At 38.7% G+C, this 288,358-nt stretch overlaps 2 protein-coding genes, 1 long non-coding RNA gene and 3 pseudogenes across 20 annotated transcripts; 3 read left to right on the forward strand and 3 right to left on the reverse strand.

Moving 5' to 3' along the window:
- The first annotated feature begins 14,816 nt into the window (after positions 1-14,816).
- On the forward strand, positions 14,817-58,436 carry CAPRIN2 (caprin family member 2). Of its 12 annotated transcripts, none has more exons than XM_026000069.2 (19): positions 14,817-15,012; positions 16,120-16,385; positions 18,336-18,398; positions 28,305-28,391; positions 32,689-32,927; positions 34,368-34,450; positions 36,428-36,595; positions 37,683-37,726; positions 38,582-39,256; positions 41,526-41,648; positions 42,314-42,395; positions 43,411-43,466; positions 46,044-46,148; positions 48,326-48,472; positions 51,800-51,968; positions 53,283-53,465; positions 54,191-54,291; positions 56,283-56,346; positions 57,464-58,436. In XM_026000069.2, exons 2-19 carry the CDS (start codon positions 16,134-16,136, stop codon positions 57,532-57,534), a joined length of 2,712 nt encoding a protein of 903 aa, XP_025855854.1. In that variant the 5' UTR covers positions 14,817-15,012; positions 16,120-16,133; the 3' UTR covers positions 57,535-58,436. The 12 variants fall into 12 exon arrangements, with proteins under 12 accessions (XP_025855854.1, XP_025855849.1, XP_072621746.1 ...); XM_026000064.2 differs by having other exon boundaries at positions 57,508-58,436; XM_072765645.1 differs by having other exon boundaries at positions 53,286-53,465.
- On the reverse strand, positions 43,915-66,298 carry LOC112921033 (uncharacterized). 4 transcript variants are annotated; one of them, XR_012002915.1, is made up of 3 exons: positions 66,093-66,298; positions 60,896-61,004; positions 43,915-44,012 (listed from the first exon to the last, which is right to left on the reverse strand). It is a non-coding gene; the product is annotated as an uncharacterized lncRNA (long non-coding RNA). The 4 variants fall into 4 exon arrangements; XR_012002913.1 differs by lacking the exon at positions 66,093-66,298 and adding an exon at positions 65,219-65,383; XR_012002914.1 differs by lacking the exon at positions 43,915-44,012 and having other exon boundaries at positions 57,187-61,004.
- Positions 65,453-135,566, forward strand: IPO8 (importin 8). Of its 4 annotated transcripts, XM_072765649.1 has the most exons (25): positions 65,453-65,820; positions 72,193-72,274; positions 77,699-77,855; positions 80,466-80,624; positions 81,705-81,861; positions 85,133-85,222; positions 86,403-86,497; positions 87,125-87,209; positions 89,646-89,780; positions 93,581-93,680; positions 96,960-97,036; positions 97,817-97,933; positions 98,408-98,497; positions 99,917-100,082; positions 101,261-101,421; positions 102,252-102,377; positions 106,083-106,149; positions 110,473-110,598; positions 111,272-111,369; positions 115,605-115,700; positions 124,450-124,670; positions 126,059-126,264; positions 130,858-131,061; positions 131,676-131,792; positions 133,597-135,566. In XM_072765649.1, the coding sequence occupies exons 1-25, from the start codon at positions 65,737-65,739 to the stop codon at positions 133,692-133,694; spliced, it is 3,114 nt and encodes a 1,037-aa protein (XP_072621750.1). In that variant the 5' UTR covers positions 65,453-65,736; the 3' UTR covers positions 133,695-135,566. The 4 variants fall into 4 exon arrangements, with proteins under 4 accessions (XP_072621750.1, XP_072621752.1, XP_072621751.1 ...); XM_072765651.1 differs by lacking the exon at positions 77,699-77,855 and having other exon boundaries at positions 65,484-65,820; XM_072765650.1 differs by lacking the exon at positions 80,466-80,624 and having other exon boundaries at positions 65,492-65,820.
- LOC140599824 (RNA-splicing ligase RtcB homolog pseudogene) lies at positions 90,838-92,466 on the reverse strand (annotated as a pseudogene).
- Positions 135,567-137,180: 1,614 nt separating the features above from the next.
- Positions 137,181-184,681, forward strand: LOC112921190 (suppressor of IKBKE 1 pseudogene; annotated as a pseudogene).
- A 7,179-nt stretch (positions 184,682-191,860) lies between these two features.
- On the reverse strand, positions 191,861-192,675 carry LOC112920967 (small ribosomal subunit protein eS1-like; annotated as a pseudogene).
- Between the last annotated feature and the right edge of the window lie 95,683 nt (positions 192,676-288,358).

A 288,358-nucleotide genomic window follows, 5' to 3' on the forward strand; every position in this document is an offset into this window, starting at 1 on the left:
ATTTATAATTTTAGATTTTATTATTTTTAATTAAAAAATTTTTATTTATTTGACAGATGGAGACAGCACAAGCAGGGGGAGAGGGAGAAGCAGACTCCCCACTGAGCAAGGAGCCCCATGAGGGACTCCGTCCCAGGACCCTGAGGTCATGACCTGAGCTAAAGGCAGACCCTTAACTGACTGAGCCACCCAGGCATCCCTAGAATGAGATTTTATTTTTATTTTTTAATTTTTTTATTTATGTTAGTCACAGAGAGAGAGAGAGGCAGAGACACAGGCAGAGGGAGAAGCAGGCTCCATGCACCGGGAGCCCGACATGGGATTCCATCCCGGGTCTCCAGGATCGCGCCCTGGGCCAAAGGCAGGCGCTAAACCGCTGCACCACCCAGGGATCCCTAGAATGAGATTTTAAATATACTTTTTTTGGAGACTGACAGAGGATATTTGTGAAAAATCAGTTTTTTGAGAATTCAACTGACACAATTAACAGGCTTCATCTAGCAGGTATATATACAAATCTGAGCCAAATACACTGCTTCCTAACCAGTAGTTTCTAAGCAGTTGTTTGGCACATGCATGGAGCTGAAGCCAAGATGCTTGGCTAGTGTTGCAGAAGGAATGCTGGCTGATGGTGCCAGGGCGTTGTGCTTTATTCTATCTCTATCAGCTTACTCAATGGCTTGGATCACTCAGGCCCTTGACCTCAAATTTCTCATCAGTAAAATTCATAGTTTTACTGGATTCAGTTAATCAGGCAAGTATATACTGAGTGTCTAAGTTGACTCAGACACTAAGCCAACCGGGGGAATAAAATGTTAACCCAGACACAGTCTTTACCTTCAAGGAGCTCAGCTTGCTGGTGAAAAGGTTTTTCTCATGCAGTGTACTTTTCCAAAGAAAAATGTGAAGTCGGGGTTCTTTAGAACCCTTCTTGCAGAGTAAGTGATGCCTCAGTGGAGACTTAAGCTTACCTGTGAATGAGGTAGACAAACAGGGGGGAGGGGAAAGCCTTCAGGCCAGGGGTCTGAGGTGTGCAAAGGCCCCAGATGAGGGAGAGCTTGGCCAGTCCAGGGAGTCAGTTCGCATGGTTGGAGGGCTTCATTCTAGTGGGAGGATAAGTAGCAGGTGGGTTGCAGAGGGGGCCCCCTCTGAAGAGGCCCTGTGAGTTTTCTCATGAATCTGGGCATTATGCTATAAGCAATGGGGAGCCATCGAAAGATTTCAGATGAAAGATATGGCAAGAACAGGTCCATTTCTGTATGGGTTAGGAAGGATGTTGTGTTTAAGTTTGGTTTTGAGGAGAATAACTACCATGGCTCATTCTTCAGGTTACATATTGTTAATTATATTGAATCAAAGGCGGTAGGGAAACATACTTGTTTCTTGTACTTATAACTTTGGATTGATGAATCAATGTTGAATGAATTTTATTTAAACCTACATTTATAAATATGTATATATAAACAGGCATACCTCATTTTATTGTGCTTCTATTGCACTTCATAGTTGTTGTTTTCTTTTAACAGACTGAAAGTTTGTGGCAATCCTGCATTGAGCAAGCCTATCCGTACCATTTTTTCTGAACAGCATCTATTCCCTTTGTGTTTCTGTGTCACATTGTGGTAATTCTCACAATACTTCAAACTTTTTCGTTGTTACTATGTTTATTTGGGCGACCTGAGATCAGTGATTACAATGCACTGAAAGCTCAGGTGATGATTAGCCTTTTAAAAGATACTTTTAATCTTAATAAACTATTTTATTAAAATATTTTACTTATTTATTTGACAGAAAGAGAGAGAGAGAGAGAGAGAACACAAGTAGGCAGAGCAGCAGGCAGAGGGAGAGGGAGAAACAGTTTCCCCACTGAGCAGGGGCCTGCAGTGGGCCTCCATCCCAGGAGGAGACCTGAGCCTGAGCCGAAGGCAGATGCTTAACCAAGTGAGCCACCCAGATGCCCCCCCTTTAAAAAAATATTTTATTTATTTATTCATGAGAGACACAGAGAGACAGAGAGAGGCAGAGACACAGGCAGAGGGAGAAGCAGGCTCCACGTAGGGAGCCCAACGTGGGACTCATCCTGGGTCTCCAGGATCACACCCTGGGCCTAAGGTGGCACTAAACTGCTGAGCCACCCAGGCTGCCCAAGTGCCCCTTAACAAAACATTCTAAAATTAAGGTATGTACGTTGTTTTTTAGACATAATGCTATTATACACTTAGCAGACTACGGTTTAGTGTAAGCATAGCTTTTATACTGCCCTGGGAAACCAAAAGATTCATTGGACTCATTTTATTGTGATATTTGCTTTATTGCGGTAATCTGCAACCAAACCCACAATATCTGCAAAGCATGCCTATATATAGCTATTACCACTTTAGCATTGCCACTGGGCTCACTAGGGTAGACAGCCCCAAGCCCTTTTATTTCAGACAGAGTTGCCCTTGGCTCTCCTTATCTGCCCATACTTCCCATGCACCTGACAGGTGGTAGTTGCTAAGGTCTGTCAGAGGAAAAGGCTACCACTCAGGGCCTCAATGAAAGGCCAGATTGAATACTTACTGAAGAACAGCCTTCTCCAGGGAAGCAAGGAGCTGATCTAGCTAGTGTTTGGGAAGTGTGGAGTCAGGGATTAGCGGAGTTTCAGAGGCAGGAGGGGGTTGATGCCCGCTGTGGAAACCTGCTTGTTGTTTAGATGAGAACAGTGTGAGTTGGCTGGCTTTCAAAAACACGGGGCCATTTCTGGCTGGCTTTCCGGAGTGTGCTCACTTAGGGAAGTTGCCATTGATTCATTAAACTGAGGCAAGCTGTTCAGAACTGGTTCTGGTGGTTCCTTGTCTCTCAACTACAGGACATTTCATCTTTTCCTAGGAGTGTGGGAACTTCTTTATTTTCAGGTCTCGGCCTTGAAGAAAATTGTCATCTCTGTGGAGGATAGACATGCAAGTCACACAGATTCGGCCTACCAGAGAGGTTAAAAGCACAGGTTTCTTGTTAAACCTGAAAGATTGTATACTCGCATTCACCTCTGCTCCTTCCTGAATCTCCACCGAGATGATATTTAAGGGATTAAAATAGAGTTAAACCTCTGAGGAAGAAGAGAGCTGGAGGGGGGACAGCAGAAGAACAGTTGAGAGATGTCAATCAAAGTTTGAAAGCCAAAAAGCAGCTGGGCAATTACTAACTAATCTAGCTGACCAGAGAAAGCTGAAACCATGCTGCCTGCAGAGGGGGAAACCAAGAAGCAAAACCTTGCTTTAGGAACCTAGAAAATCTCAGGAATCATGCAGCCAGTTATCTCTGGAGGTAGGTTGAGAGGCAGGGCTGAAAAAAGAAAGATAGGTTGAAATTCTAAATGGAACAGTTAGGTCCCAAATCCCTTCTCACACCACAGGCAACTGATCAATCTCCCTCTGCCCCAGGCAGAAAAGGGAAGGGTACTGAATGGAAGGACTCCGAGCAGTTAGGTCCCAAATCCCTTCTCACACCACAGGCAAACTGATCAATCTCCCTCTGCCCCAGGCAGAAAAGGGAAGGGTACTGAATGGAAGGACTCCGAGTTCAGGCAGGGGGGAATGGCAGGGAGCTCTGCAGAAAGCAGGGGGACTAAGTAGAAATCAGTATCTTGCAAAGTAAGATTCCCAAGCTTGTTCCCCTAACTTGATTCCCAGAATGTTGGCAGCCAGGCTGACTCTTGACAAGGTCAGGAACTGGAGGGAGAACTTAACCCTGGGGAAAAGGAGCACTCCAGGAAAAAGTACCTGGATGTGCAGACGCTTTTGAGAGGAAGTGTATTGTACCCCCCCCCATGAATGTCCCCAGGGAATACTTTTGCAAATAAAGTCTACTGCTCTGACCTCCCCCATCACCAGATTTTCTTGTTAGGTTTAATGCCTCACTTTTTTTTAAAAAAAAAATTATATTTATTTATTTGAGAGAGAGAGAAAGAGCATGAGCAGGGGGGAGGAGCAAGGGGAGAGGGAGAAACAGACTCCCTGCTGGGGCTTGATCCTACAACAGTGAGATCATGCATGACCTGAGTAGAAATCAAGAGTGTGATGCTCAACTGGCTGAGCCACCCAGGTGCCCCAGGAAATATTCTTATTTTTAAATTTAATTTATTTTTTATTTAAATTCAAGTTAGTTAACATATAGTACAGTATTGGTTTCAGGAATAGAAATTTAGTGATTCATCACTTACATATAACTCCTAGTACTCATCCCAACAAAATATTCTTATTTTTAAAGAGGTAATTCACTGAATTTGTTCTGGCACAGACATTTGCTTTAAAGCTTTAATTAAAGCAGCATGGTTTTAAAGAGATTAGTTTCCAATAGGCTGAAAAATATCAACATTGTGGTGAGCGTGAGACAGATTGGGGAACATTTAGATCAAATAGCAAGAAGTAGCTCAATTACTTTTGGGGAGGTAGAGCTTGCCCACCCTACTTTTGCCTGATTTTAATTTCAAACAAAGAGAAACCAAGGAAGACATTTCAAATTGGACATCTGGAAAGGGAAGTAGGGGAGGGATACAGAAAAAGTAAAACAGCTAATGAAAGGTCCATTATTAAGCTAGCGACTTTGTGGGAGAATTCTGGGAGATAATGCAAAATATAAACTTCAGAACTACCCCACCTGAGGGATGAAGGACCTGAAAAGTCAGGGGTGAGGGCTGCTGTGTATGGGGGTGGGGAGCGGTAATTATCTGTGCACCTGACCTCACCCACAATCCCCACAGAGCACCTTCTGCAGTTGGGGATGGGAAGGGTAGGTCCTGAGGCACACGGATGCAGATTCTCACAGTTGTAAATCACAGGAGCACACTGACAGGTCTTAGGAATGTGAGCAGGGCACATCGCAAATGGTACACAAGTTAAAGAGGCTTAGGAAAACAGACCTCATTGTATGTTGCTGATGGGAATCTAAATGGTACTGCTTTTACTGGGGGTGGAGGGATTTGGAAACATTTATCAAAGAACAACAGATTCAGTAATTCTGTTTTTGTTTTGTTTTGTTTTGTTTTTAGTAATTCTGCTTTTAAGGATTTTTCTTCTCCAGACACTCTCACAAATGTGCAAAATAGCATATGAATAAGACTATTCATTGTGGCATTGTTTGTAAGAGCAAAAGGTTAGAAATACCCTTAGAATTCTTCACTAAAGAATGGGTTAGATGGGGCAGCCCTGGTGGTGCAGCGGTTTAGTGCCACCTGCAGCCCAGGGTGTGATCCTGGAGATGCGGGATCAAGTCCCACATCAGGCTCCTTGCATGGAGCCTGCTTCTCCCTCTGCCTGTTTCTCTGCCTCTGTGTGTGTGTGTGTCTCTCATGAATAAATAAATAAAATCTTAAAAAAAAAAAAAAGAATGGGTTAGATGAACTGATGCAATGATACATTTAAACAACGAGAAACTGGTTTGAAAGAGGAAGCTCCTTCGACAGTGATATGGGATGATTGCAAAGATACTGCATTAGGTGGAAAAAAAAAAAAGCCAAGCTGAAGTGGTCTTTGTATGCAAACATTTGGCTAAAAGAGATGGTCATGGGAGAATATATGTGTGCATTCACCATATATGCACAAAAATCTATAGAAAGATACATAGAAAATGCTGGTGGCTGTGGAGGAAGGGAAGTGAGGATAAGCCGGAAGGGAGACATTTCCTTCTGCAGAGTGGCTGTGCTACATTAGCTATTCAAAAGTAAAATTTAAATAATTTACAATGAACATTTTATCTTGAGGACAGTAGGGAGCTACTCAAATTTTGTTTTGATCTTTCACTGATGATAGAGAAGTGATGTGATCAGACCTGTTAGGACAGACTGGCAGGAGGGATGCAGGGCTTCAGGGAGCCAATGACTGAAGAAAGTAAAAGTAGGAAGAAAAGTTTCATTCCCAAACAATTCCAAACAACAGGGAAGATGATGTAGCTGTTCACCTCTCAGACAATGTACCTGGGTCCATGGGAGACTCAGTCTGAAGGTAATAGGCGATGGGATATGTATAGTGTTTTTAGATTCTGGATGTCCATATGGCATCCATGCATCACAGCAGCCTTTACCCTTCTGCAAGTCAACTTGTCTGGAACTCACACATCTTCTTATACTAACTCTCACACACCAGGCCAGTATTTCTCTTGCCCTAAATCATCCCCTGCCATGGGCAGCCCCGATGGCCCAGCGGTTTGGCGCCACCTTCGGCTCAGGACGTGATCCTGGAGACATGGGATTGAGTCCCATCCCACGTCAGGATCCCTGCATGGAGCCTGCTTCTCCCTCTGCCTGTGTCTCTCATGAATAAATAAATGAAATCTTAAAAAAAAAAAAAATCATCCCCCGCCAACTAGAAATCACTCTCTGTAGTGTGAAGCCGCTCAAATTATTCAGACTAACCAAACCTAACCTGATTACTTTGCTCTGCTTTGTCTTTTCTGCATCAACCCCAATTACAGCCGTGGCCTGTGCCTTCCCTTCACTCCTGTTTCTGCCTCTTCACCAAAACCTGATGCTTCCCACGTGTCCCTGTGTGGTGTGGCAGGCGCCCTGCTCATGGGAAATGTAAGTACCACGGATCTTCTTTCAAAGGCATTGACCTTTCGGTGCTGTCATTCAGTCACCTCCACAAGTTAAAACCCCAAAGGTACAAATGAGACAATATCTCATTTTGCATAACAAACATCACTTGGTGGAAATTTGGGGGTCTAGAAGAGTGCAAAGAACCTCACACTGTTTTCTATCCAGGCTCCTCCTAGGAAATCTGAGACTCTGAACTAAACTGAGAAAGTAAGTGATGTAAGAAAATGAGAGAGCAAGATTGTTTTGTTTGTGGCCCAGTTACAGAATTAAACCCAGGTGAGACAAGGATTTCTGAGATAAGAAAGAATAAAAGACCCAGGAACCAATGAATTAAACCACCTGGCAGCTGCAACAGTTCCAATGCATGAAACATGAATTCAGGTCCCCCCGGGGAAATCTTCATGGTTAGGGCTTTCCTTTGCTTTCTATGCTTCAATGCTCTCTGACATAAGAGTATATAAATTTCCACTTATGACAAAACTAAAACCAGAGTCCAAAACAAAACAAAACAAAACAAAACAAAACAACAAAAAACCGAACAAACCAAAAACCCCCAAACTTTATTAGGATAAAACCCACACACCATATGTGTTAGTTTTCTAAGACTGCTATATAACAAATTACTACCAACTAAGTGGCTTAAAACAACAGAAATTTATTCTCTCACAGTTCTAGAGACTAGAAGTCCAAAAGTCAAGGTGTCAGCCTGGCCATGAGCCCTCCAAAGATTCAGGTTAAGAATCCCCCCCCCCACCCCAAAAAAAAAGAATCCCTCCTTGCCACAGGAAAAAAAAAAAAAAGAATCCCTCCTTGCCTGTTCCTCTAGTTTCTGGTGGCTGTCAGCAATCTGGTGTTCGTTGCCTTGTAGCTCTAAGGTTTTATTTTTTTTTTAAAGATTTTATTTATTTGGGATCCCTGGGTGGCGCAGCGGTTTGGCGCCTGCCTTTGGCCCAGGGTGCGATCCTGGAGACCCAGGATCGAATCCCACGTCGGGCTCCCGGTGCATGGAGCCTGCTTCTCCCTCTGCCTGTGTCTCTGCCTCTCTCTCTCTCTCTCTCTCTGTGACTATCATAAATAAATTAAAAAAAAAGATTTTATTTATTTATTCACAAGAGACACACACACAGAGGCAGAGACACAGGCAGAGGGAGAAGCAGGCTCCATGCAGGGAGCCCGACGTGGGACTCAATCCCAGGATTCCAGGATCACTCCCCAAGCCAAAGGCAGATGCTCAGCTGCTGAGCCACCCAGGCATCCCACTATCTCTGTCTTTGAATGACTTTCTTTTCCATTTCTCCTCAGTGTCTTCAAGTTTCTCTCTTCTAATGAGGACACCATTCGATTTACGGCTCACCCTCATCCAGTATGATCTTACCTTAACTTGATTATATCTGCAAAGACCTTATCTCCAAGTAAAGTAACGTTCTCAGGTACTGGAGGTTAGCACTTCAACATATCTTTTTTTTTTTTTTTCCAACATATCTTTTTGGTGGACACAAATCAACCTGCAACACTGTACAATTCACTCATTGAAAGTTTACAATTGAGTGGTTTTTAGTATATTCACAAAAGTATGCAACCATGACCACTCTCAGCCTTAGAACATTTTCATCACCCCACCAGGACACCCTGTACAATTAGCGGTCCCTCTTCATTTCCCCTCTAAAACTACCTACAAGGGATCCCTGGGTGGCACAGCGGTTTGGCGACTGCCTTTGGCCCAGGGCGCGATCTTGATCTTGGAGACTCGGGATCGAGTCCCACATCGGGCTCCCTGCATGGAGCCTGCTTCTCCCTCTGCCTGTGTCTCTGCCTCTCTCTTTCTCTCTCTCTGTGACTATCATAAATAAATAAAATCTTTATTTTTATTATTATTATTTTTAAAGATTTTATTTATTTATTCATGATAGTCACAGAGAGAGAGAGAGAGAGAGAGAGAGAGAGAGAGGCAGAGGGAGAAGCAGGCTTCATGCAGGGAGCCTGACGCGGGATTCGATCCAGGGTCTCCAGGATCGCGCCCTGGGCCAAAGGCAGGCGCTAAACCGCTGCGCCACCCAGGGATCCCTAAATAAAATCTTTAAAAAAGAAAAAAACTACCTACAAGCCCTAGACAATCACTAATCCTTTTTTACTGTTGAATAATATTCCTTGGTATGAATATACCACATTTTATTTCTCCACTCATCAGCTGATGGGCATTTGAGTTGTTTCTCCCTTTTGGTTATTTGAATAATGCTGCTATGGAAATGTGTGTTTAGAGTTTTGTGTGGAGATAGGTTTTCATTTCTGGTTGTATAGATAGCTAGGAGTATATACTTGGCATTGCTGGGTCATATGGAAACTATGTTTAACTGAGGAACTCCCACACTGTTGTCCAAAGTGGCTACACCATTTTACATTCTCACCAGTAGTGTATGAGAGTTCCAACCAATCCTTGTCAACATTTGTTATTATCTATCATTTTAATGGAGCCATCCTTGCAGTTGTGAAGTGGCATCTCACTGTGTTTTGATTTGAATTTCTTTGAAGAACAGTGATGTTAAGCATCTATTCATGTACTTATTGGCTATTTGTACATCTTTGGAGAAATTCCTAAATCAGATTTTTTACCCATTTTTAAATTGGTTTGTCTTTTTATTGTTTATTTATTTAAAAAAGATTTTACTTATTTATTCATGAGAGACACAAAGAGAGAGAGGCAGAGATGTAGGCAGAGGGAGAAGCAGGCTCCATGTAGGGACCCCGATTTGGGACGCAATCCTGGGACCATGGGATCACACCCTGAACCCAAGGCAGGCACTCAACCACCGAGCCATCCAGGGATCCCTGTCTTTTTATTATTTAGCCTAAGAATTCTTTATGTATTCTTAGATAAAAATATATAAGGGGTACAAGGGTGGCTCAGTTAAGCTTCCAGGTCTTGATCTCAGGATCATGAGTTCAAGTCCTATATTGGGCTCCACACTGGATGTGGAGCCTACTTAACAAAAAATAGTAAAAAAAAATGAAAAAATATATATTGTATATAACATAACAATATATAATGCAATATATGTTACTGGTGATACAAGTGCTTTTAAAAAAAATTATTTATTTATTCATGAGAGACACATTGAGAGAGGCAGAGACACAGGCAGAGGGAGAAGCAGGCTCCATGCAGGGAGCCTGATGTGGGACTGAATCCTGGGACTCAGGGATCACGCCCTGGGCCAAAGGCAGGTGCTCAACTGCTGAGCCACCCAGATGTCCAGGAGATACAAGTACCTTATCAGGTATGCGATTTGCAAATATTTTTCCAATTCTGTGGATTGTCTTAATTTTCTTTTTTTAATACAATTTTATATTCACATTTATGTAATATAATGGAAATACAAAGGAAAAAGCTAAGGTTGTCTCAATAATAAGGGATAGAGCTTGCTTTTTTTTTCAACTTTTTAAAAAGATTTTATTTATTCATGAAAGACATAGAGAGAGGCATAAGGAAAAGTAGGCTCCATGCAGGAAGCCCCATGTGGGACTGGATCCCCGGATTCAGGGATCACGCCCTGAGCCAAGGGCAGACACTCAGCCTTAACCACTGAGCCACCCAGGCATCCTGGAACCTAAATCCTTTTAACATTATCTATTGACATCACCATTGAGTAAGGATTATTGATAACATCTTTAAGGATTTACTTCTTCTTTGGGATCTGGTTATTCTTTGTTGGTCACCAGTAGCTGTTGATAACTAGACACCCTCCCCACCCATGCCTCAGGGTAGGGTGGCCTAGTTTGTTCCTTTATCATCTCTGGTTTCCTTACACCTCGGCATTTTTGGGATTTTTGTGAGCCGCTTCCCCGGCCCCCTACCTAGCCCTGGTTGACCCTAATTCATTATTATCCAGCCATTTTTTAAAACTTCACATAATATCATGTTAATTAATATTCTTTATAAAGATTATTATTATTTTTTTTAAGAAATTGGTTTTTTTTTAATTAATTAATTTATTTATTATAGTCACAGAGAGAGAGAGGCAGAGACATAGGCAGAGGGAGAGAAGCAGGCTCCATGCACCGGGAGCCTGACGTGGGATTCGATCCCGGTTCTCCAGGATCGCGCCCTGGGCCAAAGGCAGGTGCCAAACCGCTGCGCCACCCAGGGATCCCTATAAAGATTATTTTATATCTGGTTTTCCTCAGGCTACCAGTAGAAATGCTGGTCTCTGTTCTGCCAGAAAAGCATCAAATGAAGATACCTCAGTGAAGGATATGTTTATATGGCCCCTTACCAAGAGATACGCTTTTAACTTTTTTCTAAAAAGATTTTATTTTTAAGTAATCTCTATACCCAAAGTGAGGGTCAAACCCACAGCCCCAAGATCGAGAGTTGCATACTGCACTGAGCCAGCCAGCTCCCTCAAAATATGCTTTTTCATAAATGAAGTCATTAAAAACACTGTTAAGCAGGTATTATCTCTGCCTTAGAACTCGAGGACCTGAGGCCCAGGGAACTTGGGTAACTTATTCAAAAGATCACCCAATTAAGTAAGGGGCAGAAGTCAGAATGAGATCTAGTTTTGTGTGGCTCCAAAGTCTGTGTTGTTGACACTTTACAATATTTGGAAGTTGGACAGAAACTGTCTATTTATGGGGTTGATATTATTGACCACACACACATTCACAAGTCCTATACTGATTATTTCTCTACCGAGAATTTTTATTTCATATATATATATATGTATATATATATATATATACACATATATATATATATTTTTTCCATATCTCTATACCCAATATGGGGTTCAAACTCATGACCCCAACTGAGCCAGCTAGGTGCCCTAAGCATTTTTATTTCAAAGGGATTCAAACGTGAAGCACTATTAGTGCATTTAATTTCAATAGTAGAAAAGCAGTATAAACCAAACCACTGGGAATGTGGAACTGTGATTTTTTTGTGTGGTACTATAATTTTATGAAAAAATATGCCCAAACGAATATTAACTTTAGAAGCTAGAGGAATTCTCTCAAAAATGCCTGAAACTATTGTGGCCACTATTTTTCTGCCTGAAGTCTATATTGGCTAGTCCTTTATTTTCATAAGTTTCTCTCCTCAGATATTTGAAAAGACCCCTTATGAATCTTGAAATCATGTGAAAGTTCAGTATTTTAAACAATTTTACTTTGTTAAATGTTTCCTAAGAATTTCTTTCTTTCAGACAGCCCGGGTGGCTCAGTGGTTTAGTGTCGCCTTCAGCCCAGGGCATGATCCTGGAGTCCTGGGATCGAGTCCCATGTCAGGTTCCCTGTGTGGAGCCTGCTTCTCCCTCTACCTGTGTCTCTGCCTCTCTCTCTGTCTCTCGTGAATAAATAAACAAAATGTTAAAAAATAATAAAAAAAAGAATTTTTCTCAGTCTTCTTATTTTTCTTGGTCCTTTTTCTTTTTCCATGTTAATACTTTGCAAAACCTTGTAGAGGTTTGCTTTGAAACAGATTTCTTTCTTTCTTTCTTTTCTTTCTTTAAAATTTATTCATTAGAGAGAGACAGAGGGGCAGAGACCTAGGCTGAGGGAGAAGCAGGGCTCCATGCAGGGAGCCCAATGTGGGACTCTATCCTGGGATTCGATCCGATCCTGGAGTTAGGATCACGCCCTGAGCTGAAGGCAGAGGCTCAACCGCTGAACCTGAACCACCCAGGCTTCCCTTGAAGCATATTTCTTGTTGAGAAGCAGAATTCTATCATCTGTAACTAAACCTCTAAGATCATTTCTTGAATCTCCACTCATATGCTACCAGCTTCAGCATCCTTTGGTGAATTAATCTCTCCAGTTTCAACAATATGAAGCTACATTAATTTTAAGTGACTGCCCAGTATAACCTTCCCTGCAGGAACCATACATTTGCCAGACAATGCATATTTAAAACGTTCATTTTCAAAGGTTGTAAAGTTTGGCTGTTTTTATAGATATCAAACAAACCATCCATTATAAGTCTTTAGTATTTTTGTTTTTCTATTTTACTGAGTTGGTTGTTTTTGCTACTTATTACTGGCAGCTTTCACTGAATTCCCACTCAGCTCCAAGAGAGCAGGGGTACATTTTGCTCACTCACCATTATATACCTATCACCCAACACATAGCAGATGCCTAATATTTGTCTCCCTTCAGGTTTATTGAGATATAACTGACATGTAATGATAAATATTTGTTGAATGAATGAATGTATGTATTCTTTCCCTATGGATTGGAAAGGACATTAAAAAAAATCACATTTTAAATATAGTATTTCTTTGCTAAGCTTGGAGGTGACTTCCCACAAATACTGTCTCCTAGGTGGTAAGACAAATCAAGGTACTGTAGAAAATAGGGAGTCGGGGAGGGAAAAACCGACAATAAATTTGTGCTTTGGGCATGTTGTTCCAAAATAAGCCAGATTCACTGGCTTAAGAGATCTTCTCTAGCAGGAAAGCTTTCTGAATCACTTTTTTTCTCTTTTTCGGAAGACATTACTTCAACATTATCTACCGAGGTACAATCTCCTGCAAATGTTATGTTATGCTTTATACAGACTGTACCTTACTGGACTTGAAATTTAATTATTTTTGTTTTTGTATTCTTTCTTGATTAATTTTCTGAATCCATTTTGGGAAATAAATCCATACAGATTTACTCCAAATTATGCCATTTAATGGAATATTTAGGACCTACGTCCAGATCTATATGACTCAAGGGATAGTTTTTTTTTTCTGGTCAATTAGAAGGCAATTATTTCATAATTAATATGCCTGAAATACCATTCTCAGGTATTGGTTCAGGCTACAGCAGTCATAACCTGTGCTGTACCTTTGTGGCTTCCTATTATTTTATTTTAAAGATTTTATTATTCATTCATGAGAGACACAGAGAGAGAGAGAGGCAGAGACACAGGCAGAGAGAGAAGCAGGCTCCATGCAGGGAGCCTGACGTCGGACTTGATCCCAGGTACCCAGGATCACGCCCTGGGCTAAAGGCGGCGCTAAACCGCTGAGCCACCCGGGCTGCCCTGTGGCTTCCTATTAATCCAAAAGCGTGTCCTTCACATTAAAAAAAAAAAAACTATATCCAGTTTTTTGGTTTCCCTTCATGTTCAGAAGTTCCTGTTCTCTCTAGTTACAAACAATGGAACAAACGTACAGTCGAATATTTGTCTGACCCTCAAGGTCACATACGGGATTCAGAGATTCAAAGCTAAAATGCAACATTAAAGGTACAATTTCTTCAGGAGGGATAATAAGCTGCAAACACTGTATCAAGGAATGTTAAAAATCGTGCTAATTTTTGTGTGGGCTTGGCTAACACTTTTAAAACTAGACCTTTGTTTCTTTGTATTTTGGAATCTCCTCTATTCTTTTCTTGCTAGTCTAAATACATTTAATCAGAGCCTCAGGGACGGGACCTAAATGGGGCCTAATAAATAGCTGGACACATGTTGGGGCCCAGATGTGGCTGGGTGGTTTTTCAACCCCCCCATCCCCCTTACTCGTTTGGGAGGAGAAACACCATGCCTTCCTTCAGAAATACTGAGGTTTCCAGTCTTTTCATTTTATGCAACCTTATCAAGATTGTTGTCTTTTCTCTGACCGCAAACAGATCCACCTGCTTCAAAGCAGCAAATGACACAGCCTAAATAAACATAAATCTTACACTGAGGGTTGCGCGGAGACACTCGCTCTGTTTTTTAATTTTTTTTATTTTTATTTTAATTTTTATGGCAATGGTGACTGGGGGCATCCTGCTCCCACAGGCGGAGTCCTTTCTGAAGAAACAGTGATTTCCCCCCCATCCTGCAGGGAAGGATGGAATCCAAGAAGGAGCGGGCGCCTAAAGCACCGGAGGCTCCCGCTCGGCTCGCTGGCAATCCCATCAAGGGCGCGCTGCCCTTTCCCGACGATGGAGATCACCTGTTCAAGGTCGCGCCTGCACCAGTCCCCGCGCGCAATCAGCAAGGCCGGGCAGGGCCGCCGGGGCCCTCGGCCACGCGCAGGGCCCACCTGGTGCCCCGCCGTCTGCGCAACCGCGGGGAGGACGCGCCCCCTGGCGACCGACTCCGCGCCGCAGCCGGGCCAGGGCCGAACGACCTCGGGGCCGGGACCCGCGGCGGCGGCGGCGGCGGCGGGCCCTGGGGCACCGGAAGGGGGCGGGGCCGGGCGGCCCGAGGCTGCGCGTGCGGGCGGGCGGGGGCGGGGCGCGCCTATATAAGCCCCGCGCGCGGCGGAAAGGGCGGGCCTGGGCGAGAGCGGCTGAGTCGGCGGAGCGCCCGGCGCCGCAGACGCCGCCCGCGAGGACAGGGAGGGGAGCGGGAGGAGGCGGGGGAGGAGACGCGAGTGCGGGGTGGCGCCGGTCCACCTCCGCAGCTCTCCTGGCTCCCGCCGGCTTTCGAAGGCGGGCCCGGGCTGCGGCAGCGGCAGCGGCCTGCGGAGGTGAAGCCGAGCTGCGGCGGCCTGGGGCGTGGGGCGTGGGGCGCGGCGCGGCGCGGGTGGGCAGGGCGAGGCGGCGCCGCGGGCCGGAGGTGCAGGGGCGGCCCGGCATCCCCGGGGCGGGGCCGGGGGGCAGGTGGCCCGGGCGCTCTCCTCCCTCCAGGTCGGCCTCCCCGGGCGCACCTGCAGAAGGTGCAGAAGGGGCTCCGGGGACAGCCGTGGGGAGGGCGGGGTCGCTGCGCCCCCCCCCGCCCCCGCCCCCGCCCCGGGGAGAGGGGACCCTGCGGGGACGAGGATGCGCGCCGGCGTGCGCGGGGCCCTAACGCCCTTGGCCTCGGGGGTGCCCCGTGAGAGGATGCGCGGGCGGCGGGGGCGCGAGGATGAACCTTTCCACGGGGGCGGCCTAAGGGCTTGCGGGTTAGTCTAAACCGGAGCAGAAAAGCCACGCGGGGCCCTCGCAGGTGCCTCGCTGCAAATGTCCAGGTAGCGACGGGCTTGCCTTGCAGGCCCCGGAGCTGTTTAAAAGGGAAGTTTAGGGGTCTCGTCCTAGAAGCTGGCTCTTTGGTTAGCGAGTGAGGCCCCGCGGGAATTGTGTGAACTGTGTGTTCGGGGTGGGGGTTTGCGTGTAAATGGGGTTGTTTGTAACTGGGTTTGGGGCTGGCGGTGAGGGATCATGTAGAGAGGTTGGAAAGGCTGCTAACGGTCCTAATGGGGAGAGCTTGTTTATTTATTTATTTTTGTGTGTGTGTGTGTCATCGTTTGACCATGGAAATTATTCAGAACGTGGATTGCCCTGACGAGAAGAGAGGAGCCCTGATGCCCTTGCTTGATTTAGCAGTTCTCCCTCCGTGAAAAGTTGAATTTCTGGAAACATCCCCCGTCTTGTAGATTTTGACCTGCGTAAAGGCGCTAGGGCTTGGCACTTAATTGCCTTAAAAGTAGTGAGATGGAAGCCTAGTACCTAAAGCATCACTGGGTTTTGAGCTCGCGCCTGTGGAAGAGAATTCGGGGAGAGTGGGTCTAGACTTTTCAGGGAAGTTAAAGCTTTGCTTGTAGTCTTAATTTTCTTGTGCACCTAACTTTTTTTTTTTTTTTCTCTTTTTGCTTCAGCTTCATCTGTTTCAATGGTGCAACTCTCTTCATCTCCTTTTGGTTCCCAGTCACCTTCAGGCCATTCAGAGGAGGGAAGAGAGGGGAATATGAAGTCAGCCAAGCCCCAAGTGAACCACAGTCAGCATGGGGAAAGCCAGCGGGCCATGAGCCCCTTGCAGTCTACACTCAGTTCTGCTGCCTCTCCTTCCCAAGCATATGAGACATATATTGATAATGGACTCATATGCCTTAAACACAAAATTAGAAACATCGAGAAAAAGAAGGTAACCTCCCCTCCCCCCCCCATCCCCTATATGTGCCATCTTTAATAAGGGTCAGGGAACAGGCATTTTTACTTGCTGTCAAGGCTCATAGGTATTCTTTCCTGAAAGATGTAATTAATCTTGGGATTTGGCTGGCTGAAAACCTACAAGCAGGTTAAATATTGGGTATATTAAACGTTTTCTGTTTGGTTTTTCAGTCTAAATAAAAATATTCTTCATAGTAAAATTATTATGCCTGCTGCTGTTGAAATACTTGAAGAACTGCAACTTTCGATCAGATTCTTTGAGTGTAGAATTGATGTTTCTTTTCATAGATGAGTAATAGCCTGATTTTTTTTTCTTTAGCTTGTTTTCCTTGTGACTTTCTGCAGCAGTTGATATTGCAGTATAACTGCTGCAGTCATTGGAAGCCTCAACGATGGTAGAGCCAGAAAATATTTTAGCACTAATTTTTGTGTTGCTAGGTGATCGTTTGCGATTGGTGGGTGAAAGCATTGTAGAAAACCTTATAAAGAGACTCCTTATCAGCCTAACCTTACAGTTAATGCTGATGTAAAGATCCAACTCATTCCTCATTTCCTGAGTCATGTAGCCTGTGAAACAGGACTGCACGTTGCTTTGTTGTGTCATGATTCTTTTTTGCTTGTGATAGTAAAGTGAGTGATTGACTATCTGGGCCCGGGAACTCTTTTAACATTTTTATTCTACGACCTAGTTAAACCTTAGGAAAGTTAGCTTTTAACGGAGGAGTGTAAGATTTTTCAGAGTCTAGTTGACTCTGTTTCTTTTCCTCCCTTTCTCCCCACCAGGAAGATAGTGAAGAAAGACCAGTTACTAGTAGCTTCTCTGTAGCTCTAGCTCTCACCAGTTGTCTTTTGAATGCATGTACTTGATCACAAGTGTGATAAGGTGAGTGTGCCTGGGTCAGCACAAATTCCCTGCCACATGGGAAACTAGTCAAAAGATCTATTCAGAGCAGGATCTGTTGATGGAGACTCAATGTCTTCCTCCCCAGGCGGAGGAACTACATATATTCGTATATTTGTGCTCTCCAGCTTAACTGTAGTACCTCTTTAATTTTGAATACTTATCTGGTCAGTACCAATGCTTTTGTTTCAAGCTTTTGAGAAAGCACTTTAAAGCTATAAAGCCAATATGGGAGGAGCCTAAATGTTGCTTATAGAATACCATAGTGGGGCATGTCATTCTTATAGGGGCAATAAATGCAATTTGTTCTGTATTTACTGAAATACCAAATTTAATATGAAAAGCTTTGAGTTAAAGCTTTCATAATGATAGAGAAAGATATCTTTTACATTTCTGTACTTCCATTATGAAGTTTGCTATTGGAAAAATGCCACCTAATTCAACAGGTAACTAATAGTTTAGGCATGAAGTTGGAGCAGGATTTGTCAGCCTAAACACTGTTTTACATTTTGTGCCAGATATTTCTTTGGGGGAGGGGCGATCCTGTGGATTGTGCGATGATAAGCAGCGTCCCTGGCTTCTAGCCACAAGATTCCTGTAGCATTCTCTACCTCCCTACCACCCTCCAATTAGTGACAACCAAAAATATCTCCACATTCCCATAGATCCCTGGGGGTCAAGAATTGTCCTTGATTGAGCACCACTGGATTAGGGACATGATTAGCTAAGTCCCTATGTGTTAAATAGTCTGATTATAGAGGCCAGGAAGAGAAGAGTTATTATTTAACTTTTCTAATTCCAGACTAATGTTGATTGTGTGTAATATTTTTTCCTCTGACTGGACTATACCTATAGTTGCTGCTTGCCTTGCAGTAAACTGGTATTCTTACAGATTGATAGTTTACTTCAAGAACTTTGTTTTCAAAAAAAGAAAGAACTTTGTTTTCATAAGAAGCAGTCTGGTATGTTATTTCTTCAGAATTTTATATCAGACTGTAGTAGATACAAGTTTCTCTTTTGTAGCTCAAACTGGAAGACTACAAGGATCGCCTGAAAAATGGAGAGCAACTTAATCCAGACCAGTTGGTAAGTGGCTTATGATCCTTTGATCACACTTGGTGGCTTTTTTTTTTTTCCTTAATAAAACTAGATGGGTTTGGTGAGACCAAAGATATGATAAGGCCAATGAAGAGCAGTGAAAATCCACTGGATTTTTCAAAAGGCTTTGTCTTCTTTACCTATGAGATCTTTTGCACTAGCAGATGGAATAGGTTGGAGGTGTGGTTGGTAAGAGTGAAAGTGTAGACATCACTAAGAGTCAACATATGAATTTATTTATTTTTAAAAGATTTTATTCACGAGAGACACACAGAGAGAGGTGCAGAGACACAGGCAGAGGGCAAAGCAGGCTCCATGCAGGGACTGTGGGACTCGTCCCAGGTCTTTCAGGATCACACCCTGGGCTGAGGGCAGCGCTAAACCCCTGAGCCACCCAGGGATCCAACATAAGGATTTAAATGAAACTTGCTAGGGTGGGCTGAAGAAGTAGAGGGAAGGCTAGCTCCCCCCCCCCCCCCCCCCCCCACTGTTCACTGATTTATTCTAAACCGGTTATCTTTCTCCTTCGAAATGTAAAAGGATATTCATTCTAGCTAGCTTGCTTAGGTTTTCTCCTTTTGCCCCCCCCCCCCCCTTTTTTTTTTTGCTTCCCCTTAATTCCTTTTGTGTTCTGCCTACTTTTCTACCCTGGATTGCCATGTCACCTCTTCGGAGGCATGTTTATCTGATAATCTGGCCTTTGCCTTTTTTTTTTAACCTTCCTGTAACAGAGTATATAACTTTTACATATAACTTTTTTTTAGTATTTGCAAGTTGTAAAAATATTTAACTTGTCTATGGTATACCTGGTAATTGCAAGTTTTATCTAATGTGGTGAAAGAGTTTGCAATATGGAAATGAAGAAAACGCTTAATGTTGATCACATCTCTGGGTAAGAAGGGACAAAATTAAGTTGCTTTACAGAGTCTGGATCTGTTGTCTTCATCTTTTCAGCTAAGGTTTTTGGTTGTGTATCTGAGATAGTGGCATTCAAGGTCTTTTCCCTTGCCATATTGACTGCTCTTCACTGACCTAGAATTTTTGTGATGTAGTAAATTATAATTTTGCTGAGGCACAGATTTGAATTGTGTGAGCTCTGAGAATGATGTGCTCACATAGCTGGTGAGAGGACTTAACTGGACATCCAGCATTTCAATATAGCTTTGTTTTCAAGTAGTCATGGTATGTTCTATAACTTCTAAAGTGATAATTCTCTTTGTGTAAATATCCTTGAAGGAAGTGTTGTGTTATAGTATTTGATTTTTGGGAAATAGGGAGTATAGGAGTAGGGAAGTTGGTGGTTTTCATGGTAGCTCTAAGAAATGTCAAGGACGTGCTGTATTTTAGAGTTACAGCCTTGCAAACTGTAATCTCAGTATTTCATTACTGTTTTCATACTACATGTTGCTTTTATAGTATTAACTTTGAATTCTCAAGTTAAATGCTGATGGCTGCCAAATTTGTATTGCCAATAGATATGTCTTTGAAATTGTAGATTCCTATGTTCATTTGCCTATTTGGCTGGCATCTCCTGACTTCACCCTGCCCCCCAAAACCTGTTCCTCTAATCTTAGCGATGTCAGTTAATGGCTTAAGGAACTAGGATGGAGTTGGCCAAAACCCGTGGAGAATTTCTCATCTTTCTTCTTCTTCTGATACCACACATCTAGCCCATTAGCAAGGTCACTTCTACCTTCAAGGTAAATCCGGAAATTGGCCATTTCTCAAATTCCGCTTCTGCCGCCTCATCTTTCATCTACATTCCTGTAATAGCTTCCTCACAGGTTTTTATATTTCTGCTCTTCAAGCCTGTTCTCAATATGATAGCCTCAGTAATCCTGTTCAGTTTGACATTCCTCTGTTCAGCTCTGTTGGTTCCTATCATGGTGGCAAAATGTCCTTACTATGGCCTACAAAGTCCTATAAAAGATGCTCCCTATTTCCTTTTGCATCTTTATTTTCTGCACTTCCATCCCTTGCTAGCTTCATTCTGGCTACACTGGCTTTCTTGCTGTTCCTTAAATATCCGAAGCACACTTGTGCTTCAGGGCTTTTGCATGTGCTGTTCTTCTGCCTGGAATATTTTTTCCCCAGGTGTCTAAATGGCTCAATTTTCAACCTCCTTCAGCTTTTTATTTGAAGGTTATCTTAGTAAGACTTGTCCTGGCCACATGATACCTCCATTCCTTCAATCACATTCCTTAGCTTGTTGCCTTGCTTTAATTCTCTCTTTTTTTTAGATTTTTATCTATTCATAAGAGAGAGAGGCAGAGACACAGGCAGAGGGAGAAGCAGGCTCCATGCAGGGATCCTGATGGGGGACTTGATCCTGGTACTCCAGGATCATGCCCCGGGCCAAGGGCGCCAAACCACTGAGCCAACCAGGGATCCCATATTTTATTTTTTTTAAAAAAATTGTTAATTTGAGAGAGCATGAGTCTGGGGGAGGGCAGAAGCAGAGGGAGAAGCAGACACCACTGAGCATGAGCCCTATGCCGAGCTCAATCCCAGGACCTTGAGGTCATGACCTGAGCTGAAGGCAGATGCTTGACTGAGCTGCCTGGTGCCTCAGAAATTAGGAAATATTTTTATTTTATTTTTTTAAAAATATTTTATTTATTTATTCATGATAGAGGCAGAGACACAGGCAGAGAGACACAGGCTCCATGCCGGGAGCCCGACTCGGGACTCGATCCCGGGACTCCAGGATCGCGCCCCGGGCCAAAGGCAGGCGCCAAACCGCTGAGCCACCCAGGGACCCCCCAGGAAATATTTTATTTATTTTTTCCCAGGAAGTATTTTAAAAGACAGTTTTTCTTTTCATCCTATCCTTCCTCTGTTCAGTTCTTATGAAGTACAGTAGTCTTTTATCTGTGGTTTTGCTTTCCCTGGTTTTAGTTACCTGTGGTCAGCCATGGTCTGGAAGCAGAAGATCCTCCTTCTGTTGTATGTTCAGACGATCAATAGTAGCCTAACATTACATCACAGTGCCTATGTCCTTCACCTCACTTCATCTCATGTAGGCATTTTATCATCACTCATGACAAGAAGGGGTACTACAGTACAGTGAGATATTTTGAGAGACCACATTCATAAAACTTTGATTACTGTATAGTGTTAAAATTGTTCTTTTGTTATTGTCAGTCTTTACTGTGCCTGATTTATAAATTAAAATTAATCAAAGGCATGTGGTGTGGGTAGGGAAGGGAAGAACAGTATATATATATATGGTTAAGTACTATCTGTGGTTTCCAGGCATCTACTGTGGGGTCTTGGAACACATCCTCTGTAGACAAGGGGGAATTATGGTAATGATTACTAGTAGATTATTAGGTATCTATCCAGGGTTTTTTTTTTTAAAAGATTTTATTTATTTGAGAGAGTAAGAGCAGAAAGCAGGGGGAGAGGCAGAGGGAGAAGTAGCCTCCCTGCCCATTTGTTATAATTGAACATAGGTCTCATGAATAAATAAAAATCTTCAAAAAAATTTATTTGCAGAGATTGGGACAAAGTAATTTTTGGTAAAAGTCTGTTTCTGTGTTACTTTCTGTTTTCTAATTTTGTGTGGTTCTATTTTCTGTTTACTTTTAAGATTTTATTCATGACAGAGGCAGAGACACAGGCAGAGGGAGAAGCAGGCTCCATGCAGGGAGCCTGATGTGTGACTCGATCCTGGGACTCCAGGATTACACCCAGAGCCAAAGGCAGACATTCGACCCCTGAACCATCCAGGCATCCCCACAGTTCACTTTTAATTAAGTTAGCTAGTCCTTATTTTTTCAATGTTAGCTTCTGGGTTTATTTTAGTTTTTCTTTTTCTTTTTTTTTAAAGATTTTATTTATTTCTGAGAATACCCAGAGAGGAGAGAGAGAAGCAGAGACACAGGCAGAGGGAGAAGCAGGCTCCATGCAAGGAGCCTGACGTGGGACTCGATCCCGGGTCTCCAGGATCAGGCCCTGGGCCAAAGGCGGTGCTAAACCACTTGAGCCACCTGGGCTGCCCAGTTTTTCTTATATACTCCTATATGTTTCTGCTTTCTGTTGGTCTATTTGCTTCATTTTCTAACTTTGAATTGAATGCTTAATTTGTTTCCTTTTCCCCCATTGGTATGCATTTAAGTCTGAATTTTGGTTTTTTAAGATTTTATTTATTTGAGAGAAAGAGCACAAGTAGAGGGGACAGCAGGGAGAGGGAGAAGCGTGCTTCCTGCTGAGCGGGAGCCTGATTTGGGGCTCTATCCCAGGGCCCTGGGATCATGACCTGAGCTGAAGGTAGACTTAACCAACTGAGCCACCCAGGTGCCACAAGACAGAATTGTCTTAAGCACTGCTTTAGCTATAAATTGGATACTGTCTTTTCAGTATTGTAGGCTATAACCATATAAAGCTTTCTATGATCCGCATGGCTATTATAATCTTATATATAAAAGATTTTATTTATTCATGACAGAGACAGAGGCAGAGACACAGGCAGAGGGAGAGGGAGAGAAGAAGCAGGCTCCATGCCCAATGTGGGACTCGATCCTGGGACTCCAGGATCACGCCCTGGGCCTAAGGCTGGCGCTCAACTACTGAGCCACCCAGGCGTCTCGACCCTATGTTATATTTAATACATAATGCAAAACTCATTAAATAATACGGAATCTTTTCCACTTTGTAGTCCCACAGCAATTGGCCTAGTCAAGGCATACCACTCAAATGTTACATAGGCTTCCTAATTAATATTCTTGACTTGAGACTTTCCTTTTCAGTTCACTAGGCCTACTCCTGCTAGTGTTCTGTTTTCGAAACAAATCCCAGTATATAATAATAATCAAATGTTTTAAAGTTAATATTTATAATCTGTAGCATATTTGAGGCTAAAATCATGTTCTAAACTGCCTTTTGTTAATTCAGCAATTATACATTAAGTATTTACACTGGGAGGCTCTGTGCTTAATGAGAGGGTTAAAACCTAAGGAGCAAAGGTAATCCTTGCCGCCTTCATGGATATAGTGTGATGGAAAAGAGAGGTAGGAAATAACTAAATATAAATGTAATGGATGTTAGGGTGAAGTACAGAGTGAAAATGGATTGTAATGAGGATTCTAACCTAGTTTGGAGAATTGAGGACAGCTTTCTTGAGAAAGAAGTGCTTTAGTCAAGACCTAAAAAATGAATAGGACTTAGCAAATTAAGGAGGAAGAAGCAGGCTAAGCAAATGCTAGCATGTGAGCCTGAGTAGGTAAATGTTTTTACAAAGAGCCTTTCTAGGAAATTGGAAAGAAAGCCAGTGTGAATGGAGTAATGTAGTTGGAGGGGGAAAGCCACATACACATTTTTGTTTGCCTTTGAAGACTTTGTGCTTCTTAAGGTTATCAGAAATACAGATAGGTTTTAAGCAGAGCATAGCTGTAGGTTTCTAATAAAATCGTTTTGCAGGGTGAGTAATGGTTTGGAGATGGTAAGTGTGGATGTAAGGAGACTAAGGGTTGGCTATATAGTCTGGGTCAGACTAGTAGTTTAGTAGCAGAGGGGTTTGAGTAAAGTAGCTGGATTCGAGAGGTCGAATTAACATAGCTTAGTGACAGGATGTAGGAGTATAAGGAAGAGCCAAGAATAGTTTCCAGGTTTCTGGCTGGAACAGTTGGATGGGTGGATGGCAAAACCACTCATTGGCTTGGAAACACTTAGGGAGAAAAAGGTTATGGCAGGGTAGGATAAAGAGCTCAATTTTGGACCATTGATTTTAATCTTCCTGTGAAACATTGAGTGGTATATAGTAAGTATTTAAGATACAGGTCTGGTGTATGGAGATCTTATCTGTATGGCTGCTTATTGAAACCCTGAGAAAAGATTAGAATATCTTGGGTGAGAATATAGAAAACTTAGGACAGAGTTCTGAGGAACTTTGGCATTTAATGTTTGAATAATAAAGGCTAAGAATAGGGATGCCTGGGTGGCTCAGCGTATGAGAGTCTGCATTTGGCTTAGGGCGTGATCCCGGGACTGGGATCGAGTCCTGCATCTGGCTCTCTGTATAGAGCCTGCTCCTCCCTCTTCCTATGTCTCTGCCTCTCTTTCTGTGACTTTCGTGAATAAATAAATCTTAAAAAAAGGCTAAAAATATTTAGTGATCTTACCATAGGGTCAGGCATCATTTTGAGTGATTTATAAATATGAATTCATTTGAATTGCTAAACATCTGTGATGTAGGCCCTATTTCATAAACACTAAAAATTGAGGTGAGAGAAGTTAATGGAAAAATTACTGGTAAATAAGCAGCTGGGAGAAATGAGAAAAATGGAAGTTTAGTGTTATGTATTTATTTTAAAGATTGTATTTATTCATGAGAGACACACACACAGGCAGACACAGGCAGAGGGAGAAGCAGGCTCTCTGCAGGGAGCCCGATGTGGGACTCAATCCCAGGACTCCAGGATCACATCCTGGGCCGAAGGCAGGCGCTAAACCGCTGAGCCACCCAGGGATCCCAGTGTAGTGTTATTTTAAACAAAGATTTTTTTTGTGGAATCAGGATGCCTTTAATTTGAAGTATTCTGAGAAGTAAACCCAAATGAGAGTTAATAGAAGATCCATGGGTTTAAAGGGTGGTGTTGACATTGCTGACATCAGTTATGGTGGAATGGTGGAAATGGAATCAAGGTTGATAAGGGCTAATGAGGAAATGGAGACTGTAGGCATTGTAAATTTTTCTCAGACTTGAAGGAGGTGGTTGCCAAAAAGGCACTTTTTTCTTATTTAGGCTGGGAGAGACTTGAACTTTTTAATTTAAAGATTTTAATTTATTTGAGAGTGTAGCATGAGCAAGAGGAGCCTGAGGGGCAGAGGGAGAGAGCAGACTTCCTGCTGAGTAGTGAGTCCATTGCAGGGCTGACTCCCAGGATTCTGGGATCATGACTAGAGCTGAAAGGGCAGATGCTTAATCAACTGAGCCACCCAGGTGCCCTACTTGTTAAATGCTGGTTTAAGCATCAAGAGAGGGAGCAACTCAAGATTTTATTTTATTTTTTTAAAAGATTTTATTTATTCATGAGAGATACACACAAGGAGAGCGAGAAAGGCAGAGACACAGGGAGAGGAAGAAGCAGGCTCCATGCAGGGAGCCCAATGTGGGACTCCATCCCGGGTCTCCTGGACCAGGCCCTGGGCCAAAGGTGGCGCTAAACCTCTGAGCCACCCGGGCTACCCAAACTCAAGTTTTTAAAATGAGAATCATAGGGCAAGATTTCTTAAGGCATAATTGAAAAGGGTCCAGAGCACAGTAGGATATCTATCTGTCCCAGTAAACAAAGAAGGGGAGGAAGAAAGGATGGATCCACACTGGATGATGGGATAATGGGAAGTTGAGGTAGTTCCCATCTGATGCTGGTTTTCCTGAATCCATGTTAATACAATCTGGGAGTAAATATGGGGGGTATTCCTTTCTGGTTTTATATGCCTCTGACGTCTAGAAACTTAACGATTGTGTTGTCTGTGCATTCTTGGTTCTGTAGTTGGAAAGCCTCTTTATATATTTAAAATGAAACATATGGTTCCCCCCAAAATGTTACTTGTGGGTTATACTACATAATAAAGTGAGTATCAGGGATACCTGGGTGGCTCAGCGGTTGAGCGTCTGCCTTCGGCTCAGGTCCTGATCCCGGGATTCAGGATCGAGTCCCACGTGGGGCTCCTTCGAAAAGCCTGCTTCTGCCTCTGCTTGTCTCTGCCTCTCTGTATCTCTCATGAATAAATAAATAAATCTTTAAAAAAAAATAAAGTGAACATCAGATTCCACTCAACTCCAATAGCACGTTATCAGCACCATATCAGCACCACAGAAGCTCTTTCCGAGTATTTTCTCTTTCCTGTGACCAGACTCTGAACTCCCCACTGCCATTTCTTTGCTTTATTTTAGTACTTTGTTGCTCTTAAATCTGTTATGGTTGCTTTTTTGTACCTTACACTAAATGTTATTGTACTGTGTTCTGCAGTTTGCTTTTTTTCATTCATTATACTAAGGATTTTTACATTAATGAAAGTAGTTATATTTTGTTTTTCTTTACTCAGTAGTTTGTAGGTAGATTTTCTACTTTGAGCAATCTTAATATGGTTGAGACAGAAGTCCAAGATTTTTTTTTAGGGTATATACATACCTATCATGGGCAGCAGGGTATGTCCATAGTTAACTTCATAGGCAAAAAAACCATACTCTTCCATAATCATTTTACTAATTCATGCTAATAATGATAGTATCATAGGGGTTCTTATTATTCTATTGCTTTGTAAAGACTAAGTATTATCAGACTATTTTTCAGACAGGGATTTTTTCTTTAAGATTTTATTCATGAGGGACACAGTGAGGCAGACATCCAGGCAGAGGGAGGAGCAGGCTCCCATGTCTCCAGGATCACACCCTGGGCTGAAGGCGGTGCTAAACCACTGAGCTACCTCGGCTGCCCCCAGGTGTCCCTCTTTATGTGTTTAGACAAGTTTCCTACCTTATTTTGTTTCATATTCTTGTTCTCCCATATAGATTTGTTAAAATACCATTAAAAAGTCTATGCTTTCTCTAATTACCAACTTTATTCACCAGTGGAATCTTTTTTTTGTTGTTCATCTACAAAATCCTAACTCCTTTAAATTTACTATTTCTATTACAATATTTAATTTTGACTGTTAAAGGCAATTGTTCACAAATCTTTCCTACCATAATAAATTTTTCTTAAAAGATTTACTTACTTGATTTGAGAGAGTGCACATGCGAGTGTGGGGAGGGGCAGAGGGAGAGCATCTTTATAAGCAGACTCCCTGCTGAAAGCTGAGCCCAGTGTGAGGCTCCACCCCAGACCCATGAGATCATGACTTAGGCCAAAACCAAGAGTTGGACACTTGACTGAGCCACCTAGGTGCCCTGGATTTCTTGAAGTTGCTTATTCATCTGTGTGATCCTCATTGTGCTTCTTGTGTACTGTATTTGAGTAGTGAATGAATATTGACAGGAATCCTATTGGTTTTTTGCACTTAAAACCAGGTCTCTCTGACCTTATACTTTATAGATAGGGACTCAGATCTATCATTGTGGCTCAGATTTCTAGTAGAAAAATTTAATTAAAAATTTTTTAAGTTTTTGGGGATCCCTGGGTGGTGCAGCGGTTTGGCGCCTGCCTTTGGCCCAGGGCACGATCCTGGAGACCCGGGATCGAATCCCACATCGGGCTCCCGGTGCATGGAGCCTGCTTCTCCCTCTGCCTGTGTCTCTGTCTCTCTCTCTGTGACTATCATACATAAATAAAAAAATTAAAAAAAAAAATTAAAAAAAAAATTTTTAAGTTTTTAAATTTTTTTGCAGGGGGGTAAAAGGGAGAATCTCAAGCAGGCTCCCTGCTGAGCATGGAGCCTGATGCAGGGGCTCAGTTTCACAACCCGAGCATGGAGCCTGATGCAGGGGCTCAGTTTCACAACCCGAGCATGGAGCCTGATGCAGGGGCTCAGTTTCACAACCCCGAGATCATGACCTGAGCTGAAATCAAGAGTCTGATTGACTAAGCCACCCAGGTGCCCCTAAAAATTGAATTTTAATTAAAAAATTAAAAAAAAATTATGAGAGACACAGAAGGCAGAGACACAGAGGGAGAAGCAGGCTCCACACAGGGAGCCCGATATGGGACTCAAACCCCGGACTGCAGGATGACGCCTTGGGTGGAAGGCAGGTGATAAATCTCTGAGCCACCCAGAGATCCCCTACAAATTGAAATTTTAAATGTAATTTCATACAACTTTTTGAGTATGTATAATAAATGGCTAGTTCATAAGGTTTTAGGAAATTTCTACTGTTTTTATAGGAACACTTATTTTGACATTTGTACTTAGAAGTTAAGAGAATTAATGTTTTGTTATCCTATTTGGTAGGAAGCGGTAGAGAAATATGAAGAAGTACTACATAACTTAGAATTTGCCAAGGAGCTTCAGAAAACCTTTTCTGGACTGAGCCAAGATGTAAGTATATTTTCTTTGCTTTTTCTGAAACCACTTTACTGATCTTGAAGAAAATATTAATGTCCATTAGTGACATTCAGTTACTAACCATCTAATTCCTGTTGATAATTTATCGGGGTTGACAGTGGCTATTGAACAACTAGTGTTTTCAGATTTCTAGTCTCCAGACAAATGGTATATGAATGAGTCCCCTTGGGATCCCTGGGTGGCGCAGCGGTTTGGCGCCTGCCTTTGGCCCAGGGCGCGATCCTGGAGACCCGGGATCGAATCCCACATCAGGCTCCCGGTGCATGGAGCCTGCTTCTCCCTCCGCCTGTGTTTCTGCCTCTCTCTCTCTCTCTGTGACTATCATAAATAAATAAAAAAAAAAAAAAAAAAAAAATGAATGAGTCCCCTTGAGTAAATTATTAGTTCTCTAATGTGTATTCAATGTGAAGTTAGAGCAGTCATTGAGAAGGGAACCAAAACTTTTGATGGTTACATTTATAAACAAGTTTTTATTTTTTAAAAATATTTTATTTATTTATTTTTAAGATTTTATTTATTCATGGGAGACACAGAGGCAAAGAGAGGGAGAAGCAGGCTCCTCACAAGGAGCCTGATGTGGGACTCGATCCCGTATCCTGGGATTAGGCCCCGAGCCGAAGGCAGATGCTCAAGCACTAAGCCATCCAGGCATCCCAGAGATTTTATTTATTGGAGAGAGAGTGAACCAGAGAGAGAGTATACAAGTGGGGAGGAGCAGAGGGGGAGGGAGAAGCACACATCGCCTGAGCAGGGAGCCTGACATGGGGTTCGATCCTGGGACTGGGATCATGACTTGAGCTGATGGCAGACACTTAACCAACTGAACCATGTAGGCTCACCAGATTTTATATTTTTACAGGAGTTCTGTTTATTTTTTTAGAGAGGGAGAGAGTACAAGAGGGGTTGAGGGAGAGGGAGAATCTTAAGCAGGCACAGCATGGAGCCTGGCATGGGGCTCTATGTCACAACCTTGAGATCATGACCTGAGCTGAAATCAATAGTTGGATGCGTAACCAACTGAGCCACCCAGGCACCACTATGAAAGAAGTCTTAGAATATAGGTTTCTTTTATAAAATAGAGGGTTGTGAGCTTAGCATTATTTAATATATAAATAAACAGAATTGATAAACTGTTTCTTGAGACTATGATAGTTACTACCAGGAAGATTTTTGATTCATATTAAATGTAGTTAAGTCTAGTTTCACAGTTTGTTAGGTTTTCTGTTGGCAGTGCATACTTTTATATCTGACAGATTTAGTCAGTAATATGAAACTTTAAGGATTCAAATGAAGTATTCTTTGCTGCCTTAGAATTATTAGAAGGCCCTGTATCGATCATGTTGTAACAAGGAAATTTTTTTGTAAATTTCATTTCGAGTGGGGTGGTCAGAATGCTTCATAAGATGGTGTCTTCCATTTTTGGGGTATTTTCTTTGTGTATAGTGAACTAAAATTCTCTTCTGCTCCTGGCATCAAAACCAACAAATCATTTCTAGGCTGAAGACATCTGCCATCTTAATTCTTGTAATACCTCTGAGATTTATTTAGTTTTGACCTACTTTACTATAAAAATATTTCATTTCTTCCCTCTGGTTAGATGTTTGGAAGTCTACTTCTATAATACTTAAAATTTTCTATTAACCTTTTTACTCAGTTAATTTGATAATTTTAGTTTTTCATTCAGGTATTTATTTTTTCAAAGTACTTTTTAATTCTTTTTAGATTTAAATTTTGTGAACACGTTCCATGTGCCAGGTACATATGTAAATTTACTTGATTTTTTACAGCAGTCTAGGAAATAGATGCATATAGCTTCATTTTTACATACATAAAGAGAAGGCTATCAGTAATTTTCTGATTATTGTGTAGGAGACAATGTACTTTCTTACTTAATACGTGATTAAGTCAACTAATATTTGAGGTCCTGTCATCTGGCAGGCTCTGTGCTGGGCACTAGTGATATATATTGGTAAACAGACATAGTCGCTGTCCTCACAGAGCTGAAACCGAGAGGATGCAAATAATAAAAAGGTAGCCATTTAATGCAACAGGTACTTTGGTAGAGGAAGTTCAAGGTATCCTGAGCCCAAAAGAATATCCACTCCAGCCTTGGGAATGGCTAAAGAGAGATCTGAAGTGATCATGAGATAAACTTAGATGTGCTCAGTGTCAGTTGCCTTTTCCTGTGCCATCATGAAACTATCCAAGAAAGTCTCATGGAGAGCTAGAATTCTCACCTATTCTCTTTCTTCCTCTCAAGTAGAAACTGAGTTTTGGTAAATGTTATTGGTGTAAGTCCATATATAGGTCTTGGAAAAGCTTTTCTGAGCCTTTGCCATCCTAAAATATATCCTACCCCCCCATAACTCAACCAGTTCATTTCTCATTCTCAATTTTACCTTCACCTATTGTCTCTTGCCCCTGATAGAACAAGTTAAATTTATCAAGTGACTTCCATATCCCCTAGAAAGGAATTAATGTCATGAGTCTTTTCTTGAGGTTCCCTCCAATCTTACTCTATTAGGATTTATGAACATGGGTTTTGAGGAGTCTTAAATAAGATAGTATAAAGTACTTTAACCTGCATATAGGAAAGACTTTAGATTTTTTTTGTTCTCTTACTCATCATGCCTTGGAAAATATCCAGTGTGATGGATATATTACAGTTAGAAAAACAACTCTGGGGAGAAAAGACCTTTTAAGTTTCTTAATGGAAATAGGTGGTACTTTTTATTGATTGGTATTTTATAAATGGGAAGCAACATCTGGGACCCATGTGTTATGGTCAGACTTGAAGGGATTATGGTTCTGAGCTTTAGAGTAGACTCCCGGCTGCTCAATCTACATACATGTTTGAGGGAAAATTTGTTCTGTTAACATCCTTATATGTTTGGTTAGCTAAATATTGAAAAATATGGCTGTTTTTCAACCAGATTGGTTGAACTGTTATGAAAATATCTCTTACTTTTACTTAAAACTATTTGTTGGATGTTTTTTAGCACTGTTTGTAAGACATTTTATTGTTCTTTGGTTTTTATTTCTTTATGCTTTAGCCCCTCTTCTTTGGTTGGTTGAAAATTGTTTCATTTATTTTATTTTTTAAAAAAATATTTTATTCCTGAGAGACACACAGAGAGGCTGAGACACAGGCAGAGGGAGAAGCAGGCTCTACTCCATGCAGGGAGCCCGATGTCGGACTCAATCCTGCTTCTCCAGGATCAGGCCCTGAGAAAACAGCTGAGCCACCCAGGCTGCCCCATGGGGTGATGGCGGTGCCAAACTGCTCAGCCACTCGGGCTGCCTGAAAATTGACTGTTTTATTTTTGATTTTTATTTATTTATTTTTTTTTTTTAAAGATTTTTATTTATGTATTCATGAGAGACATAGAGAGAGAGGCAGAGACACAAGCAGAGGGAGAAGCAGGCTCCATGCAGGGAGCCTGACGTGGGACTTGATCCCGGGACTCCAGGTTCATGCCCTGGACCAAAGGCAGGCAGTACACCGCTGAGCCACCCAGGGATCCCCAAAATTGACTGTTTTAGATGAAATATTCTTCTGCTAGAACAAGAAATTAAAACCCCACAAAAACCCAAAACTGCAAGACTAAACTGAAGCATTTTCTTGAAATCCTTGGCCTAAAAAAGGGTTGATATACATAAATAGGGAAATTTTGGGGTTACATACATACATACACATAAAAAGTTAAATTTTGGGGTTAATATGTGCATCAATGAGGTACTTCATTTCTTATGGTGATAACAAGAGGTACTGAGTATAGTTTGGAGTTGAGAGTCAGATACTTGGACTTTCTCAGCTCTGGTTATCTGAGATGAAGCAGTTTATTTATTTTTTTTAAATGCAGAGGATTTTTTTTTTAAATTTTTATTTATTTATGATAGTCACAGAGAGAGAGAGAGAGGCAGAGACACAGCCAGAGGGAGAAGCAGGCTTCATGCAGGGAGCCGATGTGGGATTCGATCCCGGGTCTCCAGGATCGCGCCCTGAGCCAAAGGCAGGCGCCAAACCGCTGTGCCACCCAGGGATCCCGAAGCAGTTTATTCATATTTATTACTCCGTCCTTTCTATAACCCCTTTCTACAACCGGAAAAGAAAAGGGTTAAATGAGCCTCTCCATTTCCCAGTGAGATGTATGTATGAGATTTATCACCTAATCTCAACTCTTTGAGATTTTTTGAGACTTTTGTGGACTATGAATTGCTAATATGGTGGTAGAGATTTGTCAACTTTAATTAGCATTTGTTTTAACAGCTACTTAAAGCGCAGAAGAAGGCCCAGAGAAGGGAACATATGCTAAAACTTGAGGCCGAGAAGAAAAAACTTCGTACTATACTTCAAGTTCAGTATGTATTACAGAATTTGACACAGGAACATGTACAGAAGGATTTCAAAGGGGGCCTGAATGGTGCAGTGTATTTGCCTTTAAAAGAACTTGACTACCTCATTAAATTTTCAAAACTGACCTGCCCTGAAAGAAATGAAAGTCTAAGGTAAGCTAATGAAAATACTTCCCTAAAAGAGAACATATAACATTTTAGCCTAGCTTTTTAGTTTTATATATTTATAATGTTTATGTATGTATACATACACATGTATGTATTATAGTGTGTATTATATATAGACACACACAGAGGAATTGAAAAAACATTCATTTGATTCACCATGAGAAATGGCCAGACCAGACTGACAAGATTGATCGGTTGTCTAGAAGGAAAATCAATTTGAATGATCTCATTAACATGCTTTTTTTAAATTGTAACATTGATTTTTAAAATGATGTCTTATCAAGTTTTGCTTCTCTATGAGTACTAACCATAAAACTAATTATGTACTATACTTAGTTTCTTTATTTGTAATTATCTCAGGCTGTTGTATTACCTGAGAGTCTTTACCTTCTTACTACTGCTATTCTTAAGTGGAGGTAATAAAATATAACTTGGCCAGTATCATTAAACATTCAAAGTGAGAATTATTTGGTCTTATGCTATGAATAAATATTGAGAAACACATCAGATAATTTAAGAGACAAAACCAGCAAATGGAGGCTACCCAATTTTAACCTCTGTAGTTAACCATTTGCTGTTTTTGATTTAATGGAGGAAATCAGCTAATGAACAGATCTCTGTACTTTGTTAAACATAGTCCAGTGTTGTATCTGTTGGCCATGCTAAAGCAGAGTCAGATTTTAGTTGTTGCTGGAAATCAGTCCTGTATCAGGAAAAAACATAATAACCTTAATTATATGCATATATATATATATATATCATAGCTATATATATTTAAAAAATTTCCATTCTGACAGCCTAGTTGATCATCATCTGTTTGGTTGCTTCCTTCTCTAATTTCACTTTAATGGATTTAGGAATTTTATTTCTTATTTTTTAAAGATTTATTTATTGAATCGTGAGAGACACACAGAGGTAGAGACCTAGGCAGAGAGAGAAGCAGCCTCCCTGTGGGGATCATGATATGGGTCCCCGGGACCATGACCTGAGCCAAAGGCAGACGCTCAACCACTAAGCCACCCAGGCCCTAGTTTAGCTTACTTTAAAATGTATAAGTGAAATATGAAAAAATAAACTGTCTTCAAAGTCACATGCAGTTCTTAATACTATCATTCCACTATTCTTTCATCTAGGACTGTATACTTGATAATGAAAGATGCTGCATTTTGGTCAATGCCTTAATAGTTTTGTCTGGTAAAATATTTTAGTTTTAATGGAAAAATGCTTATTTGAAATCCCTAAATGGACAATTAGTCATCTTTTATAAAATTTCAACTTTTCAAGAGAGTAAAAAGATAAAATTTAACATTGTCTTGACTGTTGATGATTGTATAAATTGTGTTGTTCCGTGTGTGTATGTGTGTGTATGCCTACATATGAATGTATGTGCCTCTAAAGCTCCTTCGTTCTGCTTTTCCTTGTCAGTGTTGAAGACCAGATGGAGCAGTCATCCTTGTACTTTTGGGACCTTTTGGAAGGTAGTGAGAAAGCAGTGGTAGGAACGACATGTGAGTTTCCTCTATTCTGGACTTAATGCAGTAAATACTACACTTTATGTTTAGAAGTTTAATAGGATATTAATGACTGAAACTGTCAGTCCATAAGAACTTACATGTCTAGTGATACTATATTGGGAGAATGATCTCTGTTTAGGTCTCTTAAAAGCAGCTAATGTGTAATTGTACTCACTAAAATGGAACCTAGGAAGAGTTTCGAAGCAGCAAAGTCACTATAATTTGGGAACAAGAACTAAAGACTGGTACTGGCTTGGCCATTTTGGGGTTCAGTTCTCTGCATGGCAGTACCTGTTCTATTTCAGAATCTTAAGTCCACACATTGTTAATAGTAAGGCTTATCTACGAGATATGCCTATGAAAATATGAATGGTATGGCTACATAGTTTATTGTAGCATTGTAGTCTATCCTTCTGGAAATGATCTGGAGAGAGAGTCCTTTTGGCTTCCTAAATAGACTTTGACCAAATGACCAAGTACACATGGACATGAAGTACATAGTTTGGTGTGCTAGGTTAGAATAATGAAAACACTAGAAGCTAGTAAACTTTTTTGTTAGTCACTGCTTCCTTTTAAATACCTAAGTATGTAGTAGAACTATCTCAAAATTTATAAGTCCTTTCAAGTTTAAATCATAGAAATTATTCTTGTTTAGAAAGCAAAATAATGCAAATAATTGTGGAGCATAGTTTAGCTTTTTTTAGTTTAGTATTTCTTATAAAATTAAGTGTACACTTAACTATATGACCAAGTAATTACACTTCTGATACCCAAGAGAATTGTAAATACACGTTCACATAAGTACTTATACATGAATGTTCATACCAGCTTTATTAATGATAGCTCCAGACTGAACAGAGCCTAGATGGACATCAATTGATAATAAAGAAAATGTGGTATATCCAGTTAGTAGAATCTACTCAGTAATAAAAAAGGAATGAACTATTGATACATGTAACAACATGGATGTGAATCTCAAAATAATTATGCTGAATGAAAGAAGTCACACCACAAAATGAGTACATACTGATTCCATTTATATAGAATTCTAGAAAAAACTAGAGGAATATGTCAGTGGTTCCCAGGGAGTGGGGTGAAGGGGATTGATATAAAAGGGGCATAAGAGAACTTTTTGAGTTGATGAAAATGTTTTATATCGTGGTTCTGGTGGAAGTAATATGATTATGTATCTGTTAAAACTGTATACTTAAAATGACTGAACTTTGTATAATACTTCAAAATTGATTAAAAAAAAATCTATGTCATAGTACTGCTATGGAAGTAATAATAGACCCAAATCAAGTATGGGTATGGGCACTCAAATTTGGGAATTATATTTTTAGTGGATGGTAAAAATGAAATAGATTTTAGATCTATTTATGATGTAGTGACTTCATCATTTAGGTTTTTTCTCATTAATTGAATGGTGATACGTGAGGAGTCAGTATAATTCAAGAGTAAAATCTATATCATGGGATTTTGTCGTTTAAAATCCTTTAGAGATTGTCCAAGGGAGTTTTCTACTGGTTATGCTTGAGGAACTTTCACTTGTCTATAAAACGATAATTAACTTGGAAGGTAGAGTAGTTGCTAGTTGTGATGTTTTGGGGACAGATAGGAGAAATGGCTTCTCTCTCAGCTCTGGAAACAGATGTGTGCTTTTGTAACATTAGTCTTTGATCTCTGGTTTTAGTCATTTTTCAAATGGTAGAAATGGAGACCCAGAGAAACTTAAGTGACTTGCTAAATTTTGGGATTCTGACCTTTAAAATTTATATTGATTCAGCATGCAACAAAGATGGACTGCTAATTACCCTTTATGGTACTGACCAGTTCTTTGAATCGCCCCAATGTAGGATATTATAATGACATACTGTAACTAGGATAAAATTATATTAGAATATCTGTTCCAAATAATTTCCATGAACTGTTAGGTTATGTGATAACTAAGTCTTAATCACTCTTTCTTAGACAAACACATGAAAGATCTGCTGTCTAAATTGCTGAACTCAGGCTATTTTGAGAGTATCCCAGTCCCAAAAAATGCTAAGGAGAAAGAAGTATCATTGGAGGAAGAAATGCTAATAAAATCAGAGAAGAAAAAACAATTATTGAAAACTGAATCTGTCAAAGAGTCAGGTTTGTTGTGATCTCAGAAATTCTTTGTAGTGGTTGCATTTTTAATACACAAAATGAGTCAAATCTTTGTTAAAGGATTGCCTTATTAATTTTGTTAATTTCTACATGCATGGAAATCTTACAGCAGGGTAAGCGTAGGTTTAGCATATGTCTAAAGGCTTTATTACCATGATTTACAGAGTGAATCTTAACAGAAAAATAAGGTTATCCTTTGTTATAAGGGAATACACTGTTCAAATGAGACCTTTATGGAATTTGGATCTCTTGGTTAAGTTGTTGGTAAGATAATTCCATTTAAAATTTTTTAAAAATATTCATAGTAGAATTTAAAAATGGTGGTAGAATGAGAATATAAGTAATCGAGGGTTAACATATTCAGAAAAAATGTGCCAAAGTCAGTAAAGGAAGTAAACTTCAAAATTCTACTTTTTCCAGGGGGCGAAATGGCTTTTGCTCTTGTTTTTTGGGACTCAGTTTGTTTATAAAGTAGCATTTCTATGCAGGTAGTCCAGGGCGGGGTTCTAGTGGCCTTTACTAGCATGATTCAAGTTATTTCTTATGGTTACTTTCTCATGTTAAGAACTAAGTCTAAAAAAAGAAAAGAAAAAGAACTAACAATAAGTCTAATACATTAGTGTGTGTCTATTCCCTTACCACCTTCCATCCTTACACTGGCTTTTAGGAGTCCTTTAAGGGCCTGTAAGAGGCCTTTTAGGCCTCCGTTTCAAGCTGAGATGACTAATTTTTACCTCAGGCCTGGAGCTATAGTTTCAACTTGAAAGAAGCTGTATTTGTGTGTAAGACAATAGTCTTATTTTCAACCAAAAATCAGTTTTTAATTGGAACTTGAATTTAGAAAAGTGGCACATGCGAGTAGCTGCTAGCTTCAGCTAGCTTTAGACTATATGCTTTTGACCAATAAGTAATAGTGGGGATTACTCCTGCCATGAATATATTTCATTGTATTATCCTTTTTCTGTAGCTCTTGGGAAATCTGTTACTAGAATGAATTAAAGTTGTAATCAGCCTAAAAATATGTGGCTTATTTAGTATTTATTTAATACTCAAGGGGGTATTATCTTTCCAGAGTCTCTTATGGAACTTGCACAGCCAGAGATACAACCCCAAGAGGTAAGTTTCTGAAAGGTAATTTGCTGATTGGTTTTTAAGACTTTTGCATTTTGCAACGTTTAGGAGCTGAGACTCTGGAACTAGATTTTTTAAGCTTGAAACCTGGCTTTGCAGCTTACTAGCTTAGGGACTTTGCGTCCAGCTGTGTCTGTTTTCCTCATGTAAAGTGGGGATAATAGTAATGTCTGCCTCATGTTGCTATGAGGATTAAAGGGGTTCAATTCTAAATTACTTAGAATTTGGCCTGGTACACAATAGCTGCTGTTCTTGGCCCTGGTGTTAGAATTTGAAGACGGGGTAGGATTTGGTCAGAACTTATATTGGTAATAGAGTATTTGTTCTTTTTCTGAAGCGACATTCAAATTCCTGGAAGCTGAAAAGAATGGAAGAGTCAAAGTACATGGTTTGTGTAATAGAAATAAAGAAAAGGCTGGTAATTCAGGAAACCTAAGGCTTAAGGTTAACTAGTATAGTTGTGTGCAGTTGAACTATCCTCTGCCTTAATATTTTAGGATGTTACGTGGATAGAGTGAGTAATCTAAGGCTGGCAGAGGTCAATAACCTTGGTAAAATCCTGAAACAAGCAAAAGTGGCACTGTGATGTGCAGTTCTGACTAGTTTTGGATAAGTCAAGTATAGATTGCTACTTTTGAAGTATCAAAGGTTGTATTTCTGTTGAGAGAAAAGGAATGGATAAATAAGTAGGATGTTCTTTTCAAATAGGATAAGGACAGAAGTTTCCTGTTAGCACAGTGACTCAGACTAGGGGACGTAGGAATACTAAGAGTTTAGTGTTCCCCTTTGAGGTCTTTTACAGATTTTGTGACTCCAGCATGTTTTTTTCCTCTGGTCTAGTTTCTTAACAGACGCTACATGACAGAAGTAGATTATTCAAGCAAACAAGATGAAGAGCAATCTTGGGAAGCAGATTATGCTAGAAAACCAAATCTCCCCAAATGTTGGGATATGCTTACTGAACCAGATGGTCAGGAGAAGAAGCAGGAATCCTTCAAGTCCTGGGAGCCTTCTGTTAAGCACCAGGAGGTATCAAAGCCTGCAGTTTCCTTAGAACAGAGGAAACAGGATCCAAAACTCAGGTCCACTCTCCAGGAAGAGCAGAAGAAGCAGGACGTATCTAAACCCAAGCCAGCTTCTAGCCAGTGGAAGCAAGAAACTCCTAAATCCAAAACAGGATATATTCAAGAAGAACAGAAGAAGCAGGAGACACCAAAGCCTTGGCCAGTTCAGCTGCAGAAAGAACAGGATCCAAAGAAGCAATCTCCAAAGTCTTGGACACCTTCTGTGCAGAATGAACAGGACATCACCAAGTCATGGACCACTCCCATGTGTGAAGACCAGGATTCAAGACAGCCAGAGACTCCAAAATCCTGGGAAAACAATGTTGAGAGTCAAAAACACCCTTTAACACCACAGTCACAGATTTCTCCAAAGTCCTGGGGGGTAGCTCCAGCAAGCCTCATACCAAATGACCAGCTCCTGCCCAGGAAGTTTAATACAGAACCCAAAGATGTGAGTTTGTACCAGTCTACTTTGGTCAATGTAGGCATTAATAAAGACTTGGGGTAATAATTCTTTAGTCCTCTTTTTTTTTAATTCTTTAGTCCTCTTAAAAATTCTACAAAACCATGTTAAATTAATGCGTAAAATGTTTCACTTAACTCTAATGCGTAAGAAAATTGGGAGTAGACCTAGTCTGTGTTTTGAGCCTAACCTGAGATGAAATTTCCAGTTAGAAAATATTGTTTGAATGCCAAAATTTTAATGACACGGCACGATGTGAAAATAATGGATAGTTCAGACAAGACCATAATATGAACAAGTGAGAAGTCTAAATATTTCATAGAATGAGGGGCTTTTTTTGGAGGGGCTTGTTTTACTGTAAGTCACTCATTGTCTTCGACCTGGCACACAGGTGACTTTTTCTTTTTTTAAAAAAATATTTATTCATAAGAGACACCGAGAGAGGCAGAGACATAGGCAGAGGGAGAAGCAGGCCCCCCGCAAGGAGCCCGATGTGGGACTCGATCCCAGATCCCTGGATCAGGACCTGAGCCAAAGGCAGACGCTCAACTGCTGAGCCACCCAGGCATCCCAAGATGACTTTTTCTGACAGAAGTTACATTTTTCTATATTTTCTTGCCTCTCTTTCACTCATTTATATTCACTCAGATTAGCCTGTACTATTGTTGAAGAAGGTACATGTTGGTTGCAGATATTCTAGAAAGTTGGGCAGGATCTAGAGAGAGAGAGACATAGGCAGAGGCTCCCTCCATGCAGGGAGCCTGATGTACTTGATCCTGGGACTGATCCTGGGATCACACCCAGAGCTGAAGGCAGACGCTCAACCCCGCTGAGCCTCCCAGGCATCCTAGAAACTTCTTATCTTCCCAGTGTTCTCTATCTCTGTCTGGTAGTCTTCCCCATACTTCAATGCCATTTTAGCCAGAATCTTTCTGGTAAATCTTTGGCCCTCTAACAGAATGAAAAACATTTGCTTAGAAAAATCAAAGCATTGCATTTTATAAATAAATTATCTCTACCTCAGACCTACCTCATGGGAAGAGAATTTTAGAGTTGTCTACTTTTGCTAGCCTTTCTTCCTCTTTTCTTCAAGTGCTAATATCAATTTTAAAACTTTTCTCACCCTGTAGAAGATTGATAGCTTTATTTCATTAACCAGATATCACATAGCAGTAATTGTAATATGACAACTATTTTGAGAAACTTATTTTAAAAACCCAATTTGATATTTCATTAAGGCTGTTTTTAAAAACCCAATTTAAAATTCCATTAGGTTTAGCAGTGGTGAGCCTTTACTATACCAGAGGAATGTGCTCTTTGTTGAATAGTATTTAAAATCAAGAGTGCTGATTGGAAAGGCCAAAACTCATTTAATTTGCTTTTATGGTATAGACAGTATTATACTGAGACTGCAGGACCTTTCAGTGACTGAGAGGATACTTTCCTGTACAATACACTATCTGTCTTGCAATCTCAGCTGCCTAAGTACAGTCAAGGGCAAAAATCAAGTTCAGAGCTAAGACTAGATAACATGAAATTAATCACTGAAGTTCCTGCTTTTCTCCTTTCATATATTCACTTAGGGTCTACTAACTGATTTTATGACACTCTTGACCAGCTTAGCTTTGTGACTTTCCCAGTGAATTGGAAAGTGGAGAAGAGTTGCTGGTAGGCGAGGCACACCAACAGCTTTAAAGAGTTAACTATATGAGCAGCAGGTTTAATTCAGGGTATATGGTATTCATAAGCGATTTAACATGAAGGCTAACCATTGCATAAACATTAGTAGCCCCCCAAAGTAAACTTGATAACAAAATGTGTATTTCCTCAATTTTAGGATATATATGTATACATTTTTACATCTTAATGTTAAATGAGATAAGACATTTAAAAATGAGAATGGCGGTAGTAATTCTCAGAAATCATTTATGTGTCTTACAGCTAGTGGCATCTTATTATAAAGGACATAAGCTGATTGTGTACAATGAAAAAACTTTACTCAAAGAAGTTCTGTTATTCTGGGTATTCCCTTTAAAAAAGATATTTTAGAAATATTTTAAGATGTTCTGAAGGGGAGAGAAGTGTTTAAACTTTATTTAGAAAATGCATTAATGTGGAAATTCTTTACCTGAGATGAATCTGATAAATGGGCTTTGCTAAGTGTTTCGATTTTATTAAGATGTAGCTAAGATGAGTTTCTTGAATTAGGCTGTTCAATGTGAGTTTCACTCTTACACATTATGGGTTTATTTTGTAGGTGCCTAAGCCTATGCATCAGCCTGTAGGTTCTTCCTCGACTCTTCCAAAGGATCCAGTATTGAGGAAAGAAAAATTGCAGGATCTGATGACCCAGATTCAAGGAACTTGTAACTTTATGCAAGTATGAGTCATTCTTAAATGAATCTTGAATGATATTCCTGGGGCTATTAGCTTCTGATCTGAAGCATTATGATGACATTGTTAAGAGCATAGATTTCTGGTGTTCAGAATGCAAGTGAATCTGGCTCTGCCACTTCCTAGCTTTTATAGTTTAGGGACGTTACTTCAGTTTAGTGGTTGATATAATTAAAAACCTCATTGGTTGGGCATAATAAAAGTGAAAATACAGGATTTTAAAAAACATTCATGAAAGACACAGAGAGGCAGTGACATAGGCAGAGAGAGGCAAGCTCCATGCAGGGAGCCTGATGTGGGACTGGATCCCAGGACTCCAGGATCACACCTTTAGCCAAAGGGAGGTGCTCAACTGCTGAGCTACCCAGGCATCCCAAGGTTACAGGATTAATGTGTATGCTTAAGACCTCAAGTCAGGTGTTTTGTTTTTTCCCCAAGGTAAGCCTTACAAATACTTGAAATAATTCTAAGATTTGACAGTTACTTTAGATTTTATTTTTAATTTTTTTTTCTCTTAAGACTAAATTGTAATATATTGTGATAGTTATTAGCTAGATTCTTATAGCTAATAGCTATGGATAGCATCATGAAAAATGTTAATAGCTTTAAAATGAATAATTGTTTCTAGTCATGATTTAGTTTTGTCTTTAGGAATCTATTCTGGATTTTGACAAACCTTCAAGTGCAATTCCATCGTCACAACCGCCTTCAACTACTCCAGGTAGCCCAGTAGGTATGTAATCATCCTTGATACTTAGAATAAACATGTATAGGATAAATAGTTGAGTCTTGTACAAATTTTACTCTGTATTTTAGGGGTTAAACTATGTTCATTAATTTATTCTAAATGTATCTATATGTCATCGGTTACATAGGGTAAATTACATTAAGACATAAGTACTCCTTTGGCCTGTTTGCATTTTAGAAAACGTATCCAGATGGTTGAGATGTGCAATGACCGTTTTTGCAATTTTTAATGTTATTTTTGAAGTGACTGGAGTCCCTTTGACTCTATAAATCTAGTGTTGAAACTTTTCAATCCTAAATATGAGTGAAATTACCTCAGTGATATTTAGTATGCTCATTAACACATTAACTAATGATGGAGCCTAGAATTAAATCTGGTCTGACGTACAAACTTTAGGCTTCTTGCTCTACAATAATTTATTTCAGGGAGGAATGAGGTAATTGAAGCCATAGTCCGGTTGTAGTGAGCAGCAGACACCAAGTAGAAGATTGGTGTAGTAATTCTGTGTGAAGTAAGGAGAAGGGTGTAATTAATAAAAGTGGACATTAATAAGAAGATACCAAATGAAAACTGTATAATTGAAAAAGTATATTAGCATACATGATTAAAGAGGAAAAGAACCTGGAAGGGACCTATGACCCAGATAAGACTTATTTTTGAAATTTGGAACTTGTAGCAGTTGATTACTATTCACGATAGCTCAGATCTTCCAGATGACTATTACTAGTTATTTTTTTTAAAGTAATAGTTCTTTTGGAAGCCTCAGAATGCTGCTTTACTTGTTTAACCTCAAAACATTGTGTATCACAGAAGGGATTAATATCCTGTTCTTCAATCCTTTGAGTTTTTAGAGCTCTAATAGAAAAATTCATGATGAACTTGATCTAGTTCTTTTGGCTACTGCTTTTTTTGTAAAGTAATAACTTTAGTTTCTACTCAATTGAGATGCATAAACTTTTCTCCTCCCTCAGTAGTTTACTGTTTATTTCACTATCTGCAGCATCTACAGAACAAAATCTATCCAGTCAAAGTGATTTTCTTCAAGAGCCATTACAGGTAACTTTTCCAAAGTAATCTATCTTTGCTATTTTTTTTTCCTGTTTTGCTCTTCTGGGAAGAAACTCTTGATTTGGTAAGAATGATCAGACATGCTTATTTCTAATATACCTAAATAAATTGGCAGTGTTCTAAGGATATCTAGCTTTTTAGATTAAGTACAACTGGTCCTCAAAAGGTTACCTAATGACTTTGGGGAAGAACTCTGTTAAAATAGAGAAGGCTAGCTGATTTTAATAAGGAAAAAGCAAGACTAAAAAATTCAGAGGTACCTTGTCTGGAAATCTTAACTTTGCAAATGAGCTACCTAAGTCACTTGGTATGGTAGCACAGTAAAGGGTCTAAAAAAGAAGATACTAATTTTGTTAAACCCATGGTTAGCTAATCTCCCACCTCCCTCCACACGTAATAGTTATCATTACGAGGAACTGATTTTCACAGAACATACTTAGAGATCCCTTAGGGACCAGATCATTGAGATCCCTGATGCCACATTATGATTCCATCAGTAGTAAGTTCAAGGTTTGCTGGTTTTCTGTTCATAACCTTAAAAAAAAAAAAAACTCATGATCTTCCTGAAAACCTTATTGCAATTTTCTTAATAGTAACAGCTCTGACAGGTTAAATATTTTGACCAGATGGCTCAACAGTTGTTGCCTTTCTGTCCAAAAACTTCTGAGTAAATACCATTTGTTTACAGTAGTTTATATTTAGTTAGATGTGTGGCTCAGTTTTCAAAATACATTAAACTTGAGTCCTCACTCCACTCATTGCTATAAAGGGTGCATTTTATCCCTTCTAGCTGTTAAGGTTCTACATGAGGCTTTCATTTGACAAGTTAAATTTTTTGGGAAAATACTGGTCTTTAAATACTTTAAAGATTTTACTTATTCATGAGAGATAGGGGCAGAGACACAGGCAGAGGGAAAAGTAGGTTCCATGCAGGGAGCCTGATGTGGGACCCATCCAGGGACTCCAGTATCAAGCCCTGAGCCAAAGGCAGATGTTCAACAGCTAAGCCACCTAGGTGTCCCACATCAGAAGCTCACTTTAATAATAAAGTTATATATTCCCAGAAATCATAGACCCTATTGGATCATAATTCCCAGAGGTGTTACCTAGCCATCTATATTTGAAATGAGCTTCCTGGATGAATGCGCACATCCATTTTTTGGGAATCACTGGTCTCTACCATCATGTTTACTCAGTACTTAAAAACTACATTCAGCTGGTCTACTTGAAGAACAATAATTTGGATGCAAGATCGGCAATAACTTGTAAATAATAGTAATGTGAAGAATGTGTTTTGTTAAGTGAATCTTTTAACTCAAACAAAAGCTTAAGTATCAAGTACCCTGAGTTGTCGTAACATAGCATTTAGAAGTCTTTGTCTGGCAAGAGAGTTCTGTCCCTACAATAGCCAGTCTGAATTATTTTGGACAGTTGTCTCATTATTTTAATGAGAGGGCTAGAAGAAAGGCCTAGTTTTAGAAAGACTACAGCTTTGAAATAGTTCTATTATTTTGGTAAGGTCTAAATTATAACTGTTTATTTAGGTATATAAAATGTTCTATAGGATTTCAGACTTTTCATAAGAGCTTTTTAAAACTTGGTCTTTGTCTCCCTCCCAAGAAGTGGCCTATTACAATGACCCCATCTAGAAGGTCACTGAAACACTACTCTGGATATTTGGTTGCCATTCATTAGTTTCCAGTTTACCCATTATATTACTTGGGCTTCTAAGAATCACATCAAAGTATTTATTTATTTATTTATTTATTTATTTATTTATTTATTTATTTCCACATCAAAGCAATTAGATAAAAGGAGTTGATTCACTGACACTTCAGAGCTTGAGATTGCTAGATTTTTATAGATCTTGGTTATATTCTAATATTGTACTACAATTCTTTTTTAGCCACTCTCATAGCTTATCAGTTATAATTGTCTCCACCCTTAGTTCCTACTCTGCTTTCTCAATTTTTGTTTTATAAATATTATTAGCGGTAATTTTTTATTAGAATTTTGGTGCAACTGATTTATGTAGAGCGGATCCTTTCTATTTACCTCTTTAAGACATTGGGAGCACTGAGAGTGAAAACATGGTTATTATGATCCCTGGCAGAGCTGTGTCTAGAGTGTTAAATGTACCTTGAGCTGCTTCTGGTGAACTGCTATTGAGTGCCAGATAGAAAATCTGGCCCCAGGTTTCCAGGGCCAAGAATCTTGTTAAGTGAGGACAGGATTAGATGTGTAGCTTTGGTGACCAGCCCTGGAATAGCTAACTGCTTGGGCTTGACTCTCAGCTCTAACACTTAACTTTTGTGTGATCTTGGATAAATTTCGTAGCCTTTCTTTGCCTCTGCCTTATTGTCAATATAAGGGGAATGGTTGTATCTGCCTTACATGGTTATTGTCAGGATTAAATGTATTAATAAATATAAAGTGTTTAGCATAGTACTTGGCAGTAGTGAGTGCTTGGTAAGAGTAACGTGTTAGGAAGCCTATGGCCCCGGAAATAAAAAGTGAACAAAATATGCTTTTTTTTAATAATGTTTTATATTTCCCTGTGTCTAGGCTGCTTCTTCATCAGTTACTTGTAGCTCAAATGCTTGCTTGGTCACTACCGATCAGGCTTCTTCGGGATCTGAAACCGAATTTATGACCTCAGAGACTCCTGAGGTAATAAGAGGCCAATTGTCTTAATTTCTTTTCTGTTTTCAAGAATAGCAGAACCAACTTACCTTATGCATTATGGGCACAATCAGTTGAATGATTTAATATTTATACTTTACTAATGTATTGCTTTCTGTCGATGTTATGGTCCTGGAACTTACACAGGTAACTTTGCTATATAAATGGACTTAATAGTGTATTGCCTTATCAGATACAATAAATATGTCTAAATTGCTGATGTTGAAAAAGATGAAAAGTTCTAGATAGGATTAGGTCAAGTTTCTCATTTTTATATCAAAGGAATTCTTAGAAAAATCTACTTATGTAACTGAAGACTCAGTAAGTTTATAGTGTTAGTATTAGCACTGTCTCCATTGGAATGAGTTATTCTCTTTTGCTAATTTTGTCAGTATTTTGACAGTACAGTTGATCCTTGAACAACATGGGTTTGAACTGTGCAGGTCCACTTACATACATGGAGTCTTTTGATAAGCATGATATAATACTGTAAATGTATTTTCCTTATGATTTTTTTTTAAAGATTTTATTCATGACAGACACAGATAGAGGCAGAGATAAAGGAAAAGGGGAAGCAGCCTCCATTTAGGGAGCCTGAAATGGGACTCGATCCTGGGTCTCCAGGATCACACCCTGGGCTGAAGGCGGTGCTAACCCACTGGGCCACCAGGGCTGCCCAGATTTTCTTTTTTCAAATTAAGTTTTTAATTTCAGTAGTTAACATACAGTGTTATGTTAGTTTTGGGCATACAATTTAGTGATTCAGCCTTTCACAAATCACCTGGTACTCATCACAATAAGTGCACTCCTTATTCCTCATCACCATTTAACCCATCCCTCACTCACCTCCCCTCTGGTAACCATCAGTTTCTTCTCTATGATTAAGAGTCTGTTTCTTGGTTTGTTTTTTTCTTTTCTCCCTTGCTTATTTGCTTTGTTTCTTAAATTCCACATATGAATGAAATCACATGGTATTTGTCTTTCTCTGGCTTCATCTGTGTCATTACAAATGGCCAGATTTCATTCTTCTTGTGGGTGAACAATGTTTTATCGTGTGTGTGCACATACATACCACATTTTGTTAACTCATTCATCAATTGATGGACACTGGGGCCTTAGGATTTTCTTAACATTTTTCTCTAGGTTACTTTATTGTAAGAACACAGTATATAATACACATAACTTATAAAATATGTTAATAGACTACTGTTACTGATAAAGCTTGCTTTCTGTCACTATAGGCTATTAGTAGTTAAGTTTTGGCAGAGCTAAAAGTTAATATGGAGATTTTTGACTTGGGGGTCAGCATCCCTAACCTCTGTTTTTCAAGGGTCAACTATATTGTTTGTGTTTTCAATTCTAAAGTGGTAGCTTTTGCTAAGTTTGAGCAAATCCTTGAAGTAAGTATAGTGACATACCTTAATTTTTTGGGTCAAGTTAGCAACTCTTAGGTTTTATTACAATATAACTATTATACAAGAGAATGTATTCATTATAGAATATAAGAAAATAGAGATACACATTGTTTTTTTGTGCAGACTTGGAATAAATTAAAATTATTTGGTTCCTCATTTTAAGAGGAAAATGTGACCAAGTGCGTCATAGCTCTCTACTTGGGATTTGTTTTTTGGTATGTTTTTAAATTAGTCTTTGAATTTGTAATCGGTTTTATCAAGAACTTGCTTATTAGTATAGATAAAGATTATATAAATTAGATCAAGATTGGCTTTCTTTTTTAGGCAGCCGACTTTGCAATCCCAGAATAAGACTTTAAAATAAGGAAAAATTAACACTCGCTAAGCAACTAACACAAGATTTTTCTTAATTGTTCTGTATAGATTTGGAATAATACTAGATTCTTAGCTGGAAAAAGCCATTTCAGGGTTTGAAAAGTACCAAGTATTCATAAAAAGTTCAGCACCTCATCTGTTACACTGATTAATAGTAAGACTCTTTCACATAGTCAGCAAGCTGTGCAAAGCAAATGCTAGTGTGCATCCTCAGCAGTTGTGATTTGAAATTGTAAGCAAAGCTATTCTTTTGCATTCCTGTGTCCAAATGTCATCCTATAGAACTTGCTGACTTATGCTAGTCTGGGGTTTAGTGTAAGTTAACTGCTTGTTACATGGCAGGTGATTGGCTGATGCTGCATTTCTCCTCCTCAGGCAGCAGTTCCCCCAAGCAAGCAGCCGTCTTCACTAGCTTCTCCAAATCCTCCCATGTCAAAGGGCTCTGAACAGGGCTTCCAGTCACCTCCAGCAAGTAGTAGCTCAGTAACCATTAACACAGCGCCCTTTCAAGCCATGCAGACAGTGAGTATGAAACGTAAATAATAATTGCAGTTCATTATTCCTGTTAAAAAAACCATTGTTTTTCTTACTAAGTACCCAATAATGGATGTATGTGAAAAACTTTGCTTTTTTATTCTTATTTGGATCCGATGCAAATATTGTTTGTAGTTGAAGAGTATTAAATCCAAAGCCTTGAGACTTTCGAATGGGTATGATATTATTGGAACATTTTCCCCTCTTATAAAATTAGTAAGGAAAGCTGAGGATCCATATTAATTAAATGAAATGTGTGGGTGAGAAACATAATTTTCTATTTTAAAAAGATTTATTTATTTGAGAGAGTGAGGGGAGGGGAGAGGGAGAAAGAATGGTAAGCCGAATGAGTGGAACTTGACAAGGGGCTCGAACATATGACCCTGAGATCAGGCCTGAGTGGAAACCAAGTCAGATACTTTAACTGACTGCACCATCCACATGCCCTGAGAAACATAATTTTCTGTGAATAGGTTAATAGTACTAACCACTACTAATAACTACACTAGTGGTGGTCCATGGCATCAATAACCTGAAATATGGACACATACTTGGGTGTTCTATTATTCCTTAAACTTTTGTTTTTTAAAGATTTTATTTATCCATGAGAGACACAGAGGCAGGGACATAGGCAGAGGGAGAAGCAGGCTCCCTACTGAGCAGGGAGCCCAATGCAGGACTTGATCCTAGGACTCTTGGATCGCAACCTGAGCCAAAGGCAGACGCTCAACCACTGAGCCACCTAGGTGTCCCTGAAACTTGATTTCCTCTTGATCCCATGCTGGTTTTTGGAGCATTATTTCAGTTTGGTATTCTTAATTACATATTCCTCTATAAATTAAGTGTAAGGCTCGACAACTAGGTTTCTGTTTATTCTCTAAAACAAGATATTTTAAGAAGTCTTAGTCAATAAGTATCTAATGGTGCTTTAATGCCCTACAATAGGTACTTTTGAGTGATGGTGGAGTCAGTGGAATGGCCATGGGAAGCAGGTACAATGCAGGGAGATAGGTTGATAAATTCAGACACCCGAATTCACTATTCTTAACACTTCCTGCTTGCCACTTGGAACTGTTTAGTTTTTGTTTTCCCTGTTAGTTAGTCCCTCCTACTCAGTATTGCCAAATTGGTTTTACTGACTTTCTCATTCCTAATTAAAAGCAGTGATTCATTACAGAATGAAATTGAAAGTCCTTTGCTTGACACTTAATAACTTTTGAAGTCTGATATAATCTTTCTAGGCTAGTCCCAAGTACTTGGCTTCTATGTTTTTTTAAAGATTTTTTTATTCATAAGAGACATACAGAGAGACAGGCAGAGACAACAGGCAGAGCGAGAAGCAGGCTCCATGCAGGTGGCCTGATGTGGGGCTTGATCCTGGGACTCCGGCTGTGAGCCGTGGGCAGATGCTCAACTACTGAGCCACCCAGGTGTCCCTGGCTTGTATGTTCTCATCACAGTACCTTTTTTGCCCATGCCAGTCTGTCTTCTCTACCTGTTTGAATCCTATCCAGTATGAATTGATTCTCATTTGTTCCTTTATTTGTTTACTCATTCAATAAACAGTGATGAAATCAGACATGGTTCTTAATGACTGGGATTGGTTTTTCGCAATGAAAAAGAGACAAGACTTTGTGCTCAAGAAGCTTATATTTCATAATAGAGGCCTATTATAGGCCTCTATTCACTAATAGAAAAATGTTCATGTATATGATATAATCAAATGCTATATGTTGTGGGAAAAAATGAAGCAGGATAAGGGGGCTAGAGATGCTATTTTATAGACAGTGTTTCGAGTCTGGACAGATCACTGCCAGGCACCTGGTAGAAATTTAGGAGATTGGTAGATTTTTTTTTCATCTTTAATTTTTGAAAAAAGTACCCTTTCTTCCTATGTAGCTTTCATTCTCAGTCTTATAGTAGCAGGAAGATTAATTTTTGTACTTGAATTTATATCTGTTAGAAAACAAATAGAAGTGGTTTTTTTTGCCACGGTAAAATATGTATAACAAAATTCACCATTTTAACCATTTTTAATTATATAATGCAGTGGCATTCAGTACATCTACATTGTTCTACAGCCATATCCACTATTTCCAAAGCATTTCATCATCCAAAACAGAAACTGTACTCCTAAAACAATAACTCTTTATTCTTCCGTCTCTCCAGTTTCTGGTAACTTCTCTTCTACTCTTTGGCTCTATAACTTTTACCTATCCTAAGTATTGATATAAGTTCATGGAAATTCGTATATAAATTCATGTAATTCATATAAAGACAAATGTCTTTTTGTCTGACTTATTTTACTTAGCATAATATTCCCATGGTTTTCTGTGTTGTATCATGGATCAGAATTTCATTCTTTTTATTGCTAAATATTATTTCATTGTATGCATATTCCACCTTTGGGGTGGGGCTCTATGCATAGTGCCTAATATGGGGCTTTGAGGTCACAATCCTGAGATCACGACCTGAACTGAGATTAGGAATTCGATGCTTAACTGACTAAGCCACCCAGGTGCCCCTGTACTTGCATTTTGTTTATCCATTCAGCTGTTGATGGATACTTGGGTTGTTTTCACCTTTTGCCTAATATGAATAATAATTAGTACTTATGTGTATTAAGTATTTAAACTTATATAGATTAGAACCAAGCTACAGATGTTTTAATCTTAGCTTACAAAACCCAAGTCTCTACTTGGATTTCTTTTGGGTATATGTGAGAAGTAGAATTGCTGGATCACACAGTAATTCTATGCTTAACTTTTTGAGGAACCGCTATACTATTTTCTTATTTTAAGATTTTATTTGTTTGAGATAGCGTGAGTCGGGGGAATGGTGGAGGTAGTGACGGGGGGGAGGGAGAAGCAGACTCTTCATTGAGCAGGGACCCTGGAGTGTGGAGCTTGATCTCAGGACCCTGGGATCATGACCGGAGTTGAAGGCAGATGCTCAACCGACCAAGCCACCCAGGTGCTCTCACCATACTGTTTTCCACAATTGGTTGCACCATTTTACATTCCCACCAGAAATGCACAAGGTTTCATTTACACCACATCTTCACCAACACTTAGATTTTCTGGTTTTGTGTGTGTGTTTTTTTGTAACAGTCATTCTAATGGGTATGAGGTGGATCTCATTGTGGTTTGGGTTTGTATTTCCTTAATGACTAATGATGTGTAACATCTTTTCATGTGCTTATTGGCCACTTCTCTTTGGAGAAATGTTAAGTCCTTGCAGAGTTTTGTTGGATGTCATCCTTAATAAATTTCTATGAAACTTCACAAATGACTCTGTGTCTTCTTCCCTTTTAAGGTATTTAATGTTAATGCACCTCTGCCTCCACGGAAAGAACAAGAAATAAAAGAATCCCCTTATTCATCTGGCTACAATCAGAGTTTTACTACAGCAAGTACACAAACACCACCCCAGTGCCAACTGCCAGCTATACATGTAGAACAAACTGTCCTTTCTCAAGAGACTGGTAAGATCTTTGAGTATGATAATTTTGAAGACAAATGACAGCTCATTGAATGGAAAACTACTCAGTAGTGATAGGTTAGGGGTTCTTTCTTACTAGCTAAGCATTATTTCTTTACATGTTGAAGTGTTGAGAAACACTTAAATGCCTTTTCTCTTTGGTTAAGTTCACCTGTTTAATTTTAACTTTGGTAGAGGTAGCACCTAGGTGGTTGTTTTAACCTTGAAGTATGCAGATATTTTTAAATCTGATTGCCTTGATTACCATGGACCATGATAAGAGAGGTATATAGGACACTATATAGCTGCTTTTATGAGGGTTTTTGAAAGCATTCTGTTAATTCTTAGCGCAGATAGCTATCTGGCCTTGTCTCTGTTCTTCCCTTTTCTAATAAAGCATTGATTAAAGTGAAGATATAACTTAGTGTGCTTATTCCACTGTTTGCTTGGAGATAAAAAACTAGTTTGCTCGCTCTTTCATGCTATTCTAATACATGAAAGAGTAGGCTACTCTGTAGTTATTTCAGATCCCTTTTAATTTTTCTAAAACTTAAGCCAGAGCAAATGAATTGAGCATTCTGGATACTTGGTTAATCACAGGAGGTACTAATTGTAAATTCTTGGACCTATCCACCTCAGTGTGAAAGCAGAGCAGATGATTTACATAACAGTTACTTGTCACATGCTTTCTCAATTACAGTATGTATTAAAATTCATCGTCTTTTACTCTTAATCTGGAATATTTAGCTTTTTTTCCCATTTAATTGTGGTAGAATATACATAACATAAAATTTGCCCTTTTAACCATTTTTAAGTATACAGTTCTGTGGCATTAAGGACCGTCAGATTGTTGTGCAGTAATTACCACCATTCATCTCTAGGACTTATCTTCCCCAACTGAAACTCTACGCATGTAATGCTGACTCTCCATTCCCTCTCCTTAACAGCCCCCATGCAACCACCCTTCTCTATGAATGTGACTACTCTAGGTGCTTAACCTAGAGTAAGTACAGTCATACAGTATTTGTCCTTTTGTGAGTGACCTATTTCACTCAGCATAATGTCTTCAAGTTCATCCACGTTGTAGAATGTGTCAGAATATCTTCCCTTTTTAAGGTGAATAATTTTCTATTACCTAAATATGTATATGTGTAGATACCAGGATCTCTATATACATCCATTTATATAGTACCTGGTTTTTTTTTTTTTAATACAAGAAAATTGCATTAGACGTTTTGATATACAATGACTTTTAAGTTAAAGAGTATTAAACTTTTGTTACCATTTAACTCTTGGACTCTAAAACTGTTTCCTTAAGCAGCAAGTTATCCTGATGGAACTATTCAAGTAAGCAATGGTAGCCTTGCCTTTTACCCAGCACAGACGAATGTATTTCCCAGACCCTCTCAACCATTTGTCAATAGCCGGGGATCTGTTAGAGGATGTACTCGTGGTGGGAGATTACTAACCAATACGTATCGGTCCCCTGGTGGTTATAAAGGTATGCTCTGAATAAAGTTTAATTTTACTGAATTATTTTGTTTATATATTTACTTAACTCAAACTATTTTTGCTTTACCTTGTCCTTTTTTTAGAGTAGAAAATTCCCTATTTCTGCAAAATACAGTATTTCTATTATACCTGTTGTGTATGTAACAGGAACTTTTTGTATGAAAAGCAGGTTGATCCTGTGATTTGCTGAAGTGAAAGGTTGAGCATCTTTTTCCAGGGATGAATTTTGGTTTTCATGTTTAAGTACTTTCCTTTCTTAATTGACTTGATTGTTTAAAATATGTCATAATTAGACAATACCCACTTTCTAATTATTTGTCTGTTAGAGGATACTGTAGATAAAAACAAACTTTGAGACTATAATAGTGATAGTCTCTTAAGTCTTAGATCTGATTCCAAGTGTTCTGTCATTGCTTGGTATTAGCAAAAGTGTTCTATCTATCTAGACAGGCCGTAGCTACTCTGCTTTCTTAGCCCCCACATGCATTCTAGCAATGGTAAATTTCTACAGTTGGCTTATTTGAAGTCGGCGATATTTTATAAATACATGTTTAATGGTGGAAGCAATATCAGTAGAGTTTGCTTATAAAGAAGGCATAAATCTAATGATGGTATTAATAGGATAAGTTTAACTTTTAAAGTGGTATAGAATTAACTATTGAAAAGTTTAGTATAATTTTGCCCATAATTTTATTTAAGTTGTTTATTTATTAGGTTTTGATACTTATAGAGGACCACCTTCAATTACCAATGGAAATTATAGCCAGCTACAGTTCCAAGCTAGAGAGTATCCTGGAACACCTTATTCCCAAAGGGTAAGAAGAGTTGTCTTAGTTGAATAGTTGTACAGCTGTTGATGTTACGCCGGCAATTAAATGATAGCAGAGTCACTCTTTGTTGTAGAACTACTTGTTAGTACCGTGGAGAGTAGTTGAGTTGGAAGGTTTTCCAGTAACCAAAGAGGGTAAATGACACCTGCCTGTTACACAGAACATAGAAGGTCTTAGGGACTTTATCATGTTTTTAGAATTAACTCATTTATTCCTCCACCTTATAAGAGAAACGGGCTCAGAAATAAGTTAAATAAGTTTTCTAAAGTCACTCAGCAAGTGGTAGAACAAATGCAAGAATTTAAGTTCTTTTAACTCCAGACCCTGTAAGCTTCACTTTGTTATGTTGCTTTCAATTTAACTTCTATCAGGTGTAGCAAAGGTCTTTTTCATTAGTTTAATATTTTGGTTTATTTTTTTTGAATAAATGAACAGATTTTCTTTATAATTATGATAAAAGATGGATAACAAATCTTGGGATCTCCCTGTCATTGGTCATATATGGATATGAATGTATACATCAGAATTTTCAGTTTTGATGTTAAATAAGCCTCTGAAATAATGTATAGGGTACCAAACCGAGTTCTGTTGTAATAGATAAAGTACCTGTATTTGAAGAGCTTATACTTAGTTACACAAAGTAAGGTCTGTGCAGAGGCAGTATTTAAAAGGGGTTAAAAACATGCTTTGAAGAACACACCAGATTACCCAAATGACTTAGGTTTCATCTCTGATTTCAAGACTTCCTTTGTTTTGTGACATTAGGTATGTTGTGTAAACTTTCTGTGCCCTGGTTCCTCAGATGATACTCAGCTGTTAGTTCCCCATCTTACTCTGAAGTGTTGTAAGGATTACTCTATGAGCTATCCTTAGGATTAACTGAATTAATACATGTAAATGCTTAGTGCCATAATGCTGGATGTATATCAGGCATATGAATTTTAGCTCTGATGACATTATTGAGATGGGACTGCATTGATTAATACAGTCTTCAGTATTGGAGCTGTTCTTAACACCAGTATTCTAGAATTTCTTCCTTTTTTTTTATTGGAGTTTGATTTGTCAACCTAGTATAACATCCAGTGCTCATCCTGTCAAGTGCCCCCCTCTATAATTTCTTCCTGAGGCACCTGGCTGGCTTAATCAGAGCGTGCATAATTCTCCTTAAAATTTTATTATTAATTAATTAATTAATTTTTTGAGTCATGAGTTCAAGTCCCATGTTAGGTGTAGAGCCATCACATTATTAATTCCTTCCTGAGGAAACCTGAAATTAGTAGCATTGGTTGCTATTAGGAAGAGGATTAGGAATTTGGGGTAGGAGGCTTAATTATTGTGTGCCTTCTTGTACTGTTGAGATTTTTTATTGCATGTATTAATCTAGTCATACCACTAACCATTCTTTTCACGAATTGTATGGAGGCTGACTTCACCATAGTTGGTAGTCCGTTTGAAATGTTCCCTCCTGGACATTTTTTGTTTTCAGACAATGATACATTCATATAATTCTTATCGACTCCTGTATCAAAACAGAACAAAATAAAACCCTAACATAATTGTCTTCACAGTTTGAATCTATAAACAGAGCAAGATTGAAATAGTCTGCGTTCTTACCTTGTTTCATTTTATCTTGAGAGAAGGGATAGAGGATCAAGCCCTATTTCTAAATTTTCCCTCATTACCTAGCATTGAACTGTATCTTTTACATAGTGTTTCCTAGATGCCCTATCATTTTTGCAAATATTAGTATACCTAGTTGGTCAGGTTAATTAAGAGATGAAGCAAGTACTGCTATTGTGGCTCTTGCTTTTATTTTTCTTGGTATTTGGAAATATATGATCCTCTGTGGTTGTTGGAGAAGGCCAGATAAAAGGCTAAGGACTTTAATCTTACAGATTTATCAGCAGTAACACTGGGAAATAAGTAATCATCTTGCATTTTTGATGTCAAGGTTACATTTTATGTGTTCGTTTCAGGATAATTTCCAGCAGTGTTACAAGAGAGGAGGGACATCTGGTGGTCCTCGAACAAATTCAAGAGGTAAGGATAATTAAGTGGGTTACCTGAAACATACCTCTAAATCTTTATCTTCTTTGAATTTCCCCCAGAATATGTTTTTATTGCTTATCTTTTAAAGTTTTCATTTTGTGTAAGGGTAGTACTGCAGACCTGAGGGAGAGAGACAACTGGACCTGCTATGGAAATCAGTTGTCCATTTAATTAAAAGTAAATGTATGCTTTTTTCAGTTTGCTTGGCACCACAGCCTAATTCAACCTTGGGTACATACTCACTATGCATACTTGAAATAGTTTCATGTGATGCAGGATTATGGTTCTTGTGATAATGGGCACTTCTAGATTTTCTAGTGTCACTACATTAAAAATATAGGCATAAACAGCAATTAAGACACGATGACTTGAAATTTCAAAGGCAGGATGTTATAATACTTTTTTAAAATGTGAAGGTACTATTAAAAGATAAACAGTGTAACTGAGAAAATCAAGAATTCCTGAGGATTAACTAACTTTATCACACGAAAACAATCTTTTTAAGAAAGCAGTTGATATATTCACACTGTCCTGGCCTTTTATCTGAGCTTTTATCTGTACAGTACTTAAAGTGTTTAAAATCCTATGATATCACATTAACTGGAAAATGTAGAACAAAAATTTATCACGGGGCTTATTACCATAACAAAATAATCTTTGAGTGGCAAGTATTTCTTTAAAGTAGTCTTAAGTTTTTTTTGAGTCCTCATACATTAGATTCTTTGAGTATATTTATCACTGAGGAATGAAGAACTGAGTTAGAATTATGGAAGAAAGAAAGATAAACTAGTATGAAGAGCGTTTGAACCTGGGTTTTTAGACTTACTAATCTTTTTTTTTTTTTTTTTTAGACTTTACTAATCTAAACGAGTGAGATAGCCAACATTTTCGGGAGCCTCATTTTCTTAAGAAAACCTTTAAGAAAATGAGGCTACTAGACAAGATCATCTTAGGTCCTTTTTGACTTTAGGATAAAAGCCTATTGGCTAGAAAAATCTAGCAAAGTATACTGTAGCTATATTTTGTTGCTTTTGTTTTAGAATTTACTATAAAATGTATCTTTATCTGTGTTTCAGTAGCCGACTAATGTTAAATATTGTGTTCAAAGCTAACTGCTTCATTATGAGAAACTCACTGTTGCTAATAAAACAGCAGGGTGGAGTGATTCTTCTCAGGTGAGCAGCCCAGAAAGAGACAACGAAACCTTTAACAGTGGTGACTCTGGACAAGGAGACTCCCGTAGCATGACCCCTGTGGATGTGCCCGTGACAAATCCAGCAGCCACCATACTGCCAGTACACGTCTATCCCCTGCCTCAGCAGATGCGAGTTGCCTTCTCAGCAGCCAGAACCTCTAATCTCGCCCCTGGAACTTTAGACCAACCTATTGTGTTTGATCTTCTTCTAAACAACTTGGGAGAAACTTTTGATCTTCAGCTTGGTAGATTTAATTGCCCGGTGAATGGCACTTATGTTTTCATTTTTCACATGCTAAAGCTGGCAGTGAATGTGCCACTATATGTCAACCTCATGAAGAATGAAGAAGTCTTGGTATCTGCCTATGCCAATGACGGTGCTCCAGACCACGAAACTGCTAGCAATCATGCAATTCTTCAGCTCTTCCAGGGAGACCAGATATGGTTACGTTTGCACAGGGGAGCAATTTATGGAAGTAGTTGGAAATATTCTACATTTTCAGGCTATCTTCTTTATCAAGATTGAAAGTCAGTGCAGAATTGACAGTAAAAGGATGGTGTTCTAATTAGTGGGGTTAAAGGAGAAGTAAAGTAGTCTTTGCCTTTGTGACTGATTGGATTAGGAAAATGGTTTCATTCCTAGAGGAAGGAGGAGGTCCTTACTTTTTTTGTTTTCCTCCCCAAGGTGAAAAATTTCAAGCTGAATGACAATTAGCACTAATCTGGCACTTTATAAATTGTGATGTAGCCTCGCTAGTCAAGCTGTGAATGTATATTGTTTGCACTTAATCCTTAACTGTATTAACGTTCAGCTTACTAAACTGACTGCCTCAAATTCAGGCAAGTTATAATGCCTTGTTGTGCCTCAATAAAAAAGTTACATGCACCTTCAGTGTTCTTATTTGATTAAAATTTAGTTGAGGTAAAATATTTAATTTTTACTATTCATCATTGATATCTTTTGAATGAGTGTTTATTCATGTGTTGATGCTATTTTAAAGACTATAGAACAGTTCTTTTTAAGAGTCTTCTGATTATACATGTAATTCATCAAAAGATTTCATCTGCTTTCCATTAGCTATTCAATAACATATTTCTCCTTGAAGCTATTTTGTAGTAGGACATGTCATCTGTTAGCTGTCTTTAAGTAACTACTACATCTATAATATAATACAAGATAAACAGGCATTACATTTTCTAGTGGAATCTCAATCTCAATAGACCGAATGTTTAGTCATGAGAAAGCATAGATCTCTGGTCAGGTAATGTTATGTTTGAGTCCTAATTTTGCCACTTAGTTACTAATCTTGGGCAAGTTATTTTACCTTTAAGATCTTAACTTCTTTTTTTGGTGATAGACCATTTCTGTAATCTCATAGGTCAAATGTGAAGTTCAGTTGAGAATATAAAGACTTAACACAGTGCCTGGCACATAAGCATTTAATAAATGTTAGGTGATGTAATTTCCCCCTTCATATATAATGTCTTATGTAGTATTAGTGTAGCAGGCACTGCCAGAGCTTAGTATTCATTTTAGTCACATTCTCACACTTGACAATTTAAGCTCAAATTCATGTTTTTCATGAATAAGTATTTTATTGATTAAAGAATAGTTTTTATGGGTAAGCATTTTGATTGCAGTATTCTGGAATATAGGGAAGGATTGGAGAAGGGCTTTGTTAATCCTACAACTAACTTACTGAGGCAAAAAGTTCTTTTTTCAAAGATTTTATTTATGTATTCGTGAGAGGTAGAAGGAGGAACCTGATCCTTGAAGGGAGTCCTATGTGGGGAATCTATCCCAGGAGCCTGGGGTCACCATTTGCGCCAAAGACAGATGCTCAACCACTGAGCCACCCAGGTACCCCCTGAAAGTTCTTGTTTGACACCTCTCAGATGTTAAATCTCAGGGAGTTGGTATAAGAGCATAAAATTATTTTTATATTTTAGTCCTGGGCATGGCTTACTCCATTAAGCCCTTAAGCCACATTTAACCAAAGAGATTGATTAGGTTATTCCCTTGTGAAGACAGTCATGTTTTGGGAGAGTCTTCTAAATGGAATATTGTTTTCCCCAGTGTAAAGACTGAATTGGAAATGAACAATTCCTAGACTTGGGAGAATGAATGGGCAAGATCTTTAATTCTGAAACAATAACATTTTGAAGACAGTTCTCCAGGAAAGTTTTATCCCAAAAGTCCAGATATCTTTACAGAAAAGTGTACATATGCATATATTTTAAATGTATTTGCAAGAGATGGAGTGAGGGTCTCTAGATAGGTTTAGCCCATTTATGGACCTGGCGCAACGAATCTGTATTTACTCAGAAGAGCTTGTAGATACAATTGAAGAAGGAAGGCATTCCCTATAGTTACTATGTAGTCCCTGAACATGTAGATACTTATCTGTCTTACTGGAGGTTGAGAGATGGGGGAGGTGAAGCTTTTATGTGTACTAAATTCCCCTTGGAGTTATTTCACTTTACTTTTTTCCTCTTTTTAGATGAACTCTCCCCCAATGACAGTGAGCTTCTGTTACTATCTGTATAATGATTTAGTGAATAAGTGCAGGTATTTAAAGCAGGAAATGTTTTTTGAGAGATTTGCTCACTCTCCTCTTATACCAATTATGTTAACTGCCTCATTGTTTTAACTTTCTCAAGTCCTATTAATAGCTGTATTTTTACAGTCCTTTGACATCACCCTGTTTTATATTACGATATAGTAGTATACTAATTCTTCTGTATCTTGCCTATCGTAAATAATGACCAATATTTTCTGCCAGTATGTATAGGAAATTTGATAATGTTGGCTCTAAGGAAAGGGGGTTGTAGGAAGAGAGGAAAACTTTCACTTTCCATTGTGACTTATTGTAGAACGTAAAATATACGTATCACATTTTTTGTTAAAGAGGTTAAAAGATAAAATGGTAGGTTTTATGGTTCTTATACCACCTCGTCTTTCCTTGGATGGTACTTGAGGTGTTTCATCATTAAGCCTGGGATAACACATAGAAGAGGTAGAAGGTAAAAACCTAACTACCTTCCATCTTTCACTATTTGCATTTCACTTGATCATTTACAGAGTACCCTTATCTATGTGATCTTCCTGGATCCTCACAGTGGCTCTGCTGAGGCAGGTGCTGTTTGGGGGCATAAGAAGATTGAGACTATTGGAAATTGATTTTCTAAGGTCACCAGCAGAAGTTCCTGGGCCAGACCTAGCATTTTCTACAGTACTTTTTTTTTCCTCTTTAGTTTTCAGGGGCTTTTGCTTTTAACATTTCCCATGGTTTTGCACGGACAAATGTTTTTGGTGCACTGCTCAGTTTTGCTGTTTAACCAAACCTTGTGAACTGCACAAACTTGATTCAGTTGAGGTGTCCTCATAAGGCGTCATTCCAATAGCTCCTGAAGTTGAGACCGGATGACTCCTTTTCCATTGTGAAAGTGAAAGCTGGAGGAAATAAACAGCATTTTGAGAAAAACCCTGATTTGAAACTAAGTATTTCTTAATTTAGTCATAGTTAATACTACTACTATCATTAGTTTTTATCCCTTTCCACCTACCATTGTAGTCTCTTGGAGAGTATCCCCTATTTCTTTAGCTTATTTATCACTAATTTTTTTTTGATTTTTAAAACTGAGAGGTCTGTCAACTCTTTCAGAAAAGTGCACTCAGTTTTTGTTTACGTGTTCCATTTTAAAGGAGACTATCATTGACTTCTATAACATTAACAAAGTACTAAAGATCTTACGTTTATAAGATGTATGTATACGCTCATATATTTCAGATGTCATGATGTTGAGCCCTGGCGATACAGAGGCTTTTGGCGTAGAGATATTCACGTGCAGATTATTTATCATGGTTTAAAAATTGTATTATTAAACTTAAGAGTTTTTTTGTGCATTGGGTTTTAACTCCCATTCTCTCTTCACCATGTGGACTAGATTCAAGCCTACTAACATAGACCAGCAGATGAGCTGCTGCCGACAGATGGGGAAGACAGCTGTGTGATATTCCATTTAGAGGACTAAAATGTTAAATCTCAAAGGCCACAGTGGCAGTGCTTGCAGTAAAAACTTTCTGTAATTCGAGTTGTAATGCCAGTTACACTGTGCTGGCACTCTGCTGTAATTCTTGGGTAACATTCATGTCTAGGTGCCAACTAACCTATATAAACAGATGACTCATAGTACTCTAACATCATCCCTGTGTTCTTCCTCTAACTCTAACCCCTGCCATAGCTCTTTTGGGGTTGCCAGATGTGAATTTTCAGTTGTCAGTGGAAACCTCTAGCTAACTCATAAGCACTTTTAGTTCAACATGTTGAAAGGCAAACTACTCCAAAATTTAATACTCCTTCAGGTTGCCCTGGTTAATGACTTCCACAGGTCATCAAAACTTGAAACTTCAGAATCATTCTTGGCTTCTCTTTGTTACTTTATATATTGTAGAAGCCACAAATTCCTGTTGTGTCAACTTGTGAAATGTCTCCTGTCTTACCTTCTTAATTTCTATCATGGATATCCTATTTCAGATCCCTTAATCAGTTTCACATGCATTTATTCATTCAACCACTATTGATTGCTTTTTACATACCAGGCATAGTGTGAGACTAGGTCTCACTATGTCTCGTTCATTAAAGGTTGAACAACCTGTCTTGTCTTTTATATAGAATACAAAGATAGTTAATACTGAACATGTTCCCTAGGCCATGTGATTATCTCGTTTTGTCCTCAAAACAGCTCCTGGAAGCAGATGAGGAGACAGACTTACAAAGAGGTGAGACATGCAAACCATGATAGTACAACCAGACAGTATAGCTAGCTGGCTTACATCCTACCGTAAATAATGTAAGTGTATCAAGAAATAGACATTCTCTCAAAAAAAAAAAAAACAAAAACTCAAAAACAATGAGCCATATATAAGTTAAATGTAAGTTATGGTTTAGGGAAAGCTATTTTAGAACACTTGCAAAGAAAGATGAAAGAATCATAGATGCTTATGGGGTTTTTCCTGTTGTCTTAGACACTGCTAATTTGACATTGTTTTTTTTTTTTTTTTTAGTAATTTATCATCACTGAATCTTTCCAAGGCCTACAGAGTTTTAATGGAAGTGTCAATTCTCTTTAATTATGCATTTTGTTAAAATTTTTGAGATAATTGTAGATTCTCATGTAGTTCTAAGAAATGATACAGATGGATCCTTTGTACCCTCTAATTTACTTCAATGGTAACATTTTACAAAACTGATCAAATATTACGACCAAGATTTTGAGATTTCTACAGTCAAGATTAGAGAACATATCCATCACAAGAAGCCCTCCCTCATGTTGCCTTTTATAGTAATGCCCACTTTCCTCTTGTCCCCATCCCCATTTAAGCCCTCACAATCATTGATCTGTTCCGTTTGTAAAATGTTATTTTGGGAATGTTATTTTTTAAAAGTAGGCTCCATGCCCACTGCTGGGCTCAAACTCACCATCCTGATACCAATACCCGAGCTGAGATAAGAGTTGGATACTTAACCCGCTGAGACACCCCATTTAGGAATGTTCTATTTTAAAAAGTTATATAAATGGGATTAGGTAGTATGTGACCTTTTGGGATTGGCTTTTTTCACTTAGCTTAATTCTCTGAAGATTCAGCCTGGTTGTTGAATAGTTTTCCTTTTTGCTCAGTAGTATTGCATTGTATAGGTGTGCCATTTTGCTTAACCACTGTTTTCCAGATAGGTGGTATCATTTTAAACTCCTAGCAATAATACTTGAGTGATCCAGTTTCTCCGCATCCTTGCCAGCATTGATGATGTCACTTTTTTTTAGTCTTCTCTCTCTTTTTATGTTATTGAAATAACAGCATCAAGCCTCTCCCTATTCTAAATCATCTTCAATGCTACCACACTTCAGTTTTAGACATGTGCCTTAAAGGATTTGGGTATATCCAGGTAGAAACATGGTAGGCATTTGGATACATTTAGTTTAAGGAAAGAGCTCTTGGTTAGAAGAAGTTTTGTGAGTTGTCCCTGTTGAGTTGATGGTTTGAACTTATATAAGTGGATGAAATGACAGAAGCAGAATGGGTTTAAGAGAAGAGAAAGAGGAGGGCTGAAGACAGAGTTCTGAGAAGCACCAGTGTTTTAAGAGTTGGGCGATCAAGCAAGCCATCAAAATATTATGAATATATTCCTTACAAGGAAACGTTTTGTAAAAAGAACATGTAAGACAGTGCCAGATACAAGAGAAAAAGACATTTTTAGCATTTAGTATCTAAAGGATCAGAGTTGATTTTTGCTTGGCAGTTTCAGTGAGGGAAACAAGGGCAGAAGACTATGGATAGCTGAAGTACGAGTAGGAAGTAAGGAGAGAAGGAATGAAGGCCATTCTTTGGAATGAAAAGTGAAAAGGAAGAATAATTAGCATTATTGGAGAAAGATTGTTTTTTAACTGGGGGAAACGTTTTTAGGCTGAGGTTGAGTCAGTGGAGAGAAAGGGGTTGAAAATACAAGAAAAAGTATCACGAAATTGTCAACTGTGAGCATATAATTGTACCCAAAATTTATTTTAATGAAAAATACATAGAGAAGAGATTAAGCAAGGTCCCAGAAGAGATAGGAGAGGACTGGTTTCAGATTGGATGTAAGGAAGTGAAGATGGGTAAGCAGAGATTTGTTTGAGTTGAGCCTGATGACTTTGTTCATCTTTGCACGGTTCTATGAGACAGGTTTTGAGAAGAGTCTCGAGGGTTGGGACAGTTGCTGGGAGAACGGAAGATGGTGCTGATTAAAGAAGGAACGGGATTGTTGATCCTGAGAAAACACGCATTTGTACTGGTGTCAATTTGTACAGTGGGTCAAGGGGTAGACAAGAAGTTGAATTGGGGGTTCAGTAGCAGAGAAGGATGTGTTTCGGGAATGGGGAGGCTAAGAACTAAAAAGGTAATTGAGTTGGAAAACAGGTGTAGAATTATTGAGGGAGAGCGAATGGAGGAATAGGTCTTAATTTGAAAAGAGGATATCGGAGTTAAGATTTCAGAAGTCAAGGAGCTTTAGATTATCACGAGGTCCAAGAAAGGAGGTTAATGAAGTAGTGTGGGGATGAAAGTACTACGTTTCCTAAGACCCTGGAGTGCTAAGGAGTTTGTATTTTATCTTGAAATTGATGGGAAATCATCAAGGAAGGGACATGACAGTGTCAACCCTTAAACACTGATGTCAGTGTAGAGAATGGACTACAGGGGGAACACCGAGCCGTTGCCAACCCCTGTGCCATTGAATTCCTTGCCACAGTGGGTGGAAATTGTATACTCCTGGCCTTTCACTCTTTTTTTCTTAGAAGGTTACAGACCTGTTTCAGAAAACTTCAGGCACATGGTTTCTCTGATCTCTTTATTTTTACACTTACTCTGTAAACATTTGTACGTTTGTGTCTTCTATCAGCTTGTAAGTTCCTTCATAAAAACCTGCATCTAGAACATCTTGTTGAGATGTGGTACCTACATATATCTCAATACTCTGCTCTAAAACATGTTTGACAAATGTCCAGGGAACGAATGAATGAATGAATGAATGATGGCTCCCAGGGACCAAGGGAATCCTGCCCTCCCTCGCGTGGGCTAGGTGATCTTTAGGTCCCCACAGGTGCGCCCTTGCACAGATTCGTACTCACAAAGTGCCGCTCCATCTGTACATGCTTAATTAGGAAGTAGCTGTAAAGAGACCTCAAGCCTGCTGGTTTCCTCATCTGGGAAGCAGCGGAGGCTGTTTTCCGTAAGGCGGCATGGTGGCCTCCTGCCCAAGCCAGGGAGCGCCGTTTCCCTCCCGGGAAGAGGCCGGGGCTGTTTTCCGTACAGCATCATGGGGGCCGCCAGCGGGAGCGGCCATGGCGCCCCGCCCCGGGGAAGGGACCGCCGTAAAGGAAGCGCCGCTTCCTCTTCTCGCTTCTCCCGCCTCCCACCGGCGGTCGTAAAAGGGTGAATGGAGAGCGAGTTGTGGGGGGTAGAAAGGGAGGACAGGGGGCGCGGAGTCAGAGTGGCGCAGCAAGTGGCTGCAGGTGGCGACGGTGGCGGGGGGCGGGGAGTGAGGTAGTGCAGGGGGCGCGAAGGAGGAGGCTGCGAGGGTCAAAAGGAAAACTGAAGCTGCAGCCTGGCCTACTGGTCCGGGGGCCGCGGAGCCCCCGCCGGGGAGATGGACCTCAACCGGATCATCCAGGCGCTGAAGGGCACCATCGACCCGAAGCTGCGGATTGCCGCCGAGAATGAGCTCAACCAGGTGAGGCGCGGGCCGCCCCCCCCCCCCCGCCCCCGCCCGCGCGCGCTCCGGGCTCGGCGCCCCGGGCTCCACCCGGCCGGTGCCCCGGACCCCGCGGCCGCCGCGGCCCGCCCCGCCCCCGGCCCGCACCCCGCCCCCACCCCCGCGCCCCGCCCCGCCCCCACCCCCGCCCCCGCCGGCCCGGCCCGGCCCGGCCCGCCTTGGCGCCGCTCCTGCGATCTCTTGGGCCAGCACCTCGCGCACCTGTTGGCCACCTTTGCACCTTTGCGTACCGTGTTCCTGCCACAGCGCGGTTGGCGCGGCTCGCCCGGCCGGCAGCGAGGGGCTCCGGGCGGCCCTGCTGGGGGCGCTGTCAGGGCGGCGCGGGATTCCCCAAGGACGCCGAGTGGGCACGGCGGGAACGCTCGCTCACGCTTCGGAGTTCTGCTTTCCTCCGGACCCAGCCTTTTTTTTTTTTTTTTTTTTTTTTTAAGGTGTTGCGGTGGGAAACCCTGCCCATCGCCTGCTCCCGTGGGGCTGGCAGGACTGTTTGTGGACACTGATTGGCAGAGTTTTGCTGGAGCGCGGGGAAGCGCCCCGGGACGGTGCAGGGGGAAGAGGAGGCAGTTTTCATGGTGCTACGGTTTTACAATAGGCACATCTAGGAATAGGCATCTGGAGGGATTTCTTTCTCTCTCTCTCTCTTTTTTTTTTTTTAAGATTTTATTTGTTCATGAGAGACACACAGAGAGAGGCAGAGACACAGGCTGTGTGTGTGTCAGTGAGAAAGAGCCAGATGAGGGACTCGATCCCAGCACCCCAGGATCACCACCTGAGCCAAAGGCAGAGGCCCAACCACTGAGCCACCCAGGCATCCCTGGAAGAGATTCTTTATAAGCGCTGAAATGTGTAAGACTTTTTTTTTTTAATTTTAAAGATTTTATTTATTTATGAGAAACACACACAGGGAGAGAGGCAGAGACACAGAGGGAGAAGCAGGTTCCATGCAGGGAGCCTGATGTGGGACTCGAACCCAGGTCTCCAGGATCACACCCTGGGCTGAAGGTGGCGCTAAACCACTGGGCCACCCGGCTGCCCAAGACTTTCTTTTATCTTCTGTCCTCTGTTCTTACTAGCCCTGACCCTGTTCCAGCCTTACCACCAACAGTTTGAGAGTGTAATGATCCCCCAAATTAGCTTATGATTTTCCTCCTCACCTATAAAATGAATGATACACCTCTCATTAAAAAAAGTATGGGGACGCCTGGGTGGCTCAGCAGTTGAGCATCATCTGCCTTGGGCCTAGGGCATGATCCCACGGTCCCAGGATCGAGCCCCACATCAAGCTCCCTTCGAAGAGCCTGCTTCTCCCTCTGCCTGTGTCTCTGCCTCTCTCTGTGTGTCTCTCAGGAATACATAAAAAAGATCTTAAAAAAAAATAAAGTTAAAAAAAAAAGTTATGAATTAAGGTCTACTCCCCAGGGTAGAGTGACCGCTGGTTGAGGTTTTCCTTAAAATGTAAAGGAATATACCCTAAATGAGTGGGTTTCAAAGTATTGCCTAGGATGAGCAGCATCAACATCACCTGGGAACTTGCTGGAAATGGAAATTGCTGGGCTTCCGGGTTAGAGAATCAGAAACTCTGGGGGGTGGGCCCCGATTATGTTTTAATTAGCTAGGTAGGTGATTGGGTGCTTCCTCAAGTGTGAGAGCAGCTGTCTCAAGTAAAAGTTTCTGCCGGAGTTCACTAAGGTTTTCCCTGGTTGGAGTTGACTTTAAAGTGCAGTTGTGCATTTTTAATCTTTGAAATCCAGTGGGAGATCTGGATGGTGTTTGGAGTAAGTGTGGATTCAGGATTCCCAAGAGATAAAAGGGAAAGTGAAAACACTGGAGAGGTTGAGTTAAACTGAAGCATAAAGAGAATGTGCTGTTACCTCAAAAAGAAAAGGACTCTCGCTCAGAATAGGGGAAAGTTAAAGTGAGTACCTGTTCCAGGCTTTGCAGAGCAGAGGTACTATATGTCGATTGGCTAGAAGAACAGTAACCCAGGGATTGGTTAGAAGGAACAAAGCAAGAGCTGAAGTTGCAGTCTATTAGTATGAACAGGGGAGTTGGCCTGCTGGTGACCCCCTTCTCTTCACAATGAGGCCAGATGTTATTTTGCTAGTGTCAGGAGGGATCATATCTTTGATATCATGTTATACTTTCCTGCCTCTGTTAGCCTGTCCTTGCTTTGTTTCTGATTCATCAGCGTATAAGTGCAGTTGACTGTATAGAAGGGGAAGGGTTGATGGGAAAGCCTGCAGAACTAGAAGAGACATTCGGGACCCAATTCTACATTTTTCTTTCTTTGTGGTATTTCAGTTCAAGTCCATTTCATCCAAACTCTTGCCCTGTCCCATATCCACCCGTTTCATCCCGGACTGTAATTTCCTCTGTAACTTGTAAAAGGAGCTTATTGCTATGCCACTCTTTTAGCATTCATATTTTGTATAATGCTTTTAATTGTAATATGCTCTAAGTATTTTTTTTTTGAATTATCTGTAAGTAGAAGACAAGTATACCGCAACATAACCTTATAGTAAAATATGATTATAATGTTGGGTTTTGTGTGCTTATTTTTTATCATTGCTGTAATATCCTGCTTTGTTGGATAAATGGGTGGGTAATCTACCATAAGTGATTAGGGTCCAGCTCATGTATTTTAGTCTAGGCCCCCCCACAGCACATATGCTCTGTGTAAGAAGTAGGAGCAGCTTCTGCAGTGTACTGATGATTTGTCAATTGCCATGTAGGAGAGTAGGCAGTTTCAAAACATAACAGCCTCTGTTCTGAAGGATAAATTCTTGTTTGGAGCTATATTTTTCTGTAGCCAACATATTTTTGTTACCAGTGACTGGTTCCTTGATTGCTCTGTGTGATATTGTTTCTGTGGGAAAACATATTTTCATTTTTCTTCTTCTTCTTCTTCTTCTTCTTCTTTTTTTTTTTTAAAGATTATTTATTTTAGAGAGAAAGAGAGCTTGTGAGCATGTGGAGGGGCAGAGAGAGAGAGAAACTTCAGCAGACATGGGGATCAATCTCATGACCCTAAAATCACGACCTGAGTTGGAAGCTTAATTGACTGAGCCACTCAGGGGTTCTGGGACAACATATTTTCAGTTTTATCTTAGGATGTTAAGAATGCATCCTGTGCACAATCTTCCTTGTCTCTGGGCCCAGAGCAGCAAAGGAAGTAGGAATGGGTAGATATCTTGCTCTAGTAACTCATCCACAAAGGTATGTTCTTTTAATAAAGCATTCTCCACATGGCCTCAATAGGGAAATAAAAATAATTACTTTCTTGCCGATCTTTGGAACCCCTGCTTCCATACATCTGTCTATATTATTATTATTTTTTAAAGATTTATTTATTTATTTATTCATAAGAGAGAGAGATTGAGGGGGGCGGGCAGAGACACAGGCAGAGGGAGAAGCAGGCTCCATGCAGGGAGCCCGATGTGGGACTCGATCCTGTGACTCCAGGATCATGCCCTGGGTGTGAAGGCAAGTGCTCAACTGCTGAGCCACCCAACCATCCCTGTCTATATTATTTTTATCGCCCTTTAAGAGAGTTTGCTTATGTGAATAACATATTTATTGAGTTATAATGCAGACACTAACACAAGGCTCAGCTTTCACAGAGCTTGCATTCTTGTTGGGGATCCAGACAAGTAAACGATATAATACCAGGTCATGAGTGCTATAGATGGTAAAGTATTGGAGAGACAGTGTTGGGGGTGTAGAAATAGTGTAGTCATTCTCTGAAGGGTGACATTGAGCAGAGACCTAGATGTTGTGAAGGAGTGAACCAGGTGAAGAACTGGGAAAGGAACAGAGGGATGAGCTAGTCCAATAGAAGCCTTCAGTGTGGTATGTTGGAAGGACTAGCAAAGTTAATGTGGTGGGAGTGGTGGGGCAGAGAATGGGAAACAGCAGGTCTTTTTTTTTTTTTTTTTAAACAGCAGGTCTTTAAGTGAGTTCTCAACAGATGCAGAATTACGTTAAGTAAGTAAACTATTTTCAGAAAACTTCACGGATACAAAGTAAATATCAAGAAATGTCTTTTTTTTCCTCCCAAGGTGGAAAAAGAAAGTGGATAAATATTTGTGAGGAAAAGTAGTATGAGCCTTTATCTGAATTTACCCCTGGATGTTTTAGCTGGTCAAATTAACATAGTTTGAATCAAGGCTGACAGGAGAAGACAAAAAGTTGCACAAGTTCATTCAAATGGCAGGCAGTTGCAAAAAGAGGAGTTCCAAAATGGGTACAAAGGCAACAGTGTTGAAATGAAAGCAGTCTCCACAATAACTACTTTTAAATAGGTACCATTAATCTAAGTGTACAGGTTATTTTGTACTTAATTTGTAATAAGATATGTATCTAAATTCTAGAGATTGGAACTAAGCTATGGATGTTTTAATCTGTGATTCACTACAGGATTTTTCAGTATCTCAAATGTTACAGACATGAGTTATTTTATAATAATGTAAACGTAGAAGGTTAGAAGTTTGGGCTAAATGTGTATTAATTTTGACTCCTGTAAACTGCTGTTGAAAGAAATCTGTTTTCCTAAAAACTACTTTAAAATGGTGGTTTCGGGATCCCTGGGTGGCGCAGCAGTTTGGCGCCTGCCTTTGGCCCGGGGCACGATCCTGGAGACCCGGGATCGAATCCCACGTCGGGCTCCCTGCATGGAGCCTGCTTCTCCCTCTGCCTTGTGTCTCTGCCTCTCTGTCTCTCTCTGTGCGACTATCATGAATAAATAAATAAAATCTTAGAAAAAAATAAAATGGTGGTTTCAATTTTGAATAAAAGAGAACTTTATATATGACAGGCTTAAGATTCTGAGGTTTATACAGGATGAATGGAAGAACAATTATTAAGATTTTTGGAAAGCATAATGTTCTTGGGTAGGAAAGATCAATATTTTAAAGATGCCAATTTTCTCCAAATTTTTTAGTCAGACATTTATCTTAATAAATGTTCTTATGAATTAAATGAATAGGAAAGGTGATAAATTAAAAAGTTGAGTGGTATACATAAACCTAGTGTTATATTGAATAGGATGCCTCCGTAGATCCAGGCTCCTGGGAGAAGGTACGCTGAATAGATTCTCTTCATCACTGTTGGCTTTAGCCTTACTGAGAATTTACGAGTCCTTTCTGGGAATGTCAGCAGGCTAGGCCAAGTGTAAGCTCTGGGAATATGGCAGGATGGTAACCTGGTCCAGGTACTAGATATCTGGAGGGAGTATTATGAGAAGGAATGAGCTGCTTTGCATTTTTTTTTTTTTTTAACTACTAAAGTCCCCTTGTCCAAACTCAGGAGTAGGACAAAGTAGAACTTTGGGGGTGGGGTGGGGTGGGGCACAGAGTGACAGCGGGCACTTCAGCATAGGCTCATTGGGTGTCAGGTTCAAAAGGTGCTCCACCAACCGAGGGCAGCTGGTGATGACTACTCTTAACACTGTCTGGTGAGGCACATTGTTCGAATCTGGCCTGGTTCCTCTCCATAGCTCATGCACAGATAATTGATATTATCTTGTCTGTTTTCCTGTGTTGGATCTGCTGTTTTCTGTAGCCCATGTTTTCCATGTTTCTGTTTCTCAAAAATACCGTTAAGCAAAACTGAAGCACAAATAAGCTAGGAAGAAACACTTGCAATGTATAGGTCTAATAATAGGTTAAGATTTTAAATTCATAAATAGCTCTTAGGATTTATTAAGAATAAAAAAAGATAAAGAGAATAAGGATTTGTAGAAGAAAACAAATAGCCAGCAACAAGGATAGATTCTTTTTTTTTTTTTTTTTTTAAGATTTTATTTATTCATGAGAGAGAGAGTGAGAGAAAGAGAGAGAGGCAGAGACACAGGCAGAGGGAGAAACAGGCTCCATACAAGAACCTGATGTGGGACTCGATCCTGGACCCCAGGATCACACCCTGAGCCAAAGGCAGACGCTCAACCGTTGAGCCACCCAGGCATCCCGGATAAATTCTAACTTAGTAGAAATGTAATTTAAAATATGAGTCAGCTTTGAAGAAATGATGATGCTTAACCTTGTATTGGATAGATGGGCACGTACTACTCTTGGGAGTGTAAATTGCTACATTCTGGAGAGCATTTTGACAATATATGTTAAAAAAAACATAAAAATGTTCATACCCCTTTATTCATCAGTTTATTCCAATTTATTCTAATTTTGATTTGAAATATTTTGGTGATCTTAATTTGCCTTAGAGAATTTCTCTCGTTTTAAAAGTTTTCCTTTTATTTGGACAGCAATGTATTCAGTAACAGCGCTGTTACTCATTTAAATCCCCTATTTTATAAATATTTCTTTGTAATTTCAGTCCTACAAGATTATCAACTTTGCCCCCAGTTTACTTCGGATTATAGTCTCTGACCATGTGGAATTCCCAGTACGCCAGGCAGGTGAGTAGGTTTCTCATCCTTTATAAAATTATTTGTATCTGTGGTTTCTTCAAAAAATAGGAAGCACACAAAGTATTTCTAATGGCTTAAAAACTCACTTTTGTTTTCCCTGGAAACTTAACAACAGATACAAGGCTCTTATATCTCTCCTAGCCTTTCCACTCCTTTTCTCCTGCCAATTCCTTGCCTCTGAAACTTTGCCATTTTCCCCCTTAGCTTTCACACTTTTAATGGATTAATATCCCTAATTTTGTTATTCCTGGTGGCTGACCCTTTGGGTCCAAAGATGAAAACTGTGAATTTATGTATGTGGATTTGAGCTCCATTCATAAGTCAGATCATGGAGGTAATATGTGCACATATGTTCCTAAACACATCTTTGGGGAACAGGACTTTTGTTTTATTTTATTTTATTTTTATTTTTTAAAAGATTTTATTTATTTATTCATGAGAGACACAGAGAGAGAGAGGCAGAGACACAGGCAGAGGGAGAAGCAGGCTCCATGCAGGGAGCCCGATGTGGGACTTGATCCCAGGACCCCAGGATTACACCCTGAGCCAAAGGCAGATGCTCAACCGCTAAGCCACCCAGGCGTCCCTGGACTTTTGTTTTAAATATGAGACTTACTTTCAAATCTGTGGGATTTTACGGTAGTTCCATGATGTTGTGTGTTCCTCTTTTTGCCTTTTTAATGAGGTGGTCCTTAGAGCCCAGAAGGTAAAAAAATGGGAGACAGTCTTGGAGGGTCATGAGTCCTGAAAAGGTAGTAATTTCAAGATAAAGGGAGTAAAACAACAAATGCTAATTAAAAACAATTGATATTTAAGACATTTTAAAAAATCATGTCACTCAGTATATATACTCATTATAAATAATTTGGTCAATACAGAAAAATACAAAGATGAAAGTAAAACAATTATTCAATACTCATTGCTCAGAAATGGCCATCATTAACATTAGGTGAACATTAGTCTTTGCAGGTCGGTAGAAGGAAAGATCAACAATTTTATACAGGTAGGCTTATACTCTGCATGCTGATAAAAGTAATTTTCCTTGAACACAACAGCAAAAAAAGGTAAGGAATCATTAGTTTTGGGAAAATACTTGTAGTAATATGTATGATTTCCTAAAAGATCTCTTTGTTGTTAAGAAAAACCTATGGAAAAACACAACATTGCAATTATTTGGTACTTTAGTAAGGTTTATAAGACTTGTATGTAGATTTTCTGAAACCATAACTCTGAGTTGTTTAATCTTTGTTTTATAAAATAGGGCTGTTCTAAAATTACATTTTCCTAAGTGGAACCTATTTTAATTTTATAGGGCCATTGTGAAGTTCCTGTGAGTCTTTGTAAAAATAGTATTTTTAAAGATCCTAAAGCAGTTTGATTTAAGATGTCTTCTTTACATATAAACATTACAAAAACTCATCGGATTGCCCTTAATTCCACCCCTAAAGGTAGCTGTCCTCAACTTTGGTGCAGGTTCTCCTATTCTTTTTTCTCTCCTATAGATACAATGGTTTTATTTATTTATTTATTTATTTATTTATTTATTTATTTATTTATTTATTTATTTTCTTTTTTATTTATTCAGAGGCAGAGAGAGAGAGAGGCAGGCAGAGAGGCAGAGACACAGACAGAGGGAGAAGCAGGCTCCATTCAGGGAGCCGGATGTGCTACTTGATCCCTGGTCTCCAGGATCACACCTCAGGCTGAAGGCGGCGCTAAACCGCTGGGCCACCGGGGCTGCCCGATACAATGGTTTTAAAATGTAATAAACATTTTTTTTATTACACATGGTGTTTTGTAACTTTTTCCATTGAACTATATACCCTTGGGGGGGGGGTGTTGCATGTCAGTGTATATGCAGATATGTGTACTTTATGCTTTATCACAATTGTTCATTATTTCTTTGTACAGAACTACTATAGTTTATTTAAACAAGTTGATGGATATTTCCTTGATTGTCTCTGTTATTATTGATAGAGGCAAAGCTATCATGAGGCTCTCTAGATTTATCTCTGGATACTTGTGGGAATATTTTCAAAGAATAAATGAAGAAATGGAAATGCTGGGTCAATGGATAGTAATGATATTAATATTTAGAATTTTGAATCTTGGGCAACCGGGTGGCTCAGTGGTTTGGTGCTGCCTTCGGCCCAGGGCGTGATCCTGGAGACCTGGGATCGAGTCCCGTGTCGGGCTCCCTGCATGGAGCCTGCTTCTCCCTCTGCCTGTGTCTCTGCCCTTTTCTCTTTCTCTCTGTGTCTCTCATGAATCGATAAAATCTTAAAAAAAAAAATTTTTTTTTTGAATCTTCTCACTAAGTTGCTTTTGTTTACTTTTGTATTAACACTGAATTAAATGTTAGGTTCCTCATATCATCTATACAACTTTGATTTTTTTTTTTTAAATTTTTATTTATTTATGATATTCACAGAGAGAGAGATCGAGAGAGAGAGAGAGAGAGAGAATGAGGCAGAGACACAGGCAGAGGGAGAAGCAGGCTCCATGCACCGGGAGCCTGATGTGGGATTTGATCCCGGGTCTCCAGGATCGGGCCCTGGGCCAAAGGCAGGCGCCAAACCGCTGCGCCACCCAGGGATCCCATCTATACAACTTTGAATCTTAATAACTTAGATAAAAAAGTTTTGATATGAAATGTAAATAGCATTTATAGGCAGTTTTTCTTCATAAATTATGTAGATTTCAAATCTGTTAGTCACAGGACAGAGTTTATCTTAGTTGTTAATTTTTTAGTTTATTAGGACAGTTATCTCTCCTAGATTATCCATTTTATCGTTGAATCTGAAATACACAGTATTAAATTCTATATCCTGAATTTAAATGCCACTTATAAATTTTCTACCCTATTTATTATTAAAATACAAGGATGTTCCAAGAATCTTATGGCAACACCCAGGCAGGTAATTTATCATTTTATCATGACATTTAAAAGAATGATGTGATCTTTGCTTAAAAAAAAAATCAGCCTGCATAAAAATGTAAAAAATTATGCTAATATTAAATAGGAAGACATAGTTCTGCAGAATATTCAATTCTTAATTTTTTGGCTTGGGGGCAGTATTCTTGTAATTGTGAGTCTGAGTCCAGGGCATAGGGCTTACGTGATGATTTGTTGTACCTGAGAAGGAGAGAACTGTGTGTATGCTTTACAAAGTTAATTTCAAACTTCAGAGGCTTAGCATGGTAAGTGGATTTTGTAGAAAAACCAGATTTAATTCCTTTATGACTGGATGAAGATGATATTTGTGTTTTGTTAGCTCTGGTAAATGGTTAGATGTCTTTAAATAATTAAAGGGAGGGACACCTGGATGGTTCAGTGGTTGAGCGTCTGCCTTTGGCTCAGGGCCTGATTCCAGATTCCCAGGATCGAGTCCCACATACGGCTCCTCACATGGAGGCTGCTTTTCCTCCCTCAGCCTGTGTTTTGCCTCTCTTTCTGTGTCTCTCATAAATAAATAAATAAATAAAATCTTAAAAAAAATAATGAAAGGGAGATTTTTAGATTATTGATAGTTTGAATTATCTTTGGTACTTTTTTTCATTATTCTTAGCAATCCATGATTATCTGTAAGAGAAACTAACATTCTCTTATTAAATTATTACATTATGCTCAATTTTATTTTAAGTAATTGAGGATTTATTTAATTTTTTAAAAATATTTTATTTATTTGAGAGAGAGTGCATATGTGTATGGACGCAAAATGGAAAGAAGGAGGGACAAACTGACTCTGCACTGAGTGTGGAGTCCAATGAGGAGCTCAATCTCAGGACCCTGAAATCATGATCTGAACTGAAATCAAGAGTCAGATGCTTAACTGATTGAGCCACCCAGGTGACTCTAATTGAGGATTTATTTTAACATTTACAAATTAGTGTGCCTTTTACATAGGCCATCCTGTATAGTGCCCAATAATAAAAATATTTTTTAGTAGTAAAATTAATGATATTTAACGACTGAATTATAAATAAGTCCACGATTTTACCATGTCTCTATCTCTGCTGTCTGAACTTTGCAGTTTATTTTCAAGCTTCTTCTATAGGATTAAAATTTAGTTTTGTGTATAATGTAGCTGATTTTCTTTTTGCAGAGATTAATGAAATCAGTTTGAACTACTGACAGGGTGGGCCATATTCTTAGATCATTTATTCATTTTTTCAATAGTCTAAATTCTTATTGCTGATAATATAATAAATGTACTGGGATAAAAGATGGTAGGTACTTAGTCTAGAGCTTGTGTAGTCTGATTAGAAACAAGTAAGCCCTACCTCCTCTCTCTTTCTCAAATATTTTTTTTTATCAAAAAAAAAAATGGAAATCTCAAATGGAATTCTCTTTTTCAGACCTTGACTGAATCAAAACTAATGAAAGAGGAACATATAGTATGTCAAGTTCATCATTTCATTAAATTTCAGTTATATATATATTCAGTGTAGAACATGTTGGTTTATTCTCGGTGTCATAATACTTCTGTGAGCCAGTTTAGTTTTATGTAAAATTGGGATGAAGGGACGGTGGGGTGGGGGAAGAAGGGGGAGGAGAAACTCAGGGGAAGACAGTTATAATGCTTTGCAGATCACATCTCTTTATTCTTATGTATTATCTCTGTATATCATGTTACAAGTATTTATTTACACTCTGTGTTCAGCTGGAATAGTTAGAAAGCTTCACATTCCCTATCAAAACCCTGTCGTCATACATCAGCTTATTTCTTTCAGAAGCCATTTGCTAACTATTGAAGATGGTTACACAGAATAGGAACAAAATTATTATGTATTTTGATGGAAATAGATAAGAAATTTCCTGAGATTTTACAAAGATATTTGAAGATTGATGTCTTTTTTCCCTATTCTTTTATTTACAAGTGGTAGATATTTCAGAAGGGTTTGATAGAAATTAGCAATATTTCAAATATGGTAGTGTAGAATAGTGGCCAGTGAAGGAAAAACAAAAACAAAAACAAAAACAAAAACAAGAAAAGCAGTGTACATGAAGGACGGTAGAATTTTACCTTTTGTGGACTCAGCATTAGTCATTAGGAACAGTATGATCTTTATGCTATCAAAATACAGTTAGTGGAGTTTCATTTAGACTACCTTATATTTATTCTCAGCATATATATACTTGATTCCTAGATCATTTTTCTGTCCTATAAACTCTGAAACCTGATATCATGAAAAGTTTTCTGCTTAGATTTGCTTTACCAGCTAACGAGAAACTTTAAATTCTTACACATTTCCTTTCCTCACTTGGCTTTTTATAATTGTAAGATTTTTTTTCCATTTTTGCTGAGTATCATGTTTAGTAGTGAAGGGCTCAGCCTTTCGTGCTCTCTAAAGCTGAATTGAAGCCATCTTCTTAATACTGCTACATTAGCATATTTTTCTCTACCTTAGCTGCCATTTACTTAAAGAACATGGTGACACAGTACTGGCCTGACCGAGAACCTCCCCCGGGAGAAGCAGTATTTCCATTCAACATTCATGAAAATGATCGCCAGCAAATACGTGATAACATCGTGGAAGGAATAATTCGGTCTCCAGATTTAGTGAGGTACATTATACTACATATGATTAGTAGGAAGCATAGAATGTTTGAATGGGAGAGGTTGGATTTAATCATCAGTCTCAAGTTTGTATTTCTAGAGAGATAAAATAATGAAGGTGGGCACTCCAAAAATACTCTTTTACCTGTTTGTCTTTGCATTTGTAATCTTTGTCTCAATATTTTGGAAAAGATTTAGTTGCTGTACGTTGCCAGTTAAGGCAAAAATCAAAGTTAACGAAGATTATATAAATCCCTGCTACTTAAATAACCTGTGTTTTTAGTTATGCTCTCTTTACTTTTTACTATCTGCTTTCTTCCCCCCTGGCAGGGAAATTGATTCCTGGGAGTTTTAACCTACCACTTTTCTTTAAACTTTACCTATCTTTTCATTCCTTTTTTTTTTTTTGAACTGAGTATCTTTTTCTTTGGAGAAGACAGGATAGAAAATTGGCTCTGGTTTTTAAAATTTAGGTTAGATGCTGTTGGGCAGCACTGTCCAGTAGACCTTTTTGTGATGTTGGAAATCTTCTGTATCCATGTGGAGTCTATGGCTAATGAGTATTTGAAATGTGGCTACTATAACTGGGGAACTGGATCTTTAATCTAATTTTGATTAAGGTGCGCACATAATGCTGGTGGCTTCTGCTATTTCACAGCAGAGCTGCAGAGTCACAAACATTTTGCAGTTTTAAAATAGGAAAAACAGGGATGCTTGGGTGGCTCAGCTGTTGGGCTCCTGCCTTCAGCTCAGGTCATGATCCTGGGATCCAGGATTGAGTCCCACATCAGACTCCCTGTGAGGAGCCTGCTTCTCCCTCTGCCTGTGTCTCTGCCCCTCTCTCTCTCTCTCTCTCTCTCTCTCAGTCTGTCTCTCATGAATAAATAAATAAATCTTAAAAAATAAATAAAATAGGAAAAAGAAATCCTTTTCCTTGTGAGCTAGTAATTAGATTTCTATTGAAAATGGAAGAGGGAAAGAGGTGAAACTGACGCAGGGGGATGAAATTGTTTAACGTCCACAGATGAGCTATTGCTTTATCCCTGAGTGTCTAATGTACATTATGTCCTAATAAGCAGGAGGAAGAGGGAAGAACCTGTGAGGGAAACAGCAAGGAAGGAGAACAAACATTGAACTCCTCTCTGTGTGGCTCTTTTGTTAGTTAAGAGGAGAAAGGATGTGTACAGATTAAAGAAAATCACTATTATTCTCAATGGGTGCCCAGCAGTGGTTCCCCTTCTGGCACCATCGTGTGTCCATGTCATGTCAGAATCTTTACACTTTCAGTTCCGTCTGAATCTTGTAATGCTTCTACATGGTAACGTACGAAGGGATGGCTGCTCATAGCCATTCTTTGGTTGGTTGGAGTAAGAAGGGACTGGGAGGTCTCCAGAAGGTGAAATCTGAAGAAATGACAAGTTTCAGTTTTACTGCCCACAAAAATAACCTACTTATTGTTTAGAAACAACTGCTGGTGACACAAAAGGGGACTTTTATCTTTATTATGAGACAGTTGCTTCTTTTATGTCCTGAAGGCTTATTGGTAATAATTCATGAAGAACTATTCTTAAAGTTTAAGAGCGTGGCAAAGGACATTTTTCAAAGGGATTTGATAACAGAGAAATGGCATTATTTCTTGTGTGTTTTATTTCCGTGAATGGAAGTTATTAGCCAACTGAACACATGCGCTTTTTTTTTTTTTTTTGCATTATGCAATCCTAATTTAGCAAGGTTCACTTTCTAACCATTTGCAAATGACCATATAAGGACATATTGATAGTTTGTGGGAGAGAAATTTTTTTTCCTCATTTTTTTTTTCCAATCTTAGTTACAGTAGGGATCCCATTAAGGAAATGGTTACTGATATAAATATTATGAGATCACATCTTTTATTAAAATTTGTAGTTTTATTAAAGAGAATTCTCTGTTTTATGTCTTTCTTACTGCTTTTTTCTTCATTTCTTTGCAAAAAACTTAGCTTTCCTCTTTAAGAACTGCCAGCTAATACTTGTTTCTTATTTAGTCTAAAGGACAATTGCTGTCTCAGGAAGCTTTGATAGGAGCAGCATACTGTGTTGGCTATGAACTGATAATGGATGGTTCAAGGTTTTGACTCAACAGAGATGCTTCCTACTGTTATGTCAGCCTCTGTTTTACCTACTTTGACTATTTTTAGGCTAAGTTTTTCCAGTTGAAATGACACAATATTTTATTTATTTTGTTTTGTTTCCCCCTTAGGATGTGATAACCAAAATACAAAAGGTAACAAGCTGGGGAAATTTTGCAGAGCTGTGGTAGATTCATTCTTTTTTTTTGAAAATTTTTAAATGAATTTTTGGTTTTGGATTTTTCTCTCCCCAAAGCAGTATTTAGGATAATCCCATTTGAAAGTTTTCATTCATTGTAGGAAATTACCTATTCTGTTTATTTTCAGGGAATGGAGCTACTGAGGTGGTTTTTCTTTATAGAACTTTTCTTTTTTCCCCTTCCCCGAGATATGTAACTATATAATATAGGTAAATAGGGGTTAGAGTGCTTTTGGGTAAAATATTAAAGGTGTTTGAAACCTGATATTTATAACTACTTAGATTTTGGACTTTTCCCCCCCCACCTTATAGAGTCCAGTTAACAATGTGTCTCCGTGCCATCATTAAATATGATTTCCCTGGTCACTGGCCAGCGGTAGTCGACAAGATAGACTATTACTTGCAATCACAGAGCAGTGGAAGCTGGCTTGGCAGTTTATTATGTCTGTATCAACTGGTGAAGACGTATGAGTAAGTTGATTTCTATTGGCTAAAGATACCAGTCTTGTGTTACTTAGAATTAAATTACACCTCTCTGCAGAGAGGTCTGCTGTGTGGGTGTTCTGCAGAATCAGGGTAGTTTGGGAATTGTTGGGTTAAGCACAAACATGTTTATTTACTATAGTTATTCAAAGAACCTTTAATTTACTAATGTACATAGCTAATCTCTAAGGCAGTGATAAGATATGCAGTGTTTCTTGAATTCATTTGCTAGTTTCAGAGGCCCATTTATTAACAGCTTTCCTTGGAAACTCAGAGAGAGAGAGAGAGAGAGGGGGGGGGTACCTTAATATTTAAGTTCTTCAAGTGAGCACATTATCAAGTAAACCAAATATTTAACTTTCTGGATACAAAATAGAAAATGTTAAAGTTTCGTTGCTAGTGACATCCTTTGCCATAAAAGTTGACCAGGACATAGGAGACTAGTGAGCATCACATTTAATAGCAGTTGCTTTCTGGTTTCTAAGAGGGTTGCTCTTTATGTATGCAGGGTCCTGTAGTGTACCTTTAAGAAAGCTAATTAGTTCAGACTTTTTAGAGTTTTTAGAAGATATTTGAGATTTGGAGCATCAAAGTGATCTATGAGCACCTGAGTTTGCAAACTATTTTAACATCTCAACTTAGTATATTATAAGAAGAAATGTTTTTTTCCCCACATTATTTGTTATATCATAGGAATGTCTATTTAAACAGGAGTATCAACTTGTATTTTATAGGAAGAATTGTGGTATGATGAAAATTAATGTAAGTCATAGAAAAATTCATTTTGGAAATTTGCAAAATAGTGTAGAATTTTTTAAAATCAATTTAACTGTTTTTGGAAAGATTTTAGGTTTCTCTGCCTAACAGAGGGATATGTTCTTTCCCACTCTCTTTCAAGTTTATTCCAAGAATCCAAACAAAATGTAAGCCAGTGTTTGGAATGTTTTTGTTTCATTAGCTTTATCTAGTTAAAAAACATATATTAAAACTTTTTTTTCATTCATTATTTATAGCTCCTTTTTGTAGGGGGGGAATTATTTTTTTCTCTTTTTGTCTTTGCACATATAGATATAAGAAAGCAGAGGAAAGAGAGCCTCTTATAGCAGCAATGCAGATATTTCTGCCTCGTATTCAACAACAAATCATGCAACTCCTTCCTGATTCCTCACATTATTCTGTTTTACTACAGAAGCAGATTCTGAAAATCTTTTATGCACTTGTTCAGGTAAGTTTCTGTTGCAGAAGGTAAATATAGGACCTTGTATTTCTGCCTGACATATGGAAGGTGCCTAATGAGTGTCAATTTGTTAAAGGTTATTATATATTCCCACATGTATTTCTTTTTTGAAAAATCCTATGAAGGAACAAGCTCACAGAAATTAACTTAATTGTCCACGTTTATCTTAGGGGCAGAGCTGAGATTCACTGACTATGCCTTTTGATCCAGTGTCTGAAGTGTCGGTGAGGAAGAACCAGAGTAATTAACTGCCAGAGATTATTTGACTCATCCATCAGTAACATTCTGCCTGTTGATAAGTTAGGCTTATAGGAAAAGAAGAAGGAAAAGAAGAGGGTCCCTCTTTTACTGGAAAATCATACTGTGATAGTTTCTTTGCAGTGTGACTCAATTTAAAGCTAACAAAGATTTAGTGCTTCATTTTCTCTCATTTAAAATACTTCCTTTGTCTTATCTGAAAGGTATAAAGAATATTAATATGAGAGTCTAAAAAATAATTAGGAGAGGACAGAGATGGTATGTGTTAGATATAAAAATATTTAAAATTTAATCCTTGGGAGATTTGGATAAAGTATTTAGATCTGGGTGGAGGAAGAATAATTGTTTTTAGTTTGTTTAAAGTGTTTGATGATGAATGAGTCAAATTCTGTTACATGCTTTTTTTTAGTTAGATCAGTCATGTAAGAGGGTAGTGTTGTCAAGCTAGAGAGCCAAGATAGTTGGTTTTTTTTTTTGGCTGTTATGTCACTTAAGTACTTTTGTAATGTTTCAGAATATTCCACTCCAATAAAGATTTATATTTTTAGACTCCTCTTTTATTTATTTTATTTTTATTTTTTTTTTCAAGATTTTATTTATTGATTCATGAGAGACACAGAGAGAGAGAGAGAGGCGGAGACACAGGTAGAGGGAGAAGCAGGCTCCATGCAGGAAACCTGATGTGGGACTCAATCCTGGGTTTCCAGGATCACGCCTTGGGCTGAAGGCAGTGCTAAACCACTGAGCCACCTGGGCTGCCCTAGACTCCTCTTTTAAACTTTTTAAGAAAGATTTATTTATTTTAGAGAGAGATAGAGAGAGGGGGAGAGGGGAAAGGCAGAGGGAGAGGGCGAATCTCTGCACCCAGCACAGAGTCCAACATGAGGCTCAGTCTCACAATCTTGAGATCAAGACCTGAGTCGAAACCAAGAGTAGTAGGATGCTCAACCAACTGTGTCACCCAGGCACCCCTCATCTTTTAAACTTTTTATAAAGGGTGGTCTGAAGTAATTTTTTTTCTTCCAGCTTAGCAGGGAAAGGGAAGATGGAGAGGAAGTAAATCTGAGGTGGGAAGAAACTAGGAAACTATCCTCCCTGCCCCCCTACTATTCTTTTAAAGTAATAGGAAAGGAAGATATATGGTGCCTTTGGCTTTTTTTTTTTTTTCTCACAGAGAGAGAGAGAGAGAGAGAGAGAGAGAGGCAGAGGGAGAAGCAGGCTCCATGCAGGGAGCCTGACGCGGGACTCAATCCTGGGTCTCCAGGATCACACCCTGGGCCGAAGGCAGCGCTAAACCGCTGAGCCACCAGGGCTGCCCTGGCTTTTTATTAATAAGCACCATTCAGGAAGTTTCCTTGGGAGAATCACTTTACTCTGAGGCAAATGTTTTTTATTCAGAGAAAGGTTTTGCTACTGGATATAGTAATATCCCATTTATACTGAGGCTAGACTGCCCTTCCCATTGGAGAAGCATCGTAGGAATCAGGAAGTAAGACCAGGCTCATGAAATAATTTTCCTAAAGCCTCTACCTCTGATTTGCTAAGAGGGCAAAGTCTAAAAGTTTTCTCTCAACATATGCTGCTACAAACCTAAAAAAACCAGTGCAAAACCTCAAGATTTTTCATCATTTTGGTAATGTATTATATACTACCAAAGTAATATGCTCCCTCTGGGAATCCTGGAAACAAAAATTTAGGCAGCTTTAAGAGGCATGATACAATGATAAGGTAAGTACAAAGTTAATGTTTGCTAGTTTGGAAAGAGGCAGAAAAGTTTGTTTTAAAAAGTATGATACAATTAAATTGATTTTTGTCTAAGTAGCATTAAGTAAATGTTTATTGTGTACAGGGCACATGGATATTCCAATCATACTCCAGAATTCAGTTTGTTCAGACATGAACTCTTGGTCACTTAACCCACTAACCCGGAATCTGTACCTCTTCAGCTTCCTATTGCAGGATCTAACAACTCCCCATTGCACTTAAACTGGGAACTTCTTAACATAGTCTATAAAACCCTTCATCGGTCTACCTTATCTTTTACTGTTCTTACCTTTGTACTTTGTACTCTAGCCATCCTGACCAGGTTTCTACTTCATTAGGTCATGCTCTGTCTCATTCTGAGCCTCTGAAATACTGTCTTTCCGTCTGGAACACTCTAGTCCTTTATGCCCTGGCCAGTTTGTGCTCTTTCTCCAAGTCTCAGCTTATGTGTCACTTCTAGAAAGATGTCCCTAATAGATTACTAGCCTGGTTGAGGCAGTCCTCTGGTGTGTGCCTTTAATGATACTGTGTGTGTAGGTATATATATGATATATATCATATATATATATCGTATATATCATATATATATATATGATCAGATTATCGCATTGTATATCTTACACAATGTATGTCAGTGGTATTTCAATAAAGCTGGGAAAAAAGTGGTTAAAATGAAAAACTTGACACACAAAGAGTTAAATGGTAAAAATCACTTTTCTAGAATCTCATGCTGAATAAATGAGACCTTACTGTATTAAAGGATTTTTTTTTTTAATTTAAAAGTAGTTCAAAAAAAAAAAAAAAAGTAGTTCAGAGTGCCTGGGTGGCTCAGTCCATTGTGTGTCTGCCTTCGGCTTAGGTTATGAGCCTAGCTAGGGTCCTGGGATCGAGCCTCCAAGCCCCCCGCCCCGCCCCCCCCCCCCCGCTTGTGTGTGTGTGTGTGTGTGTGTGTGTGTGTGTGTGTGTGTGTCTGTCAAATAAATAAATAAAATCTTTTAAAAAAGTAGTCCAGAGAAACAATTCATGGCATGCATATTTCTAGATTTTCAAAATTTTAATTTGCATATGCTTTTAGATCTATTTTAAGTTAAATTTTAGGTTAAACCATATGAGATTACTATTTTTGTGGTCAAATGTTAGCCATTTCATATATTTCAATATTCAAATATAGATGAAATTGCTGCCTTTTTTAGAAGGGAGGAATTGTTGTTTGATGATGATGTTCTTCTGTTTTCAGTATGCATTGCCTCTTCAGCTGGTGAATAACCAAACCATGACTGCATGGATGGAGATCTTTCGAACTATTATTGACAGGACAGTTCCTCCCGTAAGAAAGGGCTTCTTATTGAGAAAAACTGGGAAAAGTAGGGTTTGGGATGTTTGTGGTAGACTGATTTATTATCTTAGCTTGCTATTTGGAAAAAAATTACTATTGTAATAAAAAGAGTAATACATACTCATTTTTATAAAGTTCAGATAGGCAAAATTAAAAAAAATAACTGTATTTAATATTACTAAAGATGATAAAAACCATTTTTAAAAGTTGATATTTATTACTTTGGTCTTTTTTTTCCCCCTCTGGGTCTGTATACAGCCACATTTTATTAATAAAAATGATATATGTAGGTCCTGTTTTGAAATTCATTTTTCATTTAAAATCTCTTATAAATATTTTTTATGATTATGAATGTTTTTATACTATCATTTTTGTGGAGTGTTTCATTTGCTGGACATTTAGGTGGCTTTAGGGTGTTAGTGTTTTAACTATAAGGATGTAGTTAAATTTTTATGCACATACATGATTATTTTCTTTGGAAAAGCTCCTAGAAGTGGTTAAGGCTTTGACAGATCTTGTAAAGTGCTCTCTAGAAACATTGCCCTGGCTTATATTTTAATAAGTAGGGATTGAGAATGTCTGTTACATTAAATTCTAAGTTTGCCAGTTGATAGGTGATAGTGTCTTGTTTTTATCTGTAATAACAATGATGCTATATGTCACTTATTAAATTAACTCAAAACTAGTCAAAATAACTAAGTAACATTTTAAAATTTCAGCTTGTCTTCAAATGTGCAGTACTCTTTCTTTTATCCATATCTTGGGACACATTATATTGAGGTTTAATTTATATACAAAATGCACAGAACTTAGGGAACAGATTAGTGAATTTTGACAAACACACACCTGTGTTACTGTTACCCAGGACAAGATATAAAACCTTTCTGTCGTCCCAGAGTTTCCTCAAGGGACATGGTGTTTTGTATTTTGTTTTCCACTTATTTGGGCCTTTTGAAAATAGGAGATAAATGTGAACAACAGCATTAGTTGAAATTTGCTTTGCTTATTTAATTTCTACCTAGCAACCTATAAGTAAGAATTTGTATTTCTATGGCAATCTAAACTCACATTTAATAGTACGTACTCTATAACAAGATTTATTCTGCTTTTATTATTTGCATAAATCCTTTTATTATGCAGAAATTTAATGTGGATGTTTTTGTCCTCTTAGGAGACTCTGCAGATTGATGAGGATGATAGACCAGAACTAGTCTGGTGGAAGTGTAAGAAATGGGCACTGCATATTGTAGCTCGTCTCTTTGAACGGTAATTCTCTTTATTAGATTCACGATCTTATGATCAGTACTTCAGTATTGGACACAGTAAAGCTAGATAGGTCTCTTGATGCTCCACAGTGTATCATTATTTGTCTTTAAAAGCCAGAGTGGGCAAAAAAAGTCACCCTTTGTTTTAGGGTAGGCTTAACTGATTGTTGGCTTTGGGATCATAATGATGTGAACCATCTTCTCTGGACCTTTCTGTTCCTCTGTGAAAAAAGAATGGATACATGACATTGGTTAGCTCATTGAAAATATCTAGGAATTGTACAAGAAGGTGCATGGCTACTCAGGTCCATAGACAAGTTAGTCAAAGTTAATTATAGAAACATTTATTTTTAAAAAATCAGATATAACATTTTTATTTGTAATATTTGCCCTTGGTTAAATTCTTGGTTAGGTAGGTGGACGTGTCTGCTGAAATTTTAAGTATGGCCCAGAATCTAAGTACAACAAGCACATCATGATTTCATCTTGGGGCTTGTGGAAAAGGGGAAAGGGTCAGTTTTCTGGCCAAAGAGAATAGATCTTTCAACAAGGGACAATATTTAAACTAGTGAGCATGCTTTGTTTTAAAAATTTATAGTATTTAAACATTTTCTCTTTGTATTTTAAGATATGGAAGCCCAGGAAATGTCACAAAAGAATACTTTGAATTTTCTGAATTCTTTTTGAAAACCTATGCAGTGGGAATTCAGCAGGTAATAAACATATGCTTTTTAAATAGAAAGACAGTTACTTTTTAAAGTAGTTAAGTCATTTCTATTCATTTAAAAGTAAGGTATATAAACATATAACATTTTTTTCCCCTCCCAAACTAAGAATTCTTAAATTAATACATTGTATATTTATAGGTGTTGAAATGGTAGCTCTGGGAATCTAATATGGTGCAATCTGTTTTAGAACCAGATGTGCCATGGCAGCTTCCACAAGAAGTGTCCTTCCAAACTCCTAGATGCTAGACTCAAACCTTCTAAGTTTGTTGATACCGATGTTGCAGGACCAATGCTTAGATTGGGTTCTTCTGTTAACTCTCTGATCTCTCTCTCTCTCTCTCTCTTTTTTTTTAACTCTCTGATCTCTTATGCATGTCTTATTCTCTATTTCTTTGATCCTCACCTCTTTCTTCTAAGCTTTTCTATCAGAAATTTTATGTAATGAATCGATCTATTTCAAGATGGGTGGAGCTCAAAAGTTAAGAACTTCAGCGGAGAACTTACACATTTTTGTGGAAGTTTGGGAACCATTCTATACAGTGAAAGTTAGGAGTTCTTGAGAAAGAAATCCCAAGTTGGTATTAATATTTAAAACCTTCAAAGGACATTTGGGCGTGAAGATTGGTTGGCCTGTATTGCCATTTGAATCACATTTTGTTTATATTTCAAAAAAAGAATTTTAATAACTATTCAAGCACTGGCTGTATCAAGACCACAGTAAGGAAGTAAGGATTAATCAAACAGTATAAAAACCATTAACAACGTAGAGGGTGTTTCTAGGTTTTTATAAATCTGTGCATATTAGTCTGCTTTATTATCAGTGGTATCAAGTTAAATACTTCAAACCTGTCATTATAGATCAAATACTTCCTTTTATGGACAATCATTTTGTCTAGTATCATTCTATGGATTATCATTTCTAAAAAGTGTCTCATGATAATTCAGGAGAACTATGGCTGTAATTTTCTCACAAATTATTTTGTTAGCCCATGAGGCAGTCTGTAGGGAAAATTAGTGAATAATGAATAAAATGATCCATTCAGCCATTCTCTGTGGAAACTAGGATAATCAGGAAGCTGGTCAGCTTTGTCTTCTGCTATCTCCACTGCAGTTCAACTCATTAGGCATCCTAAAGTTGATGGCTTCTTGAAGTGTGTTCAGCCCAGTTTCAGTGTCACATATACATGTGTACGTTGTTGTATGTAACATATGCTTTCAGATTTCATGGCTTTGTATCTATGTCATAAACTATTTATACCTTGGTTACTTAAGGTATATGTTCCTAGTATTTAAAAATTGTTTTCTTATGAAAAACTGTTTTCTTCTTTGCTCTTGTTTCTCCTCTCTTACTACACCCACTTTGTATGAGCAACAACTGTCTTAGAAAGAACTGTGTTCAGTAGCATCCACTTTTAGCTTGCATCGCAGAAAGGGCATCTAATTGATGGTAGGACTTCTGACAACTTTTATAAACGTGAATTTTACATAACTTGAACTGAATTCGTGTTCTGAGTTTATAAATTCTGTACATGTTTTGAAAGAGCTCTTTTTGTTTATTTAGCAGCTCAGTTTTAAGCTTGCTATAGTGATGTGCTTTGGGATCAGGAATTGGAAGATTTGGACTTTGTTGTAGTGCTACCTCTGATGGAGGGTCCTTGGGACAGTCACAGCCGCTTTGGGCATGGTTCCTTCCTCACAAATGATTACTTTAAAAAAATAAGACTTTAATAAAAAATAACTTTTTAGTTTTTTGTTATGTTTGCAAAGACTTTCTGTGGTCTAAGATTATAAAATTAAATTCTTTGATACTTACTCCTAGGCATCTGATGCTTTCTTTTTCTTTTTCTTTTTTTTTTTTCTTTTTTTCTTTTTGTTGGTGGTGTTGAAATAGCTCCCCATCTGGAATTCATTTTGGTATGGAGTTTAGTTAGGGAGCTGGCTTACTGTTTTTTTTTTTTTTTCATAGAGCTCATCAGTTGTCTTGATACTGTTTTTTTGGATAGCTAATCATTTCCCTTCCAATTTGAAATGCACCTTTATGAAATATTGAAATCTGTTTATGGTGTCTCTTGCTGTGTGGATGCTTTCAGTGTTCACTTAGTACAGTCTGTTATTCATATTTCTTTTAACAGGAGTCTTAACTTATTTGAAGAGCTTAGTTACATAGCATAGAGTGTAGACTTACCCTGAGTTGTTCCCCAGGTTAGAAGTGGGACACGTGGCTGAAAATCACAGTTCAAAAGAACATGGACCCATCTAATAATTAGAACTTCCTGTGGGTTTTCTCACAAAATACCAATTGTCCCTAAAATCTGTTTATCTCTCTCGATTCTGGATTTTGTGTCCTGCCTAAAATGCCCCTCCTCTTAATCTGAAAATTATTTATGTTCTCCTCTACTTTCTTGTTCTCTTTTCCTGTAGGTACTACTAAAAATTTTAGACCAATACAGACAGAAAGAGTATGTAGCCCCCCGTGTTCTTCAGCAGGCATTCAACTATCTCAATCAAGGGATTGTTCATTCTGTCACCTGGAAGCAGATGAAGCCACATATACAGGTCAGTGTCAGGGACTAGCTCTCCAGAATCCTTCTCTGGTTAAGTTAGATTTTCCAGACAAAGTAAGTCACTAATCCTGTATTATGTATTTAATGTATTTTTATTTCCATGAAAAATTTCAAATGCACGCAGCCTTATATCTGATATGATGGGCTTAGAAATTTAAGTATTTGGGAGAAGAGGAAGACCTTCTAGTTTAATGAGTTATAAGACCTGGATTCAGCTGGTTTTGCCTGGAGTCTCATGTAGCCTCAATTTCTCTTCTGGTCAGTCAGGTAGTGTTTTTCTATCCTGCTTATCTGCAGGTTGCTAGGCTCAAATGTGGTATTTTTTGTGATAACATTTTGAAAAGAGTCACCAAGGCTCTAAGGTGGTAGCTCACAAGGTTTTGATGTCTCTTTTGGCATTAAGTTTTATGAAAGCAGATGTTAGAGCTTTCTGTTTTTATATCAATTATGTACTTAAAGATAGAATGTAACATCATTATTTGATTAAAGAACAAATGAGAATGAGAAATCATTGGCCATTAATAAAAAAATTCCTTCTTGCGTATAGATAATTTTGAGTAATTCAAAGATGTTAGGAACTGACTTTTTTTCCCCCTCTCAAACTAAGAATTGTTAAATTCTGCAATCTCTGTGATAGTACCTAAAAAAGGCAATGTATCTTTACATTGCCTTTGGTGTCCAGAGTAGAATCTGTTTATTATTTATTTATTTATTTATTTATTTATTTATTTATTTATTTATTTATTTTTTTCAAAACCTTCTTATTTAATAGAATGCTCTTCATGATACCTCTCAGAATATAAACAGAGCTTGGTGTAAAGAAGCTCACTGTCATGACTAAGACTTCTATGAGGAGTTAGGCAGTATCTTGATCTATCCCCACCCCCTAACAGATTTTCCTAAAACATGTGGGATAATCAGGGAGGAAGCACATACATTCCTCTCCAAATGAGGGCAATGTTACTCTTCCCAGAAGGTAATGTTACAACACTGGCTCCTGAAGGCAGCAGCCACCCGCCAGCCACTTTGGAATGGACAGTTATAGCTGTGCACTTTGGAACCTGTCAGGTCTCGAGTCTGATGTCTGAGGAGTTTCAGTCCACCTCCATCCCATGAGGGGCAGTGGAGTTTGGTGGCTGCAGTCAGCATTCTATCCTTTGATCACAGCAATCGGTCTCAGTTTAATGGCCTTCTTGCTGATTCCAGCATCATGGCAGGTGTTCACCACATCCGTCACATTCTTATAGGACTCCGGAGCCTCTTCCATAACCAGTTTGGATGAGGCAACTCGGATTGCGATTCCCATATCTGCCAGTTTGTCCAAGACATCCTGGATATCTAAATTATGACGGGACAATGCACGGCCTGCTCCATGGCAAGTGGTCCCAAAGGTCTCTGTCATGCCCTGCTCGGTCCCCGTAAGAATGTAACTGCAGGTGCCCATGGTGCCACCAATGAGCACCGGCTGTCCAGTGAGTTGGTAATCCACAGCAATGAGGGGATGGTGAGGAGGGAAAGCCCGAGTGGATCCCTTCCTATGTACCAACAGTGTCCATTCCTTTCCATCCACCACATGCAGTTCTACTTTGGCAGTATTGTGAGAAACATCATAGATCACATGTAGGTCCAAGTCATCAGGGGTTGTGTTGAAGACCTTGGCTAAAGCCTGACGGGTTAAGAAGGTTACGGAAGAGCGGTTGACCCAGGCGTAGTTCCCAGCAGCTGCCATCCCCTTCAGGTAGTCCTGACCCTCTGGGGAAGCAATCTGAGCACAAGCCAACTGCCGGTCGTTGACTATAATCTTGTCTCTTTTCATGGCTTTTTCCATAGCTACCAGTGCATCTGTGGCTACTTGGTGGCCTAAGCCTCTGCTTTCACTGTGGATCATCACACACACTTGTCCCTTTGGGCATTGACCATGTATTGACCATGAGTATCTTAGCAGCATACTCATTGAAAATCTCATCCACAACCTGGATTTCTGCATAGTGGTTGCCTGCTCCCAGTCCCCAACTGAGGAAGGCCTCTTTTCTTAGCCCTTGCAGAGACTTTATTGGGGTTGGCCTGCAACATCCTGCCATTCTCCTCACAGTGCTCCTTGTCCTCAGCCCAGGCATAGCCTTCCCTCAGGGACCAATCCACACCCATCTCTAAGGCCTCCTCCAAGTCTTTGGCACTCATGGGGATGACACCTTTTGATCCCACTCCAACAGGAATATGGTCAAACATAGCTTGGGTAAGCTGCTCCTTCACAGGCTGGACATCACTTTCATCTAAATTGGTTCTTAGCAAGCGGACACCACAGTTGATGTCAAATCTGACACCACCTGGGGATACCACTGCTTCGGGGTCATTCATATCAAAGGCTGCCATCTTCCCAATAGCAAACCCATAACCTGAATGGACATCAGGAAGCCCAATAGATCTATGAACAATCCCAGGCAGGGCTGCCACGTTGCCAGTTTGTTTCATGGCTGGTAGGAAGCCACCAACACCACCACCTTGACAGGCATTTCTTAATTCCTCAAACATTAATTTTTCCAGAGCATAATTCACATAGAAAACGTCTTCCACCTGCATGTTGGGCACGAAGCCCTTCTTGATTCTCCAGCAGTTTTTATTGATCTTTTCCAAGAACTGTATCTCATCATTATAGCTGCGACTCATGGCGGTGACAAGGCTGATGAGAACTCCCGGCTCCGCCTAGAATTTGTTTAGTGTCACCTTATTATTGGTCTGATAAATATAATATCTTTTGTATTTTCTGTGGACATCTTAATAATATTAATCTAGTCCCCTTGATCAAATAGTGGTAGTTTCTTTGCAATTAATAATGATACTGATTTCATTTTATGTACTATAGTTTTATAAATTAAGAGTGAATTTTTTTTCTTGATGCTTTTGGTCTTATTTTTACATTGCTGTAACGTAGGAATAAGAAAAATTCAATTCATTGGTTGGATTTTTTTCTCCTAGAATTTAATTTGGAATAAGTGAGATGATCCTATTTTTACATATGTAGTTGTTAAAGCACAAATGAGCTTACTAGAGCTTCAGCAGCAGTGTACATAGAGGCTATTATTATTATTATTTTTAAGAAGATTTTATTTATTTATTCATGAGAGACACAGAGAGAGAGAGAGAGGCAGAGACACAGGCAGAAGGAGAAGTAGGCTCTATGCAGGGAGCCCGAAATGGGACTTAATCCCGGTCCCCAGGATCACACCCTGGGCTGAAGGTGGCACTAAACTGCTGAGCCACCCGGGCTGCCCTAGAGGCTCTTAGGTATGATTTTTTTTTTTTTATCTGAAATCTGCATTTCTAGAGTAGGAAAATTTTTTCAAAATAGAAGTAGAAAAGACATTTTAATATTGCTGGTACATTGACATTTAGGACCAAAATGAAAATATAAAAATGTTCACAATATGAAACACAATAGTAAATATAACCTTGGCTTGATATTTATTTTTCTTCCTTAAATAATTAAGGTGTGTTTAATATTGATTCATTAGTAAAGCTATTATCCTTGCTGTTGCTTCAAAAAATAGCATTTCCATTTATCTCTTCTCTGTACTTTAAATCAGTTATTTTAAAAAGCAATCTTAAGTTTAACTCTTTTTCCCCTGTACCACGAGGCTCCCCTCAGCCAATGCAAGCTTAACACAAAGGTTAATGTAACAGTTTGGAAAACTAATACCCTAAAGGCTGTCAGTAAATACATGATTAATAGTCCCCAAATTTGAATAACCCATAGCCATTTGTTGTTTTGTTTTGTTTTTTTCCTCTTCTTAGAATATCTCTGAGGATGTGATATTTTCTGTGATGTGTTATAAAGATGAAGATGAAGAGCTGTGGCAAGAAGATCCATATGAGTACATAAGAATGAAATTTGGTAATCAAGAGGATTTTATTCCTCATCAATACCTGCATATGTAAAGTAATATGACTAAATTTGTATTTTTAAGCAGACTTTATTACTTTGTTAAATTCCCAGAGTTCTGTGTTGCCTGATAAACTCTGAAACTCGTGAAAGTTTGATGTTCTGTTGAGCCAACGGACTTGAGGCCTTAGTGTGTAGAAGATGGAAAGCCGTTTTGTTCGTCCGTCTTATGGGTGCTGAAGCATGGTCATGAAGCCATCTACAACTTTTTCTGTTCTGATGGTGATCTGGAGGGACCATCCCTTTCTGTACCTTTTGGGATACCTATTTGTAGAATGGGTTGTCCTGAGTCTGGGATATTGTTTGGATTTCTGCATATTTTGGGAGCACACCAATTTAATTTTTTAATTTTAAAAAAAGATTTTATTTATTTTTTCATGAGAGAGAGAGAGAGAGAGAGAGAGAGAAAGAAACAGAGACATAAGTGGAAGGAGAAGCAGGCTCCATGCAGGGAGCCTGATGTGGGACTCCCTGAGCTGAAAGCAGATGCTCAACTGCTGAGCCACCCACGTGTCCCAGGAGCACCCCAATTTAGTATGCCTCTTTATCTTGGTGGCTAAGTATTCAACATGAGAGAGAATATCATCACTGTGTGGCCCTGTCTCAGGAGGAAACTTTTCACTTGGATCTTTTGGAAGTTACTGAAAAACTGTGTAGGTTGCTTGAGTTCATTCTCTTTTATCTCCAGTTTAAACTAATTGCTTCATGGAATACTCAGTACTTAGCATAGCAAAATGTTATTTGTGTACTTCTGTTTCTCCTGCAACTTAGAGCTATTTGAGGGCGGGGACTTTATCTTGTTTATTTGTTTGATTTTGCATTCTCCATCCCTTCTACACCTCTCCATTCTTCTACTAATGTTTGGCTCTAGTCTACCTTCAATAAATGTTGAAATAAACAATTGATAAAACTAGCACTGCCCAGGGGATGTTGATGATAGTGACTTGGTGGTGTTTTTCCCTTGTTGGGGAAAAGCCAGGTGTCTCTGGCTACTCGAGATAAGCCTGCTGGTAGAGGGTTATGTTGTTTTTACAGTGCTTTCTATTTAGTATCATTTGATTCAGTAAGTGAGGGGAGGGGGTACCTCTTCTCTTGGAGACAAAGTAGAGGAGAAGAAAATAAAGGAGAAACAATATTTACCATCTGCCTTATCCCTTTGCTCTACTGTTTCCTTTTGAAAATGGTTTTACAGATGTGTGATTTATTATTTCCCCTTCTTAATACTTTCATTTTCCTGGGAGCAGAATGATTAGCCAGTCCTTAATTCTATTTTCAAAGTATTCTTTTAGTGTTAAGTTTTTCTGTAATACTGTGTGTGTGTTTTTCTGTAATTCTGTGTGTTTTTTTTAATGGCCAGAGTATTTGTTTAGCGTTCAGAGAGTTACCATTATTTCACTTACTCTTCCTGTCAAATAAGATAGTATCTCAGTTTTTAGAAATGTAATAATAAAGAGCTGTAATAATAAAATAAAGAGTTGTGCATGTTGATTGACAGAATTTACATTTTTAAAAAAGATTTTATTTATTTATTCATGAGAGAGACAGAGAGAGGCAGAGACAGGCAGAGGAAGAAGCCGGCTCCATGCAGAGAGCCCCATGTGGGACTTGATCCTGGACCCCAGGGGTCATGTCCTGAGCCAAGGCAGAGACTCAACTGATGAGCCACCCAGGCGTCCCTGACAGAATTTACATTTTATTGATTAAAAGAGAATATGGATAATTCAAGATTAACTGAAGTCCTTTTTTGAAAAAATCATTTTCTTTTGTGGGCTAAGATATAGTGCCTACTATTTGTTACGTTTATTTTCCTTTTGGATAACTATAGGGAAGAACAATTACACAATTATGTAGTTCTCTTTTTTTAAATATTTTTGTCATTCACAGTTATTTATATGAACAAAATATTCTTATCTAACTGTGTTGACATTAATAATATTTTTAGATTTGGTAAAACTATGAGAGCTCAGGCTCTTTTTTTTTTTTTCTTTTTTAAGATTTTATGTTTTTATTTGAAAGAGAGTGGGAACACAAGCAGGGTAAGAGGCAGAGGGATTAGCAGACTCCTTGCTGAGCAGGGATTCTGATGCAGGGCCCAATTGCAGGACCCCAGGATCATGACCTGAGCTGAAGGCAAACTTGACCCACTGAGCCACCCAGGTGCCCCAAGAGCACAGGCTCTTAATGTTGAGATGGTGTGGGTGTGATCCCGAGTCATTTACTCATTGTGTGACTGTGGGCAAATTACTTAGCCTTTCTGAAATGCATCATATTCAGCTTTTATCAGCAACACTAATAGTATTGGGAGTATTAGGTGGGATAATACACGTATGCTAATGTCTTTAGCTGCTTAGAGTATTAGATGCTTGTAAAATCTCAGCATAGTGCCTGCCAAAGAATAAGTACCTGGCACAGTAGTTCTTATGACTAGTGTCCAGCATTCAATACATGTTAGTTATTAGTATTGTATTTGTATTTTATATTTTGGCAAAGACTTAGATTTGGTTTTATTTTTATATTTAAATGTGGATATAGGAGATACTTTTCAAGTATCTGCCTATTCTGAAATTCGTGAAAATTTTCATGATGTTAAGTGGTGTGTTTTACATAGGCATATATTCAGTCAATACCCCTTGGATCTACTGGTTGACAGATCCCAGCACTGGCCGAGTAATCCTCCAAGGCTTTTACACTTGTGGTTTTCTTTGGAGAGCTTTATCATTAGATTTCCACGTGGAGTTTTCTCCCTCCTTCATTCAATTTCTGCTTAAGTGTTACCCTAACAGAATTGAAGAGGCTTTCCCTGACACCATATTTAAACTAGCACTCCATATAACGTCACTCTTTCTCCTTAACCTTTTGTACCTGGTATGTGTGTATGTGTATAATGTTTCTTTCCCTTACCCTGTGAGTTCTGTAAGAACGCTTTTTGTTTGATCTTTATATTCCCAGAGCCTACAGCACCAAATAAATTTTTGTCCTCAGTGAAACATATACCCAATATATATTGTTCTCTTTAATGTGATTGTTTAAAAGGATAACATATAGAGTTTGATAAATAATTGTTGTGCCTGGGAGCACTGATGATATATCCTTAGCTTTTTAATGCTATAAACCAGTGTCATATGTGGGCAGTTTTATTTTTATTGTTTCAGAATAATGGTCAGTTGGGTTTAAAATCTATAATAAGTAATTGTATCTTTACTAATGTGGTTTAACCTTTTAAAATCTTAGATATTTTTGAAGATTATGCTTCTCCCACCACAGCAGCCCAGACTCTCTTATATACTGCTGCAAAGAAAAGAAAAGAGGTAAGAAATATAAAGGAAGGGAAAAGAAATGTTGGGAAATATCAGGAAGGGAGACAGAACATAAAGACTCCTAACACTGGGAAAAGAACTAGGGGTGGTGGAAGGGGAGGAGGGCGGGTGTTGGAGGGGAATGGGTGACGGGCACTGGGGTGGACACTTGACGGGATGAGCACTGGGTGTTTTTCTATATGTTGGTAAATTGAACACCAATAAAAATTAATTAAAAAAAAAAAAAAGAAAAGAGGTAAGAAAAGAGTCACTCTTTTCATTTATTCTTTCTTATTTATTTATTTATTTATTTTGAGTTACTCTTTTTTTTTAAAGTATTTTATTTTTTTTTTTTAAGATTTTATTTACTTACTCATGAGAGACAGAGATACAGGCAGAGGGAGAAGCAGGCTCCATGCAGGGAGCCCGATGTGGGACTTGATCCTGGGTCTCCAGGATCAAGTCCTGGGCCAAAGGCAGGCGCTAAACCGCTGAGCCACCCAGGGATTCCCTTGAGTTACTCTTTTTAAATCCAAAGTTGAAAGATGGACTGTGTTGATTTGACACTCTGTTATACCCCTGCTATTTGAAAAATTATATTATTCATTATAATCTATTAAATATTTTTCTGTCCTACTAAGGGAAGAGGGTTATTTTCTTAATTATAATTGCTTGATAAAACACAACAAAATGGCTTTAGTTTTGAAAATTTGTATATCATACTTAATACTATAGTAGCAGTTAGTCAGTGAAAGCTGACAAAGACTAAAATGGATTCTTCTGTTTCTCTAGGTGTTGCCAAAAATGATGGCATTTTGTTATCAAATCCTAACAGACCCGAACTTTGACCCAAGGAAGAAAGATGGAGCTTTGCATGTGATTGGTTCCTTGGCTGATATTTTATTGAAGGTTAAGCTACTCACAATATAATTTACTTAAGCACAGGCGAATGAGAGAGTATGAGAGTTGTGAATAATTTAAAACTTATGACTGCTTCTGCATTATTGAGTTGACTGTAAACATCCATTTTTCTTTAATTCAAAAGAAAATTTCCCGTTTGTCCCTTTTTCAGTATGAAAGTATTGCCATATGAAAAAAAGGATACAAAATGACTAGTGTTACTTGTTGCTACAAAAGTCAATCAATATCAAATTATATGTAAGGTACTGTTTCTGTCTTGTTTTAAAACATAAAATATGTAGGTCAAATAATTTTATGAAATTGTACATAGAAAAACAAGAAGAAAACCCCCAAAAAAACAACAAAAAAAGAAATTGTACATAGAAGTATATTAAGTCATAATAAACATACTGTATTAGTTTGTGATTTTTATATATGATAAAGGCATCGGTAAGTTGAAACTTCATTTCTGTTTCCTCACAGAAGAGTTTATTCAAGGACCAAATGGAGTTATTGCTACAGAATCATGTATTTCCATTACTGTTGTCTAACCTGGGATATCTTCGAGCTAGAGTAAGTTTTTCATATTTCCATTATGTATCTTAAAGTGTTCATTTGAGGGGTGCCCAACTGGCTCAGTCTTGATCTTGGGGTCGTGAGTTTGAGCTCCATGCTGAGTGTAGAGATTATTATTAAAATAAATAAATAAATAAATAAATAAATAAATGTTCATTTGTAAGATAATTATTGAACTAAATATTTTTGGATAAATTGAACTTTTACCACATATTGGTATAAAATGAAGTCAATTAGAATGTCCCTTATTGTCACCTAAGCTGAATAAAAAACGAACTAATAAATAAGAGATTTATGGATTTTAATTCTAACTGCTTTACATTTTCACCCTAGTCTCACTTGCTGCATTTCTAACACATGCAGAGAGAGGGATGATGTTATAGCAATCGTACAAAAAAATTCATAAACTGATTAATTTTCAGCATCCAGAACAGCATGAAATTCTAGTTTGGCTAAAAACTTGACTAGTATAAATCGTATTTTAGGTCAATATATATGTTTTAGAAAAATGGAGAAAATAATAATCCATGTAAACTTAATTTGTGTTTTAAGTGTATATTACTTCTAGAATCAATCTTTTATGGAGAAATAAAAATAGAGCTGTAATTCAAGAGCCTAGTATTTGTCTTTATAACTACATCAACACAAAAAATGTCTTGCTATAAGGAACATATGTTAACAATGTCTTGCACACTAAAGCATTTTATAAACAGAAGGTAATGTTCACAGAAGTATTTGGGCACACATAGATTAAGAGGTGCAGAAGGCATACACGTATTTTTATAGGTAGGCTCTTGTCTTTGACAGACTGAATTGTAACTCCCTTGTTAAAAGTCTTTGACAATTCAAATTACCATTAATTGTGTTTTATGTACATAGAGAAAGTAAATAATATGATTCTGTGGTCTAATAGTTTAAAATTTGGTAATCTCTATATGGTTTAATATTCTTCATATGAGCATAAAAAAAAAAAGAGGAAGTTTGCTAAGTCTTGATGCTGGTAAGGGAAAATAATGTTTCATTTGTTTGCTGTGGAGGCCAACAAATGAAGTCAAACATTGGTTTGTAGTAGCTCTTACATATAAATAAATAACAAGTTAGTTATGAATCATAATATTTATTAAGAATGAGCAGGATTTCTGTTTTCAGAGATACTTCAGTTTGGTTCCATTTTCTTTTTCCTGTGAAAAATGCATATAGATGATTTAGAAGTAAAAAAAACCACCTTTTTTAATTAAAAAAAAAAAAAGGAAATCCAGAAGTTAGCAACTAAAGCTAATATGCTAACCCTCAAAACAAATAGTACTTGATAGAGTTAATGATATTTTACTTAAAAAAAAGTTCCTATGTGTGTAACTTTATTATACAATGCCACAATCCTAATAGTTCCCTACTTAATTTCTTCTTCCAACATAGTCCTGTTGGGTACTTCATGCATTCAGTTCTTTGAAGTTTCATAATGAACTCAATCTAAGAAATGCTGTTGAACTGGCAAAGAAGAGCCTGATTGAAGATAAGGAGATGCCTGTCAAAGTTGAAGCTGCCTTGGCTCTCCAGTCCTTAATTTCTAACCAGACACAAGGTAAAGCGAAAAATACCTTTTAAAGGGTGGATTCTATTTTTATGTTTGATGTCGTCTTCTCAAATAATTTCTTTACTTCCTTTCCTGATGAGGATGATTCTCTGAGTCTAAAGGTGGAGGGTTTAGATTTCTGAACTTTTGTTCCCTCAGAACTTTATAGGAGTTTGTTCTTCCCCTTATTAGGAGTTATTATTGACTGGTTTCCAGAAAAATTTTATTATTTTATTTTATTTTTAAAAACATTTTTATTTATTCATGAGAGACACATAGAGAGAGGCAGAGACACAGGCAGAGGGAGAAGCAGCCTCCCCACAGGGAGCTCAATGCTCTACTCATCCCAGGACGCTGGGATCATGCCCTGAGCCAAAGGCAGACACTCAATTACTGAGCCACCCAGGCGTCCCTCCAGAAAAATTTTAGATTAGGAAATAAGTTGATAATCGCTGGGCACTGGGGTTGACTGGGAATCAAGAGACCTGGTGTCTAATTATGATTGTGCTCCTGGGTTGCTGTGTAAACCTGGGCAAGGCACACCATATGTCAGGAGTTTGATTTCCATATATTTAAATTCAAGGGGTTGGACTAGATGGCCTTAGGAGTCTTTTTAACTCTAGGATTCTATGATTCTACTAGTTTTGAAAGTAGCAGGTGGTATTTCTAGTGAGTGATGACACAGATATTTGTTTAGAAGAATATTGTTTAAAGTTCAAGTAAACCTTTGAAAGTGAATTCAGTTTTATGAAGAACATGAACTTAGTTTACTTCTATTCTACAGTGTTTCAGTGAATATTATACAAGGAATATGTGGCAGGGAATGGGCACCATCAATATTGGACATAGTTTTTGTGTACATGATTTTTTTATATTTGTATCTTGATGTCATATATATGTCCTATAAGCCTATAAGCATTTGTATAATTAGAATTTCTCAATGAAGGCTCTTGGCATTTTGGGTAGGACAGTTCTTTCCCATGTTATGGGATTGACTACCCTTAATTACTTAATGGGAAGTGGATATATTGGTGAAGATTATTTTGGTACAGCTGTGTCTTACTTGCCAGAGAGCAAGTATCTGTCAAGAATCTATTACTCTGTGTCACTCTACCTTGTGACCAAGGTAATTCCTTTCACCAGTTGTGAATGCCTAATTTTTTACTGATTTTGTTTTATTGCATTAGCTAAGGAATATATGAAGCCACATGTAAGGCCTATCATGCAGGAGCTGTTGCACATTGTTAGAGAGACAGAAAATGATGATGTTACTAATGTTATCCAGAAGATGATATGTGAATATAGTCAAGAAGTAGCTTCAATTGCTGTTGATATGACCCAACATTTGGTAAGAATGGGCAAAATTTTATGTTAGCTTGAAAGCAAATTCACCCTTGAATAATAAAAATAAAAGACCTATCTAATCTAAATACATTAAATTCCAAAATTTGAGTTCAGTTTTATATGTAATTGAAATGTTAATATGGAAATGTTTACTCTAATAATTCTGTCAGTTAATTTCTATAGTTAATTAGGCTTAAATGATTCTGGGATCATTTGTTTTCATCTGTAGTATTCTGAGATTTCACAATGGTGTGCTTTAATATAAGCCTTCTAAACTTTCGCTTTCCAGACTTTGAATCTGGAAACTCATTTCCTTCAGTTTGGGGTAATTTCTTGAATTATTTGATTAATTTCTCCCTACCATTTTTTTTTCCTGTTCTATAGTTTCGATATAGAATATTGGATCAGGACTGAGTCTTTAATTTTCCCAACTTTTTTCTCCTGCCTTCCACATCTATCTTTTTTTGTTTCATTTTCTAGATGATTTCTTGACTTTGTCTCCTACCTTCTATTGAATTTTTCATTTGAGTATTGATTGCTAGATTTCGCTTTTCCCAGACTTAGGATTTATTTGCTTCATAAAACCAGAGGTTAAAAAATAGCTATCTTATTGTTATAGCTAATGTATATGTTCCACCCTAGTGATTAGACTAGGAAAAAATGGCTGTATTTAAAACATGATGGTTTTTATCATTGATTTACTTGGCAAAGTGCACAAATTGAGTTTGAGCAAGGCTGACATTCAGAAGAGTGCCACTGCCCTTTTATTATAACAACAGTGAGAGGTAGATATAACAGTACTAATTGTTGAATGTGTATATGTTATGTTCATAGGCTGAGATATTTGGCAAAGTTCTTCAAAGTGATGAATATGAAGAAATCGAAGACAAAACAGTGATGGCTATGGGAATTTTACATACTATTGATACTATCTTGACAGTTGTAGAAGATCATAAAGAGGTGGGATTTCTTTGTGTTTTATTATGTCATTATAATAACATTAATTGAAATTTACAGGATCAGTGGGCATGACTTTAAAATTGCATTTTGGTTATGTTGCTAGATTTAAAAAATTACCTTCAAATATTAAAGGAACACTAAAATAATTGAAGGGGGGAATATTACATGTTGTTTTAAGATATATACTATATTCCTTTGTACTAAAACTGAGTTTAGTTTATCACATCTGCTATGTTCTAGGTTAGGTTGTTGGGGAATATCAAATTGAATAAGACATAAACTCTGATTTCTGGAACCTACAATCAAGTCTTCTTGGTAGAGAGAAACAGCCATTCAATCACAGTGGCAGATATTAAATAATGGAACAAAATTCAAATGTAACAAACATTATGAAAATGGAAGGGAAGAAGAACTTAAAATATCATTTTCCTAAACTGAATTCCAGGAGAATATTGGGATAAGAATTTATGAAGACAGTTATTAAATGCTTTCTTCTCTATAAGCTGTTAGAATTTTCCTAATGTTATTAAGAGATCATGGGAGCAGGTAAATAGTAGTGTCTTTTTGATGAATTGTAAAACAGGTTTAGGTAGTATTGAGAAAATTGCTCATGGCCACAGTTTTGGGTTTGTAGCCAGATTATTTCAGATTATTTTGATAATACATCCATTTTCTCCACCTGCAACCTTCCACTCTCCTACACAAGCATTACATATCCTCTCCTTAAATCAGATTTGAGTTCGTTACTTCGTGAACTCAAGCTGACTTGAGCGGCAATGGCGGCAGCTCCTGTTTCACATTGTGCGATTTAGGAAGCAGGTGTCCAGCCTTTAAATAGCATTTTGTTAAACCCTGTGGCTGTTGACTTATTCTGTGTTTATCACATACTAATGAAAGATTACCAGATTCTTAAAAACAGTTCACTATTCTTCTTCCGGGCAGGCCTCCTTCACCTAAAAGGCTGAATGTGAAATTTTACTGCCAGATTCATTATTGTTTTTTTTTTGTATCCTTGTTAAACTTGTATGGGTCACTCAGAACAGTGAGATGTTCCAAATTAAAATACAACAAGTATGCTTAAGAATAGTTCTTTCATCTTATATGTGAACTTGTATTTTCAATTTGGAGAGACCTTAGAAATTCCCTAGTCCAGTTTTCCAAAATGAGTGTGTGTGTGTGTGTGTGTGTGTAGGACAGGCAGTAGTAAAATGAGCAGCAGGATTAGTTTAAAAACAAAACAGTGGGATCCCTGGGTGGCGCAGCGGTTTGGCGCCTGCCTTTGGCCCAGGGCGTGATCCTGGAGACCCAGGATCGAATCCCACGTCAGGCTCCTGGTGCATGGAGCCTGCTTCTCCCTCTGCCTGTGTCTCTGCCTCTCTCTCTGTGTGACTATCATAAATAAATAAAAAAAAAATTAAAAAGAAAAAAAACAAATAAAGCTGCTATAAATATTTAAAAAAAAATAAAAACAAAACGGTATTTTACCTTTTTTTTTTTTACTTTTTTTTTACCTTTTTGTTTTAATTTTTTTACTCTTTTTTTTTTTGTTTTAAAATTTATTTATTCATGATAGAGAGAGAGAAGACAGCGGGGCAGAGACACAGGCAGAGGGAGAAGCAGTCCCCATGCCGGGAGCCCTACGTGGGACTCGATCCCGGGACTCCAGGATCAAGCCCCGGGCCAAAGGCAGGCGCTAAACCACTGAGCCACCCAGGGATCCCCTAATTTTTTTACTCGACATTAAACTTATTTTGCATTTCATATAAAGGAGCATGTAAACTTACTGTGATTATCAAAGGAGGCATGGTTTAAAATTGAGAAACACTAATCAAATCCAGCGTCCTTACCTACAGATGAAGAAAACTTAAAGCCTTCAGTAAGTGGCTTTACTAAGGTCATACATAATTAGAGGCAAAACAAAGACTGGAATCTTTGTCTCCTGACTGCTTGTCCTGTGATTTTGAACTTTGACTATTAAAAGCAAACTTTGAGGAGAATGTTTCCTTAAAAGGAAAAAATCACATGTGCATGAATACATGTACAAACACTTAATGTATGCAGAATAAAACTAGAAATCTAAACCAGATGCTTATGCATATGCAGTTTTGCTTTAATGGCTTTAAATATATTGACTAATTTTTAAACTGGGAGATTTTTGGATCATTTGAACTTTAAGACAGTACTTTATTTTTTTAATGGTCATTGTTAGCATTTATTGTATATTCTTCCAAATAATACATGCACATATGTCTATTTCTAGGGCTGGTTTTCAGGGATATACAGTGATAAATAAGCATATCAGTTATTTACAACTGGCAGCTGCTCTGGTGGTTTGGTATCCATCCTACCGGTGGCAAAATATGTTGACTATTTAAGATAGTACTTTAGGGTTGAATATTCAAAGAATATGCTCAAAAGCTAAAATGAGCTACTTAGATGAAAAATCTAACCCATGTTGGAATTCAATTTTTTGCTTATTTAAAAAATATTTAGTACAACATATGTTGAAAAATTCAAAAGGTGTGAAAATATAGTAAATTTCACCTTCTCACTTAGCTCCCCAGATGTAATTCTCTGGAGGTAACTCCTTTACAAGGTTTTGTATCCTTCCAGAGATTTTTTTCCTATTATAATACCTAAGCAAAAAAATGAGTGTGTGTATTTTTATTTTATGAAAAGTATAGTATAAAAAAAAAGTATAGTGTACAGTTTTTATCTGCCAATTTTGAATTTGAATTTGAATAGTGATCCTTCCATATTAGTCACTAAAGTTAAATATTTTTAGTAGTTACATAATATTCCTTTATATCATATGTCAAGTTTATTCAACCAGTCCCTCATTAGTGAACATAATTTAACTGTCCCTCGTTAAATGGAACTTTGGTTGTAACTAAGTGAGTGGCTTTTTACATGTCATTCCCATAGGTAATAATATGTCTAGAGAGCAAATTCCTTGAAGTGGAATTGCTGGATCACAGGATGTATGTATGAATAAGCTTGAAAGGTATTGCTAACTTGGCCAATTTACATTTCCCAAATCAATGGACAGCAGTGTGTCTCTTCCCAGCTACGTACTTTTTGATCATTACCACCAGTCTGATAGGTGAAAAGTGATAATCTGGGGCTTATAATTTGTACTCTTATCATGTATTAGAGTGAACATCTTGTTAAAGGCTTAAGGTCTGTTTATATTTCTTTTTCATAACCTTTGCTTTTTTTTCTGTTGATTTGATTTCATGGGAGAGAACATTATCTTTGTCTGTGATACCATTTGAAAATGATTCCCTCAGTTTTTCGTTTATCTTTGCCCCCTACCCTATGCAGATACTAATTTTTGAAATCAAATGGCTCAGTATATTTCTGATTTCTGTGCTTTTGAGCCATTTTCCATCTTTAGGGTTATACACAACTTCTTTTCATTTCTTCTAGTATTTTTATGGCCCAAGTTTTCACATTGAAATCTTTCATTCATTAAGAACTTGTTTTGGTATAAAATATGAGGTAAGGAGCTAACTTAATTTGTGATTTTATTACAAATTTAACTCCCACTTTTATCTCTAGTTTGGTTATATTTTTCACTTGAAATTTAGAATTGTCAACTTTCCCTGTCAGAAAAGTCCTGTCGTTATTTTTTATTGGGCTAATATTTATAGACTAAGGGTTATCATGATGAATTTTAAACTGAAGACCTAAATTTGTCTTTAGGTTACTCAGCAGTTAGAGAATATCTGTCTACGGATCATTGATCTTGTTTTACAGAAGCATGTAATTGGTAAGTTCAAAGGTAGAGTAAAAAGGTAAACTGATATTTTAAATTTGGTGAACTTAAAGTGCATTTTTAGCCTTTCAAATTCAACAATATGGACAATTTTGAGGAAGAGAAGCTTGCATTCTCTTCTGTTTGGGGATATACTTTCTAGTATTAGATATCTATATTTTTATTTGGGGGAAAATTTAATACATCCAATAAAATTTTGTTTTTAAAGATTTTATTTATTTATTCATGAGAGACACAGAGAGAGGGAGAGGCAGAGATGCAGGCAGAGGGAGAAGCAGGCTCCATGCAGGAAGCCCGATGTAGGACTCAATCCTGGGTATCCAGGATCATGCCCTGAGCTGAAGGTGGCACTAAACCGCTGTACCACCAGGGCTGCCCTAAAAAAATTTTTTTAAAGATTTTATTTATTTATTCATGAGAGACACAGAAAGAGAGAGGCAGAGACATAGGCAGAGGGAGAAGCAGGCTTCATGCAGGGAGCCCGATGTGGGACTCGATCCTGGGAGTCCAGGATCATGCCCTGAGCTGAAGGCAGACCTTAACTGCTGAACCACCCAGGCATCGCCCATAAAAAATTTTTAGTCTTAGAATTTAAAGCACAGAGAACTTTAGATTTTACATTTTTTAAAAGGAAGAACTGGGATGAAGTTCAGGCCAGGTTACTTTAGTCTGGAATTGAAAAATGAGAAATAATAGACCTATGTCCTATCAGAAGTGTGAGATAATTGTTCTGTTATAGTGCCTGACTTCTGAACAGAATGAGTAACTAATAGAATCAGGATGTTACAAACTGATGGGAATTTGTAGAGGAGGCTATTTTTCCATAGTAACCAAGCATTTTGAAGATGGCAGCTGTAAGTCATGTGGCCACGAGGGAGATGTAACCTGTATAGCGTGCAGATGGAAAGGTGGAAGAAAAGCATGTGACTGCTTATGAGCAGTTGTCTCTAAGCGTTTTATCATTCATCCCATTAGTAAAAATGGAGCATGCATTTTTAATATAGGTGAATAATATTTGAATACATATTATAGGCAATATACATGTTACTAAATTACATTTACATCCATAAAAATAGAAATGTAAAAGTATGGGATTAAACTTCTCTCTATAAATGTGTTCTCATACATTATTTTCCTTTCTCAGTGGATTATCTTGTACACTGCCTGGGGTACATACTCTTTCCTTTTGAAATTATTGCTATAAAGCAGTAGTTCTCAAACTTTGCTGTGCATAAGAATCACCTGGAGCTAGTTAAAATGACATTTCTGGATCATAATCCTAGAGATTCTGATAAGCAAAAAAAGAGTTTATTCACTTATATCCTTATTCATGGAAGAAATTGTAACTGAAAATTCTCCATTTAAATTTAAAATAATCTTGGGGTGCCTGGGTGACTCAGTCGGTAAAGTTCTGCCTTCAGCTCAGGTCATGATCCCGGGGTGCTGGGATGGAGCCCTGCATCAGGCTCCCTGCTCACTGGGGAGTCTGCCTCTCTGTCCCTCCACCCTCCCTACTACTTGTTTTTTCTCTCTCTCAAATAAAATCTTTTTTTAAAAAAATAATCTTGAGGAGTAAGTCGTGAAGTAAGGCGAAGAGAAATAGTTTATACCAATCTTCTAATTTACCTATGATAACTGTTTGATTTGCACACCTGCAATGTCAGGATGTTAAGGGAATGGGTCTATTTTTGGGTGCAGTGGGTAGAGGAGAAAGCCGTGGTTCCAGTTGCCTATCTGATATTCCATCCTTAGCCCTAAGGTGATGGATGATCTTTCTTATGTTTGTAGCTGTAATGTAACGTTAACGGCTGATTTTGAACCAATATTTGGACATACAGGATCTTAGATTAAAAAAAAGATACTTGAGGGATGCCCAGGTGGCTCAGTGGTTGAGCATTTGTCTTTGGCCCAGGGTGTGATCCTGGAGCTCGATCCAGGATTGAGTCCCACATCGGGCTCTCTGCGTGGAGCCTGCTTCTCCCTCTGCCTGTGTCTCTGCCTTTCTCTCTCTGTATCTCTCATGAATAAATAAATAAAATCTTAAAAAAAAAAAAAAAGAGAGAGAGAGAGAGATACTTGTTCTTCAAGATGTCATGGGCTAACTCTCTTATTCCAAGACCTCCACCCCAGCAGCCTGACTTAATTTGTGTCCATGGTCTAGTGTCTTTCCATTGTTTCACTTTCCTTTTTTCCCTTGCCTGTTTTCATTGCTAATTTACTCAAAAAATTTAATTTATTATTAGAATCCAGGATTAGCTATGACTGCTTTAACTGCTTTATTGTGCAGGAAGTCAAAGTAAGCACAGCCATCCCACCCTAACAGTCAGTCTTCTTGGTTGAGAATGATTGAAATAATTTTTGGTAAATTCAAGCATAAATGGAACTTAGGAAGATGTATGGTAGCTCACTGAATGTGTGGTAAGGTTGAAGCTGGCTGGAACCAGCAGGATTGTGCCGTAGAAGTGGTCTGCTGAGAAGGCCAGGGCTGCCTTTATCAACACCGGCTCCTGCACTGCTGCCCACCACAGTTCAGACTCTAGTACAGCCACAAAAAATAATCCGCAACAGCTTTGTACCTTCTAGTTTTTTTTTTTTTTTTTAAGATTTTATTTATTCATGAGAGACACAGAGAGCGGGGCGGGGGGCCAGGGCAGAGACACAGGCAGAGGGAGAAGCAAGCTCCATGCAGGCAGCCCGACGTGGGACTCGATCCCGGGTCTCCAGGACCACGCCCTGGGCTGAAGGCAGGCGCTAAACCTCTGAGCCACCCGTGCTGCCCTGCACCTTCTAGTTTTTCTGTCAGGTTTCAAAGTCCTGATCTTCACCATCTGAGTGGCTGGGCCGTGCACATATGCTGAAGCTGCCAGGGGATGTGCCAGGAAATATTGGGCCCCTTTTCTGTCTGTAGGCTTTGTGTTAGGAAGAGACATTTGCTCTCCTTTCCTCCTATCCACAGTGTGGGGTGGTGAGAAACAGAACTTTCAGATATTTCATATTCAGATAGTGTTGCTTTTCATGTGATTGTCTTATGTAACAGATTATTTTCCAGTATCTATGATTTCCATCTTATTTTGCTCTTGGTAAGACAAGTACCTATCTACTAGCTTTTGCTATATTGTTTTAAATAATGTTACAGAGCAGCCTGGGTGGCTCAGTGGTTTAGCGCCTCCTTTAGCTCAGGTTGTGATCCTGGGATCCCAGGATTGAGTCCCATGTTGGGCTCCCTGCATGGAGCCTGCTTCTCTCTCTGCCTGTGTTGTGTCTCTGCCTCTCTCTCTCTCTGTCTCTCATGAATAAATAAATAAAATCTTAAAAAAAAAATAATGTTACAGAAAAAGAGTTCAAGCACATCCAGGGTGTATATTAGTTCTTTTTATTTATTTATTTATTTATTTTTTTTGATTTTTTTGAGAGAGAGAGTGCACAGTGGAGAGAGGGGTAGAGAGAGGAAGAGAGAGAGAGAATCTTAAGCAGGTACTGTGTTCATCACAGAGTCCAATGGGGCGCTTGATCTCATGACCTTGAGATTATGACCTGAGCTGAAAATCAAGAGTTAGATGCTTAACTCACTGAGCTACCCAGGTACACCTAGTTCCTTTTAAATAAGAGAAAAAAAACCCTTAGAAGTCAAAAGACTTTTGCTCAGTGACATGGTCAGAATTACTTGAAAATTTTGTATTGAGAATTGTGTTTTCTGATTGTGTATTTAGATATGATTTCCTTTTGACAGAGGGTAATAATATATATGCAAATACAAGAGCATTCCCTTTGGACTCTTTATACTGGATATAATTGTCTTGTAGCAAATACTGTACAAATTTTACAAGGTTTGTAAATTGACAAAATATGGTCCAGAATATAGTTTGTAAACATATGTGAGGCAGGAAGATATTTTAGCCTAGCTTAATTAAGATTCCCAAAGAATATTAATTATCTGTAAATTACAAATCCTGTGCATGAGAGATATACAACTATCTATTCCTTCTTGTATCCATTTCTAACATAGCTTTAGAAATATAAACTATATTTTATTTGTTACACATTATCAACAATATACATATTTCCAGTATTGTGGGTAAGGTTAGTAGAAATAAATCTTTGCTCTGTTCTATTGGGTAGAGGAAAGATCTTGGTAAGAAATAGAAGGTGGCAAATATTGGTAGCTGAAGATGGGAATGCCGAGAAAGTGGCGCTCAAAATATGTTAGGTATAAGAGGAATGTATGTGAGTGGATAGCCTAAGTCTTCCTCTCTGTGGTCTTTGTGTTTAATTTTTGCTGTTTTCTAGCATTCTAACTAGAGATTTTCTTCATTCTAGAATTCTATGAAGAAATTCTTTCACTGGCATATAGTTTAACCTGCCATGGTATTTCCCCTCAAATGTGGCAGCTGCTAGGTATATTATATGAAGTTTTTCAGCAGGACTGTTTTGAATACTTTACAGGTATGGCTTTTACCATGTAACATTTTTGATTTTCTGTGTCTAGACATTATTTCCTTTGACACCTGATATAAAGACATATATGATTCCACTACTAATCAGAAAATAATTGTTGTTCTTTCCTTTCTGAATAAAGGATGCTGCTATTGGAGCAGTGTTTTACAGCCCTAGAAATACAGGCATCACAAGGGAGACTGTTTCCTATTATATCTTAAATTAGTTTGCAGTCAGAGCATATATCCATAGATTAATTCACTTAATGTTTCCTGAATGCAGTCTATATTCCAAGCACTGTTCTAAGCACAGCAGTATAGCAGTGAACTAACTAGACAGCGCTAGGTCTTTGGGTGCTACCATTCTAGTGGGGAACAGGGAAGGCGAGGAGCATACAGACAAGCAAGAAAATATACAGTATGCAAATGGTGATGACTCCTATGGAGAAAAAGACAAAAATTTGAAACAATTGCTTTAATAAATGATTAGTGCTTTAATCTTTCTGATCCACATTTTCTTCGTCTATAGATAGAGCTGATCTGTCATTTTTGTTACTAGCATTTTGTGGTTGTGAGGAAAGATAGTAATGTGTGGGTGCTACAGAAATAGGGTTTCAATGGGAATACTTCCTTTCTACTCTTGCTACTCAAGTGTCATTGGGCTTTTGAATTTTTTTTTCCAGATATGATGCCTCTCCTGCATAATTATGTGACAATAGATACAGATACTTTGTTATCTAATCCAAAGCATTTAGAAATACTTTTTACAATGTGTAGAAAGGTAAGTGTGTCCTAATCAGGTGTTGTAGTGGTTCTTACTAATGTTTGAGCATTTTACTTCAGGACACTCTTTCAGTTTGTCTCTTATACTTGACTTCTGTATCACCTTCAACATGTATTTGCCCTTTTTTTTTTTCCTAATAGACCTTGGAATTGTAATTTGACAATTTTATATTGCATTGTGCTTAAGAATGTTTGCCACTTTTATTTATTTAAAATTTTTCTTTCTTTCTTTTTTTTTTTTTAAAGATTTTATTTATTTATTCATGAGAGACACACAGAGAGAGGCAGAGACACAGGTAGAGGGAGAAGCAGGCTCCCTGTGGGGATCCTGATCTGGGCTTCCATCCCAGAGCCTTGGGGTCATGCCCTGAGCCGAAGACAGAGGCTCAACCACTGAGCACCCGGTGTCCCTCTTTATTTTTTATTTTTTTAAAGATTTATTCATCTGTTTGAGAGAGTTGTGTGCCGGGATGGGGAGGGGCAGAGGGAGAGGAAGAGAGAGCATCTCTAGCAGACCCCCTGCTGAGAGAGGAGCCAGACATTGGGCTTGATTCCATGACCCTGAGATCATGACTTGAGCCAAAATCAAGAGTTGGAGGCTTAACTGACTGAGCCACCCAGGTGGCCCTTATTTATATTTTTTTAAAGATTTATTTTATTTTATTTTATTTTTTATTTTATTTGAGAGAGAGAGAGAGAGAGAAGAGGGGGAGGGACAGAGGGAGAGAGAGAATCCCAAGCAGACTCCACGCTGAGCTTGTACCCTAACTTGACCACAAGATCATGATCTGAGCCAAAACCAAGAGTCAGACACTCAACTGACTGAACCATCCAATGCACTCCTGATGTTTGCCACTTACATAGCTGTGTACTTTATGATGTTTAGGGTAAATAATTTTGTGTTTTTTTTTCTTTAAAAAATGCAAACTTACTACTTGATTAAAGTTCTAAAAGTAACCCTAAAAACAAAAAAGCAAAGTGCTAAGAAAATTAGCCACAGTTTGTTAATCACTGATTTTTTAAAGTTGAATGTGTATATTGGAACCTACTAGATATATATGTTTTGAATATAAGTAACATAAGACAAAAGAATTGGAATAGTTGGAAAAATGGCATCATTTAGCTCAGTACAGGATGATTTGTTAGCCATTTACTGGCTACTGTTATATTTACATACAAATATGATTGTCTGTGTTGTCTTTGTCACAGGATAGATTTTGCCCTCTATTGGTTATATCTGGAATCATTGATGAGTATAGAATAATGTTTTCCTTCTCCTTTAGGTGAATATTTATATATACATAAATATAAAATTGTATTGCATAGAGCTCCCAGATACTTAAGTTTGGCCTTGGGAATAAAATACCTAGTGTACAACGTATTTTCCTCACTAGAAGAAATATGTACCAAGATGTTAAGAGCTCTGAACTGATAATCAGCACATCTGATTGAGGTCTCAGTTCACTTGTAAAGAGCCTGGGAGATTTTGGGAGGTCGTGAAGTTCCATCACATATAAACTGAAGGAGTAGAATCATGATTTTTAAAGATCCATTTAGCTCTGTAATAACCTAGCTTATTAAATCATAATCACTTGGCAGTCTTCAGTATTCTAAGTTGTAGAGATAGTCGCTAGTGAGGATAAGGGGAAGAGAAAACAGCAAGCAGAAGACATAACAGTCCTACACCCATTTGTATAGCTGCTCTGTGTTATAGCAGCTGGGATAAAAGTGATGTTCACAGTGATGTCCTTAGACTTACCAAGTGGTTAAAATATATGTTGTATTCTTGTTTTTTTTAGTAATAGCTAATACTTACTGAAGTCATACTGTATATGAGGTATTTCCTAAGTACTTTTTACATATTAACTTATTTTATCTCTACAATATTATGAGGAAAGTATCACCTTTTAGTAAAGAGGAGACTGAGGCACACTTTTTTGTGTCATGCTTGAGTCACATAGTTTTAAGTCACAGAGCTAGTCTGTGTTGGAGCCATATTTGAAGCTAGGTAGTCTGGCTCCAGAGCCCATTTTTTAAATTACTGAAATATATTTTGTTTCTTCTTCTGGAGGTGGGGACCAAAACCAACCACCACCACCACCAACAACAAAAAAACCCTGGGTAAATGCAATCTGGGGCAAAGGGAGTGATTGTTTTGTTTTGTTTTGTTTTTCTGTATTCTGCAGCCCTACCACGTTACATATATTATTATACTCTTTATGTAGTACTGTATATATATAGTAAGACACAGAGGTTAATTAGCTTTTTTAAAAACACTGATAATAAGTGACAGAGCTGGAATTTGAACTAAGGCATTCTGTTTCCAGAGTCCATTCACGTTTAGAATCTAGATGTGTAGGGGGATCCCTGGGTGGCGCAGCAGTTTGGCGCCTGCCTTTGGCCCAGGGCGCGATCCTGGAGACCCAGGATCAAATCCCACATCAGGCTCCCGGTGCATGGAGCCTGCTTCCCCCTCTACCTATGTCTCTGCCTCTCTCTCTCTCTGTAACTATCATAAATAAATTAAAAAAAAAAATTAGATGTGTATACATTGCCCTAAGAGGTAGAATTTAAAAATTTCTGTAAATAGGGTTGATTGCTGGCTTTACCAGCTATAGCTTGCAGTTCAGCTCACTGATCCATTTTTTTTCCGTTTCCAAAATTTTATAACTGTCTACTTTTTTCCTTTTCTCTTAGTGGATTTATGTCTCTAAAATCTCTTTACTGTCATTTTTTAATGGTCTTTTGGGAAGTAATAAAATTAAATGAGAATATTCAGTCTATCTTCTTTATCCAGAATTTCTTTTTAATTCAGTTTTCTTAAATTGTATTTGTCTAGGAAATTATCCAATTCATCTGAGTTTTCAAATATATAAGGAATATAATATTCTCCATAGTATTCACTTATTTTAATCTCTTCTTTATCTGTATTTGTCTTCATTTCTAATATTTTAAAAATTTTGATCTCTTTTTAAGAATAATTTTGACAAAAGTCTGCTTTATTGTCTTTATTCAATGAGGCTGTCTTTTGTCTCTCTTTGTTACCTTTTTTTGGCTGTATTTTAAATTTCTGTCTCTTCTTTATTCTTTAGATTGTCTTTTTTTTTTTTTTTAGATTAAGTCTGTTCTTTTTCTTACAGCTTGTTTGAACTCATTAATTTTTCCGTATTTTCTAATTTCTAATATGATTATGTCTCTATGAATCTCTCTTCTCAAACCTTATGAGGCAATTATATTCCAAATTTTATGTACAAACACGTGCATTGTAGAATTATTTATAATAGTGAAAATACAGAATTGTCAAAAGAGGCATGGCCTGGTAAACTGTTATATTTATGTACTGTAATATTTATAGTCCTAAATGGTTATAACATCCATGGAAAATATAGTTAAAAGTCCATATGGAGAAATTAAAAGGTATATGATATTAAATTATGGTTATTAGAAAAAAATGAAGTCAAACAGAAAACTACAGGGTTTGTTTCATTGTTTAAACAGAAGGTTTTAAAAATTTTTGATTTCACTTTCTTGCTTTGTTGCCTTTAAAGGGAGGCTTCATTTATCTGGAGAGTTAACTCCTATAGCTTACTTTATTAATCCAAATTTATATAGGTGAATTATTACTCCTTATAAGAAATTAGAGTAGATAAAGAAGATAGATGGAGTTTATATTGACCTTCCTTCTTTGGGTGGGCAAGGTAAACTTGCAAAGCTATGATTTTTTTTTTTAAAGATTTTAATTACTAATTCATGAGAGACACAGGGAGAGGCAGAAAGAGAGGCAGAGACAGGAGAAGCAGGTTCCAGGCAAGGATCCCAATATGGGACTTCATCTCGGGACTCTAGGATCATGCCCTGAGCTGAAGGCAGACACTCAACTGCTGAGCCACCCAGGTGTCCCTGATTATTTTTTTTTTTTTAAGATTTTATTTATTTGAGAGAAAGAGAAAGCATTAGCAGGAGGAGGGGCAGAAGGAGAGAGAGAGAGAGAGAGAGAGAGAGAGAGAGAAGCAGACTCTCTGCTGTGCAGGGAGCCTGCCATTGGGGCTCAATCCCAGGACCCTGGGATCATGACCTGAGCCAAAGGCAGATGCTCAACTGACTGAGCCACCCAGGCACCCCAAAACCCCATGATTCTAATGCCTAAATTTTCATGAGATATTTGCTTCATGTGGACTCAGTGAAATGCTATGTAGTCCTATTCACTGCTGAGCTAAGTTGTAATTATTGTAGGTACTCTGTGGCGATGCAGGAGAAGATGCAGAATGTCATGCAGCCAAACTTCTTGAAGTCATCATTCTTCAATGCAAAGGAAAGGGAATTGATCAGGTAATACATGTATAGAAAGTCTGTACTTAATGCTTATATTGAAAATTTACATGCTTGAATGACATTTATATTATGATGGAAAATTAAAAAGGTAGCCTTTTGTTTGTGCTTGCTGGTACAAATCCTATTGAAATGACAAAGAAAGATGAGAAAGAAATAAACAGGAAAATATATAATAATTTAAGAGGCTATCAAGCAAATCATGAAGGAGATAAATATGTAAATTCTAGTCACTTGGTTTTCCAGAGATTTGCATTTTCCCTTTGTTTTTGTGGATTCTATTGAAATATTTTCAGATGTTGTCTTTTAACCATAATTGAAGGTACTGTGCAAAAAGAGAAAGTTTGTTTTACTGATTTAAAAGCACTGTAAATTTTCAACAAAGATTAATTTGATATAATACCGGTATGATAGTAACTGAGGAAAAGTGTTCAAATAAAATTGTGTTGTCTTTTTTTCTTTCAATTCTGTAACTTTTGCTCCATGTATTTTTTGGTAACAGCTTTATTGAGCTATAATTCACATACCATATAATTCACTCCTTTAAGTGTATATACTTCAGTGGGTTTTAATATATTCACAGAATCATGCAACTATTACTACAGTCAGTATTAGAACATTCCCTCCCTACGGCCCAAAGAACTCTATACCCATTAGTAATTACTTATTTCCCCTTAAAACTCACCCCCCAGCCTAGGCAACCATTAATCTACTTTCTTATTTTAGAGATTTGCCTATTCTGGACATTTTATATAAATGGAATCATGTGGTCCTTTGTGAATGAGTTTTCTTAGTATGATGCTTTATTTTTTTTTAAAGATTATTTATTTATTCATGAGACACACAGAGAGAGAGAGACAGGCAGAGACATAGGCAGAGGGAGAAGCAGACTCCTTGCAGGGAGCCTGATGCAGGACTCAAACCCTGGACTCTGAGATCACGCCCTGAGCTGAAGGCAGATGCTCTCAACTGCTGAGCCACCCAGGCGTCCCTAGCATGATGTTTTAAAGGTTCATCCATGTGGTAGCATGTATACTATTACTTCATTTCTTTTTATTGCTAAATATTCCATTGTGTGGATAGATCACATTTATTTTAGCTATTCATAAGTTGATAGATGTTTGGATTATTTCTTTTTCTTTTCCTTTTTTTTTTTTTTTTTTTTAAGTAAGCTCCTTGCCTGACGTGGGGCTTGAACTCATGACTCTGGAATCAAGAGTGGCATACTCTGCCAATGAAATCAGCCAGGTGCCCCTGATTATTTCCTCTTTTTGGCTGTTATGAATAATGTTATAAATATTTGTATGCAAATATTTGTGTGGACTTTTTTTTGTTTTAATGTCTATATTGCCTACTTGTGTATCTACTCTGGCTTTCATATGGTTGCTGTTTGGATGGTATCTTTTTTCATGTTTTTACTTTCGAGGTATTTGTATTTTTGTCTTTTTCCCCTTTTTAAAAAAAGATTTATTTGACAGAGTGTGTGCAGCAGGGAGGGGGAGAGGGAGAGAGGAAAAATCTAAGTGGATTCCATGCTGAGTGTGGGGCCTGACATTGGGCTTGATCCCACATCCATGAGACCACCATCTGAGTGAAATCAAGAATTGGATGCCCAACTGACTGAGCTACCCCAGTGTCCCAAGCTGTTTATATTTTTAAATCTAAAGCATGTTTCCTGTAGATAGCATATAGTTGAATCTTGATTTTTTTTTTTATCCAATTTGACATTCTCTCCTTTTTCATTAATCTATTAATATTTAATGTTGTTATGCATGGATTTAGTCTGTCATTTTAAAAATTTTGTCTCATTTTTTGTCCCCTTATTTTACTGCATTCTTTTGAAATAAGTAAATATTTTCTAATGTCACATTTTAATTTCTTTAATATTTTTTTTCACTATTTAAAAAATTTACTTAGTGGTTGTTCTAGGGGTTACTATAATACATCTTTATCAGAATATACTTCAGATAGGCAGCCCAGGTGGCTCAGCAGTTTAGTGCCGCCTTCAGCCCAGGGCCTGATCCTGGAGACCCGGAATTGAAATATTACTTTTATATATGTTATAAGCCTAATAATACACAGTTTATAATTTTTTTTGTAATTTTATGTGTTAAGCTAAGAAAGGTAAAAGCAAGTATATATTTATAGAGTTTGTCAAATCCTTCTAATCTACCATTTCTCAATTCTTTTCATTTGTTCCTTTGGATTAGAATTCCCATCTGATATCATTTACTTATGCTTCTATCTCCTTTGTATTGTTAATGTTGAATATATTATATTTCTATATTTTATAGTCCCAACAATACACTCTTAAGATGTTATTTTATGCAGTTGCTTTTTCTTTTCTTTTTTTTTTTGAAGATTTTATTTATTTATTCATGAAAGACACAGAGACAGAGAGAGGCAGAGACACACACAGGCAGAGGGAGAAGCAGGCTCCATGCAGGGAGCCTGATGTGGGACTCGATCCTCGGACTCCAGGATCACGCCCTGGGCCAAAGGCAGGTGCTAAACCACTGAACCACCCAGGGATCCCTGCTTTTTCTTTTTCTTTTCTTTTCTTTCTTTCTTTCTTTCTTTCTTTCTTTCTTTCTTTCTTTCTTTCTTTCTTTCTTTCTTTCTTTCTTTCTTTTATTGCAGTTGCTTTTTAAGACGGTTAAGAAAGTCAGAGAAATAGTGTTTTTCTATTTTTGAAAATTACATAATTACCTTTACTGCTGCTTGAGCGTATGTATGTATGTGTGCATGCGTGTGTCTGTGTCTTTGTCTTTGAATTGCCTTCTGGGTCATTTGCTTTCAGTTTGAAATTCCTTTAGTATTTCTTATAAGGTAGGTCCTATAGCAATGAAATCTCTGGTTTTGTTTTCTGAGAATGTTTTTATTTTCAGTTTTTGAAAGACAGTTTTTACTAAAATCTTGGTTGACAGTTTTTTTCTTTTAGCAATTTGAAAACCATTATTAATCTTACTAGCATTCCCTATACTTGGCAATGATATATGTTTTTTTTTTTTTTTTGTGCTGCTGTATTTTCTATTTATCTTTTACCATTTTTACTATGAGATGTGTTTGTGTTTTTCTTATTTGGAATTTGTTGACTTTCTTGGATGTATGGATTGTTTATTGTCACATTTGGAAAGTTTCCAGCCATTATTTTTTCAAATATCTTTCCTTCTTGTTCTTTCTTCTCTTCCTCTGATGCTCCTATACACATCTGTTGGTGTGCTTAATGGTGTTCCCCATTTCTCTGAGGCTCTGATCGTTCTTCTTCTCTCTGGTCTTTGGATTGTATATTCTTTTTCAGTCTATCTTCAGGTTTGTTGATTCTCTCTTCTGCCAATTCAGATCTATTGTTGAGCACCTGCAGTGAATTTTTCATTTTGTTTATAGTACTTTTTTTTTTTAAAGGTAGGCTGTATACCCAACATGAGTTTGAACTCATAAGCCTGAGATTAAGAGTTGAAGGCCCTACTGGCTAAGCCAGCCAGGCACCCCTATAGTGCTTTTTGACTCTAGAATTTCCATTTGATTCTTTTTTATAATTTGTATGCCCTAATAGATATTTTATATTTGATGGACATGGTCATCATAGCTTTCTCTACTTTAAAAATGATTTCCATTATTCTTTAAACATTTATAATGGCTGTTTTGAAGTTTTCAAAGTCTGTGTTTGAGTTTGTTCTGACCCCAGGAGGACTCTTCATGACCATCTCTTTCCTTGCTTTTCTCATGGGAACTGCTAGCTTATGGTTTATCTTTTTATTTTAATTAGAAGGAACCACCAGCCTCTTCTTATATGCTTACCACCAAATTCTCCATTATATTTGAAAGTGACCCTCCAGCCTCCTTTTTGTATCAATTAAGTTTTAGATGTATTTTGGAAAGCTTATTTTCTCCTTCAGTGAGTAGTGTTTTAGGTGATGATAAAGTAAGGAGGTAGTAGAACATAGGATTTGAGTGTGAATAGAGAAAGGTTTAGTTCTGTTGACTGGCTTTTGGAAAGTCCTGAGCAATAAAATCTAATAATGCCAGAAAGGTATAGAATAAATCCATGCCAAAGAGTTTAGAATCTCTCCTGTAAGCCAGAAATGGGTAAGGTATGACCTGTGAGCCAAATCCAACGTGAACTGTATGTATAGCCTAGGAATGAAGAATAGTTTTTACATTTTTGAAGGGACGTTTTTTGAAGGATGTTAAAAAGAAGTATGTAACAGAGACTCCATGTAGCCTGCAAAGTTGAAAATATTAGTAAGAAGTGTAAAAAAATTTTTATATTTATTTATTTATTTATTTATATTTTAAGATTTTATTTATTCATGAGAGACATCCAGAGAGAAGCAGAGACATAGGCAGAGGGAGAAGCAGGCTCCTCACAGGGAGCCTGATGCAGGACTCAATCCCCCCAACACAGGATCACAACCTGAGCCAAAGGCAGACACTCAACCACTGAGCCACCCAGGCATCCCCCCAGTTTTTATTTATCTAGAGAGCAAGAAAACATGAAGAGGAGGGGCAGAGGGAGAGGGAGAGAATCTCAAGCAGGCTCCACACCCAGCATGTAAGTTGACGTGGAGCTCCATCTCATGACCCTGAGATCATGACCTGAATCAAAATCAAGAGTTGGTTGCTTATTGACTGAGCTACCCAGGCACCCCAAATTGAAAGTATTAATAAATATTTACTAACCCTTGCCATAAGCAATTGAACAGCAAATCTATTGAGCAGAGAAATAACTTGATCAAAGATAGGGACTTAGAATGAAGAGTCTGCTGGCAGTATTCTTTTTTTTTTTTTTTTTTTTTTTTTTAAGATTTTATTTATTCATGAGAGACAGAGAGAGAGAGAGGCAGAGAGAGGGGCAGAGTTACAGGCAGAGGGAGAAGCAGGCTCCTCCCAGAGAGCCTGATGTGGGACTTGATCCCCGGACCTGGGTTCACACCCTGAGCCAAAGGCAGACGCCCAACCACTAAGCCACCCAGGCGTCCCTGCTAGCAGTATCCTTAATCTAAACAGGTCTACTGCATGTACTGGGCTATGAAGATGAGCAAGGAGGCTATTAGCTAATTGAAGTCTGAGGATACTGGTTTTGCTCAAGGCCAATAGCATTGGGAATAGGAGGCTAGAACAAGATTTACAGTGGGGACCATTGAAAACATTGCACAGAAAACACCTGAAAAAAACAAATTGTTAGATGAGGAGGGCAGGGGAAAGCCCAAGAGCACAGATTTACTGTAGAAAGTCATAAAGATGACTTTTCCCACAAATACAGAGAGTATAGATACCAGTAGATAGGAATAGAGTGATATTACTCAAACTGTAACCATCTAATGGTATTAGTAGGTGTTCAATACAAAAAGCATTCAGTGGTCAAGTAAGTCTGGGAAATACTGGATAAAACAAAGTTCAACATATTTCATTATTGCTTGACTTCTAGTGCCTTTATCTGAAAATGTGTCAAAGAGGATGTTAGTATATGTGTATTCCAAATTAATTTAACTCTGGAATGTTTTTGTTTTCCAAACCCAAGGAACATCTGTTGATTGTTGTGAAAGTGCTCTTTGGATAATGATGATATAGAGATGTCTTGAGGTAGAAAGAAGAGGTGTAGAAGCTTAAATCCAATAGCTTTATCTTCTCAGCAAAGTAAGAAAAGTTGTAGAGTGTGGAAAATGTTGAAATTTCAGTTTGGAGGAGTCTAATATATAGTAAAGAGTTGAATAAAAGAATTGCTTTTATTAAAAACAGAACTATGATCCAGCAATTACGTTACTAGGTATTTATACCAAAATACTAATTCAAAGGGATACATGCATCCCAATGTTTATAGCAGCATTATCAACAATAGCCAAATTATGGAAAGAGCCCAAATGTCTATTAACTGGTGAGTAGATAAAGAAGATACGGTATATATATGGTGGACTACTACTCAGCAATAAAAAAGAATGAAATCTTGCCATTTGCAATGATACGGGTGGAGCTCGAGAGTATTATGCTAAGCAAAATAAGTCAGAGAAAGAAAAATACCATGTTTTCACTCATGTGGAATTTAAGAAACCAAACAAACATGGAAGTAGGGTGCAAAATAAAGGAGAGGCAAACCAAGAAAGAGACTCTTAACTGTAGAGAACAAACTGATGGTTGGTTACCAGAAGGGAAGTGGGTGGGGGATGGGAGAAATAAGTGATGAGGATTAAGAAGGGCATTTGTGATGAACACTGGGTATTGTATGTAAGTGTTGGATTATGAAATTCTACACCTGAAAATAAAAAATTAAAAAAAAGAAAGAAAACTAGCTCTTAGCTGGATGGACCCATTTGAAGTTAACAAGTGAGAATTTCTGGGTTTCTACTCCTAAAACTGGGTTGCAGAAGGCTTAGAAAGTTGGTGTTCAAGAATCTCTTTGTCAGAAAGTTAGGGTCACTACAGAACCTTTACCGTTAGGGAGGTTAGGTTACAGTTAGAGTGCACTCTGGTAGAATTGAAAGACTGTGTTGCTTGCGATTACATTCCTCTGTATTTCCTGTAATTTGGGAGTTAGGTCTAGAAATTTGTTTAGATTCATTTGCTATTCTTTTGGCAAGAATACCTCATAGATGGTGGTTTGTATTTCTACCAGGAGGCACAGAATGTCCAGTCGTCTTGGGATGTTAGTGCTGTTGGTGGGGATTATCGTGTCATTCCCTTTTCATGTATTAGCTGAAATATTTATACAAAGAGAAAATTTTTTTTCCCATCTATTATCAGGTTACTCCGAGGAACAGTTAGAGTATGACTATTTACAATGATTCAAGATAATCAGTTTGTTTCCTAACATTCTCCAAAGATGACCAGGGAGGTGTTTTTCTTTTTGTTTTTAAAAATATAATTATGAACTTACAGATTCAAATTTTTTTATGTGTTTCAGTGTATTTCAGTGTTTTTGTACTTTTTTGGATAAATACCCAGTAGTGCAAGTACTGGATCATAGGGAGGTTCTATTTTTAACTTTTTGAGGAACCTTCATGTTTTCCACAGTGACTGCACAAATTTTGCATTCCCACCAACATTGTAAGAGGGTTCCCCCTTTTCCCATAGTAATATTTTTTAATGTCGCCTATATCCTCTGTGCATTGTGCTGTCTGAATGCTCTTTATCAGAATTGAGAAGAAATCAGTAGGGTTAGTCAAATTAGTCATCTCTTTATAAAATATCAATCTTAAAACTACCGTTTATAGTTATGTTTTGATTTTATGTATCCTTGTAAACAAGGCTAAATCTGCTGCTCCTAATATATTTGTTGTTTGGACTACAGAAGGTATTAAATTCAACTCTTAAATTTCTACACAAAACTTAGTTCTTTCAAAAATTTTATTTATATTCAAGTTAGTTCACATAGAGTGTATAATATAGTGCATGATTAGTTTCAGGGGTAAAATTTAGTGATCAGTTGCGTACAATGCCCAGTGCTCATTCCATCACATGCTCTCCTTAATGCCCATCACCCAGTTACCCCATCCTCCCACCCCCTTCCCTGAAGTGCCCCTCAGATAAAACTTTTCTCATAGACCATTTTCTAGAGCAGTTACAGATTCACAGCAGAATTGAGGAGAAGGTACAGAGATTTCCTCTATACAAGAAATCTCTACAGTCTTCTGTTATCACCATCTGCACCAGGGTGGTACAGTGGTTGTAGTGGATGATGTACCTACACTGGCAGTGCATCATTTCACCCAGAGCCCATGGTTTACTCTAGGGGTCTCTCTCGGTGTGGTCTGTTTTATGGGTTTGGACAGGTATAAATGACATGTACCCACCATTCCAGTAACTTACTGGGTGTCTTCACTGCCATCAGACTCCTCTGTGCTTTGCCTAGTCTTCCAATTCTCCCCTGAAGCCTGAATTTTTAAAATTTAATTTTAAAATGAGCTTATATTAAAACCTCGGAAGTTAATTTTATGCACGTCATGTCAGCCCGTCCCTTTCAGTGAAAATAACTGTTAGGAAATACTTGTAATGAAAGCACTACATCAGTACTGTAGAATTAGAATCAGATGCCTTCATTTTCACATGCGAAGTCCATCATTTTTCTTCGATCTTTTATTATGCAAACAGGAATTTTATTGAGATAATTTTGATGAGTAGCAGGTTAGTTTCAGGTATATAACATAATGATTTGATATTTATATATGTTGTGAACTGACCACAGTAAGTCTAGTTAACATCCAGTACCATACATAGTCACAAATATTTTTATTTGTGATAAGTTTTAATATCTACTTAGCAGATGCCAGATATGCAATACAGCATTCTAAAGTGTGGTCACCATGCCTTGTATTACATCCTGTGACTTACTTAGGAATTTTCTTTCTCAAGAGAAATTTTGATGACATCATAATTTTCAGTCCCGTTCAGTTTAACAAAGAGAAATTTCGACCTTGTCATTTTACCTTAAACATGGAAGTGGCTGAGTCTACATTTGGATTATTGCCATCATTTGAGTGTGGACTCTCGTGGGACAGTCTTCAACCAACTGTAATCTGCACTCAGAGAGGAGACTCCCTCATGCTGCCCTCGGACCTCTTTCTGGCCATATGATCTCTAGGTCTTATGAGATTATGAATTTGTTGAATAACTCTAAAAAGAATTCAAGCAAAGGTTTAATCATCATTAACAGTATCTTATTGATGACACTCTCTACCAACATGCTGCTTTCTATAAAAGGTACCTGGTTTTTATGTGTATGGATGACTCTCTTTTTCATTTTTTCCTTCAGTGCATTCCACTCTTTGTTCAACTTGTTTTGGAGAGATTAACCCGAGGAGTCAAAACTAGTGAGCTCCGTACCATGTGTCTTCAGGTTGCAATTGCTGCCTTGTACTACAACCCTGATTTGCTGCTACATACTTTAGAACAAATTCAGTTGCCTCACAACCCGGGACCTATAACTGTACAGTTTATAAATCAGTGGATGAATGATACAGATTGTTTTCTTGGGTATGTGTCTTTTGGATTTTACTCTACATTTCTGTTTCTGGAAAGTTGACTTTCAAAGGTATATAATGGCTTATAGAACGATGATTTTCGGGACGCCTGGGTAGCTTCTTAGGTTGAATGTCTGCCTTTGGCTCAGGTCATGATCCCAGGGTCCTGGTCCCTTGTTCAATGGGGAGCCTGCTTCTCACTCTGCCTGCCCTCCTCCTTGTGCTCTCTTTCAGTCAAATAAAATCTTTAAAAAATGATTTTCATTTTTAAGAATTATATTTAGTGTATTGTTTACATAATTTTTAGAGAATTACGAATGTATTTCAGGAGTATAACCTGGAAAGAATGCAGGCTTGGAAAATTAGATATAGCCTGTCCCTACTCGTTTTTGACTAATATGATAGCATTACTAAGCAAAAAAAATTAAGTGTCCATTGGGTTCCATGACTATTAAGTGTTTATGGGAATTGTGGTCAAGTTTCTAAGGAAAATTGCCAGTTCGGTAAAGATGTGTTGTCCCAGGATATTGAACTCTGTCCACCTAAGGGGAGCTTGTTCTTAAATGTGAGGTCAGGGAGAAGGATTATTCGTTGTTAGCTCAGGTGCTGTGCTGGTGGGAGAGTTTGTCTTTATGTGAAGCACTCCTGGTTTTCGAACTTAGGCAAAGTGAGATGCCAAGTAGCAGGTACATGCCCACCTTAAGAGACTCAACACCTATTCATGATTGTGTTATGCTAGAATTTCAGCTCTGACAATGGCTTACTGGGAGGGTTATACCAAATATAGTCATCTTCTCGTTCTTAATAAACAACTTAGAAGAAACAGAAAAAATTATATAATGTATATTGGTCAAACTTTTTTCCTTCAGAATCATATTTCCCTTATCCTGTGTTAAAGCAGAGAACATTTGATGGATTTAGCTAGAGCCATCAAGTTAAGCCTGCTTATTACATACTGAATTTCTGAAGAGCTTTTGACAGGCACTTGGGGTTAGTGTACAGAATATGTGCTAAGAAACCTTATAGACTAATCTAATGCAGAAGGCAGAGTCTAAATTTTTCCTTTTCCTCATGGGGTAGGAATTTCATGCTGTCAAGTATAGGTATTCTTGCTTTAATAGAACTTGTTATGCCAAACCCCAGATCTAGCACTAATATCAATCATAAATTGATATTATAACAAGATTTACCATATTAATCACGACTTCTGTAGCTCTTTGATGATGATAATTGGTCTATAAAACTTGATTTATGTAAGGATTTCATATGATACAAAATAAGGGATATCTCTGTATAGTTCTATTCACTGAACCCTAAAATATACCTTGGCCATTTTTTCTTGTAGTTTCTTCAATTGTCATCATTTCTCATGAACACTTTTTTTTCCTTTGTACTTTGTAGGCATCATGACCGGAAGATGTGTATAATAGGACTGAGTATCCTTTTGGAGTTGCAAAATCGACCTCCTGCAGTAGATGCTGTGGTGGGACAGATTGTGCCCTCAATTCTTTTCCTTTTCCTTGGCCTGAAGCAGGTCTGTGCTACCAGACAACTGGTGAACCGCGAAGATCGCTCAAAAGCAGAGAAGGCTGATATGGAAGAAAATGGTAAGGTCTTCTAATTGTAATGAATGCTAGAATTTGATTTTGATTTGAGCATGATTTTTTTTTTTTTTAATTTTAGTCTATTTAGAGTCATTAAACAGTTACAGACTTTGGCTTGTTGCACATTTAACAAATATTTTGGGGTGGCTTTACATATCATGTGATATAAATTTAGATTTGTTCATTTTTTGACTTTTTTAAAGATTTTATTTATTTGGGGCAGCCCCGGTGGCGCAGTGGTTTAGCGCCGCCTGCAGCCCGGGGTGTGATCCTGGAGACCCAGGATCGAGTCCCATGTCGGGCTTCCTACATAGAGCCTGCTTCTCCCTCTGCCTGTGTCTCTGCCTCTCTCTCGCTCTCTCTGAATAAATAAATAAATAAAATCTTTTTTTTTTTAAAGAGATTTTATTTATTTATTCATCAGAGACACAGGAAGAGAGGCAGAGACATAGGCAGAGGGAGGAGAAGCAGGCTCCATGCAAGGAGCCCGATGCGGGACTTGATCCTGGGGATGTGAGACTTGATCCTGGGAATCCGGGATCATGCCCTGAGCCAAAGGCAAATGCTCAACCACTGAGCCACCCACGTGTCCCATTTTTGGACTTTTTTTTTTTTTAATTGGAGTTCAGTTTGCCAACATATAGCATAACACCCAGTGCTCATCCCATCAAGTGCCCCCCTCAGTGCCCACCAACCAGTCACCCCCACCCCCAACCCACCTCCCTTTCCACCACCCCTTGTTTGTTTCCCAGAGTTAGGAGTCTCTCATGTTCTGTCTCCCTTACTGTTATTTCCCACTCATTTTTTCTCCTTTCCCCTTTATTCCCTTTCACTATTTTTTATATTCCCTAAATGAATGAGACCATATAATGTTTGTCCTTCTCCGATTGACTTATTTCACTCAGCATAATACCCTCCAGTTCCATCCACGTAGAAGCAAATGGTGGGTATTTGTCGTTTCTGATGGCTGAGTAATATTCCATTGTATGCGTAGACCACATCTTCTTTATCCGTTTCTCTTTTGATGGACACCGAGGCTCCTTCCACAGTTTGGCTATTGTGGACATTGCTGCTAGAAACATCGGGGTGCAGGTGTCCCGGCGTTTCACTGCATCTGTATCTTTGGGGTAAATCCCCAGCAGTGCAATTGCTGGGTCATAGGGCAGTTCTATTTTTAACTCTTTGAGGAACCTCCACACAGTTTTCCAGAGTGGCTGCACCAGTTCACATTCCCACCAACAGTGCAGGAGGGTTCCTCTTTCTCCGCATCCTCTCCAACATTTGTGGCTTCCCACCTTGTTAATTTTCCCCATTCTTACTGGTGTGAGGTGGTATCTCATTGTGGTTTTGATTTGTATTTCCCTGATGGCAAGTGAGGCAGAGCATTTTCTCATGTGCGTGTTGGCCATGTCCATGTCTTCCTCTGTGAGATTTCTGTTCATGTCTTTTGCCCATTTCATGATTGGATTGTTTGTTTCTTTGGTGTTGAGTTTAATAGGTTCTTTATAGATCTTGGATACTAGCCCTTTATCTGATACGTCATTTGCAAATATCTTCTCCCATTCTGTAGGTTGTCTTTTAGTTCTGTTGACTGTATCCTTTGCTGTGCAGAAGCTTCTTATCTTGATGAAGCCCCAATAGTTCATTTTTGCTTTTGTTTCTCTTGCCTTCATGGATGTATCTTGCAAGAAGTTGCTGTGGCCAAGTTCAAAAAGGGTGTTGCCTGTGTTCTCCTCTAGGATTTTGATGGAATCTCGTCTCACGTTTAGATCTTTCATCCATTTTGAGTTTATTTTTGTGTATGGTGTAAGAGAATGATCTAGTTTCATTCTTCTGCCTGTGGATGTCCAGTTTTCCCAGCACCATTTATTGAAGAGACTGTCTTTTTTCCAGTGGAAGGTCTTTTCTCCTTTGTTGAATATTAGTTGACCATAAAGTTGAGGGTCCACTTCTGGATGCTCTATTCTGTTCCATTGATCTATGTGTCTTTTTTTGTGCCAGTACCACACTGTCTTGATGACCACAGCTTGGTAGTACAACCTGAAATCTAGCATTGTGATGCCCCCCCTATGGTTTTCTTTTTTAAAATTCCCCTGGCTATTTGGGGTCTTTTCTGATTCCACACAAATCTTAAGATAATTTGTTCCACCATTTTTGGACATTTAAATTATTGAGCTTAATGAATTTCATTACACTCTAGGAAATACAAATACATTTGTAATAGAATCAAATGATTTTGACAATAAGTTAGCAACCAGTATTTCATTTTCTTGTTTGTGCCAACAGTCTCAGTGGAGTCCCCAGCATGAATTAAATGAACCATTAGTTAAGAGCAGAAGTGTCACAATAGCAGATTAATAGAGAGTGCCCGATACGTTTTTCTTTAATGGTTCTTAATCAGAAATTGTAATTGGGAGATAGTTATGGCTCATACATTGATAAATTTAGAATAAAGTACACAAATGAAGGTTATTTGCTTAATGGAAAGTCAGAATAAGATTGTTAGAGTCAAGGATATAAGTTCTTTATTTTATTTGATGATACTGCCAAAAACTACTTACTTGGGCCCAGGAGGTAACATTAACCAACTCCAAATGGAATTTTTCCTCTTTTGGTTTGAAACAGACATTTCTTTAGATGAGAAAAATCAGAACTTATTATAGAAAACATACTTCTGTATTTTTGATGCTAAATTCTATGGTTTTAGCAAATGTAGATTTAAAAGATTTTGCATTTAACTGGCATCATCCAGGTTTGTTCATGTACAAGGAATGGTACCCTTCACTAACCCAGAGCACATTTTCTGATCTAATTTGTTTTTGTTTCTTAAATTTTCTTTTGAGAGAGAGGGAGAGTACACATGTGCACGCACATGAACTGAGGTGGGGGAAGAGCGGTGCGGCAGAGGCATAGGGAGAATCTGAACCATGCCCAGTGCAGAGCTGGATGTGAGGGTTAGGCTCATGACCCTGAGATCGTGACCTGAGCCGAAATCAAGAGTCAGGTGCTTAACCAACTGAGCAACCCAGGCACCTCTAATTTGTTTTTCTGAATATTATGTAGGACTTTTGCAGTAATGTTTATTAGAAGGGTTTTTTTTTTTTCCTAAGTGTAGGCCAACAATTACAGAATTCCTTTTTTTTCAGAGAGTTATAGTATTCTCTAATTTTTTGTTGGTTGACCATAAACTGTTGTAAACTGTTGGTTTACTTTTTAAAGATTTTATTTATTTATTCATGAGAGACACACCTCTCTTAGGGGGAAGCAGGCTCTCTTAGGCAGCCTGATATGGCACTCGATCCCAGGACCCTGTGATCACAACCTGAGCCACCCATGCACCCCTGAAAACTGTTGGCTTATTTTTATTTAAAGATTTTATTTATTCATGAGACACACACATACACACACACACAGAGGCAGAGACACAGGCAGAGGGAGAAGCAGGCTCCATGCAGGGAGCCCGATGTGGGACTCGATCCTGGATGTCCAGGATCATGCCCTGGGCTGAAGGCAGGCGCTAAACTGCTGAGCCACCCAGGGATCCCTAAACTGTTGGTTTATAACTAATATGACTTGAGAAAAAATTTTCTAGTACTTTCCCAAATTTTTCTTTTGAATTTCCACTGAAGTATAAAATGATTAATTAGGAAAGGTATTTCTTAATGTCTTTGTAATTGTACCTTTGTCATGTATGTATGATCAAAACTATGATTTCTTGCCTTAATCTAAAACTACTTTGCAGTTTAATTCAGGTGCTTCAGTGTGGTATGTTTTATAGAACTATTTTTGGAATACTATTGCCTAGTTTGGGTTTTTCCCTCTTAGGTTGATTTTGTTATGCGTTTACTATCTTCTGGTTATTTACAGTACTGGGTTAACTGCTTATAACAGATCAGTACTGAAAATAGAAACAAAATCCATGATGATAATTCAGCTTTCAACTTTTCAATCCACTATTTTTTCTTTATATTTCTATAGTTTTCTGTTTCTCTTAGCAGAAATGGTCTCATCTGAGCACTTCTAAGCAGTTCATCATCAATTTAGGGAACTGTTAAGAGACCAAATTATCAGTGGGAGGTCATTGTTATTTAAAACACATGCAGGGCAGCCTGGGTGGCTCAGCAGTTTAGGGCCACCTTCCGCCCAGGGCATGATCCTGGAGACCCAGGATGGAGTCCCACATCGGGCTCCCTGCATGGAGCCTGCTTCTCCCTCTGCCTGTGTCTCTGCCTCTCTCTCTCTCTGTTTCTCATGAATAAATAAATAAAATCTTAAAATAAAAAACAACCCACATGCATTGGCTGCACAGTTGTCTTTTTTTTGACAAAAAATTTGGGACCCTGATTAAATAGCATTTTTATATTAAAGAGTATGAGGCAGCCATTGCCAAACAGTAGTAATGTCCAGCAGACTTTAGATTTTAGGGATACTTGGAAATTGTTTTTAGTGAGAGGATTAAGTCATCTTCAACTTAGCAAACTATGATAAAGGTTTATTTTTAGAATTTCATGTAAAAATAGGTGGTAGTTTTAACATTTCCAGAATGTTTTGTCCTTTTGTGTTTTCATTCCTCTTAAATAATTAATGGATTCACAGAGGAGATTTCAAGTGATGAAGAGGAGACAAATGTAACCGCCCAAGCAATGCAGTCAAATAATGGAAGAGGTGAAGATGAGGAGGAGGAGGATGATGACTGGGATGAAGAAGTATTGGAAGAAACTGCCCTTGAGGGATTCAGCACTCCACTTGACCTTGATAACAGTGTGGATGAATATCAATTTTTTACACAAGCTCTGCTAAGTATGTCTTTATTCCTTAAATCTTTAGATGTTTTCTCTAAACTCTATCTTCATTTCCTTCTGTTAGAAGTTGTTTTGGGATCTTCCCAGAATTGGTTTAGATGTTAAATTTGGTTTTAGTTGTACTGAGTTTGTGGTTAGCTGTCCAAATGGAGAAACCCGAGAGCTTAGAGGTTAGTTTTGCCTAAAAGTACCGATTTGAGTTCTTGGTGTGGGAGTAATGCTATAGCTGCAGGTATTGTGAGAATCTGGAGGGAAATGGCAGCACCTGAGTAGAGGTATTTGCCAAGATCTGGAATTTAGGGAGCACACTTAGTAAAACGTAACTAAGGGGAGGGTGGGGGGAAGAGATGGCGAAAGAGGCAGAGGACTGGGCAGAGCAGAGTTTTGCCATGTCTTGACCTTCCTCTGGTTGGATATTTCTGAGTTGGTTACTCAGAAATAATCCTTTGCTGGAATAAGTTTTGTCACTTTGTGTTTGTTACGGTCTTGTACTCTTTGTACGATGAAGTGATTGCAGACTTTGATCATGTCACTTCTGTTCTCTGAAACGATCATTGTCACTAGATTTTCTTTTTCTTCTCTTCTGCTCCCTGTGGCCCCCAAATGCAACAGCTGTGCAGAATCGTGATGCTGCCTGGTACCAACTACTCATGGCGCCACTCAGTGAGGACCAGAGGAGGGCGCTGCAGGAGGTGTACACCCTGGCAGAGCACCGGAGGACAGTAGCAGGTCAGCCAGCCAGATTTCTAGATCAGAGGGCATGCATTAGCGGGCCAGTAGTCAGCCTTGTGGCACCTAAAGACTGTTTTAAAAATTGTTAGAGGTCAACTTTGCAAGATAATAAGGAATTATTATTGTAGGATTTTTAAAAATTATTTTTAATCACTCATGATAACTTAGCTCTGCAAAATCCTGTGCATTAATATGTGTCTTTTAGTGGTGCTGTTATTTAGGTACTTACCCTCTATTTTAGAGCCAAAGTTAAGATGTAAAGGTGGGGATGAGTCTTGGTTAGGGAGAGTTAATCAGTTGATCACCCATCTAAAGGTCTTAACCATACACAGACTAAAGGCCTTTCACGAGTTCTTGCAAGGAGCTTGTCTTCCCAGAAATGCAACACTCTTCATTTCTTTTTGCTGGGCTTTACATGTTGGGAGTTCTTGTCGATTTTCAGTTTTTGACCTGGAGAAATTATTTTGTGCAGACATTATTGTGGTCACTCCTAGAAAACAAATGGAGAAGATTTTGTAATTACAAAACTGTTTTTAGTGGAAAACATCATGGAGCAGGCACTTGTGATTTAGAGCCTAAGTTCTGCATAGACTTCAGTTGTCAGCCCTGCACAGTCTGTATCAGTCCCCTGGATATGAGAATTCTGGGCACTTCCAGCAGTCTCTGGATCTATGAAAATACAACTTTGAGACTTGTTTTCATTTTGCTTATTTTTACTGGAAGTTGAGTTAGGGGAGGTAAAGTTTTTGTGGGGTTTTTTTTGTTTTGTTTTTTGGCAGTTTTTCTGGGATAGTAAACCTAACTACTTACTCACATAGCCCTATTAAAGGCTAATGCTCAGGGACTTGCTGGCAAGATGGCTGAGTAGGAAGACCTCAAGCTCACCTCATCCTACCGATACAATTAGGTAACACTCACGTCAGAGTAAATGACCCAGAAAATGACTTGAAGACTGGCAGAACAAATGAAAATCAGTAACACAAGAAACAAGTGTAGGTGCGGGTGTGAAGAAAAAATGAACATTTGTACACTGTTGATGGGAATGCAAATCGGTGCAGCCACTGTGGCAAACAGTGTGGGGGTTCCTCAGGAAGCTACAAATAGAGCTACCATATGATCCAGTGATTGTACTACTGGTATTTACCCAAACAATACAAAAGCACTAATTTGAAGAGACGTATGTATCCCTATGTTTACTGCAGCATTATTTATAGTAGCGAAATTGTTGGAGCAGCCTAGATGTCTATTGATAGATGAATGGATAGAGAAGATGGCGTGTGTATATATACAATGGAATATTATTCAGCTATAAATAAGAATGAAATCCTGTCATGTGCCACAGTATGGATGGATCTAGAGAGTAAAATGCTAAGTAAAATAAGCCAGTCAGAGTATGACAAATACCATATAATTTCACTTATATGTGGAATTTAAGAAACAAATTAACAAAGGGGGGGGGGGAAAGACCAACAAAAAACAGACTCTTAACTATTGAGAACGGATATGGTTTCCAGAGGGGAGCTGGGTGGGGGATGTGGGAAGTAAGTGAAGGGGATTAAGTACACTTACCTAGATGAACATTGAGTAATATATGGAAGTGTTGAAACACTGTACTGTACACCTGAAACGAATATAACACTATTTGTGAACTACACTAGAATTAAAACAAGTCTACTGCTCATTTGGGCAGAATAATATCATGAGTCATGTTCCTTCACAATGCTAAGTATAAAGAACTCTAGCTCATTTGAGGTTATTTCTAACTTTGTCACCTTAAATACTCTTTCTCCCCCCTCGCTAGAGGCAAAGAAGAAGATTGAACAACAGGGAGGCTTCACGTTTGAAAACAAAGGAGTCCTCTCTGCATTTAACTTTGGGACTGTGCCTGGCAACAACTGAAAGAGGGAACGTCAGCCAACCAAATGTCATCCCACATTGTACTTACTTCACCAGGGGGATGTGAAGGTCACGGGGAGGAAAAGAGTGGGCTGCTCTTCAGCACCCACCTGCTGTGCCCATTAACTCGGGCATCAGGCAGCACTTTTATCCACTCCCTCTTCCCCTTTGACCTTTCTCACCCCGAAATATAGATTCTAAGCAGCTACTGTAATGTATGAAATTAAAAGACGACATCATCAGTGAACAGAAAAGGACAAATCCTATTCTCCAAAGGATGAATGACCAAGGTGGTTGTAGAGGATTGAATCGAATTGCACGTCTCAGGTTTCCGCCATGCAGAATCAATGGGGTTATGGGATAACAGTGCCTTCTGTTGTACAGGAATTATCTGAAAAATTTTTTTGGAGTGCATTGCAATTTTTTTTAAAGCATAAAACATATTTCTAGATATAATGTAAACTTTGGCTATATGTTGACTTATTCTGCATTTTACCATGTGAATTTACTGTTAGGCAGTTAGCTACAAGTCACTCTGGTTTCAAAAACATCCCTGCTCCCCTCGCTCCTCCTGCTGCAGGGAGCTGGTTTCAGGGGTTGGAAAATATGCACTGGCTCTGGGTTTTCATCAGATGTTTTGTGGCTTTCCTAATAAGTGTCTTAGTCCCTCTTCCGTCATATTTTTGAGCCCTAAGAGAGGTGGTATTTCTTTTGGAGTCAGCAAATATGAATATAAATTTCATTTATAACCTGGTAAGTGCAGGACTCAAAGGTTTCTTGGCAGCAAGTGGCAGGAACTCTTTAGTTACTGGAATTAACAGTAAGCCCGAGTATAGTCTGAATCATTTACTTAATTATGTAATTAATTGATAATTATACTAAAGCACATTGAACTTCTCTGAGAAAGGTGCTGCCTAAGCACGTGCTCTTGGGGCTTGTATTTTTAACGTACCATTCCAAGCTATGTTGGACCTGGGTCCAAAACATTTTCTAACAAAATCTTTTTATCTAGGATAAAGACCCAAATGAATTTAACTTCTACTTCTCACACGTCTGAATTTTCTCCTACCTAACTCATTCTAGTCTTTATTTTAGCTAAGTTCAGCTTGTTACTTTTTTCACGGGGTGGGCTCTTGGTCAGCTGCACTCTTAGATGGTAATGATGCCTACAGGAAATATTGCAGATGGAGCTTATGGCTGTTTTTCTGAACAAATTCAAGACTGAAATATGGATCATAGTGTTTTCATACAGTAAGGTGAAAGTGTATTTTCAAAACGATGTATTACTGGATGTGATACAGTTTTCCATTTTGTGAAATGTCTGCAGCTTACAGTTCCCCTCAGTGACTGGAGAAATTTTCTCCAGGTGTTTCCTATATCACTATCCCTTGTTAATATTAACTCTTTTTAGAAGTTTAGGTTATTTAAGTAGTTTTTACAGAAGTAGCCTAAGAAGCCATGAGTTTCAGAGTTAAATGATCCCTCCCTTTCCTCTGTCCCTGAGGCATTGATAGTGAATGTGCCAGCTGGCAGAAGAGAAAGATGGCACGGCAGGGGGGGGGTGCATTTTAGATATCTTAAGCTTTGAAACTCTTCTTGTTCTCCCCATGTCCAAAACGGTTTATTTTAGCATAAATAATATGCCTTCACACTGGATTGTAAAAGGCATGTGATTTTATTTTTGTGAGGTATTGTCTTCTGCAGTATTAAAGGGAAAGAGATGTTAATGTGTATCATCTTATCTTGTTTTTGAAGCCAGGGTAGTTGTATAATTTTGTTACCAGCAGTGCTAACCTGAATGTGATCTGGTTACCTTGGAAATGCAGGAACTTATATGAATGTACTGTAAAATAAAACACAGACTGATTCCCAGGATTCTGAACCCCTCTGCGTGGAATGTTTTCTAACATGTGGAGGTACTTTAAGCAAGTGTTAAAAATCCAACAGTGTGTTTTCCTGATTTGGGGAGAGGTAGAGCAAGGTAGCTGCTGGCTTGGGAGGGTAATGGGCTCATCAGGAGCAGCTAGAGTGGGGAGTGGCTGGGAGCTAAAGCCTATCTATCTCATAAACCATGGTGTCCCAGTGAGAAGGATAGAAGCTCTGAAAAGGCAAAGGTCAGTAAGCCACATCAGGACCTTGAAGGAAAATTAAAAAGGCGTTGGAGATTAGGCGAAGTCAAATTTGAGAGGAATGGGGACTCCCAGGGAAGATGGCAGGATAGAAGGAGCCTTAGCTCACCTACTCCTGTGGCTATGCCTAGATAAAACCCACACCAGTGTGAACAACTGCGAAAAGCTGACGACTGGCAGAAGAGACTCTCCACTGCTATGGGTAGAGATAGGTCACTTCAGAGAGGGTAGGAAGGGTAAGATGCAGTTGGAAACCACACTGCCTTCTAAGGTGACCATGGAAGGGAGGGGCACCTCAGGCATGGCTAGAGAAGACCGGCAGACCTCCACACCAGGCACCCTAAGCATGGGGGCCCTGCAAGGGGAAGGCTAATCCTCGAACATTTGCCTTTGAAAACCAGAGGGACTTCAAGTTTTTACAAAGTCAATGGGGCTCAACATTGGGAACTTTAAAAATCAGCAGGCTCAGCTCAGAGAGCAAGAGGACGAGAGGACCTCAGGTTGGGACTCAGTTGAGTTCCCACCCTTTAAGAGGATAGCAAACAGCCCCACTGAGATACAGCTTAGAAGCAGCAGGTTAAAAAAATGCCCAGGGTGTACAGGAAGATAGATGTACTAATTTCAGGACCTGTGCTGGAGGGGCAGGGATCTTTAGGAGATTTCTCAAGAACAAAAGATGTGGCCGGGCACCATTTCTAGTCTAGATAACATGCACGCACACCTGTAGGAACCAGTGCAGCATGAACACTCTCCACCTAGCTTTGCTAACAAGTGCACCCTGCCAACTTACACTCAGAAGTCCATCCAAGGCAGTGCCATAAGCTTGGTAGTATGAAAACATCCCCAATAGGGGCCAGCACTAACCTAAAATGAATTCTGCCCTGAGGAGAGGGGTTAAACAAAACCACACATACCAGTCCAAATGTGGTGGTAGCAGTGGCTGTGGCCAGACATCTGACTTCAGGCCCTGCCCACTAGTGAACATCTCTCAGGAGACAACATAGGGAGAGTGCCCTGAGTTAGATGCTACTACAGCTCTGGCAAATGCCTGGTCTGACCCAACTCGGGGTAGTCCCAGACTGGTCCATTAATAACACAGGGCCAAAACTCTCCCCACAACAGGCAAAGAAAGCCATTGCAGATGACTGGACTGAAAGTAATTGCAGATCAGCCATAATAATAGGGTGCATACAACACACATAGGAGGCAGCCCTAAAGTACCAGGTCATGGTGAACAGGGGACACTACACTGCAGGGCACCACAGGACCTCTTCTTCATAAGGATATTACTTTCAAGAGTAGGAGATATCATTAACTTTACAAACTAACACCCAGAAACAGATCCAGAGAGTTAGACAAGATGACACGGGAATATATCCCAAATGAAAGAACAGGACAAAATCACAGCAAGAGAGCTAAGCAGATGGAAATAAGTAAGATGCCTGACAGAGAAATTAATAATCATAAAAATACTCATGGATTTCAGAAAAGAGTAGAGAATCTCAGTGAGGACTTCAACAAAGAGATAGAAAACATGAAAGAGAACCAATCAGAGAAGATCTCAATAACTGAAATTAAAAATACACGAGTGGGAATAAGACCAGAGAACGCAGAAGAACAGATCAGTGATCTGAAGGATAGAGTAATAGATGGAGAGCAATCATAATGAACAGGAGAAAGAAAAAAAGGAGAAAAATGAGACTAGATTAAGGGAACTCAGTGACACCATCAAGCATAATAGTATTCCCATTATAGGGATCAGAAGAGCGAAAAGGAGGCAGAAAAGTTGTTTGAATAAGAGCTGAAACTTCTCTAATCTGGGGAAGGAAACAAATTCAGATGCCAGAGACACAGACCCAACAAAATCAACCCAAGGAGGGTCACACCAAGACATACAGTAATTAAAATGGCAGAAAGTAGTGATAAAGAGAATTTGAAAAGCTGCAGGAGAAAAGAGTTACAGAAAAGGAAACTTCATAAGACTATCAGCTGGTTTTTCAGCAGAAACTTTGCAGGTCAGATGAGAGTGGCCTGATTTATTCAAACTGCTGAAAGAAAAACCCTGCAACCAAGAATACTCTATACAACAAGGGCTATCATTCAGAATAGAAGGAGAGAGAAAGAGTTTCCTACAAAAACACAAGTTAAGGGAATTCATCATCATTAAACCAACCTTACAAGAAATATTAAAGGGGATTCTTCAGGAAAGGAAAGACCATATGCAGGAGTAGGAAAATAGGAAGCAGAAGAGCAGTAAAATTAAGTATATCATAAAAAGGATTCATAAAAGGATGTAAATTATGACATGGTATACCTAAAATGTGGGGGAGAGAATAAAACTTTAGTGCTTTTAGAATGGGTTCAGACTTAAGTTGGTGGTCACTTAATATAGCTAGATGTATGTTATATATAATGCTAATGGAAACCACAAATAAAAAAACAGCAATAGATATGCAAAAAAATAGAGAAAGGAATCCAAATATTCATTTAAAAAAGCCAAAGAGAAAGCAAGAGAGGAATGGAACAAAAACAACTGTAAAGTAACAAAATACAATAAGTACATACCTATCAATAATTACTTTGAATGTAAATGGATTAATTTCTCCAGTCAAAAGTCATACAGGGTGACTGAATGGATAAAGAAAAGCAAGACCCATCTCTATGCTGTTTAGGAGAGACTCATTTCAGACCTAAAGACACATGGAGACTGAAAGTGAAGGGATGGAAAACTATCATGCAAATGGAAGTGAAAAGAAAGCCGGGGTAGCAATACTTACACTGGACAAAATAGACTTTAAAACAAAGACTGTTACAAGAGACAAAGAAGGACTCTACATAATCATAAAGGGAACAATCCAACAAGAAGATATAAGAGTTGTAAATACCTTTTTTTTTTTTAAAGATTATTTATTTATTTATTCATGAGAGACACAGACAGAGAGAGGCAGAGACACAGGCAGAGGGAGAAGCAGGCTCCAGGCAGGGAGCCTGATGTGGGTCTTGATCCCGGGACTCCAGGATCACGCCCTGGGCCGAAGGCAGGAGCTAAACTGCTGAGCTCCCCAGGGATCCCATGAAAGTTGTAAATACTTTGCACCCTACATGGGAGCTCCCAAATATATAAAGCTGCTATGAACAAAAGAAGTTATTGATAGGAATACAATAATAGTAGGGATTTTAATACCCCACTTATATCAATGGACAGATTATCCAAACAGAAAATCAAAAAGAAAACTGGCTTTGAAGGACACATTAGACAAAAAGGATTTAGTATTCAGAACATTCCATCCTAAAACAGCAGAGAACACATTCTTTTCAAGTGCACATGGAACATCTTCCATGATGCATCACATGTTAGGCCACAAAGCAAGTCTCAACAAATTCAAAAAGAAGTCATACCATGCATCTCTTCTGAACACAATGCTATAAAACTGGAAATCAACCACAAGAAAAAAATCTGGAAAAAACACAAATACGTGGAGATTAAATAACATGCTAGTAAACAATGAATGGGTCAGTCAATAAATCAAAGAAGAAATAAAAAATACACATAAACACACGAAAATGAAAACACAGTGGTCCAAAATTATTGGGATGCAGCAAAAGCTGTTCTTCTTTTCTTTTTTCAAAAGCTGTTCTAAAAAGATTATAACAATGGCAGTCTACCTCAAGAAACAAGAAAAATCTCAACCTAACCTTACACCTGAAGGAGCAAGAAAAAGGACAAACAAATCCCCAAACCAACAAAAGTAAGGAAATAATAGATTAAGGTAGAAATAAATGAAATAGAAACTTAACAACAACAAAACAAAGGAACAGACCAATGGAACTAGGAACTAGTTCTTTGGAAAGACCAACAAAATTGAAAAACCTTCATCCAGAATCATCCAGAGAAAGAGAAAGAGAGAGAGAAGAGAGAAGACTCAAAATCGGAAATAAAAGAGAAATATCAACCAACAGCACAGAAAAATGAACACTTAGAATATTATAAAAAACTCTAGGCCAACAAATTGGACGGCCTAGAAGAAATGAATAAATTCCTAGAAACATATAACCTCCCAAAACTGAACCAGCAAGAAATAGAATATTTCAGCATACTGGTTACCAGCAATGAAATTGAATAATAAAAAAAAAATTCCCAAGAAACAACAGCCCAGGACCAGATGGCTTTACAGGTGAATGCTATCAAACATTTATAAAAGAGTTAATACCTATTCTTCTCAAACTATTTAAAAAAATAGAAGAGGAAGGACAGCTTCTAAATTCTTTTTTTTTCTTTATTTATGATAGTCACACACACACACACACACACACAGAGAGAGAGAGAGAGAGAGATTGAGAGAGAGAGAGGCAGAGACACAGGCAGAGGGAGAAGCAGGCTCCATGCACCAGGAGCCCAATGTGGGATTCGATCCCAGGTCTCCAGGATCACGCCCTGGGCCAAAGGCAGGCACCAAACCACTGCGCCACCCAGGGATCCCCTTCTAAATTCATTCTATGAGGCCAGCATTACTCTGATACCAAAACCAGAAAAAGACTCTACGAAAAAGAACTGCAAGCTAATATCTTTGATGAACACAGATGCAAAAATCCTCAACAAAGTATTAGCACACTAAACCCAACAATATATTTAAAAAGTTATTTACCATGATCAAGTGAGATTTATTCCTGGGATGCAAGTATAATTCAGTATTTGCAAATCTATCAACATGATACATTGTATCCAACAAGAGAAAGGATAAAAACCATATGATTTTTTCATTAGATGCTGAAAATGTATTTGACAAAGTACAACATCCATTCATGATAATAACCCTCAACAAAGTTTGTAGCTCAATATAATAAAGACTATATATGAAAAACCCATAGCTAATATCATATTCAATGGTGAGAAACAGAGCTTTTCCCCTAAGGTCAGGAACAAGACAAGAATGTCCACTCTCATCACTTTTACTCAATGTAGTATGAGAAGTTCTAGCCATAGCAATCATGCAAGAAAAAAGAATAAAAGACATCCAAATTGGTAAGAAGGAAGTAAAACTTTCACTGTTTGCAGGTGACAGGAGACTATATATAGAAAACCCTAAAGACTTCAACCAAAAAACTACTAGAGAACTGATCAATGGATTCAGTAAGGTTGCAGAATTCAGAATCAATATACAGAAATTTGTTGCATTTGTATGTATTAATAATGAAGTACTGAAAAAGAAAGTAAGAAAACAATCCCATTTACAATTGCACCCAAAAAAGTAAAATACCTAGGAATAAACTTAATTAAGGAAGTGAAAGACCTGTACTCTGAAAAGTATAAAACATTAGTGAAAGAAATTGAAGATGACATAAATGAAAAGATATCCGTGCTCATGGATTGGAGAACAAATATTAAAATATCGATACTGCCCAAAATAAACTACAGAGATTGAATGCAATATCTACCAAAATACCAATAGCATTTTTCACAGTGGTGGAACAAACAATTCTAAAATTTGTATGGAGGGATCCCTGGGTGGCTCAGCAGTTTAGCGCCTGCCTTGCACAGGGCATGGTCCTTGAGTCCGAGGATTGAGTCCCGCATCAGGCTCCCTGCATGGAGCCTCTCCCTCTGCCTTTGTCTCTGCCTCTCTCTTTCTGTGTCTCTCATGAATAAATCTTTAAAAAATAATAAAATAAAATTTGTATGGAAACAGAAGCAACGCCTAATAGCTAAAGCAGTTTTGAAAAAAGGATTACAAAACTAGAGTTATCACAATCCTAGACTTCAAGATATACTGCAAGGCTATACTAATTAAAACAGTATGATACTAGCACAAAAATAGACACATAGATCACTAGAACAGAATAGAAATTCCAGAAATAAATCCATGATTATATGGTAAATTGCTCTACTACAAAGGAGGCAAGAATATGCAATGGGAAATGGGATTGGGGAAACTAGACAGCTAAATGGAAAAGAATGAAGCTGGGCCATTTTCTTATACCATACATAAAGATAGACTCAAAATGGACTGAAGACCTAAATGGAAGACTTAAAATCATAAAGCTCCTAGAAGAGAGCACAGGCAGTAATTTCTCTGACATTAGCTGTAACAACATTTTTCTAGATAGGTCTCCTATGGCAAGGAAAATAAAAGCAAAAATAAACTATTGAGACTATATCAAAATAAAAAACTTCTGCATAGCGAAGGAAACAAGCAACAAAACCAAAAGACAGTCTAGTGAATGGGAGAAGAGATTTATAAATGGCGTATCTGACAAGGGTTAGTATCCATATATATATTTGTGTGTGTGTGTATGTATAACTTAGACACATACTCAAAGAACAAATAATCCAATTAAAAAATGGCAAAAAGACATGATCAGACATTTCTCCAGAGGAGACATCCAGATGGCCTACACATGAAAAGATGCTTAACGTCACTCATCATTATAGAAATGCAAATCAAAACCACAATGAGATGTTACTTCACACCTATCAAGACTGGCTAAAATAAAAAACAGAAGAAACAACTAGTGTTGGTGAGGATATGGAGATAAAGGAACCTTCCTGTACTCCTGGTGAGAAAGCAAATAGGTGTAGCCACTGTGAAAAGCAGCATGGAGGTTCCTCAGAAAAATTGAAAATTAAATTACCATATGGTCCAGTAATTCCACTGGTGGGTATTTGCCCAATTAATATGAAAACACTAATTTGAAAAGATACATGGACTCCTATGTTTATTGCACCAATATTTACAATAGCCAAGATATGGAAGCAACCCATGCGTCCATCACTAGATGAAGGGATAAAGAAGAGGTCAAACACACACACACACACACACACACTGGAATATTACTCAGCCACAAAAATAATGAAATCTTGCCATTTGCAACAACATGGATGGAGCTAGAGGGTATACTGCTAGGTGAAATAAATCAGTCAGAGAAACACAAATACCAGATGATTTTGCTCATACGTGGAATTTAAGAAACAAATGCACAAAGAAAAGAAGACAAAAACCCCCCCGACTCTTAAGTATAGTGAACTACCTGGTGGTTACCGGAGGGAAGGTGCATGAGGGGATGAGAGAAACAGGTGAAGGATTAAGAGTATACTTGTCTTGGGGCGGCCCCGATGGCCCAGGGGTTTGGTGCCGTCTTCGGCCCGGGATATGATCCTGGAGACCCGGGATCGAGTCCCACATCGGGCTCCCTGCATGGAGCCTGCTCCTCCTCTGCCTGTGTCTCTGCTTCTCTCTCTCTCTCTCTGTGTCTCTCATGAATAAATAAAAATAAAAAAAATCTTAAAAAAAAAAGTATACTTGTCTTGATGAGCACTGAGTAACACATAGAATTGTTGAATCACTGTGTTGTACACTTGAAGCTAATATAGCACTGTAGATTAATTATACTGGGAATAAAAATAATAAAAGAGTAATAAATACAATGGAATAACAATACAGAAAAGCTGAGTGGGATGGTAAATGCTGGCCTTTAGATTCTCATGTACTTACCTAGCATGACCGTAAGCTCCTTGCCCCATCCCTATGTTAAGACCACACTAAAACTGGTAAATCGTTGATCAGCAAAAATTCCTAAAATAGAAAACAACTACATTATGTCATTGAAGTAATATAGTGAATTACAGTCCACTTTTCAGTAAGGGAGAATGAAAACTAAGAACTCCATGAGAAAACCAAGGGGAAGCTTGGCCATGTGATCAGAGACCACTACATGTGCGCATGTGTTTTGTCTGTTAAAAAGAAGAAAATTGGGGGTCCCTGTGTGGCTCGGCGGTTTAGCGCTGCCTTGGGCCTGGGGGCGTGATGCTGGAGACCTGGGATGGAGTCCCACGTCGGGCTCCCTGCGTGGAGCCTGCTTTTCCCTCTGCCTGTGTCTCTGCCCCCCTCTCTCTCTCTCTCTCTCTGTGTCTATCATGAATAAATAAAATCTTTAAAAATAAAAAAAAAAAAAAAAAGAAAATTCTAGGGGTGCCTGGATGGCTCAGTCCCTCAAGAGTCTGCCTTCAGCTCAGGTCATGATCTCAGGGTCCTAGGATGGGGTCCCAAGTCCAGCTGTCTGCTCAGTGGGGAGTCTGCTTCTCTCTCTCCCTCTGTCACTCCCCCTGCTCACAAATAACAGAAACAGAGATAACAGAGAAACACAAATACCAGATGATTTTGCTCATACGTGGAATTTAAGAAACAAATGCACAAAGAAAAGAAGACAAAAAACCCCCCAACTCTTAAATATAGTGAACTACCTGGTGTGCTCGCTCTTAAAAACTAAATTCTAAAAAAAAAAAAAAAAATTCCAGATGAGCCTTTTAAAGTAATCCTTCCTGACCCCATTTCACTCTCTCCTTTAAGATCAATGTACCAGTGTTGACGCTAGGTGGGTTGGAAGCTTCTAGGGCAGTCTACTAGGGAGCGAGGCCTCCAAAATCAATGGACAAAAGGCTGGCAGCCGCTCAGACACCAGGGCAGCCGTGGCTGATCCCACAGCCAAGAGACTTCGGTGTGTGCAACAGAGAGGGAGGGCTGGGCAGGGGACGGTCAGGGCAGGAGGCGGTGGCCTGGCCATGGAGGGACAGGAGAGCTGTGTTGAGGAGAGGAGGGGGTGGATGGAGCGGGTGACAGGGCATGTGCTCCCTGCAGGTCGCAGGAGAGCAAGTTCACCCTGGAGATCACCCAACTTGAAAAAGAGATGGCACCAGTAGGTGGGTGCCTCTCAAGAGCTAGAAATTGGAGGCTCCCCAAAGGATTTGAAATATGCAGGAAGCTAAGAGCAACTCGGGCAAGAGTGACTTTTCCCCAGAGGACTTCCCTGGGCGTGAGGGGAAGCACTGGGGCGGTTGGGAGCTAAGCAGCAAGGCCTTATGGGCACCTTTCAGCTGTGGACCCGTGGCCCCCCCACCCCACTCAGCTCTCTTAGATTATAGTGACCCCCATTCCAAAAGCCTAGTGAGTGAGGACTACCCTCATTTCTCTTGCTTGGCAGTCAATCTCTCTGGAAACTTCTGCAGCTCTGCTCTCGCTGCTGATTGCCAGACCGGCTGACTGCCCTGGTCTCTCCCCACGCGTGTCAGTAAATTAGAATTCCTTTGCAGCCGGTGACCTCTGGCCTTGCCGTTAGCTCCTAACTCTTCTTTTTCACAGCATTTGTATTTTTTTTTTCTGGTCTGCCTTGAATTGCTCACACCATTGATTGCCAGTTTGAGGACAGACACTATGTTTTATGTGGTGTTTTGTACACATTTGTCTTCCTCGTATAACCCTGCAACCGGTGGCCACACGTGGTTAATGTGAACAAGTGAATGGGTATTTGAGGTTTTGCCCAGGAACTTGGAACCTAGAGCTTCTCAGAGGCTAAATAAGAGCTTAGAGACGAGTAGCAGGCACCTGGCCTTCAAGGAGAAAACCACCGGACGGCAGGAGCCACCTCCGCAGTGGGATGGTGACGTAGATAATAAATAAACTGCGGGGGGAAGGTGTTGACTGTGGATCACTCTGGTCACTACCGTTAGAAGGTTCAGTGGGGTGGGGGTGGGGGGACAGTAAGGAATCCCCCAAACTGAGAAGGTGCTGTGAGACCAGGAATGAAGCAGGTGATTCGATACAATTTACAGTTTTATCAGGGTGACTTACTGACAGCGGGGATCAAGTGGAAGACGATCCAGGCTCTGTACAGTTATTCTTGCAAAGTCTGGACCTTAGTGTGCAGATTTTTCAGAGCAAAGGGATGCATAGAAAGGCACTTAGGAAGATCAAAGGGTTCACATTTAATGGACACCTTTTTTAAAAGATTTTATTTATTCATGTCAGACACACACACACACACACACAGACCCAGAGAGAGGGAGAAGCAAGCTCCATGCAGGGAGCCCGATGTGGGACTCGATCCTGGGTCTCCAGGATCAGGCCCTGGGCTAAAGCCGGTGCTAAACCGCTGAGCCACCCGGGCTGCCCCGACAACTAACCTTTAATTAGAGCTTGTGCCACCACCTGTGTATCAGGAAGGGGCAAGACTATATTAGCTCTAACAGATTCAATGGGAGGCCAAAACCAGCCTCCTCCTGTCCTGGCCTTGGTGGGGATTTCTGAAGTAGAAGTCCAGTTTTTGGGGTGCAAAGTGGTTTTTTTAGGATTATAAAAGACCTACTTGGTTACCTTCAGTGATAAGAGTCTCTCACAGGGATTCAGGGGTATGTTAGGTCTAACAGGTCATCATCGGCCTCTTAGTCCCAAGGACGGCTACCCAGCAGGCCCCCTGGAGCACCAGCACACACCTCAGTGAACACGCAGATAGACCTTTGTCATTACCCTCTGTAGAATATTCCTCTATAGAGTGTAGTTTGCTCAAAACCCCCAAAGGGCATCTGGACTCCGTCATGGTCTTCAGAGGCAACATACGGGTGTGGTAGGCAGTGATGAGTGCGGTGTAGCTGTTGATTCAAGGCAAATGATACAAGTAACCTTGCTATTGTGCTGTGTTCCCTGAAATAATAAGTGTACGGGCTTATGGTTTTTGTTTTTTGGGTAGTGTTTTTGGGCACAATGTATCACTGATGTCTCATGTATCCCTACATTTTTATTATTTAATTATTTTTCAATTTTTACGTATTATTTTTAAAAGATTTTATTTATTTATTCATGGGAGACAGAAGCAGAGACATAGGCAGGGGGAGAATCAGGCTCCTTGGGGAGCCCGATGTGGGGACTTGATCCCTGGACTCCAGGATCACACCCTGAGCTGAAGGCAGATGCTCAACCACTGAGCCACCCAGGCGTCCCTGTTCTTACATTAAAAAAAAAAAAAAAAAATCCTTGCCAGCATCACTGGACTTCACAGCACTTATTTTTAATTCCCTCTAGCTACCCTGTTTCTCCACTCTATTCCCTCAGCTTTGCTGCTCATAGTGTGTTGATTCAGAATTTAGCCAACCCGGCTGCTTGTGGCTTTGTTGAGTGCTGCTAGGAAGCCTCTGGCTTTCCTGAGAGTTGGCCATGACTTCCTCTTTGCTGGCCTCCAGTATTTTGTTAGACCCTAACTAACTGTCTCTAACATTCACCCCTCAAGGACTCTGGGCCCTTAAAATCTTTTATGGGAAAATGGGTGATGATCTATCTTCTATAACTACTTCATGCTGGCATGGGACATTGACCCTGCCCCAGGGCTCCAGAAGTCCTCGCTATCTAAGTTTTAGGAAATCTGAATGGATGGTGGGTCAGAGAAGTCATGGCTTGGTCTGGTAGGTATTGATAGTCATTTGTTTTGGGGCTTCTTTGGGGGTTGTTATGGGTCACCATCTAGAGATTTACCGGACTGGAGGCTTTAACTTCTGTGGATGAACAGATCCATACACAGCACGATGTGTTAGCTCTTGTGGAGTCTCTCTGATTTCTGTAGGAATGGAGTCAAGGGCCTCCTGTAGCCAAGTGGTTTTATCTATATGGATTCTTTTCAGGAGGAGTTAATACAGGTGCAGTGGGTGGTGTTAGCCATCACAGAGACTGTTTTGTTTAGCATGCAATCGATTAATAAGAGGCACGTCTATGGAAACAAAAGAAAAACATAGGTTAATGGTTAGACCAAACCTAATATCTGAGTTCTAAGTGCTGCCAGTGAGATTTCTAGATGTCAGGCTTGAAGCATCCTCAAAACTGGGGAGGTGGGAGGGAGAGCGAACAATGGAAATCTGATGGGTCCTTTTACTTAGTAGTTAATGCCCCTGATGATCCTTTTTTTAAAAAAATATTTTATTTATTCATGAGAGACACAGAGACAGAGAGAGGCAGAGACACAGGCAGAGGGAGAAGCAGGCTCCATGCACCGGGAGCCTGACGTGGGATTCGATCCCGGGTCTCCAGGATCGCGCCCTGGGCCAAAGGCAAGCGCCAAACCACTGCGCCACCCAGGGATCCCGACTCATTTGTTTGTAAAACAAGTCCAGTTTGAACAAACCTGGTCTAATTATTTACATAAGCTCAGCAAGAATAGTGATGGATCATCTAAGTTTTCTTTTAATCTGCTTTGCTGGAACTTCTCTAAGGAATTTCAGATTGAATTTGTAACATCCTCTTAAGGCCAGAAGCCAAGCCAAATACTTGGCATCAGATAAGCCTGCAATACCTGTAGATTTGGGGGAAGTCTTCTCAAGGTCCCGCCAAATACCTGGGAAGGAACTTGGCACCTGACAGGAAGTGACATTGTTTACTCACCTGGTAAGGCTGCTGGGAACTCTGAAAGCAAGGCATCTGGCCAACATTTCCAAGGGGCTTTATTGACTCCATCAAGTCAAACTTAATCCCATAAAGCTGTGTTGTCATCTGAGCCCATGCATATCTCTCTCAAACATGACATTGCAGTCAAAGCAATGTAACCAATGTTTCCAAAAGTCATGTAACCAATGTTTCCAATGGTCTCCAGTTTCTTTCTTTTTTTCCCCAAAGATTTTTTAAAAATTTATTTATTCATGAGACACACAGAGAGAGAGGCAGAGACACAGGCAGAGGGAGAAGCAGGCTCCATGCAGGGAGCCCGACGTGGGACTTGATCTGGGGTCTCCAGGATCAGGCCCTGGGCTGAAGGTGGCGCTAAACCGCTGAGCCACCCAGGTTGCCCTGGTCTCCAGTTTCAAGGAGAACAGATTCTTATTGAACTTATGCAAACAACCGCAGTTGCCATGAAAGAAAGAATACTCACTGACAGTTTCTGAATTCTGGACGGTTTTGACAGAGTAAATTTCAGTTTGTTCACAAAGGTATATTTTATATTTTATCATATTTATCTTCTTCTTAAGAGAAGAAGTTTCCTTAAATCTGGAAGAGCAAACATTAGAGAACCAGCAATGTTTTAAACTGGAGTCATAAAAACCATAATCATCTTCCTCAATTCATTCGTCCCCACGTTACTAGTCTTGTTCTGCTTGAATGCAACTTTTCCATTAGTTCCAGAAGTTCTTACCTAGTTTAGTTTTATGATCTTAAGGATATGAGGAATCTGTATTTGTCAAATGTCCTTTCCATGGATCTCCTTGAAGATGAGAAACATTTTGCAAGAGCGTCAAAACAATAACTATAAATGACAAAAGACTCAAAAATGAACACAGTTAAAAATCTGATGAGTTCATTATAATACAGTTGACAAAGAAATCTAGTTACTTCTGTGACATATGACATTTTAATTTTATTTTTAAAAGATTTTATTTATTTATTCATGAGAGACACAGAGGCAGAGGCAGAGGGAGAAGCAGGCTCCCTCCAGGGAGCCTGTTGCGGGACTCGATCCCAGGACCCTGGGGCCACACCCCGAGCCAAAGGCAGGTGCTCAACCACTGAGCCACCCAGGCATCCCGTCATATAACATTTTAATAATTAGAATGTCAAGTGATGATCTTATGCCAGGATATATTAAAACTTAAGGAATTTAACGTATTTTCTGGAACAGTTATAACATGTACTCTTATAATATAACCTAAAAAGGTTAACCATCTTTTTTGGACAATGCTTCCTATATAACATATCAAATAAATGAGTTTAATTTGTCAAAATGACCTCATTTAGAACTCAAATCTTGGGAAATTTGTTAAAAACCTCAGAAAGTTTTTAAATGCCTAAATAGGATTATAGATCATTACAAAACTTCATATTTAATTATCTAACTGAACCAAGGTGGCCTAAGGGACTCTACAGAAGGCTATATAGTTGTTAGCAACACTTGACTCCTTTAATACTAAGAAGTTTCAATTCTATTAAGTAATCAAAGACCTGATAAATACAAAAAAACAAACTTTGGTTTTCTGGGCAAAGAAAAAAAAACCACACTTGTTTATAATTTCTTATCGAAAACAGACTACCAATTTGAGATAACTTTGTATTTTTAACAGAAAGTAAAACAGAATTTCAATGTTATACCTGTATATTTATAAAAACTTATCCATTCCAATCTTAGTCCTGATCACATATAAAATTTTTCCCCCCAGAGTTTTCCATTTATAAACCTTCTACAGCTCTTTTTCCTTCAGATTTTGTCCTAAGCCTCCTGTCTCTCATTTTAGGACAAAATTACTTTCTTTTACCTCAACAAAAATCTGTTTTCATCCCTTACCCCTTTCTTACACATCTCCTACTTCCTACATACAGAGTTGCTTCCCTTATCATTTCCATAAATCTCAATTACGTTTAGAAGAATTTTACTTTTAAAAACTTAACCTCCAGTGAAAACTAAGTAGTAACTGTGAACTGTCTGTTATAGCGGAATTATTTAGATCAGAAATTTATGAAAATATTTCACAATTTCTAGAAACATGTGTTTCTTTTCACAATACAACTTTAATAAAGCATAATACATATTTATTAAGAGACCAAGGTATCCTCAGTTTCTCTGCAAGAAGAAGCCCAAATCAGAAAAACCTACATTCAGTAATCAATGCTTTAGTATTCTTATTTGGAAAAGTCTTAGATAGCTAATGAATTTAACCCAATTTATCATTTAATTTAGTAAAACTTGAAATATTTTAGGTTAGCAAATATTTTGAAAGATATTTAAAAGTTTTAGCTACAAACTTTTTTATCTGTTTAATTTACTTGTTCTTAATAATTGCCCAGGAGGGACACCTGGGTGACTCAGCAGTTGAGCATCTTTGGCTCAGGGTGTGATCCTAGAGTTCTGGGATCACGTCCCACATTGGGCTCCCTGTGAGGAGCCTGCTTCTCCCTCTGCCTATGTCTCTGCCTCTTTCTCGGTTTCTCGTGAATAAATAAATAAAATCTTAAAAAAAATTGGCCATGAAAACTTTTATGAGACAGACAAATTAACCATCAGTTTAAGTCATCTTTTTGCTGACAAATTGCAATGGAGCTTAACATGATAGCATGAGCTTATTTGATCTGTAATAAACCTTGGAAGAATAGAAGTTTTATATTTAATATTGATAAGTCTAAAAACAAACAACCTTGAATGTTATGCTTGTATCCACTAAAAAGTCAATCAGTTTGTTCCCAATGTCAATTTTACTTGGGACTACCATGGGGAATCGGTGGTTTAAGTCCAAGGGAGTCCTTGGGCTCCTTCATGCTGATTTGGGAGATGCTTCAGTTTGAACTTCATAAGGAGGTAGCCCAATAGTTTTGGGACTTTTTGCTCCTTAACAGCGAGGGTAAGGGAAGCAGGAACCAATGGTGCCAGAGCACTGAGGATGGTATTGGAGCCGGTTATGCAAGCCACACCCATGGTAATGCAGAAACAGAAGTAGGGGGAGGCAGAGGCAGAGGTGCTAAGGTGCAGCCAGTAAGGCTGAAGGCAGATAAAAGCCCAGACAGCAGAGGAAAAGGAATCCCAATGTGCACGTAGGTAGACTTACCTAAAGTTCGTCTGGTTGAACAGATGAACAGATGCACATTTTCTTTTCACTGACAAATATTGAAAATAGGCAGTCATTGCTGGGTCTGAGAAGACAGAAAGCTTCCCTGAAACAAAAGGAGTTTTGACAGATATGGGAATACATTGACAGCAGTCCCCGTCCATAGGTAGATCAATCACAGACAATTGGCTCCAATTATCATAGCCATTAGCCTGGGAAATGAATGAGGGAGAAGCCTCCACATACACCAAGAATTGGGCAGCATTCATCCAGTTCTCTCAAGATATATTTCAGATCTGACACACAAAAGAAGAAGCAGAGACAAGAGATTCAGGAAAAACAGAGGGAAGCATGTACACACAATCTTGATAGCAACCTGTTTACAAGAGAGACAAAGGAAGGGAGAACAGAACAGAACACAGGTAAAGTGGTGGACTGACAGAAGTAGAACTGCCTGAGGCTGTTGGGGAGCTGATGGTGGATTGAGGGGTAGAGGGTGAGGAGAGTGGTGTCCTTGGATCTCCTAAAGGAGTATGGACAGTTAGGAGTTTTGGTATAAGGCCATAAAGACCTGACAATATGGGATTTTTTTTTTCTAAGAAATCAAGTTTAATATGGTATTATAGTTAAGACTACCATTCTCCAGTTAGACTTCCCTGTCTTCTAGTTTACAATGGGACCAAGCAGTGTTACAAAAGAAGATAAGCATGTTTCTTTTTAAGCTTTCTAATGGGAGCTGGTCCCGATGTCTCAAAGAAACATTTTGGAGAGAATTTGAGGGGTGGAAGTAGACTTTCCCATTGTCTTCAAGGAGAGTTGACTCCCATAATGAGAAAAGGAGCAACTAAACATGGGCTCCTATTGTTCCCTCTCCTTAGAGCCTCTATAGAAGCCTTGAATCCTATTATCTTGAGGAGAGCTGATTTCTCCCAGGATCTCAATAGCACCTTTATTAGGAACTCTTCCAGAGAGTTCTGATGCTGAGTGGACTATTGGCATCCCCAGCCTGCTGTCCATTTGCTCCCTGTCATCATGGCAGTAGCTAGCATGCCATGTAATGAACTGGCTAGCCCTGGTCCCAGGGCCTGTGCCTCATCCTGGCACCCACAGTAACAGGAATGATGGCATTCCTGAAGACCCTAGGAATGATAAAACAATGTTCAATAAGTAATCCTCAGGAGTAGACATGATCTTGTCTACTTTATGGCCAGTCCAGATTGAACTAACTTCTATGTCCCATTTTCCTCTGAATCCTTGAACTGCTTGGATTGAATGACATTCAATTAAATGGTGAATAAGCAAACCCAAGGAAAAATCTTGTTGGGCAGGGTCCCTTGTTAAGGAGTAAAATGGCTTATAGCTTATTTTACAGTGACCCATGTGAACACAACAGTGGGGGTTGCAGGAATTTTGTACTAGGAGGCAGAACAGTCCACAGATCTGTGTCTCACCATCAGCAAAGGAGAGTGCTGAAGTAGTTATAAGGGCCAGCTGAGGCTCACCATGGGGCATCAAAGTGTCCCATGACCCAGGAGATGTGGAGTGTCTGCAAGGTTTATTTCACAACACAAGGACAAATCTCTGCCACTTTTCTAAGTGAACTTGATCTGCTTGGTATCAGCTTTGTGCCATCCCATGTCTGGTGATTGTCAGAGTTAGTGAACTCAAATGGGCTGAGAAGGGTGAGTCTGTAGTTGATCAGAAAAGATGAGAAGGGGCACCTGGGTGGCTCAGTTGGTTAAATGTCTGACTCTTGATTTCAGCTCAGGTCATGATCTCAAGATTGTGAGACTGAGCCCTATGTCTAGCTCTGCCCTGGGTGTGGAGCCTGCTTGAGATTCTCTCCTTCTCCTTTTGTCCCTCCCCCGGCTTGTGTGTGCAATCTCTCTCTCTCTCTCTTTCTCTCAAATAATAAAAAAATAGTATCTTAAAAAAAGAAAGAAAAGATGAGAGAAATAAGCACAAGATGTTTAATACATAAGAGAAGGACCAAAAGAAAGATTTCTGAAGAGATAGAGATCATATGGGAATAATAGTCACCCAAGGAGGAGTGTGATGGATCTCAGTGTGCTGCTTGTGAGGATCACTTCCCTGAATGACCATGAATCACTTTCTTACAGGTTTCAGTTTTTCCCACTGGAAGTCTAAGACAACCACGTGACTCAGAGCACTGGAGGGTCAGTCCTTATATGTGTGTTTGTGGATGAGCCTAGGTTTTAATTCCCAGCAAGATGGAAAGCCCTATGGGAATGCTGCACCTCCTGAGAAATAATCTCTGACACTTCCATAAAGCTCTTAGTCACCTAGAGTGCCTTTTGACTATCCAGTTCTCAGGCAAGTCAGAAAGAGAGAATAGAAGAAGTGACTAAGCGACTCTCCAGTCCAAAGGAGGCAAAAGTTGGAGACTCACTGATGAAAGTCACTTAACACAATTACCTATGTGATTGCCAAAAGATAGTGTCAGGTAAACTGAGAAGACCCCCAGGGCCCTGAGGCCTCAGCCCAGCTCATTCCAAAGATGTCACTGATGGCTCTTGGTCTTGTCACAAGAAAGAATTCAAGGACAGACACAACATAATGGATGAGTGACAAGTGGAAGGTTTATTAAAGCAAAAGTGCACTCAAGATGTGTGAGACAGAGATGTGAGCCCTGGGGTTTAGGTTTCTATCTTTTCTATCCTTCCTTCCTTTGCTATTCTTCTTTCCTTTTTCTATCCTTCCTTCCTTCCTTCCCCCGCCCCCCTCCGCCTTTTTTTTAACTGAACGTCCCTAAGATTAAGACCTGAGCTGAGATAGGTAGTCAGACACTTACCCAACTTAGCCACCTAGGTACCACCTGGTTTCTGTTTTTTATTGACACTCGTTAACAAAGGGGAGGAATATTCATTATTTGGGGGAGGGGTGTTATAGGTGACGTAGGGTTTCAGCTTTTTCCTTTTTTTTTTTTTTTTAAGATTTTATTTATTTATCCATGAGAGACACAGAGAGAGACACACACAGAGAGAGGCAGAGACACAGGCAGAGGGAGAAGCAGGCTCCATGCAGGGAGCCTGATGCAGGACTTGATCCTGGGACTCCAGGATTACGCCCTGGGCCAAAGGCAGGTGCTAAACTGCTGAGCCACCCAGGGATCCCCAGCTTTTTCTTTTTTATTTGGCCAGAGGTTTCTAGCCTATTTTGTTAAACATCTTGAGCCTGCTTGGTTTGGAGTACTTCCAGGACAGGCCTCTCTGACTTTCCCAATAGCAAGCCATGACTTCCTCCTTGCTGGTCTCCAGGCATTCTGTTAGAACCTAAGTAATTGTCTCTAACAGAAGGAAGGAAATAATGAAGATTAGAGCACAAATGAAATAGACAAAAAAACCAATAGAACAGGTCAATGAAGCCAGAAGCTGGTTCTGTGAAAAGATCAACTAATTTTATAAACTTTTTGTCAGACTCATAAAAAAGAGAGAGATGGAGAGAGATAGAGAGAGAGGTAGAGAGAATTCAAATAAATAAAATAAGAAATGAAAGAGGAGAAATAACCAACACCACATAGATACAAAAGATTGTAAGAGAATATTATAAAAAACTATACACCAACAAATTGGACAACTTAGAAGAAATGGACAGATTCCTGGAAGCCTATAACCTTCCAAAACTGAACCAGGAAGAAATAGAATATTTGAATAGACTGGTTACTGGCAATGAAATGAAATCAATAATAAAAAAAACTCCCAACAAAAGTCCAGGACCAGATGGCTTCACAGGTGAATTCTACTAATATTTAAAGAAGAGTTAATACTTACCTTCTGAAACTATTCCAAAAATTAGAAGAGGAAGGAAGGCTTCTAAATTCTTTCAATGAGGCCAGCAATACCCTGATGCCAAAACCAGATAAAGACACTACAAAAAAGAGAACTACAGGCCAATATCTCTGATGAACATAGATGCAAAAATCCTCAACAAAATATTAGCAAACTGATTTCAACAATACATTTAAAAAATCATTCACCACTGTCAAGTGGAATTTATTCCTGGGATACAAGGGTGGTTCAATATTCATAAGTTAATCAATGTGATATATCAGCAAGAGAAAAGATAAAAACCATATGATCATTTTAGTAAATGCAGAAAAAGCAGTTGACAAAGTACAACATCTATTTATCCTCCACAAAATAGGTTTAGAAGGAACACACCTTAACGTAATAAAGCCCATAATGAAAAACCTATAGCTAACATCATACTCAATGGTGAAAAATTGAGAATTTTCCCCTAAGGTCAGGAACAAGACAAGAATGTCCACTTTCCCTACTTTTATTCAACATAGTATTGAAAGTCCTAGCCACAGCAATCACACAGGAAAGAAAATAAAGGACATCGAAATTGGTAAGGAAGAAGTAAAATTGTTACTATTTGCAGATGACATGAGACATTTATATAGACAACCCTGAAGATTCCATCAAAAAACTACTAGAACTGTTTAAATAATTCAGTAAGGTTGTAGGATTTAAAAATCAATATACAGAAATTCATTGCATTTCTATACACTAATAATGAAGTAGCAGAAAGAAATTATCATGGACTGGGAGAACAAATATTGTTAAAATGTCTATACTACTCAAAGCAGTCTATAATACATTTAATGAAAGCCATATAAAAATACCAATAGAATTTTTTCCACATAACTAGAACAAGTAATACTAAAATTTGTATGGAACCACAAAAGACCCCAAACAGCCAAAGCAGTCTTGAAAAGAACAAAACTGGAGGCATCACAATCTAAAATTTCAGGTTATACTACAAAGCTGTAGTAATCAAAATAGTATGGTCCTAGCAGAAAAATAATAGACACATAGATCAATGGAACAGACTAGAGAGCCCAGAAATAAATCCATGATTACATGGTCAATTGATCTACTACAAAGGAGGCAAAAATAGGCAATGGAAAAGAGATAATCTCTTCAAGAAATGATGTTGGGAAAACTGGACAGCTAAATGTGAAAGAATGAAATTGGACTTTCTCACACCATACACAAAGATAATAAAAAAGAATTAAAGATAACAATGTGGGACCTGAAAGTATAAAACTCCAAGAACAGAACACCGTCAGTCATTTCTCTGACATCCTCAGTAGCAATATTTTTGTAGATATGTCTCCCAAGGCTAGGAAAACAAAAGCAGAAATAAACTATAGGGGCTACATCAAAATTGAAAGCTTTTGCACAGCAAAGGAAACAATCAAGAAAACAAAAAGATAATCTACAGAATGGAGGAAGAGATTCGCAAATGATATATCTGATATGGGGTTAATATCCAAAAAATATATAAAGAGCTTACACAACAGCAGAAAACCAAATAATCCATTTAAAAAAGTGGGAAGAAGACGTGAACAGATATTTCTCCAAAGAAGACATCCAAATGGCCAATAGACGCATGAAAAAATGTTCATTATCACTTACCATCAGGGAAACTCAAATCAAAACCACAATGAGAATATTACCTCACATCTGTCAGAATGGCTAAATCTACAACACAAGAAGCAACAGGTATTGGTGATGATGGGGAGAAAAAGGAACCCTCATGCACTGTTGGTAGGAGTGCAAACTTGTGCAAAACATTATGGAGGTTCCTCAAAAAATTGAAAATAAGGCAGCCCTGGTGGCCCAGTGGTTTAGCGCCGCCACCCAGGGTGTGATCCTGGAGACCTGGGATCACGTCCCACGTCGGGCTTTCTGCATGGAGCCTGCTTCTGCCTCTGCCAGTGTCTCTGCCCCTCCCCGCCTCTGTCTTTCATGAATAAATAAATAAAATCTTTAAAAAAATTGTAAAAATAGAATCACCATATGATCCAGTCATTTCACTACTGGATATTTACCCAAACAACACAAAAACACTAATTCAGAAAGATATATGCATCCCTATGTTTACTTCAGCCTTATTTAGTACAGCCAAGATATTGAAGCAACCCAAGTGTTCAACCCAAGAGATGAATGTATCAAGAGGTGGTACATATACAATGGAATATTACTCAGCCATAGAAAATGAAATTTTGCCATTTGCAACATCATGGATCAATCTAGAGGGTATATAATGTTAAGTGAAATAAGACAAAGAGAAGTACTATATGATTTCATTCATATATAGAATTTAAGAAACAAATCAAATTCATAAGAAAAAAAGAGACAAACTTAAAAATAGGCTCTTAAATATAGAGAACAAACTGGTGGTTGCCAGAAGGGGGGTGGGTAGGAGGATGGTGAAATAGGTAAAGGGGATTAAGAGTACACTTATGATGAGCACTGAGTAATATGTAGAACTGTCGAACCACTATATTATACACCTGAAACTGATATAACCTTGTATGTTAATTATACTGGAATTAAAACAAACACATAAAATTCATTTGAAGGAGTAGAAATGTAGGGCTTTATAATGTTTTCAAAGTAAGGTTGTCATCAACATAAAACTGATTTCTTAATAAATTTATTCTACGTAAGCCTCATGGTAACCACAAAGCAAAATTCTATAGTATATACAGAAAACATAATGAGAAAGGAATCTAAGCATGCCATTAGAGAAAATAAATCACAAAGCAAGCAAGAAGGAAAAAAGTACGAGACACCCAGAAAACAAATAAGGGAAATACAGTATATTTATAATACAGCATATTTATACCTGTCAATAATCACTTTAAATATAAATGGATTAAACTTTCCAGTCAAAAGATATAGTAGCTATAGTAGATATAGTATAGTAGAATGGACTTAAAAAGCAAGCAAACAAAAATAACCCATAACACAAGACCCACTTAACATGCTGTCTACAAAGACACACTTCAGATGTAGAGACTGAAAGTGAAGTGAGATATTCCATACAAATAGAAATCAGAAAGTGGAGGTTGCTATACTTATATCAGACAAAATAGACATTAGGCCAAAATTCATAACAAGAGACAGAGAAGGTCATTACATATTGATGAAGCAGTCAACCCAAGAGAATATAACATCTGTTAATATTTATGTATCCAGCATAGGTGCAACTAAATATATAAAGCAAACATCAAGGATCAAATAGGAGAAACAGATGGCAACACAGTAATAGTAGGGGACTTTATTTTTTTTTAATTTAATTTAATTTATTTATGATAGGCACACAGTGAGAAAGAGAGAGAGGCAGAGACATAGGCAGAGGGAGAAGCAGGCTCCATGCACCGGGAGCCTGATGTGGGATTCGATCCCGAGTCTCCAGGATCGCGCCCTGGGCCAAAGGCAGGCGCCAAACCGCCGCGCCACCCAGGGATCCCAGTAGGGGACTTTAATATCATTTCTCATCAATGGGTAGATCATCCATACAGAAAATTAATAGGGAAACATTGGCCATAAACAACATATTAAACCAGATGGACTTAACATTTCACTGAAAAGAACACAATACACATTTTTTTCTTTTTCTTTTTTTTAAAGATTTATTTATTTATGATAGACAGAGAGAGAGAGAGAAAGAGAGAGGCAGGCAGAGACACAGGAGGAGGGAGAGGCAGGCTCCATGCCGGGAGCCCAACATGGGACTCGATCCCGGGACTCCAGGATCGCGCCCTAGGCCAAAGGCAGGCGCTAAACCGCTGAGCCACCCAGGGATCCCCCACATTTTTTTTCTGAAGCACACATAGAACATTCTCCAGAATATGTCATATTAGTTCACAAAAAATGTCTTTTTATATTTATTTTTTTTCACAAAACAAGTCTTAATGAATTTAAGGTGGAAATCATATCAAGCATTTTTTCCAACCACAATGGTATAAAACTAGAAATCAATTACAAGAAAAAAAAACTAGAAAAATTCACAGATATGTGGAGATTAAATAAGTTTCTGAACAAAAGGGTCAAAGAAGAAATCAAAAGAGAAATAAAAAAAATACCTTGAGACAAGTGAAAATGGAATTACAACATACCACAATTCATGAGATGCAGCAAAAATAGTGTTAAAAGGGATAGTCATAGCAACAAATACCTACATCAAGAAATAAGAAAGATCTTAAACAAACTATATAACTTTATACCTCAAACTAGAAAAATGAACTAAGCCCAAAGCTAGAAGAAGAAAGGTAATAAAGATAAGAAATAAATGAGAGTCTGAAAAGACAATAGAAAAAGGGTGCTTGGGTGGCTAGTCTGTTAAACATCTGACCCTTGATTTTTGCTCAGGTCATGATCTCAGGGTTGTGAGATCAAGCCCTGCATTAGGTTCCGCACTGTGTGGAGCCTAAGATTCTCCCTCTCCCTCTTCCACTGCCCACCTCCTCCTCACTGTTCACATGTACATGCAAGTACTCATTAAGAAAAAAATAGATGATAGAAAAGATCAATGAAAATAGGAGTTGATTTTTCAGAAAGATGAACAAAATAGATGTATACTTGGCTAGATTCACCAAATAAAAACAAAGGACTCAAAATCCAAAATGAAAGAGGGAATATTACAACTGATACCACAGAAATACAAAGGATTATGTGACTGTTATGAACAATTATATGCCTACAAATTGAACAATATGGAAGAAATGAATAAAGTTTTTAGTAACTTACAACCTATCAAGACTGAATCAAGAAGAAAGGGAAAATATGGATAGAATCATTACTAGTAAGGTGATTGAATTGGTAATCAAAACCTTCCAAAAACAAAAAAAAAATGTCCAGGAACAGATGACTTCACTGGTCAATTCTACCAAAAATTTAAAGAAGAATTAATACCAATTCTTTTCAAACTCTTCCAAAAAATAGAAAAGGAGGGAACACTTCCAAACTTTTTTTTTAAGGGATCAGCATTACCTGGATACTAACACCAGACAAGGACTCTACAAGAAAAGGAAATTATGGGCCAATATCCCTCATGAACATAGATATAAAAATCCTTAACAAAATATTAGCAAACTAAATTCAATAACATACTAAAAGGAACATACACTCTGATGAAGTGGGATTTATTTCAACATCCACAAATCAACGTATCATCCCACAGAAACAAAATGATGGATAAAAATCATACGATCATCTTAAGAGATACAGAAAAAGCATTTGACAGAATTAAATTTCTGTTCATAATAAAAACGTTCAACAAAGTGTGTATAGAGGAACATACCTCAACATAATAAAGACTATATATGATGGGCCCACATTGCCATTATACTCAATGATCAAAAGCTGAAAGCTTTTCTTTTAGGGTCAGGAAGAAGACAAGGGTACCTACTCTTACCAATTATACTCCACATAGTATTGGAAATCCTAGCCCAGAGCAAATAGGCAAGAAAAAGAAATAAAACTCATCAAAATTGGAGAGGAAGAAATAAAGTTGTCTTTGCTTGCAGATGACATATAGAGAAATCTGTAAAGATTCCACATTCTCATATACACAAAACTGTTGGAACTAATAAATTCAGTAGAGTTGCAGGACACAGAATCATTACACAGAAATCAGTTGCATTTTTATATACTAACAGTGAACTATCAGAAAGACAGTTTAAAATAATTTCATCTGTAATTGCACCAAAAAGAATAAAATACCTAGAAATAAACTTAACCAAGGAAGTGAGACTTACACACTGAAAACTGTAAGACAGTGTGAAAGAAATTGAAGACACGAATAAATGGAAAAATATACCATGTATAGGAATTAGAAGAATATTGTTAAAATGTCCATACTGTCAAAGCAATTCAATTATAGATTCAATACAATCCCTACTAAAATTCCAGTGGCATTTTCCCACCCCCCAAAATAGAAAAAATAATTCTAAAATTTGTATGGAACCACAAAGGACCCTGAATAGCTAAGCAATCTTGAGAAAGGATAATAAAGCTGGAGGTATTATGCATCCCAATTTCAAACTGTATCACAAAGCTATAGTCATCAAAGCGGTAGGGGGTATTGGCATAAAAACAGACAGAGATTAATAAAACAGAATAGAGAGCCCAGACATAAATCCATGGACATATAGTCAATTAATTAATGACAAAGGAACCAAGGATATATGAAGAGGAAAGGACAGTCCCTTAAATAAGTGGTATTGAAAAAACTGGACAGCCATATGCAAAAGAATGAAATTGGATCCTGTCTTACACTACTCACAAAAATGTATTTTGAGTGGATTACAGATTTGAACATAACATATATCGCTCTGAAAAGCTTCTGCACAGCAAGAGAAACCATCAACAAAATAAGAAAACCTACTGAATGGGAGAGAGTATTTGCAAATCATATCTGGTAAGAGGTTTCTATCTAAAATATATGAGGAACACGTATAATTTAGTAGCAAAAAGACCCTCACAAGCAATCCAATTTAAAAATGGGCAGCATATCTGAAGACATTTTTCCAGAGAAGATACAGGTGGCCAACACATACAAGAAAATATATTCAAGGTCACTAATCAATAGGGAAAAGCAAGTCAAAACCACAAGAAGATATCTGCTAACACCTGTCATAAGGGTTAAAATAAACACAAGAAACAAGTGTTGATAAGGATGTGGAGAAAAGGGAATGCTTGTGCACTGTTGGTGGGAATGCAAATTGATACAGCCACTATGGAAAACAGTATGGAAGTTCTTTAGAAAATTAAAAATAGATCTAGTAATTCCACTGCTGGGTATTGACCTAAAGAAAATAAAAACATTAATTTGAAAAGATAGATCACTCTTATGCTTATTGTAGCATTGCATTAGCTATGGTATTGAAGCAACTTATGTGTCCATTGACAGATGAATGGATAAAGATGTGATACACACACACACTGGAATACTTGCAGTCATAAAAATTGAAATCTTGCCTTTGTGATATGGATGGACCTAGAGGGTAATGTGCTAAGTGAAATATGTCAGAAAGAAAAATATAAATACCAAATTGTTTCAGTATATGTGGAATATAAAAAAAATAAAACAGACTCACAAATACAGAGAACAAACTGGTAGTTGTTAAAGGGGAAGGGGGAGGTAATGGATAAAATAGGTGAAGGGGAAAAAAGAGGTACAAACTTCTAGTTATAAATAAGTGATAAGGATGAAAAGTATGGCATAGGAAATATAATCAATGATATTATAACTAACTTTGTATGGTGACAGATCGCACTACGCTCACCATGGTGATCATTGCATAATGTATAGAATTGTCAAATCACCATGCTGTACACCTGAAACATGGTATGTCAACTATACTTCAATAAAAATAGTTTAAAAAATATGAATCAACAATTCCACACTTGAATAATAATCTAAGAAAATGAAAACAGGAAATAGATATCTGCACCATGATGCTCACTGCAGCATTATTTACAATAGCCAAGCCATGGAAATAACCTAAGTGTCCATCAATGGATGAATGGTTAGAGAAAATGTGGTATATGTATACACACACACACACACACACACACACGCACGCACGCGCACACACACACAATTATTCAGCCCTAAAAAGAAGGAAATCTTGCCATTTGTGACAACATGGATGTACCTTGGGAGCATCAAGCTAAGTGAAATAAACTGAAGACAAATACTGTATGATCTCATTGATATGTAGAAACAAACAAAACAACAAAATCAAGCTCATAGATGCAGAGCACAGATTGATGATTGCCAGAGGCAGGGTTGGGGAGTGGGTGAAATGGTAAAGGTGGTCAAAAAGCTCACACATCCAGCTATAAAATAAATAATACATCCTGGGGATGCAATGTACAGCATGGTGACTATAGTTAATATTACTGGATTGTATATTTTGAAGATGCTGAGGGAGATCTTAAAAGTTCCTATTATAAGAAAAAATGTAACTATGTATGGTGATGAAGGTTAGACTGATATGATCATTTCAAAATATATGAACATATCAAATCATTATATTGTGCACCTGAAACTAATCTAATGTTAAGTCAGTTGTCTCAATAAAAAAATTTCATTTAATACTTGGTTGAGAGAGTAATAACCCAAAAGGCTTTCCATCTACCAGAATGGACATCTAGACCAATAGCACATAATTAGCTGATTGTTAAATCATTTGGAAGCCTATACTGTTCTATTTGAATTACTAAAAGTCAAGAAAAAGTTATAGTGCCTGAAATATTCATTCTTGGGGCATAGAAACAGACACATCAGATTTACATGTAAAATAATCAAATTCATATTATTCACAGTAGAACACTATTCTATTTCTTTGTATTAACATTAGTAATCTAATTTAAATTAGTATTTCTGGTTTTTTTAATTTTTTATTTCTGGTTATTAAAGAATTTCGTATTCACTGTTAAAAATTCAAGAATACAGGATAGTGCTAAGAATAAAATGAAAAGCTCTTAAAATTTCACCATCTAATAAAAATCCACAATACTTTGTAATCTATTTATTTCTTTTAGGCCTTTAAAATCCTGAGGATTTTTAAAGTAAAAATTGTGTAAGCAGTAGGATTCTATTATTCTTTTTTTGTATGAAACCAATGTATGTATATTGGTTGAAAGTCATTTAGTATTTAAAAGCATAAAAAAAGTCTAATTCACACTAATACTTGTTAGCTAACTCTTTTTGTTTTAAAGATTTTATTTATTTATTCATGAGAGACACAGAAAGAGAGGCAGAGACACAGGCAGAGGGAGGAGAAGCAGGCTCTATGAAAGGAGCCGGATGCAGGACTTGATCCTGGGAATCCAGGATCAGGCCCTGAGCCAAAGGCAGATGCTCAATCGCTGACCCACCCAGGTGTCCCTTGTTAGCTAACTCTTATAATTCTTATGCAGAGCAACAATCTACAACATTCTTTTAACCTATTATTTATAGTTATATTTCTAAGTATTCTTTGATTGCCTCCTTCTTGATTTGCCCAGTGGGTATAGCACAGAGAGCCAACAATTTCTTTTGCTATTAAAAAAAAAAAAAAAAAAAAAAAGGAGAGAGTGGGAGAGCAAGTGAGGGAGGGCATAGGGAGAGGGAGAGAGAGAGAATCTTAAGCAGGTTCCATCTCACCTGGACTGGGGGCTCCATCTCACCACCCTAGATCATGACCTGAGCCAAAATCAAGAGTGGTCCAGGGTTCAACTGAGCCACCCAGGCACCCCAGAGAGCCAACAACTTAAATATTCCCCTAATTAGGCCATATAGGGTATTTGGAAAGTTTTACTATTATAAGTAGTACATCAGATAACATCCTTTGACACAAATATGTTTGCTATTTTGTTAGAATGAATTTCTCGAAGTGTGACTGCAGATCCAAATTGCCCAACTGCCATACAGAAAGTTTGTATACAGTGTCCTCTCAGACTTGTTTTTGTGTGATTAAATATATCAGTCTTTAATTTGGTTTGCTTTTATACTTGGAAGGAAAAATTTCACCCCAAGATCTGATAAATACTCACCTACATTTCCTTCTAGGGGTCCTGTGCTTTCATAGTTTTACACTCAAGTCTTTGATCCAGCTGAAGTTTAAGCTTAACGAGATACAGAAGTTTAATTTTTCTTTTTCTTTTTTTAAATTTTTCTTTCTCAAACATTAGCCACTTGCCCCAGGAACATTCAATGACTTTTCTCGCTGATCTGCAATGTTACCTTCACCAACTGTTATGTTCTTACATATTCTGGGAACTGTTTGGAAAGGAAGTTGGGGTGGGGTGGGGGAGGGTGGTAGTGGTGCTGTATGCATAGGGAGGGGCTTCTGACCTATTAGCCTGGCTGTCCTTTCACCAGTATCAAACTGCTTAAATTAATTAAATAACAGGGTTTGATATGGATCTTTCCATTATTTGATAGTGTCTCACCATTTCTTCTGAAGGGTTTCAGAACATGCCATCCCCAAATATGCCACTTTAGCATATGGATTATTTTGAGCTGAAGGCACTCGAGAAATGGCAAATGTAGAAAAAGCTCTCTGCCCCTCCTACCTTTCTACCTAAAAGCAGGACACAATATTTCCCCAGGAGAAACTTACCTGCCCTATACAAGAAAGAGAAGAATGTTCTTATCAGCAGAGATTGGGAGTCAATGGTGAAATGGACTTCCATAAACAAACCTACTAAATTAATTTTTTTCTAAATTAATTTCCATTAATTCTCTCATATATTAACTAGCCACTGTTCTGACATTTATTACCTCTAACCCATTTTATCGTATCTTGACATATCCTCCCCAATTTATTGTTCTTTGTGTAAAATGATACATAGGCTTTAGGCCCCAAAAACCTTCTTTAGTTCATCGTTTTCCTTCCAAAGATTTCCACAAACATAAAAATATTAAATTTGTATGCCTTTCTCCTGTTAATCTTCTTACATCAGTTTAATTCTTAGGCCCAAGTTACAGAACCCCAAAGAATACAAGGATAATTTACTTTTCTTACACCTTTCCACAGACCCTGAGTTTTTAAAATAGAACATTTCTTAATATATTTATCAAATAGTGAAAATTGTGGTATCTTCTGACTGTAACATTTTCTCTAAGTTTTATCAGGCTGCACATCAATCACTTAAGCCCATGAATTCCATTTCAGAAATGGTTGTGATGGGTTTAGCAATCTTCTATATTTGCATTATGTATAGAATACATCGATATAGAATACATTTATTCTTTTTTTTTTTTTTAGATTTTATTTATTAATGAGAGACACACAGAGAGAGAGAGGCAGAGACATAGGCAGAGGCTGAAGCAGGCTCCATACAGGGAGCCTGATGTGAGACTCAACCCTGCGACCACGGGATCATGACCTGAGCCAAAGGCAGACGCTCAACCACTGAGCCATCCAGGCGTTCCTAGAATACATTTATTCTTGGGACAACCCATCCGATACTACAGTCTGTATTTTCTTGAGTTGTTGGTGCTCGAGGAGAACAACATCTAGCCTTTATTAAATTGTTACTAGGGCAAGTTCCTAAACCTTCTACATGTATTAACTTAAGCTGCCTAACACCAGTGAAGATAAATGCTGGTATAAGCTCATTTTACACATGATTAACCTGAAGCCCAGAGAGTTAGGTAACTTGACAGTGTTGTTCAGCTTGTGGAAATCCAGGCCCATGCAGCCAAGACTGGTGCTCTTAGCCTTGTATTGTGGTAAACCCTTTGATTTGTTGTGGGACTTTCAGAGCCTGCCTTTCCCTCACCATCCTTAATTTAATAAACAATCTTTCTCTCTCTTTTTGGAAAGACTTTACTTATTTTAGAGAGAAAGAAAGAGAGAGCGTGAGTTGGGGGGAAGGGCAAAGGGTGAGGGAGAGAATTGCCATCAGATCATGCTGACCGTGAGCCCGAAGTGGGGCTCGATCTCATGAACCTGAGATCATGACTTAAGTCAAAATCTAGAGTTTTTGGGTGCTTAACTGGCTGAGCCACCCAGGTGCCCCCACAACAATCTGTTTAACTTTAATTATAAGAAATCACTCACTTAACTATTTTTATGTGAAGCATGCAGTACAGTAATGTTAACTATATTCTCATTGTACAACAGATCTCTAGAACTTTTACATTTTGCAGAATTGAAACTCTATACCCACTAAACAATAACTCCCTAAATTCCTTTCCTCCTAGCCCCTGGCAACCACAGCTCTACTCTATCTTCATAAGCCGATGGTTCTAGAGATCTCATCTAAGTGGAATCATTCACTTTCTTTTCATGACTGGCTTTTTTTCACTTAGTAAAATCTCCTCAACTTTTATCCATGTTGTAGCATAGACAGGATTTCCTTCCTTTTAAGGCTAAATAATGTTCCACTTTATATATATACCACATCCTCTCTATTCATTTATCTATCAATGTGAATATGTACCACATCTTTATTCATCCTACTGTTGACTATTGTAAATAATGCTGGTATGAGCATGGGTATACAAATAGGTTTTCAAGCTCTTGCTTTTAATTCTTTTGTATCTATACACAGAAGTAGGATTGTTGGATCATATGGTAACTATTTTTTTTTTTTTTAAGATTTTATTTGAGAGAGAGAAGGAGAAGCAGACTCCCTCCTGAGCAGGGAGCCTGACTTGAGGCTCCATCCTAGGATCCTGAGATCATGACCTGAACCAAAGACAGGTGCGTAACCCACTGAGCCAGTCAGGTACCCAGGTAAGTCTACTTTTAATTCTTTGAGGAACAGCATACTATTTCCCTAGTGGCTGCACCATTTTATGTTCCTACCACCAATACACAAATGTTCTGATTTTTCCACATTCTCACTGTTTTATATATTTTTTAAATAGTGGCGATCCTGATAAGTGTAAGGTGGAATCTCATTGTGATATTTACATTTTTCTAGTTGTTATCCAATGATGATAGCCATCTTTTCAGATACTTGTTGGCATTTGTATACCTTCTTTGGAGAAATGTCTATTTAATTCTTTTGCACTTCATTCATTCATTCCAGTATAATTAACATACAGTGTTATACTAGTTTCAGGTGTACCATATAGTGATTCATCAATTCTATATATTATTCATTATCTTATCATCAAGGTAAGTTTACTCTTAATCCTCTCCACCTATTTTATCCATCCCCTCACCCACCTACCCTCTGGTAACCACTAGTTTGTTCTCTTAAGAGTGTTTTTTTTTTTTTTACTTTCCCCCCCCTTCATTTGTTTTTTGAGTTCCACTTGCAAGTGAATCATATGGTATTTGTCTTTCTCTGATTTATTTCACCTAGCGTTACACCCTCTAGACCCATCCATGTTGTTTTATAAGCGGCAAGATTTCATTCTTTTTTATGGCTGAATAATATCCATCGTGTATATATACACCACACCTTCTTCATCCATTCATCCATCGATGAACACTTGGGTTGCTTCAATATCTTAGCTATTCTAAATAATGTTGTAATAACATAGGGAGGGATGCATATATCTTTTTGAATTAATGTTTTCATATTCTTTGGGTAAACTCTTAGTAGAGGAATGAATGGATCATATGGTAATGCCATTTTTAATATTTTGAGGAACCTCTATTCTGTTTTCCATGGTGACTGCACTAGCTTGCATTCCCACCAACAGTGCACAATGGTTCCTTTTTCTCCACATCCTCACCAACATTTGTTGTTTCTTGTGTTTTAGATTTTAGCCATTCTGATATTTTGTTAATGGTTTTGACTTGTTTTCCTAATTAGTGATGATGAGCATCTTTCCATGTGTCTGTTGGCCATCTGTATATCTTTGTTAGAGAAATACCTATACATGTCTTCTGTCCATTTTTTAATTGGATTTTTTTTTTGGTGTTGAGGTGAACAAGTTCTTTATGTATTTTTGGATATTAATTCCTTATTGGATATATCATTTGCAAATATCTTCTTCCACTTAGTAGGTTGTCTTTTAGTTTTGTTGATGGTTTCCTTTGCTGTGCAGAAACTTTTAATTTTGATGTGGTCCCAATAGTTTAATTTTGTTTTTGTTTCCCTTGCCTTAGGAGACATATCTAGAAAATGTTGCTAAGGCCAATGGCAGACAAATTATTGCCTGTGTTCTTTCAGGATATTTATGTTTTCAGGTCTCACATATAGGTCTTTAATCTACTTTGAATTTGTCTTTGTGTATGATGTAAGAAAGTGTTCCAGGGCAGCTTGGAAAGATGGCAGGATAGGAAGACTCTGAGCTCATCATACCCCATGTTTTCTTAAAAAAAAAAAAATTTTTTTTAACCCCATGTTTTCAACTAGATATCATCCACATCCCAGTCAACAAACCAGGAGCGATCTAAGTATTGGCAGAAAAAACTCCACAACTAAATATAGAGAAGAAACTGCATCTGAAAGTTTTGGAAAGTTTGGAGCTGCGTTTGTGTGGAGAGAGCAGAGAAATGGGCCCTCACACCAAGGAGCTCACACAGGGAAGACTAATCCCTATAATTTTTGGCTTTAAAAATCAGAGGGGCTGAATTCCATGAGTTTATAAAACCAATGTTACTAGGAGTCTGGAACTTTAAAAGCCTGCTAAGTCAACTCACTTATATGTTGTCTACAAGAGATTCATTTTAGCACTAAAGGTACATGAAGATTGAAAGTGAGAGAATGGAGAAACATTAATCATGCGAATGACTGTTAAAAGACAGCTAGAGTAGCAATACTTATATCAGACAAAGTGGATTTTGAAACAAAGACTGTAACAAGAGACAAAGAAGGACACTATATAATAATAAAGAGGACAATCCAACAAGAAGATATAACAATTGTAAATATTTATGCATGCAACCTGAAAGCACCCAAATACATGAAATAGTTAATAACAAACAATGAACTAATCAATAACAATACAAAAATAGTAGGGGACTTTAATACCCCACTTACATCAGCATCATCTAAACAGAAAAAAAATCAACAAGGAAGACAATGGCTTTGAATGACACACTGGGACAGATGGATCTAACAGATATAGTCACAGCATTCCATCCTAAAATAGCAGAATACACATTCTTTTCAAGTGCACATGGAACATTCTTCAGACTACTCACATAATAGTGCACAAAAGAAACCTTATCAAATTCAAGAAAATAAAAAAAAAAATCATACCATGCATCTTTTCTGACCACAACACTATGAAACTAGAGGTAAATCACAGGAAAATATCTGGAAAGACCACAAATACATGGAGGTTAAATAACATGCTACCAAACAATGAATGGGCCAACCAAGAAATAAAAGAAGAAATTAAAAAGTACATGGAAACAAATGAAAATGAAAACACAATGTTCCAAAGCCTTTGGGATGCTGCAAAAGCTGTTTGAAGAGAGAAGTTTCTGGCACTACAGGCTTACCTCAAGAAGCAAGGAAAATCTTAAACAACATAACCTATGGACTTTATTATGTTGAGGTATGTTCCCTCTAAACCTACGTTGTTAAGAGTCTATCATAATGGATTTGTATTTTGTCAAATGCTTACCTAATCTATCGAGATAGTCATATGGTTTTTATCCTTTTTCTTACTGATGTGTATATCATGTGATTGATTTGTGAATATCGAACTACTTTGATTGCCATTTGACCTAGGTGAATGATTTTTTAAAATGTATTACTGGATGTGGTGTGCTAATATTTTGTTGAGGATTTTTATATTTATGTTCAGAGATATTGGCCTGAGGTTTTTTTGTTGTTGTTGTTTTAGTGTCTTTATGTGACTTTGGTATCAGGAATGAATTTGGAAGCTTTCCTTCCTTTTCTATTTTTGGAATAGTTTGAGAAGAATGGGTATTATTATTTTTTATTTATTCATTCATTTGAGACAGAGAGAGAGAGAGAGAGAGAGAGAGAGAGGCAGAGACACAGGCAGAGGGAGAAGCAGGCTTCATGCAGGGAGCCCAATGTGGGACTCGATCCTGGGTCTCCAGGATCAGGCCCTGGGCTGAAGGCAGGGCTAAACCACTGAGCCACCCAGGCTTACCAGAAGAATAGGTATTAATTCTTCTTTAAGTGTTTGGTAAACATTAAATGTAATATTTGGTAACATTTTAATTACCTTTTTAAAAAAATTACTTTTCTGTTTCTTGTCTGATTGCTGTGGCTAGGACTTACAGTAAAATACTTTTTGAAAATCTTAGGGAATTTCTTGAAATAAGTAAGAAAATTTACAAGTCATTACTTAGTTCAGCATAGTAAATATGAGAAGATAATTTATACTATTATATAAGAATTATGAGATAGAGAAAACTATCCTCAATATCTAGAAGAAATATATCAAGTGCATAGCAGTATGCTACCAGTTTCTCCATATACCTAGAAGACTAATGGCTAATGAAATAGCACATCGTTTTTTTGTTGAACTCAACTGGGCTTTAGAGTCCTGTCACCAGAGCTCCGAGCAACCAGGCACAACTGACTGAGGTAACATGTTAGGTGAAATGCATTTGTCATCCTGTCCTTGAAAACATTTACAAAAACACATTAGGTGAAGCAGAATTGCTCAGACATGCCACATTGAGAAAGTCATTGCTGCAATTTCATAATGATTACAAGCATATTAAACTCACCAAGGAATCTTCCCAGAAAGACATTATTTAACAGATTAATCTAGCACTTCCTAAATTGATTTGGCCATGGAATGCTTTGTTATATTGTTCCTACTCTAACACCATGAAATTTTTATGAAATAGATATTTGAAATATTGAAACAGCTCTCTGATACTTCCCATATGATGATCATTTATAACATTGCTGTCAATTCCCTGAAAAATGTTAGTAAGCTTTATTTTATATCTTAATATGTAGAATTTGGTCTTTACAAAAACATTTAATTTTTAAAGGTTAAAAAACGATATATTTTTTATTTAAAGATTTCGTTTATTTATTCATGAGAGACACACACAGAGAGAAAGAGAGAAAGAGAGAGAGAGAGGGAGAGAGAACACACAGGCAGAGGGAGAAGCAGGCTCCATGCAGGGAACCTGACATGGGACTCGACCCTGAGTACCCAGGATCAGGTCCTGGGCTGAAGAAGGCGCTAAACGACTGAGCAACCTGTGCTGCCCAAAAAACGATATATTTTTAAAGATACAAGAACATTATCGTATCTTCAAGCCAGGAGTGAAAATTTCCATAGTATGAGGAAATTCTAGAACACTATTCAATTTTTAGTGACTATTTTAAACCAAAAAATGAAAAAAGATTGAATAGTTAAACAAAAGGGAGGTCATTAAAAATAGGGTATCTGGGGATCCCTGGGTGGCTCAGCGGTTTAGCGCCTTCCTTTGGCCCAGGGCGTGATCCCGGGATACCGGGATCGAGTCCCACATCTGGCTCCCTGCATGGAGCCTGCTTCTCCCTCTGCCTGTGTCTCTGCCTCTCTGCCTCTCTCTCTCTCTGTGTCTCTCATAAATAAATAAATAAATATATATATATAAATATATAAATAAATAAATAAATAAATATATAAATAAATAAATAAATAAATATATATATTTTAAAGGATATCTACCTACTATTTTATACAAATGAGGAACTCAGGCCCACTACCTAAAGATTGGCTGTCATTATTCAGGTGCTTACCTAGATATGGTTTTGGCATTTATCAAAGCCATTGAGTATTTATCAAATTGATTCTTTTCAAGAGATTATAGAAAATAAACCAAGTCATTAAACATCATAGTAACGGTTGCTATGAACATGTAAGTTTGCTAAGCGTTTTTTAAAAATATTTATTTATTCATGAGAGACACACAGAAAGAGAGAGAGGCAGAGGCACAGGCAGACGGAGAAGCAGGCTCCATGCAGGGAGCCCCATGTGGGACTCGATCCCACGACCCCAGGATCATGCCCTGGACTAAAGGCAGGTGCTGAACCGCTGAGCCACCCAGAGATCCCCTGGTTAAACATTTTATTATTATTATTATTTTTTTGTTAAACATTTTAAAGCTTAATGTTTTCACTCGCAGGTATGTGTGTTCACAGGAGTATCTGTTAAAAGAATTCAGTGTAGTAGGTGGGGTAGCAATACTTCTATCAGACAAAATAGACCTTAAAACAGACAAAAGACGATGGAATAGGAAGATCCTGAGCTCCACTCTCACGGATACAACTATTTAGTACCCACATCAGTATAAGTAGCCCAGAAAATGACCCTGAGACAAAACAGACTCTCCACTGCTAATTGTAGAGAAGAAGCTACTTTAAAAATGGTAGGAAGGGCAAGGCATGGTCAGGAACCACTGTCTGCAGTAGGGAGGGACACCATAAGCACAGAGGAGAAAGAGGAGCAGACCAGGCCAGGCACCAGCGACCCACATTGGGAAGACAAGTTTCCATAACATCTGGCTTTGAAAACCAGAGGGGCTTAACTTGGAGAATTCTTACAATCAATGGGCACAACGCAAGAAACTTAAAAAAACAATAAACAAAAAAACCAAAAACAAAACCAGTGCCTTGGCTTTAGGAGAACAAGAGGGCAATAGGAAACGGAGTACCTGACCTTGAAAAGACAGCATAACAACCTCACTGAGATATAGCATAGAAACAGCAGTTTGAAAAAACACTCCTTAGGAAGGAGATTTATTTATTCATCTCAAAATGTGTGCTGGAGAGGCAGAGAAATTTAGGAGATTTCTCCAAGAACAAAAGAGCTGGCAGGCACGATTTCCTTCCTCTGCCCCCCCAGCACAGATACACAGACATCTGTGGGAACCAGAGCACACTCCCACCTACCTTGCTAACAACGTACGTGTACCCATACTCTCCTGTAGAGCAGCCCCCTATAACCTGTCATCTGTAGGAGTTCTCCAAAGTGGCTCCAGGTCACTTCCTACAGCACAGTAAGGGATTTTTAACACCCCAGATCATCCAAGTAGAAATCAGTAACAAAAAGAGTACTTTTGAAGGATACATCGGATCAGATGGATCTAATAGGTATATTCAGAACATTCTATCCTAAAACTGCAGCACGTACATTCTTTTCAGATATACATGGAACATTCTCCAGAATAGATCATGTTAGGCCACAAAACAAGTTTTCAACACATTAAAAAAAGACTGAAGTCAGGGGATCCCTGGGTGGCTCAGTGGTTTAGCGCCTGCCTTTGGCCCAGGGCGTGATCCTGGGGTCCCGGGATCGAGTCCCACATTGGGCTCCCTGCATGGAGCCTGCTTCTCCCTCTGCCTGTGTCTCTGCCTCTGTCTCTGTGTCTCTCATGAATAAATAAAGTCTTAAAAAAAGAAAAAAAGACTGAAGTCATAGCATGCATCTTTTTCCAACCACAATACTATGAAACTAGAAACCAACTAGAAGAAAAGGTCTAGAAAAAACACAAATACATTAAGGTTAAATAACATGCTATTAAACAATAAATAGGTAAACCAAAAAGTCAAAAAGAAAAGAATACAAAGAGACATAGGAAAATGAAAACACAATGGTCCAAAAATCTTTGGGTTACAGCAAAAGTGGTTCTAACAGGGAGGTTTAATTAATTAATTAATTAATTAATTAATTTTAACAGGGAGGTTTATAGCAATACAGGCCTACCTCAAGAATCAAGAAAAATCCCAAACAAATTAAACTTACACCTAAAGGAGGTGTAAAAAAAAAAAAAAAGAAAAAAAGAAAAAACAGAACCTCAAACTAGTAGAAAGAAGGAAATAAGATTAAAGCAGAAATAAATAAAATATAAATTAAAAAATAACAAAACAGGTGAATAAAACCAGGAGTTGGTTCTTTGAAAAGATCAACAGAACTGAAGTGCCTGGGTTGCTCAGTCAGTTGAACATCCAACGCTTGGTTTTGATCATCATCTCAGGATCATGAGATAGACCCCTGTGTCAGGCTCTGTGCTCAGTGAGGAAGTCGCTTGAGATTCTCTCTCTGCCTCTCCCACCCTGCTCTCTCTCACAAATAAATAAAATATTAAAAAAATTCAACAGAATTGATAAAACTTTGGCCCAATTCATGAGAGAGAAAGACTCAAAATCAGAAATAAAAGAGGAGTAACAACAACCAACATCACAGAAATACAAAAGATTGTAGAATATCATGAAAAATTATATGTCAATGAAGTGGACAACCTAGAAGAAATAGATAAATTCTTAGAAACATAACCTCCTAAATAATCAGAAAGAAATAGGCCAATATCTCTGAGGAATGTAGATTTAAAAAATCCTCAACAAAATATTAGCAAACCAAATCCAACAGTACATTAAAAAAATCATTCACCATGATCAGTTGGGATTTATTCATGAGATACAGGTGTTGTTCAATATCTGCACGTCAGTCAACATGATACATCACATGGACAAAAGAAAGAATAAGAACTATACGATCATTTCAATAGACGCATAAAAAACATTTGCCAGAGTACAACATCCATTCATGATAAAAAAAAAAAAACCTTGAAAGTAAGTTTAGAGGGAACATACCTCAAAATAATAAAAGCCATATATGAAAAACCCCCGGCTAACATTATACTCAATGGCAGAACACAAGACAAGGATGTCCACTCTCACCACTTTTATTCAACATAGTACTGGAAGTCCTAGCCACAGCAAGCACACAAGAAAGAGAAATAAAAGGTATCCAATTTGGTAAGGAAGAAGTAAAACCTTCATTATTTGCCGATGACATGAGACCACATATAGAAAACCCTGAAATGCCACTGAAAGTCTACTAGAACTGATAAATGAATTCAATAAGGTCATAGGATACAAAAATCAATTTATAGAAACCCATGCATTTATATATGTACTAATAATTTCTCTTTCTAATCCTTCGTTAAGAAAATAGTCTCATTTATAATTTCACCAAAAGAATAAAATACTTAGGAATAAACTTAACCAAGAAGGTGAAAGACCTGTACTGCCAAAACTATAAAGCATTAATGAAAAAGATTGAAGATGACACAAAGTAGAAAGATATTCTATACTCCTAAATTGGGAGAATATTGTTAAAATGTCCACAACTACCCAAAGTCATCTACAGATTCAATGCAATCTTTATCAAAATAGCAACAACATTTTCACAGAGCTAGAATAAATAATTCTACAATTGGTATGAAACCACAGACGACCCCAAATGGCCAAAGTAATCTTGAGAAAAAAAAAAAGCTAGATTTCAAATTCCAGATTTCAAATATACCACAAGCTGTAGTAATCAAAACAGTATGGTACTGGCACAAAAAACAAATACATTGATCAATGGAACAGAGACGGGAGCCCAGAAATAAACCTATGATTATATGGTCAATTAATCTACATCAAAGGAGGCAAGAATAGGCAATGGAAAGAGGTATAGTCTTCAACAAGTGGTGTTGGGGTAATTGGAGAGCTACATTCAAAAGAATGAAACTGGACCACTTTCTTATGCCATACACAAAGATAAACTCAAAATGGATTAAAGACCTAAATGTGAGACCTGAAACTTAGAAGAGAGCACAAGCGGTAATGTCTTTGACATCTGCAGTAGAAACATTTTTCTACATAGGCCTTCTGAGGCAAGGGAAACAAAAACAAAAACTGTTGGGACTACATCAAAATAAAGAGCTTTTTTTTTTGTGGCACAGCATAGGAAACCATTAATAAGACAAAAGATGGCTTTCTGAATGTGAGAAAATACTTGCAAATGATATCCAAAGTGTGTAGTATCCAAAATATATTAAGAACTTCTACAATTCAACATCTAAATAACAGATTATCCAATTAAAAGTGGGCAAAAGACATGAACTGATATTTCTCCAAAGAAGACATCCAGTTGGCTAACAGACACGTGAAAAGATATTCAACATCAATCATCATCAGGAAAATGCAAATCAACACCACAGTGAGATGTTACCGGTCAGAATGGCTAAAATAAAAAAAAAACTAAGAAACAGCAAGTGTTGGCAAGGATGTGGAGAAAAAGGACCCCTTATGTACTGCTGGGAAAAATGCAAACTGGTGCAGTCACTGTGGGAAACAGTATGGAGTTTCCTCAAATTAAAAATAGAATCAACATATGATCCATTTGTTCCTCTACTAGGAATTCACCCAAAGAATACAAAAACACTAATTTAAAAAGATATATGCACTCCTATGTTTATTACAAGAATACAATAGCCAAGATATGGAAGCAACCCAAGTGTCCATCACTAGATAAATAGATAATGAGGAGGTGGTGTATATATACAGATATACAATGGAATATTATTCAACCATAAAAAAATGAAATCTTGCCATTTGCAACTAGTATAATGCTGAGCAAAATAAGTTAGTCAGAGAAGGCTAAGTACCATATGATTCACTCATATGTGGAATTTAAGGAACAAAACAAACAAAGAGAAAAAGAGATAAACAAAAAACAGACTCTTAAAAATCATAAAACAAACTGATGGTTACCAGATGGGAGATGGGGTGGGGGGATGGCTGAATAGATGAATGAGATTAAGCATACACTTTTTATGGTGAGTATTGAGTAATGTACAGAATTGTTGAATCCTTGTGTTGTACACCTGAAATGAATAGAACACTGTACATTAATTGTACAAGAATTTTGCAAAACCATCTGTCCACTTTTGTGGGACTGCTTGTCTAATCAGAGAAAGAAATCACTATATTTTCTGGTCCTACTCATTAGCCACAAGTACTGTTTCCATTTGCATCTTCTATTCCCGGTGCAAAATCCATTGTCCTCTCTCTTTCTTTACATCTTTGACTCCTTTCCCCAAGACTAATTGAAGATAACCACTGAAAGATTATGACTCTCATATTTGATGTTGGTCCTGCTTAGCCATTTTCCCCAATCCTGTTCAAAATTCACCTTAGACTTGTGACCAACCTCCTATAACATTATTCTGATCCTCAACCTCCTTAAAAGTGAAATGAACAAAACAACAGTCACAATATCTGACTGAAACTCAGGGCCAGGTTTGTTTTTGTTCTGTTTTTGTCCTTCTTCTGAACACTGTACATAAGTTTTGAAAATATGCTAGAAAATTTTACACATATTTTAAGGACATTTGGTATAAATATGGTGGTAGTTTAATTATAAATCTTCCTGTGTTTTCTTTTGAAAGCCATAAGAAAAAACAGATTTTTTAAAAAGATTTTATTTATTTATTCATGAGAGACAGAGAGACAGAGAGAGAGAGGGAATGAGGCAGAGACATAGGCAGAGGGAGAAGCAGGCTCCTTCTGGGGAGCCTGATGTGGGACTCAATCCCAGGACCCCAGGTTCAAGACCTGAGCCAAAAGCCAATGTTCAACCACTGAGCCACCCAGGTGCCCCGGAAAAAACAGATTTTTAAAGCTACAAACTCAATTTTCATAAAAATTCACTAATTCCAAATTGAATAGAAATGTTTTCAAAAGCAGCTGAGGTCAGCAGAATTTTTTGGAAGCCTAGGCAGAGGCAGAAATGAGAATAAGGGCACAACACAGAGGGATGTAGCAGCAACAGTTCCCGGAAATCATCAGCAATAGGAACTTTCCAAATCAGCAGGATCTCATTCTGATTGAGACCTACTTTGGACAGGACTGAGACTGAATAGGTTCCAAGTGCTGGCAAAGACAGAGGAAAGGTGGAAGGTGCCCAGAGGTATCCAGAGTACTAAATATCAAAAGCAGCAACCAAAGCACACTCTTTAGAAATGAAGGGATCACCTTCTCAGGTAAGCACATCATTGTGTAAAGCAATGAAAGGAGTGCAAAATGAATTTAGATAGTGAACCAGGGGAAGCACAGAGGGGCATATACAGTGGTGCCATATTTAAAGGAAAAAAAAAAGAATAAGGGGCAGAAAAATATTTGAAGTAGTAATAACTGAATATATCCACATTTAAAAAGATTATTTATTATTATGGTTTTTAAAGATTGTATTTATTCATGAGAGACACAGAAAGAGAGGAAGGCAGAGACACAAGCAAGAGGGAGAAGCAGGCTCCACGCAGGGGACCTGATGTGGGATGCAATCCCGGGACTCTAGGATCACACCCTGGGCTGAAGGCAGGTGCTAAACCTCTGAGCCACCCAGGGATCTCCTACATCCCACATTTGATTAAAACATTTATCTACAAAACCAAGAAGCTCAACAAACTCTAGGTAGGATAAATTTAGACATATTCACATATACACATCATATTCAAACTGCCAAAAGAGAAAAAGAAATTTTTGGACATAGCAAGAGAGAAATCACAATTCACCACAAAGGATCCCCATAAGATTAACGGCTGACTTCATCAGAAACAATGACGGTAAGGCGGCAGTGGGATGACATATTCAAAATGGTTTTCTTTCAAATTTTTATTTAAATATTAGGTAGCATATAGTGTAATATTGTTTTCAGGAGTATAAATTTAGTGATTTATCACTTACATATAAACGCTTATCCCAACAAGGGCCCTCCTTAATGCCCATCACCCATTTAGCCCATCCTTCCACCCATCACCCCTCCAGCAACCCTGTTTGTTCTCTATAGTTAAAATGTCTTACAGCTTGCCTCCATTTTTATATCTTCTTTTATTTTTCCTTCCCTTCCCTTATGTTCATCTGTTTGGTTTCTTAAATTCCACATTTGAATGAAATCATATGGCACTTGTCTTTCTCTGACTGACTTATTTTGCTTAGCATTGCTTAGCATAAAATACTCTAGCTCTATCCATGTCCATGCAAATGGCAAGATTTCATTCCTTTTGATGGATAATATTCCATGGTATATTCACTACATCTTTACCCATTCATTAGCTGATAGATATTTGGAGTTTTTCTATATTTAAGCTATTATTGATAATGTTGTTATAAACATCAGGGTACATATAACCCTTTGAATTTGTATTTTTGTAGACTTTGTGTAAATAGTAGTGCACTCAAAAAAAAAAAAAACTCAGTAGTGCAATTGCTGGGTTGTAGGGTAGTTTTATTTTTAAATATTTTGGGGGAACCTCCACACTGTTCTCCAGAGTGACTGCATCAGTTTGTATTCCTATCAACAGTGCAAGAGGATTCCCCTTTCTCCACTCCTCACCAAGCTTTGTAGTTTCTTGTGCTGTTAATTTTAGTCATTCTGACAGGTATCAGGTGGTATCTCTTTGTGGTTTGATTTGTATTTCCCTGATGATGAGTGATGTTTAGCATTTTTCACGTGTCTGATAGCCATCTGGATATCTTGTTTGGAAAAGTGTCTATTCATGTCTTCTGCCCATTTCTTAATTGGATGATTTGGGTTTTGGGTGTTGAGTGTGATAAGTTCTTTATAGATTTTGGATACTAGCCCTTCATCAGATGTTATACACAAATATCTTCTCCCTTTTCATCAGTTGCTTTTTAGTTTTGTTGACCATTTCCTTTGCTGTGCCAAAGCTTTTATCCTGATGAAGTCCCAATAGTTCATTTTTGCTTTTGTTTCTTTTGCCTCTGGAGCTGTGTCTAGTAAGAAGTTGCTGCAGCCAAGGTCAAAGAGGTTACTGCCTGTGTTCTTTAGGACTTTGATGGTTTCCTGTCTTATTTACATCTTTCAACCACATTGAGTTTATTTTTTGTATGGTAGAAGAAAGTGGACCAGTTTTGTTCTTTTGCATGTTTCTGTCCAAGCAGGGGAACTTCTTCTCCTTGTGTGACCCAGGGGATCCTCAGAATCACACTGCTTGCTCCCAGATCTACACCCTCCTTTCCCATTGAAGCACCACTAAGCCCATTATGTGCAACACTGGCGATGGCCTGGACTGATGAACCTTCAGAATCTGTGCTCCACTGTTTATAAGAACTTGTGGTATTCAGCTCTACTCTTTTCCCTTGGCTATGGTTTTGGGGAAAAGGGTTCCTTGTGCAATTCCTTGTGTGCAGTTTCTTACTCTTTCTCTCTCATTCCTCTTTCTGTGATCAAGGCCCCCTTCCCACTGCAGCATCCACAGCTCTTCTATCCCCCAAATCCACTCTCTGTAGCTCCTATCTTCCACCATGTGGCAGTTTTCACCCCTCGTTGTGCATTTTTGCTCCCTCAGTCCTCAGATCAATTTCTTGGGGGTTCAAAATGATTTGATATTTACCTAGCTGTATTCAAGGGATGAGGCAAGGATGAGGTCTTCCTATTCCACTGCCATCTTAACTCCTCCCTCAAAGTGTTAAAAGTAAAAAAGTCAACCAAAAATTATACATCCAGCAAAACCATCCAAAAATTAAGGTGAAATGAAGACACACCCAGGTTTTCAAAAAGACTAAGAGAATTTATTGCTAGCAGGTATGCCCCCATAATAACTTCTAAAAGAAGTTTTTCTGCTTGAAAAGAAAGGACACTAGATAGTACCTTACATCCTAATGAGGGAATAAAGTATACTAATAAAATAATTACATAGTGGGTTAGCTTCCTATGGCTACTATAAAAAAATTCCCTAAAACTTAGTGGCTTAAAACAAAACACATTTATTGTCTCATGATTTTCAGGTTTAGAAGTCCAACACAGGTCTCACTGGCCTAAAATCAAGGTGTCAGCAGGTCTGGATTCTCTTTTGGTAATCTCTAGGGGAAAATTCACCAAATTCCATTTTCCAACTTCTAGATGGTACTTGCATCTAGGACACAGATTAGCAGCAGACCTGTTCACAGAGACCTTGTAAGCCAGAAAACAGTGACATATTTAACATGCTAACGGGAAGGGAAATAATTAAGATTACAACAGAAATAAATGACTTAGAAATTAAAGCAGTAGAACAGATCAATGAAACTAGGAGTTGGTTCTTTGAAAGAATTAACAAAATTGATAAATCCCTTGCCAGATTTACCTAAAAGGAAAGAGAAAGGACCCAAATGAAAAAAAAAATCATGAAGAGGAGAGATCAGAACCAACATCACAGAAATACAGACAATTATAAGAATATTATGAGGAATTATATGCCAAAAAACTGGGCAATCTGGAAGAAATAGACAAATTCCTAGAAACATATAAACTTCCTGAACTGTAACAGGAAGAAATAGAAAATTTGAACAGACTCCTAATTAGCAGAGAAATTGAATCAGCAATCAAAAATCTCCCACAAGAGTCCAGGGCCAGATGGCTTCCCAGGGGAAGTCTACCAACAATTGAAGAATTAATATCTGTTCTTCTGAAGCTGTTCCAAAAGACAGATATGGAAGGAAAACTTCCAAACTCATTCTTATGAAACCAGCATTACCTTGATTCCAAAGCCAGACAAAAACCCCACTAAAAAGGAGAATTACAGCTAATATCCCTGATAAACATGGACACAAAAATTTTCAACAAGATACTAGCAAATCAAATCATTACAAGGATTATTCAGCATGATCAAGTGGGATTTATTCCTGGACTGCATGGGTGGTTTAATATCCACAAATTGGGGGATGCCTGGGTTGCTCAGTGGTTTAGTGCCTGCCTTTGGCCCAGGGCATGATCCTGGAGTCCTGGGATGGAGTCTCACGTTGGGATCCCTGCATGGAGCCTGCTTCTCCCTCTGCCTATGTCTCTGCCTCTCTCTCTCTCTCTCTCTCTGTGTGTCTCATGAATAAGTAAATGAAAAAAAAAATCCACAAATCGATCAATGTGATACACCACACTAATAAAAGAAAGGATAAAAACAATATGATCCTCTCAGATGCAGAAAAAACATTTGACAAAATACGACATATTTTCTTGATAAAAATCCTCAAGAAAGTAGGGATAGAAGAATATAGCTCAACATAATAAAGGCCACCATATATGAAAGACCTACAGCTAATATCATCCTCAATGGGGAAAAACAGAGCTTTTCTCTTAAGGTCAGGAACACAACAGGAATGTTTGCTCTCACCACTATTGTTCGACATAGTACTGAAGTCCTAGTATCAGCAATCAGACAACAAAAATAAATAAAAGCACCAAATTGGCAAAGAAGAAGTCCAACTTTCATTCTTCACAGATAACCTGATACTCTATGTAGAAAACTTGACTCAACCAAAAAATTGCTAGAACTCATACATGAATTCAGCAATGGGGCGGGATATAAAAAATCAACATACAGAAATTTGTTGTATTTCTATACACTAATAATGAAGCAGAAGAGAAATAAAGGAATTGATCCCATTTGTAATTACACGAAAAATCATAAGATACCTAGAAATAAACCTAACCAAAGAGGTAAATGATCTATATGCTGAGAACTATAGAACATTTATGAAAGGAATTGAAGAAGACACAAATAAATGGAGAAAGCATTCCATGCTCTCGGATTAGAAGAGCAAATATTGTTAAAATGTCTATGATTTCTAAAGCAACTTAAACACTTAATTAAATCCCTATGAAAATACCACCAGCATTTTTCACAGAGCTAGAACAAACAGTTCTAAAATTTGTATGGACCAGAAAGAACCCAAATGGCCAAAGTAATGTTGAAAGAGAAAAACAAAGTGGGAGCATCACAATTCTGGACCTCAAGCTGTATTACTAAGCTGTAATAATCAAACCAGTATGGTACTGGCACAAAAACAGACACATAGATCAAGGGAATAGAATAGAGAAACCAGAAATGGGCACACAACTGTATGAGTAATTAATCTTTGACAAAGCAGGAAAGAATAACCAATGGAAAAAGGACTGTCTCTTCAACAAATGGTGTTGGGAAAACAGGACAGCCACATGGAGAAGAATAAAACTGAACCACTTTCTTACACCATATACAAAGATAAATTCAAAATGGATAGAAGACAGGAAACCATCAAAATCTTAGAGGACAAAGCAAGCAGCAACCTCTTGGACCTTGGCCACAGCAACTTCTTACTAGACATGTCTCCAGAGGCAAGGAAAACAAAAGCAAAATGAGCTATTGGGACTTCATCAGGATAAAAGCTTTGGCACAGCAAAGGAAACAATCGACAAAGCTAAAAGGCAACTGATGGAATGGGACATATCTGATAAAGGGTTAGTATCCAAAATCTATAAAGAACTTATCAAACTCAACACCCCATACCCAAATCATCCAGTTAAGAAATGGGCAGAAGACATGACTAGACACTTTGCCAAAGAAGATATCCAGATGGCTATCAGACACATGAAAAATGCTAAACATCACTGATCATCAGGGAAATACAAATCAAAGCCATGATGAGACACCACCTGACAACTGTCAGAATGGCTCAAATTAACAACATATGAAACAATTGATGCTGGCAAGGATCAGAGAAAGGGAAATGCTTTGGCAATTTTGGATGGAGTCACTAGTGCAGTCACTCTGGAGAACAGTACGGAGGTGCCTCAAAATGTGAAAAACGGAACTATCCTATGATCCTGCAATTACATTATTTGGTATTTATCCAAAGGATTAAAAGATGCTGATTTGAAGGGGCACATGCACCCTAATGTTTATAACACTATCAATAATAGCCAAATTATGGAAAAGCCCAAATATCCATTGACTGATGAATGGATAAAGAATATGCAGTATATATACAGTGGAATATCACTCAGCCATCAAAAGGGATGAAATTGGGGCAGGACGGGAGCAGTGGTCCGGGGCCACTATGAGCTGCACCGGCGGGTGGCCGCTATGCGGGAGGCGGGGACGGCGCTTCCGGACCAGTATCAAGAAGATGCATCCGATATAAAGGACATGTCCAAATTCAAACCTCACATTCTGCTGTCCCAAGAGAATACACAGATTAGAGCCTTGCAGCAGGAAAACAGAGAGCTACGGGTTTCCTTGGAGGAACACCAGGATGCTTTGGAACTCATCATGAGCAAGTACCGGATACAGATGTTACAATTAATGTTGCCAAAAAGGCTGTGGATGCTGAGCCTGTCCTGAAAGCTCACCGGTCTCACTCTGCAGAAATTGAGAGTCAGATTGACAGAATCTGTGAAATGGGAGAAGTGATGAGGAAAGCAGTTCAGGTGGATGATGACCAATTTTGTAAGATTCAGGAAAAACTAGCCCAATTAGAGCTTGAAAATAAGGAACTTCGAGAATTATTGTCCATCAGCAGTGAATCTCTACAGGTCAGGAAGGAAAACTCAATGGACACTGCTTCCCAAGCCATCAAATAACTCAACTTACAAATGACAGCTGGAGATTGTTTATCAAGGAAGGAAGTTATTATCTTTCTGTTCGAGTATTGTCCATTTAGTGTCTTGCCTCCGACTTGATTTAGTGTGGATTAAAGGTATCAGGTGGCAGTTTAGAATTTGCAGTCAAATTGGCTGTCCACAAAACAGTTTTTGGGTGTGTTTGTGAAAATACACACCGAGTTTCACCATTCCTTTCTCTAAGAGACTATTTTTAATTTTCAGTTCTGGGACCTCAATTTATATAAACTGTGGTATCAGATCCTTTTTGTTTCTTCACATCTCTCAAACTTAGATCCTTTATTATAAGCCAGCAGTTTTTATTTATATAGGATTGTAAATTACAAGTCTAAAATTTTTTTTAAAAGATATTAGCTTTTTAAATTTTTTGGCATAGCCTAGATTTTTTTTTTTCCCATTTGAGAAAAGGAATACAATTCCACAGAACTAGATTGGCAGATTCTCTGATTTGTAATGTCATTCACCTACTATGAAGTTTTAGGTCTCTCTGGTGCTAAGAGTTGGCACTTTATGACGTGGTGTCTTTACTCTTAATTTGAGAGAACCTACTGCTAGTGCCCAAGAAACATACTTGAAAATAGGTCACCCTTTTCTTCTGGCGATAGTAGAGTCAGCATATTGTTCAAAGAATCCTGAGAAGTTTGTCCTGTGTGTGTGCACATACATTTGTACCCTTAGTTCAACTGCTGAAAGTAGCTGTTATTTATTCTATTAGATATTAGTAGTCAACTTTTCAATATTGTCCTAGGAAATCTTCAACTTGGGTGGTTTATTCAGTGGAAGAGCATACAATGGGTTTATTCACATCATAGTTTTTAGGTACTACATTCTATTTAATTTATATATAACTTCTGTCTCATAGTTAAGGACCACTTACTTAGATGTCTTTCATTATTAGTATGGTTAGTTGGATTTATTTTTAGATCCATTTTTCATGAGGCAGCAAAGTTTTATCACCTAATGAGAGTTATTACATTCATTGTGCTGTGTAGACAACAAAGCAATGTTGAGATTCAAATGCTGAGTGGTCAACTAGGCTCATTTATCAACCCATTTGCCCATCTCAGTTTAGTCACACATGACAAATTTACAAATTACTCCATGTAATTAATCAGTTTGGGTTTGCCCAAAAATAACTGAAATGATGAATCTTAAACCTATCCATATTTTCCAGTAGCACTAAGCACCATACTGCATGGGAGAGACACAGTATTAAAAAAAGTTTTTTGTTTAAAAAAAAAAAAAAGGGATGAAATCTTGCCATTTGCAACAACATGGATGGAACCAGAGTGTATTATGCTATGTGAAATAGATCAGTCAGAGAAAGACCATGTGATTTCACTCATGGGGAATTTAAGAAACAGGGGCAGCTGGGCGGCTCAGTGGTTGCGTGTATGCTTTTGGGTCAGGTCATGATTCTGGGGTTGTAGGATCAAGTCCTGCATTAGGCTCCCTGCAGGGATGCCTGTGTCTTCCTCTACCTATGTCTCTGCGTCTCTTATGAATAAATAAAATCTTTTAAAAACTAAATTAAAAATAGATTGAGAAAAATAAATGGCACTATTCTTGATGTAGAAAAAAAATTGCTTAGAACATTGCAGAATTCAGGGAATGGTGTTCATGTGTACTCTTCTTACAGAAGCTACTAGAGGAAACCAGTCAAGGAATGACCAGTCTCAGTAAAAAGACTTCTCACTGACTGCATATGTATCTACCTGGAGATAGAACATTAAAAATAATGTAAAAATAAGATGATGGAAAAGAACATAAATGATATATGATCTGACAACTTAAAAGAAGATAACACCTTAAAAATGAAAAAAAAAATCAGAGGGAGAGAAAATAAAAGAATATGCTTACTCGTTGTTTCATCTATAATACCTAGAAACTAAGACATTTAAAATTGAAAACTCATTTTTAGAAGTATAACATATTTAACAATAAAAAAGTCAATACTAAGAGAGACAATATTGACTAAAATTATTTGAAGGAGGGGAAAGAATGAAGGGGAAGCAGAAAATATGAGTTAATTCCAGTGCTGTTTATATTAGGAAAATTATAGGTATGATTCTAAAGAAAAAAATAATAAAGGTATTAAAGACATAATTATATAGCCACTAAATAAGAATCACACAGAAGAGACTTTTAATATGTTACATAAATGATATTATAGAACTAAAATTAACCATAGCAAGAAATGTAAATAAGCTTACCTAGTAGAGGAAAAAAATTGATTCGCAGATTGAGTCACAAATCTAGGCGACAAACCCAATTCCTAGGCTATATATAAAAGTAACCTTGAGGGGATCCCTGGGTGGCGCAGCGGTTTGGCGCCTGCCTTTGGCCCAGGGCGCGATCCTGGGGACCCGGGATCGAGTCCCACGTCGGGCTCCCGGTGCGTGGAGCCTGCTTCTCCCTCTGCCTGTGTCTCTGCCTCTCTCTCTGTGTAACTATCATAAATAATAATAAAAAAAAATTTAAAAAATTTAAAAAAGTAACCTTGAAAATAAACCTATTTAGAAAAGTTCAAAATCAAAAGATGAAAAAAGACATAGAAAAGAGCAAAACAGAAAGGAAATGGTGGTTGCAATAGGATAGGACAGAAAGTAGAAGTCAAGCCAAAAAACAGTAAAAAGGCATGTTATCTTGCTAATGCACACAAACTAAACTAATGGCTATGGATATCTGTGTATTAAATAATGTAGCAGAAATGTTGCTAAAACAGTAATCATAGGAGGCATAATGGGAAATGGACAAACAGTAGTAGGAGACTTCATTTCTTTCAGTCCAAGTCAGATCAAATGGGCAAAAATAAGGTATCTGCTTCTGGATATGATAGAGTTCATGGCAGGAAAATTCTTCCACTAAGGATAACTACAAAATCCAAATAAACTTAGAATATTATTTTCTAATGCATCAGAAAACCGTAAAAGCAAATAGTAGAAGAGGGACTAAGATTCCAGAGACTAAGAGGAGAGAGAACATTTTATAATAAAGGAGTCAAGGACCTACAATTGTCTTTTTCAGGAGATTTTATGCCATTTCTGGGTATGGGCTGGAGACTGAGGGTCAGGGTGTGGTCTCTCCTGGGGAGGTGGACAAACTGAGCTTTGGGTAAGCATTCAGGACTGGTTTTAGTAGGGACTGCTGGTCCCTCACTCCGTCTCTTGTCTTTTCTGTCTCTTTCTCTGTATGTAAAATGTGTTTGCTTATATACATACGTGTTGACCCTTGAACAATACAGGGGTTGGGGTGTTGGCTCCCACACACTCAGTAATGTACATGTAATTTTGACTCCCCAACACTTAACTACTAATAGCTTAATGTTGACTAGAAGCCTTACTGATAACATAAACAGTTGATTAACACATATATTGTATGTTTTATTACATAATGATTTTTTAAAATTTATTTATTCATTCATTCATTCATTCATTCATTCGAGACAGAGAGAGAGAGGCAGAGACATAGGCAGAGGCAGGAGAAGCAGGCTCCATGCTGGCAGCCTGATGTGGGACTGCATCCTGGGACTCCAGGATCACACCCTGAGCCGAAGGCAGATGCCCAACCACTGAGCCACCCAGGCGTCCCATAATGATTCTTTCAATAAAGTAAGCCAGTGTAATCTATTATGTAGACCTATTATGTAGATCATCATAATAGAAAATTCACTGGGAGTGTTGCATTTATTGAAAAAAATCCAGATGTCAGTAGATCTGTACAGTTCAAAGCCCATGTTGTTTAAGGGCAACTGTTTATACAAATACATTTATATATATATATATATATATATATATATATATATACACACACACACACACATCAAATGCTTTTAAACTCCATTCTTATCTTTTAATTTAAATATTATTTATTTTGGAGAGAGAGAGAGATCAAGTGGGGGGGATAGGATAGAGGGAGAGTGAGAGGGAGAGAGAGAATTTTTTTTTTTTTTTGAGAGAGATAATCTCAAGGAGATTCCCTGCTGAGCATGAAGCCTGATATGGGGCTCAAGCTGACAACCCTGAGACCACAACCTAAGCTGAAATCAAGAGTTGGCTTTCAACTGACTGAAGCACACAAGCACCCCAAACTCCATTCTTATACTTTGCTATAAAGTATTTTAAGTTAAATATTACCGAGGGAAAAAAAAAAAGACAAAAAAAAAATATTACCCTGAGGACATTTGTAATCTTATAAAAGCATACTCTGGAATAAAGATCCAGCATGAAGAAATGCACTTTACAGCATTTTAAAAATTTAGCTCTTTAATAATTAAAGAATATTGCTAATCACAGTTAGTACAGCTTGACTGTATTGATTTTATTCTATTGCAAAATCTCCTAGAGCTTTTGTCAAACCTGATTGACAGTATAATCCGTTACTCTAATTTGGTGGTTCTCTGCATTACAGAATAAAATTAACAGTGTCACCAAATAACCATCACCAAGTGACAGCTCAACAAAAGAGCTAGGGAGGCAAATGCATGTGTTATTATATTACACAAGCAATACTGTTCTTGTGTTTAAATCTCATAGTCAATTCTAAACTCAGGCATCTCTGAAAATCAGATTTTCAAGTTGAATATAAACATGAGATGGTAAAAATAGAGCCTAAGGGCAGAGGGGCATATTCAGGCTTATGAATACTTTTGAAAGAGACTGAGAAATAGCTTCACAGCAATGCAAATTTGTTATGCACATTAGACTGATCTATTGAAGAACTGTCTCAATTGCATGAGTTAGAAGAGCTGACCCATGGAGGGAGTGTAACTTGAGGGAATATGTGAATATGTGAAAAATGAATTGAGCCATGGTTGCAAATGGTGTTTTATGCCCATATAGTCTATAAATTTGTTTTGATTTGCATACAAGTTTTACATACTAAAAAATAAAGCTGACAGGAAGAAGACAAAGATGCCCAGTCTCACCACTTTTATTCAAACATAGTACTGGAAGCCATAGCTATAGCAATCAGACAACGAAAAGAAGTAAAAAGCATCCAAATTGGTAAGGAAGACGTAAAATTTTCACTATTTGCAAATAATCTGATACATACATAGAAAACCCAAAGACTCAGCCAAAAAACTGCTAGAACTGATAAATTCAGTAAAGTTGCAGGATACAAAAAATCAATGTTGCATTTCTGTACACTAACAATGAAGCAGCAGGAAGAGAAATTAAGAAAACAATCCCATTTACAACTGCACCAAAAATAATAAGAACCAAAGAAGTGAAAGACTTGTACTCTGAAAACTATAAGACTTTGATAAAAGAAATTGAAGATGATGCAAAGAAATGGAAAGACGGTCCATGTTCATGATCAGAAAACCAAATATTATTAAAACGTCCCTACTATCCAAAGCAATCTACAAATTCAGTGCAATCCCTATCAAAATACCACCAGCAGTTTTTACAGAACTAGAACCAACAATCCTAAAATTTTATGGAGCCACAAAAGACCCTGAACAGCCAAAGCAACCTGGAAAAAAAAAAAAAAAAGAAAAGCAAACCTAAAATATTACAATCCCAGGTTTCAAGATATGCTACAAAGCTGTAGTAATCAAACCAGTATGGTGCTGGCACAAAATTGGACACATATCAATAGAACAGAATGGAAAACCCAGAAATAAACCCACAATTATATGCAATTAATCTTCAACAAAGCAGGAAAGAATATGTAATGGGAAAAAGAATCTCTTCAATAAATGGTGTTGGGAAAGCTGTTCAGCTATGTGCAAAAGAATGAAACTGGATCACTTTCTCTACCATACACAAAAGCAAACTCAAAATGGATTAAAGAATTAAATTTCAGCTCCATGCAGGGAGACCGACGCGGGGCTCAATCCCAGGACTCCAGGATCACACCCTGGGCCCAAGGCAGGCGCCAAACCGCCGAGCCACCCAGGGATCCCAAATAATTCAATTTCAAGTGGGATATTTTATGTTCCACTCATTCTCCAATATAGCTGTTACCAGAGAGTTTTCCTTTTCGGTGGTGGTGGTGGTGGTGGTGGTGGTGGTAGTCTTAGAACACATGAGCTACCAATATTAAAACCCATTAAGAGCAAAGCACTATGCCAGGTGTTAGGGTTTCAGTAGTCAGTAGGACACAGATTTAGCTCCAGAAGCTTATATTGCACAATTATTTGACTATAAGTGGGATATATGATTCACAGTTGCCATAGGGGTCTAGAAGCAGAATAGCTTTTCTGAGAAAATTTTATGTTCCAAAGTGAAGATGAAGAGAAATTTATCAGGTAAAGGGCCAGGTAAAGCCAATGGGAGATCTCACTCTTTCAGGTTAGTAATTCAATCAAAATTTGCATTTTGAAAAATCTTTCTGCCTGTTGTGTGAATAGGTGAGGTCAGTGAGGTTGGGCACAAAAGTAGATAAAAGACCTCAGATTTGAAGATAACTAGAATATTCTAGCAAAGCAATGGTGGTGGTCTACACTCAGGTGACACAGAAAGAAGTAGACAGACTCCAAATATTTTTGACTGGTAGTACCAATTAAGAAAGACTGGAGTGGGCAAGGTTAGGAGTAGAATGGGCAAATTATGATTTCCATTTGGATGTGGGGTTTATTCCCATGACTCTCCAGAGGAGGCAATTGGTTCTATATGTCTGAATGTCAGAGGAGCGATCAGAGGTGGTAACTAAAGCCAAGGGAGTAGAAGGGGGCCTTGGATCAAACATGGAGAACTTTCTACACAGTGAAATGGCTGATTAATTAACAGGCTCTTAAAAATTAAGTAGTAGAGAATAATCTAGAAGGGGAAGGGAAAGGAACAGTTGGATTTAGGAGAAAGGGGTGCTTTGTTATGGAAAGTATAGGAGGAGAGATTTGAAATAAAAAGGACTTGAGTGCATAAAAGCTGTCACTGCTTAGATTCAGAAATGGGAAGATCAGTAAATATAGGCCCTCCTTGTTCATGCTGCTCGATAACCTCTACTGGGGCTGTGTTCCAGACCCCCTTGGAGATTAAGTGGCTATATGAGGGTTTTGGTTTCTTCACATCCTTGTTGACACTTGGTATTGTCAATCATTTTGATTTTAGTCATTATATGTGGAAGTGTCTGTGGATTTAATTTGCATTTCTCTGATCACTAATGATTGAACGTCTTTTTACATGCTTATTGGCCATTTATATGTCTTCTTTGAAAATGTTTCTGTCCAAATCTTTAGCCCATTTTTTACTGGGTTGTTTTCTTATGATGAGTTGTATTCTTCCTACTGAATCATCATTATTATTTTTTTAAACATCACAAACATGTTTTTATTTGTCACCATTAAATGTCTGAATTTTAAACAGATTCTTGGACTGGTGGTTCATATCCATCAGCTCGTTCAACTTTAGCACCGGTCTCATCCCCCGTAGCTTTTCCAGAGCTACTACCTTCATCATGAAGCTCCATGAGTTTTCCCAATTCGAACTTGGGCTTCTTCAGCATTTTTACTTTTCTAACAAAAACATCATGGAGTGGATAAATAGACTGCCAAGCTTGTTCTATATCTTTTCCGATGCTGTCTGGAATCAATTTATTGACCACTTCTTTCAAGTCATTTGTCTGCACCTCTCGGGTCATGATTTCCATCATCTTTTCTGGATTTGGCGGACCTGTTGGTGCTGAGCATAAGAGGTCTTCCGAATCTGATTATTGCGTTTTTTAGTAAAACCAACACAAAATAGACGAAGCAAATAACCATCGGTAGTCTTTACATCAACATGAGCTTCAGTCATGGTCTGCCATTTTTTGACCATGGAGCACATTTTGTCATGGGTAAGATCCATGCCATGGAAATTAGGCAGTTTTTGTCCTGCACATCCTCAGTGATTAGCTTGAATTTAAATGCAACTTCATCATTCTGCAGATCAGCAAGGCTAACTTCAAAAACGTGACCCTTGAGACCATCAGACGCAATTTTGGTTCCTTGAGTTCTTGTGACTAGTGTTTTTCCAATATTTCTTATATTGAACATAGCTGGCACTTTCACATCATACCAATCTTTCTTAGAAAATGGATCAACCACTTTTTTCTTGGCTTCCTTTTTGCCGCCTTTCGTAAGGCGCTTGTTCTTGCCGACTGCCATGGCGCTGCTCTCTCCTACTGAATCATTATTAAGATTTCTATATTCTAGAAATAATTGCTTTATCAGATACATATTTTTACAAATATTTTCCCCCACTCTATGGCTTACTCATCTTTTCATTTTCTTAAGAGTATTTTTTAAACAGCAGAAGTATTCTCTTTGATGACACCAATTTATCAATTTGTTTTTTTACAGTTTGTGATAAATCTTTGCCAACCCAAGGAAGACCACTGTTACACGTTGAATTGTGTCCTCTCAAATTAATATGTTGGAGTCCTAACCTCCAGTACTTAAGAGTGTAACTATATGTGGAGACAGGGTTTTTACATAGGTCATGAAAGTAAAATGAGGTTGTTAGAGTGGTTCTAATCCAATGTGACTGGTATCCTTATAAAAAGAGGAAATTTGAGGAAAGATACAAACACATAGGGAGAATGCCTGTGACCATAAGCCAGAGTTTGGGGTGATGCATCCACAAGACAAGGTATGTCAAAAATGCTGGCAAAGAAAGCACTAGAAGAAAGAGGTATTGGACAGATTCTTCCTCACTGTCCTCAGAAGGCAATACCATTGCTGACACCTTGATCTCAGATGTTCAGCCCCTAGAACTATGAGATAATACATTTCTGTTCACTTTGTGGTACTTTGTTATGGGAGACCAAGCAAACTAATAAAATCACTAATCACTAAGATTTTCTCCTTCCCCTCCAACCCCCAGAAGTGTTGTATCACTTTAGTAAGATCAACTCAGCAGATAGGAAAAAGAATTCGTGAGATCAAAATGATTTCAAAATGAGTTTAAGGATCCTGGTAGCAATGAAATTTTTATTGGAACAAAGAAATCCTGCCTTGTGTCTGGCAAGCAGAGAGAAGAAGATTTCATCTTTGTGTAAACTAATTTCATTGAACTAAGAAATCATAAAAGTTTGGCATCTGTCTCACTAGAATTTAATGAATTAGAAATAAAAATTTGGGGGGGATGGTGTCTGGCTGGAAGTCAGTAGAACATGCAACTCTTGGTCTCGGGGTTGTGAGTCTTGAGCCCCATGTAGTATGTAGGATACTTAAAAGTAAATTTAAAAAAAGATATCTTTTTTATTTTTTGGCTCGGAAGCTGCACTTTGCTGGACCATCACTCTTTTGTTCTATTCTGAGGAAATTCACTGCTTCCTTGTAGGTAGTTTTAAATAGAAAATTTTGGAATTAAGCAGTAAAGTGTTGAGCTGGATAGTTAGTAGCTAAGACAGGCAATGAAGCTTGTGTTAGATTTTTAGCAGAGGCCACTGGATGAATTGTGTCTCATCTCAGCACTATTTGCTTATCATCTTTTATTCAATTGATCTTCTTGAAAACATAGGGAGTTCAGGAAATTCAACTAGAAACCTTGGAGGGCTCACCATATACTTAACATTGTTAGGATAAGAAGAAGTCATAAGATGAAGACCTAGTGCTTATGAAATCTGTAGTGCACTAGATTCCAGCCACTGTGTCTACTTAAAGACATCACTTCTGTGTTATCCTGGCTTTTTATGGCAATCCTGGGGGGAATCATTGCCCATATCGGGACTCTCAATGAATTAGAAGCATGCTAGATGGCAGAAAAATGCCAATTTATCATAAAAGAGGTGCTTCAGCATTGCCCCCCACTCAAAAGCATGATATGGAATAAGAATGGTGATACCTCATTTCTGTGAATTAAATAAGAGGGGGTATCATAATTACATTTTACAACTGAGGTTTGAATTAGAAGCTAGAAGGACACACATACCAGATTATCAATATTATTGGTGTTAACAATATTTAACCAATGCTTTCAATTAAAGTTGTGTGTGTGTGTGTGTGTGTGTGTGTGTGTGTGTGTTATTCTGGTCACAAGCATCTTTTTTATTACAGAATCTTTGCTTTGGGGTTGTACAGAACATCATTGTTTAGCAGATTTCCAATCCCTCTGTTTCTCCAACCTCAATGGGTGCTGTGCACACTCTCCTAACCCTGCCGGGCTTTGGACTTAGCCACCTGGATTGCTTTAGCTGGTGGGATGTTAACAGATATGAGCAAAGTTTTGAAATGTGTTTTTACATTTGGACTTGCTCTCCTGAGTTCCTGCCTTTAATCAGGAGAAGGACATGCCAATGGATACCGCTAATCTAAGAAAGATTAGAGACACAGAGCAGGCCTGGATCCAGCCTACAGCTGGGTAGGAGTCAGGCCCAGCTAAGCCTAGCTCTATCAGGTGAGCCCACAGGTGTGTGAGGGAGCAACATATTGCTGCAAGCCCCTGAGATTTCCAGGTTATTTATTAAGTATCATTGTTTTGATTAATTAAATCAACACATAATTTTGTAGGGAGCCAAATAGCTATGTGTAGCAGGTAGCACATAGTGCTTATGTATCTATATAGATTGGGAGCAGGATAAAAATAGGGGCTGACTGTTTTGAAGAAATGACACCGGAAATGACAAGACCTGGGTTGTCTTGGTTTTCCTACCTGTAATAATAATGGCGTACCCTTGTGAAGTGCTGACTATGTGGCAGGTGTTTTTCTAGCCGTTTTATTAACTCATTTACTTGTTAATGACTCTACAAGGTAAATTTAGTATTATGCTCACCTTGGAGATGGAGAAACTGTCATAGAGAGATGAAGAAACAGAGTGAGGGCCTGTTCATGGGCGAGACACCTATTTACCCAGCTGCTGGGAATGTTGGCTCCTAAGGGCTCTCAGTTGAGTCTCTCTCTCTGTGAATTGCCCTTGACCAAATCAGCCAACGTTACATACTTTCTTGAAGATAGCACATCCAGTGTCTGGTCACAGGGTCCCCCTTAATATTTCTTGCAGAGCTGGTTTGGTGGTCACATTCTTTCAGTTTCTGTCTACCCTTGAAGCTCTTTATCTCTCCTTCTATTCTGAATGAGAGCCTTGCTGGATAAGTATTCTTGGCTGCATGTTCTTCTCATTTAGGATCCTGAATATATCCTGCCAGCCATTTCTGGCCTGCCAGGTCTCTGTGGAGAGGTCTGCTGTTAATCTGATATTTCCCCCCATATAAGTTAAGAATCTCTTGTCTTGAGTTGCTTTAAGAATTTTCTCTTTATCTTTGAAATTTGCAAGTTTCACTATTAAATGTCAAGGTGTTGAGTGGTTTTTGTTGATTTTTTTTAGGGATCCTCTCTATCTTTTGGATCTGAATGTCTGTTTCCTTCTCCAGATTAGAGAAGTTCTCAGCTATGATTTGTTCAAATATACTTTGTGGTCCTCTCTCTCTCTCTCTCTCTCTCTCTCTCTCTCAGCCTCTTCTGAAATCCCAATAAGATGAATATCATTCCTTCTCAAGCTTTCGTTATTTCCCTAAGCCTTTCCTCATGGGCTCTTAATTGTTTTTCTCTTTTTTTCCTCAGCTTCCTTCCTTTCCATCAACTTGTCTTCCATGTCGCTCACTTTCTCTTCAACCTCATTAACCCTAGCAGAGCATCCAGCTTGGACTGCATCCAGTTAAAGTATTTTTATTTTTATTTTTTATTTTTTTATTTCAGTTAAAGTATTTTTAATTTCAGCCTGATTAGATCTCAATTCTGCAGGAGGAGAATCTCTAGAGTCTTTTATGATTTTTTCCAGAGCCACCAGTTACTTTATTTTTTTTTAAATTTTTTTTTAAAGATTTTATTTTATTTTTTTAATTTTTATTTATTTATGATAGTCACAGAGAGAGAGAGAGAGAGGCAGAGACATAGGCAGAGGGAGAAGCAGGCTCCATGCACCGGGAGCCCGATGTGGGATTCGATCCTGGGTCTCCAGGATCACGCCCTGGGCCAAAGGCAAGCGCCAAACCACTGCGCCACCCAGGGATCCCCACCAGTTACTTTATAATTGTACTTCTGACATCATATTTTAATCCAAATTCTGTAGCTCTATGGCAGAGAGTATTGCTTCTGGTTCTTTCTTTTGTGGTGAATTTTTTCTTGTAGTCATTTTGTCCAGTGCAGAGTGTCTGTATGAGTGAGCTGAGTCAAAAATATCAACCATGACCTGAGTGAAATACACCCTAGATGATTCCGAAGAGATCAGAGAACAGAAAATGAAAGAAAAAAGAAAAACAGAACAAAATAAAACAAAAGGACCACTAAAGTGAAAAACAAATTTTAAAACAAAATCGTAAAAATGAAAAACCAGAAACCAAAAACAAGAAAAAAAAAAAAAAGAAAAGAAAAAAAAGCAGGGTGGTGGGGGGTGATGGTGGTGAGGAAGTGGTGGTGAAGAGAGAATGTAGTCTCCCTGAGGGGACCTAGAGGGCAATCCTCTTGGTTCTGAGTGTATTTTGTCCTGTATGTTAGAAGATGCTCAATCCCAAATTTATATAAATCATCAATACTTATATATAAAGATCCAACATCAACCAAAAAAACATAAACACGATAAAAGAGAGGGAGCTCCAGAGTCTGCCTGCGTCACTGTCCTGCTTCTCCCAAATGCCCCAGAGGGCTGCGGCCCTCCAGCCCTTTACCGATATCGGAGGGTGGTTTGCGGTGAGCTTTGTGTGGGGTCCCCTAGTCTTACAGTGTCTTTGGGAATCTTGATGCTTCACTGCCCCTCCTGTGATCCTGCCCGATTTCCCTTTTCTGTCAGGAAAAACTCAGGCGCAGATTTTTAAAGTCTCCCCCTTGTCCAGGGCTGGGCTTTTGCACCCTGGAGGCTTTTGTGGCTCCTCTCCCCACTTGATTTATTTTTTATTTCTTTTCCCTTCCTACCTTGTTAGACACGAAAACTTTTCTCTTTGCAGCATTCCAGCTGTTCTCTCTTTACACCTAAAACCGAATTTGTAGGTGTTCAGGATGTTTTGAAAGTTACTTATGTAAGTTTGTGGGATCAGACGAGTTGAGGACTCCCACTCTTCCACCATCTTGCCAGTCTCTGTTCCAGTGTCCGGTCAATATGTGGCCAGAAGCCTGGTCAAAACCCCTTTGCTGGGGCGCCTGGGTGACTCAGTGCATTGCGTGTCTGGCTCTTAATTTTGGCTCAAGTCATGATCTTAGGGTCCTGGGATCAAGCCCTGTGGCATTCTCTGTGCTCAGCAGGAAGTCTGCTCCTCTCTCCCTCTCCCTCTGTCCCTTCCCACCCTCGCATGCTCTCTATGTCTCTCAAAATAAATAAATAGAATCTTTAAAACAAAACAAAACAAAAAATCCCTTTGCCTCAGGGCAAAGTTGCTTTAGGGGCAACTTCAAGTCCTTTTCCAAACCAAGAGCCCTCTGTGAGTGATTAAATCTTTGCAGCTACTTCATCACCTCTGCCCAATCTGGTTCCCTGATTTCCTTAGATTCTGGTTTTGAAAATGCTCCCCAAAAGCCTGAACACAAATATCCATCTCCGAATCTAGTTCCAAGAAACTCCATCTGAGAGAGTAGCATTCTAGAGTCTGAGTTCTCAGCCATTGCCTGGCACCGCAAATCACCACACTGAGCTTCAGGACAAAGGGAGGATGATAATACCCATGTTTTGAGAGGATTAAAAGAGGTAGCATTTTACATCGATTTTCACTTTGGAAGGTGGCTAGCTGCCTCTGCCCCACCTTTCCCACTGCAGAGAAGCTCTTTCCACTAAGGTCATCAGTGACTTTTAATGGCAAAACCCAAAGGATATTGTTTATACTGGATTCTGCTGCATTTGATTCTATCATTACTTGTGAACTTGGCCTTTTGATGATTGTTTTCCACAGGATTCCAACTCTCCCTCCCTTATTCAGGTACCACTTACATAGCCATGACTTCCTACCTCAACTTCCTCCCCAGGCTTTGGGACTGTCCTATAAGCGGCTGGCTTTGCATTGCCACTTGTCTCACAACTTCCTCAAACTCACCATTTCCAAAATGGAAGTCAGCATTTTCTCTGGTGAACCTGCTTCTCCTTCTGTATTTAGCTTTTATTGGTGACACCATCTTTCCAGGCCACCATTCACACACAAGGATATCTTTCTTGAATAGTTCTTCTTCCTCATCCCTATATATTGTCCCACTACCAGAAGTCACAACCAAGGAGGTGGGGGTGGTGTGGGGAATGGGGCCTAGGCAGGTCTGGCTGCCACACCAAGCTTCTTCTCAGGATGGGAGTTAAGTAATTTGGCTAAGGGCTTGCCAGGTAGAAGGGAAAGACTGAGGTCTGAACCTGAGTCTCTTTGTAGACCCCATACCCTCCCTTTTTAAATTAAAGATCTTATTTATTTATTTGAGAGAGAGAGCAAGTGAGAATGGGTGGTGGGGGGAGGGAGAGGGAGAGGGAGAGGGAAAAGCAGACTCCCTGCTGATGGGATCATGACTTGAGCTGAAGGCAGACACTTAACCATCTGAAGCACCCCCATGCCATGCACCCCCCCCCCCCCCCCCCGCCCAACTCCTTTTTAACTCCATGCCATAATCTCTGCCTGCACCTTACCTGGTTTGTGTTTTCCTCCCCATCACATCTTGGTGATGTGAACAGGTCTCCAACTCTAATGCTGAAAACAATGGTTGGAGAAAATGCTCCTTCGTAATGTGATTGGAGTAAACTCTGTTTTCCCCGAGACTATGTAGCTGCATGTTTAAAATTTCTAAACACAAATATCTTCTCCCATTCCATAGGCTGCCTTTTAGTTTTGTTGATTATTTTCATTATGCAGAAGCTTTTTATTTGATGAAGTCCCAATAGTTCACTTTTGCTTTTGTTTTCCTTGCCTTTAGAGATTTGTCTTTTTTTTAAATAAAGATTTTATTTATTTATTCATGAGAGAGAGAGAGAGAGAGAGAGAAGCAGAAACACAGGCAGAGGGAGAAGCAGGCTCCATGCAAGGAGCCTGATGTGGGACTTGATCCCAGGACTTCAGGATCATGGGATCACGCCCTGAGCCGAAGGCAGACGCTAAACCACTGGGCCACCCAGGGATCCCCTAAATATGTGTTTTGCAAGATGTTGCTGTGGCCAAGGTCAAAGAGGTTGCTGTCTGTTTTCTTCTCTAGGATTTTGATGGTTTCCGGTCTCACATTTAGGTCTTTCATCCATTTTGAGTTTATCGTTGTGTATGGTGTAAGAGATTGGTCCAGTTTCATTCTTTTGCATGTGGCTGTCCAATTTTCCCAGCACCATTTATTGAAGAGACTGTCTTTTTTCCATTGGCTATTCTTTCCTGCTTCGTTGAAGAGGAGTTGACCATAGAGTTGAGGGTCTGTTTCTGAGTTCTCTATTCTGTTTCACTGACCTCATTTTCAAACAATCAGAGTGGTTAAATCTGATGGGAGTTTTCAGCAGGCTGGCAGTTGTGTGTAGATTGTTTGGCTCTTTTATATTTATAAAAGTTATGTGTGTCACCAGGCCTCTTGGAGCCTTTGCACAATTTAACATACAAATTAGAGGGGCGCCTGGATGGATCAGTCGGTTAAGCATCACCTTTGGCTCAGGTTATGATCCCAGGGTCCTGGGATGGGGCCTTGTGTTGAGTCCCCTGCTCAGTGAGGAGTCTGCTTCTCCCTCTGCCTCTGTCCCTCCCCCTGCTTGTATTCTCTCGTGCTCTCTCTCTCTCTCTCTCAAATAAATAAACTCTTTTAAGAAAAAAAAACTTAGGAAAAGTATGCTGATATATTTTGACAGGTTCGCATGAGAAACGACAGAGGGAGTAAGTTCACTCCACCCTGGCCAGAGCTTACTGGCGTTTCACAGACTTGTTCCATGGTTTCTCCTCAGGTTTCTGTGCAGCTCTTCACTACTTGGCAGAGTTTGGTGTTATTTGGAAACTTCCAAGAGTTCACTGTGCATTTCTTCCCAAAGCTCATATGCTGAAAGGATTTATGAATCCTGATGATTCATAAATTAGAATGTTGAGTTCAGTGTATTAAGTAAAACTTCAATGTTGGATTAAAGATGCCTTCTTCCCCTCCTACCCTCGCAGCCCGTAACCTGTGTTTCTGGGAGGGTGAGGCTGTGTCCTCCCGCCCCCCCCCCCCCCCCCTAGTTAATTCCATTCCCTAGAACATGGGAGGAAGCAGGGAAAAGGGAGCAGGAAGCTCTTACTTGAATGGTACTATCTGGAGATAGGCTTTGCATTCTCTGACCCTGGAACACATCTAGAACTGGTTCGTGTGAGCACCTGTGTGCTTGTTTGGTACACCCTCTGATTAGAAACCTTTTGACATGGGAATGCATTCTATTACTTGTCTACAATTCTTCCCCTCAGCTCCCATTTTTCTGACAGTCTATTTTGCACAGATTTCCACTGTTGGATTCCTCCTCGTGGGCAGTAGTTGTAACAACTTCAAGTCGCCCCTCTCTGGTCCACATCTGGTCCATAGGAAGCAATCATGCATCCCTCACCCTGACAAATTTGGACACATCAGGCTCCTTTTGATGTAGCCCTCTATTCTTGTTTGCAGGCACTTCTGCTGTCCCTTTGTGAGTCAGGCACAGTCCCCTGGGCCCCCATAACTGCAAGGAACACAGGAAAGTTTCTCCAAGTGGTCCTGCTGAAGCCTTTAGCCCTATGGTTGAACTGTGAGAAGAGCACCTATCTTTCCTGGATAAGGTGAGAAAGTCACAGCATATTAACTCTTTTGTTCAAAGAAATATATTGTGGGTCCTCTCTCTATCAATCAGTCCACTCTCAATATTTTGAAGTTGTCACATTATGATGGTCTATCTTACACTTAGGATTTGGTATTCATTGTATCTTCATGCCTCTGTTGAAACTTCGAATTTAACACCTTATTATACTCATTTGCTATCCCTTGCTTTCCATCTACAGCATTTCCCAAGTCACAACAAAACTTCCCCTGATAAACCCATCATAATGTTTCTTTCTGCTTTTGAGGTGGAACCCTGTCATAGGCTTGTTAACAATCTAAATTGTTGTAGTACATGGTAAAGCTATCTTGCACAGTGTCTGGCACGTAATGAGTACTTGGTAAATATTAGTTCCTCATTTCCTTGGATTAACACTGCACTAAGAGTGTTACTGAAAAGTTAGCTACAATGTGGAATCTGAAACCTTATGAATAAACCTTTCATACTCTACTACATTAGAATCTATTGGTGTATCTTGCACTGTGAATGAAGATTTTCTCATTCATGGTTTTGTAACATCATGCATTGGATACTTGGAAAATATCAATTCACTAAGTTATACAGATCTTCCTAATGTTAGTGTATTTCATCACTCTATATATAAAAAAAAATACACTGAAGCACCTGGTTGGCTCAGTATGCAGATCATGTGACTCTTGATCTCCAGATTGTGAGTTTGAGCCCCACGTTGAGTGTAGAGATGATTTAAAGATAAAATCTTAAAAAAAAAATCACATACGTTGATACCACCAATCTCACCAAAAAAGTCTGTGAGCATTGAAAAACTGATGGTGAGTACAAATGAATGCTGAGATGAATATAATTTTTCCAAAATCCTTTTACTTCTAAGCTGGAATTTTATCATTGGCAACAAATGCCATTAATGATTTCCTTGAAGTGATGATGATCTATTTTTGGGAAACTATGTGTTAAATACCCAAGTCTGCAAAACCATGAACTCTGTTAGTAGTTCTGTCACATAGAAATTGTGTCCATGAAAAAATAGTGACTAGTTCAGCTTGTGGTTCAAACAGGTACACAAGGACCTTACCTTGAGACAATCATTGTTCTTGGGTTCACAGAAGTACTTTGGAAGTGTTGTTCCCATTTCGCACACAGGATAGTAAAAGGATGTGTACTCAGGGTTGAAATTTCATAAAATTAAGAATTTTGAATGGTGCCTGGGTGGCTCAGTTGATTGAGCATCCGACTCTTGATCTCAGCTCAGGTCTTGATATCAGAGTAGTGAGTTCAAGCCCTGCATTGGGTTCCGTATTGGGCATGGAGCCCGCTTTAAAAAAAAAAAGAAAGAATATTGATTGCTTCAAGGATATTCTTAAATGAAAATGGCTTTTTTTTTTTTTAAATTTCAAGTACCTGGTGCCATGTCTTTGATTCCTTCTTAAGGTGTCAGTAATTTTAACCATTATTACTTTTATACCATCCCTGCAAATCTCAGTACAGTGAAAAAGGCAAATAATTGATTACTATTATAAAATAATTTTGACTTTGTGGACTCCTTAGTCTTGTAGACCCCCAGGCATCCACAGGTCACATTTTGAGAATTACTGATCTGGAAAATTTCCTCAATCTTTTTTCTTTTTTTAAAAATTTTCATGACACAGACATTTGGCAAATTTAAGTCAATTCTCCTATAGAATGTCCCACAGTTTGGGCTTTTGTATTTTTTCCTTGCATTTAGAATTCAGGTTGAATATATGTATGTTTTTAAAATATTTATTTATTTATTTATTTATTTATTTATTTATTTATTTATTTTAGAGAGAGAGAGAGAACCCAAGTAAGGGGAGGAGCAGAGGGAAAGGGACAAGCGGACTTTGCTGAGTGTGGAGCCAGACATGAGGCTCAGTATCCTGGCCCTGAGATCATGACTTGAGCCAAAATCAAGAGTCGGATGCTTAATTGACTGAGCCATCCAGGTGCCTCACAGGTTAAAAAATTTTTTTAAAGATTATTTATTTATTTATTCACGATAGACATAGAGAGAGAGAGAGAGAGAGAGAGAGAGAGAGAGAGAGAGAGGCAGAGACACAGGCAGAGGGAGAAGCAGGCTCTATGCCAGAAGCCCGATGCGGGATTCGATCTGGGGACTCCAGGATCGCGCCCTGGGCCAAAGGCAGGCACCAAACCGCCAAGCCACCCAGGGATCCCCAGGTTAAATTTTTTTTTTTTTTAATTTTTTTTAATTTTTATTTATTTGTGATAGTCACACAGAGAAAGAGAGGCAGAGACACAGGTAGAGGGAGAAGCAGGCTCCATGCACCGGGAGCCCGACGTGGGATTCGATCCCGGGTCTCCAGGATCGCGCCCTGGGCCAAAGGCAGGCGCCAAACCGCTGCGCCACCCAGGGATCCCGGTTAAATATTTTTAAACAAGAATACCGTACAGGTGATGTATGTCATAGGTGATGTGACAGCGTAGGAATATGCTGTTATGTCAAGAAGCACTTCCTGTCAGTTTGTCTCATTATTGGTAATCCTGCATTTGATTACTTGATTAAAATGGTGCCTGAGAGATATCTTCATAGTAAATATGAAGATATCTCTTTGAAATTAATAGTAATAAGAAATTTATATGTAATCATCTGTGAAATAATACTTGGAGACCACGTGAATATTTTATTCTGCAAAATGGTTTCAGCAATCTTTGCCTATTGGTGATTTTTGCCTAAATTATGATTACATTGGAGATTGCAAGGTAGTGACTTTTGAATTTTATCATTTTACATTTTTTTTTTTTTGGCAGGTGTTGGTCTGTAAAGAAGTGCTGTCTCTTCACACCACCCCATTCTCTTTGTTGATGTGTGGGATTTATTTATTTATTTATTTATTTATTTATTTATTTATTTAAAAGATTTTTATTTATTTATTCATGAGACACACACACACACACACAGAGAGAGAGAGAGAGAGAGAGAGGCAAAGACATAGGCAGAGGGAGAAGCAGGCTCCATGCAGGGAGCCCGATGTGGGACTCGATCCTGGGTCTCCAGGATCACACCCTGGGCTGAAAGTGGCACTAAACAGCTGGGCCACTGGGGCTGCCTGGGTTCTTTTTATTTATTTGTTTGTTTTTTTACTATTCAGTGAATTAATTGGGCATATGAGAACCCTTTTAAATGAGCTGTTATGCCCTTTTAATGTGATTCATCAATATTTAAGCATTTTCTTGCTTTCTGGTATACGGTATTGAAGAATCACTTTCTATTTTCGGTGGACCAATCTTGCAATTAGTCATTTGTCCATGGAGATTTGATTCCTTTTAGTGGGAATGGTACTTAGAGATCAAGATCTCGGGGTGCCTGGTGGCTCAGTTGGTTGTGTCCAACTTGGCTCAGGTCTTAATCTCAGGATCATGATTTCATGCTCTGTGTTGGGCTTCATGCTGGGTGTGGAGCCTACAAAAAAAAAAAAAAAGACAAATCAAGATCTGGGCACTATTTTTACTCGTTTCTACCAGGATATCATTGTTCTTAGACCCTTTCAGGGGACAAAACTAAAATATACATATTTTTTAAAATGATCAATTCAGAATCATATCATCAGATTTGCTCATACCTGCAACCAAATAGGTAAATTTCAAAAACATTACAGAGTAAAGTAAGCTTAAAAAATTGCCTATAGCAATTCAGCTACGTGACAGGATACAAAATCAATGCACAGAAATCAATTGCATTTCGACACACTAAGGAGACTGAAGAAAGAAAATTAGGGAATCGATCCCATTTACAACTGCATCAACAACCATAAGATACCTAGGAATAAACCTAACAAAAGAGGTAAAGGACCTGCACTTTAAAAACTACAGAGCACTTATGAAAGAAATTGAGGAAGACACAAAGAGATGGAAAAACATTCCACGCTCATGGATTGGAAGAATAAATATTGTCTATGCTACCCAGAGCAATTTACACATTCAATGCAATCCCTATCAAAGTACCATGGACTTCCTCCACAGAACTGGAACAAATAATTCTAAGATTTGTATGGAACCAGAAAAGACCCCAAATATTCAGAAGAATGTTGAAAAAGAAAACCAAAGTTGGAGGCATCACAATGCCTGACTTCAAGCTGTATTACAAAGCTGTGATCATCAAGACAGCACAAAAACTGACACACACAGATCAAGGGAACAGAATAGAGAACCCAGAAAAAGACCCTCAACTCTATGGTCAACTTATCTTTGACAAAGCAGGAAAGAATATCCAATGGAAAAAAGTCTCTTCAACAAATTGTGTTGGGAAAATTGGACAGCCACATGCAGAAGAATGAAACTGGACCATTCTCTTACACCATACAGGAAGATAAACTCAAAATGGATGAAAGACCTAAACATGAGACAGGAAAAACCATTAAAATCCTAGAGAAGAACGCAGGCAGCAACCTCTTTGACCTAGGCCACAGCAACTTCTTGCAAGACACATCTCCAAAAGCAAGTGAAACAAAAGCAAAAATGAACTATTGGGACCTCATCAGGATAAAAAGCTTCTGCACAGCAAAGAAAACAGTCAACAAAACTAAAAGGCAATGTACAGAATGGGAGAAGGTATTTGCAAATGACATATCAGATAAAGGGCTAGTATTCAAGATCTATAAAGAACTTATCAAACTCAACACCCAAAAACCAAAGCATCCAGTCAAGAAATGGGCAGAAGACACGACAGACATTTCTCCAAAGAAGACCTACACATGGCCAATAGGCACATGAAAAAATGCTCCACATCATTTGTCATCAGGGAAATTCAAATCAAAACCACAGTGATGTACCAGTTTATACTGGCAAGAATGGCTAAAATTAACAATACAGGAAATAACAAATGTTGGCAAGGATGTGGAAAATGGGAACCCTCTCCCACTATTGGTGGGAATGCAAGTTGGTGCAACCACTCTCGAAAACAGTGTGGAGGTTCCTTACAAAATTAAAAATAGTGCTATTCTATGATCCAGTAATTGCACTACTGGGTATTTACCCCAAGATACATATGTAATGAAATGAAGGGGCATCAGCACCCCAATGTTCATAGCAGCAATGTCCACAATAGCCAAACTGTGAAAGGAGCTGGGACATCCTTCGACAGATGAATGGAGAAAGAAGATGTGGTCTATATATGCAATGGAATGTTACTCAGCCATTAGAAAGGATGAATATCTACCATTTACATCACCATAGATGGAACTGGAGGGTATTGTAATAAGTGAAAAAAGTCAATTGGAGAAAGACAATTATCATATGGTTTCACTCATATGTGGAATATAAGAAATAGTGCAGGGGATCACAAGGGAAGGGAGGGAAAACTGAATGAGAAGAAATCAGATAGGGAGACAAACCATGAGAGACTCCTGACTATAGAGAACAGAGGGTTGCTGGAGGAGAGGTGGGTGGAGAGATGGGGTAACTGGGTGATGGGCATTAAGGAGGGCATGTGATATGATGAGCACTGGGTGTTATATGCAACTGATTAATTATTGAACACTGCTTCTGAAACTAATGTGTGTACTATATGTTGGCTAATTGAATTTAAATTAAAAAAATGGCCTATAGAGCAGAACTAGAAGCCTGCAGTCCTGAGTGGTCCAGCTGAGCTCCACCTAGATCAGCTGAACCACACAGTGCATCTTCAGATATATGAGAAATGAAAAGGTGGCTTTAGCAAGTCACTGGGATTTGGGGATTATTTGTTGTACACCATTATTTTAGCCAAAACCTGACAAATAAGAAAGAAATCCAAGAGAGCATGTAGTCTTGGAAGTCAAGAAAGTACTCCAAATACTGCTGTTGAATCTATTACATTGTAGACTGGGAATTGACATTGAATTTAGTACATGGAGTTGTTGGTGAACTTAATAAGAACAGTATCAGGGGACTGAGGGTGGGTGAATGGAAAGTCTGATTAGAGCAGGTTTAAGAGAGAATAGGCTATGAGGAATTGGAGATAGTTTAGAAAAACCTTTTTAGGAGTTTCGGTGAAAAAAAAAAAGAGAGCAGTAGCTGGTAGGAGGAGTGTAGGCCAAGGTTTTGTTTTGAGGATGGGAGAAATAGCAGCGTGTTTGTGTGCTGATGGGTTCCTCCTGAAGAGAGTAAAACAGGATGGTGATGATGTCAGGGATGAAGGGGGAGTTGGTGGTGGTGTCCCGGAGCGGGCTGGGCTCATGGAACGTAGTGCTCCACAGGCTTCTGAGGGGCAGGCAGTCTAAAGGGTCTCTGTCGACCCCAGTCTCCTCATTTATTAACGACAGTTGAATTTACTGGAGTTGAACCTATGTTCAAGAGGACCGGTGAAGAACAGTATGGTGCCAACATTGTTGAGGCTGAACCCCAGCTCATGGCTCCACTCAAAGCCTGATGAAAGCCTCATTGCCTGATAAATACTCTGATCAGCACTTTCCTCCTTAATCCCAAACCCCTCCATTTGGAGACCACCTAGGAAAAAGTGGCAAATTTCATTCACATAGGAAAAATAAAAAAGACTGCTGGGCCAGCACTGCAGCTTTTAATCCATTCAATTGCAATGGGACACATGCCAAACTGTTAAGATTCTTTAGTTCAATCAGATTTATTTCCCTCAAAGTGAAATTCTTAGCTCTCTGTAGGGTATCTTTTTTTTTTTCTCCAATAAAAACTCTATCACACGTCATCTAGCTCCCTAAAGACAATCTGAAGTCACTGTGATCTGTAACTATTGTTTCCTACTTACTCTGTCATAGCAATCCTGTGAAAGCTGCAGAGCATCGTTCATGCCCTCAAGCATCAACAGACATTTCTGGGACGTTCACCAAGTGCAAAGCGCTGGCTACCAACTTCACCAGAATGGGGTGTTGTAACTTCCTTCCTTCCTTCCTGTCATCCTCAGGCTCAGGTTTCCAGCAGGAATGTAACACATAGTGACATGACTGTTCTGCATCCAATCATTTAATGGCATGGGACAAAGATGACAAACATATGGGTGAGTGTTCCCAGCTGAAGGAGGATTGCCAGATGTACAACAAACAAATGAAAAGCAGGACATACCATTAATTTTGATTTCAGATAAAGAAGGATTATTTTTTTAGTGTATGTCCATCCCAAATATTGCACCTCTTTTGAGAATCAAATGAGCCTCTTCTTGGTAGCATTCCCCAGCTGGCTTACCCTGGAGCGTTTGCACACTTTGAAATATCTCAGTCCTTCAAGAATAGATGCTCTGCCTCAGTAGCAGCCAAGCTTTTGTATTTTTGAAATTAAAGGTTAAAAATAGTATTAGACCCCCAGGTTGCCAGTGTAGCGAGAGGTACAAATAAAAGCTGACATGAAACCAAACATAAATGGAAAAAATATCCTCCTTTTATATTTTTTTATAAAATCTTTTATATTTTTGCCTTTTTATCTTTTATATTTTTGCCACAGAAACCAAGTCTCTCAGCACCAGAGTTATTAGCGTATGTCCCCAAGTGTGCCACTCTGATTTCAGAGTGACAGTGTCACTGGTTGCGCCTTCGCTGATGTGGAATCCAGGCCTCCACCACTCTTTGCTCTTGCAGGGGCACCAGCACTGTCCCACCAGACAGGTTCCTCCAGTGCGGTTGTCCAGGTAGGAGACTCGTTCCTGATGCTTCCAACTCACCATCTTCTCAGCTCTTAGCCACATCGTTTTGCTTAATTTCTAAGAGTTCAGCTGACTTGGAGGGAGCTGGTGTAGCCAACTAAGGCAGCAAGTCCAAAGGAAAGAAACGATCAGGACTTGAAACATTTACTTTGATAGGATAAGCAAGAGGCTAGACCAGTAAAAGCGCTGACTCCTGCTTGTTCTAGTTTTCTCTGTGGCAAGGCATGTGGATCTAGGATCAAGTGGATCACTGCAGATCCACTACTTAGGAAGCCCTGAACAGAAGTTTCCTGCCCATTAATGGGGTCAGAGGATGGCAAGGAGTGGACCAGCACTGAGAACTGAGTCAGAGTCGAGAAAAGTGAACAGAAGACAGTGAATCTTTTCTTTATTGGAGAGATCCAAAATATTTTCCAGTCCTTTTTGGCTGGTGGATTGATCAAGGGTAGTTTTCCCCTTGAAAGAAAAGGGGTGGTGGTGGTGGTGAGGAAAGCAAGCTTATTTACCAGTAAAAGAAAGAAAGGAAGGGAAAAGAAAAGAGAGATATAAGAAACAGGGAAAAAGTATCTAAGGGGAAGATCGTATTTAAAAGAAAATAGTATTTAAAGTAACTTTTTTTTTTTAAGATTTTACTTATTTATTCATGAGAGACACACAGAGAGAGAGAGAGAGAGGCAGAGACACAAGCAGAGGGAGAAGCAGGCTCCATGCGGGGAGCCTGATGTGGGACTCGATCCCGGGACTCCAGGATCACACCCTGGGCTGAAGGCGGCATTAAACCGCTGAGCCACCCGGGCTGCCCCTCTTTAGTTTTTATATTTGAGTAAAAGTGTGGGACTCTGTTCACATAGTTTACAGTTGCTGTGTAATATTTCCTGATCCATATGTTCTATTTGTGATTGATATAAAATCATTGTGCAGCATTAATACACTACTTTTTTTCCCTTTGAAGAACAAGGGATGCAGGATGCTTAATATCCGGATGACGTAAGGCAGAGCACAAACTGCTATTTTCACTTTTAAACATCTATGTTTTGGGTCTTCGAGTAATTCAATGAGGATATAGTTTTTTTTTTTTAAAGATTTTATTTATTTTTGAGAGAGAGAGAGAGAGAGAGAGAGAGAACATGAGACAAGGGAGGGGTAGGCAGAGAAGCAGGCTCCCTCCTGAGCAGAGAGCCTGAGATGGGGGTTGATTCCAGGACCCTGGGTTCATGACCTGAGCCTGAAGGCAGATGCTTAACCAACTGCCTATACCTTAACCTATATCCTAGGTGCCCAAGGATATAGGTTCTTAATCATTTAAGAGAGAAGAAATACAGAAAGAGAAAAACGAAGGGAAAACCCAGTCCATGTGGAAGTGGATTATTTCTTCTATCCTGATATGTTGGACTCCACCCATGTTCACCTAGGCCTGTGCTTGATCTAGATTTAGTTCCATGGCTGCTTTAAAGCTTTAAATCAATAAGCAGTATTTTCAGGTTAGGAAATGAGACCCGTCGTTAACACTACAGGGTTGTGAAACCACACTCTTCACAAACATTTAAATGGTTAATACAATAATGATCACTATTATTTTTCTGTTATTCCCAAATAATAGAAAACCAGACACTCTTATTTTGCAAAATGCCAAGCACAGCACAAGTTGTTGATTCTAAAGTGAAGAAACCTGGAATGTGTAATTTCCCTGCAGAGATAATCCTGTGCACTTGAAGAGACTAAGGACGCCTGCAGGGCATCCAGGTGATTTCGATTAGAGTGCATCATTTCTTGCTGGCCTTGACCTGCAAGAAGGCTGTGCTTTTCAGCTGTTCTAAAAATGGTTTATGATATAGTTGGTAAGAAAGACTTGGTTTCTTCCATTTTTTTTATGATGGTAAAATACACATAGAGTACAATTTGTTATCATAACCATTTTTTGTGTGTGTACAGTTACTGGTATGAAGTACATTCATATGGTTATACAACCATCATCTCCATCTATCTCCAGAATTCTTTTAATCTTGCAAAATTAAAACCCTGTGCCCATTTAAAAAATATTTATTTTTTTTAGAGAGAGTGTGTGCACATGCGCGCAGCAGTGGGGGAGAGGCAGAGGGAGACACTCTTCCAGTAGACTCCCCACTGAGTGCTGAGCCTGACTTGGGGCTGGATCCCATGACCCATGAGATCATGACCTGAACTGAAACCAAGAATTGGAAGTTCAACAGACCGAGCCACCCAGGTGCCCCTAAAACTCTGTACCCATTAAATAATAATTTCCATTTCCCCCTCTTTAGCCCCTTGCAACCACCATTTTACATTCTGCATTTGCGAATTTGACTACTATAATGATAACTTTAACAAATAAAACTTCTGGTTATTTGGCCAGCAAAAATAGATTTGTTTGGGAATAGCACAGAACGGCAAGACCACAGGCAAGCTTGAGAACAAAGGAAGGCTATGCAAGGTAGGTCTTTCCCTGTTGGGTCTGCAATTAACACGGTGTGAAAGGCTTGAGAACCCCTGCTGCTGGCCTCCTAACCTCATTTTAAACAAGATTCTCTTTCATTAATTTTCATAGTATTTACCTCATATGAAGGAACCATACAGTATTTGTCTTTTTGTGACTGGTTTATTTCACTTAACATAATGTCCTCAAGGTTCATCTATGTTGTATCATGTGTCAGAATGTCCTTCTCTTTTAAGGGAGATGAATATTCCGTTGTATGGATATATCACATTTTGTGTATTCAGTCATCTAACATTTGGATTGCTTCTATCTATTAACTAACATGAATAATGCTGCTATGAACATAGGGAACATAGGTATACAAATATCTCTTTGAGACCCTGCTTCCAATTCTTTTGAGTATATACCTAGAAGTGGAACTGCTTGATCATGTGGTAGTTAGTTCTATTTTCAGTTTTTCTGAGGAACTGCCATACTGTTTTCCATAGCAGCCACACCATTTTACATTCATTCCATCAAACAGTGCACAAAATTTCCAATTTTTCTATCCTCAGCAACACTTGTCATTTCCTTTTTTTTTTTTTTAATAGCAGCCTTACTAATGGGTGTGAAGTGGTATCTCATTGTGGTTTTGATTTGCATTTCCCTAATGATTAGTGATACTGAACATTTTTTCATGTGCTTATTGGCCACTTGTGTATCTTCTACAGAGAAATGCCTATTCAGGTCCTTCGCCCAATTTTGACTCAGGTTGTTTCTTTCTCATGTTGAGTTCTAGGAGCTTTCTCTATATTTTGGGTATTAATCCCTTGCCAGCTACATGATTTGCAAATATTTTCTTCCATTCTATGGGTTGGTTGCTCTTTTACTCTGTTGATAGTATCTTTTGATGCACAAAGTGTTTTAATTTTCATAAGTCCAATATGTCTGGTTTTTTTTGTCTGTCTTCAATGTCATATTCAAGAAATCATTGCCAAATCCAATGTTGTGAAAACTTTGCCCTAGAAAAACCTTTCATTATCATAGAATCTTAGAATAATTGCCTAACCAGTTCAACATCCAATTTAATAACATCTTTTATTATATCACGGATCCAGTTATCTGGCCTATACGTAACTATCTTTTTTTTTAATTTTTATTTATTTATGATAGTCACAGAGAGAGAGAGAGAGAGAGAGGCAGAGACACAGGCAGAGGGAGAAGCAGTCTCCATGCACTGGGAGCCCGATGTGGGATTCGATCCCGAGTCTCCAGGATCGCGCCCTGGGCCAAAGGCAGGTGCCAAACCGCTGCGCCACCCAGGGATCCCTATACGTAACTATCTTTATGACAAGATGTGTAATACTTTGTAAGGAAGAAAGCATCATTAGTGACAGAAAGTCTAGGAAGATTGGAAAGTCTCTTTATCTTAAATTGAATTTTTTTTTTAAGATTGTATTTATTCATGAGAGACAGAGAGAGAGAGAGAGGCAGAGACACAGGCAGAGGGAGAAGCAGGCTCCAAGCAGGGAGCCCAACATGGGACTCCATCCCAGGTCTCCAGGATCACGCCCTGGGCGGAAGGTGGTGCTAAGCCGCTGAGCCACCCAGGTTTCCCTAAACTGAATTTTTTATGTCTCCGGTATCTACTATTCAGTTTGTTGATACTCAGTCTATCTAGAGCAACACAAAATAAATTTTTCTAGCCACAATAAATGTCTTCAAGTATCTAATGAACATTATCCTACCCTTCAACTCCTAATTTGTATTACGTTGTTAATAGGCGAGTAGGTAAGAATATCTAGTAACTTTATATGCAATACTAAAAGCAGATTCTTGGGCAGGTCATTTTTAAATTAATTCATAATATAATTTATGTTCTAGAAAATAGACAAGCTTCAAACTTATCAGAAAAAAATGTCTTTGAATTTGTCATGTTGAAAAAATAATTAAAGCTCAATTTTACTGCAGGCAGCCAGTATATTAGTTAATGAGACTGAAATAACGTTCTTGCATTAAATTCAACATCTTTATTTTCATTATTAATAAATATTCATTATGTGCCAACAATATATGGAGCTCTGCACAGATCATAAAAAAGTAGAATTCCAGCCCAATATATTTTACATTAATGAGATACAGTGTTGTTGTAGAATGCCTGCCATGCAAAAGCACTCTATTAATTATCATATTGCTTCTGTAAGATACATTAAATAAGAGAAGAGAAAAAAGTGCTGAAGGTTTGCATCATTTGTGGAAGACTAGGGTCAAGTACGGTGACTAGATTTAAATGCAGGTTCTGCAGCCCTGTTGAGGTGCGTTGCAAGATGGTGGATTTAAAAATTTGGATTAAAAATAAAAAAATAAAAATTTGGATAAATGGTGCTAAAACAAACCACCACTTCCTAAACCATCAAGACAACTCCCCATATCCTGCAGCATTTTCCTTAGAGATATGATTATAAGACTTGGGCACATTTTACTGAGCTGAACTTGAAGATTTAGAGAAGTCACAGTTCCAAGGTATAATGTGATGTCAACAATGTGAACTTCTTGGGGGCACTTGGCTGGCTCAGTCGGTAGAGTATGGGACTCTCAATCTCAGGGTTAAGAGTTCAAGCCTCACGCTGGGCATGAAGATTACTTAAAATTTAAAAAAAAAATTAAGAAAAGGATATTATTAAAACAACAACAATAATGCGAGCTTCCTGTCAAGCCCTGTGAGGGCATAATTAAGGTTACTGTTATTTTCTTGATAGACCTGCTCAGCATTATCTAATCTCAACAGAACAGTTTTTAATCTCACTTTCCATGGGGATCCCTGAGTGGCTCAGCAGTTTAGCTCTCGCCTTCAGCCCAGGGTGTGATCCCGGAGTCCTGGGATCTGGTCCCACGTTGGGCTCCCTGCGTGGAGCCTGCTTCTCCCTCTGCCTGCGTCTCTGCCTTTCTCTCTCTCTCTCTGTGTCTCTCATGAATAAATAAATAAAAATCTTAAAGAAAAAAAAGCATAGGAAAGAGCTTGATATATTTGATTGAAAAGGCTACTCTTGGGGATCCCTGGGTGGCGCAGCGGTTTGGCGCCTGCCTTTGGCCCAGGGCGCGATCCTGGAGACGCGGGATCGAGTCCCACGTCGGGCTCCCCGTGCATGGAGCTGTTTCTCCCTCTGCCTGTGTCTCTGCCTCTCTCTCTCTCTGTGACTATCATAAATAAATAAAAAAATTAAAAAAAAAATTAACCAAGAAAAGGCTACTCCTTAAGATACGTGAGGGGCTTTTATTTTTAGTACAGTGACTCCCCAGATGAAAATGGGTGACTACTTTTGGAGTAGTGGCAGCTCCACTAGGGTTCACAAGGATCAGCAAAATCTAAAGCTCCTTTTTAATAGCTGCAAATTTTCATGATTTCTTTTAATCTACACTGCACCATTCATCGGGGACGGTTTTGCGTGGGCGTGGATGCTCATACAGGTTCTTTCCTGGGGCATCTCCACAGCAGAAGGCTGGCAGCGCACTGAGCTAACTGCTACTCTGATAATCCATAATCGGCCTGTGCATTCCCCTTCTGGGCAGGATGCGGCCCCCTCACTGAGCCACCTCTAAATCCTACCTGTGCTCTGGCAGGGCCTAGATCATACCACTTCCTCTCTGGGCCATTCCTCGTTGCCCCTCTGCGGGACTTTTGGCACATCTGTATGCTCCAGGCTCCTCACCTTTCCAGTTTGTAGAATAGGGATTGCTGTTCCGTCTCTCTTCGGAGAACAGAATCATGCCCACACTGCCTAGGCCGGAGAGTGCACGCAGCTAAAAACAGCATGTCAGTTTGGCCCACAGAACAAGGAACATTTTTTAATTAGTTGCAACCATTGAGAAATTTTACATGAAATTCCAGCCTTTTGATTTATCTTGAAAAACTGGAAGATCTGACATCTCAAGACCCACCTTCCTTTCATAGACACAATGAGCAGAAAATGACTCTCCATTAAATGAAGCAGGTGCTCTTCATTTGTCTTAAATTACCTGCTTGTAGCGATTAGGATGTGTGAGTCCTTGGTTGGGCATTTTTTTGCATGAGATGCCCCGGACTCACTGTGTGGACCACACAAACGACAACAAAGCAAGCTTATTGTCTACCAAGTCACCGTGTTTATTTCCAAGACCTACACTGTTCTTCAGGGCTTTTGAACAGAGCCTAAATAAGCATTTGAGAACACTAAATCTCTTTCACTCCTCATTTGGCTCTTTTGTGCAGACCCTCACATATCAGAGAACATGTCCCCTACTGCTAATTCATTTCTGGTCACAGTCCTGCTGGGATTAACAGCAGCCTATTATTAACTTTCATAGTCGTTTTTAACCACATCCTCAGGGTTTCCCTCTTCATTAATTCACTTTTGAGGGGAGGTTTCAAGACCATTAAAGTGAGGCATGTTTAATAGCTTTGATTTAACCAGGTGCCTGGCAATCCCATTCACATTGCTCTGCTCTCGGGGTCTCACATTATTACCCTGAGGCAGGACAGTCAGGCACTAGTGGCAGAGCCGGGCCAGGAAGCCACAGCCCCATACCATGTCCTGGGGCTGCCAGAGACCACCATTGATACCACTTACACTTACACCATGCACCAAGTCAGGTGCCCTGGAGAGGTCTATCTTAATTTTTTTTTTCAAAAGAAAATTAAGTCCTGTGTGGGTGCTGCTTCTCACACTGAGCCATGTCCCACCCACACCCACTGGCTAAATATGCTATTACAAACATTTATAAGCTTTTAGATTTCGGATGATACATTTTCCACAACTTAGATCATGTCATCATATTTTTTTTTCATTTCTATGTGATAGCTGCTGGTATTGTATTAATTAAAACTACTGAGGTTCAATCATGATCAAATAATTTCATGACTTCATAGCTCAGCTCTGAAGGTCAGACATAGCAAGTGATCCAACATAAAGCCAATGATGGTTTTTTTTAAAAGATGCTCTGAGTACGGATATTTTTCATAACTTTATGCCAACTTGCTACAACTGAGTGTTCGACTAGAAAAATGAAAAGGGAATGCAGAGTGATAATTAAATTAACATTCTCTCAGAAATAACACCTTTAGCTTGTGAATAAAAATGTGTTAGAAATCGCATCCAGCCCTGTCATGATCCAAATGTCATCCTGCCTTACTACACCTATTATCGCTAACTCTACCAACACAGATAAAGTGTGCTTAAAAAAAAAATCTGCAGATACCTTTAGATTTCAAAACCGTCATTTTGACTAAACTCTGTTTCCTGAAAAGATATATTAAAATTGATTTCCTCACATTGAAACTTTCAGAAGCAAAATATAACACTAAACAATTTTCCATGTCTAATTAGTGGAGTTTTACCTTCTCCCACTTTCTTGCTAATTAAATAGACAAAGACATCATGTTTTTTCACCTAAAGTGTTTTGCTCATGTTTCTCTATTTCTGAGCCAGATTTCAATTCTGAGGTCCTAAATGGTAACAAAAAATCCTAACTGATCATTTTTGTGATAAGAACAGATGATCTCAGTATTTTATTTTTTGAAAGATTTTATTTATTTATTCATGAGAGACACACAGAGAGAGGCAGAGACATAGGCAGAGGGAGAAGCAGGCTCCCTGCAGCGAGCCCAATGTGGGACTCAATCCTAGGACCCCAGGATCATGCCCTGAGCCAAAGGCAGACACTCAACCACTTAACCACTGAGACGTCCCCAGATGCTCTCTTTAGACTCAAAATTCTGGTTCGATGGAAGTATCCTCAGATGTCAACCTTGTCTCCTTGCTCTCTCATGATTATAAATTTCAGTGATTAAAGTTCTGCTTATAAAATATATGAAAAGGAGCCACTGTAGGAGGGAAATACCTTCTGTGTATCTTATATTTAACATGTCTATTTTTGTATTCTCTGAAAAGGCAATGCATTATTTTTAAGAAGTGTAAGTAGTCCGATTTTTAAGTATTTGAAGAATCAAATAATTTCTAAGTCATCAATTTCCAGCAGGTCATCTTCCATTTAATTCATCAAATTAGAGGGTTCTGAATTAAGCCTGGCCATTCGGGTTCTCTACTGACATTATGAATTCAGGAGGAAGAGAACATGAAGTATATAACACATCTTTAATTAAAAATGCATATGATCTGGAGGACAGTCCTGACAGCCACACCGTCTGCTGTACCCCAGAGTCTCCAACTCGTCACAGCCTCACACAATCAGCCCTGCAAGCAGAGGGGCAGCGTTCTGTGGATACTCCTCTCTGTGGATCAGAAACCTTTGAAGTGAGCCAAGGGGAGGAAACAGAACATAGGAAACACTCCCTTCTCGGGGGTTATAATCACCCAGCCTGGCATGCTTTCCCTCTTGAGGAAAAAAAGCGATCCATAAAAGTTCTGAAGGAGATAAAGGATTTGTGAAAGTTATTTTTCCTCCTGGCACAACTGATAGAGTTGGAAAACTTTCCTGGTGACTCAGATCGCAAGAGCCTGGAGGAGAAATGGGCATTTGTTCAATAGAGGGTGAGTAATAATGCATACCCACTCTATAGATTGGCAGGGTGTGATAATCCCAACGAGGGAAGCAGCTGATGAAGGGAGACAGGTTTGTGGGCTGCCACCACTGGAAACTTGCCCAGTGTCCTGACATCATGATTCTGCAAGGATTCTGGAAATCCTTTCTCTCTAGACCCTGATGTAAGCACGTAGGATCCCGAGTTCTCTCTCTAACAGTCAGTTGACTTTTTAGGTTACTGCATCTCTAGGAAGTTGAGGACCAACAGGAATTTGGGGTTATTCTAATTATTTTTCTAAGAAACATGCAATTCAAAACACACCAAAAGGGGCACTGGGTGGCTCAGTGGTTGAGCAGCTGCCTTTGGCTTAGGTTGTGATCTTGGGGTCCTGGGATCCCCACAGGGAGCCTGCTTCTCTCTGCCTGTGTCTCTGCCTATCTCTCTGTATCTCTCATGAATAAATAAAATCTTAAAAACGAAGTAAAACACACCAAAAAATTAGAAATTAAATTAATATTAAATTAAATGTAATTTAAAAGATAAAGCAGAGATACTTCTTCTTTTATGCTCTCTACAAAACAGATTCCCCTTCCCCCCATCTGTCATCAACATGGGCATTTTATGAGAAACATTTTTCAGTATTTGCTCACTCGTTTATCTTGCACATACAGTTGAAATGAATAATTTAATCTGGCATTCTCCCCACCCACCCACCCAGCAAATGTTTTTTTTTTTTTTTTCTAATCTGAGGTTTTCTCAGCACCCAGCAGAGTGTGAACAACACAACACAGTGACAATCTAAGCGAGAGAGAAATATCACTTTAAAGAGGAAATGCCAAGAATTGTAAAAGTTAATGAAAAGTGTGACATGAGCCCTGAGCCATAAACATAGAGGTTTAGCACTGTCAGGGGCCCATGAAATTGGGGGGTTGGAGTGACAAGAGACATGAAAGAGAACCATGTGGTAGGTAACTGCAGCTTCCTAGACCCTACTCATCTCAGACATGTTTGCTTTCATTTTCTACACTCCTGGGAATGCTAATTTCTTCCTGTGCCTCAAATCCTGAAGACAAAATGCAATTTATTTTGACTTGCCCTTTCCTAGAGGGTCCTAAATGTCTGAAAATATCTAAAGGATCATACTGGTAGAAGAGAAATTGACACTGGATCCTTTATGTCTATACTGCAAACTAAGATTTTAATGGTCCAATTTTCTTTTTACTGTTCTGCTGGGTGAAGTCATCTACCAAAATGCATGAAAGGAAAATATCTGATTGGATGAACTATTTTTTAAAAATATTTTAAAATTTATTCTTAAGAGACCCAGAAAGAAAGACAAAGACATAGGCAGAGGGAGAAGCAGGCTCCCTCCAGGTAGCCTGATATGGGACTCAATCCGGGACCGAGATCACACCCTGAGCCAAAGGCAGACACTCAACCGCTGAGCCACCCAGGGGTCCCATGATTGGATGTACTATTAAGTTAACTAGCCTTTTTTTTTTTTTTTAATAGTTCACAAGCCTAAGGCTAGTAATAAATTATAGGTGGCCAGAGTCATAAAAAATGCTGATTTTTTCCTCTTTTATTGCTGGTGACTGTTACCTGTAGCAGAACTAGACAATTTGTAATGTTTATGTGCTTGTAAATGTTTAAGAGTCTGTCTGTAGAGCTGGGTAACATCCAGTTCTCTGTGCTAAAGGATAATCAGAGGAGAACTAGTAAGCCAGAGGCCACTCCTTTTCCAAATCCGAGAGTTTATCTCTCTCTCTCGCTTTCTTCTTTTTTCTGTTGTTTTTGGACACAGTGGTGCTATCACCTCCTGTTGGACCAAGTTTTACTCTTTAATTCTGTGGCAATGCACTTTTGTGGTTCTCTTTCATGACCTTCCTGTCTCCTCATTATCTGTTATACGTATGACCTTAGACAAGCCATTTCATTCTGAACACCTCATCTGTAAAATGAGAAGTTAGAAATTGCTTTAAGGTTCATCTTCCCAAATTCTCCATTGTTATTCACTCCCCTAGAGAAGTGGTCTGTTAGATTTTATTTATTATCTATAATAAATATAGATATATATCTTGAAAAAGTTCTAAATCTATATTTTCAACTTCAGTGTCTCTCACTCTCAACAGTCCATATGCCATTACAATATAGACATCTCATTAACATTCAAGACTTAAATGTTGAACACTGCTGATGGAAGTGGCAACTGTTACTCTCTTTGGGAAGCAAATTAGTAAATGTCTTAGGAATAATGAAGTATACTTATATGTTGATCCAGGAAGTCTACTCCTAGGAATCCATCATAAGAATTAATTCAAGATATATTTTTTAAAAAGCCAGAAGCATAAGGATGTTCCTTGCTCTCCTCTTCTCAAATTGAAAAGAATTTAATGACCAATAGCAAAAGAATTAAGTAACTTATGATAAATTAATTTGATAAATACTAAAAAGCTATTAAATTAGTTTAGTTCCATCTAGCCACATGGAAAATAAGTGTACTATTATATACAAAGTAATAAATAAAACAGCTTGTGAGCTCAACCATCTACTAAGTTCCTGCAGGAAATATACCAAAATGATAATAATTATGTGTTTAGGTGGCAGATCAGATGAGTTTTTATTTTGTTTTCTTTTTTCCAAGCTTGCAATTATATTTTTTATACCACTATGTAATTGAAAAAAAAACAACCAAGGTTCAAAGCTAATCTCATTTCCTTTCCTCCTAAAATCTTGTTTTTTCCTGGCTTTCCCATGACTCTGAGTGGCTATGTGTCTTCCTAGTCCTTTGGGCATTGTGTCCCAGAGTTTTTTTTTTTTTTTTTTTTTAAGATTTTGTTCATTTATTCATGAGAGACACAGAGAGAGGGAGAGAGAGAGATAGAGAGACAGGCAGAAGGTGAAGCAGGCTCCATGCAGGGAGCCTGATGCGGGACTCGATCCCTGGGCTCAGAGATCACACCCTGAGCCAATGGCAGACATTCAACTGCTGAGCCACCCAGGCGTTCCTGTGTCCCAGAGTTCTTAATTTTTGAATTCTCTTTTCCTTCCACCTCTCATTCTCAAACTATCCTCAAGTGAAGTGGAATCTTCATCTACAACAAATTTTATTCATAACTACCCTGTCCTAATTTCAGACACATAGCTACTATGTCCGGAATGTATTTAACAGTTCCTGATTCTCTACATAATTCTTCTCCCCAAAACCTACTTTTGCCCCCTATTATCTATCAGTGTCAAATCTGGACTCCAGTGTTGTTTACTACCCATTTTCCGTATAATTTCTGTTCAGCTGGTACGCCTGGGTGGCTCAGTGGTTGAGCACCTCCCTTTGGCCGAGGGTGTGATCCTAGAGTCCCACAATTGAGTTCCACATTGGGCTCCCTGCATGGATCCTGCTTCTCCCTCTGCCTGTGTCTCTGCCTCTCTCTCTCTCTCTCTGTGTCTCTCATGAATAAATAAATAAAATCTTAAAAAAAATTTCTGTTCAGCTTCTTACCTTGTTTTATAAATATTCCCATCTCAGGGCATCTCAGTGGCTTAGTTGGTTGAATGTCTGATTCTTGGTTTCAGCTAAGGTCATGATCTCAGGGTCCTGGGATGGAGCCCTGTGTCCAGCTTTGTGCTCAGTGGGGAGTCTGGTTGAGATTCTTTCCCTCTCTCTGTGCCCCTCCCCTCACTCATGCTTTCTCTCTCTCTCTCTCTCTCTCTCTCTCTCGGTAATCAATCAATCTTTAAATATTTCCATCTCAGATTCTCTACTTTGGCCAGAATACTCTGCAAAGTTCCACTCCCATGCTTCATACCCAACGATCCCCTTGCTTCTTCCCTCAAAATCTACTTTGTCTTTATTATCTATTCTGTTGTCTTTGGGATGTTTCACTCCATGTATCCTCAACCCTTATTGACATTGACTTTCTAAGCATGTTAGTGAGATTTAAATGTGGTAAGATATTTGAAATGTGGTACATGGGTATTAGATAATATGTTGTTATAGTGTAGCATAATTCTTGGCTAATATTTTTTCTAATTTAAAAAAATTTGGAAAAAAGTGGATCTAGAAATAACAGATTAGTGAACTTAATATCAGTCACAGACAAAATACTGGCAGGGATTCTGACACCCAAAATTTTGCTGTCACTGAGGACAAGAAATGGCAGTCAGTAGAAGTGATAAGAATAGGGCATTTCAGACTCATTTTGATAGAGTTCATTAGCCTCGACCAGAGGAATACTTTTGGCACAGTATTTGAGAAAGTATCATTGATAACCTTGTAGACAAGACAAAGAAATGTGAGCTGGATGATAATTACTTAGGCAAATTCTTAGCTGGTTGAAAAATTATACCAAGAATCTTGATGAAGATAGAGATGAACTTGGTAAAGGGATACTGATTTATCTGGTATTACTCTCTTCAGCAGCTTTATCAATGGCTTAAATAATCAGAAAATATCACATCAAATTTTCCCAATTAAAATAGCTAGAAAGGATTTTTGTACAATGAATATCAGGAAAAAAAAAGAACAAAAAGTCCCCCAAAGTTTAAAATTTCAGACTAATGTCAAGGAGATGAATAAAATATAAATAAATGGGAATCCCTCAACATTGGTTTAAGAAATTGGCTACACGGGGATCCCTGGGTGGCACAGTGGTTTAGCGCTTGCCTTTGGCCCAGGGTGCGATCCTGGAGACCTGGGATCGAGTCCCACGTCAGGCTCCCGGTGCATGGAGCCTGCTTCTCCCTCTGCCTGTGTCTCTGCCTCTCTCTCTCTCTCTTTCTCTCTCTCTCTCTCTTTAAAAGAAAAAAAAAAAAAAGAAATTGGCTACACAACTGCCAGAGGGGTGAGCAAAAGTTTGTGGAAAAAAAATCACCAGAGGTTGCAGTTGACTGTGTCTACAAAGTGAGCCACAAAACCTTCCAAAAGCCATTTTGGGGTTTTGGAATAATAATACAGGGTCCAGAGCCAGGGAAGTAAATATTTTACTTTCACCCTGAATTTACTGAACCAGAGCTTGAGAAAATAGTGTCATTCAGGATGCCTTATTATAATGGAGAAATGGACAATCTAGAAGTAACCAAACACTGTGAGCAGGAGAAATGTAGGGAAACTAGGGGGAATGAGGGAGAGATAAAAAGAAATGGGGCATTTAGCTTAAAAAAGAGATCATACAAGAAGTGACAACTCTGCTCATAGACATAACAGGCTCTCAGGTGAAAGAGGAATGGAGGGCCCACAGAGGGGCTGGTTGGGAAAGAAGGCTCTAACCTACTGCAGGTGCCTGAAAAGCTGGGGTGCTCAACAAAGTGGTATCACTATGAAATGAGTTTCTTTTCCACCAAAGAATGAGTCAGAACAGGTTTTCTTGGGATCCCTGGGTGGCGCAGCGGTTTAGCGCCTGCCTTTGGCTCAGGGCGCGATCCTGGAGACCCGGGATCGAATCCCACATCGGGCTCCCGGTGCATGGAGCCTGCTTCTCCCTCTGCCTGTGTCTCTGCCTCTCTCTCTCTCTCTGTGACTATCATAAATAAATAAAAATTAAAAAAAAAAAAAAGAACAGGTTTTCTTTAGTAGCGTCTCTGTGCCTGGTGAGTGTATCTACAGCATTCTACAGAAGTCAACATATGAATATAAAATACTGAAAGTTGGGGGGGAGGAGGACTGCTCTCTGTCTTTGATGCCAGAATAAATTGTCTATAGAGGTAAAGTGAGAACTTTTCAATCTTTCAATTATATTCACAAATCTCATAACATTCTAGAGTCACATTCAAGGTATGAAAGACTGGCAAAGGAGGTGTGGCCTCTGGATTTAGGAACAGATTTAGTCGTATTAATATGCTTTCTTTAAAATTGTTCATAATATCAACTGTGTGAAACGCAAAAGTCAACGTTTACCCTTGTGGTTTTTTTTTTTTTAAAGATTTTATTTATGTATTCATGACAGACACAGAGAGAGAGGCAGAGACATAGGCAGAGGGAGAAGCAGGCTCCTCACAGGGAGCCCGATGCAGGACTCAAATTCCCAGACCCTGGGATCAGGCTCTCAGCTGAAGGCAGACGCTCAACCGCTGAGCCACCCAGGTGTCCCTACCGCTGTGGTTTATTCAGATAGAATCTATCTTATTATTGGTTAAAAAATAGGGCACTTGTGGCTTAAACATAAATGAGGCAAAAAAGGGCAGTTTTGGCCAATTTTTAACTTCCATTGCCAATATAAAATTGTCAAGAGGAAGAATGTCGAAACACAGAAAAAAATGGACTAAAGTAAATTTCAAGGTCATTAAACGACTCAATTGTTTTCAAATGGAAACTTTTCATGAACTTGGAGCTCATTAATTTTGAATCGCTGATATTTAAAACTAAAATTCAGCCCTGTCCTCTACAAAACAGATACAATTGAAACTACCCAGTTTTATTAAGAAGGTAAACTGCTTTTTCAAGCAATAATATTAACATTGCTATTTGTAGAGAAATTATGATACTAATTGCAACATGTATTTAAATTATTAAAGTATTGAATAGTAGTTAATGTTGGAGATGCTAAAAATATTAAACTAAAAAAGACATTAAAGTTCATTTAGTATAATGTCCTTTTTTCAGATATGGAAATAGATCCAGAAGAGGACAGACAAGTCCTCATCCAAGCCCATGCTGCTGGATCCTGGAGGGTGAGGTCTAGAACTTGGGTCTCTCAGCTCATAGTCAAGTGCTCTTCCTATCACACCACAGAGAACTGAAATGCAAAATGAATCAAACTGAGATGCTGTATGGAGCCCTTGGTTTATGTAATGTGCTATGCTAAGCCCTAGTAAGAGGATTTGGTATCCAAAGAGGACTTAGACCTTATCTTAAAGAAACTGAGAATCTCAGCTAGAAGATAAGCCTCAGAACCTCACAATCCAAAAGGGGCTGAGTCCAGTAAAAGCAGATCCATGAAGGACAAAAGCAGAGAGTTCCTATCTGTAGTTTGCTAGCCATCTGTCTTGAAAAAAGAGTAAGATTTAGAACACGTGCAGGAAAGGTGGACAGTGTAGTCTTCATAGTCTTCATATTCTTTATTTCTTAAGACTGGACATGTGTGAAAATTGGGCAGCAGAAAGTTCCAGGGTTCAATTCTCTGGTCAGAATATATGGGGATCTGTGCTTGGTTGCAAGTTAACGGGAATTCTACATGCTTGACGACCAGCCAGATGAGGTAGAAGGAAGGTTCCCTTGTGACAATGAAGGAGCCAAAGCTAGGAGGGCTGAGCAACATGCCTGAATAGATTTCATATTTTCTTTAGAAAACCTGTTTCTGCTTCAACACACAAGCAGGATGGTGAGGACTGACAGTATATACCACACAGCATGGCTATTTATTTTAAATACTATTTTACAGTATTTATTTAAACAAGGAAAAAAATAAACAAGGATTAAATTAATCATTACAGCAATGGAAAAATTCACTAAAAAATCTATTTGCTAGAACCCCGTATGACCCAGCATTCTTACTTCTGGGTATATATCCAAATGAAATGAATTAGGATCTTGAGGAGATACCTGTACTCCCATGTTCACTGCAGCATTATTCACAATAGCCAAGATATGAAAACAACCTAAGTGTCCATCAATAAATAAAGAAGATGGGATATATACGTCATATGCGTGTGTGTGTATATATACATACATTTATATATGATGGAATATGATTCATCTATGGGAATGAAGGACATCCTGCCACTTGTGACAACACAGATGGAACTCGATGGCATTATGCAAAGTGCAATAAATGAGACAGAGAAAATACTGTGTGCTATCACTTATATGTGGAATCTAAAAGTTGATCTTCTAGAAACTGAGAGTAGAAGGTGGATACCAAGAGCTGGGGGGGCTATGGAGAAATGGGGAGATGTTGGTCTTCCAGTTAGAAGATGAATAACTTCTGGGGATCTAATGCACAGCATTGTGAATATAGTTAACAATAATATATTACATCCTTGAAACTTTTTAAAGAGAATAAATCTTAAATGTTCTCACCACAGAAAAGAAGTGGTAATTATATGATATGATGGCAGTGTTAGCTAACACTATGGTGGTAATCATTTTGTAATATATGAGTGTATCAAATCAATACATTGCACACTTTAAACTTATACAATTTTTTTTTAAAGACTTTATTTATTTTATTCATAGAGACACACAGAGAGAGGCAGAGAAACAGGCAGAGGGAGAAGCAGGCTGCATACAGAGAGCCTGATGTGGGACTCGATCCCAGGACTCCAGGATCACGCCCTGGGCTGCAGGCGGTGCTAAACCGCTGAGCCACCGGAGCTGCCCCTAAACTTATACAATGTTATATGTCCATCATATCTCAGTAAAGCTGGAAAAAAAATCTATTTGCTTTCTGGTGAATCCTCCATGATTAATTAAATGCAAATTGTACCTCTAGGTAGCTGACTTGCAGCATAGAATCATTTATCTGATATGAGCCAATTGATTAATTAGATGGAAGCGATTATATATAAGCTGTAGGACATTTGGCAAAGACAATGGATTTGAATTTAAAAACATTCTATCTGGCGAAAACATAAGAAACTTTGTGTTAAGGGCAATTCTGTGTCTCCATAGAGCTATATCAGCAATTTAGGGAAAAATACTTTTTTTTCCCCCCTTTGCTCTCTCTCTCTCTCTCTCTCTCTCTCTCTTTTTTTTTTTTTAAATTCTTATTTATTTATGATAGTCACACAGAGAGAGAGAGAGAGGCAGAGACACAGGCAGAGGGAGAAGCCGGCTCCATGCACCAGGAGCCTGATGTGGGATTCGATCCCGGGTCTCCAGGATCACGCCCTAGGCCAAAGGCAGGCGCCAAACCGCTGCGCCACCCAGGGATCCCTCTCTCTCTTTTTTTTAAGGTTTTATTTTTAAGAGATCTCTACACCCAATGTGGGGATCATACACACAACCCTGAGGTCAAGAGTTGCATATGCTCCATCGACTGAGCCAGCCAGGGCCTTGAGAAGACAACTTACTTTAAAAAAAGTCTCAAAATCTCTACAGAAGGGTGTGGGTCCAGGTCATGTAAAAATAGTGTTAAATTATTATAAACAACTAGAAAAAAAAAAAAAAAAGGAAAGGGTTCAAGATAATCTGTTTCTTGCCACTAGAAACATCCTCCCAACAATTCATGGTCTTCTGAAGGTATCAAGAAGCAGGTTGTGTCAGCTTAGCAGTAATTGAGCTTATACAAAATTCAGACATTTTATTTTATTTTATTTTATTTTTTTATATTTATTTATTTGAGAGAGAGAGAAAGTATGAGAAAGAAAGCATGAGTGTAGGGGCAGAGGGAGAAGGAGACACAGACCCTCCTGCTAAGCAGGGAGCCTGATTTGGGGACGATCTCAGGACCCTAGAATCATGACTTGAGCTGAAGGTGGTTGCTTAACCAACTGATCCACCCAGGCACCCCCAAATTCAGACATTTTATACCATAACCAATTCCCCAACAAAAGTTGGAGAGTAAAAAGTGGTAACACTTATAAACAGTCTTATTGTTTTTCTGATATATTCTATCCCAAGATCATAGAGAATATATCCTGACAAATAGTGAATGATCCTGGAATAGTGAATTATGGAGAAATCCATACTTATAATATTTGTCAAGAAGAAAATTGGCAAAACATGAGCAATGAATTAAAGCCTATATTATGAAAATCTATAAATATAATTTATAAAATTGAAGTAAATTTTAAGCTATTGTGTGAAATTGAATGGAAACAATGACCATCTAGGTTGACAATAAAATCCTTTAGTAAAAGGATGGCTTCTTCATTTCTCTCCTGGGACCTACAGATTATAGGGTGGACATGGGGGAGGGAATGTTATTAACCCTTTGCTTTAATACTTGGAGAAGATTTTTAAAGATATTTTTGTTTTAGCGAAGATTTATTCTGGATATTTCCTGAAAGTTGATGAAACCATGCTTTCTGAAGGTGCTAACAGATTTCATGTCTGACTGCTCACCAGAATGAGATGTTAAGATTGAGATGAAGTGTTGGGTGAATTCTCAGGGTCCTCTACCTGCATTCCTGCTGTGCTGCTTGGGAGTTTTGTTCTGTACTCCACAAGTTTTCACAAGACTTTCACCTGACCTTCAGCAGAGCATCATTCAGGGCAATATAGGTGGCTCCAGGCTGGAGTCAGAGAATCAGGAGGATGACCTGGGTCTCTGTGGCACTAATCACACCCCTGCAGGCTGTGCCCCAGAGCAGCTGAGTCACCCTCCGAGATAGGCCCAGCTTTGTATCAAAGGGGTGATTTTGGACACAGTTTATACTGAAGGATATGAAAGATCAGCTATCCTAACAGGTACTTTTATGGAGGGGCTGGTTCTGTATTCCACTGCCAGCTCAGAGGAGCCTGGAAGTTCCCCCAAGTGTGACTTCCCCCAAAGTGACTACTTTCTCGGTGATGATTCTCTCCTGTTGGTGCCACAGGGAGCACCGTCCAGGTGTCAGTGTCTCTACAGGCATTAATTGTTCTGCTTACTAACTAGACTGAGAAAGCACTGCCTGAGCACCTGCTCAGTAGGAAAGTACTGTGCTGGCACAAAGAGGGATGAGGGATGGATTCCTCTGACCTACAAAGACCATGTGACCTGCACTTATCCAGTGATCAGTGAGCGTTTGCAGAGCAAAGGCTATGTATGGAGCATGTGCCTATGTTTTAAAATTAAATTATTCATTAATTCTCAGAAGGTGTCCATGATGTGTTATCATTCCATCATCATCATGATCATTATACCCATTGTCCTCATGAAACAATTTGGAATCAGAAAAGTTAAGTGACTCATGTGTGGTCATATAACCCGTGTTCTCCAGTGTTTCCCATCACCTGTACCTGCTTAGTCTGCTTGTTGATTCAGGAATCTCCCTCTTCCTCTAAAACCCTGTTGCCCCAAGTGTGTTCCATGGACCCCATCTGGGCATCACCTGAGAGTTTGTTAGATGTGCAGACCTACCTCACCCAGACCTACTAAATCAGACACTGTATTTAACAGGCCCCCCAGACAACCTGTCTGCAGGCTGAATTCTCAGCAGCACTGCTCCATGAATCACCAAAAGAGCTCCTGCTACAGAACCCCTCTGGCTCCTGTCTCTGCAGGATGCAGTTCTGTAGAGGGAAAACTAATTTGACTATGTAAGTTTTAGTTCCTCCATGCCAGAAGTAGCTTGTCACAAGGTGATTTCAAGTAGAAGGCAGTTTTCTATCACAGACACTGAAAAAAATATTTTCCACACTGACCTTACATTTAATGATTCAGCTTGCAAACATTTATCGCTGTGTGTAATTTGCTAGGCCCTGTGTGTGATGTGGGTCTCAATGGTTGCCCATGGGAGGGTACTCCCTGCTTATAGTGATTTAGCCAATTCCTGGTTTTAGAGTTGCATGTTTATAATAAAATGGCATCTGTGCTTCTTTTAATCCTGCTGTCTTGTTGATTCATTCATCTCGTCAAACAACATATTTATTCATTTGGACAACAAACACCTTTTGGCCATGTGCAAAGCCCTGTAGAAGTCTATTATGTTTGTAAGTATATATATATGTGTATTTCCACACCAAATTATACCCTAAAGCAATTCTTCACCAAAGACATGTTTTTTAAAGGAAGATTTTAAAGAATCTTGGTCATTTTACTACTGATTTTATGGTTAGCAGAACTCCACCTCTGAAGTTTCATAAGTCTTTACCATCATTAGCTCAGAAATTCTCCCCATGTCCCAAGGATAAATGTAGACTAGGAAGCCAAGGCTGAAAATTAAGTCCCTTAGGACATGTTGTTGTTGTCTTCATGATAATTTAACTTGGATGCTATTCAAAATCTGCAGGGGAAAATTTCAATATTTTTCACTTTCATTTCGAATGGAACTTCTTAAGTCTCTTTATATCAACTCCAGTAGAGTAACTGGCACTTAAGACAGTCGGTGAATTTAAATACTTGAGGTCTTCCATTAACATCAGTTACATGCTGGGAACTCAGCTCCCATTATGGAAAACTATAGTTCTAAAATTCCCTTGAGGGGATGACATATTCCCAGGAAGAATGCCTCATTGGGTAATTTAGTTTTATGGGAGTATTGACAGATGCAAACACTTCAAGCATAGAACTTCTTTTTTTAGCTCCAGACTCTAGGATAATTCTACTTTGGCCTGGGACTCTTTTGGGGGTAGTCACCAAGGGTTCAGGCTAACAGGTTTGTTATACTTTGAATGATGTTTTAAAATGTTTTCAAGGCACATCATTGAGGTAGAGAAGTTAATAAGTAGCAGTTTAATATTTTTAAATTAGCTTTATTGAGGTATAATATATAAGTAATGAAATGTCCATTTTAAGCACACAATTCAGTGAGTTCTGACCCATGTAACATCACCAGGTGAAGACATAAAATACTTCCTTCGTCCCAGATGTTTCCTTATTTATGTCCAGGTATATTGCTAAGTGATTTATATGCATTTTAAAAAATATTTTATTTATTCATGAGAGACACACATTGAGAGAGAGAGAGAGGGAGACGCAAGCTCCGTGCAGGGAGCCCAACACAGGACTCGATCCCAGGTCTCCAGGATCACGCCCTGGGCTGAAGGTGGTGCTAAACTGCTGAGCCACTGGGGCTGCCCCTATATGCATTATTTCTTTAAATTCTCACTATTATGAAACAGACTGTTATGGGCTGAAGTGTATTTCGCCAAATTATTTTTTTTATTTTTTAAAGATTTTATTTATTTATTCATAAGAGACACAGATTGAGAGGCAAAGACATAGGCAGAGGGAGAAGCAGGCTCCACGCAGGGAGCTGGATGTGGGACTCGATCCAGGGACTCCAGGATCATGCCCTGAGCCGAAGGCCAACGCTCAACCACTGAGCCACCCAGGCATCCCTCCCCCAAATTTATATGTTGAAGCCTTTATCCCCAGTACCTCAGAATGTTACTGTATTTGGAGAGGGTCTTTAAGGTAAAATAAGGCTCTTAGGGTGGGCCCTAATGCAACACGCCTGGACTCCTTATAGGGAGAGGAAATTTGGACACACAGAGACACTAGGTAGCACACGCACAGAGGGAGGACCATGTGTGGGCACAGTAAAAAAGCGGCCAATGCAAGCCCAGGAGAGAGGCCTCAGGAGAAACCCACTCAGAAGACTCCTCGATCTTGAACTCCAAGCCTCCAGATCAGTGAGAAGATACATTTCTGTGAAGTCACCCGGGTTGTGGTATTTTGTTATGGCAGCCTTGGGAAACAAATATGTGAGTGTTAGCTTGACTCTTGACTTCTTAACAATTAAAAACAAAACAAAAATGAGACTTAAGGGTATCATAGAATTTTCCCATGGTCACCCAGCTTCTTAGTGATTGGGTGTGGGTTGGATCCTGGGTGTGTCTGGCTCCAACTCCATGCTCTTAACCATTGCCTGCACCAAAGCCCCACATACCCAAACACCAGGATTAAAAAATGCAGGGGCTCACGGGTGGCTCAGTCAGTTGAGCACTGACTCTTGATTTCGAGTCAGGTCATGATCTTGGGGTTGTGGGATCAAGCCCTCACCCCCACCCCTGCACTCAATGGGGAGTCTGCTGAAATTCTCTCCCTCTTCTTCTCTTTCCACCCATCCTCCAACTCTCTCTCCCTCTCTAAAATGATCTTTTTTTTTTTTTTTTTTTTAAAAAAAAAGACTTGTTTATCTATTCGAGATGGAGATAGAGAGCTAGAGAGAAAGCAAGAGAGAGATAGACACAAAGACAGAGCACTAGTGGAGGGAAGGCAGAGGGAGAAGCAGACTCCCTGCTGAGCAGGGAGCCCCATGTGGGCTCTATCCCAGGACTCTGGGATCACTACCTAAGCTGAAGACAGACACCTAACCAACTGAGCCACCCAGGCACCCCAAATAGAGAAATATTAAAAAAAATTGTGGGGCACCTGGGTGGCTCAGTGGTTGAGCAGACATCTGCCTTTTGCTCAGGGTGTAATCCCGGGTCCTGGGATCAAGTCCCGCATCGGGCTCCCCACAGAAGCCTGCTTCTCCCTCTGCCTATGTCTCTTGCCTCTCTCTGTATTTCTCATGAATAAATAAATAAAATCTTTTTTTTTTTAACTTTTTATTTATTTATGATAGGCACACAGTGAGAGAGAGAGAGAGGCAGAGACACAGGCAGAGGGAGAAGCAGGCTCCACGCACCGGGAGCCCGACGTGGGATTCGATCCCGGATCTCCAGGATCGCGCCCTGGGCCAAAGGCAGGCGCCAAACCCCTGCGCCACCCAGGGATCCCAATAAATAAAATCTTAAAAAAAAAAATTGCAACCCTGACTCTAGTTAGCCAGTCCCACCGCCAGGTCCCCTCACCTCCGCCTCCTTCCCGTCTCTTGCTTACACTTTTCTGTGCTTGGCTGTGATCAGTGCTCATCTGCACAGAGGGTGGAATGTGGCTCTTATTACTTTGACCCTCTTATGATAATATTAGAATAACAAGCTTGAGTAATTAGATGATTTTAACTGATCAGATAAGTGCTGGCACACAGAAGGCACAATTTTTATTTGGCTATCACTATCTCATTTAATTTTTAAAAGAAACCATTTAAAACTAACTATCTTCCCCCTTTTTTCCCTTTATTTTCTAAAATTAAGGAGCATATAATATGTTTTGAAAACTCAAATAGGTAATAGCCTTTCAGAGTTCAAACTGTTCTACAGAAAACATTTAGGTTAGGCATCAGAATGATTTTTTCATCATATCTGGCACCATAATAGTTTTTTAATACAATAATCACCACTAAACACGAATCATAATAGTGCTGCCCTGTTAAATAACGTCAGTAACAAATAGTGTCACTACCCTGAGAAGAAGACTCCTTTACACAAAAGTCGAGGTGAGTAGACCTACAAGGCAGACTATTAGTTCAGAATCCACTCAGCTGACATGAAGCCCAACTACAGGACTGGGTGTGCATTACTAAAGGTGAATATTTAGGTAAGAAATAATAGGAGCCATTTGAAATATCCATTTTAGGAGACTAGGCAAGCTTCCCAGGAGAGTTTTTTCAGAGTTCCTTAAATGTTAAAAGGAGGGGGGAGATGTGCAGGATAGTTCAGATGAGCACTCTGCAGTTTCTTAAGAATGCAAACAGCTTAGCCACCTGACGGTACAGAGTACCCCGAGAAGGCACGAGGCACTGCTAAAACACCCCCAAGGCATTTATTCTGACTGTGTAATAAGTAGTTTTGGGAGACCAGAAGACAATTATGGATCTAAGTCGTACATACATAGGATTATTCTGTTCAACATTTTGGCTAAGTTGACAGATTAATTTGAAAAGAGAAAAATTAGTAAAATAATATCCCCCGAGAGATAGCCCCTGAATCCCGTGATATAGGTTATCAAGTCTGCAGCTTGTTTTTTCATATCAGTGAGCAAAGTCTGAATTTTTTTTATATTTTATTTATTTATTCATAGAGACACAGAGAGAGAATGAGGGGCAGAGACACAGGCAGAGGGAGAAGCAGGCTCCATGCAGAGAGCCCGACGTGGGACTCGATCCAGGGTCTCCAGGATCACACCCTGGGCTGGAGGCAGCGCTAAACTGCTGCGCCACGGGGGCTGCCCCAGAGTCTGAATTAATTAGCCAATATTTGTCAAGTGAATGGCTAAAGTCAAAATGGTTGAACAGCTGCATGGGTAGATACCACCTCAGTTTACAAGTGGTTCAGTTAGCCATGGGCCCCTGCTAGCTCACATGAGTCTCAGAGAAGTATGCCCCAGATCCTTTTTGAAAACCACATGAAACCAAGGGCAACACACTAAAAGTCTCAAAACTTCTGTTAAAGGTGTTGGAACTATCAGGGGCTCCTGGTGAAATGACATTAGCAGTTTAGAGTGAGAACAACTCAGGATTAGACAATATTATTACCATTTGGCATCTTCTATTTCCTTGTCTGTTAAGTAATTACGAGGTGATGACCTACAGTCCTCTGACAGGTTCCCCAGTGTTCTTACGTATGAGAATCACCTGGAGAGCTTTTAAAGATCTTAATGACCAAATCACAGCCCTACCAATTAATTGGTATATCTGGAGGTCAGAGAAGCACTGATATTTTTAAAGGGATCTCTAGATTATCCTATTGTGTAGCAAAGTTTGGGAACCACTACTTTATGACTTTTCCCCTCGGTCAGTAATCCCCAAATTTGAGGGCATAAGGATCACGTGCAGTGGTTACTAAGCTGCAGAGTCCAGAAGAGTTTCAGTAGGCCTAGGGTGGGCTAGAATTGGCATTCTTAATAAGCACCCCTAGTGATTTTGATGTAGGTGGTTTTTTGTCTCATTGAGAAACACTGCATCAGTAAGTGATGCTTAGTCAGCATTTGCCCCATCGATTAGTGCTTGACATCAGGCTACATTGAACAAGATGCTAAATGCTAAAAAAGAGATTAGAGAAGACTCCCTAGGATACTGTGAGCCAAGGCTAAAGATCACAGTGGTGGGCTGACTTGCTGGAACAAGATACCTCTGGTTGCCATGGTGATGTGAGGAGGCTGGAGTTCGTTCTTCCTTAAATATTCACCTTTAGTATTTACTCTGCAAAATGTACACCCAGTGCTGTACTTGGCCCTGGTGTCAGCTGGCTGTTGACATTGGGCATGGTGATGGGAAGAAAGCTCATTTTATAAGAGCTTTGTTTGGAATGTCCACTTTTGAGCAAGTTTCTGTGGTATGCAAATAGGCATCATGACATGCATAAATTCTCCTACACTTTTGTAAGCCTTACTCCCTAAAGGGTCTTGAGAAATCTCCAAAAAAGTGGAGGGTTGCGGGGGTGGGGTGGGGTGGTGGGGAGTGGGGGTGGGTGGGTGCATGGGACCAGAACCAACTTCATCATGATGTTTATTAGAACCTAGACCCCATTCAAAGAATGTAAATTTTCTCATTAAGCATTGATTGTTTCAAAGAATTTTCTCTTTGCTTACCAGCAGCGACTCATATCAGCCTACCCATGTGTTGAGTAAATGCATTTGCTTCACCTGCTTTCTGGCTGTTTCAACGATAGAAGTTTAGCAAATGCAAATATTCAATACGCTTTCTTTTGGCAAATAAGGACTTGTTAGTTTTCCAATTTAGAAAAAGTTTTCAGTTGTCTCTGTCTGAGGCTTCATATTTTCATTTAAACTGAAAACAGATGCTTTGAAAACATTGATATTTGGGGAGAATTTAAGAAACCACAGTTACAGAATTAAATGGATTTAACAAACCACTTGGTGGCAGTAAACGCCCTGTTAACTACAGTATGAATCTGACCTGCTGGGTGGGCTTCTTAATTTCTATTCTTTGGTGGGAATCTTTTTTTTCTTTATTATTATTTTTGTATTCCCAAACATTGTCTCTCTTCTCTTTCAAATGCAAAAGGTATGGTTTCTTCTTTTTTTCCCCCCTCAACAGACTGAATTATATGTAAAGCTAAACATTGTGACCACTTCTAAAATAACTGAAATTTGAGACATATTATCAAAAGTCTGAATGAGTCTTGTTAGAGCGCCCATTTCTCTATGGCTTCATCATCCAGTCTGAATGAATGCTTATGTACAGAGAGAAGAAAGTTGGATTATATTCCATGTAGCCTATATGTTCAAAATGTCACAATACCTTTCAAAAAAATCTGTTGTTCTACATGACTACCTTTCCATTTTCTCCAAAAAATTTGTCACAGTATCTTCTTCATCTTTTATGCATTTAAGGAAAAAAGGGTATGCCTAAAATATAATTTAATAATAATTCTGAATAACTAGATTAGATGCCAACATATTTGGAACTGAGAAATTTGAGTGGTCAGTGAAAAACTATGATAGACCAGTTAATTATGATGTAAGAGGATTTAGTACTTATGCTTGTCCTGGTGAAAATGCCAGTCATGTGAATTTTTAGAACAATTCTAGTCCAGGGTTTGTTGCTAACTAGCTGTGCAAACCTGGAAAGGCTACTTAATCTCCTTGAGCTCTACCTCCTCACCTGAAAATGATTAGATTGGGTAGAAATAGCATAGGGCCTTTACCCCCCTCAAAAATTATACATTGTTTGTTATATTATATGTATACATATTCTAAGTTTTCCAAGTGCATCCCTGGGAAATACAATGGAAATCTAGCATCTGGTTTAGGGGGAATCTTGTGAGTAGACTATATATACACGCTATATATGTCTTCCTGGAGAATATAAATTTGTATCATGTGGTGGTAACAAATGAAACTTTTTTTCAGGTCAAAAGTCTCAGAAAGGGAGGAAATCAGTTGTTTTCCTCTGGCTTGGATAACCAGCCTGCAGTATCATATTTGGGTCATTGCAACAGGAGTGAAAGGCAGCCTGGGAGTCCATCCTGCACAGTGAGATTAGAAAAGCTTTCGTTGCCTCATGGCACTTTGCTGTTCCCCTGCTGAAGATGGAGGAATAGAATTATTTAAAAATTCTGACTCTGTAGAGATAAGAAGAGCAGAAGCGGAGATGACTCACATAAGAGGCGTCACACAGGGTCTGACGAGAGTAGATAGTAATTTTAGTTCCAACTCTCTATTTTGCTCCTCTGAAATACTGTGTATTCACTAGTTCTTTGAGGCGACTGCTTCTGAACTGCAGCAGGAAGTTGTTTTGTTTCTGCATATTCAAAGCCAGTTCCCTGGTAAGAGTGATTTGACCTGGGCAAGATGTTAAGTTAGTCCCAAGTCTAGACTACTTCAAAATGTAGGCAAATATTTATGCTAAACCAGTCCATGATTGGAAGCAGAGCATTAAAAACAATGTATATCAGCAGAAAACCTACAACTAAAATTATACTTGATGGTCAAAGGCCAAAGTCAGGAACAAGGGAAGAATGTTTATTTTTGTCACTTTAACTCAATATTGTACTGGAGGTCCTAGTCAGTAGAAGAAAGAAAAAGAAATAAAGGCATGCAGAGAGGACAAGAAGAAGTAAATGGTCATTATTCACAGGAGACATTATTATCTATGCAGAAAGCCCCAAGTACTCTACCAAAAAAAGTAATAAAGCTTATTAAAACTAGTAGGTCAATTTAGCTAGCTTGCCAGATAAAAGATCAACATACAAAGGTTAATCGTCTTCTTACATACTAACAATAAGCAATTAGAAAATGAAATTTAAAAGATACCATTTACGGTGGTCTCAAGCATAAAACTATTTAGGGGAAATTTTAACAAAAACATAATACCTCTCTGTCGAAACTATAATACATTTCTGAGAGAACTTTGTAGTGCTAAATAAATCACATTCAATGAGCTGGAAAACTCATATTGTTAATACACCATTATCCCCAAATTGATCTATAGAGTCAATGAAACCCCAATCAAAAATCTCAGGAGGTTTTTGTAGAAATTGGCAAATTGACTGTAAAGCATACATAAGAATGCAAAGTATGTAGAATGGCCAAAACAATCTTTGAAGGACTTAACTAGTAGATTTTGAGACTTAATAGAAAGTTCCAGTAATCAAGGCTGTTTGGTATTGTATAAAGATAAACGTTTAGATCAATAAGCAGAATAGAGTCCAGAAGTAGAATCACACATAAAAGCCAACTGATTTTTAACACAAGTGCAAAGGCAATTCAGTGGATTAAGGATACCTTTACAACAACAAGTGTTGGAACAATTGAACATCAATAAGTAAAAGGCTAAAAAAGTCAACCTAAACCTCACTCCTTAGATGGAAATGAACTGAGAATGGATCAGAGATCTAAGCAGAAAATGTAAAACTAGAAAAGATTTAGCAGAAAATACATGGAAAAGTCTTCCTCATTAGGTGCTAGGCAAAACATTCTTAGGTACAACACTTTTAAGTGTAAACTGTAAAAGGAAAATTTGAAAAAATTGGGTTTCCTCAAAATTTCGAGCTCTTCTGCTTCAGGGAATGTCATTAAGAAAGTGAAATGACAACCGACAGAATGTTTCTGTGGGAGGAAATATTTGCAAATCAGGTATCTGATAAGGAACTTGAATCTAGAACACATAAAGAACTCTTAAAGCACAATAATAGAAACATAAACAAACCAATTAAAAAAGGGGCAACAGATGTGAACAGACACTTCACTAGAGAAGAAATATGGATGGCAAATCAGCACTTGAAGAGATGACCAACATCATTACCTATTAGGGAAATGCCAATATCAACCACAGTAATATACTACTTCACAATCGCTAGGAGAGCTGTAATGAAAAAGCTGGGCAACTAGCAAGTGTTAAAGAGAATATGGAGAGGTTGCTACTGTCATCCAATACTGGCGAAAATGTAAAATGGTGCAGTCACTTTGGAAAACGGTTTGGTATCTCCTCAAAAAGTTAACTCTAAAGTTACCATATGCCCCCACAATTCCCCACAAAATAATAAAGTTACCACAATTTGGGGTAATTACCCTAAAGAAATGAAAACACATGTCCACACAAAAACATGTACATTAGTGTTGTACATCATTATTGTGCTTGTCCATCATTATTCATGATAGCCCAAAAATGGAAATAGCCCAATATCTTTTTTTAAGCAACTGATCTTTATTATTGGAGTTCAATTTGTCAACATATAGCATATCACCCAGACAATATCTATTCGTAGATTAATGGCTAAAAAATATGGTATGGCCATACAGTGGAATAGAATTTGTTCATAAAAAGAAATGAAATAGGGGTCCTGGGTGGCTTAGTCACTTGAGTGCCTGTCTTTGGCTCAGGTCGTGACCCCAGGGTCTTGGGATCGAGCCCCGCATCAGGCGCCCTGAGAAGCAGGGAGCCTGTCTCTCCCTCTGCCTCCCTCTCTCTCATGAATCAATCAGTCAAAAGGAGTGAAGTAGTAATCCATGATACAATATGGGTGAACTTAGAAAACATCATGTTGAGTGAAAGAAAGCCAGACATATACTGTACGATTCCGTTTACAGGAAATGTTCAGAATGGACAAAGGCTAGAGGCAGAAAGTAGATTATTGGATGCTAGAGACTGGGTAGAGGGGACTATGGGAAGTGACTGTTAATGGGTCCAGGATTTTGGGGGAAGATGATGAAATGTTCTAATTAGGTATTGGGGATAATTGCACAATTTTGTGAATATACTAAAAATCACTGAATTGTACCCTTTAAGAACATAAAATAAATAAAAATCACACTTGCACAAAATCCTATATAGCTTTCAAGGGTACATGCATATCTAAACACACTTAACACACTTAAACATTGTTAGGGGTGCCCTTGGGGAAGGGGGGAGAATAAAAGAAAATAGGAACAGAACCCCCCACTTCCAAAAAAACCCTATAGAGACAGTATATATGAGTGGTTGGCAAGGGTTAGGAGTGGGGGCAGAATTTAACTAGAAAAGGGCAAGATGAAGGGATCTTTCATCTAGTGATGGAATTGTTCTGTATCTGGGTTGTTGTGTTGGTTTCACAAATCTCTCTGTTTGCTAAAACTTGTAGAATTACACACCAAGGGAATGAGATATTTTTTTACTGAATGCAAACTTTAAGAAAATATACCGAGGCTCCTGTGTTTTTATTATTTTATTTTATTTTATTTTGTTTTTATTATTTTAAACTGCTTCCATTGTTTCATAAAGTGCCAATGTTACTCCTCTGTATGTGAACTATCTATCTCCCTTGATATGGTTTTTTACTAAGTCATGCATTAATCAATTTGTTGGTTATTTTTCGGTTTAGAACATAGAAGATGTGCTGCATAAATATTGCTCGGGCTTTTGTAGGCAGAATTTCAGACACAGATGAACCTTATGTATTATTTTCCTATTCATATCCAAAGATATTGATTGCTTTGACATTAGAAGCTGCTTTAAAATATTTCCAGTAGTAGGCTTGGATATAGTCATTTGCTAGTAGAAAACTGAAGGCTTGTGCTCAAGCCCAGGAGGTAATTGCATAAAAAAGCTTCTGCTCTGGGTTCATAATGTTACTCTCTGATATTTACCATTTACCATTATTCTATTTACTGTTTACCATTGCAAGTCGTATTGCTACCTGGGTCCTGCAATGTTTGCTATATATATTCAAGTGTAATTGCTGCTGTACATTAGTACAGTGATAATATCATTCCAGCTTTCCCTCTAATGGTCTTTGTGAGGCAGCGCATACCGCTGGGGTTTCACTGTGGCAGCTCTCAGAATGTCTGGAACTCCTGCTGGAGTAACACCAGGGACATTTATCTGGAGATATTTGTTTCTTCTGTGTCTGCATAAAACTAAATTTAATATCAGAATAAATCTAATTTTGCTAATAATAACCATAGAAAGGATAGTTTGTTTCAGTTACAACATTAGACTTTCATTTTGGTTTCAACTGACTTTGTATTTCACTTGTAATGATTGATGACTATCTGGGCACCAGAATATTTTAAATTATTTATAAATATCCCTAATAAAAGCATAGAAATATCATATCTTTTTGGCACCCATAAGCCATACAATAATCATGAGAGTTAAGTCAGTCCTTTAGGTTAATCACAACACCCTTCTATGAATTTCCTTTGTCTTCTTCCCCCCAAGACTTTATTTATTTATGTTTTAAAGATTTTACTTATTAATTCATGAGAGACACAGAGAGAGAGAGAGAGAGAGGGGCAAAGACACAGGCAGAGAGAAGCAGGCTCCATGCAGGGAGCCCTATGTGGGACTCTAATCCTTGGGTCTCCAGGATCAGGCAGTGCTAAGCTGCTGAGCCCCCCAGGCTGCCCGGTACTTTTTTTTTTTTTTTTTTTAACCAGAAACAAACCTACATTGACCTGTCATTATCACCCAAAGTCCACATTTTACCTTACAATTCATTCTTGCTGTTGTATATTCTATGGGTTTTGACATATGTGTAATTTGTCAAAAATTCCATCATTGTAGTATCATAAAGTATTTTCACTGCCCTAAAAATCCTCTGTGCTTGGCCTATTCATCCTTGACAGCACCACCCCCATGATATCCACTTTCTCCATAATTCTGCCTTTCCAGAATGTCCTATAGTTGGAATCATACAGTATGCAGCATTTTCAGATTGATTCTTTCACTAAAATATGCATCTAAGTTTCCTTTATGTCTTTTCAGGGCTTGATAAAGCTTGCTTCTTTTTAGCTCTGAATAATGTTCCATTAGCTGATGTAGCATCCAATGTAGTTTATTTATCCATTACCTATTGAGAAAAGTCTTGGTTGCTTCCATGTTTGGCGGTTATGAATAAAGCTGCTGTAAACACCCATAGGCAGCATATGCGCGCCAGTTTTCAACTCCTTTGGGTAAACACGAAGGAGGGCAATTGCTGGATCACATGGTTAACGTATATTTAGTTTTGTAAAAACTGCCAAACTATTTTCCAAAGTGGCTGTATCAGTTTTCATTCCTACCAGAAATGAAGGAGAGTTCCTGTTGCTCCACATCCTTGACAGCATTTGATATTGTCAGTGTTCAGATTAGGGGCTCTAGTAAGCGTGTGATGGTGTCTCATTGTTGGTTTAGTTTGCATTGCTCTGCTGACGTGATATGGAGCATCTTTCTGTTTGCTCATTTGCCATCTGTATATTTTCTTTGATAAGGTGTCTGTTAAGGTCTTTGGCTGATCTTTTAATTGGGTTGTTTCCTTACTGTTGAGTTTTAAGGGTTGCTTGTCTATTTTGGGTAACAGTCCTTTATTAGATGCGCCTTTTGCAAATGTTTTCTCCCCATCTGTGGCTTCTTTGTTCATTCTCTTGACACTGTCTTTCACAGAGCACAAGTTTAAATTTTAATAAAGTCCAGTTGGTCTTTTTTTTCCTCTTCTTTAGTTTTCTATTTTTTATGTAACATGTTGCTTTCCTTTTCATTGATGAGACACTTTCTCATTTCTAACTACAGCTATAAATGCCTAGTTCACATCATAACACCTCAAGGAAGGAGCACCCTGTCCTCCCTTCTGCTACTTTGCCCTTGGGTCTGCGTTGGGGAGCTGCTCTCTGGAGCACGGCCAGTCCTGTTTTTCCCCTGCACAGTCAGGTAAGAAGCCTGTTCTAAGTCCTGTTCTTGGGCTAACTGAGGTCAGCATATCAGAATGGCATGAGGTGGTTGCTAGAATAATTTTGTACACTCAAAAAAACCTTTCCCTTAGGAGTTTGAGAAAAAGGAACTTTGTACCAGTCCTCACCTTATTAACTATTAGATATGCTTCTGAAAAGCTGCATGTAAATGGAAAATCTGAAACTATTTCAAGTATATCAGAGAATTCCTTTAAAGAAAGAAAGTCAATCCCTAATTAGTCACTTTCTTAGTTTGTAATTATGTATATCAAGGCTTTTGAAAGCAAGGCACACCTTGACCTGAAAAACATATTTTATTTTTTTATTTAAATTCAATTTGCCAACATATAGTATAAAACCCAGTGCTCATCATATCATGTGCCCTCCTTAATGCCCATCACCCAGTTACCCCATCCCCTCACCCACCTCCCCTTCAGCAACCTTCTGTTTGTTTCCCAGAGTCAAGAGTCTCTCATAATTTGTTTTCTTTTGAATTTTTCCCCATTCAGTTTCCCCTCCTTCCCTTATGGTCCCTTTCTCTATTTCTTATATTCCACATATGAATGAAACCATATGATAATTGTCTTTCTCTGATTGATTTATTTCACTCAGCATAATACCCTCTAGTTCCATCCACATATATGTAAATGGTGGCTGAGTAATATTCCATTGTGTGTGTGTGTGTATATGTATATATATATATATATATATATATACATATACACACACACATCTTCTTTATCCATTCATTTGTTGAAGTACATCTTGGCTCCTTCCACATAAAGTTTGGCTACTGTGGACATTGCTGCTATGAAGGTGCAAGTGTCCCATCATTTCACTACATTGGGGTAAATACCCAGAAGTGCAATTGTTGGGTCATAGAGTAGCTCTACTCTACTTTGTGAGTAACCTCCGCACTGTTTTCCAGAGTGGTTGCACCAACTTGAATTCCCATCAGCAATGTAAGAAGGATCCCCTTTCTTCGCATCCTTGCCAACATTTGTTTTTTCCTGTCTTGTTAATTTTAGTCATTCTCACCAGTATAAACTGGTACATTATTGTGGTTTTGACTTGTATTTCCCTGATGACAACAGATGGGGAGCATTTTCTTCATGTGCCTATTGGCCATGTGTAGGTCTTTGACGAAATGTCTGTTTATGTCTTCTGCCCATTTCTTGACTGGATTCTTTGGGTTTTGGGTATTGAGTTTGAGAAGGTATTTATAGATCTTGGAGACTAGCCCTTTATCTGATATGTCATTTGCAACTATCTTCTCCCATTCTGTACAATGCCTTTCAGTTTTGTTGACTGCTTCCTTTGCTGTCCAGAAACATTTTGTCTTGAAGTTCCAATAGTTCATTTTTGCTTTTGTTTCCCTTGCCTGTATTTTTTTAAAGGTTTTATTTATTTATTCATAAGAAAGAGAGAGAGAGGGAGAGACACAGGCAGAGGGAGAAGCAGGCTCCATGCAGGGAGCCTGATGTGGGATTCGATCCTGGGACTCCAGGATCACGCCCTGGGCCAAAGGCAGGCACTAAACCGTTGAGTCACGCAGGGATCCTTAACTTGCTTTTAGAGATGTGTCTTGCAAGAAGTTGCTCTGGCCAAGGTCAAAGAGGTTGCTGCCTGCTTTCTTCTTTAGGATTTTGATTTTTCCTGTCTCACATTTAGGTCTTTCATCCATTTTGAGTTGATCTTTCTGTATGGTGTAAGAGAATGGTCCAGTTTCATTCTTCTGCATGTGGCTGTCCAATTTTCCCAACACCATTTGTTGAAGAGACTTTTTTCCATTGGATATTCTTTCCTGCTTTGTTGGAGATGAGTCGACCAAAGAGTTGAGGGTCTGTTTCTGGGTTCTCTATTCCATTCCCTTGATCTGTGTCTGTTTTTGTGCTGTCTTGATGGTCACAGCTTTGTAATACAGCTGAAGTCAGGCATTGTGATGCCTCCAACTTTGGTTTTCTTTTCAACATTCTTCTGAATATTTGGGGTCTTTTCTGGTTCCATACAAATCTTAGAATTATTTGTTCCAATTCTGCAAAAGAAGTCCATGGTATTTTGATAGGGATTGCATTGAATGTGTAAATTGCTCTGGGTAGCATAGACAATATTTATTCTTCCAATCCATGAGCATGGAATGTTTTTCCATCTCTTTGTGTCTTCCTCAATTTCTTTCATAAGTGCTCTGTAGTTTTTAAAGTGCAGGTTGTTTACCTCTTTTGTTAGGTTTATTCCTAGGTATCTTATGGTTTTTGGTACAGTTGTAAATGGGATTGATTTCCTAATTTTGCTTTCTCTTTCTTCACTCTCCTTAGTGTGTCAAAATACAATTGATTTATGTGTGTTGATTTTGTATCCTGCCACATTGCTGAATTGCTAGATGAGTTCTAGCAATTTTGAGGTGGAGTCTTTTGGATTCTCCATACACAGTATCATGTCATCTGGAAGAGTGAGAGTTTGACTTCTTCTTTGAGAATTTGAATGCTTTTATTTCTTTTTGTTGTCTGATAGCTAAAGCTAGGACTTGTAGTACTATGTTGAACAACAGTGGTGAGAATGGACATCCCTGGTGTATTCCTGACCTTAGGAGAAAAGCTCTCAGTTTTTCCCCATTGAGAATGATTTGGTGTTGGCTTTTCATGCATGGCTTTTATGATATTGAAGTATGTTCCCTTTATCCCTACACTTTGATGAGTTTTAATCAAGAAAGAATGCTACATTTGTCAAATACTTTTTTTCATCAATTGAGAGGATCATATGGTTGTCTTTTCTTTTCTTAATATGCTGTTATCACATTGATTGATTTATGAATGTTGAACCACCCTTGCATCTCAGGAATAAATCCCACTTGGTCGTGGTGAATAATCCTTTAATGTACTGTTGGATCCTATTGGCTAGTATCTTGGTGAGAATTTTGACATGTTCATCAGGGATATTGGTCTATAATTCTTCTTTTTGATGGGGTCTTTTTTTTTTTTAATTTTTTTTTTTATTATTTATTTATGATAGTCATACAGAGAGAGAGAGAGAGATGCAGAGACACAGGCAGAGGGAGAAACAGGCTCCATGCACCGGGAGCCCGACGTGGGATTCGATCCCGGGTCTCCAGGATCGCGCCCTGGGCCAAAGGCAGGCGCCAAACCGCTGCGCCACCCAGGGATCCCTGATGGGGTCTTTATCTGGTTTTGGGATCAAGGTCATGCTGGCCTCAGAACACATTTGGAAGTTTTCTTTCCATTTCTATCTTTTGAAACAGTTTCAGTAGAAATTGGTATTATTTCTTCTTTAAATGTTTGATAGAATTCCCCTGGGAAGCCACTGAGCCCTGGACTCTTATTTCTTGGGAGGTTTTTGATGACTGCTTCAATTTCTTTGCTGGTTATTATTCTGCTCAGGTTGAAAATCTATTTTTAAAAGTAATATTCATATGGTAGGATATGGTGACTTTTATTATATTTTCTCCAGATTTAATTTGGGGAAACCCTTTGAGGATCCAGAAGAAATTAATCTAGGTTTTGAGGACAGAGAAGTCCTTTTCACACTTTCTCATCCTCTGGAATATACATGAGGACAAATCCTTGGGGGAAGAGCTCAGGATGGAGAAGGTTTATTGGGCCTCAGGGAACAGCCCATGAAACTAAGCCTGCCACAGAAGGTTTGGAAATGCAGAGGTGTCCTTGAATGATGTGGGCCAGTGATTCTAAAAAACTTTTCAGCTATGGAAACTATTTTTAAAGGAATCATATCCAGAAGCCTAATAGAAAAGCAGGTAAAAGCCAGGCTGCTCTGCCTAAAGAAAAGTAGGGAATCTGGAGCCCTAATGATAAGAGGCAATTTTGACCATGGAGTTTAATGTGTTTTTGGCTAGAGGCACAGACCAACTGCTACTCAAATCCTGGGTGTTCCACTCACAGGCTGGGTGACTTGGGTTAGCTACATTACCTCTGTGAGTCTCAGGGCCCTAATCTGTAAAATGAAGGTTAACCTCTACCTCTCCAGTGTTTCAAAAGGTTTAATAAGCTAACATGGGTTCTGTTCTTGGCAGAGGGTCTGCCCTTGACAAGACTCAATAAATGCTAAAAGCATTGCTCTTTCCCCACTGACCAGCCAGTTTCCCACCTGGCCTAAAATTTCCACCTAAAACATCACTAACAGATTCTCACAAAGGTTGGGGGAATTGTCTCTGGAAGGAATGGTTAAAATGGAAATGCTTCTTCTCTGGGCTTCCTTAGTTGACACTTGGGTTTAAGTATCAAGAATCTTGGACGTACACAACCACAGATTCTTAGAACTAGAGCAATTGATAAGAGTAGCTAATCAATACTTTTACAAACATGATAACTGAGTGTTGAAGAAGTTGTCCATTCCCCCAAGGTGATGAGTTGAAGTTGGGAGACATGGATGCCTTTCTCCAGCCTTTTCTTTTCTTTTCTTTTCTTTTCTTTTTTCTTTTCTTTCTTTTCTTTTCTTTCTTTTCTTTCTTTTCTTTTTTTCTTTTCTTTTCTTTCTTTTCTTTCTTTCTTCTTCTTCTTCTTCTTCTTCTTCTTCTTCTTCTTCTTCTTCTTCCTTCTTCTTCTTCTTCTTCTTCTTCTTCTTCTTCTTCTTCTTCTCCTTCTCCTTCTTCTCCTTCTTCTTTGTTTCTTTTTCTTTTTCTTTTTTTTAAAAAGATTTTACTTATTTATTCATGAGAGACACAGAAAGAGAGGCAGAGACAGGCAGAGGGAGGAGGCGGCTCCCTGTGGGGAACCCAATGGGGGACTCGATCCTAGGACCCTGGGATCATGCCCTGAGCTGAAGGCAGATGGTCAACCACTGAGCCATCCAGGTGCCCCAGCCCATCTTCTTTTTAAAAAATGACAGTGATGATCCCTGTCCTACCAAACACTCAGTGTTCACAGGGGAAGTAAGAGCACCTTATAAATGGACTTCTGATTGTCCAGTATTGTTGCTCTTTTCACTTGGAGAAGGAGGGGAGCAGGAAGGGTGAGTTATAGGGAGCTCTGTCATATTTGCTCAGCAGGTAGGTGGCACAGCAGAAGGCACCTCTCCGGCTGGGCCCTGTTTGAGGTGATGAATAGGGGGTTCATAGGACCTGCCTAAGATGGCTGCCAAAAAATCATGGGGCATTATCACAAGGAGGGAGAACCTAATGGGCAAGCAACGCCTCACAAGGGCAGGTGTGAAACAGAGGAAACTCAGAGTGTTGCCTCTTTTTTTTTTTTTTCTCATTGTTATTAATTTAAAATTATATGTTTCTTTTCCTGGCCTACCTAGAACATGTCTAGTTTGGAAAGTCTTTTGATCTTCTCAAAAGTCTTAGATACAAAACCTCAACCTGTAGTACAGGATAAGATTGAATCCAGACTAGTTTAAGAAAGGTAGCTGAGGAGATAAAGGAAGTTGATTGAGGTAGACATAGGTTTTATGCCTGGTATTCTAGAGTAAGATAGTATGTGAAAGAGGTGAGAGGTGATGTCCAGTGAATATGCTTCATTTATCCGATTCTTTTATGTGAATCATCCCTTCCTGACCCCACATCCTGATTCATGAGTTGTTTCAAGTCATCACTCAAGATTCAGACTTATAGGGACTGGATTTCAAAAGCATCCAGGAAAGTCTACAGAACTGAGGAGTGGGAAAAATAGTTGACCTGATAGGGGAGACTCCTGGAAGTTTGGATTATTGACAAAGTAGTCTAGCTTCTGTTAGAAGTGTTTTTGCAAGGGAAGAAAGTGATAACATCCTTATTTCTCTAGGAGGATGAAAACAAAAACAGGAGGTTCCTCACAGCCTTGCTCTCACCCACGGTGCTTCCTGAGCAGATTTGTCTCAGGCCCTAACAGTGGCTGTTGCAGCTGTCATGACAAAGAAAGGATGAGGAGAAAAATACTCCCTTGCAAACCAGGAGATTCCCTGCTAGAGATGTCTTAACAACTCTTCCATGGTTAAGTTCGGCAGAAACCACACTTTGAATGGACATATTTTAGTGGGGCAGGGATTATAGAAACACCCACAGCACCATTTTAACAATTAGAATTCTGTTATGTGGAAATAGCTCCCAAATAGAGAACAGATAAGCATTGTCACCATTTTTACTGATAACTCAGTTTTATATAAAAAGGTGAGTGTAATTAAAATGCAAATGAAAGCACATTCTAAATGAACCAAAAGAGTGCTCACTTTTCAAAAAGTCCTTAAATGAATTTCTTTATATAATGTCCTATCTGATGGTTTTAATATCTGTATGTATTTATTTTCTCCTGACAGCAAACATGAGGTTTCTGGAGGAGACAGACATTATTTACTTATTGAACATCTCAGTGTTTGTTTCCTGTGTCCCATTGCCCTTCCAGGGCAGTGTGATGAGGGCATATGTCACCCTGTACATACGGAGTGTCCATAATACCCTGGAGGACCACTGAAATTATGATAGTGGGAGCTTATATAGGAACTGTGCACAAGAGCCTCCTTCTTTCCAGAGACAGGGGGAGGAACTTAATTTTTTTTAATGGAGTATAAATGTATGGATCAGTATTTTATTACTTTTGGAGATATAAATAAATAGCACCAGGGGAGATAAACCTGTAAATCTATCAGCAGCAATTCACTATTTCTAACTTTCAAGGCATGATTACTAGTCAGTCATCCTTTAAGCCAGTTTGCCAGTAATTTTTGTTCAAAAAACCCTGACTGTGTGGAACATGAAATTACTAGTGGTTTCTCCACACCATCACATGTGTTTGGGTAGAGTTGTATTTCCTATTCATGGACAAGTGATCCTGGCATTATGAAGTCGATGGCTCTTCAGTAGCAAGTCGGAAAGGCTTGAATTGTAATCCTGATACTACAGGAATGAAAAAGAGGTGGCATATCTGGTTGAAAGCCATAAGAAAAAGTCTATCCCCAATATTTAAATGTATTTGAAAGGTAACTGTTATTAAAATAAATGGTTACGTCTTGTCTCTTTATTTTCTTTAGATTCAATTTTCTAAAGAATCAGAGTAAAAACTGCCCATTAAATATGTGCTATTATCAAAATAATCTTTCCTATAATTTAGTGAGTATAACTTGTAAAGTTTATTCTAATAACCACTTAGGATGTGGCTGAGAGTAGTATTAGGAATGGAGGTAGGGATGATATGCATAGGAAATTCTTTTTATTTTCAGTTTCAGTAGTAACTATCAACAAATATGTTACCTAAGCACTTACAGGATACTTAGGCACCCCCAATTTAAATATTCTATCACAATATTCTGGTCCTTTAGGGACTTGCGCTCACCCATAAAACGTTTATCCTCGTCTACTTTTGGGACATATAACTTTTTTACATTTTAGTTTCCAAGCATAACAAGCAGGAATTCATATAAATTAAGGGTGCCAGCACGGAGAGCTGTTCCTTATCAATCCCTCACACTGGAGCTGTGCTGCACAGAATCATAATGCATTGGTTTCAAGGTTTAGTGCAATGGTCATGGAAGAAGCCTATTTAGATAATACTCAGTGTGGTCTAGTGCTGTGAAAAGGCCCAAAGCTGGCCTGCCATATGGTTCCAAGGATACAAATAAAATGTATTCCTAATGCTGTAATATAATCCCATGGCAGTGGGGTGTTCTGGAACAACAATGTCTTGTTTAGAGGTTTAGGCTGGACAAAGCCTCACATTTCTTTCAAAGCCCACATTGTTAATAAAGAATTGCCTGCAGTATTTCTGCCCTGCAGTGGCCACGGGGAGGCAGTAGAGTGTGGTGGTTACACTTATGGCTTGTCCTTGGGTTTTGCATTATCTTTAAAGAAAAGCATAATGTTTAGTTTTTCATCTTTGTAGATAAAATGGGATGTTACGATAGCATGATATGCAACAACCAAACTTTGATGACTTCATTTGATTTATTCAAACAAGGAAACATGATGGGTACCTTAAGATGTAGAAAAGTGGACAAGCATGTATCTTGACCTCCAGAAGTTTATAAAATGGAAACTATTTCAGTATGTCTGTTAATTGTTAATGTCCTAACAAGCAGAGATGAACACATCACTACTTTCTCTTATTACAACCATTTTTCTTTTGTTTTGCCTTTTGTATTGTTTCCAACATGACTTTTAAATTCAGAAGTTCAACCCCCCATTCCCACCACTACTTGTCCAAAATCATTACCCCCCTTCCAAATCATTGCCGCTTTTGCCATCATGTCCAATACTAGTGTTAATATAACAGGAATACAATAGTAGAACTCCACTTGTCACCCAGTCTTTAATGACCCTGATTGTATTATTACCGCTTAAGAAAGCCGTGAGTGAAAAGCAAATATCACTATATGCCTAGGAGGTATTCATAAAATCGAAGTTTACCATTACTAACTGCAGGTAAATATCAATTTGTCTCCTATTTCTGGTAAAAATTGTAGTCATGCTATTTTGGTTACAATTCTTTAAAGTTTTTTTTTCTTTTTTCTAGACCAGTTTTCCCCCCAAAGCATCTATGGAATGCTTTATCTTGGGAAAATTCTGCCATAAAAGAGTTTCTTGGGAAATTCTGAATACCAGATTGCCTTCTTCTTCTATTTTTTTTAAATTAAGATTTTATTTGTTCATGAGAGACACACAGAGAGAGGCAGAGACATAGGCAGAGGGAGAAGCAGGCTCGCTGTGGGGAGTCCAATGAGGGACTTGATCCCAGGACCCCAGGATCTCTCCCTGAGCAGATGCTCAACCACTGAGCCACCCAGGTATCCCCCAGATTTCCTTCTTAAAGAGTTAATATATTACTGAATCTCATAACAAGGGAACCTGTTTATCTTTGCATAACTAAGCATTTCCTAAGTTTATTTGGCCATTGAACTCCCCTCTGCCCATATTGAATTGGCAACTCAGAACGTGCATTTCTAGGAGGGCACTCTGATAAATACTTTTCTTGAGTGGCAAGGGACAGAATACATTCAGATAAATGTTACATGTTTCCAAAGCTTGAGAGCCCTAATAAGTTCTAGGAAAAGGCCCTGGTGCCACAACTTGAGTTGGGAAGGGAAGGACTTCTAGGAATCAGAAGGCTATCTGATCAATGGTAGACTCCATTTGCTTAGAACATTCCTGAGATTGAACAGAGCCTGGTTGTGCTGTAGATGTAGCTGAAGAGCCCCTCTGATAGTACATCTTTGCCTCTGCTGTGTTTCTGGTCAGCACACTTGCAAGGTGTGGATACAACCTGAAGTAGTGTAAATACTAAGCTATGATTGTCAAACACCTCTAAATTTGAAAAAATTTGCTCTTTCTCTTTTTTTTAAATCCAGGTATTCCATAACCAAAATAAAGCACCTGAATCTTTCTTTCTCTTTTGAGAGGATATGGCTATACCAGTCATTCCATCATGACCAACTTCTATTTTGTAAAACAATAAAAATAAAAAAAAAACAAGAAAAAAGGCAATTTAAAGTTTTATAAAATTTTGCTGCTGGAGGTATGCAGATTTGGCAGGAAAGCATAGATTTGACACATGGTAGTATAAATATAACCTCTAAGTAATGCAAGGTCTAGAAATATACAAAGCTAGCATTATTAAACAACTGCAATCTCTTATGACTTAAACAGTTACTTGCAAGTTCTTTTGGTGGAAAATTCTCATGAAGTGCTGAGTTTCTGGCTTGCTGGAATTGCGGACAATCTGTCCATATAGTGCCCTTTATTTACACAAGATGGTGGGAATTCTTTGGTTTGTACCTGAGAGAGTTACATAAATGTCTTTGGATCAGGGCATCAGTAACGCTAGCATTATGAAGAGGGAAAGACACATAAAATTTATGCACATAAAAAAAATCATTTCCCTAAGATGGTTCTTCATCTGCATCCACCATTTGTCTCTTTCCCTTTCCTTCTGCCATGAGTTTCTATCTTATCTGGTGTAGTTCACAGCATGAAAATCCTGGCAAAAACCATAAAAATAAAAATATTAAATAATGCACAATTACTTTAAAAAAAAAGGGCCAGCCCTCCTAAAGTTCAAAGCAAATAAAGAAAATTTGTGCTGATGTAAAAAGCAAGGGAATCGTTTATTTCCTAAACGATAAAGAAACCAAATGATCACAGCTATGTAATTTAGATGTTTCTGCTACATTTAGAGTGGACATATTTGTCAATTTAATAGGCTCTCTCCATCTCTGTCACCCAAGAAACAAAACGGTGGAGCCGGCTTCAATGTAGAAAAGCCCAGATAATGTCCGTGCAATAAAAACAGGATCTGTGCTTGTCAAATCTTTTGACAATCAAATGTCCTAGTCGTGCCCCCTGTTCTGCCCTTATGTAAGAGGATCTGTTGAATTCTGGAGCAGAAGGAGCTCCTATTGAAAGGCCAAAGGAGACATGTTGCAAGAGCTTACAGCACCCACACAAGAGCTTGGGAAGCTGTTTGGTGAGATGTGATTGGAGGCAGCTGAGCAGAGGAAACACGCTGTGCTGGAGGGTGTCCTGCTACTCCTTTGTGCACACCTTTATTTATTATTTTTAAAAAAGATTTATTTATTTATTTATTTATTTGGATTTATTTATTTTAGAGAGGGAGAGGGGCAGAGGGAGAGAGACTCCACAATGAGTGTGAGCGCCACCCTGGGCTCCATGTCATGGTCTTGAGATCCCGCCCCCCAAGACCATGGCTCCAGCGGAAATCAAGAGTTGGATGCTTACCTGACTGGGCCATCCAGGCGCCCCATGTGCACACTTTTAATTGGAAGGCAGTTCTGGGGCCTCCTTTATTCCCAGGCAAGCTGTGAGCAGTACTGAAGGACAGCAAATCCCGAATGCTATCTCTGAGAGCATCATGTCTCACCAAACAGCTTCCCTAGAATTGGCTTGGTGGCATTTATTGTAATTTACTGATTCTATTACCATGCTGCAGTCTTCCATCTGGATAATGTGCAGACGTTTTTTGTTTCTGGTAATAACAAGGATCTGCAAGTAACATTCTCTCTTTCTCTCTAGGTATCTGATTGGTAAAAATTTCTGTGGCTTCACCCAATGACAGGTGGGCACTGCATGATATATGAAACAAAGCTGAATTTTATTTAAAATATTCTTCAACAACCAGATAAAAGATATCACTTTTGATTTTTTTTATAAATTTAGTTTTGTAAAGGATGTTTTTCTATTTTCTGCAGACCTATGCAATTATAAAGTATACTTTGTGTTTTTTCTCTTTAATTAAATATGTGTTTGAATTATAGTGCTGCTTGAGATCTTCAGAAAAATCAAGTGGGGATTATTTCCATTGGAAGATGAATAATTTAAGAGTCATCTGTATTTCTGCATTGTCAGAATAAACATAAACATATCTTGACTGATTTCTACAGGTATGTTATGCGAGTTCTGTTCATAGTTTTCCCTTACCCCATCAAAAGTAACCCACAGAGTCCTCTGGTTATAAAAATAAGTACTTCACTAAGTTGGAAATGACTGGTGATTTTTTAGTCCTAGTGTGAACAGACACTGCATTTGGCTGCTCTCACCACTTTTTAAAACCATTTTTTTCTTATGAGATGAATTTTTTTTATGAGATGAATTTTAAAATTTTATTATAAAAGCATATATAGTATACTCAAGTAATAAACTTTATTGTTTCATTTCAAGACAAATATAGGGGTGCCTAAGTGGCTCAATCAGTTAGGCTCCCAACTCTTGATTTCAGCTCAGGTCATGATCTCCGAGTTCTGAGATCAAGTGTTGAGTTGGCTGTGATGAGTGTGTAGCCTGCTTAAGACACTCTCTCTCTAAAGGAGACAAACCATGAGAGACTCCTGACTCTGGGAAACAAACAAAGGGTTGCGGAAGGGGAGGAGGATAAGAGGATGGGGTAACTGGGTGATGGGCACTAAGGAGAGCACTTGATAGGATGAGACTGGGTGTGATACTATATGTTGGCAAATTGAATTAAAAAAAAAAAGGATTCTCTCTCTCCATCTCCCTCTGTCCCCTCCCACTGCTCAGATGCGTGCATGCACACTCTCTACCTCCCCTCTCTCCTTCTCAATAATTAAATAGATAGATAGACAAATATAGGTACAGAGACATGCACAGAAAAGGAAGACATAGAAAAAAATTTGTTGTCATGGAAATTCTCTAATCTATTGAGAATTTTTATTCAGGTATTGAAACACTTAAATGTTTAATAAACACAGCATATTTAAGAAGATCTACTTTGCATCTACCAGTAATTCATTAAGCAGAAGTAGTTAAGGAGGTAGGCAAGAAAATAATTTTCTTTACTCCTAGCCATTATATTTGCTTAGGGTAAAAATGGAATTCAAGAATAAAAGAAAATAAATCCAAATGACCTAAAATAGTGATAATGACATTTACATTTGTCTTATACTTTGCAGCTTACAGAGTACTTTTCCATTTATTATCTCATTTAATTTTCCCAATTTTTTCAAGAAAAACAATTTTTCAATACTTTGCAGTTGAGGAAACAGAATCTAGGAGAAACTGAAAAATTATAATAAGCTTACCAACCCAATGACCAGTATCTCAGAAGCACTTGTTTTTTTTTTTTTTTTTTTAAAGATTTTATTTATTTATTCATGAGAGACACAGAGAGAGAGGCAGAGATGTAGGCAGAGGGAGAAGCAGGCTCTCTGCTGGGACTCTCTCTGGGGACCCCAGGATCATACCCTGAGCCAAAGGCAGATGCTCAACCACTAAGCCACCCAGGTACTTGTGTTTTTAAGATGTTAAGAGGCAGATATTTCTGATAAAAATATTTTCTTTCCCACATCACATGAGCAATGACTCAGTTTTTAATACAACAGTGAGGGATCCCTGGGTGGCGCAGCGGTTTGGCGCCTGCCTTTGGCCCAGGGCGCGATCCTGGAGACCCGGGATCGAGTCCCACATTGGGCTCCCGGTGCATGGAGCCTGCTTCTCCCTCTGCCTATGTCTCTGCCTCTTTCTCTCTCTCTGTGACTATCATAAGTAAATAAAAATTAAAAAAAAATTTAATACAACAGTGACTAGAACCCTTTGAAATATGGTCATTTGCTTCAACAGTCACATAGCATATGTTGTATATAAATATGCTGCTACCAGTTGATATCAATGTGAAATAATTGCTGCTTTTTTCCGCTTGACCAACCCATTTAACTATATAATATTTCAGCAAGATATACTTAAACAGAAGTGAAATATTTCTAAATAAATTGGGTCAATAAGATTACTTCTTTAACTGGAAAAATTTGCTTCCTTTCATACAAAATGAACATCTCTAAAGACTATGGCATAATTGAAAGCCTCTTAAAATCAACAACATACAGTAAATGAACAAGACTTAGTTCACCAGGTGTTATATAAAAATATAATGTTAAATAAATTAAAATATGCTCAACTATTCTTAAGCTCAATCTTTTTTTTTTATTAAATTTTTATTTATTTATGTATTATAGTCACAGAGAGAGAGAGAGAGAGAGAGAGAGAGGCAGAGACACAGGCAGAGGGAGAAGCAGGCTCCATGCACCGGGAGCCCGATGTGGGATTCAATCCCGGGTCTCCAGGATCGCACCCTGGGCCAAAGGCAGGCGCTAAACCGCTGCGCCACCCAGGGATCCCTTAAGCTCAATCTTTGACCAAAGTTTTATAGGCTTGAATCTCACAAAAAGAGAAAGGATTATATACCCGGCTGTATGGAGATTAGCAATTGGTGAAACTTATACAACTAAAAGATGAGAGATTTACTTTTTATTCCAAGAATTGCCTTTATAGTTTGCACAGTCTGTTAAAGAGTTATGTCATCAATTTTTCATTGTTCAAATGATTTGTAAGTAATTCCACGGTTCCAGTAAAATTGCATCATGTGCTCTAGTTTGTAATTTCCTTTCTGTGTGGGCACACCCAGATTTACTCGCCTGATTTCCATTCCCAGATTTTATTTATTGAAGATTAAGTACGCTTAAGTCAGATATTTACTTTCTATTTTCTGTTGAGAAAAATAGGTCAAAGAGAAAAATATTTTTAAAAAGCACCCATAAACTCTTGATTTTTCAGGACAAAAATGATCCCACATAAACTCAGTTTCAGGACATGGCCCTGTACTTTCAGGTCAGTCTTACCGCTGCTCTGTGCTGGGTTCCTCCTTTATCCCCAGAAAGTAATGATCAATCAACCTAACCTAAACTCAGCTCTTGGTATGACAAGGGTGATCCAGACAATTTCTCTTCTGTTTATTTGCCAACAGGATTTAAAGTAAAACCGAGGATGAAGAGTCAGGAAATGAGTCCTCTAAATAGCTGATAGTTGAGGCTTAACCTTGTAAGAGCCAGAAAGTAGAAAATTTAGCTAATAACATTCTTTTTAAAAAGCACTACCATGGACACCTGGGTGGCTCAGTTGGTTAAGCATCTGCCTTCAGCTCAGCTCATGATCCCAGGGTCTTGAGACTGAGCCCCTCATGGGGGCTCCTTGCTCAGTGGGGAGTCTGCTTCTCCCTCTTCCTTTGCCACTCCCTGCTGCTTGCATGCTTTCTCTCTCTCATGTAAAACAAAACAAAACACTACCATACTTCTCCGCTCCTATAAACAGAATATTGTGACTATTAACTAAACTTTTTCTTGTTCTGGGAGCAGGATGGATGGGAAGCTGCTTTGGTGAAATGGAAAGAGTACTGGTTTGGGAATCAAAAGCCCTGGGCTCCTTTGTGCCTGTGACTCTTTGTGTGAGTTGGATCTGTGTCTGTGCCTTAGTTTCTTTCCCTGTAAAAAGCAGAGCCAAGGACACATTTCACTAGGCTATTGAGGAACCACTGAAATTATTTGTGCGCAAGTTGTCATGGCCACACTCGCTTTATTCTAACAAATGTGGTTGTTTCTTTTCTGAACCTACTCTTTAATAATAAGCTTAATTTAGTGTCTGTAAGCCTTTCATGTAGAGGTGGAGGGAGTACACTTAGCTGCAGAGCCTCTGAGTTGACCCAGTTGCCTCCACAAGCCTCACAAATCCATGGCAGGCTGAAACATCCAGCTCTCCAGTCTCCCATGGCTTTCTCATCAAAAAAAAAAAAAAAAAAAAAAAAAAAAAGAAAAGAAAAGAAAAAAAAAAAAAAGAAAAAAAAAGCACTGGGCTTGCTCCCTTCAGTTAAAGTATCCTCTGTTATTTCCTCATCACCAGCATAGTGAAGACTCCCATCTTCTGGCATCCATTTGTTTCCACCACACTGTACTAATGGGTGTGAAGGATGAGGGCAGGCATGTTCTTTGTTGGGAGTGCCTTCCAAAGAGTACCAACCCTTCATCACCCAAAACAAGTCTGTGAAGATCACAGACACCAAGCCAGATATTTTTTCCACACCACTTGATGGGACTCAACATCAAACAGAATTCCAGTCAGGTACAAGTGAAAAAGGGGCCGCAGCGGTGATGCCCCAAGAGCCCCCACAACTAACCCTCCCAGGACACGGCCCCACCCTGAGGAGAGAATGTTGGGAGTGGAGTCAAAGCTCATCATAACATGGCCGTGGAAAGAGAAGATCCAGAGCAAAGGAGAGGAGGCAGGAAATCTTAGGATCCTACACGAAAGCCACAGACAGCTCCATGCAGTTAGAAAAGCTACCCTGGACTGTGCCTTGTTCTTTTAAAACCAGTTCAGGAAAACTAATTTTACATAAACATGAGCAGCATGATAGCCTAAGGGCAAAGCACACACAAAGCTATTATAAATAAAATTATGAGTAGATCAACATCTATGCACATTTAGAGCTGTTTTGAATGAAGATTATAGGGTTTCCATTATAAGATGTATCTATGCATGTGACCACTACGTGACTAAAAGAACTCCAGCTTATTTTTAAAAAATAATACTTCTTAAATTTAATGATCAAGACTACCACACTCAACACAACAAACTTAATACTACCAAACTTATACGACATGTATAGTGAGAATGTAATTTTATCAGCAGATACAAAAATAGTGCCAAGCTTCCAAGTGAGATAACATAAAGGAAATTCAGATCTCTAAATGTGAGCACCAATATATTAATAACTCCCTCCAAAGGAAGAGACTTCATGTATCAAATCCAAGCAACAAGTGGTGTTGGAACTTTATTCCTTCCAGAAACATATGCCAGTTGGCATCTGAGGCCATCTGTAGTTATGAGAGTTATTTTAAAGTTCATTTAAAATTAGCTGTGTAAATAAGGTGGTGTGTTTTCCTACTTCACGGGTCCTAAGTTTTACAGTTTTCAAACCCCACATGTTTTATTGAACACACTCTTCATAAGAAATGTAATACAATAATCTTATTGAATACACTTAGGATAGCCTCAAAAAGTAGGTTAATTTGCACCTGCAGTTAGCTTTTCTTGTATTTCAGGACAGCTCTAATGATGTTTCTTCGCTATTCATCTACTTGTTTCTCTTTGAAACAATTGTTTTTTTCCTAATTGAAAAGATACACCTCCAAGTCTTACATCATTTTCTCGAGCAGTTCCAAGGAAGGATGATTAAGTACGATATCAACGGGCATTATTATAAAAAGTCTCTATGATTAAACTAATTTTAACAAAAACCAGTTCAGTCCTTGCATTTACCATGTTTAAGCAAGTTAAAAAGAGGGATGAGTTTTTGTTTTCGTGTTTTGTACAGACTTAGTAAAGGCATAGTCCTTCCCCTTTATTATAAGAATGTTAAACAACATGATGGGGAATTATAATCCCATTTGTACAATTTTCTTTCCTTTCGGAAGTTCTGCTTAAAATGTCAGTAACAGGTATATTAGGAGCATCCAAGGCCATTCTAAGTGTTCCAAGGCTGAGTCCCCCCCAGAGCATGGAAGTGTACCTCCTGACTGACCAAAATATTGGAGGAGAAAACCAATCTTAATTTTCTGGTCATTTTGTGTCAAAATTGTATAAGTGAAGAAGAAAGCAGATGTCTGGGTGACTGAGGATCTCAGCCCTCTTCTCTGGATTAAATCTTGCACTGATATCCAAACACCTGGGGCACATCAGCAAATCTCCCAGCCCACAGGGACATCATGAGAGTGGAGTGACAGGAAGAATTGGTAGGTGAATGCATGTTTGGGGAAATGTGGGATAATATTCTCATGACATGGGGGACGCCAGCCTGACTCCCTAGGCAGTAGCAAACCTTATTTTGAGTTCCTAGGTGCCAAGTTTTGAGAGCCAGCTGGAAAGAACCCATAATTCTCATCCAGTGAGTCTGAATAATAGTAGAAACTATAGTTTTTAGCAGTTTAGATATATTGCACCTTAAATAATCTCCTCTTGGGAGTCACCAGTCAGCAGCCATTCTCCAATCCTTTTGTGAATTCACTGAGTGAGGCCCTGAAAAGCAATCGGGGAAGGGAGCCCCACGTTTCTGCATGCTTCTGCTACCACTGGCTGAGGTGATGATCGCTCCGAGTCACTTAGTGTTTATTCCTAAGTTTATTCAGTTGCATTTTTTTATTGTAATTGTATAATTTAGTAAAGCATTCAATAAATGGATAAAATCCGAGTATGAAAGAAGCTGTCATTTTTATGAAAACCAAAGACAGACGTGCTCTGGGAAGACTAAACACGTGAAGTGGCTACAAAAATCTAGAACCGCTGCATAATTAGGTGTTGATGCTGATTGGGTTCTTGGCCTGACTTTAAAATATGGGTAAATATACACATGCATGTTTTAGGTTAAAATAAAATGTTTAAAGTTAAATATTGTTTTATGATTCTCCACTTTAACTTTTACAATTAACCTACTGTTGGCCAGTTAGAAGTTCATAAAGGGGCATTTTCAGCACCTTATCCAAATTGGGTCACTGTGTCTCCTTTTGGATTTACTGGATGGGGCACTATGTGTCAGTGTTTGTGCAGGAAGAGCTGAGATACTGGGCGGTCTCTGGCGTTTATGCTCCCATCACGTGAGGTGGGATGACAGAAACTTTTCCCTGGGTAGCTCAATGGTTAGAAACCTTTTGGAGGCATATGGCAGATCTACCAGTGGTATTCTGGGTCTCTAGCATGTAGAATCCCAAACTTGATAGAACCTGGGATAGGTATAAACATGAGAGCTGCCCCTCCCCGCAGAGCAAAACTAACATTCACGTTTGCACTGAGTGTATTGACTTATTTTTTTTCAGGTTTTAAACTGAAACTATAACTTTAAAAGTAGTATTTTTCCAGAAGTTTCCCCATACTATACCAATATATTTAAATAGCCCATGCCCAGAGGGAAGGGATCAGAGGTAGTTCTGCAACAGTGTAAAAATAAAATAAAAATTTAAAAGAAGCAGAATGGTCATGTTATATATAATTCTCAGTTTAATATTAGGCTAGTTTGAGAAATACAAGCTAGCCAAAAGTGGTTATCTCACAATAGGATGCAATTTGGATGACTAGCTTTGCTATTTATTGCTCTTGGAATCTGCAAGATTAATTATTTAAGAATAAATCATTACAGTCGTGCAGATGACTGTTGGAAGTGACTTCAGATACTTTAACCTTGCATTTCCTTATTATTCTCTTGCTTGCTGTGGGCAGATATGGAAAATATTAAATACCATCACGTGGGGAGTTGGGATAGGCACTTGGAGGGGAAAGGAAGTCCTCCCTCAGCAACACTTACGTAAATTATGTAATAATTTCAAAAGACGCCAACATCTGTCAAACATCCACAACAGGTGCCTTCAGATAATAAGGAGAGTATTTTTGAACCAACCAGAGTTTTGAGCATGGTCTGAGAGGACAAAATATTTCATCAATTACTGTGGGGTCTATCTGTAGCTTTAATTGTTTCGTTTTTCATCTCTTAGGAGACTTGCTTCTCACAGTTAATACAACATTTATTTTTATTGTTTTACTGGAGATAAGCTCAAAGTAAAGTGTCCAACTGCTTACTATCATCATTTAAAATCAACCACCTGTGAGTCACGCTTTATGTCTAAGTGACTTTAAGTCTGTTTTTTTCTGGCAGAAAATAGGTTTTAAGAAAGAGAAATAAAAATCCTAAGGCATGTCCTTTCATCCTATATTTTTTCAGGTAAACTTCGCACGCTCATTTTCTCCCCACAAGAAGACTATGGAGAATTGTTAAATGTTAGTTCATTGTTCAACCAAAATATACCCTTAAAGTTTAAATGATATTTTCTGATTGCCAAATCACAGCATTTTAAGAAGATAAGAATAAACATAATTCTATCAATGTAAGACATAGCTGCAACCTTTTGGTAAACCACCTCCGAGCAAAAGAATAGGACTACTTAATAAATCTTTTCACATTTCTTCTATGCCTCAATAAAAATATGAGGCCCTTTTGACTTTCCTTTTGGAACTTCTGCTTCTTGTGATCCTTAGGGAAACTCATGGTGGTGACTTTTTGTGTACTGTTTTAAGTTGTTGGTCAGGCTGAATTTTTTTTTTTTAAAGATTTTATTTACTTATTCATGAGAGGCACACAGAGAGAGGCAGAGACATAGGCAGAGGGAGAAGCAGGCTCCCTGCGGGGAGCCCGATGCGGGACTCAATGCCAGGACCCCAGGATTATGACCTGAGCTGAAGACAGAAGCTCAACCACTGAGCCACACAGGTGCCTCGGTCATGCTGAATATTAAGTAATTGATGAATAATTCACTGGTGCAGAACACTGTCCCAGAGAATAATTAAAAAAAAAATTCCAGTGATTTTAAGAATGATAACTTTTAAAACCAAGCTTTGAGAACATCCTGGTAAGAACTTTGGAAAATAGAGCCTCAATATCATAATATTTAACTTAGCCTCAATAACATAATATTTAACATAATATTAACTTAACATAATATAACTTAACTTTATATATATAATATATAATATAATAGAATAATATAATATAATATTTAACTTATATAATAATATATGATATATAATATTATAATAGAATAATAATATATAATAAATATATAATAGAATATTTATATACACCTAGTGGTATATGTGCTTCAGGCATCGGTGAGAGTGTAACTGAATTAGAGAAGTCACTCAACTGTGGCCCATCTGTGTGGTCTAGAATCCTGCTGAAAAGCCTTCTATGAGTATCATGGTATGTAGTAAATGGGAGAATTCAGCTTAATTGTACTCTTCATGGATTTTATTTGTCAAGTTTCCACATGTGCAAGGTCAAATATATCCTTAACTTGGAATCTTGAGAGATGGCCACCATTAAAAGTCATCATCGATAGACAGAGGGTTAGAGAGCCCTACAGCAATGGGCTTTTTTCTAAGAATGAAGTAAAGCCACAGCTATAAGTGTATTTGATTTACTGCATCCCAGTGAAAGGTGTGAGGAGAGCATCAGAAGTCTTTGACCGGGAACACCTGGGTGGCTCAGCGGTTGAGCATCTGCCTTTGGCCCAGGGCCTGATCCTGGAGTCCTGGGATGGAGTCCCACATTGGGCTCCCTGCATGGAGCCTGCTTCTCCCTCTGCCTGTGTCTCTGCCTCTCTCTCTCTCTGTGTCTCTCAGGAATAAATAAATAAAATCTTTAAAAAAAAATAAAAAGAACTCTTGGCCTGGCGAAAATATAAATACATACATGTTCTAAAAAGCCTTAAATTCCAAACAGGGCAATAAAGTGCCTTCTCATTTTACTCTTAATCTAACATGACATGGTAGGACATCTTAATTGCTTTCACATAACACCATAAAAGTCTTCCTCAAGTACTGAGAGAGCTAGATTTTCTACGAATAATTCATGGGAATACCTGCTCAGAGCATTTGCGAGTGTATTCTTGACAACCGACACCTGCTTGCCTGCACGTGTATGTATTCCACTGAAGGTCACTTCATTAGGAGTGGGCAGCAATGGGAACATTGGCAGGAAACCACCAAGAACTAGAAGCAGCACATGACCACATTCACAGCAGACTTGAGCACTGGACTGCAAGATGGGGAGGCCAGGACCCCACATGCTGGGAGGGCAGGTGAACGACAAGGCCCGAGAAGCACAGCAGCAGACAACATACATAGGGTGCTTACCTGAGGGTGGTTCTGTAGTGAGAGCCTGCTTCCCGGTGCCGACCCTGGTCCTTCAGGACATTGGCCTAGTTGTAGTGAACCTTGGCAGGGTTTGCACTCCAGACTTTACATCACTACATTTTTAGAAAGCAGAAGAGGGTGGCGTTTAAGGATGTTATCAATTTCCTTTACGTTTTACTCATGAACCTGTATTTGAAATGTGAGTTTTTTTCTCCCCTACCTAAATTAGGGCCTTGACAATTCACGAATGATCTGAGCTACCGGTTCATGGCAAACGGTGAGGGAGGCAGGTGCGTGCATCTGGGCAAGCATGCTGCCTGAGGAGGAACAGCGCGTGAACGTCAAGGGCTGTGTGTGCCAGAGACACACCTGGAGCTGGAGACACACCTGGAGTCCCATTAGGTCTTCTCACCTGAGGCGTCTCCGAGCACAGTGAGGGGAGGGTGGGGGTGCATTTCAGACCAGCGGGCAAACGGGACAGCCGGGGAGCCTGGTTAACTCCCAATTAGCAGGCCAGTCTGGCTTCCCAGGGGAGGGGGCAGGGGTGCAGGGTGAGAGGATGAGGACGCAGGCTCCAGGGGGTGAGGCGAGACCCCTGGAGGGTAACTACAGGTACGCACCTGCGCACCTGCCGGGGGAGCCACCTGGAAGGATCGCCTTCTCAACCGTGGACAGGTGAGGAAACTGATCAGGGGATCTTTGCCAGTGTGAGAAAGAACAACAGCAACAAGATGAAATGGTTTTCATGGGAGGAGGATAACTGGTAACCACAGCTTTCTCTGCAAAACACGGAATGAGACATCATGTGCGGTGCCCCTTTACTCCCTGCCTTCTTCCCCTTTGGTCTTTCTTTTGCACCCCTTTATTCTTTCATCTCCTTTAATGTGGGAAACCCTTCAGCTGGTCTGTGGGTGAGCCTGCCTCTGGCTCCCTCCCACCCTGCAAAGTCATTGCTCCCTCTTTTGGGTGCACAGTTCCCAGTGGTGCCTTTTGGAAGGAAAACACATTCCAGGCCTAGGGGTGTGCTCCAGGACCCGGAAAGTTCCTTAATAACCCAATAATGGTGGGTAATAAAGTTGGGCTTGCTTGAGATAGTTAGCACAGGCCTAGCCCGGCCAACAGGGCAAATGATAGAGTTCCATGGGAGCAGAAGGAAAGGAAAGGTGAGGATCTGTACAGACCAGAGCAGAATTATTAAGAGGGAGGACATTCCAGGAGTGAGAAGTTTCTGGACACATTAGTTTTCAAGCATTTGAAAATCTGAGTGATTCAATATGTATGTGGGGCCTACTGTATGCCAAGCTGGGTGCTGGGGACTGTCAGCACCCCTGTCCTCAAGGAGCCTACAGGAGAACAGGGAATACAGGCAAATTACAAAATGTGTTTGTCACAGTGGGGGTCAGATGCCAAGGGAGCAGAGAAAAGGAGGCTTATTCCAAACATGGGGGCCAGAGAGAGCTCCCAGAGGGCAGTGACTGCTAAGCTGAGTCTTTGAGAAAGATAGAAACTAGCTTCTAGGGGATGCCAGGGTGGCTCAGTGGTTGAGCTTCTGCCCTCCGCTGAGGTCATGATCCCGGGGTCCTGGGATGGAGTCCCACCTAGGGCTCCCCAAGGGGAGCCTTCTTCTCCCTCTGCCTGTGACTCTGCCTCTCTCCCTGTGTGTGTCTCTCATGAATAAATAGATAAAATCTTATAAAAAAAAACAAACAAAACTAGCTTCTAGTGCAGAGTGGGGACCCAGGGAGGAGCAGAATCCCTAAACAGAGGATCTAGAGAAAAGAGAGCATGGGGCTTTTGAGAAACTGTGAGAAATTCAGGGTGGTGGGATCCTAGAAGGCTGAGTCTGGGAGGGGGGACCTCGAGGGGCTTGGGGGGTCACATCAGAGACTTTGGGCTTTATGTGAAGCACAGTGGTAGTGAGTGGAATGTTCTAAACAAAGATGTGAGACCAACAGTTTAACATTTTGGAACAATTTCTCTGGGAGTTGTTGTAGTTAGGGAGGAGAGAGCAAGCTAAGAGCCAGGACCACAGCTCTGGGTATAGAGAGAATACAAAGGATTCAGGAAATGTTTGGGAAGCAGAAATGACAAGACTCAGTGATAGATGATTCCTTAGAGGACATCTTGTATTCTCCATCGTTTCTTCCCTCCCCACTCCCTTCCTGTCCCTTTTTTAATGCAACTTCCTGAGAACGGAAGAGCATTACTGCATCTCCCCAAATCCCTGATTTTTACCTAAGAAACATTTTTCATGAAGAGTATTCTCAACTAATTCGTATTCTTATTTACTTCCACCTTTCGTGGCTCTGATAGAACATTGTTTGTTCTTTCTTTTAATTTTTATGTATAAAAGACACAAGGGAGAAATGAACACTATTATTTTTAGAGTTCATTTTTGTTAATGAGCCATATCAAACTTTAATAAGGACATGAATTTTTCATCTTCTAAACTTCTTTTTGGCATCTCATTCAATTTGGAAGTTTGATTTGTTAGTTCACTTTATAGTTTTTTTTTTTTTTAAAGATTTTATTTATTTATTCATGAGAGACAGAGAGAGAGAGAGAGAGGCAGAGACACAGGCAGAGGGAGAAGCAGGCTCCATGCAGGGAGCCTGACGTGGGACTCGATCTGGGGTCTCCAGGACCACATCTTGGGCTGAAGGCAGGTGCCAAACTGCTGAGCCATCCAGGGATCCCAACACTGTAGTTCTTTCTTTCTTTCTTTTTTTTTTTCCAACACTATAGTTCTTTTTTCCCCCCCCATTTTAAAATCTTTTTATTTTTTATTTTTTTCAATAATAAATTTATTTTTTATTGGTGTTCAATTTGCCAACATACAGAATAACACCCAGTGCTCATCCTGTCAAGTGCCCCCCTCAGTGTCTGTCACCCATTCACCCCCACCCCCCGTCCTCCTCCCCTTCCACCACCCCTAGTTCGTTTCCCAGAGTCAGGAGTCTTTATGTTCTGTCTCCCTTTCTGATATTTCCTACCCATTTCTTCTCCCTTCCCTTCTATTCCCTTTTACTATTATTTATATTCCCCAAATGAATGAGACCATACACTGTCCTTCTCCGATTGACTCATTTTACTCAGCATAATACCCTCCAGGTCCATCCACGTTGAAGCAAATGGTGGGTATTTGTCATTTCTAATGGCTGAGGAATATTCCATTGTATACATAAACCACATCTTCTTTATCCATTCATCTTTCGATGGACACCGAGGCTCCTTCCACAGTTTGGCTATTGTGGACATTGCTGCTAGAAACATCGGGGTGCGGGTGTCCTGGCGTTTCATTGCATCTGTATCTTTGGGGTAAATCCCCAGCAGTGCAATTGCTGGGTTAGGGCAGGTCTATTTTTAACTCTGTGAGGCACCTCCACACAGTTTTCCAGAGTGGCTGCACTATAGTTCTTGAGCTAAAACGCAACAGTTAACACGACAGAAAGTTTTGGAATTCTAAAAATGATTTTGTTGATATTTTTTTCAAAAGGGTCATATCAGTATTTCTGTTTTGTTACATTTTATTAAACCTAAACTTGAAAAAATAATAAACCTAAACTTGGACTTTAAAATTGGTGAAAAGTAATTTGAAAATAAAAATGACAAGGACTAGGCCGTTCATTTGAAGAGATTGTGGCTATCTGACTTAGAATGGCCTCTACATTTGTGAATGCCTATTGTGTGCCAGATGCTCTTCCAAGCACTTTACATATATTTATACCTTTAGTCTTTATAATCTTATCACAAATTACGGATGGGAAGCTAATGAACAGAGAAATTGAGTAACTTGCCTAAGGTCACACAGCTGGTAAGTGTCAAAACTGAGGTTACAGCTTGCTGCTTTTGTTCAGTCCCTGCTCCCTCACTTGAAAAGGAAGCAACAACAACAAAAAAAACATTTAAAAAGATGGGCTGAGATCTGTTTGGGATAAAATTGCCTGGACCTCTTGTTGATTCGATTGGAGGTGAGAATCCAGCTGGGAAGCTGGTAATAGCTAGAGGAAGAAGGTACTGCTGACAGTCTAGTTTCTGGGCAGGTATAGCTCTCTAAGAGAACCTGGTGTCATTTCATATTTTAGTGGGTTTGTTGGTGGCCCACCAAAAGATATGCTTGTGGGGAATGTGACCTTATTTGGAAAAAAAGGTCTTTGTAGATGTAATTAAATTATCTTGAGATAAAGCTCTGGATTATAGGAGTGAGTCCTGATCCAATGACCGTGTCCTTAAAAGAATAAGAGAAGAGACAGAGGGGGCTATGTGTAGCTGGAGGTGAAATGGAGTGATGCAGACACAAAACAATGAGTGCCAAGGATCCCAGCGGCCACCAGAAGCTAGTAAAAGGCATGGAATCGATTGTCCACCAGAGTCTGCAGAAGGAATCAATCCTGCTGATGCCTTGATTTCAGACTGCTGGCATCCAAAACAGTAAGAGAAAACATTTCTGTGATTTTTAGCTAGCATGTTTAGGGTAATTTTACTGCAAGCTCTGGGAAATAATACTTATTTTAAATACTTAATTTAAAGATAAGATGGACAGGGAAATTTCATACCAAGTATTGGAGCCTGTTGGGGAAATGTATTGGGGCAATGTAAACTTTTATTGGAAATTGGTTGAAATTTTTATACAAAAGGGCTTGTTTATACCTAAGGACTCAGCCCAGGCTGCTTCAGTTAGAATATACTAACTGGGAGCTTGAGAAAATCTCAGAGAAGTGGGAACTGGAAGGAAATATGGAAGGGAGAGACCAGTGCTGGGGAAAACAGAGCACCCCGAGAGTGGCCAATCCTGAACTTACAAATGGCAGTTTCACCGGTTTTTGATATACATGAGTATGTTATGGTTCCTGGAATGAATTAGGAATTTACTCACTGGAGCTGGATCTGGATCTGGATCTGCATGGTAGTGGTAGTAATGGTTTAGAAAAAATTCTGATTTCTACCTAGAAAAAAATTCTATCTAAATGTAAGGGTGCTTGGTAAGATGTAGGTTACAGAGACATCTTAGGCTAGAAGATCTCCATCTTAATGCATTTAAGCATTTCTGTTTCTATTGATCCTTTATTTCTCAGCTGGTTAGCATAGTTACTCTAATTTATGTTTCAAATGAGGAATACGCAAATGGGCCTGAGGAAGTGTGAGAAGACCAGAGCATTATTCTGTGACTGCCAGAGGAAGTAATAATATTCATAATAGCCAAGCAGGGGTGGGTGAGGTAACTAAAATCCCAAGAACACGCTGCTTTCTTATTGTATTCTACTATAAGCCCCCCCGTCATATTTCCAGCTACTCTTTTCCTGTCTTTCCTTTTACAATGAGCAATAAGAAAATAAAAATGGGATAAATGGGAAGCATTCTTTGTATCTGTAACTTCTGAGATTCCTTTTCTCTCCAGAGTCAGGCTTCTGTGTTTGTCTTCTTGGTGCCCTAGGTTAGTACTTCTAAGGGTCTTTTTAATTTAATCTTATTTTTTAAAACTTTATTTATTTATTTATTTGAGAGACAGCGAGAGAGAGAGAGAGAGAGAGAGCAAGGGGAGTGATGGGCAGAGGGAGAGGGAGGAGCAGGCTCTCCAAGGAGCAGGGAATCTGATGTGGGACTTGATTCTAGGACCCTGGGATCATGATCCGAACTGAAGGCAGACGCTTAACCAACTAAGCCACCCAGGCACCCTCTTCTAAGGGTTTTATTGGCATATTTTCTCCACAAGTGAATGTAATGTCATAAATTATTTTAGTAGATCCAAAATCGTTATTATAATTACAGCAAGCCAAGATTATAATTAAAACCCTCCCTTCAGTTTAGAATCTTAAGTCCCATTTCTTATACCACTTTGTTGTAGAACTGTGAAAGTGGCAGAAAAACAAGTTCTGTCAGTTGTATCTTTAAGTTTTAAGAATACTAACTTATTCTTTTGACATTACTGTGCAGCAGAGCAGGAGGACATCTTCAAATTCCAGGCAAGAAACTAAACAGAAATTAAACAAACAAAAAAAAATTAATGTTCAGCTAGTGGCCAAGAGGGGGAAAAAGGGACAGTTCATTTCTCTTTAAATTTTGTGCCCTCCTTTGACCTGACTCCTAGTTACAACATGTGGGTATTTCAACAATATCCACAGTTATAAGAGCTAGTTCTTCTAAGATATTTATTATAAATTAAACTCTAGGCTTAATATAACATTTGTGTGGATTCACTCATTTTATTCTATCACCTATCAAGCAGGGAGTATTATTGTCATCTCCATTTTAAGATGAAGAATTAGAAACACAGAGAGGTTAAGTTATTTTTAAAGATTTTATTTATTTATTAGAGAGAGAGAGAGAGAGAGAGAGAGCACAAGAGCAGGAGGAGGTGCAGAAGAAGAAAGAATCCTAAGCAGACTCCCTGCCGAGCATGAAGCCCCATCCAGGGCTTGATCTCAAGACCCTGAGATCATGACCTCAACAAAATCAAGAGTCAGACGCATAACCAACTGAACCACCTGGGTGTCCTGAGGTTAAGCTACTTTTCCAAGGTCACAAAGGTAGGAAGTGGCTGAGTAGGAATCTGGACAAAACATCAACCTCTTAGCCATTATGTTTATTTCCTGTCCATGATCAAAATCAGTCCTGAGGTTGAGCCAACATGTGATGTGAAACCAAAAATCACTACAGGGAAACCAGCAGCTTTAGGATTTCACACTCAGAGTTTATGTTCACTGTAGGAGGGGGTCTACTGCTCTCTGTGGCTCAGGAATTGAGTTGAATAGTACAGAAGAACGTGCTTCCTGTGGAGGGAGAAGATAATTTCAGCCAGGGATTGGAAAACGTTCTGTAAAGGGTCAGAGTGAATATTTTTGGCCCTGCAGGCCATATGCTCTCTGTTGCTCCACTCTGCCATTGTGGCATGAAAGCAGCCATAGAGAAGACAAAAACAAATGGGTGTGGCTGAGTCCCATAAAACTCACATAAATTCTGGTGGAGGACCGGATCTGACCTAAAGGCTATAGTTTGCTTCCCCTCCTCTGAAGTGTTCATTTTTTGTCCTTAAATTATGGTGAGCTAAGCTCATCAGCTTTCTCCCAGTGGGTGGACAGCCAGTTGTTTTATGTGGCAATGCATATGGCCCTAATCCTGGTCTCTCCTGATTGATGCCGTGGATTCTTAACCTGTGGTCTGTGCACACTGCTAAGCAAGTTTCAGAGAATCCACTGACTGGACCTTAAAGAAAAGATATTTCATTTTATGTCTTTCTTGATATACTGAAGAATCTGGAGGAAAAGCTGATCAGTTTGGAAGTTATTTCAATAACTGTTTTAATCTGAACCAAGTGTAAGGTAGCATGGGCTGTAACTATACCCAGGCGAAGATGTGTCATCACCACTGTCGCCAGGTTAGAATATCAGAGGGTTTCTTGCAAATAGGAATTAAAAAAATTCCTTGCAGCATGATTATGAACATTTTTCTTTGCTCACACCGGGTCTAATTTAGGTTGGAAGCCATAAATACAAAAGTTTGTGTATTCTTTGGCATTTCAGTCAAAAATGCACTCAAATCCTGGCTCTCCTATTATTTGCTGTGCCAATTTAATTTGTGTAGATTACTCGCTCTCACCGGAGCCTCAGATTCCTCAGTGTAAAATGGGATTTTAAAGACTGAGTTAAAATGTGTAAACCACTGGGCCCAGCATCCCAATAAATGGAAGCCCTCATTAGCAATGTCATGAAACACAGTGCTGTGTTCTTGTGCTTCTCATATGTAAGGTTCTTACCCATGGTAACTGCTGGGGGAACTGTCATTCTGAACATGCATTAGACAGTAGGATCTCTTTTGTGCAAAAGAAGCTCATTTGAGAGACTGGAACTTGACCAGAATTTGGAGTTTCTCCAAGATGAAGGCCTATTATAAGGTATTCTGTACAGCTGCTTCTGGTTCTGTCGAGCATAACTACTCCACATAATTAGAGAGGCCTTGGTGAGGCCGTATGTCCTAGGAAAGGTCAAGTCGGTTTAGTTTGGAACTGAGGAGAAAACTGAAGCAAGGCCTTTATTGAAACATCATCTTCACCCAAAACTGTTGATAATTCTACTGATTTTCTAAAGCAGGTCATGTTGAAATTAGCAGTTAGATGTTTGACATGCAAGTAAATGAAATCACTGACATATGCCGGTATGGCCAACTCTTGAGTTTTGCCCACTCTGGTTAATTAGGGATTTACTCATCTCTTTGAGGCTTAGTGCAGGTCCCAAAGAGAAGCTTCCGTGGAGGCCCAGCTTAGTACAGTGCAGTGGCTGTGCTGATGTCGCTGTGTTTGGGGGTTTGTCTCACACACTGTCCGTTCCTCTAAGGCAGGACAGGGTCTCATTGTCTCTGAGTCTCAGTCCTGAGGTCACAGTAATGATACTAATTGCTTGCATTGCTTTATCATGTGCCATACACTTTCTGCTGTTTACAGGTTTTGTCTCATTCCATCCTCATACCACCCAATTTACAAATGAAGAAATGAAAGCCAGAATGGTTAATAATGTAATTCCAACACCGGTTCCAAGACATGTGGGTTTTTCCCTATACCACCAAGCAATTCCTGGACACTAGCTGGGTGTCCTACAATTTAACTCCATTCTGACACTACCTACTGGAGATAGCATTAGATTCTACAGGTTAAGGGCTCAGTCCCATAAGACTGATGTGTGGTAATGAAGCTGATGGTAGACAGGTATGATGGAGATGGAGTGCAATCTAAGAGAAGCAAAGGGTAATTTAATAGACCCCCTACACAGTATCACTCTGAGTATTAAAAAAAATAGAATCCATGTGTGCCAAAGGAATTTTAATTTTTTATCAAAAAAGTAAAATAGTCAAGTTTGAAAATCAGATGGTTTATTTTAAAATGGTTTATCAGAGGGGTGCCTGGGTGTTTCAGTCAGTTAAGCATTCTACTCTTGATTTCAGCTCAGGTCATGATCTTGGGGTCGCTAGATCAAGCCCCGCCTTGAGTTCCATGCTGAGCATGGAATCTGCTTAAGATTCTCTCTCTCCCTTCCTCTCCCTCTGCCTTCCTCCGCTCCCCACATGCACGTGCATGTGTGCATGTGCACAACCTCTCTCTCTCTCTCTCTCTCTCTCAAAAATCAAATCCAATCAAATCAGAAGCAGAATACAAAGATATTTGTTATTTTTTGAGTATCCCAGAATCTGTTCCCCTTCTTAGCCACACCTGGATTTCCCAGTGGAGGATTCCCTCTTTGCCTACTGTGTGCAGTCTTGGTGACACTTAAGGTTCTCTGCTCTCTTTATCGTGGAGTACAAAGGAGTCCTCTTTGGAGTTTCCTTTGAACAAGTCAGTCATTTTGCTAACCTGGGGAAAGAAGCTACATGACTTGAATTTAAGGTCACTATTGGGATTCTCTCTATGGGCTCTTTCATGTGAGGAGAGAAAAAAATGGTAGGAATTAACTCGTTTGTTCCACTGATGATTCTCAGAGCTAACTGTCAAGCCCCTGTATTTGTTTCCTAGGCTTCCATAGCAAATGCCACAGATTGGGTGATTTAAACAACAGAAATTTATTTTCTTATGGCTTTGGAGATTAGAAGTCATGGTCAAAATGTTGGTAGGTTTGGCTTCCTCTGCAGTCTCTCTCCTAGGCTTGCAGATAGCTGCCTCCACACTAGGTCCTGACATGATCTTTCCTCAGTGCATGCATTCCTCTGTGTGTCCCAATCTCTTCTTCTTAGGACACTAGTCAAATTGGATTAGAACCAGCTCCCTATAATGTTGCTTTGTTTTGATATAATTGTCCCTTTAAAGGCACCAAACCAATCGCATTCTGAGGTGAATTTAGGGGGACATGATTCAGCCCATAGTCTCCCATCTCTTATCTGTTATTAGCCAGCTTCCTCAATATTCCTTAATTCTGTAAGCTTTTCCCATTATGCAATATATTCTTCTTATTTAGATTATTCAAAGTCAGCTTTTGGTACTTGCCACTAATACACACCCACTGTAGTGTCGACTGACAAATGTTCCCATGGGATTATGTAAATAATACTAATAATAATTGGCTTGGCAGAGCAGTTTGGCATAGAAAGGTTCAGACTTTAAGAACTGTTTTTTTTCTTGCCTTTTAAAAAAATTTTTATTATTATTATTATTATTTTTTAAATTTTTTATTTATTTATGATAGTCACAGAGAGAGAGAGAGAGGCAGAGACACAGGCAGAGGGAGAAGCAGGCTCCATGCACCGGGAGCCCGATGTGGGATTTGATCCCGGGTCTCCAGGATCGCGCCCCGGGCCAAAGGCAGGCGCCAAACCGCTGCGCCACCCAGGGATCCCTTAAAAAAATTTTTAAAAAGATTTTATTTATTTATTCCTGAGACACACACACACACACACACACACACAGACAGGCAGAGGGAGAAACAGCTCCATGCAGGGAGCCTGATGTGGAATTAGATCCCTGGTCTCCAGGATCAGGCCCTGGGCCAAAGGCAGGCTCTAAACCACTGAGCCACCCAGGGATCCTCCTTTTTTTCTTGTCTAAAGTCTGTTGAATCAACATCTCTTCAATGGCAGCTGGTGAGTGAGACTGATAGTGAGACTGGCATGACTGGGCTGAGCTAATGAGACACTTGTGACTGGAATTACCAATATCATTTTATTCTTTAAAATTTGCACTTATAACTGAATAGCCAAAGCAATTTTTTAAAAAGAAGAGCATAGCTGGAGGTATTACAATTCTAGACTTCAAGTTATATTACAAAGCTGCAGTAATCAAAGCAGGATGCTCCTGGCACAAAAATAGATGCAGAAATCAATGAAATAGGATAGAAAACCCAGAAATAAATCCACAGTTATATGGTCAGTTAGTCTTTGACAAACCAGGAAAAAATACCCAATGGGAAAAAGTCTCTTCAACAAATGGTGTTGGGAAAACTGGACAGCCACATGCAAAATAACTAAACTGTATGACTTTCTCACACCATACACAATAATAGACTCAAAAGTAGATTAACACCTAAATTTAAGACACGAAACCATAAAGATCCTAGAAGAAAGCACAGACAGTAAGATCTCTGGCATTGGCCATAGCAACATTTCTCTAGACATGTTTCCTGAGGCAAGGGAAATAAAAGCAAAAATAAACTACTGGGAGTACATTAAAATAAAAAGCTCTGTACAGCAAAGGAAACAATCAATAAAACTAAAAGGCAACCTATGGAATGGGAGAAGATATTTGCACATGACATATCTGACAAAGGGTTAGTATCCAAAATCTATAAAGAACTTCTCAAACTCAACACCCCGAACCCAAATCATCCAGTTAAGAACTGGGCAGGAGACAGGAACAGACATTTATCTGAAGAAGTTATCCATATGGCTAACAGAAATGAAAAGTTTGGCATTTTCAACATCATTCATCATCATGGAACTGAAAATTCAAACTACAATGAGATATCAGCTCACACCCATCAGAATGGTTAAAAAAAAAAAAAAAGAAAGAAAGGAACAGCAAGAGTTGGTGAGGATGTGGAGAAAAGGAATCCTCTTGCACTATTGGTGGGAATGCAAACTGGTGTAGCCATTGTGGAAAACAGTATGGAGTTTCCTCAAAAAGTTAAAAATAGAACTACCCTATGATCTAATAAACACATTACTGGGTATTTACTCAAAATACAGAAACACCAATTCAGAGGAATACATTCACTCCTTTGTTTATTGCAGCATTATTTACAATAGCCAAATTTTGAAAGCAGCTCAAGTGTCCACTGACAGATGAATGGATAAAGCAGATGTAATACACACACACACACACACACACACACACACAATGGAATATCATTCAGCCATAAAAAGACTGAAATCTTGCCATTTTCAACAACATGGATGTAGCTAGAGAGTATAATACTAAGCAAAATAAGTCAGAGAAAGACAAATACCATATGATTTCATTCATATGTGGAATTTAAGAAACTAAAACAAATGAGCAAAGGAAAAAAGAGACAGAGAGAGAAACAAACCAAGAAACAGATTTTTTCCCCCCAGGCTTAACTCTAAAGAACAAACTGATGGTTATCAGAGGGGAGTGGGGTGGGTGGATGGGTTAAATAGGTGATGGGAATTAAGGAATGTACTTGGTATGATGAGCACCAGGTGATATACAGAAGGGTCGAATCAGTGTACTGCACACCTAAAGCTAACATAATACTGTATGTTAACTATACTGAATTAAAATTTAAAAAATTTGCACTTATGAATTAATTTTGTCACTTATTGTGTGAGTGATAAAAAACTGCCTTTTCAGAAATAATCCAATGACATCGCACAGTGCATAGCAGTCACAACTCTTTCTCTAAGGCAGTAAGGAAGGAGGAAGAGAGTGCAGAGCTGGTGAATTGGAGAATATGCTATGGATGCTCATTCCATATGACCGCCATCTTGCCAGCAGAGTGAGGCTGGCACTTGTGAACTCTACTCACAGATCATAGATACCATACATGCTTCATTTCATTTAATGCTCTATAACCAAACTGTGGGAGGAATCAAGGTTATCCGCAGAGGGAGGTGCTGGGGAATGAGAACTGTGCAATGAGAACTAGGAAACAGGGACATATTATAAGCCATCAGTCAGAGGTGAGTAACTTTCATCACAATTCAGCTGAGGACAAAGAGACCAAAGTTGGGTAGCAGCCCATTTTTAAGACATCAGGTAGCAAACCTGGTGGTTTTTTAGTAGGAGAAGGAACATAGATCAGTGGATTCTTTGTTTTGTTTTGTTTTGTTTGGTAGGACACCCCACTATTGGAATGTGTCTTGTTTTTCTTGTGGTAAGACTGGGGTTATGGGGTTTTGGGAGAAAGATCACACAGGTAAAGCACTATTTTTTATTGCATTGTATCAAGAGTATGGACTATCAGCAAATAATTTATGAATGTTGATGCTGACCTTGTTCAGCAGCTGAAGTAGTGTTGGTCAGGTTTCTCCACTGCACAGCTCATCTTCTTTCCCTCTCCCTACAGTATCCTTTAGAAAGAAGTCACCACACACAGCCTGTATCTAAGGAGTATGGAGAGGATTCTTCTCAAGGCCAAGGATTAGCTAATTCAGCACAAGAAAAATCAAGGGAGAGAGGAAAAGGGTGACAGCTGGGATATGGGTACACACCTAAAATGACCAACCACTGGGTACTAGCTGAGAAGGGAAGCAAGAGAAACAAGGCAGATAGAATTGGCCAATTCAGTCTTAATGAAGATTGACAGCTAATTTAGCAGGAATAAATGACTGGAGTGGGTTTATACTGGCAGACTGCTGGAATTGGGGTCATTAAAAATGATGTTGAGATACAAGCAGAAGCCAGCTGAAGGTCCCTGGAGCTGGAGAAAGGGTGAAGCAGAAACCTTTGGAGCATGATGGGAGCCCAAGGAGTAAAGTCTTATACTTTACTATAAGACTATGAATTAACATTGTTATATTTAGAAACAACTTCTACCACATAGATAAGACAAAAACTTACCAGGACATGAAAAAGGTTTTTACTTCCTTGTAAAGCAACTAGACTACAGATCACAGGAATCTTCTTTTAAAAATGTACTGCATTTTTATTTCTTCTTTCTGTGTGAACATCTTTGCCAATTGCTTGACTGAACAACCAAATTAGGCTTATCAGTTTCTTTTTTGCTTATAGCTGATTTTACAGTTCAGATCATCATTAATACTGTTTCCATCTGAATTCACAGATGGAAAACCTTCCCATGAGCCTTCTCTTCTACATTCACATTAGAACCAGCCCATGTTCATATAATATCATTTGAAAAAACTGAAGACCTCAAATAAATTGTATCTTCCACTTAGACACTTTCTTGATTAATAAATATTACCACACCCATGTTACCTCATTTGTTTGGAAGTCGATATGTAAACAAAGAAATAAATGGGAGGAGATAATTTTTATCCATTTAATTGTACCTGAAGAGACACTTTCTTGACAGCCAAATTACATTCTACTCCACAGTTTTCCAAGAGAAAAGCAACAGCGTGGTGGCCCTGCATTGATCCATTTGAGTGCAGAGCTTGCTCAATCCATGCACAAAGGGCAGCAGCCCATGCTGGGAAACAGAGTGGGAGAAGCAGGAGTACTTTGGGGGTGTGATGGAGCCCCCTTGAGTATTCCATCTCATAAAACTAACTTTCAAAAATGGCTCATGCTTCCCTTGAGAAACACAAGTTAATTCTCTAAAGGGCTACTACACCAGCATGTTTACTAGCTCTTCATGGTCACAGAGCAGCTTGAAAGTCTCGTCTCCCTATTCTAACTGCCCTGGATTTCAGCACCTCAGGCATCATGCCAAGTCCCACCAGCATGTTCTCAGATCCTGACTGAGCCCTCTGACCCCTGCTTCCACACATCACTGGCCTTGAATAACACTACTGACACCATGCACTCCAGTTTGGACTCTGTGGGGCAGCAGGTCACACCAGGGCTTTGTGGAGATGGTCCCTGAGAGCTCCCCAGGGACTCTGAGAAGGATACCGGTCACCAAGGGGCACTGGTCTCGGTCTCCAGGTATATGCTTCCTAGTAGTCTGCACTTCAGCCAGAGTCCTCACACTGAAGGAAAATCCACTATGGGCCGACTCCCAAGTGGCAGAGCTTGGAATTTCATCACAGACAAATTGTAATGATGTGATTCTCTTCCTGACTGGCCCAACGTTCCTGACAGACACAAAGAGTTCACACGTCATCTGAGTGGGACTTCGGCATGTTGAAGTTGGCTTGGTGGACATCATTGACAGATGTGGTCCCTTGCATCATCTGTGTGTGTCTACAGAGATGCTTCCTGCTTGCCAACTGGACTCAGAAGAACGGGACTGATTTCTGTGCACATTACCAGGTACAGTTTAGCAACAATCTGATTCTTTGCAAGGAGGACAGCTACAAATCATTACGGAATAGTTTGAGGATGAAGTAAGCTACAGTAAAGAAATCTTAGATAAAAAAATAAGTCACTGTACATGGGGGAATGTGTATGTGTGTGTATGTGTGAATACATGTATGTATCCATCTATTTGAATATAGACTATTCAGTTATTCATTCAGTCAGTCATTCTCTATTATGTGCCCACTAACATGCTATATCCTAAAGACACATTTTATGAATAAAGCAAAGACCTGGCCCTCAACGAACTGCAGTCTACTGAGCAAGGCTAATGTGGTTAAAGAGAACAGCTAAATATTTTTACTTCTAAACATACATACCTCCTTTCAAATGCATCTCTACACGTTTCCTTCTGTTCACCTATCTAGATGTCTGAACTTTGGTATCAAGGTGGAAAGGAAAGAAAGAAATATTCGAGACTTCTAGCTTTGGAGCATCAGGAAGTCAATCCGAGTGACTTCCAACTCCAGGGCTTCAAAACCTATACGCTGAATGATCCAGCGTCCCAAAACTTTAGGGTTCAATGCTGACCAAAGGGAGTCAACACTCTACTTACCACTAGGCAAAAATAGTTTGACTGAGGACTTTGAATGCCCCTCACCTCACCCTGTACCATCCAGTAATGTCAAGTGGAGTCCAACCGGGTGACCTGACTTGCAGTTCTGCTATAGCACACCCCCCCGCCCTCCTCTGGGAACATTATTCTCTTCCAATTAATGCCTCTGTCACAGGCATCTGGATAACATAAAGTCAAGATAATTTTTTCCAAAGTCACTCTATTGAAATAAAGTTCAAATCAGTGAGAACCCATATAAAATGACTCTACGTGAGTTTGAAAATTTCTTGGCGAGTTATCACATTTCTTAAAAACCTGATATACATATCTCTGAGATTAAGGTGCTTCTCCACTACAAAAGTTTATTTTCATTTTATTTCATTTGCTTTAATGCAGACTACAACAGCCAGGACTGTGCCAGGTGAGGAAACTTCACTCCATTGATCTGGGCAGGGCAAGTCCTTTTCTTGAGAGTGGTAAATTAAGGGATGAGAGACCATGTGCTTTTCTGGGCTTCAGGAAGATGCAAGCAGAGGCCAGCTGGCTCTGTGGGAAAATCTGGGTTGCTGACTAGAGACCTTTATGAAAGAGCCACTGCAAATTACTGATACTTGACAAAACCATGACCTTGAGAACCAAAAACCGAACCCAAGTTTAGCTCAGTACAAAGAAGAGGCACTTAAGATGCCTTCTCAAGGCCTGTTGAAGGACAACCACTGCTGGCTCAGAGAACAGAGTAAGCCCTCACCTAGAGACAGTCTCTCATTCACAGGCTGATAGCATCTCCAATTACAAACATAATTGTTTTGACAGACTGCTCAGCACCCAGTGCTTGTATCAGACACTCACACCTCAGTTACATGTTCTGATGCATGACCAAAGGAAAAGTATCAGGGAATGCAAATCAACAATGTTTAGTGAAGCTTTAAAACTGTTAGAACTTAAAAAAAAAAACTGTTGGAACTTTTAAAACTTTAATCACTGCATAAGAAAGTACTTTGGCAAACCAGCCCTCATAGCTGGTAAATAGACAAAATGCTGTTTCTCATTCCAATTCACATCAATTTACAACGATGATGATTTTCAAATTTTGAAACAATTATTTTACTGTTTACTATGGATTCATCTCTTATTTCAGTCACATGTTGCAAAGGGAACCTCTTTTCTATGACCAAGAATGAAACTGGGCCTATTCAACACGTCAGTAAGTTCATAGCAACCTGCTGAGAGTACTTTTAAGTGACAGTAATGATAGGGGATAGACACAGTCCTACCTACCATGCTTATGTTAAAAAAAAAAAAATTCAAAGCTTTAGGTAAACATATCTTTTGCACTTTGAAAAATAACATTTTGAAAAACCCAAAGCAACTGATCCGGTTTGGGTAGTGTGGGCTCCATTCTGAAACAGAACAGTTCTACGAAGTGGCTCTTCCACATGTGCAGGTCACAACTGTTTTCAGAAAACAGTCAGAAGTGGAAAGGAAATTCAACCTCTGGGCAGAAGGGTTCCCACACCTGCGCCTCCCATCTGGGCCTGTTACCTCTCAGGGTTCAGTGCAGTGTGAAGGGGAAGGCTTGTGGAGTACCACCACCAGACACCGAGAGAAAAATTGCTCATCAGACAAAAGTGTGACTAACGTGGTCTGCAAATTTTCATAATTTTGTTAACAACATGAAGGATAGAGGAATCAGCCACCCTAAAATATCCCGGGTTGGCATAAGGATTATTTTGAGCTGAAGGCAATAGAGAAGAAGCAGATGCAAGGCAAGCTCCCTGCCCTCCCCCAATTTGCAGAACATAAATTTATTAAGGTGCCCCCGCCCTCCCCACCCCCTACCTGGAGGGACAGAGGTTAATCAAGAGACAATCCTGATCTAGATCCTTATTGGCCTGGGAGATCCCTGGGTGGCGCAGCGGTTTTGTGCTGGCCTTTGGCCCAGGGCGCAATCCTGGAGACCGGGGATTGAGTCCCACGTCGGGCTCCCTGCGTGGAACCTGCTTCTCCCTCTGCCTCTCTCTCTCTCTCTGTCTATCATGAATAAATAAATAAAATCTTAATATATATATATATATATATATATATATATATATATATATATATATTAGATCCTCCACCTCAAACCTTACTAACCAGCCCTCTCCAACGCTAGTTTCCCAATGCATTTGCCTCTGGCAGTTTGTGCCCCTCCAAGCTCAGAGTCCTTTTCTTTTGTCTTGTCACTTTGCAAAATTACTGTCCTTTGCTGAGACGCTACATAAGCTAAGTTCTAACAGTCTCTAACAGTCTCTTCAAATTACTCATCGCTTTGTGTTCCTCAGGTGGGCACCATGCACATATTAATAAACTTGTTTTTCTCCTGTGAATCTGCCTTTTGTCAATATAATTAATTTACAGGGCTCCAGCTGGTGAACCATAAAATGGGTAGAGGAAAAAGGAAATTCCTCCCTTAAAAACAGAACCAAGGTTCTTCTAGTTTATCTTTTTTTTTTTTTTTTAATTTTATTTATTTATGATAGTCATACAGAGAGAAAGAGAGAGGCAGAGACACAGGCAGAGGGAGAAGCAGGCTCCATGCACCGGGAGCCTGATGTGGGATTCGATCCCGGGTCTCCAGGATCGCGCCCTGGGCCAAAGGCAGGCGCCAAACCGCTGCGCCACCCAGGGATCCCTTTTTTTTTTTTTTTTTAAATTTTATTTAGGTTCTTCTAGTTTAAAAACGCCCCTGTGTATCTATTTTTTCATTCACTCATTCTCAAATATTTATTTAGAACTGAAGTGGCAAGTCATTTCCTAGGCTAGGTACCACTGAAGATGTGAGTTTATATCTTGAGCAACTTGAGATTTGCTGGGGGGTGGTGAATAGTGGCCCTCAAAACAGTACATCCATGTATCCTTTGAGTGTAACCTTATTTGGACGAAGGGTCTTTGCAAATGTATTTAACTTAAGGATCTTGAGAAGAGATCATGCTGGGTTATCTGGGTGGGTCCTAAATCCAATGCCAAGTGTCCTTATAAGAGACACACAGAGTTGAAACCTAAAGGGAAGATGGTGGTAGGCAGTCACACATCTGGAGCCACTAGAAGCTGGAAGAGGTAAGGAAGGGTTCTCTCCCAGAGACTTTGGCGGGAACATGGCCTTGCCAACACCTTGATTTTGGAATTCTGACCTCCAGAACTATGAGACCATAAGTTCCTGTAAGTTTTAGGCCACCCAATTTGCGGTAATTTGTTGTGGCAGCCCTAGGAAATGGATACCAGGTATTGACAAGGAAACAAATAAGATACAGTGTCACAAATATTAATTAATCACATAGTAACTGTGCTCTGGGGAAACAGTTCTTTTTCTCCAAATCTCTGAAGTGTGTATAAAAATAGTAATACAATCTAGTATAAGGATCCACTGGGGCATAGAAGTTTCTTAATTAAGTTTCTTAATTGAAGACTACAGTCTGGAGAGCTCTGGTACAGCAGGACATGCTTATCTTGATTATTTTTCTTGCATTGAACCAGTTGGCCTAGTACTGTCCCCAAAACCTTCTTAAAGTTTATGAAGAACTGCATGTACCAAGTTTGCTGATAAAAGAAAAAAAAAAAAAAAAAAAGAAAGGTGGACAGAAAGAAAGGGAAGAAAAGAGAAATACTGATTTAATGTACAATTATAAATAGGTATGTTGTTTTTCATATGCAGAAACTATAAAGGAGGTGTTTAAGGTTAAATTCCAAGTACAGGTCATATTCTGTCTCTAAAAAAATTATTCATCAAATATTTATCCCATTTACCAAACACTACACGTTATAGATGTGTGTCTTAATGTGAAGATTTATACACTATCTAATTTTAAAATATTTTAGCAAAAAATAAAAAAATAAAACATTTTAGCACAAAAGCAAATCACACATGATACTTATAACTTGAAGATACTATTCAAGGAATGAAGTTTTAGCTCTCTTAATCCTCAATATTTTAATCTCAGGCTTTATCAAAGTTCTTTCTCCGATGTGTAACCATTTCATAAGAAGAAAAACTATTTGGAATAATTGTCACAATGCTTCTTCCTTTTTCATCTTCTTTTGCCCTCCTCCTCCTGTTTGTCCTTCCTCATCATTAAAACCATGCTTCAAATTCTCTACAAACTTCCAGGCTTCTGTTGAAGGACTGACCTCACTCTCCATGACTTAGGACTTTTTAAAAAGCTGGGCAAAGCAACATAAAATTTTAAAAGTAGGGGCAACCCGCGTGGCTCAGGGATTTAGTGCCGCCTTCAGCCCACGGCGGGATCCTAGAGACCTGGGATTGAGTCCCACTTCGGGCTCCCTGCATGGAGCCTGCTTCTCCCTCTGCCTGTGTTTCTGCATGAATAAATAAATACAATCTTTAAAAAAGAAAATTTAAAAGTATGTTTCAGATATACTGAAGTTTACTTTAAATTTACTTAAATTTCAATAAGGTATAGACCCAAAATATCCCAAACTTGCTAGATTCTGATCTGTTGAGTTCTCACATGTATGTGCACTTGACAAATTACTAGATGATAAGCTTTTGTTTTGGGGTCATTGATACTCGTCTGAGATGGTTAGAGCAAAGCCCTAGAATGCCAGGCAGTGTTCGAGGCTGCAGCATCCAAGGCTTGGGGGTCTGTGACTTCTGTGCAGGAGAGAATCCTTGTGTCAGACTTGACCTGGAAGGTGCTGGCTTCTGTGAGCCTTGTGGATTTCTTTATCCGAAGATCTAATGAATGGGAACATTATCAGGAGACTGTCTATAACTGCAATCCAGAGCTTTTCAGATTTAAAAATCTTCAAACCATCTATCAGTTTCCTAGCTTCCTGTCCTATAGGCTGGGTCCGAAGAGCTTCTTTATATTTAATATAGACATATAGCTATACATATATGTTTTTCCTCCACTAACCTGAGCATATTCACAAAGCAACCTGGAGAGCAAGGTCATTCATTTTACCTTCCAATAAACTGCTAGGTTCTAATTTACCTTTTAATATGAGATCTCTGCTTTCATGTCATTGATTTTCTAACAGCTCTGAAAATTATGTGACATCTCTAGGCATGAGAAGCAATACAGCCTATTCGTGAACAAGAGTTCAGGCTTTTGTGTGAGAAAGACAAATTATTTAAGTCTCTAGATCTGTCTAGTATACTAGCCACTTGTATATATCGAGTGCTCGAACTGTGATTCTGAATTGAGACATGTTGTAAGTATAAAATACAACATTGTATTTTAAAGACATGGCATGAGAAAAAGATTATGATATATAAGATTATGATTAACAGCTTTTAAAAAATGTTGATTCCATGTTGAAATGATATTCTGGTTACATTGGGTTAAACAAAATACATACTAAAATTAATTTCACTTGTCTCTTTTTAAAAATGTGACTACCAGAAAATTTTAAATTACGCATGTAATTATGAGCGTGGCTCACATTTTCTCTATTGGGCAGCACTATTCTAGATCTCAATTTCCTCACTGAGCAAGTGGGGGTAATAATAGTAATTAACTAGTTTGGTTGTTGAGCTAATGACAACACGTGGAGTACAGGTAATGCTCAATAAATGGTGATAATAATATATAGTATAAACACTTGTATTGGTCAGGGTTCTTCAAAGAAACAGAGCCACAGGATAGATAGATATGTAGATAGATACAGATATGAATACAGGTATATGAAAAGAGAAAATTTTTTTTATAAGAAACTGGCTCACATGATTATGGAGGTTGAGAAGTCCCAGTGATTTGGCACTTGTAAGCTGGAACCCAGGCACACTGATGTTATAGTTCTAGTCCAAACCTGAAGGCATGAGAACCAGGGGACCTGATGGGTACAAGCCTCAGTCTGCGTGCAGAGAAGAGTTATGTCTCAGCTCGACAGTCAGGCACAGTGAGAATTCAGCCTTCTTCTGTCTTTTTGTTCCATTAGGCCCTCAACTGATTAGATAATACCCATATTGGGGATGACACTTTGCTTAACTCAGTCTGCCAATTCCAATGCCAATCTCTTCTGGAAATACCCTAACATACACATCCAGAAACAATGTTTTTTTTTTTTTTCTTTTTAAAGTTTTATTTATTTATTTATTTATTTATTTATTTATTTATTTATCTATCTATGATAGACATAGAGAGAGAGAGAGAGAGAGGCAGAGACACAGGAGGAGGGAGAAGCAGGCTCCATGCCGGGATCCCGAAGCAGGACTTGATTCCAGGACTCCAGGACCGTGCCCTGGGCCAAAGGCAGGCGCTAAACCGCTGAGCCACCCAGGGATCCCCAGAAACAATATTTAACCAGATATCTGGGCATCCCTTTGTCCATTCAAGTCCACACATAAAATGAACCATCATTAATACTATCTTAACTTTGGTGTTGGATATTTATTTTCTGAGGTGGAGAATTAGTGAAGTATTTATGTATTGTAAGTAGGAAGCAGATGATTGTCAGCAATCCAGTCTTCCTGAAGTGTATTAATTTTTAAAGAACAGTAGGGCACTAGAAAGGACCAAAATCGCTCCAGTTCAGTTCCTCAAAAGGTTAAACACAGTTAATATATGACCTAGAAATTCTACTGTGGAGTAACTAACCATCCAAGAGAAATGAAAACATGTGTGTATATATAAAAAACTTGTCCAGGAATGCTCATACTAGTGGTATATGCGCTATCTCCAAAGTGGAGAAAACTCAAGTGTTCATTAACTGACAGATGTGATATATTCATACAATGGAATATTATTCAGCAATAAAAGGGAATTACGTATTGCTACATATTACAACATGAAGGAAACTTGGAGACATTATACTAAGTGAAAGACGCCAGTTATAAGAGACATTTTATATGATTCCATTTATATGGAATGTCCAAAATAGGCAAAACTCTTAGAGACAGAAAGTAGATTAGTGGTTCCCTAGGGCTGGAGGTGGTTGAGGTAAATAGGAAATGACTGCTAGGGCTGTGGAATTTTTTTTTTGCAGTGATAAAAATGTTCTGGAAGTAGATAGTGATGATGCACAATTCTGTGACTACACCGCAAATCATTGCTCTGCGTACCATAAATGGGTGAATTATATCTCAATAAAATTATTATGAAAATAATAATTGTACTGCTTAATACCCATTAGGATGGCTACCATTAAAAAAAAAAAGAAAATGGCCAGTGTTGGTGAGGATGTGGACCTTTGTGAATGTTTTTATTTTTATTTATTTATTTATTTTTAAGATTTATTTATTTATTTTAGAGAGAGAGTACGAGCAGGAGGAAGGCCAGAGCGAAAGGGATAGAACAGACTCTCCTCTGAGCACAGAGCCTGATGTGGGGCTCCAGGGGGCTCCACCCCATATCTCTGAAATCATGATCTGAGCTGTAATCAAGAGTCAGATGCTTAACTGACTGAGCCACCCAGGCACCCCACTCTGTACACTGTTGCTTAGGAATGTGAAATGGTATAGCCACTATGTTTTCTCACCCTGTGGCTCACATATTTATTTTCTTCATGGTTTCACCTCTTTTTGTGCTTCTATTGATTGTTTTCTCTTTGACCACAGGCTATGGTTCTTGCTTTTTCGTGTGTCCCATAATTTTTAGTTTTATGTTAGATATTCTGTGTAATAGAATAGTAGAAACAGAGGTAAGAAGTACTTACCTCCACTGAAACCACAGTCCTTGTATCAATCAGGCTGCTCATTGAGGAACTGAGTCAATCGGATCTGTCATTAATCTGAGTCTAGGTTTTCTCTAGCTTTAGTTTGATTCAATTCATCACAGTTGCAAATGTTTTGAGAGTAGAATCAGGACTCTCTTTGGGCAAACTTTGGGTGTGAGCTCTCATGAAATTCCAGAATTATCATTGTGCTTTTCGTGCAAACAGCCCACTTTTCAAAATGTAGGAGGTCTCTCTGCCCTACAGCCTGGATGTCAGCTCTTGACACAGCTGGGAGTCTGTTTTGCTCTTGAGGCCTACCCCAGGTTTTCTGCACTTGGGAGATCCCATTCTGTTGGAAATGCTTGTGGGGATTCTTCTTTGCTCTCCTGCCTCACTCTGGCTCTTACCATCTTAAAGTCTGAAGTGCCTGTGAGAGGAGGGCGGGGAGGAGCTCCTGTCAGCTCTCCTGCTCCACAAGGAATATCCCCAACCGATTTTCCTCAGCTCTCTGTTCTTTCTCAACAATCAGGTGAAGACTGATGGCAAAGAACTGGGGAGCGGATAAAGATTTATCTGTGGCTTGGGCTTCTTGGAATGATCATCTGCATTGCCAGCCTACAATTAGCTGTTAAATATTCATTACAATTTTAGCTGATTTCTCCTTACCCTCGGTCAATGGCAGATTCTTTCTTCTCCTTTACTGTACCACCAGGGACTAGCTAGACCAGCCCTGGGGCTTTTCTTGATTATGAAGAGATTTTTACTTTCTGGAGCTTAGGTTGCTTAGGTTTCTTTGCATCCTCAGTGCCCTGATTGGTTTGAAAAAACTATGATTTTGTGGCTTACCTAGCCTGTTTTATCTTTTTTTTTTCTTTCTTTTTTTGTTAGGGCACAATTGACAGTCTCTTGTGACTTTCTATATCCTAACCTGCAGCAGAATTCTATACTTGATTTAAAATTTTTTTTTTCTTTTCTTCTTGCCATTCTTATCAAATAGTTCTCCTGCTATGAAGATAGAGACTTGTTTTTGTGCTTCAAGTAGCCATGGCAGGAATGCAGGACAAATAGATTCAGGACCAGGAGCCGTCAGATATCTACGTTTGTAGCCAGGTCCACTTCATTTCAGAACTGTGAAATTGTATCCTTATTTATTTGCTAGTGTTTTAGTAGAATGTTTTTTTGACAAACCAAACTTGTTTTGCTGCTTCTCTGGTTTAGTAGTTCTATAAGAATGCCAAACAAAGCATCAAGGCTGTGACTGGTTTCTGGGCTCTCTATTATTTTTTTGATCTAGACTTTTTAAAATCTGGAATGACTTCTATGCCATCAGATGGTTCAACCTTGCCCAGTATGTACCTATTCTCTACATACTTTGAATGACAAACCAATTGAACTCTAGAGGTAGATGAAATCCTAGAAATTGTGTAACTTTGTGGAGCTAGAATTAAAAAAAAAAAAGATTTTTAAAGAAGACTGGGAGTACTATTAGGAGGTTGTTAAGTAAGAATAGTAATAATTATTAATGTAATTTTCAAAAAATAAGGATATTAATAAATACAACTACCATCTGGCTTTATTATCATTTCATAAATGAAAAGATGTTCTAACAGCAATAAAGTAGAAGAGACATAACTTCAGAATTTAAAAACTGCATAGACCTAGCTTTATGAAAAACTCACTACACTGTCTTCCATTAATTTCCACGTGGCCGCTGATCAGTCATGGACCAATGGTCCACAATGTTCCTTCAACCAACATTGGAAGTCATAGAAGAAGGTCAACCCTCTCATTTTACAGATCAGAAAGTGGTAATTTGGCAAATTTCAATGCTTTTTCAAGGTTACCAGCTAATTCAGTGTTCTTTTGATTATATTTGCTAAGTTCTGAAAACAAAAAATACCTTTGCTGATGATGTAACATTGGCATTGAGATTCAGTCCCAATTAAGAATCTCTCTTCCAAAGACTCTGAAGCATCGAAGATTCACATGATAGTGCATCAGAATGAATCTCACATATTGTATGTAACATTCTTCACACTGCATCTCAAAAATAAATATGGAGCTTCATTTTTATCAAGATTCTTATTTGGTTAAAATTTTTCACTTTATATTGATAGATATGATTGGAAGTTTTTACTCAAAATAGAAAATAACAGAAGGTCATTCTTCAAAATTCACGTTTCAAGTATCTATATAAGTTTAGGGATTGTGCAGTATAAAGAACATCTCTTTCTAAATTTATAGCAATTTTTAGTTTTTCCTTTCCCCAATCCAATTTCTTCATCTGTATTCTCAATTATTCTAATAAGTTCTATCCCACATATTATTTCTGCCTTTGCCAATTCTGTCTACTTCTACTCTATTCCAGCCCATTCACATTTTCTATTAGCT

This window comes from Vulpes vulpes, chromosome 8 (assembly GCF_048418805.1).
Source record: "Vulpes vulpes isolate BD-2025 chromosome 8, VulVul3, whole genome shotgun sequence".
In the NCBI taxonomy this organism is placed as follows: Eukaryota; Metazoa; Chordata; class Mammalia; order Carnivora; family Canidae; genus Vulpes; species Vulpes vulpes.

Bases quoted from the DNA above. Each gene is read 5' to 3' on its own strand.
- IPO8 (XM_072765649.1), top strand. From the start codon at position 65,737: ATGGACCTCAACCGGATCATCCAGGCGCTGAAGGGCACCATCGACCCG. The intron at 65,821-72,192 runs GTGAGGCGCGGG...TTGTAATTTCAG, and splicing joins CCGAGAATGAGCTCAACCAG to TCCTACAAGATTATCAACTT. The intron at 97,934-98,407 runs GTTAAGCTACTC...GTTTCCTCACAG, and splicing joins TGGCTGATATTTTATTGAAG to AAGAGTTTATTCAAGGACCA.
- CAPRIN2 (XM_026000064.2), top strand. From the start codon at position 16,134: ATGGTGCAACTCTCTTCATCTCCTTTTGGTTCCCAGTCACCTTCAGGC. The intron at 32,928-34,367 runs GTAAGCTAATGA...TTTCCTTGTCAG, and splicing joins GAAAGAAATGAAAGTCTAAG to TGTTGAAGACCAGATGGAGC. The intron at 46,149-48,325 runs GTAATAAGAGGC...TCTCCTCCTCAG, and splicing joins TGACCTCAGAGACTCCTGAG to GCAGCAGTTCCCCCAAGCAA.